General features: G+C 43.6%; 1 protein-coding gene, 1 non-coding gene and 1 pseudogene across 2 annotated transcripts; 2 read left to right on the forward strand and 1 right to left on the reverse strand.

Annotated features, from left to right (window-relative positions):
• Positions 1-6,932: 6,932 nt before the first annotated feature.
• LOC124804730 (UDP-glucosyltransferase 2-like) lies at positions 6,933-204,221 on the reverse strand. Its single transcript, XM_047265024.1, has 7 exons — positions 204,094-204,221; positions 124,310-124,519; positions 113,873-114,051; positions 91,357-91,816; positions 58,211-58,433; positions 19,969-20,188; positions 6,933-8,650 (listed from the first exon to the last, which is right to left on the reverse strand). Exons 2-7 carry the CDS (start codon positions 124,490-124,492, stop codon positions 8,368-8,370), a joined length of 1,548 nt encoding a protein of 515 aa, XP_047120980.1. The 5' UTR covers positions 124,493-124,519; positions 204,094-204,221; the 3' UTR covers positions 6,933-8,367.
• Trnas-cga lies at positions 116,385-116,459 on the forward strand. The gene has a single exon. It is a non-coding gene; the product is annotated as a tRNA-Ser (tRNA).
• LOC124709380 lies at positions 159,807-159,924 on the forward strand (annotated as a pseudogene).
• Positions 204,222-288,358: the final 84,137 nt, after the last annotated feature.

Genomic DNA, 288,358 nt, shown 5'->3' on the forward strand with positions numbered 1-288,358 from the left:
TCGATGGACAATAATATTTTCATTCTTGCACAAACAGCTTTAGTACTTGAATAAATTTTGGAATATTCAAATAAATTCGTTTTTATTAATCTGCAACAGAATATTTCATACGTAAACTAATAATCACAGATGAAAAATTTATTGCAACCTTTCATTTCTCACGTCCATCCATGTATATGTTAAGTTCAATCTCAACGGTTTCCCAATCAAATTAAACGCAAAAAGCAAAGAAAGTTTAAAACCAGACGGTCAACTCCCGAATAATTAAAACAGACAGAATCGCGTTAAAAAGTGAAGAACCAAAAGTGCAATAACCTTGAATCCATTCGATGCAGTGCCGCTAAGCTACTTCAGCTATGGTTGCATTTTATTTCATACGATAAGATAGGTATTAGTTTTAGCTTAAACTGTAGTGGTGGAAGCAACCGTTAAAAACAATCGATTCAGTCGGTTGTTGGAAAACAATCGACTCATTTGTTTAGTTTAAAGAATCGTTTGAATTATTCATTGATCCTTTCGAGTGAAGCCGGTCTATGGGAGCAACCGCATGGAAACAATCCAATCAGTCAGCTGCGCTTCCATGTATCGGCTAGATTTTTATTTATTCATTTCTTTTGCGTGAAACCAGTCTCTGGGAGCAGCTGAACGAAAACATTCGACTCAACCCGGTGGCGCTTTGCGTACTGATTGAGTTATTCATTCTTTCTTTTCAAGTGAAACAAGTCTTTAGTTTTTCTGTCGGTTGACGCATGTATTCAGGTAAAGGTATAGAGGTGGAGAGGTGAGTGCGAAGACTTGTCTAATGTGATAGAAGGCGAAATAGGAGTCGATAGGGGACCCAACATCAGAACCGGAATTTAGGAGGGATCAGAGAGACTTAAAATCAAGTAAGGCAGAAGGGCTAGGCAATATTCCACCAGAATTTCTAAAATCATTGGGAGAAGTGGCTATAAAACGACTGTTCACGTTGGTGTTTAGAATGCATGAGTCTGACGATATATCATCTGACATTTGAAAAAATATCACCCACACGATTCTAGTGACTGAAAGAGCTGGCAAGTGCGAGAATTATCACCATAAGGACTTCGGCATCCGAAGATGCTGACAAGAATAATATACAGAAGAATGGAAAAGAAAACTGAGGATGTGTTAGACGACGATCAGTTTGCTTTAGAAAAGGTGAAGGCACCAGACAGGCAGCTCTGACGTTGCAGTCGATAATGAAAGCAAGTCTAAAGGAAAATGAAGACACGTTCGTAGGATTCGTAGTATTTGCAGACCTGGAAAAGCGTTCGACAATGTCAAATGGTACAAGATGTTCGAAATGCTGCGGAAAATAGGAGTTAGCTATAGGGAGAGATGGGTAATACAGCGTGTACAAGAGCGAAGAGGGAATAATAAGAGTGGAAGAAGACCAAGAATAAAGTGCTCGGTTTAAAAAGAATGTAAGACAGGATATAGTCTTTCGTCCCTACTGTTCAATCTATACTTTGAATGTAAGACAGGATATAGTCTTTCACCCCTACTGTTCAATCTATACTTCGAAAAAGTCATGGAAACAAAAGAAAGGTTCAAGAGCGGAATTCAAATTCAAAGTGAAAGGATATAAATGTTAGGATTCCCTGGTGACATTGCTATTCTGAGTGCAAGTGAAGAAGAATTGCAGGAGTTGCTCAACGGAATGAACAGTCTACTGAGTACGGAATATGGAGTGAGAATAAGTCGGACGGAAATAATGAGAAGCAGCGGATATGACAGGTGCGAGAAACTGGTCGTGAAGGAAATGAAGTTAAGAAATTCTGCTGCCTTGGCAGAAAAATAACCCGTGAGAGACTGAGCAAGGAGGACATCGAAAGCAAAGGGCTTTCCTGGTCAAGAGAAACGTAAGTCTTAAATTGAGGAAGAAATTCCTGAGAATGTACGTTTGGATCACAGCATTGTATGGACTGTGGGAAAACCTGAACAGAAGAAAATCGAAGCATTTGAGAGATGTAGTGTTGTAGACGAATGTTGAAAAGTAAGTGGACTGATTGATAAGGTATGGAAGGAATGTTCTACATACAATAGGAGAGGAAAGGAATATATACCACTGACAAGAATGGGCAGGATGACATGACATCTGTTAAGACACCAGGGAATAACTTCAATGGTATTAGAGGGAGCTATAGCGGGTAAGAACTGTAGAGGAAGACAAGAAGAGACTGGGTGGAACACATCCAATAGATAGTTGTTGCAAGTACTTTACTAATCTGGTAGTACATGAAAAGAGGAATTCGTGGCGGACTGCATCAAACCAGAAGAAGACTGATGACTCAATAAAAAACAAACAAACAAATAAATTTAGGGGTGATATGATTAACTAATTAATTAAAAAAAATGCTTGAGCTAGCTAGCTAGACGCGCTACGCGCCCGTCCCGCACGCTCCGCGTCAGCGTCCAGCTGCTGCCAGTGCCAGGATGAAAGCCGACGCGAGGAGGTGGCCAGTCGCCGCAGCCGCAGATCGCAGCAACACTGCGCTCGCGTCGGCCACCGCGCCACCTCCTCGCGCCGGCTGTCTCCCTTGCACTGGCAGCAGCTGGAGGAGGCTACGGGCGGCGGCGGAGATGTGTGTAACAAACAAAAAAAACAAAAAAAAATTACTGAAACCCAGAGGCTTAGTGAAAATGTTCATACAACTGACGTAACCAACAGATGCTTGTGTCAGTCGGTTATCTCACATTAAGTGAAATCATTCGAAATCATTCAAATATGGAGTGTGACGTTGCCACAGGGAGAGTAAGTTTGTTTCATCTGGTTGTTTATTCCTTGAGATTTTTTAATTTTTTTTTTTATTTTTTTTTTAGTCGGCTGGCCTGTCGGTTGTTCAAAACAGTCGGTTATCCCATTACTAATAAACTGACCAGCAGAATATATGTTGTTGTTGTTGTTGTTCTTGTTGTGATCTTCAGTCCTGAGACTAGTTTGATGCAGCTCTCCATGCTACTCTATCCTGTAAGCTTCTTCATCTCCCAGTACCTACTGCAACCTACATCCTTCTGAATCCGCTTAGTGTATTCATCTCTAGGTCTTCACTTCCATACATGGCTACACTCCATACAAATACTTTCAGAAACGACTTCCCGACATTTAAATCTATACTCGATGTTAACAAACTTCTCTTCTTCAGAAACGCTTTCCTTGCCATTGACAGTCTACATTTTATATCCTCTCTACTTCGACCATCATCAGTTATTTTGCTCCCCAAATAGCAAAACTCCTTTACTATTTTACGTGTCTCATTTCTTAATATAATTCCCTCAGCATCACCTGACTTAATCCGACTACATTCCATTATCCTCGTTTTGCTTTTGTTGATGTTCATCTTATACCCTCCTTTCAAGACACTGTCCATTCCGTTCAACTGCTCTTCCAAGTCCTTTGCTGTCTCTGACAGAATTACAGTGTCATCGGCGAACCTAAAAAGTTTTTATTTCTTCTCCATGGATTTTAATACCTACTCCGAACTTTTCTTTTGTTTCCTTTACTGCTTGCTCAATATGCAGATTGAATAGCATCGGGGATAGGCTACAACCCTGTCTCACTCCCTCCCCAACCACTGCTTCCCTTTCATGCCCCTCGACTCTTATAACTGCCATCTGGTTTCTGTACAAATTGTAAATAGCCTTTCGCTCACTGTATTTTACCCCTGCCACCTTCAGAATTTGAAAGAGAGTATTCCAGTCAACATTGTCAAAAGCTTTCTCTAAGTCTACAAATGCTAGAAATGTAGGTTTGCCTTTCCTTAACCTTTCTTCTAAGATAAGCTGTAGGGTCAGTATTGCCTCGCGTGTTCCAACATTTCTACGGAATCCAAACTGATCTTCCCCGAGATCGGCCTCTACCATTTTTTCCATTCGTCTGTAAAGAATTCGCGTTAGTATTTCGCAGATGTGACTGATTAAACTGATAGTTTGGTAATTTTCACATCTGTCAACACCTGATTTCTTTGGGATTGGAATTATTACACTCCTGGAAATGGAAAAAAGAACACATTGACACCGGTGTGTCAGACCCACCATACTTGCTCCGGACACTGCGAGAGGGCTGTACAAGCAATGATCACATGCACAGCACAGCGGACACACCAGGAACCGCGGTGTTGGCCGTCGAATGGCGCTAGCTGCGCAGCATTTGTGCACCGCCGCCGTCAGTGTCAGCCAGTTTGCCGTGGCATACGGAGCTCCATCGCAGACTTTAACACTGGTAGCATGCCGCGACAGCGTGGACGTGAACCGTATGTGCAGTTGACGGACTTTGAGCGAGGGCGTATAGTGGGCATGCGGGAGGCCGGGTGGACGTACCGCCGAATTGCTCAACACGTGGGGCGTGAGGTCTCCACAGTACATCGATGTTGTCGCCAGTGGTCGGCGGAAGGTGCACGTGCCCGTCGACCTGGGACCGGACCGCAGCGACGCACGGATGCACGCCAAGACCGTAGGATCCTACGCAGTGCCGTAGGGGACCGCACCGCCACTTCCCAGCAAATTAGGGACACTGTTGCTCCTGGGGTATCGGCGAGGACCATTCGCAACCGTCTCCATGAAGCTGGGCTACGGTCCCACACACCGTTAGGCCGTCTTCCGCTCACGCCCCAACATCGTGCAGCCCGCCTCCAGTGGTGTCGCGACAGGCGTGAATGGAGGGACGAATGGAGACGTGTCGTCTTCAGCGATGAGTCGCTTCTGCCTTGGTGCCAATGATGGTCGTATGCGTGTTTGGCGCCGTGCAGGTGAGCGCCACAATCAGGACTGCATACGACCGAGGCACACAGGGCCAACACCCGGCGTCATGGTGTGGCGAGCGATCTCCTACACTGGCCGTACACCACTGGTGATCTTCGAGGGGACACTGAATAGTGCACGGTACATCCAAACCGTCATCGAACCCATCGTTCTACCATTCCTAGACCGGCAAGGGAACTTGCTGTTCCAACAGGACAATGCACGTCCGCATGTATCCCGTGCCACCCAACATGCTCTAGAAGGTGTAAGTCAACTACCCTGGCCAGCAAGATCTCCGGATCTGTCCCCCATTGAGCATGTTTGGGACTGGATGAAGCGTCGTCTCACGCGGTCTGCTCGTCCAGCACGAACGCTGGTCCAACTGAGGCGCCAGGTGGAAATGGCATGGCAAGCCGTTCCACAGGACTACATCCAGCATCTCTACGATCGTCTCCATGGGAGAATAGCAGCCTGCATTGCTGCGAAAGGTGGATATACACTGTACTAGTGCCGACATTGTGCATGCTCTGTTGCCTGTGTCTATGTGCCTGTGGTTCCGTCAGTGTGATCATGTGATGTATCTGACCCCAGGAATGTGTCAATAAAGTTTCCCCTTCCTGGGACAATGAATTCACGGTGTTCTTATTTCAATTTCCAGGAGTGTATATTCTTCTTGAAGTCTGAGGGAATTTCGCCTGTCTCATACATCTTGCTCACCAGATGGTAGAGTTTTGTCAGGAGTGGCTCTCCCAATGCTGTCAGTAGTTCTAATGGAATGTTGTCTACTCCCGGGGTTTTGTTTCGTCTTAGGTCTTTCAGTGCTCTGTCAACCTCTTCACGCAATATCTTATCTCCTATTTCATCTTCATCTACCTCCTCTTCCATTTCTATAATATTGTCCTCAAGAACATCGCCCCTGTATAGACCCTCTATATACACCTTCCACCATTCTGCTTTCCCTTCTTTGCTTAGAACTGTGTTTTCATCTGCGCTCTTGATATTCATGCAAGTGGTTCTCTTCTCTCCAAAGGTCTCTTTAATTTTCCTGTAGGCAGTGTCTATCTTACCCCTAGTGAGATAAGCCTCTACATCCTTACATGTGTTCTCTAGCCATCCCTGCTTAGCCATTTTGCACTTCCTGTCGGCATATATAATAAATGTAATTAAAACTTGCTGATTACTGACAAATTTACAAATCAGACTTACCTGAACAGTAGGAAGTCATTACTGTAGCTAGAGTAACAGCTGACACCTACTTGGGTTTTAGGAAGCAAGTGTTATTACGACTGCGTGCCATGTGATGTCTGAGGATGGTACTGTGTACCGAAATTGGTAGCTAGTACGCAAAGCAAAGAAAAAGTGCGACTGAAGGCTGAAACAAATACTTTTTCTCAATACACTGATGGCTATTGCGACTGGCAGTATGTGGGAAATGCAGATATGGTATGAGTCACCACTCAGAACCACTCGTTTCCAGTCTCCCAGTTGTGCCGCTCTTTACTCCACCTCAAGTGCCAGTTAAAACTGATTACAGAATTCGATAGATTACGATGATCTGCTCGACCATCGTATCCCATTCCTTTTAAGTCCCTGTGCACGGTCATTACGTTAACTGCTCTGCTGGTAACATTTCTGTAACACAGGTGATTCTGTTCACTTATTTTTGTGCGACGTTTGCAACCACTCTTCGCAACGCAGGACAGTCTGTGTGTGCCTGGTGTAGATTTAGCACTAGCTGTTCCTTCACGTTTCCACTTCACAGTCACTTCAGTAGTTGAATTTGACAGTCATAGAAGGGTCGAAATGTCGCTGACGGATTTGGTACTCCAACACCTAGTCCATATTTGAACCCACTGACCTCTCCTGACTGACTCGCACTCCCGTTACTGCTTCTCTGATAAAAAAATTACAAGCGGCACATTACACCGCACCTGCTTTTATACTATGGCCAATACTGCACGTCTGTTTTACTACCATATGTATGAGCTGACAAATGATTTCCGACAAAAAATAAATGTCTTCTAAATTAAGAATCTTCTAAAACATTGACAGAAAATAGATTCACTCAAGTGGGCATCCTCCATTTCCACTCAGAAATCCGTCAGAGCAGACACTTGATTTTATTAAAGTTCACCCTGTATATGGAATCATTAGAAATCAAAATAAATAAATAATAATAACCACGAATTTTATTTCACATTTGCTAATTTACAGTACTTATTATGAAAAAGATATCACAGCTTAAAAGTTTTACATTGTTAAGAGCATTTTAAACCTACAAATCACAATACTGCCGTACCTTTCAATGCATCTTTTGACTAGGCAGTAGGAACTCATTACACACTACAAATATTTCCATCTTTTAATTTACAAGTAATAACACCTTTGTCAGGAAGTATATTCAAATCTAAAGGATAGCAGGTCAATACAAACAAATCATAGCATACTGCAATAAACAGGTACATCTCAGGACGACAATTTTACACCCACGATGGTAGCCTAGAAGTGAAACTGAAAGGGAACAGACAAACAAATGCAAGAACTAGCAATTGAGCATACCATGTAGTACCATTTCTTACAGAGTTATAATTCAAGTAATATCTGACACATCAGTCAGCTGCAATACCAGTGTACAGAATGCAAGAAATACTATTATTTTGAAACTGATGTGCAGTGAAGTCTCTTACAAGTGAAAAGACATCTTGCTGTACACTATAAGCTGCATGTAAAAATATTTAATTGCGAGACCAACATTCAAGCATATACTCCAGTGACATTTGATACAGAGGACAAACAAATGAATGTATGCACATTGATGTCAGCAACATAAGAACATCCTGTACATATTGCAGTTGATATGTAAAGTTACTTACATATTGTATGCATTATGTCAATGATGTGCATGTGTCAACTGTAAAATCTTTGTGATTTTAAAATTGATGTGAGCCTAGAGAAAACAGCATCCTTTGCATATTTAAAATCTAATCATAACAATGTCTATGTAATCACGATAGGGTCCACATCTGTACCTCTGAGGTACACAGCTCATCATGTGTGGAAGTTACAACTGGCTAAAGCTGAAGAGCCATACTTCTTGGCAACATTGGACATTACTTTTGTAGGATGAAAATATGAAACTTACACTCAGAGCAACGAGTCTTACATTACAGGACTCTTGCTATCACTGAGAGAGATAATTCACGTCTAGACACGAATATTTACAAACTGTGGACCACAAAACATCTCTTGCCAATCTCTGATGGAGGATATTTGTGCATTGAAGGGGGCACCCACTACAGTCTGCCAAAACGATCCAAACATTTACCTAAAGAAATTGATGTCTGGTACCTTTCTTTGTCAACAGAGTAGTAACTAAAAATATTAATACGATAAATTTCAGTATTAATTATTACCATAAAATGAATACTAGCTCGCAACAGCATTGATTCAGACAATGTGGAAACGTGAATTAAACATGACCAGTTCGGTAAACAGTACCACTCACAATAGTGTAAACTAGGGCCAAGAGTTTCAAAACACAAAGTCGTTGTGTTACAGATATCACACCGACACACAGTGACCTAGAAACGAGTCCGCATCTTTTACTCACTGCGTCTTCACTTTATCTCGTTTTGACCTGAATATGAGGGCGACTGTCCACCGCAGGACAAAGCACACGACAGTGACTGCAACTACGGCCACGAGCAGGACGAAGCCGATGACGTCCAACAGCAGCAGCTGCCACCAGTGGAGGTCCAGGGCGGCGCTGCGCAGGTGCGGCGCTCCCTTATGGCGGATCATGTACTCCAACCACCACACCGCCTTGTCCAGGGATGTCTCCCAGTGCTCGCGGAACAGCTTCGAGTACTGCTTCATGTTCTCGGAGTACCTACGGAAGGGAAGACCAGCAACAATTTATCTCGCATGCTCACGGTACATCTGCTGCTATATTATCACATCACTTTATCTTTTCATTAAATGTTAACACATCTGAGTTCATCAGTGCTGTTCGTGTTTAATGTTGTTACTGTTGTGTACATAATTCCGTGTAGTCAGCGCGTACACAACTTTCCCACTAGACCGCGCACCGCCAAGCACAACAGCGCAGGCGCAGCGCACGTCTGTCTCAGCACTACGAGACGGACCAAATTCTGCCTTAGAGACGGCGCTGCCTTAGAGACGGACCAAATTCTGCTTCCGCCGAATCGTGTATTAATATGTAACGCAGCCAATGAGATTGCTGCTAACATAGAACCATTTCTCCTCACAGATCACACTCGCGCAGTGATACCTGAATGCGCGAGGTATTATAACGAGTGTACAGACCTCCGATGAGTCACTCTGCATTTGTCTACAACAGTCTGTACCAGTCTACATTTGTCTGTATCAGTCTATGGTCATGTTTCAGTCTGCACCTAATCAGATTATCGTATTCCTGTACATAGCCATGAAGAGAAATGTATAGACACTTTGTCAAGTATCAGAGATATGTGAGAATAAGATTAACGTACCAAGACCAAAGGAACTTCAGATTGTCAATTGTAAACAGAATCCAGAATCAAGTTACGTAATGTCTACGCTTTTTATTATTTTAATAAAATGTGTGTGAAAATTAATCAAGTTCTGTTTAAAGTTGGTCACCATCAGTCTGCTACTCTAAGCGTGCAAGTGGCGTTTCTATCGTCTGACCTAACAGCAGGAGATTAACACGCCACGATAAGACCACGAGACATATTGCTGACACTCGCCTACTTCGTTAGAGCGACAAGTCAAATAATCTGATGGTGTGTGTACCGAAGGTCTCACAGTATACACACCACAGTTACCATGACAGATAGGATTATAATGGCCACAAACAGCGTTAGATGCTGACTGGTCACTGTGAAGGACTCAGAGGTCGCCACAAGGGAAGCCTCTATATTTTGTACGAAACTCATGTGCACCTGCCACCTGAGAACAGGTTACGGACTCCCTGCAATAATGTATCATCACGTACCATTACTCCGAGACTAGCAGCAATCGGATTAAGTAATTACCTTCCCACGCTTACGTGCTGTGAACCCAACATAAACGGCTGCATTTGGAGTCGTGGCATGATTGGGAAGCATGGACTGCTGATCGGTGCCATTGCACTGTGTTCAGTTCTGCACTAAACTGGATGACCGTCGATGGCGCATTTGCTTGCGTCCTGGGGAGAACTTCCACTGAGCCAGTGGTTTGGTGTGACGCTATAGGGAGCCATCAGCTTACGGCTGACAGAGATCGAGGCAACTCTGACGGCACTACGGTACAACACACACATCCCGTGTCCTCGCGTGTTCCTCTCATGCGACCATGGAATGGTGCCACTTTTCAAGGGGACAATGCTCAACCTCACATGGCACATCACACTATAAATTGACTGTGTTCTCAAGGTATTCACGTAGTCAGCAACACCCTGAATGTTTTCCTGATCTAACATCAGTGGAACTGCCTAGGACTTTCGCCCCAATGCCAATATGCAGGATATTGAGGATCAGCTGCAACACTTCCGGGCCATCTAATTCAGAAAGGGATACAGTGGCCTTATCACGTCCTTCCCTACCAGATCTGGGCAGGCATCCAGGATAGAAATGTGCAACGTCATACCGATAAGCGGACCCACACAGTAAAGTTCTTTGTTAATGTCGCCGGCCGTGGTGGCCGAGCGGTTCTAGGCGCTACAGTTTGGAACCGCGCGACCGCTATGGTCGCAGGTTCGAATCCTGCCTCGGGCATGGATGTGTGTGATGTCCTTAGGTTTAAGTAGTTCTAAGTTCTACGGGACTGATGACCTCAGAAGTTGAGTCCCATAGTGCTCAGAGCCATTTGAACCAATTTTTTTTTTTTTTTGTTAATATCATTCGAGTTTTTAATCACTGAAAAAACATCATATATCCTCTCAACCATTGAAGTGATTACTTCTTTCGTCAGGCAGTGTATTTACTAGGATGTATTATTGCTCAGTCTTGTGAAACTGACTGGCAATATGTGTTATTTATATTTAAATTTCATGTGGCACTTGGAGAACGGGGACCAGGGATTCTTAGTGCTTCAGCGACCAGTAATGTTCGTTTTTAAATCCTGAGATAAGCCAACAGTTGTCAGTGCATGGGTTCAGTATGAAATGCCACACGATGTTTTGGTGGACGAAACATCAGTTCATATGAAATCTGTATAGTTCATTTGGAACAGAGAGTTATTGCTCCAGCTGCAGTATAAAAACAAACAAAATCTTTCATCCTGTGCGAATTTTTTCTCTGTATTGTTTCTCACTTGATAATACCGAAACGCTACCACGTCCAATGCATCCACTTAATTAAAGTAATTCATTTATGTCATTTTTATCTCATCTATACAGCAATCTATTGCTTATTCGTACCTCGATAAATTAAATTTCTCGATAAACGGAGTTACTCTTGTCCCTTCGAAAAAAGTCAATAAATCTTAAATCCTAAGTGTTTTGACACACTCCCACACTCCATAAATCGAAATGATCATCATGACAGACCGAGCACAAACACTAAAAATCGCAGTTGGCGCCAACCTAGCATTCAGTAATTTGAATATTTCGGTACATCTTTCCACTTTCAACTATTTGTGACACTTCTTTGTTTAGTCTATAATGAATAACCGAAAAGCGATGTGGTATAAATATTTGGCCTCCTCGTGTACCGCCATTGGGTATTACATAATAGAACGACATTTCTTGACATAACTGGCCGTGACAGACAGTCAGCCTATTACGTGGTAATGTTAGTGAAACTGTGTGAATAATTCTGACGTATTACGTCAACTGGAGGTAGAAAATCTAATTTTTCTACTCCAGGGAGGTCATTCTCCACCAGACGTTGACACACAGTCAACACGGATTCAAAAAAATATTCATTCTTGAGAAACACAACTATCTCTTTATTCAAACGAAGCAATGAGTGGTATCGACAGCAAATTGATTCCACATCTCTGAATTTCCAGAAGGATTTTGACATCGTTCCTCACGAGAGACTTCTAATCAAACTGTGTGTCTATGGAATACTGCTTCAGTTTTGCCACAGGATCCATGATTTCCTCTCAGAAACGTCACAGTACGTAATAATCGACTGATAGTCATAAAATAAAACAGAAATGGTATCCGGCATTCCCCAAGGAAGTGTTATAGGCCACCTACTGTTCCTAATTACATAAATGATATAGGTGATGATCTGAACACTCAACTGGGACTGTTTGCAGATGATGCTGTCATTTATCGCTTAGTAAAGTCATCAGAAGATCAAAACCAATTGTAAACGTACTTACGCATGATGTGTAAATGGTTTGATAAGTGATAATTCTCTCTCAATAAGCGTGACGTCATCTACATTAGTACAAAAAGGAATCGGTTAAATTTAGATTACACGATAAATCACAAAAATTTAAAGGCTGTCAGTTTGACTAAATGCCTAGCAATTACAGTTATGAATAACTTAAGTTGGAGATTACATAGCTACTGTTGTTGGGAGAGCAATCCAAAGACTACGTTTTACTGGCAGAGCACTAAGATGATGCAAACAAGTGTACTCCACCATGCTTGTGGGTCCTTTGCTAGAGTGTTGCTGTGCTGCATGGCAACTTTACCAGATATGGTCGATGGAGGGCGTCGAAAAAGTTCAAGAAGGGTAACTCGTTCTGTAGCATCGCAGAATGGGGAGGAAGTGTCACGGATATGATAAGAGACTTTGGATGGCAGTCATTAAAACGAAAGTGTGTTCGTTGCGGCGAGATCTTTTCACGAAGTTTCAGACACCAGCTTTCTCCTCTGAAAGTGAAAATATTTTACTGTCGACAACCATCGAAGGAAGAAATGACCATCTTAATAAAATAAGAGAAATCAGAGGTCATTCAGCAAGATTTAAGGGTTCATTTTTTTCCAAGCGCTGTTGGAGAAAGAGTCCGAAGCTGCTTCGAATAACCCTCTGCCAGACACTTGAGTAAGAATTGCAGAGCAGTCATGTAGATATAGATAATCTCCGTCGCATCTTCTGTGGGAAATTAGATGCACATAACTGGAGTCACATTCACGTATAAAGCCAGCACGCTGTTTACTCAGGTACAGTTGTAAGTAGGGTGTTAAGGTTTTTATGTTGGTAATGCCACATAGCGCTCTGTATGAAAATCACTGACTGTGCTGTGTGCAGTCTGAGGGTGGTCGGCATTGTTGCAATATTTGCTATTGTAGTGTTGGGCGGTTGGATGTGAACAGCGCGTAGCGTTGCGCAGTAGGAGGTGAGCCGCCAGCAGTGGCGGATGTGGGGAGAGAGATGGCAGAATTTTGAGAGCGGACGATCTGGACGTGTGTCCATCAGAAAGAGTAAATTTGTAATACTGGATATCATGAACTGATATATACATTATGACTTTTGAAAATTATTAAGGTAAGTACATTGTTTGTTCTCTATCACAATCTTTCATTTGCTGACTATGCCTGTCAGTAGTTAGTTCCTTCAGTAGTTAGAATCTTTTATTTAGCTGGCAGTAGTGGCGCTCGCTATATTGCAGTAGTCAGAGTGACGAAGATTTTTGTGAGGCAAGCGATTCATGAAAGGTATAGGTTATTGTTAGCCAGGGCCATTCTTTTGAAGGGATTTTTGAAAGTCTGATTGGGTTGCGCTAAAAATATTGTGTGTCAGTTTAGTGTTGATCAGAATAAGTAAAGAGAGTAATGTCTGAGCACGTTCAGTTTTGCTCAGCTGTTTGAAAATCAAATAACGTAGAGGTTTATCAGCACAGTAATTCATTAATTTTTCTAAGGGGACTTTAAACAGTGACCGTTTTCGAACGTAGGGGAGGGGGGGGGGGGGTTGATTCCGTGATGATGTTGCAAACTTTCGGCGTTGATGGAGAGGAGTAAATGTAATTAGGTAAGGGATGCTGGTCTGGAAATGACCGAGTGGAAAGTTATACGCTAAATCTTTTCAGTTAAAACGCACTTTGTGTATACATAAAAGCATCATTTCGTATTTCGATAAAAGATTTTGTGCCTTCTCGGAATCGATCTGGAGTACTGACAAGGGCAGATTCTGTAATTTTTGATGTAGTATTTTCTCGTGTGCATGTTCGCAAGGTAAACACAAAAATATGGTATGCTGCATTTCATTCACGTCAGCGGTGTACCGCAAACTCCGGCTGCGATTTCCGCTGGCCATTTTTTGTGCTTTCAGTTGCACGCACATCCTTAGAACCAGGGTGCGATTTTTGCTTTTACCAGTGGGGGGGATGTCTTAGGGGGTTAGTAGAATTATACAGGGTGATTCAAAAAGAATACCACAACTTTAGAAATTTAAAACTCTGCAACGACAAAAGGCAGAGCTAAGCACTATCTGTCGGCGAATTAAGGGAGCTATAAAGTTTCATTTAGTTGTACATTTGTTCGCTTGAGCGCTGTTGACTAGGCATCAGCGTCAGTTGATGCTAAGATGGCGACCTCTCAACAGAAAGTTTTTTGTGTTATTGAGTACAGCAGAAGTGAATCGACGACAGTTGTTCAGCGTGCATTTCGAACGAAGTATGGTGTTAAACCTCCTTATAGGTGGTGTATTAAACGTTGGTATAAACAGTTTACAGAGAATGGGTGTTTGTGCAAAGGGAAAAGTTTTGGACGGCCGAGAACGAGTGATAAAAATGTAGCACGCATCCAGCAAGCATTTGTTCGCAGCCCAGAAAAATCGACTCGCAGAGCTAGGAGAGAGGATGGAGCGCCACCACATTGGCACTTATCTGTCCGTAACTACCTGAACGTCAACTACCCGAGGCGATGGATCGGCCGCCAGGCAGCCCGTGATAGAGCACTTCATCACTGGCCTCAAAGAAGCCCTGATCTTACCCCCTGCGATTTTTTCTTATGGGGGTATGTTAAGGACATGGTGTTTCGGCCACCTCTCCCAGCCATCATTGATGATTTGAAACGAGAAATAACAGCAGCTATCCAAACTGTTACGCCTGATATGCTACAGAGAGTGTGGAACGAGTTGGAGTATCGGGTTGATATTGCTCGAGTGTCTGGAGGGGGCATATTGAACATCTCTGAACTGGTTTTTGAGTGAAAAAAAACCTTTTTAAATACTCTTTGTAATGATGTATAACAGAAGGTTATACACTCCTGGAAATGGAAAAAAGAACACATTGACACCGGTGTGTCAGACCCACCATACCTGCTCCGGACACTGCGAGAGGGCTGTACAAGCAATGATCACACGCACGGCACAGCGGACACACCAGGAACCGCGGTGTTGGCCGTCGAATGGCGCTAGCTGCGCAGCATTTGTGCACCGCCGCCATCAGTGTCAGCCAGTTTGCCGTGGCATACGGAGCACCATCGCAGTCTTTAACACTGGTAGCATGCCGCGACAGCGTGGACGTGAACCGTATGTGCAGCTGACGGACTTTGAGCGAGGGCGTATAGTGGGCATGCGGGAGCCCGGGTGGACGTACCGCCGAATTGCTCAACACGTGGGGCGTGAGGTCTCCACAGTACATCGATGTTGTCGCCAGTGGTCGGCGGAAGGTGCACGTGCCCGTCGACCTGGAACCGGACCGCAGCGACGCACGGATGCACGCCAAGACCGTAGGATCCTACGCAGTGCCGTAGGGAACCGCACCGCCACTTCCCAGCAAATTAGGGACACTGTTGCTCCTGGGGTATCGGCGAGGACCATTCGCAACCGTCTCCATGAAGCTGGGCTACGGTCCCGCACACCGTTAGGCCGTCTTCCGCTCACGCCCCAACATCGTGCAGCCCGCCTCCAGTGGTGTCGCGACAGGCGTGAATGGAGGGACGAATGGAGACGTGTCGTCTTCAGCGATGAGAGTCGCTTCTGCCTTGGTGCCAATGATGGTCGTATGCGTGTTTGGCGCCGTGCACGTGAGCGCCACAATCAGGACTGCATACGACTGAGGCACACAGGGCCAACACCCGGCATCATGGTGTGGGGAGCAATCTCCTACACTGGCCGTACACCACTGGTGATCGTCGAGGGGACACTGAATAGTGCACGGTACATCCAAACCGTCATCGAACCCATCGTTCTACCATTCCTAGACCGGCAAGGGAACTTGCTGTTCCAACAGGACAATGCACGTCCGCATGTATCCCGTGCCACCCAACGTGCTCTAGAAGGTGTAAGTCAACTACCCTGGCCAGCAAGATCTCCGGATCTGTCCCCCATTGAGCATGTTTGGGACTGGATGAAGCGTCGTCTCACGCGGTCTGCACGTCCAGCACGAACGCTGGTTCAACTGAGGCGCCAGGTGGAAATGGCATGGCAAGCCGTTCCACAGGACTACATCCAGCATCTCTACGATCGTCTCCATGGGAGAATAGCAGCCTGCATTGCTGCGAAAGGTGGATATACACTGTACTAGTGCCGACATTGTGCATGCTCTGTTGCCTGTGTCTATGTGCCTGTGGTTCTGTCAGTGTGATCATGTGAAGTATCTGACCCCAGGAATGTGTCAATAAAGTTTCCCCTTCCTGGGACAATGAATTCACGGTGTTCTTATTTCAATTTCCAGGAGTGTATTATGTTTCTTTCATTAAATACACATTTTTATCTTGGACCGTGGCGTTATGCATGGTTAAACAGCTATTTATAAATATATGTTAATGCCGAAACTCACTATTCGCGCGTATGCACTATCAGAAAAGCCATCCCTTGTTATATCTTTAAAGGTACATTATAGGTAAAGCTTATTTACAAAATAATCTACAGACAGCTATACGAGAGGAATTCAAAAAGTAGAGGCACATTTGTGAAAAGCTGTACTTATTCTGATGTTAGAAAACTGAAACATATTAATAGTAAGACTTACTAAAAACTTTCAGTGTTCAGCTCCACAAATTTAAACTATATGTAAAGTTTTACTCCAGTGCATGGGAAATAAACATCCGAGGTTGGGATGCTTAAACTAAAACCAGAGGGGGGGGGGTGGTGGTCTGATGCAGAGGGGGGGAAATCCCCCCATCCCCCCCCCCCCCTGCAAATCGCACACTGCTTAGAACAGAAGTAGATAATGACGTATTTTTGGCTCTGGACACAACACAAAACGCAAACTACCAAACACGTTGAAGGTCACTGAAGGAGATAATGGCTTTGGAAAATAATAGTGAAGTTCCGTTACGTATTTCGTGAAATTTGTAAGTATGTTCTGTTAGAAATATTTAAAAACAAAAATTAATAAAAAAAACCGGTTGCGTTCTAGCTGTCACTTTCTGGTTCGCTTTGTAAAGAAATAGAAATGTTATTGAAATTGCAGTAGTATGTTTTAGCTTTTAGTTTGTACAGGATACTCTTATTGCGGCTTTTAGCTGATTACATTTACTCAGTCAACCTTTCGTCACTTCAGACTGTCAAGTAATGCAACATTTTCTGAGAACACTTGAAACTAAAACTGAAACTATCGAGAGTACTGCAGTTTACACGAAGCTCTGTCTACTTGGCTTGGCAGTGGAAGAGCATCTCAGAGAAAATGTCGTAATGTGGAGAAAGAATGGAAAGTATGGGCCAAGCTATCGAGAATTGAGTACGTATTATAGCGTCCCCAGTGAAATAATAAGAAAAGACTTAAAAACAGTATTTATAAAGAGGAGACATGTAAAAATTGAATAATATACATTTTTCTCATGTATCCGTATTATAACAATTTCTCTTTGTAAGTTTCGAGGGCAAAGAAGTATAACAAAATGATCTAAAGAGACGACAAGATACGCTCTTTTGTTAATTTTTTAGTCGTCTTCACTTCTTCTCTTGCCTTGATTGCGTGTAGACGGACATCTTGCGAGCGCTGGCAAATGTAAGCATATTTGTACTAATTAAACAGATAATATATTGATTTTATATTATTGTCCACTTGTAATTTGTAAGAGGTGATCCCGATTTCATGTCCGCTTTCCTTCAATTAACCTGCATTCGAGTAATTTACATTGCAACAATAGCAGCGGTCAATGCAGCCGGTCGATGCAGCCAACGACGCCAATACGTGCCGATATTAACATATAAAATTAGCGGACGCGAAAAACTCGCCCGCTATTGACATAATATGCATTTTTCCCCACAGCCGCCCGACGTTGCAGAAAATACGTAGCTTTAAGATTCTCATTTTCAGTACCACAGCCGAGAGCCAGAGCCAGGACTCCGACTACAATGCAATGGTTAACGGAGGTAAGAAGAAATACGCTCGCGCGTGTGTAGGCCGCAATTCTAATTAATAACTAAATATTTTTTGCTTTAAAGTGAACTGACTAGCCGAGGAAATTAATATGAAAAGTTTATTCCATTGTTCAACTTATACAGGGTGTTACAAAAAGGTACGCCCAAACCTTGAGGAAACATTCCTCACACACAAATAAAGAAAAGATTTTATGTGGACATGTGTCCGGAAACGCTTAATTTCCATGTTAGAGCTCATTTTAGTTTCGTCAGTATGTACTGTACTTCCTCGATTCACCGCCAGTTGGCCCAATTGAAGGAAGGTAATGTTGACTTCGGTGCTTGTGTTGACATGCGACTCATTGCTCTATAGTACTAGCATCAAGCACATCAGTACGTAGCATCATCACGAACGTGGTTTTACAGTCAATACAATGTTTACAAATGCGGAGTTGGCAGATGCCCATTTGATGTATGGATTAGCACGGGGCAATAGCCGTGGCGCGGTACGTTTGTATCGAGACAGATTTCCAGAACAAAGGTGTCCCGACAGGAAGACGTTCGAAGCAATTGATCGCCGTCTTAGGGAGCACGGAACATTCCAGCCTACGACTCGCGACTGGGGAAGACCTAGAACGACGAGGACAACTGCAATGGACGAGGCAATTCTTCGTGCAGTTGACGATAACCCTAATGTCAGCGTCAGAGAAGTTGCTGCTGTACAAGGTAACGTTGACCACGTCACTGTTTGGAGAGTGCTAGGGAGAACCAGTTGTTTCCGTACCAGGCACAGCGTGTGCAGGCACTATCAGCAGCTGATTGGCCTCCACTGGTACACTTCTGCGAATGGTTCATCCAACAATGTGTCAACCCTCATTTCGGTGCAAATGTTCTCTTTGCGGATGAGGCTTCATTCCAACGTGATCAAATTGAAAGTTTTCACAATCAACATGTGTGGGCTGACAAGATTCCGCACGCAGTTGTGCAGTCACGTAATCAACACAGGTTTTCTGTGACCGCTTGGGCAGGCATTGTTGGTGATGTCTTGATTGGGCCCCATGTTCTTCCACCTACGCTCAATGGAGCACGTTATCATGATTTCATACGGGATACTCTACCTGTGCTGCTAGAACATGTGCCTTTACAAGTACGACACAACATGTGGTTCATGCACGATGGAGCTCCTGCACATTTCAGTCGAAGTGTTCGTACGCTTCTCAACAACAGATTCGGTGACCGATGGATTGGTAGAGGCGGACCAATTCCATGGCCTCCACGCTCTCCTGAACTAACCCTCTTTACTTTCATTTATGGGGGCATTTGAAAGCTCTTGTCTACCCAACCCCGGTACCAAATGTAGAGACTCTTCGTGCTCGTATTGTGGAGTGCTGTGATACAATACGCCATTCTCCAGGGCTGCATCAGCGCATCAGGGATTCCATGCGACGGAGGGTGGATGCATGTATCCTCACTAACGGAGGACATTTTGAACATTTCCTGTAAGAAAGTGTTTGAAGTCACGCTGGTACGTTCTGTTGCTGTGTGCTTCCATTCCATGTTTAATGTGATTTGAAGAGAACTTATAAAATGAGCTCTAACATGGAAAGTAAGAGTTTCCGGACACATGTCCACATAACATATTTTCTTTCTTTGTGTGTGAGGAATGTTTCCTGGAAGTTTGGTCGTACCTTTTTGTAATACCCTGTATGTTCATGCTTTAAGATTCAGTGAGTCTAATGTTCATTAACGTAAAAAATAATTTCCACTCTAGTTTAGTATCGTTAAAAAAAAGAGAACTTCACAAAAACATTTAATTGTAAATCAAAATTGGAGGAAATATAATTTTGATTAAGGGCCATTACGTAAGTCGGCAACAATCAACGTTACCAATAAATAATATATTAAATTACGACGGCCGACGGACGCGAGAGCATGCAGTTACTGTGAGGTCGATACGAGATACGTGTGCGCTTTGCTGAGGGGAATGGAGAGAGGGCGGGGAGCTCACGCGCGGTCCTCGAGTACGGTCCGCACGGCGCGCAGCACGGCCTCCTTGGTGATGTGTCGGTGGCGCAGGCGCACGCCGATGCCGGCGGACACGATCTTGCCGCAGTTGTGCTCCTGGTCCGAGAAGAAGGGGATGCCGACCAGCGGGATGGCTCGCAGCGCCGCCTCGTTCAGGCTCTGCAGCCCGCCCTGCATCACGAACAGCTTCACGTTGCGGTGCGCTGAAACAGTAATGCACGCCAACTTAAGGGCACTCGTCGTGATTTCGTAGCACGGAGCGAGTCCCTCCCCACTCGGCATGCGGCGCCACAGGTGGAGGTGATTGCTCGCTGCAGCAGGATGGGAGTCAGAACATCGAAGAAGCTGCTGACAAAAGCACCGGTGTCGACAAGCGAGCGACCGTGAAGGAATCTTGCTGCGAGTAGCACAACAGCTGGGTGTTGGAGCCACGACAATCGGAAGACTGAAAATAGAGAGCAGGTGGCGAATGCAGAGGGCACAGGCCGGGCGGTCCTCCCCTGGTGCGTGGGAGGTTTCTGCCCGGAGAGCACGGCCGTGACTGTTGCTCGTGCTGCGTCCGCGGAAAGTTCCATACCTGTCAGTAAACAATGACCGCCCTTTAATACTAGCTACTGGCTTCTCAACGTTATTTCGCTGAAACCTGTTTTAACAGACCTCTTCCTAAAATTTCCGCAGTCTATAAGTTGTCCAACTCCTTTGTCCACACGATGACTTCAGAAACTACAGGAGATACAAATTTATAGTCAGAAGTCGTTAACAAGTACGACCAGCCTGGTACTTAACTCTTATATCGATGGCTGCGTAGTCGTCTTCGTCAAGTGTAGAGGTGATTCCACTGCGAGGTCCCCGATGTTTTCTTTGCGTTTGGATGAGACTAACTGGTTTGTAGGGCGACGATGTATTTTGATTTTTAGAGAGCAAGCGTTACATTAGTTTTGCACATCACTATTTAATTTATTTATTCACATTTAACACTTCTACACTAATATAAGACATTGTTTTCCACCACATCTGTATCACCACCTCCTCCAATCCACACTCCCGATCAAAAGACCGCCAACCACCTCTTCCAAAGATCCACCTCCTTCCCACATGACCAAAGATAGCAATCTCTTAGTTGCTAAACTCACAGTCAAAGGCTATATTTACATAACATATTACACGTAAAGAAATTACAGACATACATGATTTTACATTCTGTTATACTGCGCAAGTCGTATTTTTTAAACTCTGTGCTATACTGCCACACTTCGTGCACATGGACGACACTCCTGTGAGGAGGAGGGGAAATACGAGGGAGAGGAAAATGGGTTCCAGTGTAGCAAACGAGCAAAGGGACTGGAGACGGCACGACCGTACGTAAGAAATTGCAAGCGTCTTTATTTTACATGGGTATCCACGTGAAACATACAATTTGGCCGTAAACAGTAGAGGGGTTTACAGATCATTAGAGTAAAAGACACAATACCACATTGAAAATAATAGTTCATCGTTTGGCATAATACAATGGATCTTTCGTTGTCACTATTTCCAAATACAATACGTACTAAGAAAATGCTCCAACCCGCTATTCCTCATTTTACGTAGCCGTGTCCGTTTCACTTTCCCCCTTGTTGTTGTTGTTGTTGTTGTTGTGGTCTTCAGTCCTGAGACTGGTTTGATGCAGCTCTCCACGCTACGCTATCCTGTGCAAACTTCTTCATCTCCCAGTACGTACTGCAACCTACATCCATCTGAATCTGCTTAGTGTATTCATCTCTTGGTCTCCCTCTACGATTTTTACCCTCCACGCTGCCCTCCAATACTAAATTGGTGATCCCTTGATGCTTCAGAACATGTCCTACCAACCGATCCCTTCTTCTAGTCAAGTTGTGCCACAAACTCCTCTTCTCCCCAATCCTATTCAATACCTCCTCATTAGTTATGTGATCTACCCATCTAATCTTCAGAATTCTTCTGTAGCACCACATTTCGGAAGCTTCTATTCTCTTCTTGTCCAAACTATTTATCGTCCATTTTTCACTTCCATACATGGCTACACTCGATACAAATACTTTTAGAAACGACTTCCTCACACTTAAATCTATACACGATGTTAACAAATTTCTCTTCTTCAGAAACGCTTTCATTGACACTGCCAGTCTACATTTTATATCATCTCTACTTCTACCATCGTCAGTTATTTTGCTCCGCAAATAGTAAAACTCCATTACTACTTTAAGTGTTTCATTTCCTAATCTAATTCCCTCAGCATCACCCGATTTAATTCGACTACATTCCATTATCCTCGTTTTGCTTTTCTTGATGTTCATTTTATATCCTCCTTTCAAGACACTATCCATTCCGTTCAACTGCTCTTCCAAGTCCTTTGCTGTCTAAGACAGAATTACAATCTCATCAGCGATCCTCAAAGTTTTTATTTCTTCTACATGGATTTTGATACCTACTCCAAATTTTTCTTTTGTTTCCTTCACTGCTTGCTCAATATACAGATCTAACAACATTGGGGAGAGGCTACAACCCTGTCTCACTCCCTTCCCAACCACTGCTTCCCTTTCATCTCCCTCGACCCTTATAATTGCCATCAGGTTTCTGTACAATTGTAAATAGCCTTTCGCTCCCTGTATTTTACCCCTGCCACCTTCACAATTTGAAAGAAAGTATTCCAGTCAACATTGTCAAAAGCTTTCTCTAAGTCTACAAATGCTAGAAAGGTAGTTTTGCCTTTTCTTAATCTAGCGTCGAAGATAGGTCGTAGGGTCAGTACTGCCTCACGTGTACCGATATTTCTACGAAATCCAAACTGATCTTCTCGGAGGTCGGCTTCTACTAGTTTTTCCATTCGTCTGTAAAGAATATTAAACTGATAGTTCGGTAATTTTCACATCTGTCAACACCTGATTTCTTTGGGATTAGAATTATTATATTCTTCTTGAAGTCTGAGGGTATTTCGTCTGTCTCATACATATTGTTCACCAGATGGTAGAGTTTGTCAGGACTGGCTCTCCCAAGGCCGTCAGTAGTTCTAATGGAATGTTGTCTACTCCCAGGGCCTTGTTTCGACTCAGGTCTTTCAGTGCTCTGTCAAACTCTTCACGCAGTATCATATCTCCCTTTTCATCTTCATCTACATCCTCTTCCATTTCCATAATATTGTCCTCAAGTACATCGCCCTTGTATAGACCCTCTACATACTCCTTCCACCTTTCTGCTTTCCCTTCTTTGCTTAGAACTGAGCTCTTGATATTCACACAAGTGGTTTTCTTTTCTCCAAAGGTCTCTTTAATTTCCCTGTAGGCAGTATCTATCTTACCCCTACTGATATAAGCCTCTACATCCTTACATTTGTCCTCTAGCCATCCCTGCTTAGCCATTTTGCACTTCCTGTCGATATCATTTTTGAGACGTTTGTATTCCTTTTTGCCTGCTTCATTTACTGCATTTTTATTTTTCTGCTTTCATCAATTAAATTCAATATTTCTTCTGTTACCCAAGGATTTTTACTAGCCCTCGTCTTTTTACCTACTTGCTCCTCTGCTGCCTTCACTACTTCATCCCTCAAAGTTACCCATTCTTCTTCTACTGTATTTCTTTCCCCCATTCCTGTCAATTGTTCTCTTATGCTCTCCCTGAAACTCTGTACAACCTCTGGTTTAGTCAGTTTATCCAGGTCCCATCTCCTTAAATTCCCACCTTTTTGCAGTTTCTTCAGTTTTAATCTACAGTTCATAACCAATAGATTTAGGTCAGAGTCCACATCTGCCCCTGGAAATGTCTTACAATTTAAAACCTGGTTCCTAAATCTCTGTCTTAGCATTATATAATCTATCTGAAACCTGTCAGTATCTCCAGGCTTCTTCCATGTATACAACCTTCTTTCATGATTCTTAAACCGTGTTGTGCTCTGTGCAAAATTCTACCAGGCTGCTCCCTCTTTCATTTCTTACCCCCAATCCATATTCACCTACTACGTTTCCTTCTCTCCCTTTTCCTTCTGCCGAATTCCAGTCACCCATGACTATTAAATGTTCGTCTCCCTTCAATATCTGAATAATTTCTTTTATTTCTTCGTCATCTGCAGAGCTGGTAGGCATATAAACTTGTACTACTGTAGTTGGCATGGGCTTCGTGTCTGTATTGGCCACAATAATGCTTTCACTATGCTGTTTGTAGTAGCTTACCCGCACTCCTATTTTTTTATTCATTATTAAACCTACTCCTGCATTACCCCTATTTGATTTTGTGTTTATAACCTTGTAGTCACCTGACCGGAAGTCTTGTTCCTCCTGCCACCGAACTTCGCTAATTCCTACTATATCTTTCTTTAACCTATCCATTTCCCTTTTTAAATTTTCTAACCTACCTGCCCGATTAAGGGATCTGACACTCCACGCTCCGATCCGTAGAATGCCAGTTTTCTTTCTCCTGATAACGACATCCTCTTGAGTAGTCCCCGCCCGGAGATCCGAATGAGGGACTATTTTACCTCCGGAATATTTTACCCAAGAGGACGCCATCATCATTTAACCATACAGTAAAGCTGCATGCCCTCGGGAAAAATTACGGCCGTAGTTTCCCCTTGCTTTCAGCCGTGCAGTACCAGCACAGCAAGGCCGTTTTGGTTAGTGTTACACGGCCAGATCAGTCAATCATGCAGACTGTTGCCCCTGCAACTACTGAAAAGGGTGCTGCCCCTCTTCAGGAACCACACGTTTGTCTGGCCTCTCAACAGATACCCCTCCATTGTGGTTGCACCTACGGTAGGCCTATCTGTATCGCTGAGGCACACAAGCCTCCCCACCAACGGCAAGGTCCATGTTTCTTGGGGGGACTTTCCCTGGTAGTGTCAACTAATTCACTTTCGTCTTCTCTTGCAGAATTATAATTGTTCCCATCAGTGTGGCTGTCACTATTTGAGTATACACCACTTCCCAAATTTGTGGTGGTTTCCAGCATTTGTTCCAGTAAATCTTCACTTGAAATATCGTGCTCTTCAATTTCATTTATCCAGTCTTCCAGTCTTCTTTCTTTCATCGAAGCAATTTGTTCATCTATCAGTGTTAAAAAGCACTCCGTCATCAGGCCACAAGTGGCCCATCGGGACCGTCCGACCGCTGTGTCACCCTCGGCTGAGGATGCGGATAGGAGGGGCGTGTGATTAGCACACCACTCTCCCGGTCTTTATGATGGTTTTCTTTGACCGGAGCCGCTACTATTCGGTCGAGTAGCTTCTCAATTGGGATCACGAGACTGAGTGCACCGCGAAAAATGGAAACAGCGCATGGCGGCCCAGATGGTTATCCATCCAAGTGTCGGACACGCCCGACAGCGCTTAACTTCAGTGCTCTGACGTGAACCGATGTATCCACTGCGGCAAGGCCGTTGCCCTATCAGTGTTAAAAACGTGTCCATTCTGAATGACACACTATGTTCAAAAAAGCTGTTCTTGACCCTTGCTCCTTACAAACCGCACAGGATTCCATTCCCATGATGTCCTAACCCGCTTCGATAGAGAGGGTGTTCGACCATTAGCTTGGACAGGAACATCTCGAGATCTCTCATCCACTGAAAATATTTGGTCATGGGTCGCAAGTGACTTGCACGCCACTATCCTCCAGCAATTACTATTACTGAATTCTGACATGACTACTGAAGATATGAGACAACATGGGTAAGCAATAATTTAATCTCAAGGTAACTATGTAATTCGAAACAGGGCCACATTTCTAGGGCAACTGTCCGTGGTAAATTCAAGGTCCCTACATATCTTGATACCTATCACGTGCCAAAATAACCTCCCCCTCCAACACTCACACAGCCAATTGTACTACTAAAAATGGAGCAAAATTAAGATCACTGAATGGGTTCTGGTACCATAATCAAAGTCGTCCTCTTCTCATTGGTTGAATTACTATAGTGTAGTGACATCATGGCATTTCCTGTAAGCATTCCAATGCATAACTACTTCGCACTGCTATTTACAATTTTAAAATAATTTGGTACATTTTTTGGTTGATTCCCCTCCCCAGCATTCCAAATACCCACTTTCAAGGCCTTAACCCAAAGATGCACATAAATACCAGACTTCAAATGTTAACTACTTTCCATAGTGTGATGTTTTAAACAAGTGCACCAATATCCCATGTTAAACAATTAGCACAGGCCGATATTTTAAATAATACACCAATATCCCACAGTAAACTACGTTTACACAGTAAAGAATTATTCCAACCTATCCGTGCTGCTAACTTTCACCACCTGCAAAAAATTAACTTTGTAGTGCGATACGATAATGACATCACTAACAAGATGCCTTAGAGGAGTGAGGCACTAAAAGATTACAGTATACTTATAAATAACTGTGGTAAAATCCGTGTAGGAGCGTTTCTGCAGGAAAATATTTTATGTTAAAAAACACAAACAAGACAGCACTAAACAGAACTACAAAAGAATTTACCCCTCTTCTACGGTTACAGCAACGACTGTAGCTGGATAGTAATGGTACAGGACTGCCCTTTATTTAAAACAAACAGTAAATCTCCATCATCCACTCCATAAGTGCACATGGCCTCTGCACTGTCTGTTGGCACCATATAAACAGCGTCACATTCGACCTGCTACAGTTGTAGTTACAAACATCTAGTGTACAATAAACTTTTCTTTTATCTTGACCGTACTAAAAACGTTCTGCGACATTGGCAATGACAATTACACAAAGAGTTGTTTCATGGTGACAACCGGACTGTAACAACCACGTACGGTTAGGGCTTTGTCATTCTGTAAGAAACCTATCTGAGGAGGATCCGATATCGCACAGCAATACACTGGGCAAGGAAAGACAGTATTGGTAGTCCAATACGTATTCTACGTGTTTGCTCTTCCACATGGCTAAGACACACACACTCTGCTGGCAAAGATATGAGTATGCCCTTTTAGAGGTTTCAAAGTCACTTAAGATTCACTGTTGAAACAGTGCATGTGTATTACATGAAATGTTCACTTTTACAGAGTGCTTCTGTGGTAGCACGTGTCGCGCCATACTGAAACACCCGTACTAGTATGTGGTGCAGCTCCCGTGGGCGGCAATGCAATCGCTGACTCTGGTATCTAGTCAATCGAACACATGGCGAATACTGTCCCGGGTCATGGTACGCCATGCCTACTCAACTTCCTCACCTAGCACTGTAAGAGTTATTGGTTGGCAAGCTGCACAAGTTGTTTCTTGTCCCGTCATATCCCACACCTGTTCGACTGGAGACAAGTCCAGGGATCATGGTGGTCAAGGATGTTGCTGCACTTCTTGAAGAGCACGTTGAGTTTCATGGGCAGAGTATCGGCAAGCATTACACTGTTGGAGTAACACATCACGTTCCTGTAGCAAGAACAGGTCTAAAAGGTCTAAAAGGTCTAACACCATTCCGCATATGCTGAGCGCTGATTACGGTGGTCTCCAGAAACACCAAAGGTGAACGAGAGTTGTAGTTTATCGCATACCAGGCCATAGGGCCTGGGATGGGGTCACTGTGTTTTGCACGAATGCACACTACGAGATAGTACTCACCAAGTCCAAGTCATGCATTCGAAAGACCATCACTTGCGTACAGGCAGAATATCCTGTTGTCATAGCTAACGGCCACGGTGCGCCATTCAGTCTTTCAAGTGATCCTGTAAAGGCACCAGGCGAGCCTGCATGTCAATGATCTGAGTGGAAGACAGGCTAGAGTTGTGCATACCTGTAGTTCCACTTCTAATAACTGGTTTCTGAACAGTTCGTGTTGATACACCTGGGCTCACAAGCCATCTGTGCTGTGGTAGCTGTACGATCTGCCTCCGCTGCCTTTACAACACGACAATCCTGGTGGGTGTACGTTCTGCATGCATGTCCAGGGCTGCCTCTACAGGTGTGACGATGTTCGTGTGACCAATCATACCAACGTTATTTCACAACTGACACAGCACATCCAGCTTGTGTGGCAATTCTCCAAAAGTACCATCTCACAACTTGGAAAGCCACAATTTGGACCCTTTCAAACTCGTTCAGTTGGCTGTTGCAAGCACGATTATATCACCGTGGCACGGTTACCTGCTTGCTGCTCCATTTTCACCATACTGAGACTTCTGGCTGTTAGTATTACCTTTTAAAGGGTAGACACAGATAGCGTTGTGGTAACTTTGACATTTTACTGTCTGCTCGAAGAAGCTGTTGAGACCATTACCAGTAGATATATTATCCCCCAGGTGGCATATGCGGTCTTTAGATCAAAATCGACGTCGTCTTTCCAGACATACCATTTTTTTTCCAACAGCGTAGATACACACACACACACACACACACACACACACACACACACACACACACACACACACACACACACAGACATACACAACGTGTGTCCTATGCGTTTGACACACGGCACAAGGCAAATTACAATCGTCAAAAGAAAATTGCAGGTAGATGGCACTGTGCTGTCGGTATTACCTTCTACTGCACAATGATGTAAACGTCACGAATATGCAATGAAAAAATGCCAGGAAAAAGACGAATAGCTATTAAAGAAGCGAAAAACTATTGAGAGAAGATGCTTTCAAAGAGAACTGTGTTTCCATTGTCTCTACAATTATACAGGGTGTGACGGTTCTAAATTCAGATATTTTTATAGATGGTAGCGGAATGTGCACACATACCAGCGTGTTAATTGTTCGCCCTCTGCGTCAAACAGTCTTCCCACAAACAGGTTACAAACTTTATGATCTGATGTTTTCTGCACAATGATAACTTCACCACTAAGTGTACAATACATGTCGGTATAGACTGCATGTTTTGTGTCCGTGCATCCACATTTCAACACTTGACCTGCTGCCCAACAGAAAATAAGTGTTAATGACCTACTCTTGCCACATTTGCCTGGAGATACCGACCAACCAAATAACATACTACTCCTAATAGCTATAATCATAAGTATGTAAATGAAGTAAATACTGATGTCATGTCCGCTACACTGTCCACTGTCACCCACAGTAATGTCTGCACTTATACCAGTTACTCCTGTATATCTGGAATAGCGGTTATAATATGAATTAAAGCATGTACGAATACTAGGATATATAACTATCTTCTTTTCTTTGCTCAGTATGTAAAAGTGTAAGAGGAATGAAAATCGATGACACTGCTACAATACACCCTCTGACTTGCACTGCACAGTGGCTTGTAGAGTACGTGTGTAGATGATGTGGATGAAGACGATGCTGTAGGAGGGGTGCAATGTCAGAAGATTAGTTGCAAAATGCTTGTAAGAACTTCATAGAGTCGATGATTGATATACAAGATATGACATAAATAAACGTAACATATTGTGTCCATAAAGAACCAAAGTTATCTATCAATTTTCGTTTGGCAGGATCTTAAAAAAAGCAACTCATCACCCAAGGAGTAGGCAGTCAGCAAAATATCTTCTCGACCAATTAAATCTTCGCACACACGGCTCGAGATATTGCAGTTACATCTACAGGGTGTTACAAAAAAGTACGGCCAAACTTTCAGGAAACATTGCTCACACACAAATAAAGAAAAGATGTTATGTGGAGTGTGTCCGGAAACGCTTAATTTCATGTTAGAGCTCATTTTAGTTTCGTCAGTATGTACTGTACTTCCTCGATTCACCGCCAGTTGGCCCAATTGAAGGAAGGTAATGTTGACTTCGGTGCTTGGGTTGACATGCGACTCATTGCTCTACAGTACTAGCATCAAGCACATCAGTACGTAGCATCAACAGGTTAGTGTTCATCACGAACGTGGTTTTGCAGTCAATGCAATGTTTACAAATGCAGAGTTGGCAGATGCTCATTTGATGTATGGATTAGCACGGGGCAATAGCCGTGGCGCGGTACGTTTGTATCGAGACAGATTTCCAGAACGAAGGTGTCCCGACAGGAAGACGTTCGAAGCAATTGATCGCCGTCTTAGGGAGCTCGGAACATTCCAGCCTATGACTCGCGACTGGGGAAGACCTAGAACGACGAGGACAACTGCAATGGACGAGGCAATTCTTCGTGCAGTTGACGATAACCCTAATGTCAGCGTCAGAGAAGTTGCTGCTGTACAAGGTAACGTTGACCACGTCACTGTATGGAGAGTGCTACGGGAGAACCAGTTGTTTCCGTACCATGTACAGCGTGTGCAGGCACTATCAGCAGCAGATTGGCCTCCACGGGTACACTTCTGCGAATGGTTCATCCAACAATGTGTCAATCCTCATTTTAGTGCAAATGTTCTCTTTGCGGATGAGGCTTCATTCCAACGTGATCAAATTGAAAATTTTCACAATCAACATGTGTGGGCTGACGAGAATCGGCACGCAATTGTTCAATCACGTCATCAACACAGATTTTCTGTGACGGCTTGGGCAGGCATTGTTGGTGATGTCTTGATTGGGCCCCACGTTTTTCCACCTACGCTCAATGGAGCACGTTATCATGATTTCATACGGGATACTCGACCTGTACTGCTAGAACATGTGCCTTTACAAGTACGACACAACATGTGGTTCATGCACGATGGAGCTCCTGCACATTTCAGTCGAAGTATTTGTACGCTTCTCAACAACAGATTCGGTGACCGATGGATTGGTAGAGGCGGACCAATTCCATGGCCTCCACGCTCTCCTGAACTAACCCTCTTTACTTTCATTTATGGGGGCATTTGAAAGCTCTTGTCTGCGCAACGCCGGTACCAAATGTAGAGACTCTTCGTGCTCGTATTGTGGGCGGCTGTGATACAATACGCCATTCTCCAGGGCTGCATCAGCGCATCAGGGATTCCATGCGACGGAGGGTGGATGCATGTATCCTCGCTAACGGAGGACGTTTTGAACATTTCCTGTAACAAAGTGTTTGACGTCACGCTGGTACGTTCTGTTGCTGTGTGTTTCCACTCCATGATTAATGTGATTTGAAGAGAACTAATAAAATGAGCTCTAACATGGAAAGTAAGCGTTTCCGGACACATTCCACACAACATATTTTCTTTCTTTGAGTGTGAGGAATGTGTCCTGAAAGTTTGGCCGTACCTTTTTGTAACACCCTGTATATGTATTGTATCAGCATGTGGTGGACAGGTTATCATTGTTACGCTATGGGTTTTGAGAAGTCAAGATGCCTTACGCTGCAACTGTTCCACGAATATTATTTTTGCACTGATCTTAAGAAAATGATGAAATGCATCGAAATACTTAGACAGGTTGCTATTGAGGAAGTAGTTTTTGATTCCTGGCCTGGTTCAAATGGCTCTGAGCACTATGGGACTTAACATCTGTGGTAATCAGTCCTCTAGAACTTACAACTACTTAAACCTAACTAACCTAAGGACATCACACACATCCATGCCCGAGGCAGGATTCGAACCTGCGACAGTAGCAGTCGCGCGGTTCCGGACTGAGCGCCTAGAACCGCTAGACCACCGCGGCCGGCTTTGATTCCTGAAGCAGATGGATGGGGGTGTACGGTAAACTATCCTAAATTTGATGTTACAAACGGATATTAGCTGCTCTGTGCTTCGTCCTCAATGACTTTGTGACAGATTGAATGTTGACTTTCATTCTTTCCTACTGGTTTTATCCCTCCCTCAAAACAGTGTCCATTGCCAGTCACATTACAATGAGTGACTGATTTTGTCTTCGCTCACTTAAGCGAAACGATCACTGTGTATCAGAGTAATGCTGAATTTTACAAAATGTAATGTTACTTTTGAGATATTCTCACACCTACACTGAGTTCAGGTGTCCATTCACTCGTGGCGCAAAATAGCGTGCAAATATCTAATGATGTTGAAAAAGAAATCCTTCTCGGCCACTTTTAACTTTCGACATCATTTTAGTTTCTTGTCCACTACACGAAATTTCGTTAATGTCCAAAAATCTCAGTATGTGATTCATAGACCAACAACAGAGCTGTTGACCTAAATCGTCACGGAACGCTGTCACTGGCTGTAAGATGGAAATATCGTAATTCCAAGAGGTCAAAAAGTTGCAAGGTGGCGTCCTATCTGGGCCATGCACTGCAAGTTAAAGGCCCTCAGTATCGGACAATTCTCATTTTTATTACTGAGTTGAGGGTTGCCATGGCAACAGGCAAAGCGCGGAGACCATGTTAAGGGTTCTACACGTCTAATTATAGCTATAACAGGTCTGTTTAACGCACAATGAGCACAAGCTGCATTGCAGTAAAAATCTCGTATTATGAAGAACTTCCCCGTGGCAGAGTTCTCTGCCAGGAACCATTGCAAGTGGTCTCGGTGCTGAGCAGCCGGCGAGAGATTTTATAACGCCCACAGAGAGAGCCGCCCTAGTCGGCATGCTGTGCAGGAGTGTCCCTCTGGTCTGACCCTGGACTGGACGCCCGTACCAGACAATGGCGGCGCCGCTGCCGGGCGGCAGAGGGACGCTCCGCGAACACTGAAAATGGCGCCGGTGTGCCTGGCGCTCGGGCCTCTCACCTCAGACAACGGGCGCCTCCCATAAACAACGGTGATTGGGCAGCCGCTGGGCGTCCAGACGGCGCGCGGGTCTGACGGTGGTTGGACAGTTCATAAGAAAATTATTGCTACTGAACGGGTCCTGTCGCAGAGCGTCAAGCCCGTCATGATAGTTACAGAAATTAGACACTCTCACGTTTCGGGTTCGAAGCAAAAATTGGAAATTTGTGTAAGTTCGTATGGGACCAAACTGCTGAGGTCATCGGTCCGTAGGCTTACACACTACTTAATCTAACTTAAAATAACTTACGTTATGGACAACATACACAACCATGCCCGAGGGAGGACTCGAACCTCCCACGGGGTTAGCCGCGCGAACCGTGGGAAGGCGCCCGAGACCGCGCGGCTATCCCGCGCGGCAGGTTCGAGGGGAAACACTCGCTTTTGCTCCGCTCTGTGCGACAGAGCGATAGCGAAGTTTTGTATTTCGTCCAGCAGCCCGGACACTAGTTTTGCACGTAGACTATCACGTGGGGCAGCCACAGCTACGACAAGACGTTGATCCACATCTCGGCACCACGAGGTTGTTTTCGTGACCTCTGCGTGACATTTGTTTGAGTGCGGTAGCTCGCCAGCGTTGTTCACACGTTTTTGACTGGTTTAAATGTGAATGTATTACTTTCTAGGAACTTCATTAGGGTAATTTGCATACTGTAGTTCGTGATTCAGTGTTCCAACGTTACGCGTGACCAAACTGTTGGGTCAGAACAATCAAGTGGACATGGCAGACACACATGAAAGTGACAGTATAGGGCACGCTGGTTTGGTAAATAGCGAGATGGAACTTACAGAATTGGCATCACAGTCGGTACAGTCGCACAAGAGTACGGTTTTTCAAAATGACGTCACCGACGCAACTCACAGTTATTCACACACGGGTGTGCAAGCCTAACAACGCATGCAATCGCGTAGTTCAAACTCAGTCAGTGACAATACCACACGTGAATCGGCGCAAAACAGTGAGCAACACTCACGTCTTGTTCACATCGCACCCGAATCACGAGTAGATTCTCCTTCCATATTTGGTAAATGGAAATGTCGTGTGGCTAGGGTCTCCCGTCGGGTAGACCGTTCGCCTGGTGCAGGTCTTTCGATTTGACGCCACTTCGGCGACCTGCGCGTCGATGGGGATGAAATGATGATGATTAGGACAACACAACACCCGGTCCCTGAGCGGAGAAAATTTCCGACCCAGCCGGGAATCGAACCCGGGCCCTTAGGATTGACAGTCTGTCACGCTGACCACTCAGCTACCGGGGCGGACATCCATATTTGGTGAACGACGTGACGTAGACGATGACATAATGTCTGCATTCTGGAAATGATTTCAAGCAATGCGCGAACAAGAACGCGCAGAAGATGCGAAAGAACGCGAACAAGAACTCTTAAAGAAAGAAATGATAATTAAATCAAGACCCCATGCTGTCGACATCAACGGGGACAGTTGAAAATTCGTGCCCCGACCGGCACTCGACCCTGAGATCTCCTGCTTACATGGAAGACGCTCTATCCATCTGAGCCACCGAGGGCACAGAGGACAGTGCGAGTGCAGGGATTTATCCCTTGCAGGCTTCCCAACTTAATGTCCACACACTACATTCGTAGTGCCCCTGCCCATTACACTCATTACTCGCGGCAGAAAATCTTACCGAGTCCTGTGAGAGTTCGTCCAATACGTGTGCATCTGCACAGAAGAAGAAGGTCAATGTCCGAAAGAACAGATACCATCTTCTTATGTTAGAGAAAGAACAAAAACGCATTGCGGACAAGGCAGAACTCCGGGCTCAGTTTGATAAGTTACAAAACGTCGACAGAAACTGTTAACGACACAGTACGTAAACAGAACGAAGAAATAGATACCCTACGCGCGGAAGTCGCGGAAGTAAACCCAACATCCACTTCTGCCAAAAGAGTCGCCACTGCTAGTAGAACGTCACATGTCGCCAGAAACAAAGCGAAACTTGCAGTTTCGACGACTACGATGACATCTAAGGCAGGCAACGATAGGTTTGCTGCAGGAGAACAGAAAATTTCTGAACGGATCTCCATTCATCAGGAAAACAATACGCAAAAATTCGAGTTAATTGGTCGAAGGAACAAAGGCTTGGAACAGAAGATCAACACTCAAAGTCAGCGTATCGACAGCTCGTCAATAAATTATACACCGTTGTCACCCTGTATTTCCGCACCGTCGGACACAAACATACGAACGCTGTGAACTGCTTCCTCCCCGCACTACAAATGAATCTCAGCGGCAGCACTATTCCAGGTTGAAAACACGCAGCCGGCCTCTGTGACCGAGCGGTTCTAGGCGCTTCAGTCTGGAACCGCGCGACCGCTACGGTCACAGGTTCGAATCCTGCCTCGGGCATGGATGTGTGTGATGTCCTTAGGTTAGTTAGGTTTAAGTAGTTCCAAGTTCTAGGGGACTGATGACCACAGCAGTTAAGTCCCATAGTGCTCAGAGCCATTTGAACCATTTTTGAAAACACGCACTTCCAACAACAGGCAGAAGTACAGATTGCATCAGCGGATGTTGCATTTGACTTCAAGCACTACCTGTCTACTTGGAAATTCGCGTGGCAAAGACAGTTCCGAAAAGCATTCCCAACGCCCTGGCCGTTTCATGCAAAATTAGTGTTTGTGTACACGTATACGGACGATAAGATGCGTCGCGAGTACTGCGATTGATACGAATCATTCATAGCAAAGGTCAAGGCACTCTACTCGTCACCAATACAACAATCACGTGTAAAACACGAGATTATAATGTGCCCCGATCTTGAAGTTACCCGATATGAGCTCCACGAAGATGCTAGAAGCACTAATGCGGAAAAAACAGTTTCTTGATTCTCCATATTCGGAGCGGGACATCAAAGGAATCTATTATTTGAAACTGCCTTTCACCTATCAACAGGCCTCGGTAGGGCGTTGCCAGGAAGATGTTGCCGCATTCCTGCACCTTTCGCAAGAGGCAGCCGTGGTGATTGACCATCGCAAGAAAACCAAAGGCAAAAACAAAACGGACAGAATAACACTCAGTCGTGCGGAAACAACGGGCGAGATAACTACTCAAAATACAATAACGAGTACAACGACAACAATGGTAAACACGTAACAACGGTGGTTACCACAGCAGTCAGCAAGACGAAAGGAACTGGCGCAACCAGGGACAAAGTTCATAACCGAACAAAGAAACTAACAGCCAGCGCTTCATTGAACGGAATGGCGAGCTCATCGAATTGCGGGGTCCTAACTCGACCCCGCATTCTGACAACAACGCAAACAACCGCAGTTGACGGCAAAGGCGCGCTAGACCATCCCGTAATTCGCGACACAACAAACAAGAACAAGAGTTAGCGAGTCTCATCAGCTGTGAGGACATACGGGATGTGCTCGCGAATGAGGAGGAGAAGGACAGTAATCCTGCCCTCCACCCGCCATCCCAATCACAGTCGCCTGTGGCGGCGCCCGGCGCCGGCGACTGCTGATGGCCTCACGCCTGTTAGGGCCTCGCAAAAAAGTTGTTGAAGCTGTTACAGTTTTAGCTATTCAGTTGTCCGTCTCTTATTTCCGTATGAATGTAACGGCAACACTATGACAGGTAAGCAACATTACAAGGCGTATCTTGGTGTACACCTATGCGGCAACACGCCAAGCGTGACAAGTCTGGGCCTGTACACTTGTTCTGGTAGGCCTATTACATTACACGATTCGCGCGGGGTACACCTGTCGCGAGTCAGCGAATGCGCACTAGAGCACAGTAACGCATGGGACTGAAAGAGACTGTTTGGTTGTGAAGTCGTTCACACAGGCTAAAATATGTTGTAAAATAAATTATTAAATTATATACTTAGAGAGGAAGCTGATCGCCATATTAAAGAAAGATGCATGTTAAACGGAAAGTACACTTACTTTTCCTTATGTCATTTTCACAGCCTGCTTGGTATGCACAGTTTTTCCGAACTGATACTTCGATCCAACAACAAGCAAATGCAACAGTGTTCAAAGGAAGAGACAATACGGGCGGTAGCATTGTCTTGGCCAATAATCAGTTCTATCTCTGAAATCAGTTCTACCAACTGACACTTCATTCTTTTTTCAAGTTATTGAACTGGTACTAGTGAACAAGTCTTTTCTCTGAAGGTGTGGTTGTACCAATTTCAGCAATTCATACTAAAGGAACCCAGTCCTACGGTAAGTCAGCATACAAATACATTTCTTGGCGTATTTATTTGGATGCTATCATACATGACAGAATGAAAAAAAAAAAATATTCCGCCGTGTATGATAATCGCACAGCCTATTCGCTATTTATGAGGTTCATTGAAATGAAACCTGGTCAGTGAGTCTACCTTTGCCTTACACGTAAGGTGGCACAACGTAACTGCGGGTATGGCGGCGCCATTTATTGGTGCGTACCGTTTGATGTTGCATAGAGCCAGTGTGGTTTCACGTCGAAGAGAAGGTGGTCACACACCTTATCGTCCACTACCGAACAGGCGAGTAAGCAGGAACAACGAGGAATGATTCGGTTTTTGGCGGTGGAGGGAGTTGGAGGCCGTGAATTGTACCGACGGATGAAGGCTGTGTACGGTGAGTACACTCTTTCAAGTGTAGTGGAATGGCGCAAACGATTCCTGGAGCGGCGCGAGTCACTGGAAGACGATGCTCGTCCTGGGCAGGCTCATCGTGTCATCACACTCGAAATGGTTGCGGAAGCGAATGCTTTAGTCTTCGACAACCTCAGAATCGCTGTGGACGAGATCCATCGGATACTGGGTATTAGCGTGGGCACTGCGCGACCCATAATGCAACAATACCTGACCCTCCGAAAAATCTGTGCGCATTGGGTTCCTCACCAACTGACCGCCGAAACGTTATCACAGGTGCCGACTCCATGGGGCCTGAGGGGGCCCGAGCCACCTCAAACATTCGTTTGGGCGGCTTTTGTAAAATTACAAAATTATGTTGGAATTTTATATTTTCCTTGTTAGACATTAGTTACCTTTTAAAATACATTTAGTAATTAGTTGAAACAAATAATTATTATGGTAGTAAGCAGGTTGACTGAAAACGAGTGGTGTGAATCATGATAGTGTTCCGGTGCTGCGGGAACACTTACAATTTGGCCCGGTACGCGAACCTTTGTTTAAGGTCCGGCGCCGGCGGGCCAGCGCTGCGACCACGGCGACATCCAAAGGACTGCAGCAGAAGCTCCTGGAAGCCTCCGCTTCACGCTGCCCTGACGCTTTGAGACATTACGACGCTGCGGCTATATAAAGCTCACCCTGCCGTCGCAGTCATTCAGTGTGGATGGTTTCGTTCAGTACACGCTGCAGACGTGTTTAGTGTTCCGACTTCAGTGTCTAGTGGACTCTTTTATATGACTATATTTTATTCGGTTACTTTAGTCTCTTAGTGTAGTGTGAATTAAGTTTGCAATGGATAAATTTGTTACCAAAAAGGCGCGCTGGACAATCTGGTAAGGGAAGATCATTTCAGAAGCCTTCGTTGATCAAGTATACATGGCTAGAATATGAAGCATCTACCGAAAGGTTTTTGCAAAGCCTGCAAAGAGGCAGATACTAAAAACCTATTACAATTTTCTTCAAAAAATAAGATCCATTTACTTCCGTAGGGTTTTCTAACTAGGAAAAGGATTTGGAAAAATTCCGTCTTCATGAAAATACGTTTACGCATAAAGAAGGTGTTATGAAACTAAATTCTATCACTAACGGAAGTCTGGGCACCCAACTGAATGAACAGTTAGATAGTGATATGAAGAAAGGCCGTTTAGCTCTTGAGATAATTTTTACTACCGTGCGATTTCTATGCCGACAAGGACTAGCAATTAGAGGGCACGAAGATGTAAGCTCAATTTTTTTTTTCAGTTGTTGGAACTCTCAAAGAATGACTTACCTTAGTTTAAAGTTTGGTTTGGGCGTTCGGGGTATAAGTGGACGTCCCACGATATTCAAAACGAGGTCATTGATCTATTAGGAAAGTCTGTGTTGAGAAAGGTATTGGCTTCAATCAAGAAGACTGAATATTTATCTATTATGGTCGACGAAACAAGCGATTTTTCGATTCACGAACGAGTGTCATTTTCTATTTGTACTGTCGATGATTCCTTAATCATCAACGAAGATTTTATTGGCTTATACGAGACCCCCAACACTTAATCACGAACTCTGTTTAGTATTTTAAAAGACGCTTTTGCTCGTCTTGATTTGTCAATGGATAACTTAAGAGGACAGTGCTCTATGTTGGTGCCTCGAAGTTCAAAGGACAAAAAAAGTTAGTTGTAGACAGTCCTCGCCATCTTACGTTTATGAGGGATATTATGGCTTTAGCCAAGGACTTAATAAACACCGTAAGGGAATCCAATAAAAGGATGGGACTTTTCAGAAGCATACGCTATGAGAGCGCCAACCACCAAACTGGTCTACGACCTCTTTGCCCGACTCGATGGACTATGCGATTTTCTAGTATCTTAAGAATACTGTGAAACTTTGGAAAACTTCTACACTTTTTTGAAACATTTTCTGCAGAGGACAAGACAGAGGCAGGTTACAAATGTGCAGGCTACCCGAGTCAACGTTACAATTCAGGAATTATTTCTTTTTACGTCTTTATTGCGATGCAATGAACCCAGCAGAGGATGTCAATGAAAAAATTCAATGCCCTCATCTAAGTGTTGCTGATCTGGAAAAAATATATGAGAGCTTGATTTGTATGTTGAAAGGAAGGCGTGGTAGTTTTGAACACTTTTGGGAATTGTGTTTAAAAGAAAAATCTTCACAAGTTGATGATCCTTCGCTTCCTCGGAATGGAAGTATACCAAAGAAGTATGAAAACAACGAAGCCATCTCGCTGCACACTTTCAAAACCCCAAAGGAATGCTACAAAGCTATTTACATTGCAGTTTGTGAAACAGTGCAATCTTGCATTACTGAGTGGTTTGCTTCAACTGGACTCACACAGGTCACTGCAGTTGAACAAGAGTGCTTGCTTTTGGTAAAGAGAGGTGAAACAAATTTGGAAAAATAAAATGAGTTTTTCAAAAATGATCTAGACATTGAGAGTCTGCGCCTACACCTGAATGTGTTAGCCGTAATCCCTAATAAAAAACAACTGGTCTTAAAAAACATGCGTGATGTAAGGCCGGCCGCGGTGGTCTAGCGGTTCTAGGCGCTCAGTCCGGAGCCGCGCGACTGCTACGGTCGCAGGTTCGAATCCTGCCTCGGGCATGGATGTGTGTGATGTCCTTAGGTTAGTTAGGTTTAAGTAGTTCTAAGTTCTAGGGGACTGATGACCATAGGTGTTAAGTCCCATAGTGCTCAGAGCCATTTGAACCATTTTGATGTAAGGACGTACATTACTCAAGAGCCTGCAGTTGGAGAAATGTTATGTGAAGTAGTGAAGAGCATGAAGGTTCTGCAAGTAGTTCCAATCACAACAACAACAGCTCAACGGTCATTTAGCACCCTTAGACGACTGAAGTCGTATCTCCAATCAACAATGGGACAGAAGCGGTTGAACAACTTGGCTGTTCTTCATGCCCACCGAGATGTTTTGGATGAAATGGATATCCGACCACTCATCAACGAATCCATATTCAGTAATCCGGTCTTTCTAAGGACACTCTAGCCCTAATAATGGTATTTAGAGCAAAATTAAAAAATCTTTATAAAACAGAGAATTAAATACATACACAATGTTAAATTTTCAGTCTCGAAATATTAGTGCTAGTTTAGTACTGTATTATTATATTACTATAGCACTGTATTAGTTATTTTCAAATACTTAAATATTTTTAGGGTGTAAGACTCCATTACAACCCGCTATTTACACAATTTTTGACTGAAAGTGTTAGGCATACTGTATTAACTTTATTAACTATATTAAAGCATTAACTTTGAGATATTGTTTTTATTTAATGAACCCTGAGCCTTATTCAAAGTAAGCTTAAATTAGCTACTTCACTTATTAATCAAAGTGCTATTACAGTGCGACTCAGTTTTTTTCAGAGCTATATATTCGACGCTAATACATGATTATTGCTGTAAATTAAATTAGCTTTTTACAGAAATACCGTGCGTGTTTATCTTTTGTTTCTTTTTTCAAAGCCAAAAAATGAGTCAGGCTTGTCGAGTTTCCCGGACTGAGAGTTATGGAGAGTCCAGTTTTCCGGGTTGTAATGTTGATCATATGACTCTAAAATGCTTAAAAAACTTTAAAACTCACTATTTTTCATCTAAAATTTAGAAAACTTCCTGGGGCAAGACCCTCAGTATGCCCCCTCCCAATATTTTATTTTTTATAAGTCGGCGTCCCTGAACGTTAACATGAGAAGGAATATGGCCTTCTGTCGCGCATCGTCACAGATTACGAAACAAGTTGTCACCATTTTGAAACGGAAAGCAAGCGTCAAAACCAAGCAGTGGAAACGTGCGACTTCACCACCTCGAAAGAAATCAAAGGCCATGCACACCAGTTCTGCTAAGGCCATGATGTCCATCCTTTCTGACCACAATGTCCCACTGCCTGTCGAGTTGCTGGTATGGAGAATCACCATCAATGCTCATCGTTATCAAGCCACTTTACAGAACCTTAGACGAGCCACCAAGTCGAAACGCCGAAGCATGTTGTCCAATGGCGTTATCCTCCTGCATAATAATGCGCGCCCCACACGGCCAATGCGGTGAAGACGCAGCAGTTTCGGTGGGAAACGCTGGAACATCCACCGTACAGTCCCGACCATACACCGTGTGGCTTTCATGTGTTTCGACCTCTAAAACAAGCTATTTGCAGACATAGATTCGCAACGGACGACGAAGTGTGCGACTGGGTCCAGGGCTGGATCCAACAGCAGCCTACTAGCTACTTCAAGCGTAGAGTCGACCGGCTAGTGTCTCCAAGGGATAAATGTGCCAACAGTTTTGGCGACTATTTTTGAATATTTGAACTGTGTACAACAACATTTTTGAGTTAATAAATCCGTTACCGCTACTTTACACTTGTGACCCTTATACTATGACACTGAGTACTTTAAGTACCCTACTGTACTTATCAGCGTACTTAGTACAAACTATGTTTTAGATCATCGTGTCTAGAGGACCCTAAAGAGACAGACACATAGGGAGAAAATGGGAATCCGGTGCATCGAAAAGAAAAAAAATAGAGCTCTTATCCAAGTGTTTTTAGTTTCTGTAACAGAATCGGCTTCAGGGTCGAATGAATCTGTTACCCTTTCTGATACAGCACCAGAGTTGGGTGAAACTGCTGTGATCCGAGATTTTGAGCAATAAAGACTTCAAAAGCGATAATCAAGAGCAAACCGTTCATATAAGAGAGTCATTTATAGAATTAGATCCGGGAAAGTGGGTATATGGATATGCAGCATCATGATTTAATTCAAAATTGTCCCCAACAAAACCTATAGAAACCTGAAGAAAGATACCCGAAAGATGCAAGTAAAAGACATTTTACTAGAAAATTGAGTAACGATGAAAAGCAACATCGCAGATGGTTAGCTTACTCCATATCACAAGACAAAGTTTATTGCTTTCCGTGTTAACTTTTTTTCACATTTGTAGACAGAGATGGTAAAAGGAGGACGATGTGACTAGAAAGATCTGAGCAGGATATTGCAAAGGCATGAACAACGTCAAGGACACATGGAGTGCACGATTAGATGGATGGAATTCTGTAAAGGAAGCAAATATGGAAAAACAATAGGAAAGGAAAACGAGAGACTGATTAGGGAATCACAAAAGTATTGATAACTTGTTCGAAAGATTGATCGACATTATAAAATACTTAGTCTCACACAATCTGGTGTTTCGAGGGCATCGCGAATCCCTTAACCTGAATGATACCGGAAACAGTGAAAAATTTTATAGACCTATTTAAACTGTAATCTAAATATGATGCTAAAAGAGCACTTGCAACGTATTAACGAAAAGAAACTTGGTCAGCATTATCTGAGCCACGACATACAAAATGAATTAATTAAATTAATCTCTAAATCTGTTATCAAAGAAATTATAAATAGAGTCAAACAAGCAAACTATTATGCCTTCATTCTCGATTGTACCAGGGATTCGAGCCATGTGGAACAAATGTAAATAATATTAAGATTTAGGATTTCCTCAACTAGAGAGGTAGAGGAACATTTCGTTGGGTTTACTGCTGTCGCAGAAACAACGGGAGAGTATTTAAAAAGTGCCATTTATAAGAAACTAGTAAATAATGGCCTAGACATCCAAAGCTGTCGGGGACAGTGATATGACAATGATGCCAATATGGTTGGAGTTAGAACAAGAGTTCTAACAGTGTTAGAAGAAGAATATTGAGCACTAATGCACAAGCTTTGTTCATGCCGTGCGGATGCCATCGTTGCAATTTCCTTTTTCTAGATGCTGCCAACACCTCGACAACAGCTAAAACGTTTTTCGGTTTTATCAGTAAAGTTTACGTGCTTTTTACAAAATCAAGCAAGCGTTGGGATCTTATAAAAACTAAACTGAAATTGATATTGAAACCGCTGTTTGAAACACGATGGGAAAGTAGAATCGAAGATGTAAAATCAATATTTATGCAATTTTATGATGTCATCGAAAGTGTGAGTGACCTGAAAAATAGAACTGATGACTGCGAAAGTCTTAGCGACTGTGAATCGGTCTTGAAGTAAATCTTAACTTTTGAGTTGTAACACCCCACCCATCACTTATCTGGTTTTGGTGTGTGTTCACCCCAGGTAATTAACTAACAGATCAACAGAGAGTGCAAAACTGCCGCAATTTCGGATAACGCAAAGAAAGTAATAAGGCCCTGTGACTCCTGATTGAACTGCGGTGGCAGTGTTGACATTAATTGATTCAGAATTGATCCCTTTTAATTAAAAAGGGGTGGACATTGATGTTATATTCAGCTATTGAACACCAGATGCAAATGTTGAACATAAAATAAATTAAGAAAGTGACTTGGGATTTCAACTACTTGATTGAAAACAGATGCAGTCGATTAGCACAGATTTATTTTAACTCACAACCTTCAATCATCACATTACATGACTCTCCTAACACGCAGTGGTAATAAATTGCGTTTGCGTGGAGTAAAGCGCGATAAATCAAAAATAATTCCTATCGACTGACCCAGGCGTAATGCGAAATGTGAGAAGAATTCTGCAATACACGCCCCATGAAACAAGTTAATCAGTGGCCAGAGCGGGCGCAATATCACCGAATTCAGCGTGGCGGATCGGCGTTGTTGTGTGGACGTCGGCCGACCTCATGGTGCTGCAAGGCTGTGCTCGTCTACTCACTCCTAGCTATCTTGCTCAGTACATAGCTGAACCAAAACTTCCTATCTCCAAGCTCAATCGTTCCATTTGCTAAGTCCTAAACTGCAGAGATGCTCACTCTTTCTCAGGCAAGCTAAGTCAAGAACACCACGTCCGCACTCTAGGCAAGCTGGGAACGAAAGACCTCTACGGAGACTTCTCACAGTCTGCTCTTCACCTCGGTTTCCTCTCCAGCAAAATCACTTACGCCAATTGCAGCGCAAGTCGCGTTAATTATGCGTCGCTTCGCAGCACCAACCAATGCCTGCTCTGGGAAGTGAACAAATTCCCACAAAATTTCCATTCCTCTCAACTTCCGTTATTTAGCTCCTCCCAGGGCACCCATCAAGGTTAGCGTCTGCACAAACACCAATTTTTCCCGAATTCTGACTCCCAGGAGAGTACTTCAAATTCCTCGGTCCTCTGTCGCTCTTCACCTGATTTACTTCGGACTCTGCGGACCGTGAATTCAGCGTGAAGTTACTATAGTTACGAACACGCATATTTTGACCTCTGTTGACTGCTCCACCGTAGCTTTCCGCAGCTTTCTCGCATATTTCACTGAAAACAGGACGACAGACATTTATCAACAGACGTACAAGTTCTCCGTCTGCTTCCCAGTACACCAACATGGGGTCGGGGTCAACCACCCATGCTGTCACTCATCTTAAGGCGGCTGGAGGCCGCGCCCCGCTACCGCTTTCTCAGAGCTTCAGCCGCCCTAAGCTGCCTATTGTCGCTTCCCTTCGCCGCTCCCCAGCCGCGCGCCGCGGTCATTTCTGGCTACTTCCCTGGGATAAACTAGCCTCCAGTAAATCGACGCATTTCCACAAAGTTTTCATGTCGTGTGAATTACTTTAAAACCATCACCCGACAGTGATTATTCCAATATGTCCATACTATACGATCTACAAGATGCATTGTGGCTTGTCAGTCATTTTGTTCAGCCCTATTTTTCGCTCAACATGAGTTAGGTGATCTTTAATGACTTCATGTAAGGGGCATGGTTCTTGCCATGTTAGAGAGTTTATTGTTGCAATACACATATGGTATGAGATTTTACTATGTGTCAACAATATAAGTAAACTATGGCAATCGGTTCAAATGAACTTGAAAGTTGCTATTGATGAATGGATTCAAAAATTCCGTAACACAGGATTTGAAACAAGCGTTGCTGAAGCTTGGTTGTTTGTAGGTAGTTACGAAATTAAGTCTCTGATTAAAAAAAAAGCACAGACAAAACGAATGTTCTGTTATGAACAAACTGATGAGCCTATATAATCTGGTGAAACGCAGTACAGAGTTAGCTTTTTTAACATAATGATATACATTAGAAAGAAGGTTAGCGTTGACCGAAATATTGATGGTTTATTGACAGAAAAATCGATTTTCAATCACATAGTGATCATCTTCAGTGCTGTGGTGTACAAATTAAACTCCTAGCCTCTGGTGTCAAGTTATTATCAGTAACCAAAGCTATTACACAATCACCAAAGCTAAGAGTTGTTGTGATCGCTTCATAGCTTTGGTTACTGATAATAACTTGACACCAGTGCCTATGAGTGCCTTTGTACACGACAGCACTGAAGATGATCGCTATGTGACTGAAAATTGATTTTGCTGTCAATAAACCATCGATATTACGGCCAACGCTAACCTTTCTAATTTCACGTATATGGTCGTTGTGCACACAGCACTTAATGGAGTCGCCAATCAATAACGATAGACGCTATAATAGTCGACAATGAATGCCGATTCAAAGTGCTGAACGAATATTTCGAAGGATTTGGTTTTATTTACGATATGAATTATTTGAAATCGTTATCCAAGGATGTCATTCGCAAACATTGTAATGATTTAGGTAGAATACTCCGAGAAGGCGAAAACAGCGACATACAGGCTTTTGAACTTTATGAGAAACTGCAACTTTTAAAATCCAAACTACAGGACTCAATCCAAGACGCAAAACAACTTACTCAGTATAAATTAGAAAATAATTTGGAAGAGGTATATCGAAATCTTTACGTAACAATCAGAATAATGCTCACAGTTTCGGTCAGCACAGATTCTGCCGAGAGAAGAATTGATTCAGACACGATGTGCCAAGAAAGACTATCTGCGTTGTGAACTGAAGCGGAAACAGCTGCTGGTATTAACTACGACGCAATCACACAAAAATTCAGTGAGGCGAAAAGCCGGAAGTTTCGTTTATTTTAATGTGCACCTGTTTAATGTCGTTTTTGTTATTGCAGTAATCCTTGTATATTATAATAATAAAATTTGTGTATAGTTATTATCGATGCACATTCAGCTCATTAAACTGAACATTTTCTTTCTGAATGGAAAGCAAAAGGAGCCTCGCAAAGCTGATTTATCGCCGACGTTCAGTTTTCACCCACCGCCGCCACTCATAGCCGGCTCCGTTCAGGTACGTGCTGTAGTGGACAGCCGCAGCCATGCCACTGCCATCTCAGAAAGCGATTTTCAGCTGTGTAGCACGGACAAAGCTTGGCCCTTGGCCATGAAAAAGGCACGCGTCAAAGGTGCGGAATGACTTCCGAAGAGGAGCCTGCAAACTCGTCTACAATTCCCTCTGCCAGCGGCATCAACTGGAAGCAAATTTCCTACTGGTGCTTAATCTCTCATTGCAAATGGTCATAGGAGTGAACTTCCTACGTGACCACCTGGCCCTGACAGACACTGGCAGAGGTACTGTAACTGTAAGAAAAGAGCGCGAAATCACAACACGATTCGAACATTAAAGCACAACTGTCCACAAACAGCACAAAATTGTGCTACATGAGTGACGTATCTGAATTGACACCACAGCCTTCCGAGCAGTCAAGCAACGACGATAGTGATCAGATGGAACGAGTGAAGTCATACGCCAGGTAACCGAGCAAAAAGTGAACACACCACAGCACACGCACGAACGGGACGGCAACAGTTGCACACCGTCGTAAGGGACAACGATGAAGGCTTCTTGGCTAAAACGGGCACTATTAAAAACTTCAAGTACAAATTCGAGGTCAGACAATACAACACATGCTCCGTGGCACAGTACGTCATTCCGCACGTGTACCCGGACGAAGTGGAAAATTAAATTGCACGTATGTTAGCCGACGGAGGAATTGAACCCGTCCGTTCCACCTACAACAACCCAGCACACAAAAGCCGTGTAGAAAAAGGACAGTTCTACCAGGCTGGTGCTAGATCCACGTAAGGTAAACACAGTTATTGACACCGAGACTGATACACGAGAGGAGCTCCTGCAGAACTTACATGGTCGATATTTACATCTATCAGCTTCTGGCAAATAGAGCCCCACCCGGAATGCAGGAAATATACAGCGATTTAGAGTTACAAAATACGTTGACAACCTTTTGATAGCTGAAAGGCCATGGGAAGACCATAACTTTGTGCACCAAGAACTATTTCGGTCGTACACACAGCACGGCGTCACTGTGAACATTGAAAAGTCATGTTTCGGTGCTACATCAGTGCACTTCCTGGGGCACGTAATTACTAGGGACGGAATTTCTCCCGATCCCCACAAGATCGCAGCTATTGCGCAATTATCGCGTCCCACAATCAAGCGCTGTAGCTACGTGGCTTCTTAGGAATCGTAAATTTCTTACCAAAAATTTCTGCACACTTCCTCCTTTGGCACCTGACGCCTGAATACTCTCTCACGGGCAAGAATACCCGTGGCAATGGGATAAGGACGCTGAGAGCCAGTTTTTAGCGCCCGAAGAAGCGCTGATCAGCGAGTCGAAACTTTCACAATCTAGCCTGGCGCACGATTTTTGAATCGTAACAGGTAGCTCGTTAACGGCTCTAGGTGTTATAGTTTTCCAGCAGTACGAAGAGGGTGGGACGTGCGCCAGAAAGGCGTGTACTCACAAAAAGTGAGCGTAACTACTCAGTTACAGAGTTGGAGGCACTCGCCGTGATCTGGGCATTTCAAAAAGTTCCGATACATCCTTTATGTAAGGTAGAAAATAGTATATATAGACTACAAGGTGCTTGAGTTTTTGCTGACACATACAAACGTCTTTCCCGCTGGGTGCTACTTTTACAAGAGTACTCCTTTCATATTGTACATAGAGTATAAAAGGCAGCGACAACATATTATCAAACTCCTTGTCTCGGTCTTCGATAGGCTTCCAAGAAACCATCGAAAATGATCTTGAAGGGGACCACTTTAGCCTCTACCACGTGAAGAACGTAGTATATGAGGAATATGAAAGACACCCGCTGTCAACAGGACGGCGATCCTAAAATACAGCCTTTTTAGCCTTTGGGAAGTGCTGTGAGTTTCGACGACATCCCTTCGGCCTTAACATCTCATCAGCCGCACACATTCGTGGCCTACGCAGTACTCTCGGCGAATTTCTCTAGGGGAGAGTTACAAAGCAAAAGTACAAAGATAAGCCAGTGTTACCAACAGACGAAAGGAACTCTAATCCACCGCGGGTGCATCGATGACGTGACGTGGACACTCAGTCGATCAAGTCATTTGGCACACCCATATCGACTATGGCTACTCTGTGGCAAGGAAGTGCTTTCTTTAGCTGAGAATCCTTGTTCGTTTCAGTGGCATGGATTAGACGTGTACTTTCAGTATGCAAATCATGCCGGAAATCCAAACATATCACCAAGAGCCTGCAGGCATACCCAATAAACTTAAACACTTGGCTGTAGCAGACCTCATTGGACTACTCCCTCACACAAAAAGAGGGTACTGCCACATACTGGTATTTCTGGAGCTGACCTCTAAACTCGTCACTTTGACACCACTGAAACGCGCAATGGCATTAACCTTGTGTCAAAGGCGTTTCAACGGGACTTCTTGCCTCAAGTAGGCCATGTAGAAAAATTGATTACAGACAGTGTTCCACAGTTCCGTTATAACCTATGGAAGGAACCTTGCTCAACGTGGACTTTCTCTGCAAAAGTTTTTTGTTTTTACAATTTTCCATATTTTGTGGCTGCTTAACCCCATGTTTATTTTTCACTCAGAAGAAACTCACACATCAACGGCAGCACATTAACAGGCCACTCAATCCGTTATGCTTATCAAGAGTTAACGTTAGCCATGATTTGCATGATAAGACTACTACACGCATCCTATAATGAATACTAGCATGCTAGAACTCGATCTGTCCGCTAAGATAAGCTTGCATGTTACTTTATGGCATGCATAACTTAACGTCAAAATTGCATACTTACTCATTCAGTGGGTGAGTCATTTGGTGTTGGCCACGTTTCTTCCTTAGCTTTGGCCATAATCACGACGACGTAAGAACTTCTCCGCTGTCACAGTACACATGTGCTATCCCAGCTTACCAATAACAGCTTAAGTTCTTTTCTTATCTTTCTGTCACTACTCATGATGGAGTACGCACTCTAAATTAATTCGTGTATTGTACTAACATTCTCTTTCAATCCATTGGTATTCTGTAAATAACTGATCTTTATTATGCTAATGATATGAGTATGTATTTATTCGTGTAGTGTACTGTTCTAATATTCTCATTTAATCCATATGGCTTTACGGCCGGAGTAGCCGTGCGGTTCTAGGCGCTACAGTCTGGAGCCGAGCGACCGCTACGGTCGCAGGTTCAAATCCTGCCTCGGGCATGGATGTGTGTGATGTCCTTAGGTTAGTTAGGTTTAATTAGTTCTAGGCGACTGATGACCTCAGAAGTTAAGTCGCATAGTGCTCAGAGCCATTTGAACCATATGGCTTTAGTAAATAATTGATTTTTGTAATGATAATGATACGTTACCAGTATGTAATCTAAATTTATTCAGTCGAGCGGCTCTAGGCGCTTCAGTCCGGAACCACGTGGCTGCTACGGTCGCTGGTTCGAATCCTGCCTCGGTCATGGATGTGTGCGATGTCCTTAGGTTTAGTTAGGTTTAAGTAGTTCTAAGTCTAGGGGACTGATGACCTCAGATGTTAAGTACCATAGTGCTTCGAGTCATCTGAACCAAACTAAATTTATTCAGATGTTGTCTTTTCCCAATATTCTCATTTCATCCGTAAGTTTTTGTAAATAATTGATGTTTACGATGGCAATGATACACTACTAACGTAATAGTAGAAGAAGTATCTTGTTGACTCTATGTCTGCACATGTCCACGTTATTTATACACACTGTCCTTCCTAAAATATATGTGAAGAATAATTTTATGTAACTTCTGTCTCTTTATAACAAATTATAAGGCCAGAAATCATTTCGAAAAGGAGTTTAGATTGTATGAGATATTTCACTGGTAGAACTTGCACGCCGACACAGCTGCCTCCACAACAGGCTGCTGAAAAGGTGTGGGCAGCGCAGCCGGCCCTGCTTTGGACCCGCTGTCCCGCCGTGTGAGGGGCTAACGGCTTAGCGACTCTGTGCCGCACCAGCTTTGATGACTGCTATACTTGAAACTTCCTGTCAGATTAAAACTGTGTGTCGGACCGAAACTCGAACTGGAGACCTTTGCCTTTCGCGGGCAAGTGCTCTACCAACTGAGCTACCCAAGCACGACTCACGCCCCGTCCCCACAGCTTTAATTCCGCCAGTACCTCGGCTCCTGCCTTCCAAACTTGACAGAAGCTCTCCTGCGAACCTTGCAGAACTAGCACTCCTGAAAGAAAGAATATTGCGGAGACATGGCTTAGCCACAGCCTGGGGGATGTTTCCAGAATGAGATTTTCACTCTGCAGCGGAGTGTGCGCTGATATGAAACTTCGTGGCTACACGCCGTAACCACACCCCGCCGCAAACCGTGTGCAACAACACCACTTCGCACATGTGAGCCAACAAGCTAGTGTTGAGGTCGTGTGAAGTGTATCTTTGAATGAGTAGGTAACCAAAAAACAGAGTGCCACAATCCTTCCGACACTTTTAATGCTTGTGTCCATTGACATATTTTACTTGTTTTTTTTCTCAATTTTTATAACAGATGGCTGGTCATATTGATTAAGACTATTTCATATTCTTTTCAAAAATCACATATTATTATGTACACTGCGTATATACTTATAATAATTTTTCTCACATACTTCTGAACGCAAATGTTTGTATAGTAAGTTCACATATCTTTTTTTCTCTGTTCACTAGTTTCACAATTCATTTTGTGTACTTACAATAGTACTACAGTATCTAGATTGACAAGAGACATCACTGTCTCTACTCCCACGATGATACTCAATTGAAACTGAGACATATTTATGTGTCGTACTTTTAGTGTTTCGTTAAGTGTTTATTTCATGTCTATTATTTAGGATGGGTTTACGTTGTCACGATACGCGGGTTGGTACCTCATTTATTTTCATCTTGCTCTGTTGTTCAGACGGCCACTGTGGCCGAGCGTTCTAGGAGCTTCAGTCTGGAACCGCGCTGCTGCTACGGTCGCGGGTTCGAATCCTGCCTCGGTCGTGGATGTGTGTGACTGATGACCTCAGATGTTAAGTCCCATAGTGCTTAGAGCAATTTGAACCATTTTTTTTCTGTTGTTCAGGGCCAGGAAGTATTCTTTGGCTAGTCCTTTGCACATGCCCATTTTTGTGGAATTTCTTTTGCTCTGCGCACACTTCCTCGACACACAAGCTGTGCACATAACCACATAAAATTCTGGTAGCAAGGATAGGAAGGTTGCATCCTATATGGGATGCATCCTATATGGCGGCGCGCCAGCGTACGCGCACATCTAGAACACCCAGTGTGCGCGTCCGGGATAACGCTCCGATGGCATTCTGAATGTCCAAGCTACTGCATATACTATATAAGCGAGCGAGAGCCGCGCAGAGGCTCATTCGCGCTGCCGCTGCTGCTGCTGCACAGGCAACTGCATTGAACGCCGCCACGATGCCTTACAGGAGAATTCGTCGCCGTTCTAAACAAGACAGTTTACAAAACCATGGAGTGCAAGGCCCACAGTATTCGCTAATTTGCATTTTTATTACTGAATCGAGGGTTCCCATGGCAACCACTAAAGTGAGGAGATCAAGTTAAGGGTTCCACGCGCACAGTTATAGCTATCACAGGTCTATTACGTGCACAATGAGCAAAGCTGCATTCAGTAAAAATCACATATTACGAAGAACTTTTCCATGGCAGAGTTCACTGTTAGAAACCACTGCAAGTCGGGGCTGAGCAGTCGGGAGGAGATTTTATAACACCCACAGAGAGGGCTGCCCAAGTTGGCATTCTGTGTGGAAGCGTTGCTTTGTTCTTAACCTACACCGGAAGCCCGTACCAGAAAATGGCGGCGCCCGTCGCCGAGTGGCAGAGGGAGATCCGTGAATTCTGAAAATGGCGGCGTTGTGCCACTAGAGCCAGTGGCCTCAGACAAGGGCGCCTCCCAAAAGCAACGCCCACTTGGACAGCCGCTGGCGTCCAGACAGCGAGCGGCAGTCACGGTGGTTGGGCAGTTCGTAAGAAAATCGTTACTATTGCACGGTCCCTGGCGCGGAGTGCCAAGTCCTCTGATAGCTACACTCCTGGAAATGGAAAAAAGAACACATTGACACCGGTGTGTCAGACCCACCATACTTGCTCCGGACACTGCGAGAGGGCTGTACAAGCAATGATCACACGCACGGCACAGCGGACACACCAGGAACCGCGGTGTTGGCCGTCGAATGGCGCTAGCTGCGCAGCATTTGTGCACCGCCGCCGTCAGTGTCAGCCAGTTTGCCGTGGCATACGGAGCTCCATCGCAGTCTTTAACACTGGTAGCATGCCGCGACAGCGTGGACGTGAACCGTATGTGCAGCTGACGGACTTTGAGCGAGGGCGTATAGTGGGCATGCGGGAGGCCGGGTGGACGTACCGCCGAATTGCTCAACACGTGGGACCTGAGGTCTCCACAGTACATCGATGTTGTCGCCAGTGGTCGGCGGAAGGTGCACGTGCCCGTCGACCTGGGACCGGACCGCAGCGACGCACGGATGCACGCCAAGACCGTAGGATCCTACGCAGTGCCGTAGGGGACCGCACCGTCACTTCCCAGCAAATTAGGGACACTGTTGCTCCTGGGGTATCGGCGAGGACCATTCGCAACCGTCTCCATGAAGCTGGGCTACGGTCCCGCACACCGTTAGGCCGTCTTCCGCTCACGCCCCAACATCGTGCAGCCCGCCTCCAGTGGTGTCGCGACAGGCGTGAATGGAGGGACGAATGGAGACGTGTCGTCTTCAGCGATGAGAGTCGCTTCTGCCTTGGTGCCAATGATGGTCGTATGCGTGTTTGGCGCCGTGCAGGTGAGCGCCACAATCAGGACTGCATACGACCGAGGCACACAGGGCCAACACCCGGCATCATGGTGTGGGGAGCGATCTCCTACACTGGCCGTACACCACTGGTGATCGTCGAGGGGACACTGAATAGTGCACGGTACATCCAAACCGTCATCGAACCCATCGTTCTACCATTCCTAGACCGGCAAGGGAACTTGCTGTTCCAACAGGACAATGCACGTCCGCATGTATCCCGTGCCACCCAACGTGCTCTAGAAGGTGTAAGTCAACTACCCTGGCCAGCAAGATCTCCGGATCTGTCCCCCATTGAGCATGTTTGGGACTGGATGAAGCGTCGTCTGACGCGGTCTGCACGTCCAGCACGAACGCTGGTCCAACTGAGGCGCCATGTGGAAATGGCATGGCAAGCCGTTCCACAGGACTACATCCAGCATCTCTACGATCGTCTCCATGGGAGAATAGCAGCCTGCATTGCTGCGAAAGGTGGATATACACTGTACTAGTGCCGACATTGTGCATGCTCTGTTGCCTGTGTCCATGTGCCTGTGGTTCTGTCAGTGTGATCATGTGATGTATCTGACCCCAGGAATGTGTCAATAAAGTTTCCCCTTCCTGGAACAATGAATTCACGGTGTTCTTATTTCAATTTCCAGGAGTGTACATTTCGGATTCGAAGAGAAGCAGTTGCATTTGTTCCGGTCCGTACGAAGGAAGGATAGCCAAGTTTTTTTTTTTTGTCCTTTAGCACGGACATTAGTTGCGCGCACACGCAATCATGTGGGGAGGTCGCAGCTGCAACAAGATACTCCCCACATCTTGACACCACGTGGGGGCCGCATGCTGTCGTGTCGGCATTGCAAAGAATATCACAGGGTAAATATCCGCAGCTCCGGCCATATTCAAATCGCTTTTGCAGAGATAGGTTCAGGAGGATACATCAAATGTAAAACAAACCACGTAAATCTGCTAGAATTTCGTGCGCTCTGACAGTGACGGGAGAGGTGCCAATCCGTATCGAAAACTGATAAAAAAATAGTATTTTTGTGTTAGTTCTCAGTTTTATTTATGCACATTGTGCCATAATTAAACAACAAACATCACGTCATCATCATTTTGAGATGTAAAAACCGAGTAGTAATAAAAATCTCTATCATTCTGCTCAGTATTTCTGGGTTTCAGTTAAAATTCCCCGCCTGTTCCCACAATCCAGTCATTCTTTTGCGGGATTATTTTCGTGTTTTATTGAATTGATACTTATAACATGTGCGGTTTAGTCATCACCTGGAGTGATTCTTAAACATGGAAAAAGGATTAAAAGTCAGACATTGCGCACAGGAGTCATTGCTGGGGAGGGGGCTTCTTTGCAGAATTAGCGTAATGCACGATCCGCACAGCATCTCATGGTGAGATCAAGTCGGGGGACACCTCCGAAAGTATCTAAAAAAACATTGTTACTGTGCCAGTTGTAACCACTTAGGTAGGCAACACAATTTCGGACACCGTTCAGTGTGATGTGACTTTGTAAAGTAATACAGCAGGTTGCGAGAAATTATGAGAAAGTAAGCACAGTCAAAATACTGATGAATAATACCACGCAACTTGAGCTGTAGGCGTATCACTACTTAACAAAGGTATGCGTACATTTGGTTTTTTTCTCTTCCAATTGAGAACTGCCTTTGCCCATCAACCACCTCACCGAGAATCGTCTATAACGAAACAGTTTCACAAGGCTCCATCCACTCCATGCATAGGAAATGAAAGATTTTTGTTTGTTTTAAATAAAGCACACACCTCCACCATTACTGTCCAGTGCTAGTGGTGGTTTTAACAGCAGAAGTGGGGTAAATTGTTTACAATAAAATTTAGTGTGTGTCTTTTTAACATAAAATACGTGTCTCTAGAAACACTCCTACACGGATTTTCCCACTGTTATATACAGGTATACTATAATATTATACTGTCTGGCTCTGCTCTAAGGCATCATGTTAGTGACATCTTCATTTTAACCCACTATAAAATCTTTTTTATGATTGTGTTGGTCATTAGCAGCACAGGTGTGTTGCACGCAATCTTTTGTAGTGTAAACTTAGTTTGTGTGTGTGTGTGTGTGTGTGTGTGTGTGTGTGTGTGTGCGTGTGCGTGTGTGTACATACTTGTATTTTCCGCCATCGTTAACAAGTCTGCAACAATCCTATAGCGACAGACTCCTCTCAGGCCGTCTTACAGTGGCATCATTGTTTTTAACACACTAATAGTACAGGGGTAAGTTCCTTAAAGTGGAATGTACACTTGCTACATGGCAAGAGCATATTTTTTCAGTTTTCTAATTTCTAAACTTGTGATATCAGAGTATATGTTGCAAGTGCATCCTGCGCTCATTGTTTAACATGGGATATTGGTGTTTGAGTTTAAAGTACAACATTGTGGAAATTGTTTAACATTTGAAGTCTGGTATTTATGTGTGTCTTTGGATTACGATCTTCAAAAATGGGTTTTTGGAATACTGACGGGGGTGGGGTGGGGCGTGGGAATTAGCCAAAAACGTAACAAATTAGTCTAAAGTCATAAACAGCAATTGGTGGGTGTGGGGTGGCGGGAGCAGGGGGAAGGAGGGTGTCATACGTCGAAGTACTTACATAAAATGTCATGTCATCATTAACTTATGATCACTCAGTCAGTAGGACCATGTGTTCATTCGAATTTCATGCAATTAAAGTGATATTTAGTACCACTTTTTAAGTAGGCTAACTCTGCTGCTGGTGCTTCATAATAATTCTTTTACTACGGTGTACACATATCGTGAGACTGGCCTACCGAAGGAGGAATATGGTTAACTGATTTGTGGGCTAGTTCACATAAAATTATCGATCATACGAAAATTTTCAGTTAGGTAACATGAAAGCATACATTGACTATGAGCGTCTAGCACGATTTCATTCAGTAAAATCTCCTGGCTGCCCTGATCACCTGATGTTTCCGCCCCTGTGATTTTACCTGTGTGGGAAGCTAGGTTTTCTCAGATAAGCAATGCACGTAGTAAGAGCTGCAACAAAACACTGAAACGCATACATGCTTCGCTTAGAAACAAACCAAAACAAAACTTTTATTGGCACTTTCGATCTCAATGAAACCACTGACGTACTCATAACACTAAATTCAGACACTGTGCTAGATTTTCTTTCTTCAGAAGATTATCCTTTCACCATTCAAATTATTTGGCACATTGTCATCTTGTTCACTATTCGCCAAAAAATTCCAGCAAACCACCTGCCTGTTTGTGCAATCCTTAGACTGTCATGTGTGGGCCAAGTGTACGAGACGCGTATGAAAAGTCTGTGCAAAGTTCGAGAGATGGCACCACCAGCGCGTATCAAGGTCATGTTTAGTTAGTAGCATCTTTGGACAGAACGCATACCATGTTTCAGCTATGTTGATCTATTTCTTTGTGTTTGGCATTCGCGTGAATCAAGGAAGTCGAGTGACTGTAAAAAAAAAAAAAAAATGGGCGAAAAAGAATTTCGTGTGGGATTAAACATTACTTTCTGAAAGGCAAAACACGTCAGGAGACTAAAGAGAAACTTGAAAACATTATGGTGACTCTGCACCTTCGATAAGAACAGTTTATAAGTGGTTTCAAAATTTTCGGAGTGGCCATAAGAGCACAAGTGATGGTGAACGTTCTGGACGCCCTGTGAAGGTTACGACTCCAGAAATCATTGATAAAATCCATGATATGGTGATGGATGACAGAAGAGTTAAGGTGCATGAGATTGCTAGTGCTGTGGGAATCTCGAATGAACGGGTACATAATATTTTACATAAACATTTGGACATGAGAAAGCTATCCGCAAGATGGGTTCCGCGATTGCTCACGCTTGACCAAAAACAGAATCATGCGAAGTGTTGCAAGGATGGTTTGCAGCTTTTCAGGAAGAACCCGCAGGGTTTCAAGCGTCGTTTCGTCACTGTTGATGAAACATGGATACATTACTATACTCCTGAGACCAAACAACAATCTAAACAATGGGTCACCATGGGAGAATCTACACCAAAAAAGGCGAAGACCATTCCTTATGGCGACTGTCTTTTGCGATTCGCAAGGGATAATCCTCATCGACTATCTGGAAAAGGGTACAACTATTACAGGTGAATATTATTCATCGTTATTGGGCCGACTGAAAAGCGAGCTGCAAGAAAAGCGTCGGCGATTAGACCGCCAAATAGTCATTTACCGTCACGACAATGCACCAGCACACACCTCAGCAGTTGTGCTCGAAAAATTAATGGAAATAGGATTCCAACTCGTTTCACATCCCCCCTGTGCTCCACTTTAGCTCCCTCGGACTATTATTTGTTGCCCAATTTGAAGAAATGGCTGGCGGGACAAAGATTTTATTCAAACGAGAAGGTGATTGCAGCAACTAATAGCGATATTGCAAACTTGCACAGTTCCTATTATTTGGAAGGGACCAACAAATTAGAACAGTGTTGGACAAAGTGTCTAAGTGTAAAAGGAGACTATGTCGAAAAATAAAAAAATGGTTTACCCCAAACACGTAAGTAGTTTTTATTTTTGCAAGGACTTTCCAACGCCTCTCGTAGTTCATACCAAATCTGTCACAGCTGCTTCCCTAGAATACCGTCACTCGTTCTGCGCACTGATACCTGTGAAACAGGAAAGAAAATTTCAAGGATTTTATGACTTATCTTCATTTGAATTCCTCTTGCATCCTTTTCATTGTTGATGTAAAGATTTTCTATTGCTTAATATTAATTTAAATTGTATGCTGTTGTCACTGAAGGTTCACAATGTTTTGTTAGCTGCAGGACATGGAACTGTTACAAGAGTGTCTTTTCACTTGTATTCAAAACAGATGTCGCTTATACTATCGTGCATGTCAACATCACTAGAGATGTGAGGCGAACTGTGTGTGTTGAAATGGTTATATGACACGTAAATAGTCGTCACACGTCATTTTTCTTAAATGTGAGCCTGTGTTCAAAAGCCACTAGAAGCCTACTTCAGGGAACAGAAGGGCACTGACTGTAGCACTACAGGTAGTTAACATCTGAGTGTGTCTTACCGAGGATGTCTTGCTGCGGCAGCCACTTCCGTACGAGGACATTGGGAGGCAGGTTGGTAAGAGTGTCCTCCTCGAACTTCCATATGACTCGCTGAGGCAGCTCACGAAAAGCGTCGATGAACGCCTGCTTCTTGTGCTCAGGCAGCGTCGCACTCCTGACGTTCGAGCCCAGGCTGAAGTAGATCACTCCGTGCTTCGCCCCATCCAAGAAGTCCTTAATGTCCTGCACAACAACAGACGTCACAGTGTAACTGTCGAACAGGCAGGAGCATCATCCTTCAAATGAAGAAGAAGAAGAAGAAGGGAAGAAGAAGAAGAAATCTTTGCTGTCTGTTTCAAAATTGAAATTAAGCACATTACTGAGATTGATACTGGCAAGATGATTATGATGATGATTATGTTTGAAACTTCCTGGCAGATTAAAACTGTGTGCCCGACCGAGACTCGAACTCGGGACCTTTGCTTTTCGCGGGCAAGTGCTCTGCCATCTGAGCTACCGAAGCACGACTCACGCCCGGTACTCACAGCTTTACTTCTGCCAGTACCTCGTCTCCTACCTTCCAAACTTTACAGAAGCTCTCTTGCGAAGGTTCGGACTGAAGCACCTAGAACCGCTCGGCCACCTCGGCCGGCTGGTATTTAGTTGAATTTACGGCCTTTACGTTTGACTGGTTTGCCGTGTAACCGAAGTTTAAGGGATTCCTTTTAGCACTCATGTGGATGACCTCACGCTTTTCATTATTTATGGTCAATTGTCAATCTTCACAGCATACATATATCTTTTATAAATTGTTTTGCAATTTGTTTTGATCTTCTGATGACTTTACTAGACGATAAACGACAGCATCATCTATAAACAACCTAAGACGGCTGCTCAGATCGTCTCCCAAATAATTTATATAGATAAGGAACAGCAGATGGCGCATCACATTACCTTGAGGAACGCCAGAAATCACTTCTGTCTTACAGGATGACTTCTCGTCAGTTACTACGAACTGTGACCTCTGTGACAAGAAATCACGAATCCAGTCACATAACAGAGACGCTGTTCTATAAGCACTCAAGTTGATTACAAACTGCTTATGTGGTGCAGTGTCAACGGCCTTCTGGAAATCTACAAGTACGGAATCAATTTGAACTCCCTTGTCACCAGCATCAATAGCACTCAGCACTTCGTGTGCGCAAAGAGCTAAGTTGTGTTTCACAAGTACGATCGTTTCCAAATCCGTTTTCACTGTGTATCAATATACCGTTCTCTTCGAGGTAATTCATAATGTTCGAACACAATATACGTTCCAGAATGCTGCTGCATATCGACATTAATGATTTGGGCCTGTAATTTAGTGGATTACGCCTACTACCTTTCTTGAATATTGGTGTGACATGTGCAACTTTATAGTCTCTTGGTACGGATCTTTCACCGAGCGAGCGGTTGCATACGATTGATAAGTACCAACCTATTCGATCAGTTTACTCTGAAAGGAACCTAATTGGTACACAATGTGGACCGGAAGGCTTGCCTCTATTAAGTGGTTTAAGTTGTTTCACTACTCCGGGGATATCAACTCCTAAGTTACTCATGTTGTCAGCTGGTTTTGATTCGAACTCTGGAATATTTACTTAGTTGGTGAAGGAATTTTGGAAGGCTGTGTTTAGTAACTCTGCTTTGGCTGCTCTGTTGTCGATAATATTTCGATTGCTATTGCGCAGAGAAGGCATTCATTGCCTGGCGTACTTTATATACGACCAGAACCTTTTTGGATTTTCTGTCTGGTTTAGAGACAGAGTTTCGTTGTGCAAACTATTTTAAGCATCTCGCATTGAAGTCCGCGCTAAATTTCGAGCTTCTGTAAAACATCCCCAGTCTTGGAGATTATGCGTCCATTTAAATTTGGCATGTTTGTTTCGTTGTTTCTGCATCTAACCCGTTTTGTGTACCAAGGAGGATCAGCTATGTCGTTTTCTAATTTATTTGTTATAAATCTCTCAATTGCTGTCGATACTATTTCTTAGAATGCAGGCCACATCTGGTCTACACTTACATTTTTAATTTGGAAGGAGTGGAGATTGTCTCTCAGGAAGGCATCAAGCGAATTTTTATTTGCTTTTTTCAATAGGTATATCTTAGGTTTATTTTTGGAAGATTTCGGGGTTGCAATATTTAGTCTCGCTACGACAACCTTGCATTCACTAATCCCTGTAATCGTTTTGATGCTCGTCATTAGCTAAGGATTATTTGTGGCTAAGACGTCAAATGTGTTTTCACAACAGTTTACTATTCGCGTGGGCTCATGAACTAACTGCTCGAAATAGTTTTGATTACATTGACTTAGAAACTAACATTTATTACACTGCCAAGGTATCGTAAATCTTAGTACGTGACATAAGTTTCAGGTTGATACATCAATCCATTCCTGAGGGAAAAGCGTCTTACCTGACAGATGGACAGTAGACAGTATGATAACAAATGATCTTTTTTTTGCATGATACAACTACAGATTTACAGTTTCCGATTTTTCATTGGTTGCAGGGTGAAACATTGCTTCTTGGCAAATTTGGTGATTCTAGGTCAACGGAACGTACCCTGTAGGTTCTGATGAGCGTATTTGCGAATACGAAAATATGTGACATAAATGTCCGTATAGCCCGATTGCACTGATTTAGATTCTTTTTGTAACACGAAGAGACCGCTGACCTTAATATGTGACCTAAATTTCAACACACTACCTGTTCCTGGGAAAAAGGGTTTTGAACAGTCAAACAGACAGACAGACAGACAGAGAGTAATGTGATCCTGTAAGGTTCTGTTTTTACCGAATGAGGTAACTTGAATGAGTGGACCCAAGTGATGATATGAGAACGTCCATAAAACACCTCACAGTCACCTCCGATCTGAATTACACGCTCCACACACTGTGGGTTAAACGCCTCATTAGGCACTCGACACATCACCCCATTTGAAAATAGGCAAAACGGCGCATCGACTGACTCTGGCCGCGGAAGCCTACGCAATTATAAGAAATATTGAGGTTTTCTGCCGGATTCAAGAGGAAAGAAATCTATGGAGGAGATTAGTGTTTAACATTTTGTCAACGAGGTCATTAGAGACGGAGCACAAAAATTAGGGAAGGATGGAGGAGGAGGTCGGCCATGCTCTTTCAAAGGAACCATCCCGGTATTTGCCGTAAGTGATTCAGGGAAATCACGGAGAATCTAAATCAGGATTGCCGGACGCAGGTTTGAACCGTCATCCTCCTGAATGCAAGTCCCGCTGCATCCCCTCCCACGCTTGTGAACTGGAGAAAAAGGCTGGAGTGTGTAATGGTTCTTTATTTACGTGACCATTACGGCACTCCAACCCCAGTTCTCGATACCAGTAATATCGTACTACTTTTCTGCGAAGCAGCAGACATATTTTTGTGACAATATTCACATTTGGTTTTATTAATGTATAGGTACTCCGATGTATCGATATATTACAGTGATATGGTCCTTGTGTGTATTCATTTCTGTGAGAATGTTATAATCTTTGACTTACTTGTAACCGTTTTCGCGCAAATGCACACAGAGCAGTCTTTGTTTCACTTTGCAGAAGTTAAGTTGTTATTTCGCTTTGTAAAAGAACAGTCAAGTCTTGTCTTTGGTTAAAGTGGAAATTAAATATATGAAGATTGATACAAAACTGTTTTCTTGATGATGTGACAATTAAGAAGTAGTATATGTGAATTTACAAGAAGTTTAATAAAAATGTGGATCGTGAACACCAAGTCAAAAATTATTTCTACCATACCATTGTTCTGATCTGGGATTGTTTCATCATTAAGAATTTCCTGAAAAACGCATTTGTTAGGTCTTCAAATACTGCAAAAATACAGATCTGGACCTCCTAGCAGTCAAAGTGGAATCACCCTAGAATCAACAACATGAGCCATAACAACTTCGACGAAATCTACGTGGGAATCCATTCAAGATAAGTGCCAAAATTAATGTTAAGAGTGTAAGGTCCTGTCTTTATTTTTGGTGGGAAAATTGTTCAATTGACGAGATGTTGGTGCTGGCCTGAAAGGAGTTTAGTGAGTGTTTAATAAGAGTACTACTTGTAAGCATACAGGTTGAGGTATGCGTCTATAGCCTCCAACATGAGGAATGGAAGGAGGTGACAGTGGATGAGATTAGGGGGAATGCTTTTCAGAAAATAATGGTGATGCAACGGGACGGGCTGAACATGCATGTTGCAACTCATAGAGACTACAGCTTGTGCTGGAGCTGTTCATGCTCTTTTGGAATGATTGGTCAATCCACAGTGCAAAAGAGAACTTCGTCCTATTCGACTACCCCACGCTGTATGGTACACGGGGCTTGACTGAGGTTGCCTGAAACGGGTTTTGTTCCGCTCTACAGTCGTGCGTGTGTGTGTGTGTGTGTGTGTGTGTGTGTGTGTGTGTGTGTGTGTGTGTTTGTGTGTGTGTCCTAGTGCATAATACCACGTAAAATTAGTGAGAAACTGTCCTACAGACGCTACCGGAAGAACTGCCACCGACCGATCCCCAAGTTTATATCTGCAGAGAAACATGCTGACATATACTTGGTAAGAAGAAACAGGACAGCAAGCTATCACTGAAGTGTAGGAAGAGTTGCCTCCTACCGATCTACAAGTGTATAGTTGCCGAGAAATAAGTACACAGATACATGGTAAGAAGGGATACGATAGCAAACCATGAATGCAGTATAACAAGGCCAAGACAACGCTACCACTACTCACGGAAAATGGTTCCCTGCTCCAACTACGCATCGAAATTGTCGTGAAAGAATCTCATAAAAAAATGGATCATAATACAACCCCACATGCTCTGGCAACTGAGAAAAATCACTCTAATAACAGAACTACCACAAAAACCGACCGCAAAGGATCTCGCTAGGAGAGAGTGAAGGCAGCAACACCTACTCTTAACTTGATGTGTGGATAGACTAAGCGTTTAGAACCAGTCTTATGTCCCCTCCTACCTCTCCTCTGTCGCCCCGCAGGTAGGGATACCGGCATTCCAGGCCTGTTCTAACCCACCGCTGATAGTACATAGACAGATCCATATGCTGGAAGTGATGTACTGTTTCCGCTCTGCATAAATCAGACACAAAAGGACAAAAAACTCCTGCAGGCCATTAAAGATAGTTCTCAGAATATCTGGTCCCTCTGGAACAACAGCAAAATATGTAACTGAATAGCCAACAGCAGCACGCTTTCAAAGGTTCTGGATGTGCTGGCACGGCCTGAAAGTGGTCCTTGGTTACGTAAAATCAGTCTCTTGTAGGAAAAACTTTGAAATCATACGTCCCATGAAAACGAGATACACAAGAGCCTTCATACCAGTCGTCTCACCGTGCACCGATCCGCCCGCTACGCCCCCGCCGCCCCGACGCGTTGAGGGCAGTGTCCACACTCCCTAGCCTCCTGTGCTGCATGCAGCTATATCTACATCTACATCTACATGGGTACTCCGCAAATGACATTTAAGTGCCCAGCAGAGGGTTCATCGAACCACCTTTACAATAATTCTTTATTATTCCACTCCCAAACAGTACGCGGAAAAAAACGAACACTTAAATCTTTCCCTTATTTTATTATGATGACCATTTCTCCATATACAGGTCGGCGTCAACAAAATATTTGGAGTAGAAAGTTGGTGACTGAAATTTTGTAAAAAGTTCCCGCCGCAACAAGAAACGTCTTTGTTTTAGTGGTGTCCATCCCAAATGCTGTATCATGTCCGACAAAACGTGCTGCTGCTTGTTGAACTTTCTCGATGTACTCCGTTACTCCTATCCGGTAAGGATCCCAGACAGCGCAGCAGTACTCAACAGTGGGACGGACAAGCGTACTGTAGGCAGTCTTTTTAGTAGATCTGGTACATTTTCTAAACGTTTTTCCAGTAAAACGATTTGGTTCGCCTACTCCACAACATTTTCTACGTGTTCTTTCCAATTTAAATTGTTCGTGATTGTTATTGCTAACCACACACATCAAAATAAGTTTTGCATCACCCCGGTTTCCAGAACTCCTGAAGATAGACGTTAACTGTAGATATTGTATCACAAAAATGGTTCAAATGGCTCTGAGCACTATGCGAGTTAACTTCTGAGGTCATCAGTCGCCTAGAACTTAGAACTAATTAAACCTAACTAACCTAAGGACATCACACACATCCATGCCCGAGGCAGGATTCGAACCTGCGACCGTAGCGGTCGCTCGGTTCCAGACTGTAGCGCCCAGAACCGTATTGTATCACAGACACAGTACCTTTGACTGTTCAGAGATGTCACCAATCCCGCCCAAAGAAGTGAAAAACCATGCATGAGCAGCACCTAATACATGGAGGGGTTCCGATATCCGATCGGTTCCAGTTATTCCACCAGGAACGAGGTACAAGGCTCGTTTTGTCTATAGTTCAACCATGCCTAGACGGTCAATACCGCAGTTCGATCGCGTCGGCATTGTTACTTTGTGCCAGGAAGGCCTCTCAACAAGGGAAGAGTCCAGGCGTCTCGGAGCGAACCAAAGCGATGTTGTTCGGATATGGAGGAGATGCAGAGAGAGACAGGTACTGTCGATGACATGCCTCGCTCAGGCCGCCCAAGGGCTACTACTGCAGTGGATGACTGCTACCTAAGGATTATTGCTCGGAGGAACCCTGGCAGCAACGCCACCATGTTGAATAATGCTTTCGTGCAGCCACAGGACGTCGTGTTACGAATCAAACTGTGCGCATTGGGCTCCATGATGCGCAACTTCACTCCCGACGTCCATGGCGAGGTCCGTCTTTGCAACCACGACACCATGCAGAGAGGTACAGATGGACCCAGCAACATGCCGAATGGACCGCTCAGGATTGGCATCACGTTCCCTTCACCGATGAGTGTCCCATATGCCTTCAATCAATCGTCTGAGGCGCGTATGGAGGCAACCCAGTCAGGCAGATCGCCTTAGACATATTGTCCAGCGGGTGCAGCAAGGCGGAGGTTCCCTGCTGTTTTACAGTGGCATTATGTGGGGACGACGTACGCCGCTGGTGGTCATAGAAGGCGCGGTAACGGCTGTACGATACGTTTATGCCATCGACCGCAACCATATCCGCAGCATACTGGCGAGGCATTCGTCTTCATGGACGACAATTCGAGCCCCCATCGTGCACATCTTGTGAATGACTTCCTTCAGGATAACAACATCGCTCGACTAGAGTGACCAGCATGTTCTCCAGACATGAACCACATCGAACATGCCTGGGATAGATTGAAAAGGGCTGTTTATGGATGACGTGACCCACCAGTCACTCTGAGACATCTACGCCGAATCGCCGTTGAGCAGTGGGACAATCTGGACCAACAGTGCCTTGATAAATTTGTCGATATTATGCCATGACGAACACAGGCATGCATCGATGGAAGACGACGTGCTGCTGGGTATTAGAGGTACCGGTGTGTACAACAGTCTTGACCACCACCTCTATACGGTGGTACTGCATGTAATATGTGGTTTTCATGAGCAATAAAAAGGGCGGAAACGGTGTTTATGTTGATCTCTATTCCAATTTTCTGTTCAGGTTCCGGAACTCTCGGAACCGAGGTGAAGATAAACTTTACTTGAGGTGTGTATTTAGTCGAATTTACGGCCGTTTGATCGTCATCATTCGCGTTTATTCTGCTTTTTCATGTAAACTGCCCAAAAGCTATGTGGTAAAGGTTTCAGACGCCCAGTAAAAGATTTTTCTGTGTGTGTTTGTGTGTGTGTGTGTGTGTGTGTGTGTGTGTTCTCGTAATACTGTCGAACGATAAGACATTCTGCTCGCCTCACAAAATGTCGTCTTTGTAATTTAGCAGCATTCACTTACATTTGTGGGTGGCTAAAACTTGCTCTGGACAGAATATGAGCACACAATCATTGAGGGATGACGGTTTTCAAAGAGCACAGATCTGGAGGAATAGATGGAGAAGGAATTTTACACAGCTGCCTTGCTCCGCACATAGTAACACACAGCATTTCCGCCAAAAGTATTGCGTGTTGCCATTCTTAGCAGCTCAGCTGCTGTAATGTCAGCTTATTTATTTAAAAAAGTGACTGGATAAACACAATCAATCATTTTCTGCAGTGGCATTATCGTGCATTCTTCTGCTTGCTACGACGAACGCTGTACCGACAGACCTCACCTCACATCTTGTACAGGGTATAGTATCACGCTTTTAAAACGAGTACTGTGATGACAAAGGTGCGTTGTACAAAAACAATGAAATCTCCATCTAAATAAGTGCAAACTCGTTCTCGTGGTACGACTTTTTGCTTGCTTCAATAAGTATTGAACCGTGAACATTGAATCCTGCATTCAATATACTACAAAACAGGCACTTACCACCACCCTTTTTTTTTGTCATCAGTCTACTGACTGGATTGATGCGGCCCGCCACGAATTCCTTTCCTGTGCTAACCTCTTCATCTCAGAGTAGCACTTGCAACCTACGTCCTCAATTATTTGCTTGACGTATTTCAATTTCCTCTACAGTTTTTGCCCTCTACAGCTCCCTCTAGTACCATGAAAGTCATTCCCTCATGTCTTAGCAGATGTCCTATCATCCTGTCCCTTCTCCTTGTCAGTGTTTTCCACATATTCCTTTCCTCTCCGATTCTGCGTAGACCCTCCTCATTCCTTACCTTATCAGTCCACCTAATTTTCAACATTCGTCTATAGCACCACATCTCAAATGCTTCGATTCTCTTCTGTTCCGGTTTTCCCACAGTCCATGTTTCACTACCATACAATGCTGTACTCCAGAAATTTCTTCCTCAAATTAAGGCCGGTATTTGATATTAGTAGACTTCTCTTGGCCAGAAATGCCTTTTTTGCCATAGCGAGTCTGCTTTTGATGTCCTCCTTGCTCCGTCCGTCATTGGTTATTTTACTGCTTAGGTAGCAGAATTCCTTAACTTCATTGACTTCTTGACCATCAATTCTGATGTTAAGTTTCTCGCTGATATCATTTCTACTACTTCTCATTAGCTTCGTCTTTCTCCGATTTACTCTCAAACCGTACTGTGTACTCATTAGACTGTTCATTCCGTTCAGCAGATCATTTAATTCTTCTTCACTTTCACTCAGGATAGCAATGTCATCAGCGAATCGTATCATTGATATCCTTTCACCTTGTATTTTAATTCCACTCCTGAACCTTTCTTTTATTTCCATCATTGCTTCCTCGATGTACAGATTGAAGAGTAGGGGCGAAAGGCTACAGCCTTGTCTTACACCCTTCTTAATACGAGCACTTCGTTCTTGATCGTCTACTCTTATTATTCCCTCTTGGTTGTTGTACATATTGCATATGACCCGTCTCTCCCTGTAGCTTAGCCCTACTTTTTTCAGAATCTCGAACAGCTTGCACCATTTTATATTATCGAACGCTTTTTCCAAGTCGACAAATCCTATGAAAGTGTCTTGATTTTTCTTTAGCCTTGCTTCCATTATTAGCCGAAACGTCAGAATTGCCTCTCTCGTCCCTTTACTTTTCCTAAAGCCAAACTGATCGTCACCTAGCGCATTCTCAATTTTCTTTTCCATTCTTCTGTGTATTATTCTTGTAAGCAGCTTCGATGCATGAGCTGTTAAGCTGATTGTGCGATAATTCTCGCACTTGTCAGCTCTTGCCGTCTTCGGAATTGTGTGGATGATGCTTTTCCGAAAGTCAGATGGTATGTCGCCAGACTCATATATTCTACACACCAACGTGAATAGTCGTTTTGTTGCCACTTCCCCCAATGATTTTAGAAATTCTGATGGAATGTTATCTATCCCTTCTGCCTTATTTGACCGTAAGTCCTCCAAAGCTCTTTTAAATTCCGATTCTAATACTGGATCCCCTATCTCTTCTAAATCGACTCCTGTTTCTTCTTCTATCACATCAAACAAATCTTCACCCTCATAGAGGCTTTCAATGTATTCTTTCCACCTATCTGCTCTCTCCTCTGCATTTAACAGTGGAATTCCCGTTGCACTCTTAATGTTACCACCGTTGCTTTTACTGTCACCAAAGGTTGTTTTGACTTTCCTGTATGCTGAGTCTGTCCTTCCGACAATCATATCTTTTTCGATGTCTTCACATTTTTCCTGCAGCCATTTCTTCTCAGCTTCCCTGCACTTCCTATTTATTTCATTCCTCAGCGACTTGTATTTCTGTATTCCGGATTTTCCCGGAACATGTTTGTACTTCCTCCTTTCATCAATCAACTGAAGTATTTCTTCTGTTACCCATGGTTTCTTCGCAGCTACCTTCTTTGTACCTATGTTTTCCTTCCCAACTTCTGTGATGGCCCTTTTTAGAGATGTCCATTCCTCTTCAACTGTACTGCCTACTGCGCTATTCCTTAATGCTGTATCTATAGCGTTAGGGAACTTCAAACGTATCTCGTCATTCCTTAGTACTTCCGTATCCCACTTCTTTGCGTATTGATTCTTCCTGACTAATGTCTTGAACTTCAGTCTACTCTTTATCACTACTACATTGTGATCTGAGTCTATATCTGCTCCTGGGTACGCCTTACAATCCAGTATCTGATTTCGGAATCTCTGTCTGACCATGATGTAATCTAACTGAAATCTTCCAGTATCTCCCGGCCTTTTCCAAGTATACCTCCTCCTCTTGTGATTCTTGAACAAGGTATTCGCTATTACTATCTGAAACTTGTTACAGAACTCAATTAGTCTTTCTCCTCTTTCATTCCTTGTCCCAAGCCCATATTCTCCTGTAACTTTTTCTTCTACTCCTTCCCCTACAACTGCATTCCAGTCGCCCATGACTATTAGATTTTCGTCCCCCTTTACATACTGCATTACCCCTTCAATATCCTCATACACTTTCTCTATCTGTTGATCTTCAGCTTGCGACGTCGGCATGTATACCTGAACTATCGTTGTCGGTGTTGGTCTGCTGTCGATTCTGATTTGAACAACCCGGTCACTGAACTGTTCACAGTAACACACCCTCTGCCCTACCTTCCTATTCATAACGAATCCTACACCTGTTATACCATTTTCTGCTGCTGTTGATATTACCCGATACTCATCTGGCCAGAAATCCTTGTCTTCTTTCCACTTCACTTCACTGACCCCTACTATATCTAGATTGAGCCTTTGCATTTCCCTTTTCAGATTTTCTACTTTCACTACCACGTTCAAGCTTCTGACTTTCCACGCCCCGTCTCGTAGAACGTTATCCTTTTGTTGATTATTCAATCTTTTCCTCATGGTAACCTCCCCCTTGGCAGTACCCTCCCGGAGATCTGAATGGGGGACTATTCCGGAATCTTTTGCCAATGGAGAGATCATCATGACACTTCTTCAATTACAGGCCACATGTCCTGTGGATACACGTTACGTGTCTTTAATGCAGTGGTTTCCATTGCCTTCTGCATCCTCATGTCGTTGATCATTGCTGATTCTTCCGCCTTTGGGGCAATTTCCCACCCCTAGGACAAGAGAGTGCCCTGAACCTCTATCCGCTCCTCCGCCCTCTTTGACAAGGCCGTTGGCAGAATGAGGCTGACTTCTTATGCCGGAAGTCTTCGGCCGCCAATGCTGATTATTTATCAAAATTCAGGCAATGGCGGGGATCGAACCCGGGACCGAAGACGTTTCTGAGTATGAATCAAAGACGCCACTCCTAGACCACGGGTACCCAGCAGTCCTTAAACATACATTCAGATAGCACGTTCCATATGACAGTTTGCCATTACTGTAACGTTTCTGGAACCAATGAATAACACAATAATCAACATTGAGCGAACATTCCGGGATGCATAGATGTATTATTCTTGTGAATAGTACCAGTGTGGCTCAGGAGGACAGCGACATAATACTCTTATAACGGAGCAACCTTTTAAAAAAAAAAAAAAAAAAAAAAAAAAAAACAGCATCAACTACTATATTACGCTACGAGTGTGACCCGGTCTTCAGCCTACAGAAAGGCGAAATACTGTAATAACATCACACAACCATAAAAAAGAAACATTCCACCAGAGCAGTACTCATCTCGACGTGTGAATACGGACTAGGCGATTTAGAACTAGTCTTACATCCCCTCTTACCTTCCCTCCTTCCTCCGTCTCCTCCCACTATAGCGATGCTGGTTTTCCAGACTTGTTCCAACCTGTTGCTGTCGGTACACAAAGAGATACATCCACCACAGGTGCCCTGCTTTGCTCGGTGTTGTGTTGAAAATGACATACTGCAGAAAATGAACGTATTTCTAGGTAAAATCAACCCCTGGAACAATAGCATCACGGATGGGGAAAGGCAGCTCTCGGGAAGGAGGACGGCCAAGAGCATGTTACGGTCCTCGGCTATGTCTCCTGGTGGGAAAAGGCAGCTTCAGGAGCTGCACAGGCATGAGGGGCAGGAAGTGTGACCAGGGGCAGTTGAGCACGCTGCAGGCGGTCATTATCCAATTTGCAGTCGTCGGCCGCACCTCACACCCGCTGCTGACAACGCCTTCCAGCAGCCTCTGGTAGTCCACACGCTCTGCTAGCCTGAGTGGACAAAATTAGGGTCTGTCTAAGTCTTGTAAGCAAATTGTTACGGATGTGGGTATTACATACATTTCAGATGGCTTTCATGCTATTTATTTGTATGTTGGAGAAAAAAGAAAAAAAGCACCATCAGTTTTACACTGACAGCAAGTTACAATTCGCATCCCCCCCCCCCCCCACCTCCTCGTTATTTCTTAACTTTCAACTAAGTAAAACTACAAACTGAGCACGGTACAGTTGTCGGCGATGGTTGAGCAAATTGCCGAGGTCAGAGCTTTTTAACAATACGTCTGACACACGTTTAGCCAATCACACATCTCTTGTACATGTCTATCACATATAAAATAGATACGAATAGATCGCATCCGCAGTTTTGGTGTGAAAACTACCAATCACTGCAGAATATTTTTGAACATCCATTTGAGTAAAAGCGAGAGCTCTAATCTCCAAAAACATTCAGTCAACTAAAACATCTATGTTATAAGCTGTTGCGGATTGAAATTATCAGTAGAACAGTTGCACCTAACGTCAGCTTATCTATTTAGGCGAACATCCATCAAAAAAGAAAGAAAAACACATTCGTGATGATAATAAATAAATTAGTCACGAGAACAGATACAACCGATTTCTTTCAGTTTGATGGACAAATCATCATAGTTGAGACGTTCCCCACGTTCAGAATCAGTGTAAGTGGAAGCCTTGTACATAAATTGTCATGCTCGTGGGTGTAACACGTGTTTCAAGTGCATGAAACACCGCTATGGAACAGTATCTTCACACTAACTATCCACATGACCGAAAAAAAAGTCATTTTTACATTCAACAGCAAGCTACAGTTTGCATCTCTCTCTCTCCTCCCTCATTATTTTGTGACATCCAATGGAATAAAACTATGAACCATAAAAACTTCGCTAATGTCAGCTGGTAGAGAGCCTGATAAGAGTTTTACCACATCTCTCTCTTCTGATATATGTACTGAAAACAAATACCGTCCACATGGGCATATGTGGCGATCCCATTAAGTATAAACATACCGGTCCACTGGAGCAGGTGGTATGTGATCGAAATCGCTTCGACATTCTATGTAGGACATTCCATGTGGTGTAGGACTACAGCTTTGTGCCCCATCATACTTTCTCTTCTCATACCACGACTTTGAGGTTTATATCGACATTAACACCTTTAGATTCATTGTCTCTCAAGGAAACTGGAAACCACATGATATAGGCTGTGCTGCTCCCACTACACACATTGAGTTGTGGAAATAAAAGACAGTGGGGTTGTTTCTTACTGAAAAAATGAGGAGGACATCGCAACATGTGGAAACTGGAAGAGTTTGCAACATTGTGGAACGTTTCCAAATAGCTGTCTGAAGGTTATGACCTCTATATTTAATCTCACATGCCACAGTGTTGGAGTAACAGATGTCTCATTGTGCCGTATTCGAAGAGACAAAGAGCACTGATTTCTCATATTGCTCCCAGGTACATGATCACTGTTTTGGTGTCCTAGGTATTTGTCATCCTGACCTCCAAATCTTTGGACACTGCAGTTTTCATTTTTTGGCTTACAATGCATAACTGCACGTGGAACAGGGTCATTCTGCAGGACTTAAACCCATAGAGCACGGACAGTATATACCATCAGTTCTCAATTGCACCATTGGAGGAATGGAATGATTTTCATGTACCCAGGTCAATCTGTGAGCACCTTCAGTTTTGTTGTATTTTACTCATTTATACCAATTTCTCATTAATTTCACCAGGTTCTCCATAATTTCAATGCACTTTAGTCAAGTACTTCAGCTGCAAACCACTGCTCTATATGACGTTACAGCTGCAAATATGTCTCATCACAACGACCATGTGATGCTCTAAGCCAATGACACTGTAGCATGGTTCTCAATTTCTGTATCATTGCTAAACCACCGATCGATTACTAATGTGTGGCCGGCCAGTGTGGCCGCGCGGTCTAGGCGCTTCAGTCTGGAACCGCGTGACCGCTCCGGTCGCAGGTTCGAATCCTGCCTCGGGCATGGATGTGTGTGATGTCCTTAGGTTAGTTAGGTTTAAGTAGTTCTAAGTTCTAGGGGACTGATGACCACAGATGTTAAGTCCCATAGTGCTCAGAGCCATTTGAACCATTTTACTAATGTGGTTCTGACTGAAATAATACAACATGTGTGAATATCAGAAGGTCAGACCTCACCCCAAACGTGCTTGTGCTTGTAAACCTTCAGTGGCAACTTCAGTGGCTTTCTTGGAAGGATTCGGCACTTAATGTCACTCAGGATGACCGGAAATGCTAGCACCATTGATTATCCTGACACCAGGATCTTTGGATACGGTCAGTATTTCTCCAACAGTCTGTATTTTTCAGGGTGCATTCATTTCTATGTCTTACAATGCGTAATCGCATGTGGGGTAGAGCTCTTGGTATGACAGCAGTCATGGTCCGATATTAGGTAGTACTGCCCATGTGTAGGGAATACGGCAGTTTCGTCTTGATACCACATCTCTACAACGCACTCTCCTTCCTCTATTAAGACGTATACATGTACTATCAGTCTACTTCCAGCCCCCCCCCCCCCGCACCCCCGCCCCATAACATGTGATTACGAAATCCCACGTAGTTTGCAGATGGGTAATTAGAACTGACTTCAGTCAGAGCCTAATTTATAAGCTTATAAGCTTTTTATGGTCATTAGTGTTTGGGAAGTTGAGATTGTTTCAAACCAGTCCCAAACCACTTCAAAATGTCTATCGAAATACATCTAAACAGCTTTAAAATGTCTCCAAAACTACATCCAACATAACAGCTATCAGCTCCTCCACCATCACCACAAGAAATCCCCCTACTGACTTGGCTGTTCTTTTGTGCATGTGACACAACTTTTCACAGGTCTTCGTTACTTCTATAGAAATGTGTTCAATCACAGACCCATACATGTAGCGTGATAGGTAAAACCACAAGCGGTTACTCTGGGAACTGGCGCTTTTCCACTACACTCAAAGTATAAATACAGATATCTAGCAAGAACATGTAATAACAGAATTTTAATGATTTTGTGACTTTTTCCATAGGCTACTTTCGATATTTATCCGTATGTATACACACTTTTTGCTTATGGGATGTGGCTCGCTGTTTCTGATAAGACTATCTAATTCAGATACATCTTCTCCAACCCAGTCATGGTATCTACAATGTATTGCAAAAACTTTGTGACATTATTCTGTTTTCAATACACACATTGCAGAGCAAGAGTTACGCTATTTTGTGTGTTGGATCCCCATGCTGGAACCTCCCACACCTTCTCTCCCTCGCCCCACTGACACATGAGGTATCGTCTGTGGCAGCGGTGCATGCACTTTGCGGATGAATACTGAGATGACATCCAAAGGTGGATCTGCCAGTAATTATGTGTTCATATACGTTTTATCAGGCCGATCGAACCGTGTGTAGTCCAGGGTATTGGCTGGAGTGGATCTGTCTGCATAATAATTCATGGATAATGTTTAGTACTGATCCGACCCGCATATGATGTGAGACATTGCCCAGAAGGTGGATCCACTAGTGTTATGCGCTTGGAAATAATTACTGAGTTGGATCTTCCCATCCACACTCTGAGTAATGTCTTGGGTGGATCCATCTGTATGATTATTCATGGACAATATTTAGTATAGATCAACCCCACGTGTGATATGAGGTTTTGTCCAAAAGGCAAATCTTTTTACTTTAGGTTTCATGTTCCAAGAACTACCGCTGCTGACGACAATGTTGCCTCATGTGTTAATGGAGTGAGGGAGAGAGCGTGATGGAGGTCCCAGCTGGGGGATCCAACACACAAAATGGCGTACCTGTGCTATGCAATGACTCTGTGTCTACAACAGAATAAAGTCAACAAACCACCTCACCGCAGTAATCCATTTATGTAGGTGAGTGTTTTTGTGATAGCTTACCAGATGTGACTTGCTGTTTCTATAAGTATTGGAAGTATGGAAACATGGATATCTGTATTTATACTTAGAATGCTGTGGTAATGCGTCAGTTCACAGAATAATTGCTTGGGATTTTACCTACCATGCTACATATATAGATCTGTGATTGAAGTTGATTCCATTGACAAATTGAAGACCAGTGTAAAGTTTTTGATATTGCGCTATACCTTTGCACATACATCCATCTCCAAAGGAACATTGCATCATAATTCAGAATAACACAGATACTGCAATATCGTATTTATTGCTGACACCGGGCAAGCGACATATAAGCAAAATGTTTCACCTGTACAGGAATATGCATTACAGATGTATGAATACAGGTTATAGACACATGGTTGGTGGCATATGAAAATCTGAGTCTAGCTGTGTGTGTTGTTTGGATAGCCTAACGGTAGGGCAAACGCTCGCAATACGCAGGAAAGCTGTGTTCGAGTCATTCTCTGGCACGGATTTTCATTGTCGTCTTTCCATTATACAACTTATGCATGACCATAATTTGCGACTGAGAATACATTTCATGTATGTTTAAAGTTTTGTCACCTGTACTAGAAAAAATCCAAGTCACTATAAATTGGGTTATCATAGTGGTGGAGGAGCTGAGAGTTGTGATTGTGGATGCTGTGCTTTCAGAAAAAGTTTATTGCAGTTTGGACGTATTTTGGTACACATTTTTGATGCAATGTCTAGCTCCCAACACTTAAAACTGAGAAAAACTTATAAATTATGCTGTGTCTGTATTTAATTTCATTTACTCACCAGTAAACTATGTGGGGATATGTTACACCGGCCGGCTATAACAAAGACGATACAAGTGTAACACAGGAGCGTTATTTAAAGCAGGTGAACTACATTTTCCCCTGTCCAGGACAGTGTTCTCTGCCATACAGTCGAATACTAATATTACCAATTTAGATCTGGTTCTCACAAAGAACATTCATCCCACAAGTATTAAGGAGAGGAACCAATGTATCTAACAGACATAAAATGTTCCCTATTAAGAAAAATACTCATCTAAGTACAGTTAATGTGCTATGTGTACAGAAAAGAAATCTGGAGCTACGTAAAATGGAAAAAATGAAACGAGAACTGGGGCATATGGTGAAGACAAGTGTAACTGAAGAACATGCAATTGCAGATGTGTGAGCAGGGTTTACGTATGGTTTTAAACATCATGTATGGGGAAATGTGGTTGCAAGAGAGGCACTATTAGCATTTACAGTAAACAGTAATGGAAACTGGGCATGTGTTACAATACTGGGCGAAATCAGTACAACTGCTTGTTTGGGGGAGGGGGGAAGTGGCATGATGGTACATACAGGGTGTTTCAAAAATGACCGGTATATTTGAAACAGCAATAAAAACTAAACCAGCAGCGATAGAAATACACCGTTTGTTGCAATATGCTTGGGACAACAGTACATTTTCAGGCGGACAAACTTTCGAAATTACAGTAGTTACAATTTTCAACAACAGATGGCGCTGCGAGTGATGTGAAAGATATAGAAGACAATGCAGTCTGTGGGTGCGCCATTCTGTACGTCGTCTTTCTGCTGTAAACGTGTGCTGTTCACAACGTTCAAGTGTGCTGTAGACAACATGGTTTATTCCTTAGAACAGAGGATTTTTCTGGTGTTAGAATTCCACCGCCTAGAACACAGTGTTGTTGCAACAAGACGAAGTTTTCAACGGAGGTTTAATGTAACCAAAGGACCGAAAAGCGATACAATAAAGGATCTGTTTGAAAAATTTCAACGGACTGGGAACGTGACGGATGAACGTGCTGGAAAGGTAGGGCGACCGCGTACGGCAACCACAGAGGGCAACGCGCAGCTAGTGCAGCAGGTGATCCAACAGCGGCCTCGGGTTTCCGTTCGCCGTGTTGCAGCTGCGGTCCAAATGACGCCAACGTCGACGTATCGTCTCATGCGCCAGAGTTTACACCTCTATACATACAAAATTCAAACGCGGCAACCCCTCAGCGCCACTACCATTGCTGCACGAGAGACATTCGCTAACGATATAGTGCACAGGATTGATGACGGCGATATGCATGTGGGCAGCATTTGGTTTACCGACGAAGCTTATTTTTACCTGAACGGCTTCGTCAATAAACAGAACTGGCGCATATGGGGAACCGAAAAGCCCCATGTTGCAGTCCCATCGTCCCTGCATCCTCAAAAAGTACTGGTCTGGGTCGCCATTTCTTCCAAAGGAATCATTGGCCCATTTTTCAGATCCGAAACGATCACTGCATCACGCTATCTGGACATTCTTCGTGAATTTGTGGCGGTACAAACCGCCTTAGACGACACTGCGAACACCTCGTGGTTTATGCAAGATGGTGCCCGGCCACATCGCACGGCCGACGTCTTTAATTTCCTGAATGAATATTTCGATGATCGTGTGATTGCTTTGGTCTATCCAAAACATACAGGAGGCGGCGTGGATTGGCCTCCCTATTCGCCAGACATGAACCCCTGTGACTTCTTTCTGTGGGGACACTTGAAAGACCAGGTGTACCGCCAGAATCCAGAAACAATTGAACAGCTGAAGCAGTACATCTCATCTGCATGTGAAGCCATTCCGCCAGACACGTTGTAAAAGGTTTCGGGTAATTTCATTCAGAGACTACGCCATATTATTGCTACGCATGGTGGATGTGTGGAAAATATCGTACTATAGAGTTTCCCACACCGCAGCGCCATCTGTTGTTGAAAATTGTAACTATTGTAATTTCGAAAGTTTGTCTGCCTGAAAATGTACTGTTGTCCCAAGCATATTGCAACAAATGGTGTATTTCTATCGCTGCTCGTTTAGTTTTTATTGCCGTTTCAAATATACCGGTCATTATTGAAACACCCTGTATATACATCTTAATATTGGAAGGAGGGTACATTATAGAGGCACGGTGTCAATTCCCTATGTATGAGCAGTACTATCTAAGAAGACGTCTGCTATCTTACCAAGAGCTCCCTCCACATGCTGTTACATATTGTAAGTCATAAAAATGAATGCACCCTGAAAGACACAGAGTGTTGTAGTAATGTTGAGTGTGTCCAAAGATTCTGGGGTAGTCCTGAGTGACATTTATGTGCCACTGAAGTCACCGCTATAGGTTTGCAAGCACAAACACTTTTGGGATGATGTCTCACTTTTCGGTATACGCACATCTTTAGGACCACATATGCAAAACTATTCGACGTTTAGCAGTTTGTGTGAGAGATATTTGCTCCTTGTATTATTTCATCAACATCTCTCACACATTAGTAATGGAGGGGTGGTTTGCCAGTGGTACAAAAATTGAGAACAATGCTGCAATGTCACTGGTTAAGAGCATCACGGAATCAACGCAGTGAGACAAGTCGTCGAAAACAGTGGTTTGGAGCTCGAGTAATTGGGTAAACTGCGTTGAAAATATGGAGTACCTGGTGAACTTAATGGAAAATTCGTATAAATGAGGAAAATAGAGCAAAAATGAGGGTACCTACAGGTTCACCTGGGTATATGAGAATTATTGAATTCCTCCAATGCTGCAATTGACAACTGATGGTGCATACTATCTCTGTTCTACAGGTTTCAGTCCAGCAAAATGACATTTTTCCACATGCAGGTATGCATTATAAAGCATAAAAATGAAACACACAGTGCCTAAAGATTTGGGCTTCATACTGATCGACACGTAGGACACTGAAACACTTTTAGGATGATGTCTCACTTTTCGGTATACGTACATCTTTAGGATCACACATACAGACCGATTCGACGTTTAGCATGTACCTAGGAGCAGTATGAGAAATCAATGGTCTTTGTCCCTTCGAAAATGGAACAACGAGACATCTGCTATCGCATTACTGTGGAACATGTAGAGGTCATCACCTTTGCAGAGCTGTTTGGAGACGCTTCACAAAGCTGCAAACTCTTCCAACCATATATTGTATGTCTTCCACATTTTTGTCGATAAGAAACATCGCCTCCTACCTCCATTTCCACCAATCCATGTGTATAATGGGAGCAGCACACCTTATACCATGAGATGTCCAGCTTTCTGGGAGAGCCAATGGATCGAAACGTGTTGATGTCCGTTTAGCACAAGATTTTGATCTCTATGTTGTGATATGAAAAGAGAATATATGGCATTGTACAAAGCTGCAGTCTTACACCACTTGGGTGTCTTACAGCAAAAACAATGTATGAAACTGCTTTGAAAACTACAACACAGGAATCCTCTATTGTGATAATCTGTGGGGCATGGTCTTCTTCCAGTACAGGCAACAAAACTGTGGAGGTGACTTCGATCACTGCCCGCCTGCTCCAGTGGATCAATTCGTGTATATTTAAGGGGTCGCCAAATATGTTCAGTATCAACATGTGGGCGGTATTTGTTTTCGATATATCAGCAGAGAGAGATTCCCTCGAAAATCTTTTCGAGTTCTCTACTGGTTTACTCCGTCGTATGTTACAAAATAACGACGGGAGACAAAAATACGAGTTTTTTTTTTCGACATGTGAATAGACAGCGTGAAAGATACTGTTGTTTACTGATATTTCACGCATGCGAAATTCATGTAATACTCATGTGTATGACAATTTATTTACAAGACATCCAAACACACTGATCTTGTAGGTGAGGAACGCTCTCAAGTATACCAGTTTGCTCACCAAACTGAAAGAAATCGGTTGCATCTTGTCTCATGACTGACTGCTTTATTATCACGAATTTTTCTTTTTTATGGCTGGTCGCTTATAAGAGGCAAGTCAGCGTTAGATACAACTGTTCCTCTGAAAAATTCCGTCACACAACAAAATGTTCAAAGGTGTGTGAATTTCTAAGCAACCAAACTGCTCAGGTTATCCGTTCCTAGACTTACACACTACATAAACTAACTTAAACTAACTTAAGCTAAGAACAACACTCATACCTATGCCCGAGGGAGGACTCGAGCCTCCGGCAGGAGGGGTCGCACAATCCGTGACATGGCGCCTCAAACCGCGCCGCCACTCCACGTGGTATCACACAACAGCTTATAACACAGATGTAAAATGAATGTTTTCGGAGATTAAAGTTCTCAATTTTACTCAAATTGATATTCTGAAATAACAAAGCTATTCTGCAGTGATCAGCAGTTTCCACACCACAATAATGGAAATTTTCGATGCATTTTGGATGTGTTATCGATTTTATACACGCTAGAAATGTACATGAGATATCTGATAGGTTAATAGACGTATCAGACGCATTATTATAGAACTCACACCTCAGCAGTTTGCACATCTGTCGTCGACAACAGTGCTGCAGACCGAGTTCGTGGTTTTACTCAGTTACAAAACAACGAGGAGGGAGTAACGCAAGTTGTAGCTTGCTGTCAGGTGTAAAACTAACTGTGTTTTTTTTTCCCCAGCACCCCCTCCCCACAGACATGCAAATAGATAACGTGAAAGCTGCTGTTCTGTATTGATATTTGGGAATCTGAAATGCATGTAACACCCACAGCCATAACAGTTTATTTACAAGACTTACACAGACACTAATTTTGGCTACTCAGAGGCTAGGCGAGCAGTCGGCGGCCGCCCGCAGCGAACTCAGCAGCCGCCGGTCACGGCGCTAGACCCTCTGGCGAGTGCAGCCCCCGAAGCTGCCTCTTCCCACTGCAAGACGTAGCCAAGGGCCGAGGCCTGCTGTTGGCCGTTCTTTTTCCAGAGAGTTGTTATTCCCCATCCACGATAAATAATATTTCGCTCTTTTTCCTTGTCGGCATTACCTAGATATACGTTCGATTTCAGCAAACCTGAAACGGAATGTTCTTGTCGACCCTATACTCAGTAAAGAAGGGCACCTGCAGTGGATGTACCTCTTTGTGTACCATCAGCGAAATGTCAGAACAGACCTGGGAAAACAGTATCCCTACCTACAGGGCGAGGAGACGTAGGGAGGAGGGGAGGGGGGGGTAGGAGCGGAGGCATGACTGGTTCTTCTAAGCTGCTTTGTTTTTATGCACACACCAAGGTGAAGACAGTTCTGGTGAAAGGATTCTTTTTCAATAGTCGTGTGATGTTGTTACAATGTTTCGTTTTCCAATACAAGCAAGTCCGTCATGCACTCGTCGTGTAACATACTCATGATACTGTGTTTTAGTTAAATAGTTGCTTGCTTGTAAGAGGATTAGGTCTGTCATCTCCTACAGGGTGTTTCAAAAATGACCGGTATATTTGAAACGGCAATAAAAACTAAACGAGCAGCGATAGAAATACACCGTTTGTTGCAATATGCTTGGGACAACAGTACATTTTCAGGCAGACAAACTTTCGAAATTACAATAGTTACAATTTTCAACAACAGATGGCGCTGCGGTCTGGGAAACTCTATAGTACGATATTTTCCACATATCTACCATGCGTAGCAATAATATGGCGTAGTCTCTGAATGAAATTACCCGAAACCTTTGACAACGTGTCTGGCGGAATGGCTTCACATGCAGATGAGATGTACTGCTTCAGCTGTTCAATTGTTTCTGGCGGGACACCTGGTCTTTCAAGTGTCCCCACAGAAAGAAGTCACAGGGGTTCATGTCTGGCGAATAGGGAGGCCAATCCACGCCGCCTCCTGTATGTTTCGGATAGCCCAAAGCAATCACACGATCATCGAAATATTCATTTAGGAAATTAAAGACGTCGGCCGTGCGATGTGGCCGGGCACCATCTTGCATAAGCCACGAGGTGTTCGCAGTGTCGTCTAAGGCAGTTTGTAGCGCCACAAATTCACGAAGAATGTCCAGATAGCGTGATGCAGTAATCGTTTCGGATCTGAAAAATGGGCCAATGATTCCTTTGGAAGAAATGGCGGCCCAGACCAGTACTTTTTGAGGATGCAGGGACGACGGGACTGCAACATGGGGCTTTTCGGTTCCCCATATGCGCTAGTTCTGTTTATTGACGAAGCCGTCCAGGTAAAAATAAGCTTCGTCAGTAAACCAAATGCTGCCCACATGCATATCGCCGTCATCAATCCTGTGCACTATATCGTTAGCGAATGTCTCTCATGCAGCAATGGTAGCGGCACTGAGGGGTTGCCGCGTTTGAATTTTGTATGGATAGAGGTGTAAACTCTGGCGCATGAGACGATACGTGGACGTTGGCGTCATTTGGACCGCAGCTGCAACACGGCGAACGGAAACCCGAGGCCGCTGTTGGATCACCCGCTGCACTAGCTGCGCATTGCCCTCTGTGGTTGCCGTACGCGGTCGCCCTACCTTTCCAGCACGTTCATCCGTCACGTTCCCAGTCCGTTTAAATGTTTCAAACATATCCTTTATTGTATCGCTTTTCGGTCCTTTGGTTACATTAAACCTCCGTTGAAAACTTCGTCTTGATGCAACAACACTGTGTTCTAGGCGGTGGAATTCCAACACCAGAAAAATCCTCTGTTCTAAGGAATAAACCATGTTGTCTACAGCACACTTGCTCGTTGTCAACAGCACACGCTTACAGCAGAAAGACGACGTACAGAATGGCGCACACACAGACTGCATTGTCTTCTATATCTTTCACATCACTTGCAGCGCCATCTGTTGTTGAGAATTGTAACTACTGTAATTTCGAAAGTTTGTCCGCCTGAAAATGTACTGTTATCCCAAGCATATTGCAACAAACGGTGTATTTCTATCGCTGCTCGTTTAGTTTTTATTGCCGTTTCAAATATACCGGTCATTTTTGAAACACCCTGTAAGATTCACTGGTACCATTCACAAGAATAACACCTCTGTCTAGCCCGGAATATTCATTAGTATTGGTTATTATGTTGTTGTTTGGTCCTACAAGCATTGGCAATGTTTTCTACTGATCGCAGTGTGTTGAACTTGTTGGCTGAATATATGTCAGTCGTTTGCGACTCTTGTTTGTGCCGTTTATTAGTTGACATCTTGTCTTTTCGGTACCGCCGTCCCGTTTCTTATTCTATTTACTGGCGTCACTAAGTTGCTGGCCTGCCTGCCTGTGAGTGGCAGCAGCAGCGCTATCGATAAGAGCACTGCCGTACTATCTTCGGAGCCACCGCTAGTATTTCCGGGTCCTGGTGTGCGGTGAGTCCGGTCTGCACAGCCAGTACTCGTCCGACCGCTGGTGAGACACATGCACAGTCCGATGGAAGGAGACTTGAGCAGGGGCGAGTGTTGGTAGGTCTTTCGGTCGGTCGTCTCATCGGGCGACGTGTATTTGGTCTTCCGACCGCTTCTAGGCGCCTTCAACTGGTCATCTTGCGGGACGTGGGTTGGTTCCTTCCTTGTACAGAGATGTCAGGTGGCCAATGGGCATGGGTTGGGTCCGAGCCAGTGTCTCTGGGTCGTCGTGTGTCCAAGGGAGTCAGGATGCAGCTCCAGTGAGGTCTGCACAGCCATTACTCGCCCGACCGCTGGCCAGACACATGCACTGTCCGACGGCAGGAGACTTGAGTGGGGATAACCGTTGGTTGGTCGTTCCGTCGGTCGTTTCATCGGACGACTTATATTTGGTCGCCGACTACTTCGGGTTCTCTCTGTGTGTCGACTTGTCATTCGTCCCTGTTGTTCCACAATGATTGCTTTTACAATTGTTAGTGTTCTTGTGGAACTGTGTTAGCTTGTGTAATTTCGACTCAGCACTTATGTTAATACTGTTTGCATACTGGAGCAGGCAGTCGGTCGGTTGGGACAGAGCAGCGAGGAAGTCTCCGTGGTATGAGGTCAGGCCAGGGCCACTGGCGGCTTGCACACGTCGTCGGATTTGTGAGGCGCTAGCTGCGAGAGCTACAAAGTTCGTCGCCCACCGAACCTGTACACTGAAGTTGAGTGATCAGTTAACCTGTCATGAAACCTCAACTGCTGTGATGTCTCTTCGTTCATTGCCGGTTGTTGCTTTCTCGGCCGTTCCTGCAAGCAGTAACGTATGGTGTGTTGGAGTTGGCGAAATTTTGCAGCCGTCTTCCTGTATGGTGTTTAACTATTGGTTGATACTTATTAATGAAGTGCACCAGCGGTATCTTCTGCCTTGTGGCCGTTAACATACCAGTTACCTGCCCTGGTCGTTAGCCTAGTTTTCCGGCAGTGTGTTTTTCCTCACGATGTTGATGCTGTCCGGCACGGCATGTAGCTCGACAGCCTTTGGTGTTGTTCATATTTTTGAGTGGTTACTGTGTCTAGACTCTATTTGGACGCCAGTTTTCAAGACTTAGTGCTGCTGGTATCTTCGTCCTTGCTGATTTTTCCGTTGTCGTGCTGTTGCTTGGGTGGAAGGAAGTTGATTAGGTTGTTGGTCGGTCCTTCAGCCGCCCCTGAATCGGGTTACCATCCGATTATTTAGTATTACGCTTGGCTGCCTGTCTCAACTAAACTTAGAGTTACCTCCTCAGGCCGACCTTTGGAGCGCATCTGAACGCCACTGCTCTGGTGTTTTAAATTGTGATTTTCTTTTAGTCTCAAGTACTGTGCGAGGCCCTCAGCCATCTATTAATTTAGTTTGTTTCAATGTTAAGATAAGGCCTTCAGCCGTTCTTAAATTAAAATTTGAAAAATCACTTGTTTAAAACTTTGAAAATATTTTTCTCTATCTGAAATTCTTGTTTCCAGCCCTTAAGCCCTCAGTTCTTCTATCTCCAGTGTGTGGTCCTCAGTCGAGTTTTTATATAAAATTTTGTAACTAAGGCCTTCAGCCGTGTGTATTCCTTAAGGCAATTTTAATAAATTGTGTTTGGGCCTTCACTCATATTGTTTTGAATGTTTTTAAGGGCATGTGTGATTAAGTGTTTTAGGAAAATAAAGTTTGTATGATTTGGGCAACTGACAGTAACTGATTTTGGCCCCTTTCCACAACTATAACCTGATCCGCTGTGTCCTGCAAATCCAGATTACAGTATGTCTAAGGACTGTTGGATGTATTTATTTTTTAGTATATTTAATGTAAGATTCAATGTTCGCAGTTCAATATTCATTATAGCACGCATAAGTTCATACCACGAGAGTAAGCTTACACTTATTTACCTGGAGATCTCAATGATGTTAGTACTATATCCGCTATTTGCACTGTTACTGCCACAGTATTCATTTTAAATGCACCCTGTACACGAGTTGAGGTGTGGTCTGTCGGTACAGTATTCGTTATAGCAGCCATAAGAATCACACCTGGAGAATACACGATGCTAATATTCATGCAGCAAATTTTTTAAATAAATGAGCTAACATAGCAGATGAGCTGTTAAGAATGGCAACACTTTAGGCAGACACACAGAGCGTTACTCCTTGAGGAGCTTGTGACCTGTGCAGTATTCCTCCATCATCTGTTCATTCACTGCCCGTACAGCAACAATGCCTCTGTTTCAACACCAACATCCCTCATGGCTGTGTGTGTGTGTGTGTGTGTGTGTGTGTGTGTGTGTGTGTGTTGTGTGTGTGTGTGTGTGGTGTGTGTGTGTGTGTGTGTCTATTCAGGTTTCAATCGCTCACGGATGTACCTAGAGCATTTTACTTAGGCGGAGGTTACAAAATTACAGTGATGAAGACAATACCGTGTGAGGTGAATTTGTGTCTGTCTCATTTACGTAGGATGTATTATTTCAAAGCTTAACCTACATGAGACTGATTTTAGTTAGCTGAGGACCACTTTCAGTGTCAGCACATCGAGGACGTTTGAAAGCTCGCCGCTGTTGACCATTCAATTCTTGATACGTAATGGCCACCCTTTCCAAGAGATATGTTTAACAGCTTGCAGGAAGCATTCTGTTCTCAAGTCGTTGTTTCTCCATCTGTTATTTCTGCTGGTTGGAAACAGTATATCACTGATAGCAGGTCGACCTGCAATACATGTGCAGTCGTCTCCTCTCTCTCCTGGCGAGATCTCCTGGGGTCAGTTTTTGTGGTAGTTGTGTTACTACAGTGATTTTCCTCAATTTGCCGGCCGGAGTGGCCGTGCGGTTCTAGGCGCTACAGTCTGGAGCCGAGCGACCGCTCCGGTCGCAGGTTCGAATCCTGCCTCGGGCATGGATGTGTGTAATGTTCTTAGGTTACTTAGGTTTAATTAGTTCTAAGTTCTAGGCGACTAATGACCTCAGAAGTTAAGTCGCATAGTGCTCAGAGCCATTTGAACCTCTTGAACCATCCTCAATTTCCAATGCATGTGTTGTTTACGAGAGGTGTTTTTTCCACGTCAATTTCTTTGTGTAATTACAGCTGTGAAGCATTTCCGTCAGTTGTGGTAGCGTGTATCGGCCTTCCTACACTTCAGTGATAGTTTGCTGCCCGATTCCTTCTTATTATGTATGTATGTGTGTGTACAAGTTTCTCAGCACCTATACACTTGCAGGTGGAATTGCCTACTACCAATCTACATCAGCTGTAGGACAGTTTCCCACCAATTTCGAGTGTTATTGTGGATTAGGGCACACAGTAAGGTGAACACACACACACACACACACACACACACACACACACACACACACACACACACTACGGAGAGCACCTCAGATTCATTCAGTGTGGCATAGTGGAAAAGGATGAAACTGTCTCCTGTGCTGTGGATTGACCATCCATTTCAAAAAACAGTAGTCTCCATGAGTTGCAAAATCCATCTTCAGTCCAGCCTGCTGCATCACCATTAACTGCTGTAAGATATTGCCCCCATACTCATCTATTCTCACCTTCCATTCCCCACGCAGGATGTTATGGATACAGTCCTCAGCTGTATACATACATGTAATACTCCTCTCTGGCCAACACCAATACCATGTCAGTTGAACACATTCCCCACTGAAAATAATGGCAGTGCCTTCCGCTCCAGCGTTTTTTCCCCACTTCACAAAAGGGGGAGGGGAAGCAACTGTAGCACCATCTAGCAGTGGAGGTGGTACCATCATCAGTGTGACTTTGCTACATCTAACCCGGAGAGGAAAAGTTTTCTGCATGACTATGCCTGTCGAAACACCAAACTACTGCAAATCCACAAGTGTGTGTGTGTGTGTGTGTGTGTGTGTGTGTGCACTGCTTGAACAATCCATCTGATTATAATGACATGAAACACCGTTGAAGCACAGTGGCAAGCGGAAACAATAATTTAAGTAATTTATTGACAATCGTAAAAATACTGACTTTTACGTAACTGACTCAAATTAGTACTAGAATATCATGTGATTACTATGTGGTAATAATGGATGAAGAGTATTTCTTTGAACTTGTCATGATGTAGAATGGTTCACTGGTCTTTAGTTAGACCAAACTACTTGGAAAGACTAGAAGTGTCATTAGACTATATGAATGCAACACTAGATTTAATTAACATGTATCACACATTTGATGAAGAAAAGTCGCTAAGATCTTGAAGACGTCTAAAATGTTATGAAGTATTGTAAAGTAAAATTGCCAACAGAACCTGTGCACCAAAAGTTTACTTCTTTTCATTTGAAACAAAGACTGCTTAAAATATAGTCTTCAACATCATTGGACTCCACTATATTAAGAACCAGATTTTATATATGCGGGAAGTTGTTCAAAACCCGTATTTACCGTTAACAGACTGCGTCGTTACAAACGTTTAACCTTCGCAATATTTACTGGAGTGTACTGCAAGTGGCCGGCCGAAGTGGCCGTGCGGTTAAAGGCGCTGCAGTCTGGAACCGTAAGACCGCTACGGTCGCAGGTTCGAATCCTGCCTCGGGCATGGATGTTTGTGATGTCCTTAGGTTAGTTAGGTTTAACTAGTTCTAAGTTCTAGGGGACTAATGACCTCAGCAGTTGAGTCCCATAGTGCTCAGAGCCATTTGAACCATTTTTTTTTTTGTACTGCAAGTAGAGGAGGCTAAACACTTAACGGCAATATATTGTCCGAGACTATCTTTCTATACTGTATAACCTTGAGTCATTTACAGTGAAGAGCCAAAGAAACTGGTACACCTGCATAATATCGTGTAGGGCCTCCGCGAGCACGTAGAAATGCCGCAACACGACGTGGCATGAACTCTACTAATGTTTGAAGTAGTGCTGGAGGGAATTAACACCATGAATCCTGCAGGGCTGTCCATAAATCCGTAAGAGTACGACGGGGTAGAGATCTCTTCTGAAGGCTCGTTGCAAGAAATCCCAGGTATGCTCAATAATGTTCATGTCTGGGGAGTTTGGTGACCAGCGGAAGTGCTTAAACTCGCAAGAGTGTTCCAGGAGCCACTCTGTAGCAATTCTTGACATGTGGGGTGTCGCATTGCCTGTTGGAATTGCCCAAGTCCGTCGGATGCACAATGGACAAGAATGGATGCAGGTGATCAGACAGGATTCCTATGTACGTGTCACCTGTCAGAGTGGTATCTAGACGTATCAGGGGACCCATATCACTCCAGCTGCACACGCCACACACAATTACAGAGCCTCCACCAGCTTGAACAGTCCCCTGCTGACCTTCAGGGTGCAGGGATTCATGATGTTGTCTCCATATCCGTACACGTCCATCTGCTCGATACAGTTTGAAACGAGACTCGTCCGACCAGGCAACATGTTTCCAGTGATCTACAGTCCAATGTCGGTGTTGCCGGGCCCAGGCGAGGCGTAAAGCCTTATGTCGTGAAGTCATCAAGGATACATGAGTAGCCTTCGGCTCCGAAAGCCAATATCGATGATGTTTCGTTGGATGGTTCGCACACTCACACTTGTTGATGACCCAGCACTGAAATCTGCAGCAACTAGCTGAAGGTTGCACTTCTGTCACGTTGAACGATTCTCTTCAGTCGTCGTTGGTCCCGTTCTTGCAGGATCTTTTTCCGACCTCAGCGATGTCGGAGATTTGATGTTTTACCGGATTCCTGAAATTGACCTTACACTCGTGAAGTGGTCGTACGGGAAAATCCCCACTTCATCACTACCTCGCAGATACTGTGCCCCATCGCTAGTGCGCCGACTATAACACCATGTTCAAACTCACTTCAATCTTGATAATCTGTCATTGTACAGTACTGGCCGTTAAAATTGCTACACCAAGAAGAAATGCAGATGATAAACGGGTATTCATTGGACAAATATATTATACTAGAAATGACATGTGATTACATTTTCACGCAATTTGGGTGCATAGATCCTGAGAAATCAGTACCTAGAACAACCACCTCTGGCCGTAATAATGGCCTTGATACGCCTGGGCATTGAGTCAAACAGAGCTTGGATGGCGTGCACAGGTTCAGCTGCCCATGCAGCTTCAACACGATACCACACATCATCAAGAGTAGTGACTGGCGTACTGTGACGAGCCAGTTGCTCGGCCACCATTGACCAGACGTTTTCAGTTGGTGAGAGATCTGGAGAATGTGCTGGCCAGGGCAGCAGTCGAACATGTTCTGTATCCAGAAAGGCCGTACAGGACCTGCAACGTGCGGTCGTGCATTATTCTGCTGAAATGTAGGATTTCGCAGGGATCGAATGAAGGGTAGAGCCACGGGTCGTAACACATCTGAAATGTAATGTCCACTGTTCAGAGTGCCGTCAATGCGAACAAGAGGTGACCGAGACGTGTAAACAATGGCATGCCATACCATCACGCCGGGTGATGACGAATACACGCTTCCATTGCGCGTTCACCACGATATCGCCAAACACGGATGCGACCATCATGATGCTGTAAACAGAACCTGGATTCATCCGAAAAAATGGCTTTTTGCCAATCGTGCACCCAGGTTCGTCGTCGAGTACACCATCGCAGGCGCTCCTGTCTGTAATGCAGCGTCAAGGGTAACCGCAGCCATGGTCTCCGAGCTGCTAGCAACGTCGTCGAACTGTTCGTGCAGTTGGTTGTTGTCTTGCAAACGTCCCCATCTCTTGACTCAGGGATCGAGACGTGGCTGTACGATCCGTTACAGCCATGCGGATAAGATGCCTGTCATCTCGACTGATAGTGATACGAAGCCGTTGGGATCCAGCACGGCGTTCGGCATTACCCTCCTGAACCCACCGATTGCATATTCTGCTAAGTCATTGGATCTCAACCAACGCGAGAAGCAATGACGCGATACGATAAACCGCTATCGCAATAGGCTACAATCCGACCGTTATCATAGTCGGACACGTGATGGTACGCATTTCTCCTCCTTACACGAGGCATGACAACAACGTTTCACCAGGCAACGCCGGTCAACTGCTGTTTGTGTATGAGAAATCGGTTGGAAACGTTCCTCATGTCAGCACGTTGTAGGTGTCGCCACCGGCGCCAACCTTTTGTGAATGCTCTTATAAGCTAATCATTTGCGTATCACAGCATCTTCTTCCTGTCGGTTCAATATCGCGTCTGTATCACGTCATCTTCGTGGTGTAGGAATTTTAATGGCAAGTAGTGTAGCAGCAGTGACCCATCTAACAACTGCGCCAGACACTTGTCTTACATAGGCGTTTGCGACCGTTGCGCCGTATTCTGTGTGTTTACATATCTCTGTATTTCAATATGCGTGCCTTTATCAGTTCCTTTGGCGCTTCAATGTATATGAATAAAACTTGATCTACGTGGTACATCTGTACTCCGCAAGCCACAGTACGGAGTGCGGCGAAGGGCGGTTTGTGTACCACTTACTTGATTCGCAGGAAGTGCAGGAAGTGCGATTGTTGGTAAGGGTGTGTCTGAGGTCGACGCTGCCCTTCCCTGGATCTTCCCTACTTCGTCTGTCGATCCTGTCTGATACCGATTCCAGACCTACGAATAATGAACTGGTGGAAGGAGGTTTTATAGGATACCTCCTTTGTGGGTGGACTTCACTGTGGATCTCTTATTGCCACTGTATGTCTGCCTGCTTAGCTGGGTGGTAACGCGCTAGCCTCCCGTGCAAGCGGGCCTGGGTTCGATTCCCAGCCGGGTTGGAGATTTTCCCCGCCCGTAGAGTGGGTGTTGCGTTGTCCTTTTCAGCATTTCATGCTCATCACCGGCACGGAAGTCGCCCAATGTGGTGTCGACTGCAATAAGACTTGCGTGCGGCGGCCGAACTTCCCCGGATGGGACCTCCCGGCCAACAAGGCCACACGCTCATTTCCGTTGTCACTGTATACTGACTGACGCTGATACAAGTGTTTGGCATGTCTCTCGGCCAGCGTAACAGTCTACTCCGTATTTGACGTAACAGTATCGTGGATGCACGCAGCCAAGCCCTGTACTAAGAACTGCAGCGCATCAGAGGCGCTGTTGCCTACACCCATTCTATTAAGTATGATAACGGGACCTTGAATCACTCAGTGAGCATATCTCAAAATCTTGTGAAAATTCGTAGCAATGCTGCGTACTTTAGCATCTTCAAAAATGGTTCAAATGGCTCTGAGCACTATGGGACTTAACATCTATGGTCATCAGCTCCCTAGAACTTGGAACTACTTAAACCTAACTAACCTAAGGACATCACACAACACCCAGCCATCACGAGACAGAGAAAATCCCTGACCCCGCCGGGAATCGAATCCGGGAACCCGGGCGTGGGAAGCGAGAACGCTACCGCACGACCACGAGATGCGGGCTTAGCATCTTCGTTATTCTGCATACCTCTAAATGTTTTCAATTGTGTTAAGGAAGTTATGATTCTCCGTGTAAAAACTAGCCTCACAACTTACCTTTGGTAGTGGCTTGGTTTTGTTGGAGACGTGCAGTCCAGTGACTTCGACGATGCTAGGCAGATGGGGCCGCGGGTAGTCTCCGCTGAAGTGGACAGTCATCAGGATCATGCTGAAGTTGCGCTCCACCTCGTACACAGACTTGGGTTCAGGGCCCAGGTACTTCCTCATGAGGGCCTCGTGCTCCGGCAGCACCGTGTAGAACCAGTAGTGCAGGAAGCGCACGTGGAAGAGGGTGTTGCAGAGCCTCTCCCAGAAGCTCATGTGGTCCGAGTACCTGACGAAGATGTCTGTCAGGTAGGCGGGGTTGGTCGGGTTGCCGATGGTGTAGTAGGCCGGCACCATGGCCGGCAGCGTGAGGATCCCCACCAGCGGGGGGTAGCCGGCGCTGTGCAGCAGCCCGTAGAAGCACTGGTAGGGCAGCCGCTCCATCACCACCAGGTCGAACTCGTGCTTCTCGCTGCACAGTGGAACAGCAGTGCCGTGTAGGCAGTCGGAAAGGCAGGTGGACATACAGGAAGACATTTACGTCTAATGGGCGTACATTCTGAGTGGCTAGATTCCTGTTTAACCCCTGTTGAATTTTGCTATGTACGCATTAGGCAAAGGTCTAAGGCATGTTTCTGTATCGAATGAGACAACAAGTTTACTGTTACCAGTCACTGTTTATATCCACAACGTGTTTCGAAAGTTTAAACCTCCATCATCAAATATGACAGTTTACATGTGATGTGTTACGATAGAGAAAGGAGCCTGTGACCACTGGAGAGAGTGCAAGCTACCCCAAAATCGTAACATATGTCATATTAAGGATGGTAGGACGTCAAACGGGTCGACTTGGAACGGTAGAGGCACCACAGGACATTTTAATTTCCACTGTCTATACTTTTCCAAGTAAATTCATAAAACTTTGTCAGCATGATCAGGAAGGATTCATGATGCACACTCATAGCAGTCGTAGTTCAAAAACAGCAAAATAATTTTTTTTTCATGTGAAATTTCATCATTTTTCACTTACTATTGGCTGCATTTTTTGCTATATGTACACTTTTCTTCATAAGTAAGGGACATTCTTCGGTGAATTTTGCACAGCACACAAACCGTACTTACAGGTTTATGGAACTCTAGAATTTATGTAATTTTTGAAAAAATGGATGACCTGTAACATTTTAAACTCCATGTTTACAAGAAACTCAAATTTTATAGTAATTATCTCAATTTTTACAACAGTTTTTAATAGATGTGGAGAATTCTAGAGTTTCATATACCGGTAAGTACTGTTTGTACGCTGTGCAACATTCATCGAAGAATCTCTCTTACATATGAAGAAAAGTACCTATAGCGACAAATGCAGCCAATAGTAAGTGCAAAAATGATAAAATTTCACTTGTAAAAAGGTTATTTTGTTCCTTTTTTGAATTTCCACTGCTATGAGTGTGAATCCTGAATCCTTCTTGGTCATGCTGAGAAAGTTTTATGAATTTATTTCGAATAGTATAGACAATAGAAATTAAAATGTCCTGTGGTGCGTCTCCTGCTCCAAGTCTGTCCGTTTGACATCCTACCCGCCTAACACATATAAATCCACCATACGATTCAGATTTAAACCTTGGAAACGTGTCGCAGATATAAATAAACAGTGACTGGTAACCGTAAACTTGTTGTTTCATTCGATAACAATAACGATCATGGTAAAGCCTAACGTAAAATGTTCACATGTTTGTGTACTTAAACTTCCATCTCCTGGTACTTGATCAGAGGCTATGTTGGCTAAGTTAGTAGATTTTCATATCTCTGACAAATAAATAAATAGGGCTCTACATCGTAAAAGATATGGAACTTCTAGTGAAAAGAAACCAGCTAAACGGAGAGTTTTATTCTCATTCACAAAGACTGCATCAGCGAGGTGCTAAGAAATACGGTACTGACAGAGTATTTAACTGACAAGAAACTGTGTGAATACCTCAACACTATTAAGGACTTGTGCGCTCTTATTGCCACAGGTGTAGTATACAAAATCCCTTGTACATGCTGTCAAGTGGACACTATAGTTACTAAAAGAAGCATTAACACACCTTTCAAAGAATAGGAGGAGGACTGTAATTAGAACAGCTACATGTGTAAGTGATATAGAAGACAAACAGTGCCAACTTCTCCACACTAGAGCCTCCATAACATACGTCAGCGCGGCTCTGTAATTGGATAGGACGCGCCAGTGGAATGATGTGACAAGCGATCTGACGTGGCACAAGGTATGCTTGCACCTTCAGATACAACAAACACACTCTATTGGAGCAGCACCTACCAGACTGAATCGAACTGAGTCACTACGGTATACTACGTCAGGGCCATATGAATGCTGCGTGCTCCACTTTTTTCAAGCGCCACATGTAAAGTTCTATGTACTGACTTGGCAGAAAATCCTAAGAAATTTTGGTCTTATGTCAAAGCGGTAGGTGGACCAAAACAAAATGTCCAGACACTCTGTGACCAAAGTGGTACTGAAACAGAGGATGACAGACTAAAGGTCGAAATACTAAATGTCTTTTTCCAAAGCTGTTTCACAGAGGAAGACTGCACTGTAGTTCCTTCTCTAGATTGTCGTACAGATGACAAAATGGTGGATATCGAAATAGACGACAGAGGGATAGAGAAACAATTAAAATCGCTTAATTAAAATCGCTTAATTAAAATCGCTTAAAAGAGGAAAGGCCTGGACCTGATGGGATACCAGTTCGACTTTACACAGATTACGCGAAGGAACTTGCCCCCCTTCTTGCAGCGGTGTACCGTAGGTCTCTAGAAGAACGTAGCGTTCCAAAGGATTGGAAAAGGGCACAGGTCATCCCCGTTTTCAAGAAAGGACGTCGAACAAATGTGCAGAACTATAGACCTATAACTCTAACGTCGATCAGTTGTAGAATTCTGGAACACGTATTATGTTCGAGTATAATGACTTTTCTGGAGACTAGAAATCTACTGTGTAGGAATCAGCATGGGTTTCGAAAAAGGCGGTCGTGTGAAACCCAGCTCGCGCTATTCGTCCACGAGACTCAGAGGGCCATAGACACGGGTTCACAGGTAGATGCCGTGTTTCTTGACTTCCGCAAGGCGTTCGATACAGTTCCCCACAGTCGTTTAATGAGCAAAGTAAGAGCATATGGACAATCAGACCAATTGTGTGATTGGATTGAGGAGTTCCTAGATAACAGAACGCAGCATGTCATTCTCAATGGAGAGAAGTCTTCTGAAGTAAGAGTGATTTCAGGTGTTCCGCAGGGGAGTGTCATAGGACCGTTGCTATTCACAATATACATAAATGACCTTGTGGATGACATCGGAAGTTCACTGAGGCTTTTTGCAGATGATGCTGTGGTGTATCGAGAGGTTGTAACAATGGAAAAAAATGGTTCAAATGGCTCTGAGCACTATGGGACTTAACATCTGTGGTCATCAGTCCCCTAGAACTTAGAACTAATTAAACCTAACTAACCTAAGGACATCACACACATCCATGCCCGAAGCAGGATTCGAACCTGCGACCGTAGCGGCCACGCGGTTCCAGACTGAAGCGCCTTTAACCGCACGGCCACACCGGCCGGCAACAATGGAAAATTTTACTGAAATGCAGGAGGATCTGCAGCGAATTGACGCATGGTGCAGGGAATGGCAATTGAATCTCAAAAATAGATCCATTATCATTTAGCTACAAAATAGCAGGTCAGCAACTGGAAGCAGTTAATTCCATAAATTATCTGGGAGTACGCATTAGGAGTGATTTAAAATGGAATGATCATATAAAGTTGATCGTCGGTAAAGCAGATGCCAGACTGAGATTCACTGGAAGAATCCTAAGGAAATGCAATCCGAAAACAAAGGAAGTAGGTTACAGTACGTTTGTTCGCCCACTGCTTGAATACTGCTCAGCAGTGTGGGATCCGTACCAGATAGGGTTGATAGAAGAGATAGAGAAGATCCAACGGAGAGCAGCGCGCTTCGTTACAGAATCATTTAGTAATCGCGAAAGCGTTACGGAGATGATAGATAAACTCCAGTGGAAGACTCTGCAGGAGAGACGCTCAGTAGCTCGGTACGGGCTTTTGTTAAAGTTTCGAGAACATACCTTCACCGAAGAGTCAAGCAGTATATTGCTCCCTCCTACATATATCTCGCGAAGAGACCATGAGGATAAAATCAGAGAGATTAGAGCCCACACAGAGGCATACCGACAATCCTTCTTTCCACGAACGAGACTGGAATAGAAGGGAGAACCGATAGAGGTACTCAAGGTACCCTCCGCCACACACCGTCAGGTGGCTTGCGGCGTATGGATGTAGATGTAGATCTGTTTAGGAATGTTTACGGATGTTTTAGTTCCGCCGTGCGGAGTGGCCGCGTGGATTGATGCACCGTGTGACGGACTGCGCAGCCCCTCCCGCCGGAGACTCGAGTCCTCCCTTGGGTATGGATGTGTGTGTTTTTCTTAACATAAGTTACTTTAATTTACTGTATTGAATGGAACTGGAGACGTAGAAACGACGGAGAGGTTTCGTCCCCGCCGTAGCTGCAGTGGTACACAATCCCACAACAGGCTACAGCAGTCCACTCACCCCACCGCTGCCCCACACCGAACCCGGGCTGATTGTGCGGTTCGGCCCCCAGTGGAACCCCTTGGGAACGTCTCAATCCAGACGAGTGTAGCCCCATTGCTTGCGTGGTAGAGTAATTATGGCTTACGCATACACGGAGAAAGTGTTTGCGCAGCAATTGCCGACATAGTGTAACTGAGGCGGAATAAGGGGAACCAGCCCGCATTCGCCGAGGCAGATGGAAAACCGCCTTAAAAACAATCCACAGACTGGCCGCCACTCCGGACCTCGATACGAATCGACCGGGCGGATTCGTGCCGTGGACCGACACGCCTTCCCGCCTGGAAAGCAGTGCGTTAGACCGCACGGCTAACCGGGCGGGCTAAGTCACTTGTAAGTAGTGTGTAAGTCTAGGGACCGATGACCTCAGCAGTTTGGTCCCTTAAGAATTCACACACATTTCAACATTTTTTTTAGTTTCGTTTGTTCGAATCTTCTCTGTACCTACGAAAATTAGAGACGATCCTGAGTTCCGTATTTTTTTCACTACCCCTGTGGAGAAATAGCCGTGTACCTGCCATCAAAGCACTGCTGATTGCAGCAACAGGACCGGCCTAGGCAAAGTGTGGGAAGGGATTGCACGTGAAATGTCACGGAGGGGTACAGAAATTTAAATTCTGTTTAGTTTCTTTATGGAAGAGTAAGAGAATATAGAACTAAACAGAAATATTTAATAAAATGGTTCAAATGGCTCTGAGCACTATGGGACTCAACTGCTGAGGTCATTAGTCCCCAAGAACTTAGAACTAGTTAAACCTAACTAACCTTAGGACATCACAAACATCCATGCCCGAGGCAGGATTCGAACCTGCGACCGTAGCGGTCTTGCGGTTCCAGACTGCAGCGCCTTTAACCGCACGGCCACTTCGGCCGGCTATTTAATAAAGTTTTCTAAAAAACATATATGCAATTTCTTTCTTAGCGATTTGCAGGATGTTTCATAATACCAAATCCTTTTGGTAGGTAGCTACACACATTATTATACCAAGATATTGCTGCACGTGGGCTAAGAAAGAAACTACACAGACGTTTGTCGACTCAGCAGCATTATTTGTGAGTCCCTGTTGGTTTCCTGGGTTTTTGTGCGGTGTTCTCAACAGAGTGCTTTGCACTGTGCTGCCAAAATGACTTAGAATACACAGTATCACATATAAAATTGTAAATATCCATTAAATCCAAACTACGTTGTCTGTTGGTGCTACAGCGCAACGTCATGCGTCATATCAGTTGTGAAGACACGTCGGTGGTCGCTCTGCCTTACGAAACAGTCTGTTGACCTCATGACACAGTCATTGCGTATATCTTTGCATATGTATCGGTATGTTCCGTCGGACAAGTCCGATGGAACAAACACCACAAACATATGAATATGTATGTCTGATGGCCATTAAGTTCATTTCAGTGCGGATGCATTCTCAGTCTGAACTCTTCTGGGAATGCAGTATGATGCGGAGAGCAGTGAGCAAGTTGGACAGGGGGCGTTATGTTAACTAGTGTGCGACAGGGTGGTAACTTGGGTAGGACGGAAAGCGTACTCTGATTCCCGAAGCACTTAAGCAGACAGCTCGCGTAAAGTGGAAAATCGGAGTTTGATTCCCGGTGCGGCACAAACTTTTACCTGTTGCCACTGAATTCATTTCAGTATCCAGTTGCTACCGCTGGCAGAGTTAATTTCATTTCATCATATACAGGACATTCGGAAATTCCCATTACAAAATTTTAGGACTTGTAGAGGGGAATGAGTACATAACATTTTTAGGAACCCATGTCCATTCTACGACGGTTTCAGTTCCTAGCGAAAGAGAATGAGAAAAGTCCCAGAGTTGTTTTTATTGGTATGCAGTAGAACAGACAGGATGGCACTTACTTCGAGTACGTCAGACGGTCACTTAATGAAGGCCTTTCTGTGAGACCTGTTCAATGTCTGTGCGCCTGCGTTACAGTAAACATGGTTCGGGACATGTTGTCCGAATACTCAGACATGCTCCTTGCGTACGGCGCAGTTCGAGGTAACGGAAGAGCTGCTAGTCGGCTGTATTAAGAACGTTTTCCGCAAAACGTAGCACGCCATCTCACAAACGTTTTGCGAAAGTTACGCAGAAGATGCGAGTAACAGGTACCTTCACCGCCAAGATGCAGGACTGTGGTGCCCATTGCGCCTGCAGTCACAGTATCGTCTGCGACGATCTGTGCGAGCAACAATTACATCCTTACCACTTACACACTATGGGTCCACAGTGCGTTGCCTACTACACGAGGTTCCTCCACCGCTACATCGACACACCCCTGTTTCCACGTCGAGTTCTGCTCACAGGTGAATGTAAGCTCACTAGGGACAGTGTTCTGAATTAGCGAAACAGCCATGTCTGGGCAGACAAAAGCCCTCGTGCCATGCATGTTCAGGAATTTCAACACCAGTTTGTTGTTAACGTCTTGGCAGGCCTTTTGGACGGTCGTATGACTGGGCCAGACCTCCTTCCACTCAAGCTAACTAGTCCTGAACATTTGATCTGCCCACAAAACGTATCTGACCCGTTCTTGGAAGCTGTGCCACTGAATAGCTGTCAGGAACTGTGGTTCCAATATGATGGTGCACCAGCTCACTGCTCACTTTCGGTAAGGAGACGTCTCAACAGACGGCACGGTGAAACATGGGCAGGCCGATGTGGTCCAAGCTCGTGGTCGCCGCCATCCCCGGATTTGACACCTATGGAATATTTCCTATGGGATGGTATGCAAAGTTTAATTTAAGAGTTCTGTAGAGACTGAGGAAGATCTGCGAGCACCATTTCTGGCCGCTGCACTATAAACTGAAGAGACCAGGTTGGATGGAGAGCGCTCAGCAGAACATTCTTCGTATGTACAGTGATTGTAACAATATTTGTGTCTCCACATCGAGCTGTTGTTGTAACGCATCGGTAATTTTCTGTACGTACAGTACGATGGCTTCATTTTTGTTTTGGAATAACATAAACACGTAATGTTTGAGTGTTAATACATACAAATACGCTTTTGATAATTGGATATTTCGTCATGTTCCCTTTTGAATTTTTACCTAATAACTGTACTGCGTCATGCCTAATTCAGTTCCTCAAGCAGGAGTGGAAAAGTTAAACATCTGAATTGAAACCGACATAGAAAGGAAACGGTAACGGTACGTTTCCATACGTGGGCCCGCGAGGGGTAGCCGTGCGGTCTCAGGCGTCTTGTCACGGTTCGCGCGGCTCCCCCCCCCCCCCCCCCCCATCGAAGGTTCGAGTCCTCCCTCGGACATGGGTATGTGTGTGTTGTCCTTAGCGTAAGTTAGAGTTAGATTAAGTAGTGCGTAAGCCTAGGAAACGATGAGCTCAGCAGTGTGGTCCCGTAGTCCTTGCCACAAATTTCCGGACGTGGGTTCCTATTCAAAATATTGTGTACTCATTCCCTTCTACAAGCCCTGGAAGTCTATAACAGAAATTTCCGAACACCCTGTGTATGTACGGCTGCGGGATCAAGAATGAGCCGGCCGAGGTGGCCGTGTGGTTCTAGGCGCTAGTCTGGAACCGCGTGACCGCTACGGTCGCAGGTTCGAATCCTGCCTCGGGCATGGATGTGTGTGATGTCCTTAGGTTAGTTAGATTTAAGTAGTTCTAAGTTCTAGAAGTTAAGTCGCATAGTGCTCAGAGCCATTTTAACCATTTTTGATCAAGAATGGTGTCTGTCCTTTCGGACATGTTTGGAAGGACAAGCGCTACACATATATAAAGGACAGAAGAACTGTATAGGGAAAGTTGAGAGTTGATGAAATAGAACAGGTAGGGAATACTGGAGGAGATCGAACGGAGACTGTGTGCGGCACACATTAGCTGAAAATCAGCAACGGAAGTGGTTACAAAAGTGTATGAAGGTTCCGAAGGAACATGATTTGTAGATGTGTTGCAGACATCAGAGGTGCTAGAGCTGATGCGATCTAAGGAACTACGACAGCGTATTAATAAACGACACAAATGAGTATAGGGTTAATTATAGATGAAGTCGGAAACATCAAACCGAACAGGACGCAGAATGGAAGGTATTGGATTTTGTAGTCAGCAGTTTCCAGTGCACAATATTTGATGACTCACTGTGCCACGGATCTACACCTGTTTTACCAAAGCGAGCATGTTGCATGGAGTCCGCATCCTGCGCCACATTGTTGTACGCAGACTTTATTGGCTTCAGGATCTGGTTTATCGCTCACGTTTTTCTGCTTTATAAATTCCATCAAATTACTTGCCGTCTCTATCTCCTCTTCTGAACTGATCTCGTTTCTTGGCCATACCAACGACTTTAAATTTACTTCCTCTTGTTTTAGTAAAGCCAATTCTACTTTTTTAGGCCACCGTCGTCTTATTCTTTGTGGCAGATACAAGAAATTTATCTGTAGTGGTCTCTTATTCATTGCCGTTCGCGAACGGACCCTATCCGAACGTCTTGTGAGTTTCCCTGAGGTGAGATCATAATACCGGTATTTTTTAGATTTTCCGTGACAGTTTCATCTTCCTGCATTAAATCCACTCCTTCCTCTTCCCGAAGGATTGTAACAGAAATTACGCCATTTTGTGCGTCATGTTGTAATCTCTCCTCCTCCTTGTGTCGGGGCTATCTGTACTGGTATCATATTAAGTCTATGGGGCGATAATTCTTTCCTTCTTGGTACACCATTCTGCCTTTTACCTTTCCATTTATTCCTCCGACGTACTTCCAAATATTTTATTATTTCCTGTCAAAGAGCCGAATTTGTCCAGCACCTGCACAATGGCACTGACATCTATCTTTTTGGAATTTACGTTAATTTTACTTGCTTGCTACAAGAAGCTTATTGGTTACAATTGAAATTAGATCTGACTCAAGAATAAAAACAAATCAGAGTAAGGAGCGTCTACAACGTTGTCGACTTGAAAAGATATTACAGTGGTCGACGATTAAATCTAGAAAATCTTGTAATTATGCAAGATATGTGGATGAGAACTACAGCGAACAGGAGCTACTGGTTCGTATTTCTTACCTTTCATTTCATGTATGGGCAATGAGTCTACCACTAGTCATCAATTTTAAAGGGCAAGCTAGTCTTTCTCTATCTCCGCACACAAGAAACTATTACAAAGCAACGCTCTCGCCAGCAGTGTGAGTATTGAACATGATATACAAAATTAAAATAAAACCATTAATAACACGAAAATATAGTCAACAGAACGAGAAACACAGTTCAAATGGCTCTGAGCACTATGGGACTTAACATCTGAGGTCATCAGTCCCCCAGAACTTAGAACTACTTAAACCTAACTAACCTAAGGACATCACACACATCCATGCTCGAGGCAGGATTCGAACCTACGACCGTAGCGGTCGCGCGGTTGCAGACTGAAGTGCCTAGAACCACTCGGTCACATCGGCCGGCAGGAACACAGTATTAATGTAAGTAGAGGAGGAGCGAAGAACAGTTTTAGAGTGGGGAAAACGAATAACAGATGGTAAACAATTGTCTTGATATGTTGTGAATAAAATACTAACTCATTATAGTAACGAATGATAGGTATACAGACAAACAACGAGAGGTACTACCCAACTATGATATTATTGCGCTTGGGCCATTGTCGGAAACACGCGATGACGTTGCAGTAAACAAGTACAGTGGTGACTTAGGAAAAACTCATCGCACTATCATCACTTTCAGGTCAGTTGTGCATATACTGGCATGCAGTGTGTGTCTTGTTTGGAAAAGAATTTGTTCCAGTCACTGTCTCCCAGATGCAATGACACTGTGGTCGACTTATACATATACTCCAACAATCAACAAATGAACGAACAACTTTATCAGATAGAGCTAACGAATATGAGGAAGTGGTTAACAAAATAAGGGAAGAGGTTTCAGAACGAAAGTATAAGGTAAGTCATTCAGTTGAAGATACAACAAGTATGTGTAAACAGCGTGCATTTTTAAGAGGTAGAGGAGATTAAATAATGTAAGTGGACATCGGTGTGCTACATTATAATAGCTATTCGATGAATAGGTTACTCAGTGGCCAGTGAGTACTCTGTCACCAGAGGGAAAATTTAGAGACTATTCAGTACAGGATAAGTAGTTCCTCCACTAACAGTACTGATGGAAGGGAAACGGTAATATACCACGAACAATTCCACTAATGATTAGAGTAAGGTGGCAAGCATAATGAATGACTATATAATACAGGTATAATACACAGAGATGAGTAACCGTTGAACGGATGTTCATCAGGTCGAAAGTAAGTATTAGGTATCATAAGAGGTGTAATAAATCATACAGGCAATTACTGATGATGTAACAACTAAAGCACCACTATAGGAATCGTTGCTTTCACACAGACACTATCTCGATGAATGCAGGCAGCATGTACTGGTCTGAGTATGGACTGAAATCAAAGAAGTGGTAGTTATAAGGGTATAAAATATGAGATGAGTATCAAAGGAACAAAATCTCTCAGGTGGAGTGTAGAATGAATTCTAAAATAAAAGAATACAGCACTGTCTGCATTATAATAGTTGCAATAGAGGGTACAGTAAGATATACAAGTTAAATATAAGACGTCTGTGATGAGAATAATTAAGATGACGTTCATGATCGTGATTAGCTAACGGAAGTGGATTTTTACTGGGCCACAATAGATAGAGGACTCGTCAGATACACGGCTCACAAAAATGTGTGTGAGAGAGAAACTCAGTCAAGCTTGGCAGCGAATTCGGACTCAGTTTTAGTAAGAGAGAACAAACTTACAACATTCTGTAAGGTGTCTGGATTTTACGGACCTTACATGAGCTTGATGCATAACGACAGTATGACACAGTATGACATCCTCAGAAAATAATAATTATATCAACAAAAGCCAATTGTAGTAATCTCATGTAGTAACTAAAACTAACAAAACAATATCTACCAATATGGAGAGACTTCAAGAAGAATATAATAATTCCAATCCCAACGAAAGCAGGTGTTGACAGATGTGAAAATTACCGAACTATCAGTTTAATAAGTCACAGCTGCAAAATACTAACGCGAATTCTTTACAGACGAATGGAAAAACTGGTAGAAGCGGACCTCGGGGAAGATCAGTTTGGATTCCGTAGAAATGTTGGAACACGTGAGGCAATACTAACCTTACGACTTATCTTAGACGAAAGATTAAGAAAAGGCAAACCTACGTTTCTAGCATTTGTAGACTTAGAGAAAGCTTTTGAGAATGTTAACTGGAATACTCTCTTTAAAATTCTGAAGGTGGCAGGGGTAAAATACAGGGAGCGAAAGGCTATTTACAATTTGTACAGAAACCAGATGGCAGTTATAAGAGTCGAGGGGCATGAAAGGGAAGCAGTGGTTGGGAAAGGAGTGAGACAGGGTTGTAGCCTCTCCCCGATGTTATTCAATCTGTATATTGAGAAAGCAGTAAAGGAAACAAAAGAAAAATTCGGAGTAGGTATTAAAATTCATGGAGAAGAAGTAAAAACTTTGAGGTTCGCTGATGACATTGTAATTCTGTCAGAGACAGCAAAGGACTTGGAAGAGCAGTTGAACGGAACGGACAGTGTCTTGAAAGGAGGATATAAGATGAACATCAACAAAAGCAAAACGAGGATAATGGAATGTAGTCAAATTAAATCGGGTGATCCTGAGGGAATTAGATTAGGAAATGAGACACTTAAAGTAGTAAAGGAGTTTTGCTATTTAGGGAGTAAAATAACTGATGATGGTCGAAGTAGAGAGGATATAAAATGTAGGCTGGCAATGGCAAGGAAATCGTTTCTGAAGAAGAGAAATTTGTTAACATCGAGTATAGATTTAAGTGTCAGGAAGTCGTTTCTGAAAGTATTTGTATGGAGTGTAGCGATGTATGGAAGTGAAACATGGACGATAACTAGTTTGGACAAGAAGAGAATAGAAGCTTTCGAAATGTGGTGCTACAGAAGAATGCTGAAGATAAGGTGGGTACATCACGTAACTAATGAGGAGGTATTGAATAGGATTGGGGCGAAGAGAAGTTTGTGGCACAACTTGACTAGAAGAAGGGATCGGTTGGTAGGACATGTTTTGAGGCATCAAGGGATCACAAATTTAGCATTGGAGGGCAGCGTGGAGGGTAAAAATCGTAGAGGGAGACCAAGAGATGAATACACTAAGCAGATTCAGAAGGATGTAGGTTGCAGTAGGTACTGGGAGATGAAGAAGCTTGCACAGGATAGAGTAGCATGGAGAGCTGCATCAAACCAGTCTCAGGACTGAAGACCACAACAACAACAACATGGGGAGGAACATGAATAAATAAGTTAAAGGGAAACACATTTTGGAGATGAACCAAGCAGGTGGTTAATGGCATCGGAAAACCCCATTTAACAAGAGAAAGGCGAGCTTCAGAGCAGAACGGGATAAGGCCAGAACAATACATTATTCTTTTTAACGTAAATACGGCCAGGACTGAGGGTAGGTGGCTGGATGGTTTTAACAGGGCTAGGCTGTGACTGGTAAGAACAATAAAATTCACCTCTGACGGCGATTGGCTGAAGCCATACTGGACGACGCAGACGCGACACAGTGGGGAGATCCCCATTATGTAAAAGCATTTTGAGAACTAAAACTTCTAGATACCTCTCTCATCGCGCGGCGGACTGTACAAGTGTGTGGAATATAGCGCGAGCATTGACAGCTTTGTTTTCTGCGAAGTGTGGACGATATGCTTCACATATCGTGGCGACAGAAAGCAAAAAGGTTTTTAATTATTCCCGTGGGAATTTTTGCAGGCAAAGAAATTGTGCACGTTACTCCAACCCTTAGCGAGTGTGCAATAGCCATTACTTCGCCTAGGGAAAGATTAAAGTTTTAAAGAACGCAGGAAAGTTGAGACTGAGTGAATTCAGTCAAGGCCAGAGTAGGGAATTAGTGTTTCAGACCCAGCACGGAGAGCCGGCCGGAGTGGCCGCGCGGTTCCAGGCGCTGCAGTCTGGAACCGAGTGACTGCTACGGTCGCAGGTTCGAATCCTGCCTCGGGCATCGATGTGTGTGGTGTCCTTAGGTTAGTTAGGTTTAAGTAGTTCTAAGTTCTAGGCGACTGATGACGTCAGAAGTTAAGTCGCATAGTGCTCAGAGACATTTGAACCATTTGAACCAGCACGGAGACAACGCTGTTGCAGATGCCGCTTGGTAAAGTACGACTGCACACTAGTCTAGATTCTGCTCACTCCAACTTGCGTACGCTTTGACCATTGAATATGAAAAGGTAGGATATAACCTACACTCACATTGAGTACATGAGACTTTTTTCATTGGTTCAAAAAGTAAATTTATTCTCCACCAACTAAGTGCATTAACCAGCTACGACAATGTAGATGTAAATGAGCTAATGAAGATTTAACCATTCTTTCCTGTGATAAAATTTTTTTCATATGTAGAGATAAGCATTTTAATAATCGTCAATTCAATATGTCCAAGAATTAAATATTTTGCTACTGAGTGTTGAAAGTAATTGAACATGTGTATCGCTTGACCCTTGAAAGCACAGAAAATAAAAACGGAGTAGCTGTTTTGTCTTCTGTAAGAGATCCAAAACTTTCACTTTTATTAATTCAAGCATTCTGGTTACATGACAGCAGCATTTCCAATTAATTTTGTTATGATCTGCATCTGATATTAGCTGCCGTATAGGGCCATATTTATATAGAATATGTGTTTAACACCCTGGGCTTGAGAAGACAGTTCAGATGTTTTGTCCATTTGTGTGCTAAGTGGTAAGCTAAGTTTGCACACATTAGTCCACTTGATGTGCAGATACAAGTGCAGACAGTTTCACAGTTTCTAGTAACGACCAATGGAGAAGAGATGGAGCAAGATTAAATTGATACTTCGTAAGCGATAAGATAAATGAATGCCTAACCAATTTCGCAACCATTTTCAGGTTTAGTTTAGTATGATGTGTAACAAATCAATGTTAAAGTCTTCCATTTGCACGATAAAATGCTAATTGATGCATCTGATTGGGACTGGAGAGAATATTACAAAACTCCGTCCGAAAATGTCTTGGAAGATCCAGTGGTACTGACTGACCATTGCGCTATCCAGCCTAGAGACGTCACTGGATGTGGATATGGAGGGACGCGTGCCCAGCACACCGCTCTACCTGCTGTTGTCAGTTTTCGTGACTGGTGCTGCTACGTCTCAGTGTGCCTCACAAGGGCTGACTGCACCCCACTTGCCAACAGAGCTCAGCAGACAGGACGGTCACCCATCAAAGTGCTTGCCTGCGTGCAAGGCAGTTAGTGAATATCGCTAAGTCGCCCAGTGTTAATGACAGATGATATCAATAGAACCAGTACCAACTAAACCTCAACTGGAGTTTCACTCCAGATGACTTACATCTATAAAACTACTATCTGATAAGAGAAGAGACATCTGCCCCAAGAGAGAAGATTTATTACTTTATGTGTTGAAACAGTGGTAGAAAAAGAACGACGATGCCTCGAGAAATGACATGGACGACATTGTCCTGAAAACTGATAGAATAATTATTGAAAAATCGAACTGATATGGTAGCATAGCACTCCGTCTTCAGGCCACGAAATGTCTACCAGGACCATCCGACCGCCGTGTCATCCTGAGGAGGATGCGGACAGGAGGGGCGTGGGGTCAGCACACCGCTCTCCCGGTCGTTATGATGGTATTATTGACCGAAGCCGTTACTATTCGGTCGAGTAGCTCCTCAATTGGCATCACGAGGCTGAGTGCACCCCGAAAAATGGCAACAGCGCAGGGCAGCCTGGATGGTCACCCATCCAAGTGCCGACCACGCCCGACAGCGCTTACCTTCGGTGATCTCACGGGAACCAGTGTATCCACTGCGGCAAGGCCGTAATATGGTAGCATAAGAAACCAAATTATGTAGTGTAGTGATGGGATTGAAATTGAGAACACTTATAAAGATGTTGATTAAAAGACTTCCTGGCTCATTAATTTTTCAAAATTTTTATTGTTGTTGTTGTTGTTGTGGTCTTCTGTCCTGAGACTGGTTTGATGCAGCTCTCCATGCTACTCTATCCTGCGCAAGCTTTTTCATCTCCCAGTACCTACTGCAACCTACATCCTTCTGAATCTGCTTAGTGTATTCATCTCTTGGTCTCCCTCTACGATTTTTACCCTCCACGCTGCCCTCCAATACTAAATTGGTGATCCCTTCATGCCTCAGAACATGTCCTACCAACCGATCCCTTCTTCTGGTCAAGTTGTGCCACAAACTTCTCTTCTCCCCAATCCTATTCAAGACTTCCTCATTAGTTATGTGATCTACCCATCTAATCTTCAGCATTCTTCTGTAGCACCACATTTCGAAAGCTTCTATTCTCTTCTTGTCCAAACTATTTATCGTCCATGTTTCACTTCCATACATGGCTACACTCCATACGAATACTTTCAGAAATGACTTCCTGACACTTAAATCTATACTCGATGTTAACAAATTTCTCTTCTTCAGAAACGCTTTCCTTGCCATTGCCAGCCTACATTTTATATCCTCTCTACTTCGACCATCATCAGTTATTTTGCTCCCCAAATAGCAAAACTCCTTTACTACTTTAAGTGCCTCATTTCCTAATCTAATTCCCTCAGCATCACCCGACTTAATTAGACTACATTCCATTATCCTTGTTTTGCTTTTGTTGATGTTCATCTTATATCCCCCTTTCAAGACACTGTCCATTCCGTTCAACTGCTCTTCCAAGTCCTTTGCTGTCTCTGACAGAATTACAATGTCATCGGCGAACCTCAAAGTTTTTATTTCTTCGCCATGAATTTTAATACCTACTCCGAATTTTTCTTTTGTTTCCTTTACTGCTTGCTCAATATACAGATTGAACAACATCGGGGAGAGGCTACAACCCTGTCTTACTCCCTTCCCAACCACTGCTTTCCTTTCATGTCCCTCGACTCTTATAACTGCCATCTGGTTTCTGTACAAATTTTTATTGTCTGTGAGAAATCGCAATTTTGACAAAAAATGAAGGGTGGCGGAGAGAGTGAGGAAGAGAAGATGTGTAACACTTTTGTAAAAATGGATATCGAATGTTAGTAATACGGTGCAATATGTCACAAACCCTAAGGTCTAGGCAGCACACGTGGCAGTTGCAACACGGCGTTTTGCTGACATGGTGCGGTGTCCCCCACGTGGAACAACATTCTCGCTTGCTATTAGATAAGCAAGGCTCCACTATATACAGGGCTATTACAAATGATTGAAGCGATTTCATAAATTCACTGTAGCTCCATTCATTGACATATGGTCACAACACACTACAGATACGTAGAAAAACTCAAAGTTTTGTTCGGCTGAAGCCGCACTTCAGGTTTCTGCCGCCAGAGCTCTCGAGAGGGCAGTGAGACAAAATGGCGACAGGAGCCGAGAAAGCGTATGTCGTGCTTGAAATGCACTCACATCAGTCAGTCATGACAGTGCAACGACACTTCGGGACGAAGTTCAACAAAGATCCACCAACTGCTAACTCCATTCGGCGATGGTATGCGCAGTTTAAAGCTTCTGGATGCCTCTGTAAGGGGAAATCAACGGGTCGGCCTGCAGTGAGCGAAGAAACGGTTGCACGCGTGCAGGCTAGTTTCACGCGTAGCCCGCGGAAGTCGACGAATAAAGCAAGCAGGGAGCTAAACGTACCACAGCCGACGGTTTGGAAAATCTTACGGAAAAGGCTAAAGCACAAGCCTTACCGTTTACAATTGCTACAAGCCCTGACACCCAATGACAAAGTCAAACGCTTTGAATTTTCGGCGCGGTTGCAACAGCTCATGGAAGAGGATGCGTTCAGTGCGAAACTTGTTTTCAGTGATGAAGTAACATTTTTTCTTAATGGTGAAGTGAACAGACACAATGTGCGAATCTGGGCGGTAGAGAATCCTCACGCATTCGTGCAGCAAATTCGCAATTCACCAAAAGTTAACGTGTTTTGTGCAATCTCACGGTTTAAAGTTTACGGCCCCTTTTTCTTCTGCGAAAAAAACGTTACAGGACACGTGTATCTGGACATGCTGGAAAATTGGCTCATGCCACAACTGGAGACCGACAGCGCCGACTTCATCTTTCAACAGGATGGGGCTCCACCGCACTTCCATCATGATGTTCGGCATTTCTTAAACAGGAGATTGGAAAACCGATGGATCGGTCGTGGTGGAGATCATGATCAGCAATTCATGTCATGGCCTCCACGCTCTCCCGACTTAACCCCATGCGATTTCTTTCTGTGGGGTTATGTGAAAGATTCAGTGTTTAAACCTCCTCTACCAAGAAACGTGCCAGAACTGCGAGCTCGCATCAACGATGCTTTCGAACTCATTGATGGGGACATGCTGCGCCGAGTGTGGGAGGAACTTGATTATCGGCTTGATGTCTGCCGAATCACTAAAGGGGCACCTATCGAACATTTGTGAATGCCTAAAAAAACTTTTTGAGTTTTTGTATGTGTATGCAAAGCATTCTGAAAATATCTCAAATAATAAAGTTATTGTAGAGTTGTGAAATCGCTTCAGTCATTTGTAATAACCCTGTACATGTAGCACGGAAATTTCCTCTCCTGCGATTGGCAGAAACGCTCCAACCAGAAGCTCAGTCGTGTTGGCACGAACTCCGGTATCTTAACTGGTAGCGTCAGTTTGGCAGCTGGAACCACGGCGGGCAGTGGTATCCAGGGCTGCTCTTTTCAGCTGTGTTAAATGTCGTGGGAAATACTGCTGGTTCACGGTTCGGTGGAGGCAACCGCACTAAACAATAGTGTTGTAGAAACTAACAACTGGTGTGAAATAGTATTGTTTATTAGTGAGAATATCTGGGTGACGGACAAAGTAAATGATCGCGACCAACCAACCGATATGAAAACTTCACATTATTAAACATGCCGTGACCGGATGCAAATATTAGCCACTACTCGATTAATGTACCAGCAAGTGAAACGTGGGACTATAAACAAAGTACAGAAATAATTTTGTCTGAAAACGATTCTGTGGCACAACTTACAGACCGTAATAAAACATGGCTTCCCTTAAAAGACATGGCGGGCTGTTTACCACAGATTAGCTCCGCACTTTGCCACAGTTTAAACTTAACAGCGCTACAACATGTCAACGAGGCCATGACCTCGTGCTATCGTCTGCTGCGAGAGGGGCGTCTTTACAAGATATTAGTTGCGTGTTCTTTTGAGAAAGTTATTCTCTCGTGTACGGTCTGTCTATTACAAATAGACACTGGTGCAAGTAACATGTAACACAAGGGGAGTGTTGTACGTTGGAGCCGGCCGTTGTGACCGAGCCGTTTTAGGCACTACAGTCTGGAACCGAGCGACCGCTACAGTCACAGATTCGAATCCTGCCTCGGGCATGGATGTGTGTGATGTCCTTAGGTTAGTTAGGTTTAAGTAGTTCTAAGTTCTAGGGGACTGATAACCGCAGATGTTAAGTCCCATAGTGCTCAGAGCCATCTACTGTACGTTGGAGCAGGGAGAAATGACTGTCAACATGTCACAGTACACATCTAATATTATTCTACGTGTGAATTACAATGGAGGCAGTAAATTATTTGACTTCGTCAGCCTACAGTCAGCATTTATCCAACAAGGTTTCAAGAGAACAGCTCACTTTCCTGGGATTCAATGAACATCAAGGCTACATTTTAATATTACCTACACTGATACAACGCCTGGAGTTAAACAAAACTGATAAGGATACCAAATATTGGAGCAGTGCCCTAGATCAGGACACATTTGCGTCTTATATCGTGTTCCCTTTACAGATGGACTGCACATTCCGAGAATCCTACTGAGAAATCATAGTCTTTCATTCGCTTTCCCTGCTACTGATTTAAGGTGTTTTGTCCACTTCAAAAATGGTTCAAATTGGTCTGAGCACTATGGGACTTAACAGCTGAGGTTATCAGTCCCCTACAACTTAGAACTACTTAAACCTAACCAACCTACGGACTTCATACACATCCATGCCCGAGGCAGGATTCGAATCTGCGACCGTAGCGGTCGCGCAGTTCCAAACTGAAGCGCCTAGAACCGCTCGGCCACTCCGGCCGGCTTGTCCACTTCATATTGCTTCTTAGAAACGCCTCACTACTTTAAACGACACCATAAACCCCAGTATTTTACCATACACGTTGTAACCGGACTCTTGTTTATTGACATTGCTTGAAACTTATAATCATAAATTGCTCCGGCCAGTGCTCACTAACATTTAAGGAAAATTTCCACTAAGTAAATCAAGTTGGAACAGTGTTCAAGAAAATAAAAAGAAAAAGAAACTAGTTGAAATACTCTTCGAGTTTCTTTGAAAAGAAAAAGAAATATTAAGCTCATCATCACGTCGGGGATGATTTCGTTAGAGACCGGGCACAATATGGGGTGGAACAAGAGTGAAGAAGAAATTAGCCCTTGTCCTCCTGTTTTTGCTGCCGCGGCATTCGCTTCAACTGATCTCTGGATTCCTGACGGAGATATCAACCAGGCTCCTCGCGAAACGAAATCTGCGGACATTACCAACGCTCAAATTCGCACAGTCCAGTCACTCGATTTCTTTGATGGGCTTCCTATAAGCCTGTATACCGCAGAATCTTTCCCCGAGTAATATTACGTTCTTCTAAATCCTTCCTCATGTACATTAGTTTTTATTTCCTCTCTCTCAACATAGCCATAACCCTGAGTTCTCTTCAGTAGCAGCCCTGACGACATGCTTCTAATGTGTCCAAGGGAGCCCATTTTTCTCTTAAGCGACTTTCATATGCTTGTTGTGTAGTTTCTTATTTCGCTTATTTGGTAGTGATCCATATTCTTGTCTGTCTCTTCCGAACATTAGTATGGTCTCAAGGCGCGCCTTTACTACCTACCTTGATAAGCATTTGATTGCGTACAAATTTAGTGATTTTATTAAAGTGTTGCACTATATAACTCACGATGTTCTAATTTCTACAGCAAAATTCGATATTGGTAACATCTAATGGAAAGCCATTCATTGATAAACTTAACAGCCTTAGTAACAGAAGTAAACGGAAGACTGACTGGTTGGTACTGAAGAGTGTTTAAGTAACGTGGAAAACACAGCAAGTGTCATCACCAATTTGCCAGTAACTTAAATCAGTGGAAGAGGGGTCAAAATAAGCGAACACCTGTCTCGGACTTTCCGTGGATACTCGGCAGTTTCTGAGAAAATGAAGGTCAAAGTTTTCGAGGTACTGTTTGTGCCTTTTAGCATGTGCATGGCTCAACGGAAGCGCTATCATGGAGACTAGTGTCACAGCCTCAAGTTTTTGCGGTCCGTTTTCGAAAGCCGGTTACGATTTTTACTTAAGTTTTTCATCTGTCTACCCAAGTCCGTAGAAGATTACTCCACGGATGTTTTCTAATACATATTGAAATAACTTTGTCCTTATTTGTCCACTAGTTGTATATCTGATAAATATGTAAATTTTGAAAAAGTAAGATCACAATAAACGAATGAAAAAATTATTTGAAATTGTTTTTGGTGAAATTCCTGTAGTGAGCCTTGATTCACGATCAGTTGCAAGCGCCAGTTGTCGGTAAAATTTGTCCGTTATGCGTGGTTTTTCGCGAGGTTTTTTTCTCTAGTGCGATACATGCGAAGAAATGTCACTGTGGGTAACCTGCCTTCTACCGATGCTCGTGATGTTTGGAACTTCTATGTTTCGAATGTTTCCACGATCGGTATAATGCAAGGGAATGCATCGAATCTTCCTGAAGAATAGACACAAGAATAAAAATTAAGAATTAATAATAGGATCTGATACAAGAATGAAATACAAGAATAGGAGAATTGAAAAGCTTTGTAACTCTTGAAAATATCATAGACACACATATGTGATAAATGGTTGGTTGATTTGGTGGGTCGGGATCAAACAGCGAGGTCATCGGTCCAATCGGATTATGGAAGGATGGGGAAGGAAGTCGGCCGTGCCCTTTCAAAGGAGCCTCCCAGCATTTTCCTAAAGCGATTTAGGGAAATCACCGAGAACCTAAATAATGATGACTGGACGCGGGTTGTAATAAACGTATGACACTTACTGTGAAACATTGTCGTAATTTTACAGTTAACATAACATCCTTGTATCCTCTAACTTGATAACAAACATTCATGTAATAACCTTCTAAGGTCATGGAGAGATAAATGAAACGAAATTAAATAAATAAAATGATCAGGTTTCGAACATGACGTGCAGAAGTGAGAGACCACAACACCAACCACTGCGGTACAGTTTGAGCTGACACTTTCGCGCTCTATAAGGTATACAAATTACGTATAACACTTTGATCGTGGTTTTCTGTGAAATGGCCGAGTATTACGGATAAGCCGAGACACGTGTTGGTTTATTTTGATTCCTCTTCCATTGGGCGAAGTTTCTGAGAAATCGGATTATGGCACTTGCTCTGTTCTCCTCGTAAGAGATGTTCTGAACAGCGAGTGGAAAGCAGAGGGGCCCTAAGAGAACAAATCTGCAACTGGCTCCAAAACGAATATATTGTGACATCTGCACACAGTTCGGTCCGTGTGCAAGACACGATTTTAGTTAGGAGGTTATCATTTCCAACTTAATTTCAATATAAGATGCAGAGATTCGGAAACAATAAACTACTTAGTCCATACAAGCTGCATCTAGCGGCTGGGAGTGGGGTTGCATTCGTCATCAGGCACAGCTGTCGCTACTGACTACATCACAACGTACGTTGCTTCACTGTCAGTGCCGTGAGATGTTGCTGATGTTACTTTCCCGAAATTTTAAAGCTCGAGAGACGGTTGTAGCATTACATAGGCGTGAACTCACCTTACCCATTCCTTCACCCGAGGCAAATTCAATTCATGGTGACAGAACTCGACGCCGATTCCGTGGTACATCTGCGCCCTCACTATAGGCGAGGAGTCAGCGATCAGCGACGCGTTGACCCCTCTCATGAGGGAGTAAGCAGAAGAGACGTCCAACAGCGTGTAGTTTTCATTGCTTACCTGCACAAAGTGATACAGTAACGGTTATTTATGTGAACTTGCACAAATAACTCATCTCGTAGCGTCGGTTAAGTAATTTTAAATATCTTACAAAGCAAAAGGAAGTAGGTGAGGAAATAAGGAATTTAGTTTCGTAAATTAATACGAGGGTAATCCCAAAAGTAAGGTCTCCTATTCTTTTTTTAACTACACAGACCTGTTTATTTCTGCAATGGTTTACATCAGTTTACAGCTTGACCATTTAGCTACTTTTCGACATAATCACCATTTCTGTCGATGCATTTTTGTAGACGCTGTGGCAGTTTTTGTTTGCCCATGTCATACCAGCTCGCCGCCATGCTGTTCAGAAAGTTATGAACCTCTTCTTTCACGTCGTCGTCGGAGCTGAATCGCTTTCCGGCCAAATGTTCTTTTAACCCAGGGAACAGGTGATAGTGACTGGGCGCTAAGTCAGGACTACAGGGTGGGTGGATGATTATGTTCCACTGAAACTGTTGCAGAAGAGCAACTGTTTGCCGAGCGATGTGTGGGCGAGCGTTGTCATGGAGAATGTGTACGCCCTTGCTCAACATTCCTCTTCTCCGGTACTGAATTGCCGTTCGAGTTTTTTCGGAGTCTCACAGTACCTGTCAGCGTTAAGTGTGGTCCCAGTGGGCATAAAGTCGACCAACAAGACCCCTTTCCTATCCCAAGAAACGGTTGTCATGACTTTACCGGCAGACTGCGTTTGTGTGAATTTCCGCGGCTTTGGCGAAGAAGGATGCCGCCACTGGCGTGATTATTGCTTGGTCTCAGGTGTAAAGTGGTATGCTCAGGTTTCCTGACCCGTGACAATTGAGTCCAGAAAGTTGTCCTGTTCGGCTGCAAGGCGGTGAAGAAACGCACGGGAAGGATCAACTCGTTGCCGCATGTGGTCCTCAGTCAGCATGCGTGGCACCCATCTTGCGCACACCTTCCAGTAGTTCAACGTTTCCGTTAAAATTCTGTGAGCGGTGCTTCGGGAAACCTCAGGAACCAACGCGCAGATATCATCCAAGGTGATTCGCTGATCTTCACGCATGCTTTTCTCATCCTTCAACACTGTCTCCTCAGAAATTGACGGTCTCCCGCTCCTTTGTTCGTCGTGAATTTCGGTCCGACCAGCTGCAAATTCTCTGCACTATTTACAAACATTTTTGACATCCATGCACGACCCACCATACACTTCCGTCAATTGGCGATGGATTTCAATCGGCGCAGTGCGCTTTTCATTCAAAAACCGAATAACTGCGCGCAATTGGCACTTGGTGGCTGTAATATCCAACGGGAGCTCCATCCTCGACGGCTGCCAAGCCAAGACTGAGCGCCTCAGCGAGGCGTGCGCATGTTTACACGTAGGACATGAAGTACTCTTCATAACAGTGTGACCAACTGCTACATAAACAGAGTTCTGTACTTATAAAAAACAGGAGACCTTACTTTTGGGATTACCTTCGTAGTTACGGATGGGAGAAGAGAACAGTATATGACTGCCACAAAAGGGGGGTGGTCAAACAAAATGCACAATCGGTAGACGGTCAGAAGACGTAATGAGTAGCTGCTGTAAAAGCCAGTTGAGCGGAGGGTGGCGGTCGAGTGGTCAGTAAAAGTATGATCAAACGGATTAAGATATGGCAAAACGGAGCCAATAAATCGTAGCCCCTCATTTAACTTGTGTACGAACTATTTGTGAATAGAGTATTACTGTAGTTTAGGATAACAAAGTGAAAAGTGTCTGCCTCTATCCCAGTCATTCGGTTTACCAGCGTTCGTAATGCTTGTTGCTGTTGTGCTCTTCAGTTAGAAGACTGGTTTCATACAGCTCTGCAATTTAGTCTGTCGTTTCCAAGCCTCCTAATCTCTGCGAATGCATTTCTACCTGCTTAATGCAGTGAAGCCTTGGCGTCCCTCTACAATTTTTATCCCCCTCCACCTCCTCCCTGCCTCCCCCTCTCCCCCCCCCCCCCCCCTCCCCACACAGTCACACGCACATTAATATACCGACGATTCCGTGACGCCTCAGAAAACAGTCAGGTAAAAAACAGCGATGCACCACGGAGGAATTATCCGAATGCGATGAAAATGGGTAAATGTTATGTACATGTACGGACAGATTACTACAAGAAACTTCCTGGCAGATTGTAACTGTGTGCTGGACCGAGACTCGAACTCGGGACCTTTGCCTTTCGCAGGCAAGTGCTCTTTCTTTCAGGAGTGCTAGTTCTGCAAGGTTCGCAGGAGAGCTTCTGTAAAGTTTGGAAGGTAGGAGACGAGATACTGGCAGAAATAAAGCTGTGAGGAGGGGACGTGAGTCGTGCTTGGGTAGCTCAGTTGGTAGAGCACTTGCCCGCGAAAGGCAAAGGTCCCGAGTTCGAATCTCGGTCCGGCACACAGTTTTAATCTGGCAGGAAGTTTCATATCAGCGCACAGCCCGCTGCAGAGTGAAAATCTCAGTCCAGATTACCACAATTTTAGGAAATTGAATGTTTTATTCAAGAGAAAAGGCTTCACAGAATGAGCACGTCAATACCGCGTTGGGCCCCCCGTCTGTCCCTTTTGCAAGCAGTTATTCGGCTTCGCATTGATTGACCCAGTTGTGGGATCTCCTCTTGGGGGATACCGTGTCAAATTCTCTCCAATTGTCGCATCAGGTCATCAAAATCCCGAGATGGTTGCCGGTCTCCGTCTATAACGGTCCAATCAGTCTCAGTTGGGGAGAGATCCTGCAAGCACGAAAGTACGAAGACAAACAGTAGAAACTCTCGCCGTATGTAGGCGGGCACTATCTTGCTGAAATGTAAGCCCATAATGGCATGCCATGAAGGGCAATTAAACGGGGTGTAGAATGTAGTTGACGTACCGCTGTGTTGTAAGGATGCCGTGTGTGACACACAAAGCGGTTCTGCTACCAAAAAAAAAAAAAAGAAAATGGCAGCCCAGACCATCACTCCTGTCTATTTGGCCGTACGGCGGGCGACAGTCGTGTTGCTGTACCACGGCTCTGCGGGGTGCCTCCAGACACGCCTTCGCTGGTCGTGAGGGCTCAGCCGACACCCCCGGGATAACAAGGCCGCCCAGCAGTGTTAGTGACGTCACACTAAGCGGCCCATAGCCGACGCAGCAGTCCACGGACACCTCCGTACAGACGCGCCTGGTGCTAACGATCTTCTGTCCGCCATACAGAAAGGAGCGAACTATAATTCGAACCAAAGACCAAATTATATATATATTCTTGTAAACAGTATAAAGGTTCATAACGAAATACCGATTACATATACGGGCAGGAATAAGTTTAATCGATTGAGGAACTTTGCCACTATTTTATAATTGTCAGAACACTATTTAGCTTTAAAACTCGCATACAGGTGGTGACAAGTGCCAACTGACAGCAGGACTTAACATTTTCAAGGTATTACACGGAAAGTAAATTATCTTAAACACTGTCATACATAGCAAAACCCTCACAACTTTCGTTTACAATAAGGTAACAAGAGTTCGCTTTATCTCATAAAACACCTGACTATTGTGAATTTACACATATGTTCATGGTGACAGCTCTTTTCAAGAATTTTTACAAGTGTATCCCCAGTAATAAAGAATGGAAACAAAAGATAGATATCAAATATTCTCCTTTTAACATAGACATCACTGAACACAAGATTATGTCTTGCACTGTGATACTAAGGGACTGCTCTTTCCTTTAAGAAAAGCTTGACAATTTGAAGTTCACTCTGCTATTGAAGATACACTTCTTGAAACAATATTAAAATGTTATGAAAGGTAAGGAAATGAAAAACAACCAATTGCATTACATGTAAGAATGTGAGCAAAAGGCTGAGGCTCTCTTTACTTACCATTTTCAATCTCTCTACAGCTTATTTCCTTTTCCACGTAGAAATCACCAACCGCAAGTCTCATTATTGCTGTCTGTTACTAACAAAGTGCTTTTCTATTTAGAAAACCTGACAATTTGATGTTCATTCTGGTACTGAAGATAAACACTTTTCAGAGGAGTTCTAGAACCTATTCCTGCCCGTATATGTAATCGGTATTTCGTTATGAACCTTTATACTGTTTACAAGAATATATATATAATTTGGTCTTTCGTTCGAATTGTCGATTAGTTCGCTCCTTTCTGTATGACGAACAGAATGGTTAGCACCAGGCGCGTCTGTACGGAGGTGTCCGTGGACTGCTGCGTCCACTATGAGCCGCTTAGTGTGACGTCACTAACACTGCTGGGCGGCCTTGTTATCCCGGGGGTGTCGGCTCAGCCCCATGTGTGACCCATCACTGAAGACAGTTCTACTCCACTTAATGAGATTCCAGGGCGAGCACGTGTCTGGAGACGCCCGCGCTACTGAACAGCGCCGCGTAGAATATGAAAGATGTTTTCGCCTTAGGCTGCCCCGGAAAATCAGCTGTACCGGAGAATGCACTGGAAAACGGACACCGAACTGCATTCGATGAGACTTGCATTATCAAACGGACCGACGGCTGCGGGGACGGTGGTATAGACGAAGCTATAGAGATCAAAATATCGCACAACACACTCAATAATTATGTGGGTTTGCCTCTGTTTAACTCATAGTTTAACACAGCACTTGGTTACTTATTGCTCTTGTCCTTTTGGTCTTCCATTTCTGTTGTGTACTTTTGATAGATGCTACTAACAAGGACATTTTCAGCCTCTTACAATGCTTTCATTCCATTCTAGATAAATAGGCCCAACTGGAGTTCGTTATACAAGACTATACGTTTTCATGCATTACCTGATGGGCGTAGTTGTTGGCCGCAACAACGCAGGTTCCTGATTACCTCCGCAACCCAGTCCGCGAAACGTCTACCCATTTAATTTCAAACAGACACGAAAAAAGCCTCATCTTTGTTGGAGAGATGGGCACAGTCGATACAATTTCTCCAGTCAGGCCAATGGTATTTCACAAGGATTTATTTCTTGTGTTGTGAGTCATAGAGAGCTGCTCCGTTAAATGCTCCTCGTGTGTCGACAATTTTGTCAACTTTTTTCCCCTAGTCCTCGAGTCTCTCTACATGTGATCATATGGAGGCAACTTCCAGTTATACAGTGGCGTAAATAAATTTAATTTTTACTACTTGCCACAATATATTCTCCAAGCAGATACAAGATCGCATTTTCAATTGAAATGTTTAATCGCCATTTCTAAAGCAAATTTTGGTGTCATAGCCTCATACAGGAGGAAGCATGATAGACATTAATTTTGTACATGGATGCACGTTCAGAGACCGTGAATAGTTACAATTTAAAGAAAAACAGCCGTCGGTCACTATTTTTAACAAATTAACCTGGATTCAACACTGCACCTGCACCACGCAAGTAACGAGCAGCCCTTAGTGGCTCGCTATCACAGTTTTTAATTATCTTAAATATCTTTGTGACTAATGCGCTTTTGGCATATTTATTGTTTTATAAATGACATATAAGTACTGCCAGTCTTTTACGATAATTCCGTACTTACACCCTATCATACGTTTTTAGCCATAATTCTGTGACCATGTTATAGAATATAGACCATCCTATGATTTAAATTCTGAGGAAGACACTCCTAGCAGTGTTGAAACCAGGTTAATTTGTTAAAAATCGTGTCCGAGGGCTGTTTTTCTTTCAATTGACAGATATTAATGTTCCGTAACTACTTGTGACCTTTACTAATATTACTCGAAGTTTACAAATTGAATAAGACTGCACCACGGCGGCGACGCGGCGAGTCCTTATCTGCCACCTTCTAGTTCCTTTCTCTACAGACATATGAAGATTTAAAACGAAGAAGATGGTCGAGGGCGTATGCGTAACCACATCTACCGGAGTCAACAGTGACTATAGCAATGTTCTTTGCTTCTTTTTGGATACTGGATGTTTTAATTTCATTCTGCCTTCTACGAAACTGCAACAAAAATTAAAGAATCTATATTAAGAAAATGGAAACAAGGTTATGGGGTTACTGGCAGACAATCGGTAACAGGTGCTATCGTTCCTTTGTTTACCCGTGCGCAGGTTCTTCACACCAAAGTAAATGCACTGCGCGACAGACGTGAAGGACCACGTTTTAGAAACCACGTAACTCCCACCTATTGCGACGTTTAAATTAGACATTTCGCTCAAAAGTGTACACAAACGTTCCTCCGTATCGGAGCAAAAGCGTGGCGCCCTGGGACGCTTCAGTTGGTGAGGTGTCGACACATGTGAAGAAAAAGCCACTGCTCCGAAGTCAACGCGACATTAAGGTGGGTTAACGATGTCACGTTGGCTCTAATTTCCACTACAATTCCGCCCAACGCCGCCGCGGACGTGTCACACGATGCGAAGGTCGTCATAGCCCGTTTTACCCACTTTTCACCCCTTCTTTTGACGCCTCTACCATGGATGTTACACTACTGGCCACTAAAATTGCTACACCACGAAGATGACGTGCTGCAGACGCGTAATTTAACCGACAGGAAGAATACGCTATGATATGCAAATGATTAGCTTTTCAGAGCACTCACACAAGGTTGGCCCAGCTGGCGACATCTACATCGTTCTGACGTGAGGAAAGTTTCCAATCGATTTCTCGTACACAAATAGCAGCTGACGGGCGTTGCCTGGTGAAACGTTGTTGTGATGCCTCGTGTAAGGAGGAGAAATGCGTACCATCACGTATCCGACTTTGATAATGGTCGGATTGTAGCCTATCGCGATTCCGATTTATCGTATTGCGACACTGCTGCTCGCTTTGATCGAGATCCAATGAGTGTTAGCAGAATATAGAATCGGTGTGTTCAGGAGGGTAATAAGGAACGCCGTCCTGGATCCCAACGGCCTCGTATCACTATCAGTCGAGATGCCAGGCATCTTATCCGCATGGCTGTAACGGATCGTGCAGCCACGTCTCGATCCCTGAGTCAACAGATGGGGACGTTTGCAAGACAACAACCAACTGCACGAACAGTTCGACGACGTTTGCAGCAGCATGGACTATCAGCTCGGAGACCATGGCTGTGGTTACCCTTGACATTGCATCACAAACAGGAGCGCCTGCGATGGTGTACTCAACGTCGAACCTGGGTGCACGAATGGCAAAACGTCATTTCTTCGGATGAATCCAGGTTCTGTTTACAGCATAATAATGGTCGCATCCGTGTCTGGCGACATCGCGGTGAACGCACATTGGAAGCGTGTATTCGTCATCGCCGTACTGGCGTATCACCCGGCGTGATGGTATGGGGTGCCACTGGTTACAAGTCTCGGTCACCTCTTGTTCGCACTGACGGCACATTGAATAGGGGACGTTACATTTCAGATGTGTTCCGACCCGTGGCTCTACCCTCCATTTGAGCCCTTCGAAACCGTACATTTCAGCAGGATAATGGACGATCGCATGTTGCAGGTCCTGTACGGGCCTTTCTGCACACAGAGATTATTCGACTGCTGCCCTGGCCAGCACATTCTCCAGATCTCTCTCTAATTGAAAACGTCTGAACATTGGTGGCCGAGCAACTGGCTCGTCACAATACGCCAGTCACTATTCTTGATGAACTGTGGTATCGTGTTGAAGCTGCATGGGCAGCAGTACGTGCACAAGCAATCCAAGCTCTGTTTGACTCAATGCCCAGGCGTATCAAGGCCGTTATTACGGCCAGAGTTGGTTGTTCTGGGTACTAATTTCTCAAGACCTATGGACCCAAATTGCTTGATATTGTAATCACATGTCAGTTCTAGTATAATATATTTGTCCAATGAAAACCCGTTTATCATCCGCATGTATTGTTGGTGTAGCAATTTTAATGGCCAGTAGTGTAGATCCGTGACACATATCGCCAGGGTTCTGAGCGGCGGTGGATCTGGAATCGCCCACTCACAAGATAACTGCGATATTTCAACACTGTGCGTCGCAGTTCTAACTTCCACCGCAGAGGCGACCAAAGAAGAGGTGAAATGTTCGTGAGAGGGGCTCTGACGACCTTCTCGTCGTGTGACATGTCCACGACTGCGTTTGCAGAATTGTGGTGGAAGTTGGTGCCAATGTGACATCATTAACCCCCATGACGGGTCACATGTACCTCTAAACTGCGGCCTTGATTTCACGAGAGTGGCGTCCCATGGCGCCTCGTTCTTGCGTCATTACACAGGAAGGATGTACGCGCCTTCGAGCCAAGAGTCAAACTTGCATCGCAGTGTGTGGAAATTACAGCGTTTCGCAAAAACGGTCCTTCAGTTCTGTTGCACACTGTACTTTCCGATCATTTTAGTTAAATTTGCTATGGTTTTTATCCACTTAAATCTACACTACTCGCCATTAAAATTGCTACACCAAGAAGAAATGCAGATGATAAACGGGTTTTCATTGGACAAATATATTATACTAGAACTGACATGTGATTACATTTTCACACAATTTGGATGCATAGATCCTGAGAAATCAGTACCCAGAACAACCACCTCTGGCCGTAATAACGGCCTTGATACGCCTGGGCATTGAGTCAAACAGAGCTTGGATTGCTTGTGCACGTAACGAGGCAGTTGCTCGGCCACCATTGACCAGGCGTTTTCAATTGGTGAGAGATTTGGAGAATGTGCTGGCCAGGGTAGCAGTCGAACATTTTCTGTATCCAGAAAGGCCCGTACAGGACCTGCAACGTGCGGTCGTGCATTATCCTACTAAAATGTAGGGTTTCACAGGGATCGAAAGAAGGGTAGAGCCACAGGTCGTAACACATCTGAAATGTAACGTCCACTATTCAAAGTGCCGTTAATGCGAACAAGAAGTGACTGAGACGTGTAACCAATGGCACCCCATACCATCACGCCGGGTGATACGCCAGTACGGCGATGACGAATACACGCTTCCAATGTGCGTTCACCGCGATGTCGCCAAACACGGATGCGAACATCATGATGCTGTAAACAGAATCTGGATTCATCCGAGAAAATGACGTTTTGCCATTCGTGCGCCCAGGTTCGTCGTTGAGTACACCATCGCAGGCGCTCCTGTCTGCGATGCAGCGTCAAGGGTAACCGCAGCCATGGTCTCCGAGCTGATAGTCCATGCTGCTGCAAACGTCGTCGAACTGTTCGTGCAGATGGTTGTTGTCTTGCAAACGTCCCCGTCTGTTGACTCAGGGATCGAGACGTGGCTGCATGATCCGTTACAGCCATGCTGATAACATGTCTGTCATCTCGACTGCTAGTGATACGAAGCAGTTGGGATCCAGCACGGCGATCCGTATTACCCTCCTGAACCCACCGATTCCATATTCTGCTAACAAAAAAAAAAAAAAAAAAATGGCTCTGAGCACTATGGGACTTAACTTCTGTGGTCATCAGTCCCCTAGAACTTAGAACTACTTAAACCTAACTAACCTAAGGACATCACACACATCCATGCCCGAGGCAGGATTCGAACCTGCGACCGTAGCAGTCGCGCGGTTCCGGACTGAGCGCCTTAACCGCGAGACCACCGCGGCCGGCATTCTGCTAACAGTCATTGGATCTCGACCAATGCGAGCAGCAGTGTCACGATAAACCGCAATCGCGATAGGCTACAATCCGACCTTTATCAAAGTCGGAAACGTGATGGTACGCATTTCTCCTCCTTACACGAGGCATCACAACAACGTTTCACCAGGCAACGCCCGTCAACTGCTGTTTGTGTATGAGAAATCGGTTGGAACCCTTCCTCGTATCAGCACGTTGTAGGTGTCGCCACCGGCGCCAACTTTTTGTGAATGCGAAGAAAAGCTAATCATTTACGTATCACAGCATCTTCTTCCTGTCGGTTAAATTTCACGTCTGTAGCACGTCATCTTCTTGGTGTAACAATTTTAACGGCCAGTAGTGTAAAAAGGTAGGGGTAGAAGCCTACAAAGGCAATCAATAAACTGAAAACTGCTACTCGCTTCACGATTGCGGCGAAATGACCAGCACTATGTGGTAGAGTAACGTCAGAATAAAGCTATGAGAACTGCACGTATAATGAAGGTAGGCATCCGGGTAGCCTCCTATGGAAATTTGTTTTACAATGAAAACTGAAGAAACACCGCAGTAACTCTTGTTTCGGAAAACGCACTAAAACTCGTTATTTGGTCCAGCATTTAAATACGGGATTATTATGGGCTCACACCCCGCAATACTAATTACGTTCGCTCATCCTTCTAAAAATGAGTCTAAAATAAACAAAAAGAGAACACAGAACACAGAAAATGGGAAAGTCAACCCGCTCGCCTGGACTGGATCTGCAGTGAGGTGCGTGACGTGGTGGCCGCGGTCGAGCAGCGCCTCCACCACTTTGTTGATGGGGTACGTGTGGCTGACGGAGGGCGACGGCACGATAAACAGGATGCTGGACGCTGAGGACCCGCCCACCAGCGCCAGCAGGCACAAAAGCGCCACGTGCAGTAGCCCCATCTCCCGTCTGGCAGGCGCAGGCGAAGTCTGAAACAGAAATGTTATGCGGACAGCTCGTAACGTTTCCAAAGGCTTAGCACTTAAACGTTTAATTGCTAGCAACGAATATATATGTACACAGTTGTCTTGCCTCCAGTGATGGTGATGATTTTTGGTGCGGGGTGTTTCTTTCTTTGTGGTTTTAGGGCGCACAACTGCAGTGGTCATTAGCGCCCAGACTAAGTTATGAATGCACTGCGAGGCACAAGGTTAAAACAGCAACTAAAAAGGACAACACTATAAAAGGCACATTAACAGGCCAGGTATTAAAAGAAAACAGCATAATCAAATGTCCTCAGACAGGTTTGTCAGGTGGATAAAACGAAGAACGCGAGCAGCTGCTCCTGGGTCATTCGCTAAAATGGCATCCAGAGTACATGCCAGGCCAAGATCAATGCGCGGTGTATTAAAATTCGGACAGGACGTTAAAATGTGGCGTACGGTCAGCTATTGCCCACATGGGCAGAATGATGCCGGCGCAGCCGTCAGCAGGTGGCGATAGCTGAACAGGCAGTGTCCAATCCGTAACCTGGCCAAAACGACCTCCTCCCGCCGAGAAGGACGTGAAGAGGTCGTCCAAGCCGTGGGGAGAGGTTTCAAGGCCCGAAGCTTGTTTTCAGTAAGTGTAGACCAGTCGGCATGCCACAGCGATAAAATGCGCTGACAAATGACCCTGCTAAAATCAGATGAAGGCACACAACAAGAAGCTGTCCGAGGCTGGAGGACCGCAGCCTTGGCCGCGGCATCTGCAGCTTCGTTCCCAGGGATACTGACATGGGCAGGAACCCACATAACGGTAACCGGAGAACCGTCGTGCGCCAGCTGCTGAAAAGGGCGCTGGATCCGGTGCACGAAAGGCTGAACCGGATACGGATCACTGAGACTCTGGATGGCGCTCAGGGAATCAGAGCAGATGACGTAAGCAGAACGTCGGTGGTGGCAGATGTAAAGAACAGCCTGGTAGAGGGCAAACAGCTCAGCTGTGAAGACCGAACAATGGCCATGGAGCCGGTATTTGAAACTGTGTGCCCCGTCAATAACAGAACACCCGACACCGTCATTGGTCTTAGAGCCATCTGTATAAATGAACATCGTATTAATGAACTTCGAACGAAGTTCGAAAAACCGGTAGCGGTATACCGAAGCTGGGGTAACCTCCTTTGGGAGCGAGCTGAGGTCAAGGTGAACGCGAAACTCACCCTCGAGCCAAGGTGGCGTTTGGCTCTCGGCCACGCTAAAGGTTGCAGGGAGTGAAAAATCAAGGTGCTGAAGGAGGCGACGAAAGCGAACCCCCGGTGCGGGGTGCTCAACATCTTGGTCATCAGCGACCTGAGGTAATGTCAACATTCTCGTGGGGAGGGGGGGATTGGGGAAGATGCGGAGGATTGAAGGCTGTTACCACATGCAGCGTAGTTTATATTGCATTAAAGTCCGCCACCCCTCCCCAGCACTTTACGGATGATGTCCAAAAGTTCAGAAAATTTCAGCACGCGTGTAACATTGGTAACAGTATAGGAAAGGATGTCAGTCTGCAAGACACACGTAGGCAACATACGCTGAACAGAAAGTGGCACACCACAAACTTCCTCCTGCCGGTGGAGGAAACTGTCAACGGGCCATGTCCTGTGTGCAGTCTGGTGAGCAGTACTTTCTCCCATCGTTGAAACTGACAAAAATTTCGCTATGCCTGTGTGGCAGATCTGAGTAACCACAGTGGGTTTTCCGCCACCTCCAACCATTCAATTTCCCAAATGGTTGAAATGGCTCTGAGCACTATGCGACTTAACTTCTGAGGTCATCAGTCGCCTAGAACTTAGAACTAATTAACTAACCTAAGGACATCACACACATCCATGCCCGAGGCAGGATTCGAACCTGCGACCGTAGCGGTCGCTCGGCTCCAGAATGTAGCGCCTAGAACCGCACGGCCACTCCGGCCGGCTCAGTTGCCCACTGATGCAAGATTCGACAGTCAGATAATGATATAATGCCGTGCAAGTAGTTGGTACACACACGTACACCACAGTTCAAAGATGTAGATGATGATGATGATGATGATGTTTGATTTGTGGGGCACTCAACTGCGCGGTCATCAGCGCCTGTACAAAGTCCCAATTTTTACATAGTCCAATTTTTACACAGTACTATCTACCCACTGTCACAAATGATGATGATGAAATGATGAGGACAACACAAACATCCAGTTAGAGAAAACCCCCAACCCCTCAATGAATCGAACCCGGGACCCCGTGAACCAGAGGCGGCAACTAGCCACTAGACCACCAGCTGTGGACAGAAAGATTTAGCTTTGGCTGCTTTGTCACACTTTATATCGTACTTAGATTTTGATACCTGGAAGAAATACACATTTTATTCTACAATATGTGACATTTCATGTCGTTATTACAATTCTCTTTTCGGGTAGGATTTTTATTCATTTTACTGTCAGTCGCTGTACACTTCATAATTTGATGTACACATAATAAGCCGGCCGGTTGTGACCGAGCGGTTCTAGTCGCTTCAGTCCGGAACCGCGCTGCTGCTACGATAGCAGGTTCGAATCCTGCCTCGGGCATGGGTGTGTGTGTGATGTCCTTAGGTTAGTTAGGTTTAAGTAGTTCTACGTCTAGGGGACTGATGACCTCAGATGTTAAGTCCGATAGTGCTTAGAGCCATTTAAACCATTTTTGAACACATAACTTCTTTAATACTTGAAAAAAAACCACTTCCGCTAATTTTGACACCTCTTACCAGTAATACTCCTCTCTTCGTCGTTTGTCAGTTTTTATTTTAATACTTTGATAAGCACAACCTCTAACATGAGTTTGTTCATGTCTAGCAGGCACTAAAGATCTAACAAAAAATATCTCTTGACTGTCTTGAGATGTCATTCTACAAGTAGTAGGACAATACCTGACTGCATACCTCTCTGGTTACTGATATACTGTAGTAACGCATATTTTCTTAGAACAATAGTCACCCATTGTTTTGAACACAAATTTAAAAGTCTTTGCAGTATTTGAATAGACAACATATAATTATTACAAACACTACACCCGAGCGCATGAAACTCCGGAAAGAGAAATGATTTAATGAAAAGTTTCTGAAGACACTTTCTCCTGATACTCAGTCTCGCTTTACAACTCATCCACATCATGTCCTACAGCTGTTAGATCGCCTAACTGTAGCAGGCTGTATTGCAGAATGTAGCTTATGTTCACTTACATTTTTTCCTCCCATTATTTACTCTCCGGCTTAGTGCACAATACCTACGGGTCTTCCTTCGTGACATGACGGTAATGCTTTTGTCCAGCAGGCCAACAAATGTATTACTTAACAGTGTTCACAGACTTCAACACTGCTTCTGCATGCAGTCTTTCGGAACTTCTCGGACTAGTTGCAACATCACAGCCTCAAACCTGTCATGGTCAGACGTGAAGTATATAAACACCTGCTTGCACATCCTCAGGCTCTCATCTGCCTTTTTAAACAGTAGCTGATCATTACTTAACTTCGCATGCTGCCGTCTTCTGTCATCAATTAGCAGTAGTTCCTTTGCAGGAGCAATACACTTGAATAGATGCTTCATTCCGTTCACTGCTGACGACAGGGGTTTTGCATATTGTCCTCTACTAGCGAGACAGTTAAGGCGTAACTTAAGATATTTCCAGCAATGAAAACATCCAGATCAATAATTTTGATCAATTGCTAACCGCTGTCGACCGCAGGGATATCAGAGGACCGCTTGTCCTTGATGACGTCTTACATCAGTTCTAGATACTTTACGATCTGAAATGGATTGATCAGATGCCGCTCCAGGATGCCTTTCTGAGCGTTGGCGATTGCTGTTCTTATCATATTTCCGCTCTAACTCGTTGGAAATGCCCGTGAGTTGCATTACCTGTTCGTTAAAAGTGATCAAAATTATTGTTCTCTGCAACGTTTGTCAGTATGATCTCAGTTTCTACTATGTGGCGGCTCAATTGTTTCATTCCATGCGTGATAGTATCTTCGTTTTTCGTTATGGAGCTTATCGCTTGACTACTCAAGGTACTATTTCTGTTTCTCTTCTAAGACATCTACCTTCGCCTACCTGCGCCTTAAATAAGTAGCGTCATCTTGCTCCAGTATTCTGGATAAACTCTTACCGCTGGCCGGGGTGGCCGAGCGGTTCAAGGCGCTACAGTCTAGAACCGCGCGACCGCTACGGTCGCAGGTTCGAATCCTGCCTCGGGCATGGATTGGATGTGTGTGACGTCCTTAGGTTAGTTAGGTTTAAGTAGTTCTAAGTTCTAGGGGACTGATGACCTCAGCAGTTAAGTCCCATAGTGCTCAGAGCCATTTGAATCATAAACTCTTACCGTACTTGCCCACAAAATCTAAAATCCCTCGTGTCTTTATATGGGCCTCATGCCGTGCCATATGTCTCCTGTGGCTTTTCACGTTTTCCTACTTTAGCGCACGCTCTACAATATTGCACTCTTTCGCAGTCATGTTCAGTAATCCAATCTGTCTTTACTATATCCGATTGTTCGTCTTGTGAGAACCTCAGTGTGCTGAAATTTCTCTGGCAGCTCCATTAAATTAGAATAACTCGCAATTTTGCAAGTTACACTGTACATTTCCACTTGCGCATGGCAACGTATGCACTTTGTTATCTGTAAGTACGATTACTGTGATACTAAAAAATTCCTTCATCCTGTTGACATGAACCTTAAGATACTTATTTCTTCGCAAACAGATTATAACATCAGCTCCCTTTGTTCATATTGCTGTGTACAGGCCTAGTCATCGCATATGTAACTTCTACGATCTGCCTCGTCATACGTTCTCATCATAAAACAGAACTTATCCCTGCAATGGAATTTGTGCAGTCCTGAAGCATCGGCTGTACACCGACCAGCGCAAGGACGCGAAACGGCATAAAGAAGGCGCTGACCCGTGCGCCAATGGAAAGAGCGAGAGGCGCCACACCTCCAGGAAGACAAGAGTCCAGCGCCGCCTGTCAGCACTGGCCTAACCAACCTCCCACCGCTGGTCCGCCCAGTTCAGTTGTAGTCTTCAAGAGCATCAGTACTGACAGAGGAACCTCCCCACCGCACCCCCCTCAGACTTAGTTATAATTGGCACAGTGGATAGGCCTTGAAAAACTGAGCACATATCAATCGAGAAAACAGGAAAAAGTTGTGTGGAACTATGAAAAAAAAAAAGCAAAATAAGCAAAATATACAAACTGAATACTCCATGCGCAAGATAGGCAGCATCAAGGATAGGGTGCGCTCAGGAGCGCCGTGGTCCCGTGGTTAGCGTGAGCAGCTGCGGAACGAGAGGTCCTTGGTTCGAGTCTTCCCTCGAGTGAAAAGTTTAATTTTTTATTTTCAGACAATTATCAAAGTCCAGCCAATCACACGTAATCAACTTCACTCTCCAAAATTCCAGGACATGTTCAGATTTGCTTGGACATATGCAAGATTTGACGGTCTACACACGGGAAAATTTGAAAACGTAAAAAACATATGTTTTGACAGAGCACAGGGAAACTGTGCGACTGTGAAACTGTTACATTCATTTGTTGCAGTTTATGTGACAAACTCTTATGTTTTCATCACTTTTTGGGGAGTGATTATCATATCCACAAGAAAACCTTTTTACCCATTCGCCAAGTGTACGAGTTAGCCGGGTCGACAACATATTCCTGTCATGTGACGCACATGCCGTCACCAGTGTCGTATAGGATATATCAGACGTGTTTTCCTGTCGAGGAATCGGTTGACCTATGACCTTGCGATCCAATGTTTTCGGTTCCCATTGGAGAGGCACGTCCTTTCGTCTACTAATCGCACTGTTTTGCGGTGCGGTCGCAAAACACAGACACTAAACCTATTACAGGGAACAGAGACGTCAATGAACGAACGGACAGATCATAACTTTGCGAAAATAAAGAAAGTAAACTTTTCGCTGGATGTAAGACTTGAACCAAGGATCTCTCGTTCCGCAGCTGCTCACGCTAACCACGGGACCACGGCGCTCCTGAGCTCACACTATCCTTGATCTTGCCTATCTTGCTGATGAACTACTCAGTTTGTATATTTTGCTTACTTTTTTCATAGTTCCACACAACTTCTTCCTGTTTTTTCGATTGATATGTGCTCAGTTTTTCAAGGCCTATCCACTGTGCCAACTTATAACTAAATCCGAGGCGGGTGCGATGGGGAGGTTCCCTTGTGAGTAACAGGAAGTCGTTTTACTTATCCTGCGTTCTGCGAGTAGTAATAGTAATTAAATCACTTGTATGTAGTGGGCAAAGGAAGCACAGGAGTCAAGAGCAGTTAATTTAATTTTATTTCTAAAAATAAAGAGTTTCTTTAATCTTCAAGTGATCGTTTTGGATTCCTGATACTGGCCATCGCAACTTCTCTGTCCTTGTTTGCGTCACTGCTGACTCCCACATTAGCTGGTACAACAGAATTTCTTTCGATTCTGTGTCCTATCGCAGTATTCCTTATTCTTTATGATACGTTGTGCGTTCTGTTCTATCGCACATCAATGCATGTCTTGAATGCTCTCCTCTAGCTCTGTCACATAATCATCAAAATCATACCTCAGTCCAGCGAGATCTTCCTGTAGTATTTCTGGAATGTTAAATGTTCTTCTAAAGAACGATTCATGTGGCTTGCATCGTGTCTCACTGTACTGTGTCGTATTATACGCAAAAACATCAAATAGAACCCGATTGCCCCCGTCTGTCTGAAGTCTGCTCATATAGTGTCCCGACGCCTCCGTTAAAGAACGACGTGACATCTATAACGCTCCGTCGGTTTCAGGATGGTAGCTGGTAGACTGTACCTTCTCGGGACGCAAAAGTTTACATACTCTTTACACAGTTTTGTTCATGAAAATACTTCCAATTTCACTTGACAATACTGATAATATTCCGAACGTCAGTATAATTTTCTCAACTAGCATCCACGCTAATGTGTCGGCACTTTGCCCGTCAGTAATTTTCAGTTACCATAAAGTTCGTCCGTGCATCATGAAATCTAAGGATGTACTGGTTTCCTCTGTCCGTCTGATTTAATGTACCTACTAGCTCAATATCACGCCTTTCGAAAACATGTTCAGGCGTCTATGTGATCTCTACAGGCAGCTTTGTGTGTTCCGTAATAAGCTTATTCTTTTGACAACTTCTCTTGATACTGTTCCACACCGGTACTTTATTATTTGCTCACAGGTTCTTCCTAATCGCCTGGTGTCCTCTAGTGAGTGAATCATGAAACTTTTAAATTTGACTTTTTTATTTTCCCCGATTTCTTCTGTTGTTATCGGCTCAGCTTTCTCGCTTTTATCTGTCTCTGACACAAACACAATTGTCTACTGTTCTCGGCTCAGCAGCCTCACGTACCGAGCGAGTCCTCGTCGCAGCGGTTGCCACGTGCCCTCGTGGGTCAACAGCCCCGCTGTCGCCGCCTGCTGGTGGGTCCCCGGCCTCGCTCCGGTTTCTGCTTCTGTTCCTACTGTGCCCTTACGTAAGCTGCTGTCGCCTTCAAGTCGCGCACCAGCCGACCTGACCTCTCTCACTCGCGAGAATGTGTCTGTAACTTCGTTCCTTTTGCCACTCTAGGACATTATCTGGCAGCATTATTCTTCCAGCTTTAATTTAAACTTCATACATCTCATATACAAATTACCCATTTTAGGGATTTATGATCTGTACATATCAGGAACTTTCTGCATATCAGCAACTTCTAAACACATGCTCTAAAATATTACATTGCCCAACAAATGGCTGACATCATCCTCTCAATCGTTCTGTACCCCCTTTCTGCCCGGTTCGATGTCCTCGAGGCATGCGCGGCAGGTAAGCGGCTTCTGGTTTTTTCCCTGACTCAAAACTGCTCCGATACTCTACATCTACATCTATATTTACATACCTACTCCGCAATCCACCATACGGTGCGTGGCGGAGGGTACCTCGTACCACAACTATCATCTTCTCTCCCTGTTCCACTCCCAAACAGAACGAGGGAAAATGCCTCTGTACAAGCCCTAATCTCTCTTACCTTATCTTCGTGGTCTTTCCGCGAAATGTAAGTTGGCGGCAGTAAAATTGTACTGCAGTCAGCCTCAAATGCTGGTTCTCTAAATATCCTCAGTAGCGATTCACGAAAAGAATGCCTCCTTTCCTCCGGAGACTCCCACACGAGTTCCTGAAGCATTTCCGTAACACTCGTGTGATGATCAAACCTACCAGTAACAAACCTAACAGCCCGCCTCTGAATTGCTTCTATGTCCTCCCTCAATCCGACCTGATAGGGATCCCAAACGCTCGAGCAGTACTCAAGAATAGGTCGTATTAGTGTCTTATAAGCGGTCTCCTTTACAGATGAACCACATCTTCCCAAAATTCTACCAATGAACCGAAGACGACTATCCGCCTTCCCCACAGCTTGTCCCACTTCATATCGCTCTGCAATGTTAACGCCCAAATATTTAATCGACGTGACTGTGTCAAGCGCTACACTACTAATGGAGTATTCGAACATTAAGGGATTCTTTTTCCTATTCATCTGCATTAATTTAAATTTATCTATATTTAGAGTTAGCTGCCATTCTTTACACCAATCACAAATCCTGTCCAAGTCATCTTGTATCCTCCTACAGTCACTCAACGACGACACCTTCCCGTACACCACAGTATCATCAGCAAACAGCCGCACATTGCTATCCACCCTATCCAAAAGATCATTTATGTAGATAGAAAACAACAGCGGACCTACCACACTTCCCTGGGGCACTCCAGATGATACCCTCACCTCCGATGAACACTCACCATCGAGGACAACGTACTGGGTTCTATTACTTAAGAAGTCTTCGAGCCACTCACATATTTGGGAACCAATCCCATATGCTCGTACCTTAGTTAGAAGTCTGCAGTGGGGCACCGAGTCAAACGCTTTCCGGAAGTCAATGAATATGGCATCCGTCTGATATCCTTCATCCATGGTTCGCAAGATGATATGTGAAAAAAGGGCGACTTGCGTTTCGCAGGAGCGATGCTTTCTAAAGCCGTCCTGATGCACGGCTGGCTAGCGCCCGTGGTAATCATAAAGTTCTTTTCAGATTCTGTATTCTGTAGTACAGGCGGGCTGATCAGCTCCTCCTTCAAACGCTGAAACGCGTTTTCCTGCTCGACACCTCCGGTGTCTTTCTTTTAGTAATTCGTGTAGAGCCTTCCTGATTTTGCTGAAGTTGCTTCTAAAGCACTGGTATTATCCCAAGAGTATCATCCCAAGAATGCTAATACGCTTCTAACTGTTCCATTGTTTTGGATTGTGGATACGCCTGCATCACTTCGACCTCCTTTGAGTCTGGCCTCAGGCGATAATGTAAGGCGCAAATAGCGCGCTTCCTTTTGCTACAATTCACGCTTGCTCACCTGCAGCTTTAAAATGTGAAATCTATGTCTGTCATATACATCTGCCAGTCAAATATTACCACCTGAGCAACTTTTCACTTTGTAATCCCGTCAAAACGCAGTTCATCGATCTCTGAAACGTACGTGGAGCTGTTTTAAAACCCATGAGCATTCATTTGTACTCATAATGTCCATACAGCGCACTGAATGCCGTCTTTTGTAAATCCTGTTCCTCTAACAAGACTTGACAATAGCCCTTCGCTAAACAGAGGATCGAGAAGAACTTCGCAACACATATATACTGAATTTAGAGATATCTCATTCAGTCGCCTGTAGTACGCTTCCTTTCAGTCGACTGTAGTACGCAACTATTTGCCACTTCCATCTGGCTGCTGCAATCCATCTTTTTCAGAATCAAAATTAATGCAAAGCTCCATCCAGTTTTGCTTCATGCTACTGTGCCGCCCTCTAACACATTTTCAGTTAACAAGAGTCTTGTGCTGGCCTTTTTCGCTGCAGCTGTATATTAATTTCAGTAGTTCAAAATAAACACGCCTTTTGCATACTGCACATCACATTTTCTTTATTTATCTTCAGCGTCCAGACGCGTTTTGCTTTAGTTACAACGCATCTTCAGTGTGTGTCCTGAAATATTAGACTATTTTTTCGTTTGCACAGACAGGTTATCGTTTGCACCTATGCATTACAGATTTAAAACAGGTCATCAAGCTTTTTATATTAAAATGGAAAGTTACTTACACATCAGTGTGTAATTTGTTATTTTTAAGCCAAACAGTTTTCTATCAGGTGACAAACTGATTAAAAGTTTGCAGTTTCCCTTTTGGTCACTGTTTTCAGCATATAGCACTTTAACTGCCATTTTCAGTGTGTATAGTGTTATTAGTTTCTGTAAGTGTTGCCAACTGTCTCAGGCTTTACTTCCAGATGTTTTTTTCTATGCCTATATGTGCGCTGATGCAAGTTATATGTGTATATAAATTCTTTATTTTTTTCTCATTTTTTATTTATTTGTGTATTTTTTTCTTCCTGGAGCACATCATTTTGTGTTTGTGGTAGCAGTTTAACTTCGTACATGATATTACCTGTATAACATAACTTATCATGGTGCGTGGTTCTATAATTGCTACTTTCTCTTCTGCATACAGGTGACTTACTCGAATACTATCCGTTAGTCGACTTATTCTCCCTCTGAGCTGTGGCTCGTTTTTACTGATACGATTCACTCTGAAAGATTCTCGCAATGAAGCCCTCTTGGAACTGCTTCTTCTGCTAACCGTGAGCGTCTGTAATAGCTCAGGTACATAAACGCCCTTGGTGGTCCCGTGTTTCGGAATGATAGCCTCTCTCATTTTGTGTGCCCCTATTTGTATTCGGCACAGCCGTTCCCTTCGGGCTCCTATTGTTAGCGTTGAAACACGGCTAACAATTGGCTTGCGCCCTTATTGCTTGTCTCCGGCAGTTCCTGTGGCCTGCCTCTGACGTATTTTGACAAATGCTGTGTTCTTCTGACGTACTCTCCCTCGTCTTTCAACGAGTTTCTCGTATCGCCCTCAATCCTTTCTCGCAAGAGCCTCCTCTTTCTCCTGAACGTACTGTGCGGAGCTCACCCTGTGAGTCCGTCTTCAAATCTCTGCACGTCTTTCGCTCAGCGTCTGAGCTTTTTCTGGAAGAGTTTCCTCTTTCCTGTACTGGCAGCTCTGCACTGTGCACACACTCTTACGCCGTCTTCATTCCGATCCGTTCCCCGCGAATCGACAGGTTTCCTGTGATGTAACTGACTACGACTCCATATTCCTTGAAAAAGTGTCGGGGCACCAGACCTTCAAACGGAAGATCGACATCTTCTCCAATTACGTGGATGCAATGCCTCACTTGCAGTCCGCTTCCTATTCGTAATCCGAGGGTCACAATGCCCTCTGTCCTTGCAAGCGTTTCAGTGATTCCCTAAATCTTAATACGTTCGACAGAATTATATTTTGCGCTTCTCTCAACCACTTCTCCAAATTACGACTATTTGCGCTTCACTATCCACGAGAAATCTCAAGCGATTATTAGTGTCGCCCTGACATTCCAATTCTATAGACTCATTTATGTTTTCGCAATCACCTGCTTACATATTTCCAGGCAAGTCGCAAGGCGGTTGCCTTCTTACACCCTTACTTAGTTTTCCTCGCTTTTACTTTTCCTGAAACATTCTGTGCATTGGCAAACGCTCTCTTGGCGGTCTCTCGTCGGCGATGACAGAATCTTGCACACGCACAGCAATGTTTCCGAAACGATTTTACAGAAGCTATTCGGTAAAAAAAAAATCTTTTTGCTTTACTTGTAGCTTTGTATGTCAGGTTCATTACGATGTGCCTATCATTTCGTTAATAGTCATAGTTATTGTGATATTTACGTGGAAGTAAGACACTGCGAGAAATTCGAAAAAGTTTGCAATGAAAAACAGGGGTCACTATGATTTTGCGCTTGGTGCGTATTACATAATATGTTGCTGCGTATGAATTTTAGCCACCTTATTTTTTCTTTAGGCTTTGATGCAGGTCTCTATCTGCCGGCAATCTCGAGAAAATTGATCTGACGTAGCACACTCATTTACGATCGCACCGACCCAGCGATAAAGCCAGAGTGAAATATCCACAGCATTCCTTATATTTGATAAACGGTTTGAGACATCGAAATGAGATATTGGCAAATGATAGTACACAAAGAGGAGAGTATTTTGCCGTAGGGCTATTAGGCAAAACTTCATTATCTACTGTGTTATTCCACTAACTACAGACTTTTCCGATTACAGAATGTAATTTTTAAGGGCCATCGATAGCTGGTGACACAAGAAATGCTATGTGTTTTGAAGCAACGTAAGTGAGGTCATTACACGTTTATTTTGTACCGAGGACGTGCTTTTCCATAAGATGCTGAACTAACTTTTCCGCACTTTCCCACTTAGTAAACTTAATAAACTGTAAGTAGCGCTATGTATTAAATCCCTGACTGCTATGTGGCAGTCTGTAAGAGGCTCTGTGGCTGGTCGGACTTGCAGTTGGAGGTGAACAGTCAGCAGTGATGGAAGTTTGAGGTGAACAGCCAGCAGTGATGGAGGCTGGAAGTGAGTAGTTGGCATTGATGGAGGTTAGAGATTTGAAGTGTTAGCGAAAGCGGACGATCTGGACGTGTCCGATTTGGAGGTTAAATATTATTCATGATTATATAATTTTTGGACCTGGATGTCACGGCCGATTACATAATTTTTGAATTGGTTGTCACATTATGAAGATAAATGCATTGTTTGCTCTGCAACAAAATCTTTCCTTTGCTAACCACATCCCTGTTAATAGTTAGAGCCTTCAATAGTTAGAATCTTTTATTTAGTTGGCTGTATTGGCGCTTCCTGTATTGCAGTAGTTCGTGTAATGAATATTTTTGCGAGGTAAGTGACTTACGCAATGTATAGGTTATTGTTAGGATTTCTTTTTATTCTGGGCATTTCTTTTGAGTTAATTTTAAAGCAGTCAGATCGCGTTATCCTTGAATATTCTGGGTAATTAATGAATAGGAGAAGTTTGAGTTGTGTTTGTCAGGGAAAATTCTGTAGGTCACTGTTGAGACGATAAAGAATAGCAAAGTGACAGCACGTTCAATTTCACTCAGCAGTTTGAAAAATAAATTAAGAAGTTCCAGCTTCTCAATTATTTCAGTCCAAGTAAGTAAAATCATCTTAAAAAGAAGTTTCAAAAGCACTGTTTCTGAATTCTCTCACATTTCCGTCCGCACAACGTGTCAGTGACGCGAGACAGTGTAAACTCCCCTCAGTTTTCGCAAAACAAGCAAATTTTAACATGGCAACTAGAGAACTGCGTAGGTTCTACTCAAAATTGCCCCCCCCCCCCCCCCCCTCTCATGACACATCTCTGAAAGTTACAAATGGTTAACAAACCATGCGAAAATAAATCGCGGCAGAATTTTTTTAGGTACTAACCAAAGAACAGGTGACAGATCTTTTTGAATAGTCACCATGCAAGTGCGAGCGTAAAGAGGCACCGCTTAATATTTACAAAAAATGTGAGTGTAGGCTTCCGTTTAGAACGGCACTTCCCCTCCGGCACTCCGCATTTCCCCTATAGCGCCTGCCCGCGACCCCCACCACTACCGGTTTACCCACGCGAGCCCTGCAGTAGTCTGCCGGCCACGGTATTCTGCCTGCACTGTTCTCTCGATCCACCCGTTTTCTTACAATTTCCTGGTATGACCGGCCTGGCTTCCCGCACGTGGCTCTCTCTCTCTCTCTCTTTTTTCTTTTCTTTTTTTTTTTTTTTCGCTGCACCGCACCGCCACCGCCACCTCGGGCGATTAGCTTTCCTCTGGCTCTCCTTTGCGCTAACGTTAGGTGCTGACAGCGCGCATACGCTATGGTCTTCACGCATTTATGGCCATCGCCCTTCTTGTGGCGTCGCCTTTCGATTCTCTCTAGGAAACTTATTCGTGTTGCCTATCAGGCGTTGCAATTACTAAATCCCAGCCGCTGTGGACGAGCGGTTCTAAGCGCTTCAGTCCAGAACCGTGCTGCTACCACGGTCGCAGGTTCGAATCCTGCCTCGGGCATGGATGTGTGTGATGTCCTTAGGTTAATTAGGTTTAAGTAGTTCTAAGTCTAGGGAACTGATGACCTCAGATGTTAGGTCCCATAGTGCTTATAGCCATTTGAACAATTTTTGAATTATTAAATTTGCGGCGATATATACGTTGATGACATACCATACAGCTGCAATGAAATCAGCTGTTAAAATGGACCGCTAACCTAATAGCGAAAGATTTAATCGAAAATGTGTATTGGATTGCAAGGAGCCTATGGGTGCGGTAGTCGGATACAACATGTTACTTATCTCAGCGGAATGTGTTCCCAAAACACTGAAATAGCACAAACAACTCTTTTTTCACTCCATAGACACGTGCGTGCTAAATTCTCACGTTATTTACGAGGTTCATATCAGGAAGAATACTTCAGTCAACGAATGTCACCTCAGCCCCATTTCTGAGATATTATGGACATACCACCAAAAAACAAAAGCATAAGGAGGTCTCTCAGACGGTGAAAATCCGTTGCGGCTTCGAGAAAGGAAGTTTACAAGCACCCTTGAATCGTCAGTAAACAACCACACAAAGCGTGTCCCAGTTCCGCTAAGACTGTGGCTATGAAAAAGTCTTGGATTATGTTCACAAAATCACTGTATTCATTCAATAGTCTCTCGCTGTTTTAAAAGTGTTTTGAAAGAGTCATTGTGGTCCTTTTCACGAACTGCATTTAGTACTTCAGTAAAATTTTCAATTGCATCGTAACGGTGGCCTTTCATTATCACCCTTAATTTGGGGAGCAACCAGAAGTTGGGTGGGGCTAAGTCTGGCGAACATGCCGCGTGATCCACTTTCTGGACAAAAACTCGCGCACGATCTTCGGTTTGTGGACTGGAGCGCAGTCGTGGGGGAGCGACCAGGAACCTGTCCTCGGTATTCCGGTCGAATTCGAAGAATTCTCGTCCACAAATTATGGAAGACACCGAGATAATATGCAGAATTAACGCTTTGCCCTTCTGGCAAATACACTCCTCGTGAATGATTCCTTTAGAATAGAAGGAAACTGTCAGGACTGCCATCACATGACTCTTGTGCGAGCACATTTTCTTTGGGACGTAGACATTATATGCCCTTTCGGCTTCTGTGGACTCAATCACGCTACACTCTGCCGCTTTGTAAGAGGCTCGCGCTGGAAACACGAGGTATCACCGCCACTTACAATCAGTTTTGTGAAATTGGTACCCCCTTGGACTGCCTGTAACAGTTCTATGCAGTGCTTCCATGCTTTTTATCACCTGAAACTGTGCGCAGCACAAACCACGCACAGACTTTCCTTTTGTTCAGATCCTCAGTCAAAATTCTGCGCACAGTAGTTTTCGGTATTGCTGACAGCTCTTCGATGAGTCGTGCAGAAACACATCTATCCAGTACAAAGATTTCGGCAATTTTTTGCGCCCGTGCGACATATTCACGGCTTTGTTGCTCGTGCTGCGTCCTCAACGTCTTCCATCCAGAATGAGATTTTCACTCTGCGGCGGAGTGTGCGCTGATATGAAACTTCCTGGCAGATTAAAATTGTGTGCCGGACCGAGACTCGAACTCGGGACCTTTGCCTTTCGCGGGCAAGTGCTCTACCAACTGAGCTACCCAAGCACGACTCACGTCCTGTCCTCACAGCTTTACTTCTGCTAGTACCTCGTCTCCTACCTTCCAAACTTTACAGAAGCTCTCCTGTGAACCTTGCAGAACTAGCACTCCTGAAAGAAAGGATATTGCGGAGACATGACTTAGCCACAGCCTGGGGGGATGTTTCCAGAATGAGATTTTCACTCTGCAGCGGAGTGTGCGCTGAAATGAAACTTTTTGCTGGAAGATTAAAACTGTGTGCCGGACCGAGACTCGAACTCGGGACCTTTGCCTTTCGCGGGCAAGTGCTCTTCCTTCCTGTCACGAAGTAGAGCATTTCACAGGAAACCACTTTAAAGACTGAAACAATCTGTGCCATAGACACTTTTCATCATATCGAACATTTCGCTGGTTTATTTGCCTAACTTCACACACAGCTTATTTTTGCCTCTGCTACACCGCCATTTTCCAACGAGTGTGAGACGCCTATTGTTACATTCGTGGCCAGGTTGCTTGCTTATTTGATCTTCTACAAGGCTGTTGTTGAGATTTCGAGGATCGTGACGCCGCAACTCGCCACGAGATAAGATTGTGGTTTGGAATTTCACGCAAGCAGTCCTAACAGGACTGGGACACACTGTGTATGCGGCAAGGACAAGAAACGAAACGAATCGCGTTACTGCTGTTAACAATGTGATCTGGGCCTGTGTGTTGTGTCCTGTCACGAAATATATCACACACAAAATCTTTCCAAGATGTGCTTCTCTGTAATGTTATCTAGTTTAAGAAACTTCAACAATAGAGAGTATTCAAAGTAAAATTTATTTTAAGTAACTTATTGGCGAGAATAAATACAGAAGAAGCTGCCGTGTGGAGCGCTCCTACCGCACACGGACGTGCGCACTAGAGATGGGTCGTTCGCGAACTAACGGGTCCAAAGGAACGGTTCACCAAGATGAACGCAACGAGCGAGGAACGAATTCTAAGGGACGGTCTTTCACAGTTCACTTCGATCGCGGCTTTCTACTTACAGTTCCCGGTAACAGCAAACAGTCGGTCTCGTTCCCACAACGGCACGTCGGCCGGTCTCGTTCCAACCTCGGTCCCGTTCCCGCCTGTCTCGGTCTCGGTCTCGTTCGGCCGGACTCGTCCTTCTTCGCGTGGCCACTCGTATCGATTTTTATGTTGTTCGTTTCGTTCGCTTCGCACTCCCATTCTAGATCTGTTTGAACTCAGAATTCTGAACTTCCGGTTCTTTTCGTTTTCTGTTCAGCGACCACGACCGGTAAATAAAATGTATTTTCTAATTACGTAAAGTACATAAAAATTACGTGGTATGTAATACATACATATTTTCAGGTAACAAAACGACGGATCAACTTACTACACTATTTCGATGAACAGCAGAAGAAATACTTGTAAAAAGGCAAGATTTTTTGTTATTATACATGCAAAGGACGTCGGCACGGCACACACGAATGGCCATTTTCCGTCTTTTTTTGATCCAAGGTAAAAGACCATATTCATTGTTGTGGAAGGCAGACCGGCTTGCAACCGAATGAAGCCCGCACTTCGTAATCGAGTGTATGGTGTCACATTTTGTAAAGAGAATATGATAACTTCTAAAATATTATTTCAGTGGTACAGGGTGGCGCACTAAACATCGGCCCCGAGTACTAGACTGCTCATTGTCGCTTACCAATCGTCGTCTATTGTTTCGAAGTTGTTTGCATCAGCTTATTTGTTATTTCTTCACTGCCTGATTATTACATGTTTATCTATTCTGCTCGTAGCGGTCAACAAATCCTGCGTAATTGGTGAGCAGTTTCTACTCGTGGCCGGTTTTTCGTGCGCCAGTTTATATTATTTCACTGCGATCAGTCACATAACGCTGGAGTTGGCTAAACGAGATGTTTTGCAGAATCACGAAAATTACAAGAGTGTGAGAATTCTTTTATGAATAAAAACTGCACTCCAGGGGAGAGGCAAGTGCCCCCTCTTGGTGCCTTCCATCTTCAGTCACCTATGCTACTAATTTTCAATTTTTCGTAAGAACCTTATAGCAAGTTCAATGAACTAAAAATGAATGGTTCCCAAAAAAAGAGCGATCAGCAGTGAACTAGTTCCCAAGGATGAACGACTTCGCCCATCTCTAATGCACACTGTTGTGACGCACTCAGCAATCAAAGGAAAAATCAACCATATACTCGTAGACTCTGCAGCTGCTGTCAGACTTAAGAGCTCTACAGCCACTGTCAGAATTAACAGAATCAAGCGACGGGCATTTGCAGCCCTGGTGAGAGAGTGTGTACGGTATACGTAATGGTGGCCACGAAATTACTATCGCTACATCTGAAGATGTCGTCGAACCTATTTGCTGGATCCCGTGCCTGGGTACACAGCACTACCTGAACCGAACAACGAACGAAGCTTCGCCGAAAAATAACCACGACGACGCGGCCAAGAACTTGGACGCTGTAGCCTATTCTGTGCTCGAGAAAGGTCTGGATTTTGTACCAGCACCTCAGACAGCACCAATCCGACATGTGTTAGCCAGGTCAGAGCTGCCACTCTTGTAACTTCCCAGTGATGTTGCGGAAGAGATTAAGAGAGCCACATGCCGATTTGAATTCGAGCTCCAGTACAGCCGAAACCTGAAGACAGACAAGGACCTCGTCATTTTACGTGTCTACAAGAGTAATGAGACTGTGCTCATCTCACGAACTGAGTGCAACGAATCTGCATATCGAAAGATAACACAAAATCCGACTGGCAAAACTCTAGACCTCCTCGAGGCGATCCGATCGGTTTTGCCGTGGGCGCAACCGATTCCAGCGACATTGCTGGTGGGTTACTGGAAGGAGCGAGGAACGATTCTTTGAGCAGCGCGACAGAACGGGAAGCTGGCGAGAGAGCTGCGAGGCGGCCCGGAAAATTCTGGTGCCGGTAGAGGCTCTGTGCGCGAAAGTCACGGACGACGTGAGTGGACGAGCGAGCACCGCGGGCCGGGCTAGACCCCTTGTTTTGGTTGGAAGCAGCGTTCGACGTGCTGTGAGGTGCGAGGGGTTCGATAGCAGTTTGGGATCGCTGTTTCTACGGTGAGCAGGACGTTTGGGAGACTGCGCTGGCGTCGTGGCTCGTTAGACATGTTATGCAGTGCCTTCGCTGTAGTCGATGGATTCTGACTTTAGATCCTTCTGGACGTTTCAAAGCTGTAACTGGTAGAGCTAATCTCACATTACGATCTGTTCAACTGGTTGCTTGTACATTTCTCCGCTAGGCGTTGAAATTGTGAATGAAGCTACTTTGGCAGGGTTGGCGTATTTTGCCCTGAAGTATGACATATGGTGAAAGAACCATTTTGGTTTACTGTGTTCTTGTCCACTGTGTACGTTGCAACAGTTTATAACGTGCCAGTACTGAAGTACATCTTACTTGAGTTAACTAATTTCATGTTGTGTTGGCTTAAGAACTAACACCTTGTTACTAGAGGAGGCCGAAATGCACGCGTTTTAGCTCACGCAGGCTGGAGGGAAGAACTATACTGACGTGAGGTCTGGAACATGACAAGGAATTAGAATTCAGAAAGGACGTAGCTAGTTTGATACTTAACTTTAATCCATTAATGATGAACGTCGCTCTTGATGGTACATGATTCACAATATCAATAGTAACTGAACATGGTGCCTTGCTAGGTCGTAGCAAATGACGTAGCTGAAGGCTACGCTAAACTGTCGTCTCTGTAAATGAGAGCATCTGTAGTCAGTGAACCACCGCTAGCAAAGTCGGCTGTGCAACTGGGGCGAGTGCTAGGGAGTCTCTCTAGACTAGACCTGCTGTGTGGCGGCGCTCGGTTTGCAATTACTGATAGTGGCGACACGCGGGTCCGACGTATACTAACGGACAGCGGCCGATTTAAAGGCTACCATCTAGCAAGTGTGGTGTCTGGCGGTGACACCACATTTCACTTCTCCGTTTCTTCTAGAAGCCTGTTTATATTCTGTGCACTAGTTTTCCGTGCTCCCACGGGATTGTTTTGTAATTGTAAACAACCTGCAGCAGGTTTGTCTGCTCTTGGCCAGCCAATGGGATATTCTGTCTCTGGACTTGTGATGTTTAAACGAGTCGGATGCTGGTACACGAATTTTCCAGGTTTACGAATGGTTCAAATGGCTCTGAGCACTATCCGACTTAACTTCTGAGGTCATCAGTCGCCTAGAACTTAGAACTAATTAAACCTAAATAACCTAAGGACATCACACACATCCATGCCCGCGGCAGGATTCGAACCTGCGACCGTAGCGGTCGCTCGGTTCCAGACTGTATCGCCTAGAACCGCACGGCCAGTCCGGCCGGCCCGGGTTTACGTTTTCGAGGTTATTTTACTTCTTTGTTCTTACTTCGTGTTATTGTATCCAACTGCCAATGAACAGCACCCGTTTGTTGATGACAGCACATCGTTCTTAAATTGGAAGTTACGTGATTTTGTTACCTCCTGTAATGTACTACTAAAAAGGTGATTAACTCTTACCTTACGCTGTCACCTAATGGTAATCGTTAATGATAAAAATTTCTGGTAAATACTGCAAAATTTCTGGTAAATACTCCAGAATTTCTTTAATAGCTTCATGTTACGGTAAGGACCCATCGAGATTTGTTTTAACGTTGTAATATCTTATGGTGTTTGATGGACGAAATTGTTCTCATTTAAAAGATAACTGTAGGTTAATACTTCCCGTTTGACTGTATCACCGTTTTACATTAATGTTATTTCTACTCGCATTTGATTCTGTGTGTTCTGTTTTTTAAAGAATAATGTATATTTTTTGAGTAGCGAGGAATGAAAGCTTCTACTGTAACAAAATTTGCGTTGGTAAGTCTAAGAACTTGAGTGAATGTTCAGCAGCTTTCCACACCCCGCCTCCTTCCCAACCAGCTCAATTCGTGTGAAATCTTAATCGAAGGCGGTTTCATTCCTCTATTCCGACTAACGTAATGGAGGGCCTGCGCCAACACGCTGCTATTCCCCCAAAACTGCATGGGCAGCCAAAGACTCACAAGGACGCGCTCGCTGTTGACCACCATAATAAGCAACATCGCTGCGCGAACCCATTGTTTCGGTATACATCTTACTTCGCTGTTGCGACCACACGCACGCAGATGTAATCGTCATATTAGGGATTCAGAGAATTTCACAGGATGCCGGAAGAAACTTCAGCTACAACTATCGTATCTTTTGGTGAGCTTTGACGTAGTAATCTTATTTACGTAAGTGCCTCTACAAGACACGTTAGAACTTATTAGCAGCATGTTCGGGAAAGGCAATGTGGTACTGTTTAAACACGCCCTTACCTCAAACTACAGCCGTAGGAGAAATACAAAACTAATCACTTATCCACTACGTTACCATGCTGCAATGCGATCGGAACAGTTAGTTAAGGAGAACGAGTACGTTAATAAAAAAAAGCAAAATGAAAAAAAAAATACTTTTAGTGTTGCAGTGATGTATGTTCATATGTGACTTTCCTGAATACACTCTCTTCTCCTCTTGTCGGACAAAGCCTGGCTAGAAAAATTGTTTCCGTCAGTGGGGTATCATCCAGATGTCAATGATACAAGGACCGTGTTAACTGACTTCTACCCCCAAACTGGCACTGAATGGAGACCTTCTTTATCCACTGTGATCTGATAAAGTTATATGCCCAGAAGAATTTATGTGAGCGTCGTTGACAACGTTTGTAATGTCAGGAATGGGACAAAGCCCTTTATGACAACCACCGTTATGAACAGCTGTTACACACAAACTATGTAGCACGCAAAATTCGCACATCTCCTTGATTCACGCATATCACTGGTCCATCAACGGCGGAGGCAGAGTTTTCTTACAAAAGACTTGCGGAGTCATTCTGTGCTCAGACACTAATTAACAGCTCGGCATTAGCCTTGTTAGCAGGGAGCGGTGAATGGCCAACGTCGGCTGACTCTGCGCCACCAGCGCAAACAACAACAACAACAACAACAACATCGGTTGTATACTCCGACCATGTGAAATGTGTGAACCAGGTCACAAGGGATTATTTCTGAACATACTGGGTGACAATTACTGAACTGCATGAAATAAAATCGTCACAACTTTTGAACGGTTTGCGTGAGGACGTTCAGACTGCACCGTTGGCCGCGGGGCATGATGCGAATTTGTATGCGCATGTGCACGCGCCTTGTTGTTGTCGGCTATTTATACATCTACATCTACATCCACATGATTACTCTGCAATTCACATTTAAGTGCTTGGCAGAGGGTTCATCGAACCACAATCATACTATCTCTCTACCATTCCACTCCCGAACAGCGCGCGGGAAAAACGAACACCTAAAACCTTTCTGTTCGACCTCTGATTTCTTTTATTTTATTTTGATGATCATTCCTACGTATGTAGCTTGGGCTCAACAAAATATTTTCGAATTCGGAAGAGAAACTTGGTGACTGAAATTTCGTAAACAGATCTCGCCGCGACGAAAAACGTCTTTGCTTTAATGACTTCCATCCCAACTCGCGTATCATATCTGCCACACTTTCTCCCCTATTACGTGATAATACAAAACGAGCTGCCCTTTTTTGCATCCTTTCGATGTCCTCTGTCAATCCCACCTGCTAAGGATCCCACACCGCGCAGCAATATTCTAACAGAGGTCGAACGAGTGTAGTGTAAGCTGTCTCTTTAGTGGACTTGTTGCATCTTCTAAGTGTCCTGCCAATGAAACGCAACCTTTGGCTCGCCTTCCCCACAATATTATCTATGTGGTCTTTCCAACTGAAGTTGTTCGTGATTTTAACACCCAGGTACTTAGTTGAATTGACAGCCTTGAGAATTGTACTATTTATCGAGCAATCGAATTCCAACGGATTTCTTTTGGAAATTAAGTGGATCACCTCACACTTTTCGTTATTTAGCGTCAACTGCCACCTGTCACACCATACAGCAATCTTTTCTAAATCGCTTTGCAACTGATACTAGACGGCAAATTACAGCATCATCTGCGAACAATCTAAGAGAACTGCTCAGATTGTCACCCAGGTCATTTATATAGATCAGAAACAGCAGAGGTCCCAGGGCGCTTCCCTGGCGAACACCTGATATCACTTCAGTTTTACTCGATGATTTGCCGTCTATTTCTACGATAGGAAATCACGAATCCAGTCGCACAACTGAGACGATACCCCATAGGCCCGCAGCTTGATTAGAAGTCGCTTGTGTGGAACGGTGTCACGTTGCACGTGAAAATGTCACCGTACGCCGGGAAGCCTACTATGCGAGCAATAATAACAGCGCAACTGCGGTTCAGAGGAAGTTCGCGACCAAGTTCAAGCTGAAGACAACCGCTCCAAAAGTGCTAATAATCAAGAATTTGATTCGCAAGTTCGAGAGAACGGATAGTGTTCATGATGACAGTGTTTCCCAACGTCGGTAGTCCAAGAAGAGTCAAAATGCCTGAAAACATCGAGAAGACACGCATTGTGTTTTAAACCAGCTCCACAAAATCGATCAGATGAGCTGCACAAACGGTGGGAATCAACACGGAGGCACTATGACAAATTGTTGTTGAAGGCCTGCTTCTCTTCCCACAAAAAATTCAAACCCATCAATGATCACCGTGTCTGGATGGCTCAGTGAGATGGCCTAGTGAGCGGGAGTCCCGGGTTCCAATTCCAGTGCGGCAAAAATTTTCAACTCTCCCCACTGATTGCAAACAATGCCCGCTCGCAGCCACTGTATGTAATTACTTTGAACTGGGATACCCAGTTTCGCCCTGGAGTTGATATGAAATTGTGTGGTAGTTCGAATAAAAGGATACGAGGTAAAAAGATTTATTGATAATATATACTAACTATTTACACTACTTGTTAAGATATGTCTCATTGTTTCTGACCATTTAGCGGTAACCGTAGAACTCCTTGGAAGCGATTTTTTTGTTTGTTTGTACGCCTGTTTCAGGTTGGATTTGTTTCACATTGAAATGACGTCTGTCCTCTCCGTGCAGAAATATTAATGGATACTGGAGGGGGGTCACATGAGTGGTATGTCTGTACAATGCATGTAGTCCTCCTCTTCTTCGTTGTACAGTCATATCACGGCCTGTGTTTTCATTGTCCACATTTACGATAGCGACTTCGTCTATCTGTGGTGCATTAAATCGACGTTCGTGTTCTCCAGGTGTCCTTTTGTCGGCTCAAATTACAACTCTATAGTCGTGAGAAATCATTCGGTCTAGTGCTGCTTTGAATATGTAAATCAGCTGATGGTATTTGTGTACGATCCTCTGTACATCATGGACTACTTCTCCTCTCAGTCCACTGATATTTATGCATTGTTGATCGATTTCTGTTTCTTGATTTCTGATGAAGCATACTTGCAGAAATTTATAGTCATCCTGCGTAGTGGTAGTAATCATACCATGTTGTGACAGATTTGTCCTCGGATGCAAGAAACATAAGCGATTTCATCTCCGTTGCTGTTGATCGAAGTGACGCCGAAAGAAGTTATCTGGAAGCAGGCGTTGTACCCTTTTATATTTTGAAGAAAGTATTTTGATTCTGGAGTTTCACGGTCATGTAATGTAAAAATTCCTGCGTAGGTGTTTCCAATGGTGGTAATCGAATTTTCCTGTTCACGCAACAGAATTCTGGTGCTTCTCTACTGAATTTTTTGCGTTGCAAAATTGGCAGATGCTGTCCATTTTTCCGATTACTATGTGTTTTGTGTTTGCTATATTCTTCCGGCGGCTCGTAGTCGAACGCTTCATTTATTATGTTGTACTGGTTACTTGTCCTCGTCCGAGCTTCTCGTAAGGTGATATATTCACGGTTGGCTTGAGGTCGCAGTCTTTTTATTATACGATTGTGTCGCAATTCTGCTTTCTTCAGTCCGTCCATTTCGTTGTACTTCGGTTTCACTGCTTCTCACGGTGCTCATTCTTATTCGTTGGGACCTTCAACGTGCTTCCCACTGTTCGTCTCTTTCCTTTTTTCGCTGTTCTTTTCGTTTTCGTCGTTTTTCTTCAGAACTGGCAAGATCTCCTACTCTTTTACGAATGGGCATTGTCTAAAATATAAATCAAGTCAACTTTTTACTAACAAATAGACTAAGTACACTTTGCACATTTTTCACACTTTATTTTCGGTTTATATTTTCACTGCATCACTATACTCATACTTCACTGTTTTTTTTTATTCACTCATTGCACTATTTTCTGGATTCCTCCCTTCGTCACTAATAAGAAACTGGCGTTCGACCCCACGATGCGTCTTGTTTTACACATCCCTACCAATAGGTAGCCCCAACAGTGGCGAATTCCAGAACGTATCAAAAAGGGTTCGAATGATCCACAATGTTCCAAAACATTCCACAACATTCGAGAGTGCTCTAGAATGTTTCACAATGATCTGGAATGTACCGGGATGCTCCCGACATTCTGGAACCTTCCCGAATGTTTCAGACTATTCCCCAACAATCTAAAACATCCGGAGGCACTGTGGAATATTCCGGAACATTCTGGAATGTTATGCAATGCTCCTGAACACACTAGAATGTTCTGGAATGTTCTCGAATACTCTAGAATGTTGTGTCACGTTCTAGAAATTTCTAGAGGGCGATACTTCCCAGCCCTTGTATCTTGGAAAGCACGTCCATCACATAAAAACGCGAAACTTCTTAATGGATGGGGGATACAGGGCTACCACACCATACCACACAACTTAATCGTACCGCGACTCGTTTCTGAATTTTAGCGACACACACACACACACACACACAAAAGAAAAAAAAAAAAAAGGAAATGACTCTGAGCACTATGGGACTTAACTTCTGAGGTCATCAGGCCCCTAGAACTACTTAAACCTAACTAACCTAAGGACATCAGACACAGCCATGCCCGAGGCAGGACTCGAACCGGCGACCGCAGCGGTCGCGCGGTTCCAGACTGTAGCGCCTAGAACCGCTCGACCACTCCCGCCGGTGACACGCACATTGTACACTTACTTTTATGACACATATTGATTACGGCGAGAATGCCAGTAATCTCTTCAGTGTGGATGCGCACCTGACTCGAGTAAAGGAGTCAAAAACGAACTTCAACAAGTGTCATGTGACGTCTCCTACGATCAAATACAACGAACAATAACGAGCAAACCTTAAGAAAAGTAAATAATTTGTTTGCAACCAATGATAATGCTGTATGCGAACAATGGGTGTAGTGTATGTGAGTGATTCAATATGTATAGAAGACTGGCTGAGGTGGCACATATAAAAGAAAGAAATTAAAGAAAAAACACGCAAAATGTATTTGTTTTGGTCGTGTTAGAGGATACTTGTGAAACTTAGTACACCCCACGGGTAGTGGCACGCACTGTGATGCATTATTGAGTTTTAGTGCCGCAATTCTTTGCCGTGGACTCTTTATGGCATACTCCTTCGCCGAGTCACACAAAGAACCGCGTCCACATCTAGGTTTATTACAAGGAAAGGACACAGCTGAAACTTGAGCCATATGCTGTGCTGCTGTAAAACTTTTCTTTACGTAAACAAAGCAAAGATGCATCCCATACTCCGTTTTACTTTATACATAAGGAATTGAAAACCACGGGTTTTGGATATGCATATTTTTTCGCTATGCAGATATTTCGAAACGATTTCAAGAAACCGGATGTCACTTCGGCGATTTGCAAGTCCCTAACCAGTTATCAAACCTGGAGAAGTAGAGCTACAGTGTAACGTGGAACCCAAGCTACGTTTCATTTCTGGCGAATGTCCACGTCATTGAGAGGTGGATGCTAGGTTAAAACGCAAAGCGAAAAAAGTGACCCAGCTGGGATTCGATCCTACAACCTTTTGGTTTCTGTGCAAATGCCTTAATACTTTTTTCTGTATGTATTTTTTTTCCCTGGGGAGTAGAAAAGTGATTAAAAAAGATGGAAAATTGGCACCGCCACTTTTGCTCTACATAAAAAAACATCACTTCAGACGTTGCCTCTATCTAATCCTACTCCTAGTACGACTAACTTTTGAGCTATGGTTCAAATGGCGGTGAGCACTATGCGACTTAACTTCTGAGGTCATCAGTCGCCTAGAACTGAGAACTAATTAAACCTAACTAACCTAAGGACAACACACACATCCATGCCCGAGGAAGGACTCGAACCTGGGACGTAGCGGTCGCTCGGTTCCAGACTGTAGCCCCTAGAACCGCACGGCCACTCCGGCCGACCTTAGAGCAATGAGGGGGCGACAAAGGATAACTGGATGGAAACCACAGGGCAGACATGAAAATTAAACATATTTAGTTTTTTTATTCGTTGACTGATTTATTTATTTCGTTTCTTTTACTTATTTTTATTTAATGTTCATTTATCTTTATTTTTTATATACACACATCAAAAAAGTTTTGCATCACCCCAGTTCCCAAACTCCTGAAGAAAGACGTTGACTGTGAGTACTGTATCACAGACACAGTCCTTTTGACTGTTCAGAGATGCCAATAAACCCGCCCAACGAAGTAAACAATCATGCATGAGTAGCGCCTGTTAGACGGAGGGGGTCCGACAGCCAATCAGTTCCAGTCATTGTGTTGTCTGTAGTTCAACCATGTCTAGACGGTCAATGCAACGGTTCTATCGCGTCCTCTCAGCAAGGGAAGTGTCCAGGCGTCTCGGAGTGAATCAAAGCGATGTTGTTCGGACATGGGGGAGATACAGAGAGACAGGAACCGTCGATGACATGCCTCGCCCAGGCCGCCCAAGGGCTACTACTGCAGTGGATGACCGCTACTTACGGATTATGACTCGGAGGAGCCCTGACAGCAACGCCACCATGTTGGATAATGCTTTTCGTGCAGCCACAGGACGTCGTGTTACCACTCAAACTGTGCGCAATAGGCTGCATGATGCGCAACTTCACTCCCGACGTCCATGGCGAGGTCCATCTTTGCAACCATGACACCATCCAGCGCGGTACATATGGTCCCAACAACATGCCGAATGGACTGCTCAGGACTGGCATCACGTTCTCTTCACCGATGAGTGTCGCATATGCCTTCAACCAGACAATCGTCGGAGACGTGTTTTGAGGCAACCTGGTCAGGCTGAACGCCTTAGACTGTTCCCTGCAGATGTGGGGTGGCATGGCGTGGGGCCAATGTACGTCGCTGGCGGTCATCGAAGGCGCCATAACGGCTGTACGATACGTGAATGCCATCATCCGACCGATAGTGCAACCATATCGGCAGCATATTGGCGAGACATTCGTCTTCATGGACGACAATTCGCGCCCCCATCGTGAATAACTTCCTTCAGGATAACAACATCGCTCGACTAGTATGGCCAGCATGTTCTCCAGACACGAACCCTATCGAACATGCCTGGGATAGATGTTTGTGGACGATGTGACCCACCAACCACTCTGAGGGATCTACGCCGAATCGCCGATGAGGAGTGGGGCAATCTGGACCAACAGTGCCTTGATGAACATGTGGATAGTATGCCACGACGGATATAGGCACGCATCAAAGCTAGAGGGCGTGCTACTGGGCATTAGAGATACCGGTGTGTACAGCAGTCTGGACCAGCACCTCTCAAGATCTCGCTGTATGGTGGTACAACACGCAGTGTGTGGTTTTCTTGAGCAATAAAAAGTGTGTAAATGTTTATGTTGATCTCTATTCCAAATTTGTGTACAGATTACGGAACTCTCGGAACTGAGGTGATGTAACACTTTTTTTGATGTTTGTAAATGATTGCCTTGAGGAGTGGGTTCTGCGTCGGCCAGCATGTCCGAACTTCTCTTCTTGTTGAGTAGGCGTAGATTCCCGTTATCGGTTCTGTTCGGTTCGGGTAGGTACAGATCAGTTTTCAGTTTCTCACGGCCTGGAGGTTCCAGCTGCGAGGCGGATCATTTAAGGTACTCCCTAAGAAATTGGAGAAGTGTTGCTGATAGCGTCGATTACGTGTTAGGACGCAGTGTCGTTCGTAGGCCGAGGATACTGACACCGAAAACATGTGACAGTTGTTTACTGTCGGAGGTGGTGAAGCAAGCGCTGCGACAATAGCTGTGGGGGATCTGTAGTCACGTGTTGGCAACATTGAGTTTGTGTTCTGGATTGAGAGAAGATTCGTCACAGGTGGGGCGTCAGGAGTGGTCGCACCATATGATTGGACACAATGTGGAAGGGCAACATCAGACATCCAGTCGTCATCTCGCGAGGCCATCTGAAGGAGGACGTTGTCGGAGGGTGTTCGTTGGCGTTTCTTTTCGCTTCCTGGGCGACTAACGTAATTTTCCGAATCAGAATGTGGTCGTCCATCATCCGACGCTATAAAGGCAAAAGCTGGCACAACATCTAGTGCGACATCCATTGTTCGAGCAGCGTCTTCCGTCACGGTGGATGGTCCCAATGCGAACACTTGGGGTGATGCCATGCTGGTCTCGTCGTCGTGTTGTGGTGCTGTGGGTGGCCTTGACAAGGCTTCAGGCGTATCCTGAAGTGCCGTGGCAGGATTCTATGCTACCGTCGCGTAGGTGACAGGTAGGGATGTGAGCGTCGATGCCGAGGTCGCTTCACGCAGCGGTGTCTGTATCTAATGTTGGCATAAACATTCAGACTGGACGTGTCCTTCCTGGCCACGTCCGGAGCTTTCGTGGCTGGCCGTCATACATGACGGTGGCCCGCACACCGCCACTCACCGGGCACGATGGAAAGTGTTTCGTCAGCTCAGTTTCGACCTGCTGGAGGCCATTTAACACTGGTGGGTCGTAAATGTTCGCCTACTTCTACGCAAGGTGACCCATGACGTTAGCATATGGTTGGAAAGCAGCAGTGAGCACTTCTTGAGGTACCTCGAATGGGAGTTCAAACACCCACAAGGTTCGGAGACCGAATCCCGCATGGCCCACAGCCACTGCACTTACATGTCCAGCAGTGTGTTTAATTTTAGTCCCGCGGCATGTTGTTGGACAATTTCAGCGCATAGCGCCTCCGTCGACATCTTCATGTATACATTTCCTGTGATGAAAAGACGTATTCCGATGACGTCCAGGGAGTTCAAACGCAGATCCTTTCGTATGAACTGTTCAACTTCACAGGCTCTTGGTCGTGGATGTTAGGCCTGAAACCTTACTTTGATCGTCGCGTCGCGGTAAGAGTGCGCCATGGGACAATTTAGGTTAAGTAGTGTGTAAGCTTAGGGGCTGATGACCTTAGCAGTTAAGTGCCATAGGATTTCACACACTTTTTTTTTTTTGAGTGCGCCATGAGGTACGCTGTTAGTGGACTCACAAACACCGCGACGAGGAAGTAAACAACTATGAGAGCGAAGCGCTGGCCGGCCTGTGGGGCTGTTCCGCGCGCTACCACGGCGTAGAGTCGACTGTACAACAAGACCACCACCACACCAGATGGGAATGTCGTCGCGCTTTCCACTCTCTCTCTCTGTTCCTCTCTCGATTTATGGCGGCTGCTCGCTAGGTGACAACGGCGCCGTTTTCACGACTTGACTGTAATAGATCACAGTTCATACAGTTTGCAATAAATACTTATAAATTGGTCAAAACACCTTCCTCGTGAATTGATGTATTTATTAGTCAAATATGGCTTCTGAGATTAGCCTCCACGTATATTGATGGCTCTGAGCCCTATGGGGCTTAACATCTGAGGTCATCAGTCCCCTGTACATATACAGACTTGAGTTTTATATAAAGGATGAGAAAGCTCGCTTGAAGATGAGCTTACGACGCCTCATCCAGATTGAAGACTAAAGATTATTTAGAAAAATCAGATCGGGTTCATTTTGAAAATACATGTAGGAAAATTAGGAGCTGGTAACACTGTCCCCTGGTGCAGCGCATCGGAAAGTAGAGAGAAAAGTGTATCACCCCACCCTACCGTACCAGCTGTCGTGCATCACTGAGTAGTCTGATGGGACATCAAACTTACGTCAACGACGGAGGATACGATTCGAATCCTTCTCAGGCTGCTTTTTTATGTGGGTACCATTAAAAGAACTGTTTCAAAACGTTTGGAAGAGCACAAGGGCAATTATAGAGGAGGAGAATCGGAACGATCAGCTGTTGCGGAGCATGCTTTCCAGCCAGGTAACCACCAAATTCGTTTCGAGGAGACGCAAGTACTAGCTGCCACAAGCGGATATTACGAAAGGCTCTACAGGGAGGCAACCGAAATCGCCAAACACCCTAATAATTTCAGTCGAAAGGAGGAGGGCGTGAAATTAAACGGTATATGGATGCCGGTGTTGAAGAAGATGTGTACCACCCGTCCACCACTGGGTGATGGCAACGGCGATCGACGGGAGCGGACAGCGGCCAATTGCACTGACGTTTTCAAAACACGTGACGCCACGCCTCGGCGAGGGAGTGCGCGGACACGGAATTTAGCGGCAGTCAGTAGCGAGCCAGTGGGTGTGTTGGGCCTTCGATCGAGCTACAGACCCCTTGAAGATGTCCTCCGCAGACGGGGACGAAACGTTGGGAATTGACACAGAATTCATCAACCGACCACGGCATAACAGCCCGGATACTTATAATGGACATGCTTTTTTTTTTAATTTTTTCCACACCCGTTCCCTAGTTCTCGCCGTTTGTAAGTAATTGTGTCACATGATAATAGCCTATCACACAACAGTGGGATACATTGAACTTCCTGCATAAGTCTACTAACTGCGCAGTGCACAACCTAATTGCTCCTGTCAGCTTCATATAGGATGGCTTCCCGATGGAGTACGCAGACAATGAATATGTCGATATGCGTTTGGAAGTGGATGCATCTGATAATCAAGCTGCTTCTGCTGTTCTTGCGTAAGCTGGACTGAACCCTCAAAGGCGCCTTCCCGATAAGAATGTTGTCGTTGCCTGGAGCAACGGGAAACAACTAACCTTCGTCTGCAACTAATGGACAGAGGTCGTCGCAGGACTAGACGTACTCCACAAAGAGAGGACGCGTTTCTTGAAACCTTTCAGCAGTCACCTCGGCGGTATTGCAAGGAAGTTGTAGATATCTCACAGGCTGGTTGTTGAACTACTGCATGACGAAGAACTGCATCCATTTCATTACATGTTAACACCAGCAACCAGACGATGAGTACTTTTTGTGAATGGCTTTTGCATCAAGTGGAAGTTAACGAACAATTTTATAAATCACGCCATATGACTGACGAATCTAGCTTCAGTCTTGAAACTATTTTCAACTTTCACAACATCCATTACTGGTGGGAACACAGCCCACATGTCACCAGTTAGAGTGACTTTGGAATAAAGCTGTGAGCTGGAATCTTGGGAGGAGTGCTTGTGGCCCCTTAACTTTTGTCGGGCAACTACTGCCAATGCCTGACATATTGGAAAACGTTCCAGTTGGTGTTCGGCAACAGCTACAGTTTCACCATGATGGTAGACTACTACGCTTTGGAAGGAATGTGCGTAACTATTTAAATGATGTGTTTCCAGGCAAATGGATTGGTCGTGGAGGTTCAGTGATCTGGCCTCCACGTTCCCCGGACCTTAATCTAATAGATTTTTATTTGTGTGGATACTTAAAGGAACAAGTTTATATTACTCAACCCATGGATGTACACGACCTAACAGCTCGCGTGCATGCCGCTTCGGCTATGGTGGACGCAGGTGTGTTTCGTAGGTCGAGCAAAGTAAGATCCAGTGATTCGTCAGGTGATTGCAAATGCAAGGTGGCCGCTTTGAACATCTTCTCCAAAGCAAACGTTGCTAGAACATGTACGTACTGGCTCTGTGACGATAAACCTCGACGTCAAACGCACAGATTGCAATTACTGTGCAGTCCAGTGTAGCCTACGTATTGTATTTATTCTACTGTACTGGACACAGACGATGCTACTACATCCGGTATTACATTCTGTTGGCTTTTGTTTAGACGAAGCAAAGTGATTGTTTAAGGCTGTAAGAAGTCCCCCATTCATGTTATGTCTTAATGTTTAACTATAGGTAACAGCAACAGATACAAGTACACGAGGAAAGCACTGTGGAGGTGTAAATTGGAACAGGCTGATATTTTAACTGAAGCAAAAAGTTCGGCGCGAACGTGATTCGAATATCGGATAGTCTGTATAGTCATTCCCCACGGCACTGCCTCGTTTCACTGAGTTAATGGCACAGATACGGCACAGCACCGAGATCATGCTCCTTGTTCTTGGGCGCACTGCACGCAGCTACACCGCTGCCGGAGCCTCTTTTTATAAATCGCATTTCGATTTAACCTATTGGTGGGATTAGATTTTGCTAAATACGCTTTTCTCTTCAACTCGGATGGGGAATCATATTCCGACCAGTATGTGCGGGATTTTTTCTTCACCCTGCATACAGAGATTTGAGGATGAGACTACTCAGCGACATGCACCACACTTTATCCGTTACTTTAAACATTTTCGAACGTTTACCTCGCTGGTGCCCCTTACAATATAACGAAAGGAAAACGGAAAACACGTTTAACTCCTACGACATTTTTCCTCTCCATGTAGTAATAGCCTCAGCATCGGGAATGACGTTTTAATTTATTACTTCTTTACTACTAACTTTATTCGTAGTTTATCCCCATGTACCACTGAATATTCCTACAAAATTCAGTCTCAACGTTTCACAACGCTGATAACAGGAGTTGAAGCAGCTATCAATTGACAGACGATCGAATCAGAATACAAAAGAAGTCAAAACAGTTTCGCTGGCAGACATAGTGGCTCACTACTGATATAAAAGGAGGGAAAGAGTCACCCACTCTTGTCCAAGCAAAAATATTCGAGTACATGCCTGATTGCTAGTATATATATCAGCCAAAAATGTTACTTAAGGAGACACGATCGCGAAGAACTCCCATAAGGAATGTGTTAAAATGAGCAAACGTCAGGTACATTTTATGGACAAACTGGTAGAGATGAAGGCCCGAAACTGTTACAGAATACCGACTTCAAATGGCATAAAAATCGTGGCTGTATGCTACCAGTAATGTTTTTTGTCCTAAAAGAAAATAATATAACTTCCTTACAATCCTTGGAGTTTAAAAATTACTTCTTGGTGTCACTACAGCACACTTTTTTATCAGGTTAATCACCGATTTACTAACAAGAGGTACAGAAAAATTTGATATCTTTATCTGTCTTAGTTTCTCAGTAACGTGTGGCAGAATAACTAAAAATGTAGTATTGACAAACGCTGTATTAAAGTTTTACATACAGGGAACTAATGTACATTACCATACAGGCACACTATTAAAACATTCCAGGACTATACTGTGGCTGAGATTCACTTTCTTTACGTTATTTTTTCTTTTCTTTGATCTTTTGGATTTCCTGGCCTCCTTGGTACCATTTCTTGCAGAAATTTCAGCATACCAGATAGGACCAAGTCGACGCATTTCATTTCCCTTTAATATCGTTACCATCCTTTGCTCCCATCAGCAATAAGACGTCAGTCTTTTTTGACGCACCAACACTGAATCACATCATTGCATTATCAACCCGAAACTTAATTATTTCTTTTCTAACAACAAAGTTTTTGGTGGCCGTGCCTACTGACAGAATTCAAACTTTAATTTGGATTCAGAGTTTTATCATGATGACAATTTTTCAAGAGCTCTTGTTAGCTAAGATCTCAGAAAATGAGTTTGACAGTAAGTAGAATAGTTTCTAGAATTCAATGCTTATTCTTTTAATTGGAAACTGCAACTGGGTTATTGAATTTGCACTAGCTGTCGGGGATCCATGGGCAGAGGTGATGCTGTAGTTTTTAATTAATTAAAATTTTATGAAAGAACATAGACTAGATAGGTCTTCTCATTGCTTCCACATTGTTGCAGTTATTACTAATTACCATACCATAATAATTCCAAAGCCCTTCCATTTCAAATTTTGTCAGGCCCCCTTTACCACCTTATTCCAAATTTCCATACCATAATAATTCTAGATCCTGTAAATTTCAACCTTTATCAGGCCCCCTTTACTACACTTTTTTTTCCTTACATATCTTCAGACGTAATGATCCCATTATTTTCTGTACGTTCGGTATAGCCATAAGTTTATTAATTTTTATTGAAGGCAATGTAGCTTCTCTTCTATCACTTTCCAATGAGCCTTATTATCACCATCCGCCAAGATAGTCCGCATACAGGACACACCTTGACTGCTTAGACCTAGACTGACCCTGGCATATGCGTTGCTTTAAAACTTGGTTGTTACTCTGCGTTTGGTTTCCCACGGTTATTAATGTTATGCCATAGCTCTTCCTCTTTCTAGTTGTGGCAGCAGCGGTGTGTATCGATATTTGCACCATATATCTTCGGTCTGGCAGTGTGCAGCCAGTCAGTTGGTTGGAGTGGATCAGCAAGCAAGTCTCCGCGCGGCGCAGTCAGCCGGGCACGCTGACGGTCCCTATGTAGTGTCGGAGCACGTGGGAGCTTTTGTCAATAGGTCCCTGAGTGTCTGCTGGTTGTGTTGCCGGCGGATCGAGTATAGTTGGGCCGGCTTCTTGCCTATAGTGCCTTTCTTGTTGGCGTTGAATTGTGTATTTTTAATGGCTCATAGCCGATGGTTGGAATTTGTATGCTTGTAATTGTGTTTTTGGCAATGGCCTTGCCGCAGTGGTTACACCGGTTCCCGTCAGATCACCGAAGTTAAGCGCTGTCGGGCGTGGTCGGCTCTTCGATGGGTGACCATCCTGGCCCCCATGCGCTGTTGCCGTTTTTCGGGGTGCACTCAGCCTCGTGATGCCAATTAAGGAGCTACTCGACCGAATAGTAGCGGCTTCGGTCAAGAATACCATCATAATGACCGGGAGAGCGGTGTGCTGACCCCATGCCCCTCCTATCCGCATCCTCTTCTGAGGAAGACACGGCGGTCGGATGGTCCCGATGGGTCGCTTGTAGCCTGTAGCTGGAGTACTTAATTGTGTTTTTAAAATCAAAAGCCTTCAGAAGTTTTACCTTCAGAATTATTCCCTTCCCTCTGTTCATAATTAGCGGTTTCGCTGTTTATTTTCATATATTTATTTACACGTAGCCTGGGCTTGCAACCAGACTTTCTTATTCTGCCTAGTGTGATTATAACATTTCACAAAAGCGCTTTAGAACATTCCAGTTGTATCACAGAAACATAAAAACAAACATGAGAAGTTGAGAATCCATAGTCACTAATGCAGACAGGCTGGCAGACATTGAAAGAAAAATTCCCTCTTCAACCGAAATAAGAATAGCTGTGAGACACAAATAGTTGCTGTACTGTGATCAATTCTCAGCAACACAATGCGAAAGTGGGCGTGGCACATAGTTACCATGCGGCACGAAAAAATTAATAAGTCAGAATCTAATCATCAAATTTGAATGAAACAAATGACACTTTGTAGCCAAATAACAACAAGATTTTTTTTTCGGCCCTGTTCGCCACTGTGTCCCTTAAAGGCCTACGGTAAATGTTTAACATTCAGATAGATCTGGTTGGTTTATCCCGCACCACAAAGGATGATGTAGCCCCTCTGTGGTACATTGAAAACACTTATTATTTCAGGTTGGAGTGCAGACGCAACAATAATTAAAAATGGCATTACATTCGTTCAACCATTACATAAAATGTTGGTCCTTATTTAAAACAATTGCCAATCTACCGCACAGTGTAAAACACACCATGTCAAAAGGACTAAAAACTAGCGGACCCTCTGCATCGTTAATGTGCTCGGGTGTTAACTTTCAACGAAGTTTTAGGTTAGCGGTCTCGGCTAGCTTATCAATATGCTGTATGCGAACGTAGACTTTCCTGGTGTATACTACCGATGAAATCTTCTAGGGCTTCCATCCGGGGGTCTGCATAGAAATTCCGCGATGTTTCGATGAGTGTCATTCTCATCATCTTCTGGAGAAGACGAAACGCCGCGGAATTTCGACGCAGTTACTCGGATGGAATCCCGAATACATTTGATGTGGTTAGCAATAGTTGAAGAATTAAATGACCATGTTCAGATATCCTTGATTTTCTCTTGACGAGTACGTTTAAAAAAGCCTAACACGACAGAAATCACGATTTTTCAACGAGTCAAAACGCAGCTTTCAAGAATATTTATTGTTCTCGCATAATTTCCGGTAGCACGCGACGTGGTTACAGGCTTCACATGTCTGAGCCTGTTCGTCGCTCAGGCCTGGCCAGGTGTTTGCCCACTGGAACATGACTTCACAGCTCACGGAGTGGTAACGGCTTGCAGGGGACAGCCAAATCTGTCTCTCCTGGATTCACACTTGATCGTACGCAGCAAAACTTCACCGTCTTCTCTGGTAATGGGAGGAGGCCTGCAGGTACTGAGAAACTTAGTTTGCAAGTTACAAATGTTGGATGGACCGAGGGGTACTTAGCGACGCACGATGAAGAATTTCTACGCTCGATCGCATTTCATCTACCCTATTGTCTGCACGACTGCATAACGTTCAGAGTCAAAGGCAGTACACTATTTAGGTAACCAGATCATGAAGACACGGTTTGGGAATGCCATCTACTATTAAAGCGTTACCCCGACGTGGTACTGCCTGTTATAGCACTTTACATCTAGTTCGATTGTTGTACCGGACACAATAACACTCGTCGGTACAGTGATGGGTTCTTTGCTTTACTCTTTTAGGGGACGAGATGATATTGCAACTCATAAAATATCAGATCACTTTATTGCAACTCAAACAAGATGAAATATTTAACATCATAATAATTAATGTCCACAGGAATGCCACAAGTATTTATTACTGTCACTGAACATTAATCTGTCATCTGATAAAAACAAGATACTAGTCTCTTCTCACTGGCAAGGCAAACTCGCCACTGCACCCTCATATTTAGTGGTAAGATGGCCCGGTAGATAGCTCATCAAAAACTGAACACAGATCAAACATGAAGGGAGGTAGAAAGTGTACTGAACAGTGAACGGTCGAAGCTCAACGGGAGGAATGTCAAGGAAAGTTGAACACCGGGACTACCTGTGTGTGGCCCCACATTCCATTGTTGCCAGATGTATCCAAGATGGCGGCTATGATGTCATCCAAGATGGCGTCATGTAGACTTGGCAACAGCACATGATGTCATTCAAGATAACAAGCTTTGGTGGGATGTTTGAATTTTGGTGGGAAGATAGGTCAATTGGGCTACCTCCACTAACCTAACCCTCCAGAAAAAAATTGGTGGGAAATTCAAATTCCAGTAGGATAATGTGTCACACCACGAAAATGGCGGGAAAATAGACCAATGGGCTACGTCCACTAACCTAGCCCCCCACCCCCTAGAAAATGGCGGGAAGCTCAAACTCCAACAGGATAATGTCTCGAAAACTGTACTTGCCTTTATTATTATCATTTATTATCATTAACTATCATTTCTTATTTATTATATTTATTATCATTTATTATTATTTATTCAAGATGGCGGATTTTGGCAGGAAGAAAGCCAATTGGGCCACATCCACTGATCTACCGTTATGACCTTAAATGCTCCTGCACATTCACTCTTTGCTGAGCTGTCATTGTCAAACCATTGCCATGTGTTCGATAATTGAGATGAATGTGGGGATAGAGCACGGGAAAATAGGTCAATTGTGCTATGTCCACTAACCTGACCCGCCAGAAAAAATCGGCGCCAAATTCAAAATCCAACAGGATAATGGCTGTAAAACCATACTTGTCTTTATTATTATTCATTATCATTTATTATTTATTATTTATTATTATTATTGTTGTTGTTGTTGTTGTTATTGGCCTACCTCCACTGGAAAATTGCGCCAAATTCAAATTCCAACACATGTATTCATCCCTCCCACACGTTTCGCGCCAAAATTGTTAGCCCGAGAGTGGAATCTTCCCCAACGTCACACAACTGCCGCTCTACCACGTGGCTTGCTTGACAAAGATCATCTGCTCTCTATCGCACGTGTGCATTATAAATGGACACTCACCACGCCGCCACACCGCGGGAGTCTGACCGCTTACATCACACACGCCAGACATAGTCTTCTGTAAATATGCTAACACTCACATCACGTATCTAACCTATCAATTACCTAAGTACTTGATTCCAGTTCAATTTTAATAATATCAAATAATTCAATTTACAATTTCATATAGGTATGAAAAGGTGTTCAACTACCTACTTTCAACTACTTTTCAAGGACCAGACCGCCACCTCTTCCTAGGAACCCTCGTCGAGTGAATTCTGGCAGTAAATAAAGGTCACTTGCACTTTCGCTACCAACCCAAGAAAATTGTGCGTAAAGAAAGGACACTTGTACTAACCTCAGCCACCTGACCGCCACCTCCTCCTAGCAACCCTCGCCGAGTTTGAATTCTGGCAGTAAAGAAAGGCCACTTGCGCTTTCACTACCAACATAAGAAAATTGCTGCAAAAGGAAGCTCACCACCACCACCACCACTTCCTAGGGCCGCACTAGGCTGATGGAGGCAGGAAGGAGTGTACTTTATTTATTTGGGAGCAATTTATTTGGGGATGGAGTAAATGTATCACAGAACACACGCTCTGACATGCCTCGCAGCATACAGGCTTGCAAACCACTCCTACATAACTCATGTATAAAACTCTACGCACACTCTTCCTAATTGTAAACCACCAAAAATAACACACTGCACAGCCTACAGACATGCGAACCACTCGTAAACAATGCACAGCATTTACGTCCATATAGCCAAACAACTCCTAAATTGTCAAAATAATAATAATCCATGTAAAAGACTCTGCTTGCTGTCAACTGTCGAAATCATACGCAAGCCTTTATTTAAACAATTAGAGGCAACACCGCCAACAAGTGTAGTCGCCAGTGAGTCCGTAGCCCAACTGACTTAGTTCATATTGATGTAACTAGAGGACACTGTAGTGACGCAAATACCGTAATCTCGGATGGCGCCACCTAGTGTGTTCACCATAAGCTCCAGACCCCAACTGTCTTAGTACATTTCCTCGTCATCAGAGGACGCCACAGTGGAGGTAGGCCAAAAATAATAATAACAAATGATAATAAATAATAAATTATAAACGATAATAAATGGTAATAATAAAGGCAAGTACAGTTTTTGAGACATTATCCTGTTGGAGTTTGGACTTCCCGCCATTTTCTAGGGGGTGGGGGGTTAGGTTAATGGGTGTAGCCCAACTGGTCTATTTTTCCGCCATTTTCGTGGTGTGACACATTATCCTACTGGAATTTGAATTTTCCGCCAATTTTTTTCTGGAGGGTAAGGTTAGTGGAGGTAGCCCAATTGACCTGTCTTCCCTCCAAAATTCAAACTTCCCGCCAATACCCGCCATCTTGGATGACGTCATCGCCGCCATCTTTGATACATCTGGCAACAATGGAATGTGGGGCCGCACACACGTAGTCCACTACTTACATTACCTTCGCAAATAAACGTGAACAGTGGCAGCAAGCGAGATAGCACACAGACGTCTCACAGAAGTGAAAACAACAAATAAACGGGTGTGCACTACGTTAAAACAAATGAATTCGAGTCAAACTTCCAAAACAGAACGCAACTTCACAAATGTTAAAAAGATATGTTTTGACAGAGCACAGAGAAACTGTATGATTGTGAAACTGTTGCGTTCATTTTTTGCAGCTTATGTGACAAACTATTATGTTTTCATCATTTCCTTAGGAGTGATCACATTCACATTCACACTTAAATCAGGCAGGGAGACACATCTCACTCACTTACAAGGCGTACAAATTAGGTGCGTCGATAAGCGATTCCTAACATACAACACACGTACCGTCACTAATGCCGTGTACGACACACCAGACGTGTTTACCGGTGAAGGATTCGGTTGTCTTCCCGCCTTGTTATCAGACGTTTGCGGTTCCCATTCCTTTCGGCTGCTAATAAAGCTGTTATTATAGGTCCCCACCTTACGACTCGATGATGCAAACGGACTTACACCACGATACAGACACAAGTCTGAATACAGCGAACAGCCGAAAAAAAATTAATTTCGAACGAGGGAGGCCGCTAGTTTGCCCGCTTGGCAATCGACCACCATGACCACTTAATCAAGGCGCCGTTTCTCTTTCATGCTGTTCTATATTGCACTTCTTGTTCTCGGACAGTTCACTGTTAAAGTTTGCTTCTTTATTCACGGTCCAGTACACCTTCTTCCGGTTTTCATGCTTGACGTGTGCTCAGTTTTTGACGGGCTGCCCACTGGGCAGTCTCACCACTACATCTCGGAGGGGGCGGGGGGGCGGGGCGTAGGAGGGGGGGAGGGGGGGCGTCGGTGCAATGGGGGGTTTCCCTTGTGAATACATTTGGCGATAATCACCCGTGGTCGGCAGTCTCGCCGCGTCAGCCGTGCTGTGCGGACGTGTGCTGAGTTTCGTGCGCCGCGGTCTGCTGTGCTTCGGCGTGGTAAGTCGCAGTGCTTCTTGCATCGTTGCAGAGCTTCTACGCATATTGAAATTTGAAATATGAATCCGTGATGGCCCACTTGAACAGACAAGATACTTTGAAATTCTCGTTTGATCGTAATTACGCCCGACCTAAACTACACGAAATCGAAGATTGGTTGGAATACTAAGTGAAAGTTGATTCAGAGGATGTCACTGGAATGCATCTTTCGATAGTGAGCAGCGTTGTATTTGTGAAATTGAGGAATGCTAACTTATGTGACAAAATAGTTGAGTCTTCCGGAGGAATTGTGAAATTTAAACATTGTGATGGAAACGTAGGCGAAGTCACCGTAACGCATGCAGGGTTTGGAATACGAACTATCAGGATATTCTAACTACCATTCGAAGTACCGGCAGAACAAATAAACGCCGTGATAGCGCCGTACGGTAAAGTTCTCAGCAATGTTGCCGAACGGTGGTCCAACGCGCGCAAATTCCAAGTTCTCAACGGAGTGAGGCAATTAAAGGTCGATTTGCACAAACATGTACCGTCATACATCAGCGTCTGCGGATACCGAGGTATCGTTATATACGACGGCCAGCCGAGGACGTGCGCGGCGTGCAACTCTCCCGGCCACGTCCGCACGGAGTGTTTACAGCGGCGAGTGGCGCAGCTGCCGGCTGGCGAGGCGCCGCGACCGCCGGCTATGACTGCGCTGCCAGAGACTTACGCTACGGCTGCCCGCGGCCAAGTCCTGACCCCAAGCCCTGATGTGAATTCGGAGAACCATCCAACCCGAGAAGATGCCCAGATTGCCACCACTGACACAACAGACGCTAGACCACCCGAACCTAAGGAAATCGTGACAGCTGTAACGGTTTCAACACAACAGACACCGAAAGATACTGGGAGCCACAGCAAATTCTCCGATTCCTCCGCTGTTGAGAATGACATGCAAGAACCATCCCGGAATGAGCAACCTCATAGTGAACCGATTTCTCTATTGACACCATCATCCACCAAGAGCACGGTCGACAATTTAGCTCTAAACACCACCCGCTTAGAAGATTTGAAGAATGCTGAGGAAGACAACATCAGACAGCAGCCGGTGAAACCTAAACGGCAAACACGAAAACAGAGCCCTGAAGAGATTCAAGAACTGGAGAAAAAACTCTCCCGTACCAAAAAAATTCTTAAAAAGATCGAAGCGGAATGCAAGGCGTGGTAGACATCGGAAAACCAGACATCCCCAACCCGAATGAGGACGTACAGATGAACCTCGCCCCTCCCATTGAAGAACCAATGGACACTGCTGACCGCTGCGGAACTGATACGGGGACAGCATGGTCTGACGACACTGAATGCGCTTAGTTGGACTACCGAATGACGCAGGCGTGTAAAATCGCCACGCTCAATGTAAACAGACTAGTTTCGGACGTAAAGTTACAATCTGTGAAGGACTACTTATATGCCGCCGACATTGACATAGCGATGTTACAAGAGGTAGTTACGACCAAAATAGCGGATGTGTACGGATATGAGGCGATCTTAAACATAGGCAATGAATGTGGAACAGGAATACTGTTCAAACACGGCATACCATGTACAGCAAAAGCAATACTTGAATCTGGACGAGGCATAACTGCACAAATATATGATCTGCTTCTCGTTAATATATATGCTCCCTCTGGATCCAGCGGAAAACGAGCAAGGGGCAACCTGTTCCGGGACGAAATTGTCCCATTAATAACGGATCCTCGACTGCACATAATTTTGGGTGGAGATTTTAACTGCGTATTGCGTCCCGAAGATCAAATCCCGAACTTCAACTTTTGTGAGGAGCTGTTGCTGTTAATTAACGGGCTAGATACGATAGATGCTTGGTACCACCTTCGCCCGCACACCCGAGGATACACGTACGTATCCAGTACTTCGGCAAGCAGACTAGACAGGCTGTATGTAACGAAAGGTTTTATCCATAATGTAACTGACTGTGAAATTTGGCCTCTTAACTTCTCGGATCACTGCCCATTTCATATAACCGCGAAGCATACTAAACAAAAAACATTCCTGGGAAGGGGCGTATGGCAGCTAAACGTGTCACTTTTGGAGGACGCAGTACTGAAACAGGAGGTCCATGCTACATGGCAGCGTTGTCTTCGGATGCAATCCAGATATCCAACACGCATCATGTGGTGGCTACAGTCTGCGAAACCGCAGATAAAAAAATGTATCGCACGATATGGTCGCATGAGAGCGTACTGGCGAAAACGCACCTTGGAGTATCACTTTCTTTGCCTCCGCGAACTATATGATGACCCCATGGGATTAGTAGCAAACAGCTCTAGAATAAAACGCACTAAAGCAAGAATAACGGCGTTGGTACGACAATCACTAGAGGGGAAAAAAGTTCGATCACGTCCTCCGATCGAACTGACGCAGGAGAATACGTCCGTATATCACGTGATACGGGAAGCCAAGAGAGGTAAACAAAAGTTAATCCACACTCTCAGTGATGAACAGGGGAACGAATACGATCAACAAGTCACAGTAAAAAAAACTACGTGGTGCAACATTATACAGATTTTTACTCCGCATCGGCGACTGACGCGACGGCAAGTGAGCCGCTTTTATCCAACATTCAATCCACGGTCCATCCGACTGACAACGCCGACCTTGTAGCCCACATAACTGAGGAAGAAGTATGTGCCATCATCAAAGACTCGCCTACAAAGAAATCTGCTGGTTTAGATGGCCTACCCATAGAATTTTATGCTTGTTTTTGGCACATCATAGGACCGGAATTCACCAAAATATGCAATGAATTATTGGGAGACGTGCAGATGCCACCTCAATTTACCGAAGGAATGATTGTACTGATCCCCAAATAACCACGTAGCGCTACGCTGAAGGATTTTCGACCACTAACACTCCTCAATACCGACTATAAAATCTTCACCCGACTCATAAACTGTAGACTGAAGACGGTACTGCCGAAAGTACTTGGCCCTTATCAAATGAGTGCTGTCCCAGGGAGATCAATGTCGAATGCATTATATGAATATAGAGACATAATATATTTGTCGTGGCTATGCAAATGCAATGTTGGTCTCATGTTTTTAGACTTCGATAAGGCTTTCGACCGCATCAACCACCACTTTCTACTAACTGAAATGCAACGGATAGGATTCAGTGCTCATTTTATTCAGATCATACGCAAATGTATAGTCGGCACTTCCTCTCGAATCAAAATTAATGGTCAGCTAAGTTCACCAGTCCCGATCAAGCAATCAGTGAGACAAGGCTGCCCCCTTTCTATGGCACTATACGCAATCGCCGTAGAACCGTTACTGTTAAACCTGCATCACAGGTTACAAGGTCTACAGGTGTTGGGTACAAAAACCGTGTGTCACGCTTATGCTGATGACGTCAGTGTAGTAGTTAACACGTACTCAGAAATGGAAGTCGTTCAACAAATAATCCACGCTTACGCCACTTCTTCCGGAGCCAAACTCAATGAACAAAAATCGAAAATTTTACCTGTCGGCCCCCTTTTGGAGACCATTCAAAGAACATGGCTACAAAGAACAGAGAAGACGAACCACTTAGGTATGATTCTAATGGCCAACCCAAGAGAGATGACAGTAGCCAACTGGGACCATAAACTACATATATTCAGGGCTACTCTCCGTGAACACAAAACTAGAACGCTCAATCGGATACAGAGAGCTCTATTGATTAACAGCTATGCGCTAAGCAAAATATATCACATCGCAGCAGTGTTACCAGTACCCAAGGATACAGCGCAAAAGCTTTTAGCTGCAGCGTATTGGTTCATATGGAGCGGAAACATCTTTAAAGTCGCCATGCCAACCATAGTGTTAACCCGCGCCGCTGGTGGTTTGGGCGTCAAAGACATCAAGAACCAATGCACTGCCGTATATATGGACCGAATCCGCAAAATACTGCAGTCACCCCATCCGACAATTACGAAAACGTTATTCAACAGGTTAGCCCCAACGAGCAAAAAGGCCCCAGTCGATGTTGGTCGCATCAGCGCTCAACTCGATCACGTCCGGACTTATTGCCTGGAAATGAGCTATATTCAAGATACTTCACAGCTGCTTAACACCAGAAGGACCTATTACCACCTCACGAGACACCATAGGCAAAACCCAATTGAAGCGAAATATCCAGCGGTCAACTGGAGTAACGTCTGGAAAAACATTAACAATCCCATCCTCCACTCCAAAGTAGTGTCCACGTGGTATGACATTGTGAAAGAGAAGGTCCCCACAGGTGAAAAGTTGCACAATATCAAAATGAAGCAGAATCCGTACTGCGATCATTGCCTTACTGTAGATACCTTGGTACACATTCTCATCTGCCGCGACCAATACCACATATGGAACTGGACTAGAAAAAAACTCGCAATAATTACTAGAACCACAGACTCTGCTATAACACTTAAAGATGTACTTCAACCAGACTGGCATTTCTTTCCTGCAACAAAGCACAATAGCTATGCTTGGATTATCGGCCAGTTTGCATATTTTGCAGTTACGAATACACATGCGAGTATAGACGAGTACATACAGTATATAATGGAAGAGCACCACAACCTTAAAACGAGTCGGAAATACAAAGCTTTGTTTCAAAATTTCTTACTTCACACTTTGCCATAATGAAGCGGTAATTTTTTTTTTTGGTTGGTGCACAACACTACAGCGAGTCGATACTAATTGTGCTTCATTATAATTAAGTTGGCGTTTATTCATTTATTGATTTTTATAGTACAGCAGGTGAAAGTGCCCCAGGAAAACTCATTTTGGACAGATTGTCACGGCAAGAAGATTTATTCAGTTCCTTTATATATTATTTAGAAAAAAATAATGAAAAATAAATAAAAAAAAAGTAGGTTAAGTTAGGGTGAAAGTGGCGGTGGCAAAAGATTTTTTTTTAGGTTAGATAGGATTTTGGGGGTGATATAGATGATAGGGGCCAACGCCTGAAGTGGAAGAGGTCCAGGAAAATTTTAAAAAAAAGTGTAAAACCTATAAAAAATATAAAAAACATGTTGCGAGTTCAAATACATAAAAAAAAGTGGCCGTGCGGTTAAAGGCGCTACAGTGTGGAACCGCAAGACTTAAAAAAAAAAAAAAAAAAAGAGGTCCTTGGTTCAAGTCTTCCCTCGAGTGAAAATTTTAATTTTAAATTTTTTATTTTCAGACAATTATCAAAGTTCAGGCACACTCACACAATCAACTTCGCTCTCCAAAGTTCCAGGACATGTTCAGATTTGCAAAAAAAAAAAAAAAAAAAAGTGGTCTAGGGTTAGCGTCTTTGATTCATAATCAAAACGTCTTCGGTCTCGGGTTCGATCCCCGCCACTGCCTAAATTTTCATAAATAATCAGCATTGGCGGCCGAAGACTTCCGGCATAAGAAGTCAGCCTCATTCTGCCAACGGCCTTGTCAAAGAGGGCGGAGGAGCGGATAGAGGTTCAGGGCACTTTCTTGTCCTAGGGGTGGGAAATTGCCCCTAAAGGCGGAAGAATCAGCAATGATCAATAACATGAGGATGCAAAAGGCAATGAAACCACTGCATTAAAGACACGTAACGTGTATCCACAGGAGATGTGGCCTGTAATTGAAGAAGTGTCATGATGATCTCTCCATTGGCAAAAGATTCCGGAAGAGTCCCCCATTCGGATCTCCGGGAGGGGACTGCCAAGGGGGAGGTTACCATGAGAAAAAGACTGAATAATCAACGAAAGGATAACGTTCTACGAGTCGGGGCGTGGAATGTCAGAAGCTTGAACGTGGTAGTGAAACTAGAAAATCTGAAAAGGGAAATGCAAAGACTCGATCTAGATATAGTAGGGGTCAGTGAAGTGAAGTGGAAAGAAGACAAGGATTGCTGGTCAGATGAGTATCGGGTAATATCAACAGCAGCAGAAAATGCTATAACAGGTGTAGGATTCGTTATGAATAGGAAGGTAGGCAGAGGGTGTGTTACTGTGAACAGTTCAGTGACCGGGTCGTTCTAATCAGAATCGACAGCAGACCAACACCGACAACGATAGTTCAGGTATACATGCCGACGTCGCAAGCTGAAGATGAACAGATAGAGAAAGTGTATGAGGATATTGAAGGGGTAATGCAGTATTTAAAGGGGGACGAAAATCTAATAGTCATGGGCGACTGGAATGCAGTTGTAGGGGAAGGAGTAGAAGAAAAGGTTACAGGAGATATGGGCTTGGGACAAGGAATGAAAGAGGAGAAAGGCTAATTGAGTTCTGTAACAAGTTTCAGATAGTAATAGCGAATACCCTGTTCAAGAATCACAAAAGGAGGAGGTATACTTGGAAAAGGCCGGGAGATACGGGAAGATTTCAATTAGATTACATAATGGTCAGACAGAGATTCCGAAATCAGATACTGGATTGTAAGGCGTACCCAGGAGCAGATATAGACTCAGATCACAATATAGTAGTGATGAAGAGTAGGCTGAAGTTGAAGACATTAGTCAGGAAGAATCAATACCCAAAGAAGTGGGATACGGAAGTACTAAGGAATGACGAGATACGTTTGAAGTTCTCTAACGCTTTAGATACAGCAATAAGGAATAGCGCAGTAGGCAGTACAGTTGAAGAGGAATGGACATCTCTAAAAAGGGCCATCACAGAAGTTGGGAAGGAAAACATAGGTACAAAGAAGGTAGATGCGAAGAAACCATGGGTAATAGAAGAAATACTTCAGTTGATTGATGAAAGGAGGAAGTACAAACATGTTCCGGGAAAATCAGGAATACAGAAGTACAAGTCGCTAAGAAATGAAATAAATAGGAAGTGCAGGGAAGCTAAGAAGAAATGGCTGCAGGAAAAATGTGAAGAGATCGAAAAAGATATGATTGTCGGAAGGACAGACTCAGCATACAGGAAAGTCAAAACAACCTTTGGTGACATTAAAAGCAACGGTGGTAACATAAAGAGTGCAACGGGAATTCCACTGTTAAATGCAGAGGAGAGAGCAGATAGGTGGAAAGAATACATTGAAAGCCTATATGAGTATGAAGATTTGTTTGATGTGATAGAAGAAGAAACAGGAGTCGATTTAGAAGAGATAGGGGATCCAGTATTAGAATCGGAATTTAAAAGAGCTTTTGAGGACTTACGGTCAAATAAGGCAGAAGGGATAGATAATATTCCATCAGATTTCTAAAATCATTGGGGGAAGTGGCAACAAAACGACTATTCACGTTGGTGTGTAGAATATATGAGTCTGGCGACATACCATCTGACTTTCGGAAAAGCATCATCCACACAATTCCGAAGACGGCAAGAGCTGACAAGTGCGAGAATTATCGCACAATCAGCTTAACAGCTCATGCATCGAAGCTGCTTACAAGAATAATATACAGAAGAATGGAAAAGAAAATTGAGAATGCGCTAGGTGACGATCAGTTTGGCTTTAGGAAAAGTAAAGGGACGAGAGAGGCAAATCTGACGTTACGGCTAATAATGGAAGCAAGGCTAAAGAAAAATCAAGACACTTTCATAGGATTTGCGACCTGGAAAAAGCGTTCGACAATATAAAATGGTGCGAGCTGTTCGAGATTCTGAAAAAAGTAGGGGTAAGCTATAGGGAGAGACGGGTCATATACAATATGTACAACAACCAAGAGGGAATAATAAGAGTGGACAATCAAGATCGAAGTGCTCGTATTAAGAAGGGTGTAAGACAAGGCTGTAGCCTTTCGCCTCTACTCTTCAATCTGTACATCGAGGAAGCAATGATGGAAGTAAAAGAAAGGTTCAGGAGTGGAATTAAAATACAAGGTGAAAGGATATCAATGATACGATTCGCTGATGACATTGCTATCCTGAGTGAAAGTGAAGAAGAATTAAATGATCTGCTGAACGGAATGAACAGTCTAATGAGTACACAGTATGGTTTGAGAGTAAATCGGAGAAAGTCGAAGGTAATGAGAAGTAGTAGAAATGAGAACAGCGAGAAACTTAACGTCAGGATTGATGGTCACGAAGTCAATGAAGTTAAGGAATTCTGCTACCTAGGCAGTAAAATAACCAATGGCGGATGGAGCAAGGAGGACATCAAAAGCAGACTCGCTATGGCAAAAAAGGCATTTCTGGCCAATCTACATCAGCATACGACATCTACTAATATGAAATACCGGCCTTAATTCGAGGAGGAAATTTCTGAGGATGTACGTCTGGAGTACAGCATTGTATGGTAGTGAAACATGGACTGTGGGAAAACCGGAACAGAAGAGAATCGAAGCATTTGAGATGTGGTGCTATAGACGAATGTTGAAAATTAGGTGGACTGATAAGGTAAGGAATGAGGAGGTTCTACGCAGAATCGGAGAGGAAAGGAATATGTGGAAAACACTGATAAGGAGAAGGGACAGGATGATAGGACATCTGCTAAGACATGAGGGAATGACTTCCATGGTACTAGAGGGAGCTGTAGAGGGCAAAAACTGTAGAGGAAGACAGAGATTGGAATACGTCAAGCAAATAATTGAGGACGTAAGTTGCAAGTGCTACTCTGAGATGAAGAGGTTAGCACAGGAAAGGAATTCGCGGCGGGCCGCATCAAACCAGTCAGTAGACTGATGACCAAAAAAAAAGAGTTCTGTCTCACCCGACTGTGTCGCACTGCTGGCTCGGTAGAGGTATCTTCTTTGGCGACGATCGCTGACTGAGGGCGGACGGTCTGCGCTCACACATAAGTAAGCGAGCTGACGCGGTGGCATCTGGAAACTCTCCTGGGCGTGTCTGCGCCATCGTTTTTCATCCGCCGTTGTTTCTGGCGGCGACTGCGGTTATCTGTGGTTCCGTGGCGAAGTACCAGCCTTCCCACGGTATCTCGTGTTCGAACGACATCACAACAATAGTCCACAAGACACTGTGCGGCACACGGCGGAGGTTACATTGTATTGTATTGTATGGAACTGGGGACCCAGAAACGACGGAGAGGGTTCGTCCCCGCCGTAGCCCTCAGTGGTTCACAACCCCACAACAGGCTACAGCAGTCCACTCACCCCACCGCCGCCTCACACCGAACCCAATGGATCCCCGGGAACGTCTGACATCAGACGAGTATAACCCCAATGCTTGCGTGGTAGAGTAATTATGGTGTACGCGTATGTGGAGAAAGTGTGTGCGCAGCACTAGCCGACACAGTGTAACTGAAGCGGAAAAAGGGGAACCAGCCCCCATTCGCCGAGGCAGATGAAAAACCGCCTTAAAAACCTGGCCGGCACACCGGACCTCGAACACTGCTGGGCGGATTCGTGCCGGGGACCGGTACGCCTTCCCGCGCGGTTCAAATGGTTCAAATGGCTCTGAGCGCTATGGGTGTTATCTTCTGAGGTCATCAGTCCGCTAGAACGTTGAACTACTTAAACCTTACATAAGGACATCACACACATCCACGCCCGAGGCAGGATTCGAACCTGCGAGCGTAGGGGTCGCGCGGTTGCAGACTGTAGCGCCTAGAACCGCCGGAAAGCAGAGCGTTAGACCGCAGGGCTAACCGGGCGGGCTGGAGAGTACATAGTACCAATGCTCCTACTTTTTTTCCATTGACGTAGTGATGAGAGAAAAAATGCCTTCTATACGTATAATCGCAGTTATCTTTTTTTGCATGATCCGAACGCGAGATATGCATAATGGTCGCACAGTCCACAAGCATTTCTATTACGCTTTCCCACAGGCTGCACTAATATGCTTCGAATCTAGTAGCGCGACACTGAATTCGTCACAGAAACTTCATGATGATCCTAAACACTAGAACAATAGAATTGGTCGCACCAGCTTCTTGTGTGCGTTTTCCTTGACGTACATATTGGATTTTTCCAGAAGCCTTATGATACATCTAAGTCTTCCAGTCTCCTTCCGTAATACTGACTGTATGTGATCATTCCATTTCATATATATATAAATATATACGTCCGCAGCTCGTGGTCTCGCGGTCGCGTTCTCGCTTCACGATCACGGGGACCCGGGTTCGATTCCCGGCGGGGTCAGGGATTTTCACCTGCCTCGAGATGACTGGTCGTTTGTGTTGTCTTCATCATTTCATCAGCATTCATGAATGTGGCGAGTTTGGACTGAGCAGAGGTTGGGAATTTGTTCGAGAGCAGATAACCGCGTAGTTGAGCGCCCCACAAACCAATCATCGTCATCATCGTAATCCATTTCATATCGCTCCTTACGGTAACCATTAAATACTTATAAGACGTATGGTTCTCAATATGTTCACCGCTAATACTGGAATCAGGTACTATACGGTTATTTCTTCCATTCAGAGGCATTATCTTATATTTGTTGAAATTTAAAGAGAGGTGTCATTTACTACATCACATGGAAATATTGTCCAGGTCTTACTATAGTTAAATACGGTCGGCCAGCAACGATACCTTCATGTACGCAACGTTGTCGTCGTCAGTCTCACATTGCTGCTGATGTTGTGTGGTAAATCGTTCCAGTATACTGAAAACATTAGAAGCCTGTTGCCCTTCCTTGAGGTACAGCAGATGATACTTTCGTTTGTAATGAAAATTCGCCATCTACTATAACATACTGGGTTCTGATAGTCAAATATTCCTCGCGACAGTCACGTATTTGCGAAGACACTCCGTGTCGAGGTATTTTGGTTAGCAGTGGACTCTGTGATGAGTGTGGAAAGCCTCACGGAAATGTAGGAATAGAAATCTACCTGCGTCTATAGTTTGGTAAAATGTCGTGTTTCAATAAAAGGAAGCTTTCTTTCATGCGAGTGTATTTTTTCTGGATCTGTGTCGATTTTTTGAGAGCGGTTTGATTTCCTCCGCGATAAAACACCCTGTACTATCCTGCGACAGGTGGACAACAGCGAACTGGTCCGTAATCCCACGCATCAGACTCTGGCAGGCGATCCTTGACAAAGTTGAGGGAGGAAAGGTGCTAATTCAGTGGCATACTCGAAGTATAATCTAAATGGAAGCCTGTCACGTTTCTATTTTAAATCTCCTAAAATTGGAATAATAAAATGTGATTTAAACCTCAGGATTCAGTGTATTTCTTTGAACTCGAAAATCGACGAAGACGTCTCCAGTAATTAAGTTGGAAATCTACTCAGGCGCAGACTAATTCTTCAGAATTAATACGTCCAAACACATCCGATGCTGTTTCACTCAAGACCACAAAAGGTTTCGCGGCGTATGGTACCACGCGCTCAGCTCTCGCGTATACGAGCGGCAACGAGATGCAGCGAAATCTGCAACCTCGTGTCACGTGACGGAGACCTGCCGCCAGACAGTGGTGCCTACCAGCCACCCCAAGGGAGCTGGATATGGCGCGAGCTCTGATATCCGAAAACTATCCTACTGCACTCGTGAATAGCTGAATCTAACATCTAGATGTATGAAGAACACGCAGATGCAAATGATCTGCAGGCAAGATCGAACGAAGCTTTTATAAACGTTGAGCTAGCATATTTGTTACATGGCTACGACGTTTAATCGAGACCACCATCTTAGTAGGTTTGTAATAAAACTCTGAATCACATCTGTTAGCAACACAACATTACACCTACACAATTGGTATAAAAGAAACTGCCAAAGTTTCTCCACTACGAAATTCAGCGACAATACAATGATATGACGTAAGTCATCGGAAAGCGATATGCACATGTACAGATGGTGGTATAACGCGTACCCAGCGTATAAAATCGCAGTGTATTGGCGGAGCTGTCATTTATACTCAAGTGATTCATGCGAAAAGATCTTCGACGTGATTCTCGCCGCACGGCGGCAATCAACACACTCCGAATGCGGAATTGTAGTTGGAAGTGGACGCATGGGGCATTCCATTTCGGAAATCGTTAGGGAATTCAGTACTCTGAGATCAACAGCGTCAAGAGTGTGCTGAGACTACCACATTTCAGGCATTAAGTTCTAAGTAGGCTGTTTAGGTTTTTATGTTGGTAACGTCACGCAGCATTCTGTTTGAAAATCACTGGCTGTGTTGTGTGCAGTCTGTGGCTGGTTGGCATTGTTGGAATAGTCGCTATTGTAGTGTTGAGCAATTGGATGTAAACAGCGCATAGCGAAAGGCAGTTGGAGGTGAGTCGTCAGCAGTGGTGGATGTGGGGAGAGAGATGGCGGAGTTTTGAGAACGGACGATCTGGACGTGTGTCCATCAGAGACAGTAAATTTGTAAGATTGGATGTCATGAACTGATATATATATATATATATATATATATATATATATATATATATATATATATATATAATGACTTTTGAACACTATTAAGGTAAATACATTGATTGATCTCTATCAAAATCTTTCATTTGCTAACTATGCCTATCAGTAGTTAGTGTCTTCAGTAGTTAGAATCTTTTATTTAGGTGGCAGTATTGGCGCTCGCTGTATTGCAGTAGTTCGAGTAACGAAGATTTTTGTGAGGTAAGTGATTCGTGAAAGGTATATGTTATTGTTAGTCACGGCCATTCTTTTGTAGGCATTATTGAAAGTCAGACTGCGTTGCGCTAAAAATATTGTGTGTCAGTTTAGTGATGATCAGAATAAGAGAGAAATGTCTGAGTACGTTCAGTTTTGCTCAGCTGTTTGAAAATCAAATAACGTAAGGGGTTTACCAGCACAGTAATTCATTAATTTTTCTAAGGGGACGTTTCAAAGTCTAATCACGGACAACGCAGTGGCCGACGGCCTTCACTTAACGACCGAGAGCAGAGGGTGTTTGTGTAGAGTTGTCAGTGGCCGGCCGCGGTGGTCTAGCGGTCCTAGGCGCGCAGTCCGGAACCGCGCGACTGCTACGGTCGCAGGTTCGAATCCTGCCTCGGGCATGGATGTGTGTGATGTCCTTAGGCTAGTTAGGTTTAAGTAGTTCTAAGTTCTAGGGGACTGATGACCACAGATGTTAAGTCCCATAGTGCTCAGAGCCATTTGAACCAAGTTGTTAGTGCTACCAGACAAACAACACTGCATAAAATAACCGGAGAAATCGCTATGGGAGTGCGATGAACGAATCCATTAGGACAGTGTAGTGAGATTTGGCGTTAATGGGCTAGGGCAGCAGACGACCGACCCTAGTGCTTTCGCTAACAGCACATCGACTGCAGCATCTGTCGCTGGCCGGAGTGGCCGTGCGGTTCTAGGCGCTTCAGTCTGGAACCGAGCGACCGCTACGGTCGCAGGTTCGAATCCTGTCTCGGGCATGGATGTGTGTGATGTCTTTAAGTTAGTTAGGTTTAATTAGTTCTAAGTTCTAGGCGACTGATGACCTCAGAAGTTAAGTCGCATAGTGCTCAGAGCCATTTGAACCAGCGTCTGTCCTGGGCTCGTGACTATGGTGGTGGCTGCATAGTGGCCTGGTTTGACTTTACATGGAACGGGCTGGGTTCTCTGGTACAAGTGAACCGATTACTGACTATAAATAGTTATGTTCGGCTGCTTGGAGACCATCTGCAGTCGTTCATGGACTTCACGTTCGCAAACAATGGTGGAATTCCTGTGGGTCACAATGCGCCATGTCACTTGGCCACAGTTGTTTGTGACTGGTTTGAAGAACATTCTGGACAGTAGTACGCCGAGGCCCACCGATATGAATCCTATCGAACGTTTATTGGACATATCGAGAGGTAAATTCGTGCAGAAAACCCTACACCGGCAACAATTTCGCAAATATGGACTGCTCTGGAGGCAGTACAGCACAATGTTTCTGTAAGGAATTTCCAACGATTTGTTGAGTCCATGGCACGTTGAGTTGCTGCACTTTGCCGGGCAAAAGGAAATCAGACACGATATTAGGAGGTATCCGTGGACTTTAGTCGTCTCAGTATACTTTTATCCACTGCAAAGTCGTAATTTCTCTCGTGATAGTCCCTTGTTAAATGTCCTTTTCACGAGATGCAACAATCAGAAAATCAAGGAGAACTGAAGATAATCGGCAAATCTTGCAGTTATGCAGTCGTCCTATCGTAGCACGTATCGCAAGACGTGGATCTTAATATACATCAGTATACAACATCTGCAGACCACTGGAAAGTACATGGCAGAGGGTACTCTGCATCATACCACTGTTACTTCTTCCCACTCCAATCGCCAATGAAAGCGGGAAGAGTACCTGCGTAAACGCCTCTGATAGTGCTGTAATTATCCTAACCTTGTCTTCACGGTCTGTAAGGAAACGATACGTAGAAAGCTGAGGAATTCTCTGGATTCTTCATTTAATACTGCTCGTTATCGGAATTACTTATGGGAGCTTTCACGGGATAATTTGCGTCTGTGTTCGAGAATCTGCCAATATTCTAGGATAGGAGGCACAAGAGATTTGTAAGCAGTCACTTTTATAGACTGACAGCATTTTCCCATTGTCCTGTTAATCACGCGAAGTACATCTCAGTATTACCTACGACTGACCATATGTGATCGTTCCATATCATATCCTCACAAATTCTTACAACAAAGTACGCTGGGGTGACAAAAGTCATGGGATACATCTTAATATCCTTCCGGACCTCCTTTTGCTCTTCCAACAGCACGATGTTTCGTGGACTCCACAAGTCGTTCGAAGTCCCCTGCTGAGAAGTTAGCCGTGCTGCCTCTATAGGAGTCCATAATTGCGAAACTGTTGCCGGTGCAGCATGTTGTACACGAATTGACCTCGCGATAATTTCCCATACAAGTTCGATAGGATACATATCGGGCGATCTGGATGGTCAAATCATTCGCTCGAACTGTCCAGAATGTTTTCAAACCAATCGCGAACAGTTGTGGACCGGTGACACAACACTTTGTCATAGATAAGAATTCCATCGTTGTTTGCGAACATGAAGTCCATAAATGGCTGCAAATGAACATAACCATTTCCAGTCACTGGTCGGTTCAGTTGGACCAGAGGTCCCAGTCCATTCCGCGTAAACACAAACCACACCGTTATGGAGCGCCCCCCCCCCCCCCCCCCAGTTTGCACAGTGCCTTTTTGACAGCTTGGGTCCATGGCTTCATGGGATCTGCGCCACATTCGAACCCTACCATCAGCACTTACCAACTGAAATCGGGACTCAGCTGTTCAGGCCACTGTTTGCCAGTTGTCTAGGGTCCAACCGGTATGGTCTCGATCTCAGTACAAGCGCTGCAAGCCATATAGTGCTGTTAGCAAAGGCACTCGCGTTGATCGTCGGCTGCCGTAGCCACTAACGCCAAATTTCGTCGCACTATCCTAACAGATAAGTCCGTTGTACGACTCATATTGATTTCTGCCGTTACTTTACGCAGTGTTGTTTGTCTGTTAGTACTGACAACTCAACGTAAGTGAAGGCCATCGGCCACTGCGTTGTCCATGGTGAGAGGCAATGCCTGAAATGTTTCATTCTCGGCATACTCTTGGACATACTCTTGACACTATGGCTCTCGGAAAAATGACTTCCCTAACGACTGCCGAAATGCAATGTCCCATGCGTCGAGCTCCAACTGCCATTCTATGTTCAATGTCTTCGTACGGCCCTAGTCGTTTTCACATGAATCACGTAAGTACAGTTGGCAGCTCCGCCAACGCACCGCCATTTTATACCTTGTATACGCGATACTACCAACATCTGTATATGTACTTATCGCTCTCCCATGACTTGTCACGTCAGTATATTTATACGAGTTGACTTATTTCAATTTATGAATCACTGATACTGTAGTCATTCGATACAACGTTTATCTGTTGGGTGAAGTGCATATTTCCGTACGTTCGAAGAAAGTTACCAATCTTCGCAACACTCTGAAATCTGATCAGGAGCTGAGTGATTCTTTCTGCATTTTACTTATACAGTATTTCATTACATATAACTGTGTCAACGGCAGAATATCTGACGTTGCTATTCATTCTGTCATTAATAGCCAACATGAAAAACAGGTGTACCAACACACTTCTCGGGGGCAGAGCTGATGTTACTTCTATTTCTGTGGATGACTTCCCATCCAAGCTAACACATTGCATCCTTCCTATCAAAAAATTCTGATGTGAATCTCGAATTATGTTTCATACCCAAACAATCCTGCATTTGTCAATAAACGTTGTTTGGTAAATGCATCTGTGACTAATAAACTATAGTCTACGAGAGTTTCCACATTTTTGAGGTATTATCGATAAGCCTGGAATGGAATAAAGAAGAGAGATAAACACGATTTTATCAAACTGACCATCTGTCACCTGAAACCTCGCAGGAAGCCGTCACCTTAGCCACTTTACGATAGACAGGGCAGTAATCTCGAAAATAAAATAAAATAAAATAACCGCGTGAAACAGTGAGTTTCAGCTTAGAACAGTCCTTAGCACTTCGCAAGTTCTGCGGCTAGCGTGTCACTGTTGCCTGTATATACAATGAAGCCACAAAGAAACTCGTATAGGCAAGCGTATTCAAATACAGAGATACGTACACAGGCAGAAGACGGCACAGCAGCCGCCATCGCCTATGTAAGAGAACAACTGTCTGCCACAGTTGTTAGATCGATAAAATGGCAATGTATCAATATTGAAGTGAGTTTGAACGTGGTGTTATAATCGGCGCACGAGCAATGGGACACAGCATCTCCGACGTAGCGATTAAGTGGGGATATTCCCGTACGACCATTTCACGAGTGTATCGTGAATATCAGGAATCCGCTAAAACATCGAATCTCCGACACCGCTGCGGTCGGAGAAAGGTCCTGCAAGAACAGGATCAACGAGGACTGAAGAGAATCGGTCAACGTGACCAGAAATGCAACACTTCTGCAAATGGCTGCAGATTTCAATGCTGGGCCATCAACAAGCGTCAGCGTGCGAACCAGTCAGCGAAACATCATCGATATGGGCTTTAGGAGCCGAAGGTCCATTCGTGTACCCTTGATGACTGCACGACACAAAGCTTTACGCCTCGCCTGGGCCCGTCAACACCGACATTGGACTGTTGACGACTGGAAACATGTTGCCTGGTCGGACGAGTCTCGTTTCAAATTGTATCGAGCGGATGGACGCGTGCGGGTATGGAGACAACCTCATGAATCCATGTACTCTGTCAGCAGGGGACTATTGACGGTGGTGGGGGCCCTGTAATGGTGTGGGGCGTGTGCAGGTGGAGTGATATGGGACCTCTGATACGTATAGATACGTCTCTGACAGGTGACACGTACGTAAACATCCTGCCCGATCACCTGCATCCATTCGTGTCTATTGTGCATTCAGACTAGAGCACTTCCGGCAGGACAAGACTACAGAGTGGCTCCAGGAACACTGTTCTGAATTTAAACACTTCCGCTGGCTACCAAACTCCCCAGATATGAACCCTATTGAGCATATCTGGGATGCCTTGCAACGTGCTGTTCAGAAGAGATTTCCACACCCTCGTATTTACTTACTTAAGGATTTATGGACAGACCTGCAGAATTCATGGTGTTAGTTCCCTCCAGCACTACTTCAGATATTAGTCGAGTCCATGCCACGTCGTGTTGCGGCACTTCTACGTGCTCAGGGTATCCTACACGATATTAGGCAGGTGTAACAGTTTCTTTGGCTCTTCAGGGTATATAACCTTTACGCATTCATTCAGTTTTTGGTTTGGTCGTGATATACGAGATCAAATAATCTCACGTCGGAAAACACTGCTGTGATTACTGGGAACTGAATCCGGAATCGCGCGAGCATCTGCCGCCTGTAACCGCTAATGTACACCATCATCAGTCAAGTCATTGCCCTCCTTACGCACACGGTGAAAGTAAAGAGAAGTCACGTGTAACGCAGGACAACAACGATTAGTCCTGTAATCAACGGCTACACAAGTTCAGCCCACAGGACGAAAAACGTGTTTAATTCGGTTCCCTGTAGCTTCGCAGTTTACCGATTGATTTTGTTTGACTAAAATTTGAAGTAACACTTCAGAATATCTCCAGGATTTATGGATATTTATAGGCGATTTCGAAAAATGGTGTCCGTAATCGAATATTGCCTCCATCTCGGAAATCATTCTAAAGTGTAGCTACATTCAAAGGTTTCATTTCTTTCCAGTTTTCTGTAAGGTTGACTTGGGTGTTCCCTGTGTTCTGAAATAGAACAGGACACGGAAGCAGTCTTATCTCTGCCGACAGTGAGAGTTCAGCATAGAATATGGGGACCTATAGGTTTTACCATACTTCCAGGAAGGTTTTACAAGTATAAAGAGAAGAACTAGGAGACGTATTTGACGTACACAAGGTCGTTTTTCTCGCGTTCTGGCCATGATCTGAAGCTGACGACAGCCATAAAGTCGTCAGTCCATAATCACACAGAGTTGCCGAAATGAAACTGTTCCGCAAACTGCGTCCCAAATACGAATCTTGACATTATGCTACGGCTGTTCAGCATACTAATCAGGATATGCGATCTGAAGCTTTTCCCGGCGTATTTCCAATCTGAACAGTTCTCGGGTATCCGACTGGGTAGCGTCGTAACTTCTCCACAATATTTCGGCAGACGTACACGCTGCCATCTTCAGGTGGTTCCTGAGGAATGCTGTGCTGTGTCTCTCGGCGCCTTATACAGGGTGTTTCAAAAATGACCGGTATATTTGAAACGGCAATAAAAACTAAACGAGCAGCGATAGAAATACACCGTTTGTTGCAATGTGCTTGGGACAACAGTACATTTTCAGGCAGACAAACTTTCGAAATTACAGTAGTTACAATTTTCAACAACAGATGGCGCTGCGGTCTGGGAAACTCTATAGTACGATATTTTCCACATATCCACCATGCGTAGCAATAATATGGCGTAGTCTCTGAATGAAATTACCCGAAACCTTTGACAACGTGTCTGGCGGAAAGGCTTCACATGCAGATGAGATGTACTGCTTCAGCTGTTCAATTGTTTCTGGATTCTGGCGGTACACCTGGTCTTTCAAGTGTCCCCACAGAAAGAAGTCACAGGGGTTCATGTCTGGCGAATAGGGAGGCCAATCCACGCCGCCTCCTGTATGTTTCGTATAGCCCAAAGCAATCACACGATCATCGAAATATTCATTCAGGAAATTAAAGACGTCGGCCGTGCGATGTGGCCGGGCACCATCTTGCATAAACCACGAGGTGTTCACAGTGTCGTCTAAGGCAGTTTGTACCGCCACAAATTCACGAAGACTGTCCAGATAGCGTGCTGCAGTAATCGTTTCGGATCTGAAAAATGGGCCAATGATTCCTTTAGAAGAAATGGCGGCCCAGACCAGTACTTTTTGAGGATGCAGGGACGATGGGACTGCAACATGGGGCTTTTCGGTTCCCCATATGCGCCAGTTCTGTTTATTGACGAAGCCGTCCAGGTAAAAATAAGCTTCGTCAGTAAACCAAATGCTGCCCACATGCATATCGCCGTCATCAATCCTGTGCACTATATCGTTAGCGAATGTCTCTCGTGCAGCCATGGTAGCGGCGCTGAGGGGTTGCCGCGTTTGAATTTTGTATGGATAGAGGTGTAAACTCTGGCGCATGAGACAATACGTGGACGTTGGCGTCATTTGGACCGCAGCTGCAACATGGCGAACGGAAACCCGAGGCTGCTGTTGGATCACCTGCTGCACTAGCTGCGCATTGCCCTCTGTGGTTGCCATACGCGGTCGCCCTACCTTTCCAGCACGTTCATCCGTCACGTTCCCAGTCCGTTGAAATTTTTCAAACAGATCCTTTATTGTATCGCTTTTCGGTCCTTTGGTTACATTAAACCTCCGTTGAAAACTTCGTCTTGTTGCAACAACACTGTGTTCTAGGCGGTGGAATTCCAACACCAGAAAAATCCTCTGTTCTAAGGAATAAACCATGTTGTCTACAGCACACTTGCACGTTGTGAACAGCACACGCTTACAGCAGAAAGACGACGTACAGAATGGCGCACCCACAGACTGCGTTGTCTTCTATATCTTTCACATCACTTGCAGCGCCATCTGTTGTTGAAAATTGTAACTACTGTAATTTCGAAAGTTTGTCCGCCTGAAAATGTACTGTTGTCCCAAGCATATTGCAACAAACGGTGTATTTCTATCGCTGCTCGTTTAGTTTTTATTGCCATTTCAAATATACCGGTCATCTTTGAAACACCCTGTATATACTAGCCATTACCCCCTCCAACGAAGACACTAGGAGAGGGGTGGAGGGGGTAACGTCTGCCGAAATATTGTGGAGAAATTACGGCGCTACCCGGTCGGATACCCGAGAATTGTTCGGAATACTAATCAGGAATTTATGATACCTGAAGAATCTGCAGTAACTTCATTTGACATTCTGAACCGGGCCGAAAATGGAGAAACGAGCAATTGGAAGATCTAAACGCCTCGCTACCATTTCATTCAGAAGCCGCTGACAGAATCTAAAACACACAAGCTGGCCTGGAAATCTTAAGTAAACCACAACAGAAAATTCACAAGGATAAAGATCCAAAAATTATTCTGACAAAACGTACATTGTGAGTCCCTTTGAACAGCTAACCGGGCATTGAAGGTTTCACGTTCTTTTCGACAGGCTATCCTTCACTTGTGCCAAGTTCTCCAGTGTTCCGACTTCGTTCCTATACACTGAGGTGACGAAGTCATGGAATAGCGATATTCACACCCAAAAGTGGCCGTAAATCGCGTGCACAAGGCATAAAATGGCGGTACATTGGCGGATCTCTCGTTTATCTCAGGTGATTTACGTGCAAAGGTTTCCGACGTGATTAAGAGACTCTGAATGATGTATGATAGTTGGAATTACACGTATGTAACATTCCATTTCGGAAATGGTTATGGAATTCAGTATGCCTAGATCCACAGCGTCGATAGTGTGCCGAGAATACCATATTTCAGGCATTACCTCTCATCACCGACAACGCAGTGGCCGACGGCTCTCACTTAACGACCGAAAGCAGCAGCGTTTGGGCACAGTTGTTAGTCCTAACAGACAAGCAACACTACGTAAAGTAAAAGCAGAAATCATTGTGGAACGTACGGCGAACGTATCTGTTAGGATAGTGCTATGAAATTGGGCGTTAACGGACTATGGCAGCAGATGATCGACACGAGTGCCTTTACTAACAACATCGCCTGCAGCCCCCCCCCCCTCCCCCTCCTGGGTTAGTGGCCAAATCGGTAATACTCTCGACGACTGGAAAACCATGGCCTGGTAAGATGACTCCCGATATCAGTTGGTAAGGCTGTATAGTAGGGTTCGAGCGTGGTGCAGACCCCATAAAGCCATGGACCCAAGTTGTAAACAAGGCACTATGCGGACTGGTGATGTCTCCATATTAGTGTGGGCTCTGTGTACATGGAATGGACCTCTAGATCTTCGGCTGCTTTGCAGCCTTTTGCAGCCATTTACGCACGTCATATTCCCAAACTACGATGGAATTCTTATGGATGACAATACGCCATTCCACGTGGTCACAGTTGTTGGCGATTAGTTTGAAGAACATTCTACACTATTCGAGCGAATGGTTTGACTACCCAGATCGCGCGACATGAATCGCATAGAACATTTATGGGATGTATTCTTCATGCACAAAATCCTGCACCGGCTACATTTTTCGCACTTATGGACGACTGTAGATGCAGCAAGACTCAACATTTCTGCAAGCGGCTTCCAACGACTTGTTGAGTCAATGCCACGAAGAGTTTCTGCACTACGCTGGGCAAAGGGAGTTGCAACACGATATTCGGAAGTATCCCATGACTTTCGTCCCTTCAGTGTATTTTTCTAGTAATGTCTTTGCTTACAGAAGGAACCTTTCATTCCGCAGCACATTGTGTGGACTTCCTGACAGATTAAAACTGTGAGCTGGACAGCGTCTCGGCATGATATTTTCCTCACTTTCGCGTTGCTAATCCGTTCCAGAGTCGTGTCTCCGCAATATCATTTCTTCCAGGAGTGCCAGTCCAGCAAGATAAGAAGGCGAATTTCGCTAAGGATTGGATAGTGGAAGAGAGGATTTGGCGGAAGTGAAGCTGTGAAGACGGGTCGTAGCTTGGTAGGTGAGGACATTGTCAACATTAGGCGGGGTTTCGGGTTCGAGTCTTGATCCGGTTGCCTCGCTGTTTCGATTTCATTTTCACGAAATGCAGGAAACACTTTTCGAACGAGAGGTATGTTGGTGGACCTGTGTAAATATGAGTGGGTGTGTCGGGACAGAGCTGCCACAAATGTCTGCAGAGCTTAACAAAAGGTAAATACACGATCCGTGGTCTCATCTTTCGCTTGGGAAAGGCGAAGCCCTTATAATGGTAGTGCAACAAATGTAAGTGTTCTTACCACATACGTAAGAACGAGATATTCATATGCGAAAGAATTAGTCAATGGGATAGCCGACCGGTTCTAGGCGCTTCAGTCCGGAACCGCGCGACCGCTACGGTCGCAGGTTCGAATCCTGCCTCGGGCATGGATGTGTGTGATGTCCTTAGGTTAGTTAGGTTTAAGTAGTTCTAAGTTCTAGTGGACTGATGACCTCAGCTGCTAAGTCCCATAGTGCTCTGAGCCAATTTTTTTTAACTGGTTGCTGCTGTGTGACGACCTCTTCCTTTATGCCAAAGGGCGCCGTCATGCCGAACGTACACGCTAAATAGCTGTTCACTTAATTTCTCAAGAATCATTCCAGTAGTCGTAAGTGATACTCCTTAAGTGCCAAATGCTTTCCTTATAGCTACACCTGAGCCATTTCGTAAGGTATTTATGCACTAAACATCTGTAAAATATTAAAGTCATACGGCAGCAGTGGACAAACTAGGTCATAAGCATACTTTCTTCATAACATATGGTTTTCACACTTAGCGAGGCTACGACAACTGGACACGAATCAGTACACAAAATACCGAAGCGAGGGACGGTAGGGCAACGGCCGCATTTCCAGACACGCAGGGTGATAAAGAATTTTCACACTCGGACGCCACAGCGCTTTACCTTGCATACTAACAGCACAAAAGTGTCTCTTACAGAATTTCGTCGCACGCATGTTTTACATGGAAAATGAGCTTCAAAATAAAGGGAATTTGACATCATTTAATCATATGTCCTACAAGCCTCTTCACACAATACCCTGTAGTAATGCTGCCCAGCTGGCGTAATGGGTAGAGTCTTGGGGTAGAATACTCTAGTTCTAAATTTTTAATCTGTGTGTAATTCTGCCTTACTGATTTTCTAATTTTGTACGGCGTGGTACATTATTTGGATTCTCATTCATCATCAAAAAGACTTGCAGTTATTAATACAGAAATGAAAAGACGATGAAAGACAAAGTATATAAAATACTAGAACTGGCCGCCCTTGTTCGCTTTGATATATATGTTTAAAAACGCCACACACGTAGGTTCTGTAGTTAATTCAGTCCTGTGAGAGTAATTTGTTTTTGCAGGTTTGTTTATAAATTCATCGGCTACCAGTCACGATTTTCTTTATTTTATTTTTCGCACGACGCGTTCCGGGAAATGATTCCCATTTTCAAGTGCGTTTTTTGTGTTTGCTAAGTCATTCCTATGTGATGTTGTCGATGTGTGAGACTCTTCTTCATTTCGTTGTCGATGTGTGACATCACATAGGAATGACATAACATACACAAAAACGCACTTGAAAATGGCAATCCTTTCCCGAAACGCGTCGTGCGAAAAATAAAACAAAGAAAATCGTGACTGGTAGCAGATGAATTTATAAACAAACCTATTATTTTCACAGTCGCAGGCTTTCAGAACCATTCATAATGGATCAAAACAAATTTGTTTTTAGCCGATTTTTATTCTCCACGAATATTTCTGACATGAATGACCAATAAATTCCAAAGGAACTGTACTGTAAGACATATATTGTTCAAGATATGGTGTATCACAGCATTACTGAGCAGCTCAAAATTAGGAAAAAAAAATTTCTTCCGTTCTTCCCAGTGCTTCTTCATTTTCTCGCCAACTGCTCTTCTGTCCACACTCTCTTGGGTCGAGGTTTTGGTTCATCTACTTCACAGTTTGCTTTTTCTATCAGTAGTCTGAAGTGATTCCTGTCACGTATTATTTATTCTGCAACACCTATCTTGCTGGCGTCTTTCTTTACTGCTTAGGGTGTAAAACATGCATGAAAATATTACAGACATAGATAGTGCTATTCATGTGCGGTTTTCACTTGTAAGTAGGCTGTTTATGTTTTCTTATTGGCAACGTTACGTAGCGCTCTGTATGAAAATCACTGGCTGTGCTGTGTGCAGTCTGTGGCTAGTTTGCATTGTTGTCTGCCATTGTAGTGTTGGGCAGCTGGATGTGAACAGCGCGTAGCGTTGCGCAGTTGGAGGTGAGCCGCCAGCAGTGGTGGATGTGGGGAGAGAAATGGCGGAGTTTTGAAATTTGTAAGACTGGATGTCATGAACTGCTATATATATTATGACTATTAAGGTAAATACATTGTTTGGTCTCTATTAAAATCTTTCATTTGCTAACTATGCCTATCAGTAGTTAGTGCCTTCAGTAGTTTGAATCTTTTATTTAGCTGGCAGTAGTGGCGCTCGATGTATTGCAGTAGCTTCAGTAACGAAGATTTTTGTGAGGTAAGTGATTTGTGAAAGGTATAGGTTAATGTTAGGGCCATTCTTTTGTAGGGATTTTTGAAAGTCAGATTGCGTTGCGCTAAAAAAAAATATTGTGTGTCAGTTTAAGCACAGTCATGTATAATTTTTCTAAGGGGACGTTACACACTGAGTGGAGTGGTAGTCATGGGCTTATATTGTTAGTCAATCAACAGATTATAGTAATACTTAGAAAGTGTATTTTTTGTGCAAACATACTATTTTTTAAATGGAACAACGCCTATTGACATTAACAGACTTAAAGTATGGTAAATTAGAATGGTAGTGTGTTTGTCGCAGGAGTCTAGTGCGAGTCATTTACGAGATATCGTATTTTGAAAAGTTCCCTCACTGGCACTTGTACAATAGCTATGCTAGCACACACTAAAGAACAACACTAGAGCACACACTCGTTATGTGGATTCTGGCCAGTAACGAGACAACTGACCATCACAGGTTGTGTTCAAAATAACCACTGGCAGCGGCAAGACACGCTTCCACGGGACGCCTGCTGCACACGTGCTAGCGTTTCAGCGGATAGGTCCGAGCGGGTTGCGGTAATACGTCTTTGCATATCATCGGGTGCAGTCTGTATGTTGTTGGAGACAGCGGCTTTCAGTTTTTCCCACAGAAAAAATTCGACCGGTGTCAAATTCGGGGAACGGGTCGGCCAAGATACAGGTCCTCTGCGTCCAATCCAATGATTTGAAAACAATGCGTCAAGACATGTTGTAGTACTTCGTACACTATGAGCTGGACAGCCATCACGTTGGTGCGACAGGTTCCTCCTGGTCTGCTGAGGAACGTATTCTAGCATCCGTGGAAGGTGGTCTGTTAGAAGGTTGCGGTATTTGTGCGCATTGAGTGTTCCGTCTGTAAAAAAACGGGCCTATGAGGTGGTGGTTCACTGTCCCACGCCACACGTTTACACTCCATGGACGCTGACGTTCCACCTGGCGAAGCCAACGGGGATTGTCAACAGACCAATAGTGCATGTGTCGGCGGTTTAGCTCGCCATGATTGATAAATGTTGCTTCATCACTAAACAAGATGCATGGCACATCTGGAGTATCCTGTCTTAATGCCCATTAAGTTAACACGTTCTCATGAGTGTTTCGATGCAGCTCTTGATTGAACCTATGTCGCTGGAGAATGCGCAGGACACTTGCCTGACTCATGTCGCCAGCCGATGTGGCCGAGCGGTTCTAGGCGCTTCAGTCCGGAACACCCTGCTGCTACGGTCACAGGTTCGAATCCTGTCTCGGGCATGGATGTGTGTGATGTCCTTAGGTTAGTTAGGTTTAAGTAGTTCTACGTCTAGGGGACTGATGACCCCAGATGTTAAGTCCCACAGTGCTTAGAGCCGTTTGAACCATTTTTACTCATGTCGCTTCCTCGTGTAACTGATCGAGCATCAACTGCAACAGTAGCAAGGACATTAATTTCCCCCTCTTCTGTGGTCACTTCTTTCCTACTGCTTGTCTAGGTGTTACACTACCATTTTCACGTAACTGCCTGAAGAGGTTGATAAATAACTGCCAAGAAGGCATGTCTCAAACAACGTACAAGAGTGAACTGCACTCTTCCTGCACTCTCCATACACGATGCGCATATCGGATTTTTCTGCAGATAAAACCTATCGTCCACTCACGACCCACTGCTTGAGCTATCACAAACTAACTGACTAGCAATTCACACTGCATTCAAGGAACATACAAGCACATTGTAAACAAACATAATGACTTCGCAGGTTGAATGGCACAAATAAGTGTCAGCGTGGTAACTTGGCACGGTATGATATCTCGTAAAGGACCCGCACTAGACTCCGGCTACAAACACCTCTGACATTCTAATTTATCGTACTCTTCGTTCATTAATGTCAATAGGCATTTTTCCATTTAAAAATGTATGTTTGCACAAAAAATACACTTTCTAAGAATTGTTGCCATCTTTTGATCGCCTAACAATACGAGCCCCTGACTACCAATCCATTAGATATTGCACTCTCCATTTTTCTTCAGTGAATATATCAGTTCAAATAAAATGTTTCTTGCTTGCAACCACGCTCTGCAAACACCTTTCTCATCACATCATGGGCACAGACATGGAAAGTAAGTAAGTGGAAGTTGGGTTTGAAACGTAACTATAGTGCAATCAGTTTCGTATTTCTGGTTCGTGAGTGTGGAAGGGCAAAATATCGTGTTCCGCTTTTTGAGGGAAACAATTTTGTAAATTGGAAATTTCGAATGAAGGTATGTTTGACGAATTAAATTTGGTGGATCTCGCTGCAGAAAACACACAGAAAGTGGTTTCAAGAAAGTGAGACGGAAAGGAACTGACTGAGAAAGACAAACAACTCAAAAATCTCATGAAGCGTGACATAAAGTGTAGTTCAAGAAAAGTAGAACGGACTGCGGGCAGCCGTTTGGAAACGTGAATAGCTGTAACAGTGCATTTCGAATGTAGAAAGACTTGTGTGACACATTTGAAAGAAAAAGCACCGCTAGCCAGTTACTTCTACATAAAACGTTACTGTAATTGATGTTAAGTCCTACGAAAAGTGCACTGACTGACCATTTCTTAGAATTTAAGAAGTTGATACATGATCTCATATTGATTGGTGCGGCAGTCGTAGGAGCTGATGCCGTGTGTCATCTTTTGTTGACGGTGCCACAGGAATATGACAACGCTGTAGCTGCAACCGAGGCGTTATCCACGGAAAATAAAAAATTAAGCTTCGTGAAAAATAGACTCACAGATCACAAAAATAGCCATGCAAAAACAAGAAGAAACCTGTAGTTTACTCAGGAGAGAATACAGTGTTTCATACGTCCAGGGATGGTTGCAGTCATGGGAAAATTCAATAGAAAAACAAATTCACGAATATCGGAGAAAGTGAAAAGCGCAATTCTGGCAGAGAAAACCAGTTGAGCCCTAAACCTCATAACCGTGGTGGACTTACACATAAAAGATATGAATGTAACGAAAGAAACAGATGCAAGAAAGCCTCTGTAAACTCAGTAAGTAGTGATTCTCAACAAGTTTCTGTCAGCTCGGATGAATATTGTTGCCGTGCTGACGTTTTAAAAAATCTGCTTCGAGGTTTTTGGACTCTAGTGCGACTGAACAATTTGTAAATGACTTGACAGGCAAAATCTGGATCTGTTTTTAAGGTAACGCAGTTCAGTGCAATGAATGCCGCCAGCAATATTAACCAAAAGGTAGTTCCAATTTCGATTAAAAATATTTTATTTGTTCTTGGACTGGCTCGCAATCTGCTGCCAGTGCACAGGCTGGAGACCAATGGTTTCATGGCCATGTTTGAGAACAAAAGAGCAACTATTCATAAAGGAAAGGAGGCTGTTGCCATGCTAATGAAAAATGAAGAAAAATGTATGCTGTGAAATTCGGCAGAAACCCCCTCACGGTGTTTCTTGCCTATGTACTGCGAATCTGGCATCAAAGATTACGACACTTCGATTACGCCAGTCTAAAGGTGCTTCCGAAATACGTGAAGGGAATGAACACTGAAGATCTGAAGACACCAGAATCGTGCACTGTCTGCGTGGAGGAGAAGCAAATAAGACTTCCACATATTCAGAAGAGAAGGAGGAGGAGGAGGAGGAGGAAGATTAGTGTTTGACGTGCCGTCGACAGTGAGGTCATTAGAGATGGGGCTGAAGCACGGATTACAGAAGGATGGGAAAGGGAATCGGCCGTCCCTTTTCAAAGGAACCTCATAGCATTTGCCTGGAGCGATTTAGGGAAATCGTGAAAACCTAAATCTGGATGGCCGGATGGGGGTTTGAAACGTCATCGTCCTGAATGCGAGAGCATACTGATCGGTGCAATAGGTTAGTCTCGGTAGTGACGTCATTTTCGGTTCTTTATCCGAATTTCCTAATCAGTAAGCTTCTGAGACCTGTTACCGAGCCGGCCGCGGTGGTCTCGCGATTCTAGGCGCGCAGTCCGGAAATGTGCGACTGCTGCGGTCGCAGGTTCGAATCCTGCCTCGGGCATGGATGTGTGTGATGTCCTTAGGTTAGTTAGGTTTAAGTAGTTCTAAGTTCTAGGGGACTGATGACCACAGCAGTTGAGTCCCATAGTGCTCAGAGCCATTTGAACCTGTTACCGAACGGTCATCCCGCCAATTTTTCGACAACTCTACCGACAGGTTCTGGATTTCGGTATGGCCCTGTTGTTCGGTTAGCTGTGGTTTATTTACACATATAATTTGTTATTTTAAATATATAGAGCGGTTTTAGCTTTGGTTTTAATGATTGTGTTACTAAAGAATCACCACAGGATGTGTCCTGTTGGAAAGTGAGTTCATAATAGGCTATTTTCCTTTGTTAGGAATGTGGTTAGGTTAGGTTGTTACTGTGAATGATTACAGCATCCAAAATAAAAAAGTTTTTGGTCAATATTTTTTTCAAAATACCTATTATTTTTATGCAATTAAGAGTTTAAAGATCATTAAATATCAAGACATCTGCTCAGCTTACGTACATTACATGTGTTAGATGAAATTCTAGTGACTTCGCATGCTCTTTTCCACAAATGGTTTACTTATTGACTATCGAAACGCGTTTAAGACTCTTAAGTACCAGTGAAAAGGAATTTTGTGAAGTCTGATAGAGGAAACCTTCCAAAATTTCATGCTTGTACGGCTTACACCCGTATCATTCGGCAACGAAGTCAGCCTGCGTCTCTCTCGATGGGAATTACATAAAATAACGCACTAAAACCATACAAGTTGTAGTAGCGAAGTTGATAAGGCGACAAACTGCCTTGCAAAAGGGCGTACGTTCGGATATTTTGGCACAGTAGCTCAGCGTGTTCGGTCAGAGGGCTGTTCACCCTCTGTAATAAAAAACTGAGTAAAGGAATCAACGATCAACTTGAACGGATGTCTTGTGACGTCCTCCCAGACCAAACGCAACGACAATACCGAACAAATTGAAAAAAAAAAAGATACTGCTGGATGCGATAATATTTTTTTTCCTCTTCGTGTTTCCAACACATTCTGAGACTTCGTTAATCGTCAAAGTTAAGCATTTTACTGAAATATTTGTTGTATTTTACACGTAAGATCGCGCTTTCACAGTAACGAGTATCTCCGATTTCGTGACTTCCATTTGTTTAAGAAATGAAAGATGAAATTACTGTGCGTGAAACAACTGACTGTGACATTTATACTACTTCTTGTCACAAATAATTCACCATTTTTTTCGGAATATTTTGCGATTTCCGAGAGTGTGGTCAGACAGGAATCTAAGAGCACAACGTAAATTGCTGAGAATGAAACTAGCAGCAATCGTCTTTATACTCTAGCTCCTCACAAGTATTTATCTGCGATTGAATTCTTAGCAACAGTAGACAGAGATAAAGGCTTCCTGCCACAATATTTTCAGATTGTACCGCTATATATGAAACATTTTGATTCATCAGATGCATGTTATAAACTACAATGAACTTCTATAGCTCTACTCTCCAGACTTACTTGAAAAAGCGTTTTTTAAAATTTTGTTTTTATGAACCAAATCGTTGATGTGTCATATAGGGAAGTAGGCTACTTCATCATTTCGATCTCTAGGAGCAAGTTACAACCACATTCTATGCATCTTCTTATTCTTTAACAGTCTCTTAAAAATTTTTTGGGTTTGTGGAGATGTGTTTCGTCTATGCAACCTATTGAAGGCAGTTTGTTTACTGCCATACATGTTTCACTTCTTTTATTTGTGAAGCATCTTTATACTGCGTTCAGTTAGTTGCATAGATGGAACATACTTCCATGAATTTTGAAGCAACTAAGGAACGACAGAAAACGGAAAAAAATGATGAATGTTTCTATAGGTGTATTTGTACAATGTGGTACTACACTCCATTCCAAACTCATATTCCGAAACCGTAAAATCCAAGGCAAGACGTCGATGTGAATGAGGAAAAAATGACTTAATGTGACATTTACGACAGTCTCCAGAACACAGTCAATATTCTATCGTTATCATGAATTCATGGGAGCCCATGATCAGCGAAATTTCAACAGTATTAAGTACTCTAACCTCACTTTTCGGTACTGTGAAGAATGGCTTGCCTGTGTCAGCTGCTAGCTGCTTCGAGTTCGTGAGATGTGGCGCTGCAGTGCGCATGCGCGGATCTGAGGCAGATTGCTGTTCATTGGTTGGCGCGAGGAGAACTGACAACAGCGTTTTGGGAGTTAGGATGGTGTGGCATCGTTTTCGAAATGCTTACTGAATAATGTTGAGGCTCTGTTTCGAAAACAAGACCGTTCGGTGCGCTCGCAAACCGAACCTATCGGCAAAATGGCGGAAAGATACAGAATAGGGCCCCAGTGTGCAGACCACAGGGCAACCTCATTCGGTATCAGAAGAGGACAAGAGCAAAACCTCAACAGGAACTAGTACACAAGTCATGGATCCTCATACTCTCGCGTCTTACTACGGTAACAGGTACATAATTACATTTATAGATGACTATACCCATTTTACAGCTATACAGGGTGGTCCATTGATAGTGACCAGGCCAAATATCTCACGAAATAAGCATCCAACGAAAAAAACTACAAAGAACGAAACTCGTCTAGCTTGAAGGGGGAAACCAGATGGCGCTGCCATAGGTCAAACGGATATCAACTGCATTTTTTAAATAGGAACCCCCATTTTTTACTACATATTCGTGTATTACGTAAATAAATATGAATGTTTTAGTTGGACCACTTTTTTAGCTTTGTGATAGATGGCGCTGTAATTGTCACAAACGTATAAGTACGTGGTATCACGTAACATTCCGGCAGTGCGGACGGTATTTGCTTTGTGATACATAACCCATGTTAAAATGGACCGTTTACCAATTGCGGAAAAGGTCGATATCGTGTTGATGTATGGCTATTGTGATCACAATGCCCAACATGTGTGTGCTACGTATGCTGCTCGGTATCCTGGACGACATCATCCAAGTGTCGGGATGTTCGCCAGATAGTAACGTTATTTAAGGAAACAGGAAGTGTTCAGCCACATGTGAAACGTCAGCCACGACCTGCAACAAACGATGATGCCCAAGTAGCTGTTTTAGCTGCTGTCACGGCTAATCCGCACATAAGTAGCAGACAAATTGGGCGAAAATCGGGAATCTCAAGAACTTCTGTGTTGAGAATGGTGGTGGTGGTGGTGGTTAGTGTTTAACGTCCCGTCGACAACGAGGTCATTAGAGACGGAGTGCAAGCTCGGGTTAGGGAAGGAGTGGGAAGGAAATCGGCCATGCCCTTTCAAAGGAACCATCCCGGCATTTGCCTGAAACGATTTAGGGAAATCACGGAAAACCTAAATCAGGATGGCCGGAGACGGGATTGAACCGTCGTCCTCCCGAATGCGAGTCTAGTGTGCTAACCACTGCGCCATCTCGCTCGGTGTTGAGAATGCTACATCAACATGGATTGCACCTGTACCATATTTTTATGCACCAGGAATTGCATGGCGACGACTTTGAACGTCGTGTACAGTTCTGCTACGAGGCACAAGAGAAATTACAGGACGATGACAGATTTTTTGCACGCGTTCTATTTAGCGACGAAGCGTCATTCACCAACAGCGGTAATGTAAACCGGCATAATATGCACTATTGGGCAACGGAAAATCCACGATGACTGCGACAAGTGGAACATCAGCGACCGTGGCGGGTTAATGTATGGTGCGGCATTATGGGAGGAAGGATAATTGGCCCCAATTATATCGATGGCAATCTAAATGCTCCAATGTATGCCGATTACCTACGTAATGTTCTACTGATGTTACTACAAGATGTTTCACTGCATGACAGAATCGCGATGTACTTCCAACATGATGGATGTCTGGCACATAGCTTGTGTGCGGTTGAAGCAGTATTGAATAGCATATTTCAAAAATGGTTCAAATGGCTCTGAGCACTATGGGACTTAACATCAGTCCCCTAGAACTTAGAACTAGTGAAACCTAACTAACCTAAGGACATCACACACATCCATGCCCGAGACAGGATTCGAACCTGCGACCGTAGCGGTCACGCGGTTCCAGACTGAAGCGCCTAGAACCACACAGCCACACCGGCCGGCTAGCATATTTCATGACAGGTGGATGGGTCATCGCAGCACCTTACCATGGCCCGCACGTTCACCGGATCTGACGTCCCCGGATTTTTTTCTGTGAGGAAAGTTGAAGAATATTTGCTATCGTGATCCACTGACAATGCCTGATAAAATGCGTCAGCGCATTGTCAATGCACGTGCGAACATTACGGAAGGTGAACTACTCGTAATTGAGAGGAATGTCATTACACGTATTGCCATATGCATTGAGGTTGACGGACATAATTTTAAGCATTTATTGCATTAATGTGGTATTTACAGGTAATCACGCTGTAACAGCATGCGTTGTCAGAGATAATGAGTTCACAAAGGTACATGTATCACATTGGAACAACCGAAATAAAATGTTCAAACGTACCTACGTTCTGTATTTTAATTTAAAAAACCTACCTGTTGCCAACTGTTAGTCTAAAATTGTGAGCCATATGTTTGTGACTATTACAGCGCCATCTATCACAAAGCGAAAAAAGTGGTCCAATTAAAACATTCATATTTCTTTACGTCCTACACGAATATGTAATAAAAAATGGGGGTTCCTATTTAAAAGAACGCAGTTGATATCCGTTTGACCTATGGCAGCGCCATCCAGCGGGCCAACAATAGCGCCATCTGGTTTCCCCCTTCAAGCTAGACGAGTTTCGTTCTTTGTAGTTTTTTCGTTTGATGCTTATTTCGTGAGATATTTGGCCTGGTCACTATCAATGGACCACCCTGTGTATGTGATGCAAAATAAATTCAAAGTACTAGAATACGTTACACAGTATGAAGCAGCGGCAACTACTCATTTCAATATCAGGATTAGTAGATTCCGATGTGATAATGGAGGTTAATATCTGCCACATGAGTTGAAATACTTCTTTGAGAAGAAAGGAATCCAGGATGAATTGACAATGATATACACCCCACTGCAAAATGGAGTGAGTGAACGTATGAATAGGAACATTATTAACAAGGCTCGTGACATGTTGAACAGTAAACTTGAAAAATATTTTTGGACAGAAGCAGTAAAGATTGTTGTTTACCTGATAAATCACGAACATGTGCATTAAAAATGACAGTTCATGCTACTCTGTGATATGGTGGAATGCCAGAGTTGCAAAAAATGAGAGGGGTTGCGTTGTGCCGCATATTTACTTCCTCCTGCAGAAGTGATTGCTGGAAAGTTTGATTACAAAAATAAAGAAGTACTTCATAGTTAGATACTGTGTTAATGGGTATCGGTTATGGTGTTAATGGATATCGGTTATCGTCCTCAGAAGAGAGACAAATCATTCTTGGAAGAGACATCAAGTGTGATGGAAATTGGTTTGATACAATAATGAAGATTGGTTTTCTTGCAAAGAAGACAAAAACGATGAAGTTGTCTTCGCTAAAGAAGATGTCAGTGGTTACAAAAATCACTCCATACCAAGTAAAAATGAAGTTGAAGATGGAAAAACCTCCTGAAATTCAGAAGAGTGTCCAAGAAAGGAAAGGTCTAGTGTTGGTGGAAGACTATGCTGCATTAGCATTAAAAGCAAATATATATGTCAAGGATGTTCCAGAGACTTTCAGTGACAGTTACAGCAGATTAGATAAACAAGAATGGCTTTACGCTGTAGCAGAAGAGATGCAAGTAATAAATGAAAACAACACCTGGACAGTACGTGAAATACCCGAAAACAGAAAGGCTTTGAAACGATGTGGGTCTTTTAAGTGAAACATGACGATGGAGACAACATTAATAGTTGTAAAGGTAGACTAGTTGCACGAGGTTGTTCTCAAAGAAAAGGCTGTCAGTATAGTGAAATATATGCTCCTGTAGCAAGGTTGAAAACTCTGTGAACATTACTTGCTGTTATGAATCATGAAAAATTGACTGCACATTAGACAGATATACAATGTGCCTCCCTTCATGTGAATGAAGAAATTTATGTAAAGATACCAGCCGAATTTAATATAGAACCAGTTACTGTAAGTAAGCTAAACAAAGCAGTTTATGATAAAAAGTAGGCGTCAAGATCTTAGAATTTAATGACTGACAAGTTTTTTGAACATTCAGGCTTTGTGCAAAGCAATGCTGACAGGAACTTAAACATTGTGGTTTATATTTTTTTATATCCAGATGACTTTTTAACTTTTGGTAATGATGAGTTGTAACTGAAGAATTCAAATTAAGTTTAATAAGTAAATTTAAAAAGAAATATTTCGGTGATATGAAACTGTTCTTGATAATGGAGATAGATAAGAGGGAGAATGGAATAATTTTGAGAAAGAAAACTTATTTCGAAAAGCCAATAGAATAGAATTAAAGAAAAGTGGAGGGTGATACGAGATTTCATTAAAAAGTGCCATACAGAAAATTAATAGAATGTTTGCTGTATGTAACTCAAACAACACAATCTGATTTAAGTTATACTGTTAATTATTTCAGTCATTATCAAAGTGATCCAAAGGAATCGCACTGAAAAGGTTTACAGAAAATAGTGCATTACATAAAAGACACAGTAGACTGTGGGATGCATTATAAAAATGAACAGAACAATCAAACTGTAATAGCTTATACTGATGCTGATTGGGCCAACACTGCAGATAGAAAATTAGTATCAGGTTATGTTATCAAGCTCTTTGGTAATGCTGTAAGATGGGTAACTAAAGAATAGAGTGCTGTAGCCTTGTCTTCTGCAGAAGCAGAATTTGAATCACTTGCAACTTGTGTTGTAGAATATTTGCCGTTTGAGGAGCTATTCCAAGACTTAAAAATTTTGAAAGATAAGAAACTTATAATTTATTAAAACAGTCAGTCTTGTATCATAAAAGTTAAGCACGAGTTTGTTAGAAATGTATGTTTGACAAGAAAAATATATGTCAAATATATTGCTGCAGAAAATCAGTTAGCTAATATGTTTACGAAATCCTTATGCAAACACAAATTTGAAAACCAGTCACAAGATTTGAGATTATGGAAAATAGTAGACTAGCGTTATATGGAAACGACGCAGAGATAAGGAACAGCAATTCTATATTACACCACATCCTAACATAATAGTCGTGACACTCCAGCTCGTTTTTGTTACTCCAGCAGTAGCAGCGCACTAAGCGGCCAGTAGGCGGCACTTCTGAATACGATATCAGATGAGTGCGAAAACTAACGCGTATACCGGTTTCCAACATAATTCTTACAGTAGGGTATCTAAATAGTGCCACAAAAATCGACAATACTTAAGAAATTGCACCACATTTGTGATTAAATAGAGTCTTGAGGACTCTCGGAGATACGAAACAGTGCATTACAGAACAGCTTATTAAAGATTTTCTCCCCGTTTTCACGAAGGGACGTCGAACAGATGTGCAGAACTATTGAACTATATCTATAATGTCGATTAGTTGTAGAATTATGGAACACGTATTATGTTCGAGTATAATGACTATTCTGGAGACTAGAAATGTACTCTGTAGGAATCAGCATGGGTTTCGAAAAAGACGATCGTGTGAAACCCAGCTCCCGCTAATCGTCCACGAGACTCAGAGGGCCATAGACACGGGTTCACAGATAGATGCCGTGTTTCTTGACTTCCGCGAGACGTTTGATACAGTTCCCCACAGTCGTTTAATGAACAAAGTAAGAGCATATGGACTATCAGACCAAGTGTGTGATTGGATTGAAGATTTCAGATAACAGAACGCAGGATGTCATTCTCAATGGAGAGAAGTCTTCCGAAGTAAGAGTGATTTCAGGTGTGCCGCAGGGGAGTGTCGTAGGACCGTTGCTATTCACAATATATATAAATGACCTTACAGATAACATCGGAAGTTCACTGAAGCTTTTTACAGATGATGCTGTACTATATCGAGAGGTTGTAACAATGGAAAATTGTACTGAAATGCAGGAGGATCTGCAACAAATTGACGCATGGTACAGGGAATGGCAATTGAATCTCAATGTTGACAAGTGTAATGTGCTGCGAATACACAGAAAGAAAGATCCTTTATCATTTAGCTACAATATAGCAGGTCAGCAACTGGAAGCAGTTAATTCCATAAATTACCTGGGAGTAGGCATTAGGAGTTATCTAAAATGGGATGACCATATAAAATTAATGGTCGGTAAAGCAGACGCCAGACTGAGATTCACTGGAAGAATCCTAAGGAAATGCAATCCGAAAACAATGGAAGTAGGATACAGAACACTTGTTCGCCCACTGCTTGAATACTGCTCACCGGTGTGGGATCCGTACCAGATAGGGTTGATAGAAGATCCAACGGACAGCAGCGCGCTTCGTTACAGGATCATTTAGTAATCGCGAAAGCGTTACGGAGATGATAGATAAACTCCAGTGGAAGACTCTGCAAGAGAGACGCTCAGTAGCTCGGTACGGGCTTTTGTTGAAGTTTCGTGAACATACCTTCACCGAGGAGTTCAAAATGGTTCAAATGGCTCTGAGCACTATGGGACTTAACTTCTGAGGTCATCAGTCCCCTAGAACTTAGAACTCCTTAAACCTACCTAACCTAATGACATCACACACATCGATGCCCGAGGCAGGATTCGAACCTGCGACCGTAGTGGTCGCGCGATTCCAGACTGTAGCGCCTAGAACCGCTCGGCCACCTTGGCCGGCTACTCACCGAGGAGTCAAGCAGTACATTGCTCCCTCATACGTAGATCTCACGAAGGCTATGAGGATCAAATCAGAGAGATTGAAGCCCACACAGAGGCATACCGACAATCTTTGTTTCCACGAACAATACGAGACTGGAATAGAAGGGAGAATCGATAGAGGTACTCACAGTACCCTCCCCCACACACCGTCAGGTGGCTTGTGGAGTATGGCTGTAGATCTAATGCACAGAAATTTACAGAGTAGTGCGTTTTTCCTTTAATAACAAAAAATTGCTAAAACACCAGAAGACCTGTCCTTATGCAGAAAGACGTCATTTATCTACCAAACAATGCTACACTCTCAGCCAAATCATTAAATTCGGAATGCATTCTCGCAATTTAAGTGTTGACAAATTTCCTTTCTTTGATGTCCATTTTCCGCCGCAAAAAAATTGCACTAGAGGAAATTTTGTTAGAGACATTTTTGTACAATTCGCCACTGTGTGATGTCCGAGTGCGCGAATTTCGTGCCGCCCCGCACGCTACCATCGAACTAACTACAGTATCACACATAAAATGCTTTAAGTCACTCAATCATTCAATGGATAAAACTTTCCGAAATCGGCAGACTGTAGTTTCAGTACGTGCTAGACTGAGTAAATAGTTGCTGTAGGAGAAAGCCTGGTGTGCTGTTCTCTCGTTTGCATGACGCGCAGAGTCAGAACCGGCTAGCTGGATACGCCAATAATTTGACAGGGTATGCGGTGTCATTGCACAGTCTGTGCGATATTTTAGTAGCTATATACTCTTCCATCCTTCTTAAACATATTTGAAGAATCACCATTATAGCATCTAAAGTGTATTGTTCGATGCAGCACAAGTAGCCAAGATTAATAAGCGGATTTCTGTATTCAGCGATATTTAAATGAATAACCTTCGGGAATCTTGCGATCTTAAACTTTGGCGCGTGTCGTAGCATTTATTACCTTCAGTTCCGGAAATTTCGTTTACTGTGCAAGGCAAATCATGAACTTCCATCCTATTCTTGCGAAATACTCTTGTTAACGCATTCGTCCCCGCTGCATCTGTGTATTTATATGTGATGAGCACTTACATATATGCGCATGTATGATTATTTTAATGACGAGGAATTGAGTTTGTTACTCACTGTATGAGTAAAGTTTACTCCCCGTGCAGAGGATCAATAATAGGTTGTTTCTCAGTCTTCTGTCGCGTCTGTGTAAACAACACGTTCCACTGAGCACCCGAAGTCAACAGCACCCGCCCAATGTCAACAGGCGACTGCCTGCGAGGTCAACATGGACGTCACGTGACAGATGCGCGATGTGAGCGCCACGGTGCTGCAGCGCGGCCAGAGGAGGGAACGTCCACTTGGCAGCAGTCGAGATGACTGCGTGTAGCGAGATAACGCCTGTGGAAAGGAATCCGCCGCTAACGGCTGAGTCGTGTATGAACCTTACGAACGAAAACTGCATGTTCGTAGTATATAACCGTGTTATCGTGTCTCGCCTCTTAAAATTCGATTTTCTTAACGAGGAAGAAGAGCGTCTTATTAAAGGTTTCAGCTATTGACATCAAGGAGTTTATAACTACGAGCAACGACGAGAGAAGAAATCTTTTCCTAGTGTTTCGCCAGTTTGATTTACGGGTACCAAATTGACGACGGCAAAGTGGGGACTCGACCTTGCCACTGCTTGAGTGAAACACAATGATGTGATATTATGGCACAATCCGCTCACCTTTCAATTCACACAGACACAAACACACACAATCGCGCGTGCCTCCGTTTCTGCTGAGATACTGACTTGCTAATAACCTGTTGCAATCGCAGTTCGCTGTATATGCGGTGAATACCACGGATGAATGTCAAACAGTTTTGAAGCCTGGCAGATGAAAACTGCGAACTGCACCGGTGCGCGACCTCGGAAACTTAGCCTTTCAAGGGCGAGTGTTCCGCCGACTGAACCATACAGGTTCGGCTCACGATCCGCAGCCAAAGACGCTACTGGCGTCAGCGTCTCTGTCCTACTCTGCAAACTTCACTGAGGTTCTACTTTATACTCCTGAAAGAAAGTACGCTGCCGAAAAATGATTCAGCCACTCCCTATTTTATAAGTTGATTACAGATTGATGAAATAACTGCTTTTACCAGGAAAAACAACTCTAATGTCGCACAGTGAATCGAAATAACGAGTACAAAGAAGAAAATCCACTCGTCTCAACGGATTAGTTATGCACGCACGAAGAGAGGAAAATAATTCTCCGATCATATGGAACTGATTCTGTCCTCGCCACTCATACTGAAACTGATGTAAGTCAGACGCTGAAAGACACTATGTCAAGTATCCTCATTACCAAAGTTCAGATTGTGGACATGTTGGTTTGCCATATCTAGCTGGGACCTCGTCCGGACACTCTAAGGTCGACTTGTAGGAATGAAATAAAAAAATTATGTAAGGTAGTTGATTTTCGTATAGAACACAACTACATGGAAACTGTTGCGACAGAAGCAGCTGGTACACCATATTTTTCGGAAGATTTCATCTTTTCCAGAAAATGTTTTCCCCTTTTACGTATTTATGATACTAAGTGAAAAGCACCAGCTTGCTTTTGTTCTACAATATTACTTTTATTGTGTATGTAACTGTATTTATGATACTCCATGCAAGTCAGCTTTTAGTTAAACTGGCACTGTAAGACTGATTCCACAGTCCCTGTCAGCAGTCATTCACTTTCATCACTCCACAGGGCCTGCATCAGCGAAAATACTCTTTCCACAGGGGCGTTGTGTGCAGGAATAGAAAAACAAATGCTCACATAATTTTGGCAGTTGGCATTTGCGTTCAGGATTTTCGATTTCGTTAAGAAAATAAATCCGCCTTTCTTCCACAGAATGTTTAGACTTCCATTCTTTCGAGTCACTCGTAGCTTCTATAAAGCTCTTCAGAGACATATAACCCTGAAAACAATTATTGCCTGAAATTTTCACACCATTTTTATTCAGGTACATAATAGTGTTCACAATCGTCACCCCATCTGGGGTTTCAGATAGCGTCATCTAATCAAATACTTGATATTTATTAAAAAGAAATAGCCCACTTCTGTAAGTAATCAAATACTATGATACAGAAAGCCGTTGTCTCTTCCTCAAATTTCGAAATCAAATTAATTATTTGGTTAGGGTTTCCATTCTTTAATTTGTACAAATTCATGTTGGTTTGCTTGCCTATAAAATTGGCAGCTTTCCTTTCATTCAGACATCTTTAAGTGTCAATTAATATGTTTCTTATTTCAGTTATTGAGACTTTATTCTTCTCCACGCTTTTTACATTTTCTTCAAACAGAATCAAGTTTGACAGCAGAAACGTGAAGCAAATTTCACTAACCGGACAAAAAAATTGTTTTAATGGAATCCAAAGATTAAGAATTCTCTCCACTGCAGGCATTATCGACAGCCATCGTGTTTTGAGTGAGATAGAACAGTCTGATAACTGACATCAACCTATAAGCAGAACTCTTTCAGCGTCTCTGTCCTTAACGTGTATATTGAAAAATAATTAACTATTTTCATGACAGTCAAGACTGCAGCAGCGCTCGATATAGTATTGTGGACAATACGGGCAGTGCTTCAAATTCCTTCTATATCTTTTCCTAGCTCTTTAATTTGCTGAAACACATTCTGCTGGCCGCGTCGATGATGCCTTCCGAAGTTTGTATTGGTACTGTCTCCACAAAAAGCGATTACTTTATCTAATGGAATTTGCAGTTCTCTTAAAGTCTCTAGACAAAACTTTGCAATTGTCTCCAGAGTTCCGTTATACAGTGAATCAAATTTCAACAAAAATGGTTCAAATGGCTCTGAGCACTATGGGACTTAACATCTACGATCATCAGTCCCCTAGAACTTAGAACTACTTAAAACCTAACTAAGCTAAGGACAGCACACAACACCCAGTCATCACGAGGCAGAGAAAATCCCTGACCCCGCGGGGAATCGAACCCGGGAACCCGGGCGTGGAAAGCGAGAACGCTACCGCACGACCACGAGCTGCGGACAAAGTTTCAACAGCTTCTGTTGGATTCCGTCAGTTTCAGTAAAGTAATGAACAACTAAAGAGAACATCTTTTCAGTCTTGTGATTCGAACCGTCGGTGCCCAAGCCGTAAAATGAAACTTCTCGCAATTTGTTATGCATTCTGACACGGAGTGTGATGCGAGAATATTTTTAACAATCTCTATAGCTTTGTTCCTGGCTGTAGACTGCTTTGCGACGACTTTGGAGTCAGGATACATTGCGGCATTCAGTTCTCCTCACTGTCAAGAGAACTGAAGGATGGATGATGCTTGACAACTTTATAAGCTGTTGTCAATTCTGCAGCAGCAACGAGCAATTCCTCCTAGGTATCTTCTTTAATCATGAATCTGGAAATAGGCTTTGATGTCGATGCTATCGCGAATCTATTTGTATGATTCTTCGTAGAAATGTGATGCTTCACATCTGCCTTACCTCCGTGAGTTTCTGAGATGAAACAGCTACAACTCGCACAGAACGCTTCCTGTCCGTACGTCCTGTCTTGGCAAACGACCACCATTTCGTGAAATCATCTGAAAAGTGACACTTTCTCTTTCCATCCTTCGGAATTTTCGTAAGCTATGATAAAATAAGTTTATTAGACGGTAAACAGTCAACAATAACACTTAATCGTTGAAGTACACGTCACTATACACCACTTCTCGACATACGTATCCGCAGTAAACACTCAAACATTACTAATTTGCGCTCGTTGTTCGCATTACGTTTAGAAAGGATTGTCATATCAGGTTGCTGTTCAAATGGGAACTGCCCGATTGTTCCGCGCGGCGTTGCTTAAATAGTTTCAGCCCTGTACTACTGGAGAAGTCTGATATTTTCTCGGATGATGGCGATAGATTAGGGTGTCCATTCGTCCCGTTTTTCCCGGGACAGTCCCGTTTTTTACCAAAATGTCCCGCTGTCCCGAAAGTTTTTTTGGGGACGCTCAAATGTCCCGTTTTTTTATGATTCCGCTTGGCTAGAGTATTTTACGCTACTGGTTGTTTGACTTGCTATTAACTGCTCAGTTGTTTACGCTAGGAAGCGTGTGATGACTTTCAGCATACCCCAAACATGTACCGAACTGCCAACAATCGCAAGTAATTTTAAACGCACTATAGGTTACGAATAACAACGAAGATTCTTCTCTTCTAAATCGATCCACTGAATCCGACCTTTCGGTCCAGAGATACTCTACACCACTGATACTTGCTCTCTGGCTTTCGTCACCACACTGTTAATGTTTTGCACTGTGCAATCACCGTTTCATTATGCCAAAACGAAGTGTAATTTTAACAGCAATATAAAAAGCGAGCTTCATTTTATCACTAGTAGTGAAGAAACTTTAGAATGTACATAGTGCAGATCAAAATTTTGCTATTGGTCGTGGCGGAAGGTCTGACATTGTGAATCACATTAAGACGAAGAAACATCGCATGAGTGATCAAACGAAAAGAGCAAATAAATGTGTGAGTGACTACTATGTAAACTGAAAATCAGTAACAGAAATGTATAGGCAGTTGGCAGCACAAGAAGCTACGTTTGCATACCACAGTGCAATGCATAACCATAGCTTTAAGTCAATGGACTGTACTACAACAGTTGTTAAAAAACTTTTCAATCCTAAATTCACATGTGGACACAAAATGTAATGCAGTCATTTCAAATGTCATTGCGCCGTATGCAGCTCAGCAGGTTTTAAATGAACCGAAAAGTGCTCGATTCATTTCTGTAATGGTTGGTACATCGAATCATCTGGATTTGAAGTTGGTTCCTCTCCTTATCAGGTATTTTCACCCTGAAAATGGCATCGCGGTGAAAGTGCTCGAATTGGTTAATTTAGCTGGAGAAACTTCAGATTTACTTCAGAATTATGTGCTGGAGGTTTTAAAGAAATATGATTTCGAGGGAAAGGTGATTGCAGTTTCTGCAGACAACACTAACACCAATTTTGTTGGTAAGCAGAGGAAAGGAAAAAACAATTTGTTTTATAAACTGCAACAGAACACAGTGAATAATATAGTAGGTGTTGGCTGTCCAGCACATGTGGTGCACAATTCGTTACAAACTGGCTCAGATTGCCCACCCATCGACTGCCAATTAATTGTAAACAAAATCTACCAGCATTTCCACATATATACAGTAAGGGTTGTTGAATCTCTGAAGTCATTCTGTAAGTTTACTGAAACTGAATACAAAACTGTACTTTGGCACAGCAAGACAAGGTGGCTATCTCTGCTACCAGCATTGGAAAGAATTGTAAAGACATTTCCTGCTTTGAAATCATACTTCATTTCCCCTGATAAGTGTCCTGTTATCCTTAAACAATTCTTTGATAACCCTGTGTCTATTGTTCTTCTACATTTTCTTGTTAGCCAGCTAAAACCTTTCTCCACAACAATTAAATGTATTGAGAAACAAGAAATCACAATAGTGGAAGTTTATCAAGGAATAAACAAATTATTGGGCAAATTACAATGTAGAAAATCTGAAAGATTTCTCACATCCTTTGTACATGAGACTCTAAGAAAGCCGGAAGAAGAGGGTGAAATTACTGTAGAACAATTTCATATTTATGCTGACATCTTCTATGACTCTTGCATTGAGTATATTAAAGAATGTTGTTTACCATTTCTCACACCTTTTAAAGCATTTGACCGGGTTAATACTGAAAAGGAGCAGCTACAGTGGAAGGATATTCAGGACTGTTGTGTTTTTGTTAAAAGTATTGCACCAAATTTTCCTGTTGATGAAGACGAACTGTTCGATGAATTTTCATGTGCACAGAACTTCATAAAAAGTGAAGAAGGAGGCAAAGAAAATGTTAGTGCAACGTGGTGTAAAATATTTGCTCATTTCAAAAGTCAAAACATCAATATGAAAAACATGATTCACTTGGTGGAGTTTTGTCTGGCAGTTCCTGGGTCAAATGCTGCTGTGGAACGTGTTTTTTCGTTAGTGAACTCTTTGCGGTCAGATGAAAAAAACAGAATGAAAGTTGAAACAGTGAGGGCCTTGCTCATTGACAAAACACACTGTAATGGTGTATCGTGTACTGACTTTTATGATACAATTTCAAACGAAAATGCACTTCTTGATAAAGTACATAAAAGTGAAAAGTACGGTGATAAGTGTGGCAGAATAATTGTAAAAAGTGATTAGGTATCATCTGAGTGCACTTTGTAAAGGTAAACTTGTATGTGTATTTAATTTAGTCAAGACAATATTTATGTCTCGTTTTTTTCTTTATTGTCCCTGGTTTTTCTCTAATTTATTTTAAATGTCCCCTTTTCCAATGAAAATGAAATGGACACCCTACGATAGATCTTCAAGGTGCCTGCATCGTCGGTACAGGATACGCAACATGCAACGCCATCTGCGTGACGACCTTGTCAACGTAAGCTTATTGACAAAAATAAAACTAACTGAGGCTGCATTTAAATGTTACGCTAACGTACGGTGTTACTTCAGTACTTGAGCTAAACTCGTAACACTGTTTTGCAAAATCGGGACGAAATTGGGTCTTGTCGGGACGTCGGGTCATATATCGGGACAGACGGCAACCACAGGACATGTATGTACTTAGCCTATCCCCACAGTTATTCAGTATACACATTGATCAAGCAATAAAAGAAGCCAAGGAGAAATTTGGAAAGGGAATTAAAGTTCGGGGAGAAAAAATTTAAAAAATATAAAAAGGTTTTTGGTTCGCTGGAACCATTGTATCGGTATCAGAAACTCTAAAGCGCAGATGAACGGCATGGATAGTTTTCTGAAAACATAGACTTCAAGAAAAGAAAACAATGGTAGCGAAATGTAGTCGAACTGAATGAGGCGATGCTTAGGGAATTGATTACGCAATGTGTCACTAAAAGTAACAGATGAATTTTGCGATTCGAACAATTTAATCTCTGTATTGTTAGAGAGTTGCATTAATCCGGAGCGTTTGTAGCCGTTAAATGCGGTTATGTGTTACACAACCTTATCAGAAATTGAGTCTGCCTTGATGCAAAACATCGTGTTGTTTGTTTACTTGTTTATATTCCCAAACAAGTTTCGGCGACAAATATCACCATATCAGTGGGTCTTTTTAATCTAAAACATTCATAAAATAGCATAGTTATACAACACAGTGACACATTATTACATTTTTATTATTCGGTTTTTGAAGTATAGTTTTCTATGGATGCTTCCGTACTACCTTATTTATTGTATGTCATAGCATGTTTTTGAGAATTATTGTCGCTATTTGCGGCATATTTTTTGTGCTTTTTTTCTTGTTGCCATTTTTTCTCGGCGAACATCATGTCATCTCCAACTGTGTGAGAGGCGGCTAGTAAACAAAATACTAAGAGGTGAACTTCGTATGTCAGCAATATACACTTGGGGTTGCGATAGTGTTGTGGAATCCAGTTATTTGGCGTGTACTGGGCTGTCACTTAGATATTCGTGCACTCACGTTCGTTGGATGGTATGTAGCTGATTCTATACACAGAAAAACAAAACTTTCGCACTTTGCTTATGATCAAGGAAATTACGCCATCTTGCTGTGCGCGTGTGCGGCGAGAGGTGTATCGCATGGTGCGAGAAGGCTATGGAAACTGTATCGCGAATTTCGACGACTTCTGTTCCTCATCTGTTCCTCTGTGTGTGATGATGAAGTGATTCTTTTGCGTCTGTGTGCTTCCTTTTCTGTGTCGGTCAGTTCTATCAGAGCGGTGAAGAGTGTATTGTTGCAAAATGTTGTGTTTTCGTCTATTACATTTTTCCCTTCGACTATAGCCTTTTGTATGTAGTAATTTTCTTTCATTGTTAGTTGTCGGTATAGACGGTTGCTGTTTTTCATAACGTGTAGTTCGCTTTCGATATTAGCGGGGTTCTCGTTTTTGTTCATTAGATGTTCTGAGAAAGTTGAATGTGTGCTGTCACTCTTTAGAGCTCTAATGTGCTCTGTGTACCTCGTTCGGAAGTTTCTGCTTGTTTCTCCTATGTATCAGGCCTGACAGGAGTTGCAAGTGAGTTGATATATTCCAGCGTTGCTGAATCTGTCAGAGGTTTTTCTGGCTGGTCTTAGTCTTTTCTGAACTGTATTGTTTGTTCTGAATGTTACTGGAATCCCTTGCTTTTTCAAGACGTTTCAAATTCTATGTGATATTTCGTTATTGTATGTTAGTGTGTACCATCTGTCTCCTTTTCCTGTAGTGGTGTCGTCTGCTGTGTTGTCTGTGTGTACTGCATGTTTCAGTTTTACATTGTTGTTGAGTTTGTTTATGACATCTGTTCTGTAGTCATTTTCAACAGAAATTTGTTTGATTATATTTAGTTCCTGTGTGTAGTTTTCTGGTTTAAGAGGTGTTCTGTTTATCTTGTGGAGCATGTGTGTGAAAGTGGGATATTTATGCACTCTTCGGTGGTTGGATGAGCTGTGAGTAGCAGTGCTTGTGGATGTGGGTTTTCTATAGATGGAGAATTCAGTTGGTGGTTGTTTCTTGTGATTGTAAGATCCAAGAAATTTAGTTTCTTGCTTTTTTCTATTTCCATTGTGAAATGGATTTGTGGGTGTTGATATTACTGTGTATTTCTCCTATCTTGTTATGTGTTTCCTCTACAAGACATATTATGTGATCCACATATCGCTACCAGTAGATTATTTTGTTTTACGATGTTATTGAATATTGTGTTCTCTATATGGTCCAAGAAAATGTTGGCTAAGGTTCCATTGATAGGGGACCCCATGGGTAGCCCCTCCTGTTGCAAATAGAAGTTGTTGTTGAAAGTGAAGTAGTTTTGTTCTGTGATTAGCCTAAGAATGGATGAGATTTCATTTATTTGTATGTTTGTGAATTTCTTGCATTTTAGCTGTTGTTCTATAATGTTTATAGTTTCTTCTTTGGGTACGTTTGTGTACATGGATGTAACGTCAAAAGATGCCAGTTTTGCTGTTGGGGGAGATGTTGACATTCATGATTTTCTCTATTATGTCTCCTGTGTTTCTGAGTCTTCTGTTGTTTGTGTATGCGTGATTTTTCTGTAGGAAAGGTGGCCTAATATTCTTGATCATAAACAAAGTGTGAAAGTTTTGTTTTTCTGTATATACAATCAGCTACATACCATCCAACGAACGTGAGTACACGAATAACTAAGTAACAGCCCAGTGCACACCAAATAACTGGATTCCACAACACTACCGCAACCCCAAGTGTATATTGCTGACATACAAGTTCACCCTCTAGTATTTTGTTTACTATCAGCCGCTCACACAGTTGCAGGTGACGTGATTTTCTCTGAGAAAAAACGGCAACAGGAAAAAAAGCGCAGAAAATAAGTCGCAAACAGCGACAATAATTCTCAGAAACATGCTATAACATACAATAAATAAGTATGGAAGTATCCATACAAAACTATATTTCAAAAAACGAATAGTAAAAATGTAATAATGTATCACTGTGTTTGTATAACTATGCTATTTTCCGCATGTTTTAGATTAAAATAAAACGCACTGATGATAGTGATATTTGTCGCCGAAACTAGTTTGGGAAAACAAACAAGTAAACAAACAACAAGGTGTTTTGCATCAAGGCGGCCTCAATTGCTGATATTGTCTTTTTCTGTGCAAACACGGACCAAATGGAACAGTTCCAAGATAAAGTTATTGATAGGGTTATGTGTTTCTAGGACATAGTTTTCTGTTTATGATTTATAATTCGTTAATCAGTTCGTTGTACTTCGAAATCTGCCTCAAACGTCGCAGATTTATAGAAAACGATTTGTGAAGCAAAGAAAACAAGTTCCGAATGAAAAGAAGCTTACCCTTTTCACATATTCTTATTGTTGTAATTAACAGCGGACCAATGGTAGCCAAGTGGCTAGGCACGTCTGTGCCAACTACGTGTATTGTTCAGTGGCTTCTGAATATCTTAATCCACAATGATTCTGTGTGCCAGTTGACAAATGGACTTTGGAAAATCAAAGCATCATGTGGGATCTTCGTTCTAAGAATAAAGTTCCAGTCTACAAGAAATGTATTGTCGATCTTCAGATATATCAGTGTCGTAACTGATGACGGAATCTGGTGTAGGAAGGAAGATTATAGTGGAAAGACTGAATCCTTAAAAAAAAAAAAAAAAAAAAAAAAAAAGCATTATTATGCAGTAAAGTTTCTACATAATCATAGAAGTTGATTCCAGCCGACTGTGTAAAGAATGCGTCGTGTTCTAAGAATGTTTTATTGCATTGTGGACACATCTACTTCTCTGGTACCCTGGCAGATTTGGTGAATTCTGACAGTCCAAGGTAGTCGACACATTAACACTGGAAATGCGGCCACAGCCACTGGGTTACTCATTTTCCGAATCCAGTATCGATCTAAGGTATTTAAGGCCGTGAAACAGCTAGGCACGAGATTTGATGTTCCGGTCCTACCTACACACACAATTTTTGTGTAATAGTATGCCGATGACACCACCATTCTTGCCTTCCCACCAACTCTCCAGATTTCCTCGTGCTCTTCTCGTATGTATCACCACTTCAGACTACAACTGCTGCTAACAAAATTAAACGAATAAAATGCAAATAATAATTATAGAATGCCCTTTAGGTTCCATTTTCCGAATTTTCTCCCTAGCATTTGTAATCATCTCGCCCATCTCGCTACAACTAAAATACCTCTGTTAACTCTTGACTGTCGTAATCTATCTGTGGTTCGTACCTGTCTGCAACGACGTCGATGGGAAGACTGTGTTTAAGCTACACTGTAGACTTGTATGAGAAGTGAGTCGTCAGGCAGAACTCATTGCTGTGAATAAATACGGGGGGGGGGGGGGGGGGGACTCATCAACAAAACGTAAAAGGGAGAACCACTTGCGAAAGCCATAGAGGACCTAGTTTTCGTCATTCGTCTGCAATGGAAAACATGTGGCTTCTAGATCCACATAGCTTCTTAGAACGATTGTAAATTAATTTATCTTACTGAACATCACGTGCAAATACCAATTTAGTACACAAAAAGAAAATATATGTGACTTGTGATGTAGCAAAAAAGTCGTCAGACTGGAGTCGTGATGGGATTGGGTAATCGTAAACTGAATCTCAACGATTATCATGATCTCAAACACGTGCTTTATTCACATTTAAACTGTCACGATATAACAGATTATGAAACAGTCAAATGAATTAAAACACGACTAGTTCCCCTAGCAGTTTATTGAAGAACAATTCGTATGTAGAAGAGGGAAGTACCATTATTAAGCTAAAAGTTTATGTGCATAAGCACTAGAATATTACGAACATTAGAATGATTCTGGGACGGGGAACGTACAACAATATCCTGCAATAGGACACACATTCACAGTACCATTCATTATATGCAACCTATTATGGCGCTACGGCGTGCAGTTCTACAACACGTAGACAGAGAGGGCGTACAACGTCACCAAGAACAAAGGTCTGTGGCGGGCTCTCCATGTGTGAAGGCCGAGGTCCGCCCGTAGCAGATGGCCCAGGTGAAGGACAGCCGGCGTTGTGCAGTGCCGTGGTTGAGTCCGCTGCAGCGGGCACTGTGTCACAGAAATGCACCCGCCAATTGCGCGTGCGGTTGAGCAGCCAGCAAATGGGTGTGTGACGTCAGCAGCACCGTATGGACAGAGCTCAGCTGCTGCACGCCCGGTTAGCTGCTCAGTTCTGCCATCCCAAAAGAGGCGCCTGGCTGGGAGGGGAGGGGAAAGCTGTTCCCGCCATCTCGCCGCCTCCACTTGCGTCTCTCCGGTCTCTCAACCACGGACGATCACATGGATTACACAATGATAATTAAAATGGTCTACATAATTGTCCCATCTGTTGCTTTAACAGTTCGCGATGTACACATGATCATGGACAAAAGGAAAACTGGTCACGCCACAGCTTTGTAATGATACGTAAAAGTATGACAGTAATGCGGCAAAGAGCACAGGAAGTCTCTTAAATTCGTATTAATGATAACATAACGCAAGAGAAAAGGGTCACCCACTCCAGAGTTTTATGGATATGCACCGTTCGTGACTGACGATAAACTAATAACAGTATTTAAGCATTTCATAGAATCTAAGGCAGTACACATTAATGCGCAGGAAAAATCATGCAGGCCAGAGATTTATAAAACTGCGTGTTTCCTGACAATGAAATCGTAAAAATATTTAAAGTTTCCTAGAATCTAAAGGAATACCCATTAAAGTAAAGGAAAAATTATTCACGCCAGAGGCTTATAAATGTGTGTGTTTCCTAACTGTCAATGAAATCCAAAAAGTATTTTAATTTTCCTGGAATCTAAAGGAATAAACATCAATGCAAGGGAAAAATTGTCCACAGCAGTGCTTTATAAAAGAGCGTATGCCCTAATTGAGACTGAAATTGCAATATTATTTAAGACCTCTTGAAAAAGAAAGTGACATACATTATAACCAATGGCCTGCATCTTCCTGGACGTAATGATGATTAACTTATAATGATAGGGAATATTCTATCACTCTGTTCGTATACACCAGGGCTCACTGTAAACTACTGAGATATAAAGTTATCTTTCATATACACTCCTGGAAATGGAATGAAAACACATTGACACCGGTGTGTCAGACCCACCATACTTGTTCCGGACACTGCGAGAGGGCTGTACAAGCAATGATCACACGCACGGCACAGCGGACACACCAGGAACCGTGGTGTTGGCCGTCGAATGGCGCTAGCTGCGCAGCATTTGTGCACCGCCGCCGTCAGTGTCAGCCAGTTTTCCGTGGCATACGGAGCTCCATCGCAGTCTTTAACACTGGTAGCATGCCGCGACAGCGTGGACGTGAACCGTATGTGCAGCTGACGGACTTTGAGCGAGGGCGTATAGTGGGCATGCGGGAGGCCGGGTGGACGTACCGCCGAATTGCTCAACACGTGGGGCGTGAGGTCTCCACAGTACATCGATGTTGTCGCCAGTGGTCGGCGGAAGGTGCACGTGCCCATCGACCTGGGACCGGACCGCAGCGACGCACGGATGCACGCCAAGACCGTAGGATCCTACGCAGTGCCGCAGGGGACCGCACCGCCACTTCCCAGCAAATTAGGGACACTGTTGCTCCTGGAGTATCGGCGAGGACCATTCGCAACCGTCTCCATGAAGCTGGGCTACGGTCCCGCACACCGTTAGGCCGTCTTCTGCTCACGCCCCAACATCGTGCAGCCCGCCTCCAGTGGTGTCGCGACAGGCGTGAATGGAGGGACGAATGGAGACGTGTCGTCTTCAGCGATGAGAGTTGCTTCTGCCTTGGTGCCAATGATGGTCGTATGCGTGTTTGGCGCCGTGCAGGTGAGCGCCACAATCAGGACTGCATACGACCGAGGCACACAGGGCCAACACCCGGCATCATGGTGTGGGGAGCGATCTCCTACACTGGCCGTACACCACTGGTGATCGTCGAGGGGACACTGAATAGTGCACGGTACATCCAAACCGTCATCGAACCCATCGTTCTACCATTCCTAGACCGGCAAGGGAACTTGCTGTTCCAACAGGACAATGCACGTCCGCATGTATCCCGTGCCACCCAACGTGCTCTAGAAGGTGTAAGTCAACTACCCTGGCCAGCAAGATCTCCGGATCTGTCCCCCATTGAGCATGTTTGGGACTGGATGAAGCGCGTCTCACACGGTCTGCACGTCCAGCACGAACGCTGGTCCAACTGAGGCGCCAGGTGGAAATGGCATGGCAAGCCGTTCCACAGGACTACATCCAGCATCTCTACGATCGTCTCCATGGGAGAATAGCAGCCTGCATTGCTGTGAAAGGTGGATATACACTGTACTAGTGCCGACATTGTGCATGCTCTGTTGCCTGTGTCTATGTGCCTGTGGTTCTGTCAGTGTGATCATGTGATGTATCTGACCCCAGGAATAAAGTTTCCCCTTCCTGGGACAATGAATTCACGGTGTTCTTATTTCAATTTCCAGGAGTGTACATTCCACATTTTCTCCATACTAAGAGTCGCACATTGCATTACACACCATCTTATTACAGAAGGTCCAGACGCTCCATGCATTGATGGCTTCTCTGCCAAGCTACCAAATGTAAATGACACCGTTCTTTGTAGTACAAAGTTCCACTAAAGTTCACTTTTACAAAATTCTGTTTGTTATCCCAAACTGCATCTACACTATGAAGTAATATTCATATCCAATTCTATAATAGTCTAACCAATTTTTACAAACATAAAATGACTAGTACTTGCACCACTCCAAAACTACATCGTGCACGTGAAAATTTCGACACGAATTCAGCGATGACGAGCAGGCCTCCTCTCCTTGTAAGTGGAAAGCCAATACACCCGAAGGCAGCTATCAAGAACATCAAGTATATAAAAAGCTCTTCCCTCTTGTCCTGAAAAACAAACTTGTACAAACACTTACAGTTCCAATAATTGATTACAGTCATATTATCCTGCAAGGCCCTTCTCAGAAAAGCTCAAAAGATCGATTTTTGGTCATCTTCCGCCAACATATGCACAGCTATGTTGGCTGCATGCAAACAAGCGCAACGATTTCCATACCCTCTGTCTCCTCAACTCCCTCATCTACACTGTCCCTTATACCTCTCCTCGGCCTAACGCTCTTGTGTGAACAACTTGCCACAAACACACGTTCCCATCACAGTAAAATACTTTTAGCCCCACTTCATTGTTCAACCACTTTCTCGAAATCTTTCTCAGTAGCAGGAACAAGACTGTGGAATAACTTCCAGCATTATATTAAAGAACTGAATAACTAAATAACATCTCGAGCTTCAGAAGATAGTTAATGACAAACCTACTGAAGCAACAATAGTGGCTACCACTGACCCTGTTATACCTGCACATTCTTCTTTCCGACGAGATGTTCCACTATTAGCCAGTGCACTCTCCGTACTCAGTATTATTTACTCACACTGTCTCTACAAATATTCAAATCGTTTTACTATTGTTTGGCATAATTTAAAATTATTTGTTAGGTAACTATGATTTTAAAAAAAAGAAATGTATGTGTGAAACACTGATCCTAATTACTTAAGGTTAAATAAATAAATAAATAAAAAGATCGGAAGCAGTACAGAGCACCTCATCTGCTTGGGAAAGGACATCTTATTTAAAGTGTGTGTAGGAATGGAATGGAATGAAATGAAACTGATGGGTTGATTTTTTGAGACCAGGGATATCAATGACGTTCTAACAACACACCACAATATATAACTAACAAATTTTATAAGCTAAACACAGTTCGTGACACAAACGTCTAATACAATGGCTCAGAACAAGTTGTTGCTACACACTAGTGAAATCAAGGACACAGTAAAACGTCTGCTCACAAACACCTTTATTCTCACACGTCCGTTCTACAGTTATCGTAGAAATATATCCGCTGCAGAGGGCAGCACAATGTACAGACTTTACAGAACACCAACAGATGGCGTAGGAGTCTTCATTCCCCGACATCCTCCTCACCCTGGTCCATCTCGAGGGGGATGACCAGCTGGACCGGTCGACAGATCTTCATACCATCTGGCTGGCGGAGGATGATGCACCGTATTTTACTGTCTCTGCCATGCCGCACTTCTTCTACCACAGCCCTCTTCCACAAGTGCCGTGGTTTGCTGTCTTCTTGGAGCAGAACAACCTCTCCAATTCTCGGTTTCCTTTGCGAAGGGTATCCCTTCACCTCATGATATTGTCTTAGCAGCAGGAGGTATTCTGTCTTCCACCTGCGCCAGATGTCGTCATTGACCTTTTGTCTGAGTCGGAACTCCCTGGCAAGGTCCTTTCTAGTTGCTGGCTCTGGCCCACATGGAATTGTTACTAATTTCCCACCATTCAGAAAGTGAGCTGGCGTCAATGCAGTGTCGCTCTCTCCTTGAGTGATGGGTCGTGAGTTTATTGCGGCTTCTATGCTGATCAAGGTGGTGTTTAAGCTCTCTTCATCCACCTGGGAGCGACCAAGAACTTTCCTCAGGCAGCGCTTGACTGAGTCTATCATGCGTTCCCACCAGCCTCCCCACCAAGCCGCACGTGGTGGTATGAATTTCCAAGTGATTCCATGGTGGGCACAGTAGAGCTGTACGTCAGTATGCTGCATAGTTTTGAAAAGCTCTGCCAGTTCTGAGTTGGCTGCATGGAATGTTGTAGCATTGTCTGAGTAGACAGTGACTGGTAGGCTCCTACGTCCTGCAAATCGTTGCATGGCCATCAAAAATCTGTCAGTGGACATGTCAGTTGCAAGTTCAATATGAATGGCCCGTGTTGTTGCACATGTGAATAGGACCATGTAGGACCTTTTTGTTTGATGTCCAGATTTGACATATAATGGTCCGGCAAAATCGATGCCTGTTACTGCAAATGGTCTTGAAGGCTGAACTCTGTCCAGTGGTAGTGGGGCCGCCATCTCTTCATACCGGCGACTGTGTATTATCTTGCATGGTAGGCAAGAGTGAAGAACTCTCCGAACAGCTTGTCGTCCTCGCAGAATCCAAAATTCTTCTCGCAGTTCCCCTAACACAATCCGCACACCGAGATGATGCAGTCTTACATGTGTGTGTCTGATGAGAAGCTCAGTGAAATGGTGGCGTCCATCCAATATAACTGGATGCTTCTCTGAGTGTGACAGTGCAGCACATTGCAGCCTACCACCAAGACGAAGGATGCCATCTGATATAAAGGGATTGTATCGAGCAATCTTTGATTGCATGGGCAATTGTTCTCCCTTACGCAATGCAGACAGTTCACTAGTGAATAGTTCCTCTTGAACTCTTCTGATCCAGTAGGTCCGGGCATTTTGTAATTCCAAAGTACTAAAACTGCTGGAGATTCTATTTTTGTTTCTTGTTGTGCTGATAAATCGAAATACAAAGGCAGTTATATGCAGTACTCGCCAATATGAACTAAACCTTGCAATGTCCAGTAGTGGTTCAGTGATGGTGATCAGAGTGACATTTGCTCTCGTTTTGGCTTCTGGCATTGATGGAGGTGGGGCTGAGATTTCCAGTGGCCAGAACTGCTTGTCTTCTGAAAGCCATGGTGGACCACCCCACCAGATATCAAGAGTGGCTAGCAGATTTGCTTCTAGTCCCCGCGTGAGATGATCTGCAGGATTTTGGCTTCCCGGACAATGCCTCCATTGGCTGGGTGTGGTGTATGTCAATATCTCTGTCACGCGATTACAGATAAATGTTTTCCATTTGTTTGGATCACTCCGTACCCATTCCAAAGTGACTGTTGAGTCGCTCCACAAGGTAGCTCTGTTGGCATCAAACCCTGTTTCCTGGCAAAAGTAATGAAGGAGTCGTGATCCGACCAATGCAGCAAGTAACTCCAACCTGGGTAGAGTTACCTTCTTGATAGGAGCCAGTCTGTTCTTGCTACAGACAAGATGCACAGTGTATCCAGTTTCAGTAGATGTCCTTATATACAAAACAGCGCCGTAGGCTCTTTCAGATGCATCACAGAATACATGCACCTCTGCAGAGCCATCTGTGCCCAGCGCCCCTATCCATCTAGGAATATGTAGTGATGACAAGTGATGAAGCTTTGAGACCCATGAGTGCCAACGACATGCAAGATCTGTGGGCAAAACTTCCTCCCATGTAAGACCCCTCAGCCATGTGTCTTGGAAAATTATCTTTGAAACGATCCCGACAGGAGTGAACACACCCAGGGGGTCATAAAACTGAGCAGCTGCTCGAAGAACATTTCTCTTGGTAGCCAGTTTGTCCATTAGATTTTCAACTATCTTCTCGTAGTCACTACAGATACAGTCATCTTCTGTGTTCCAATTAATTCCTAAAACTTGGGTTGTGGTCTTTGTTTCAAGGCCTTTGATATCCCATATTGCCTTCAGATCATTCGAATTAGTCGCCCATTTGGACAATGGAAGACTTATCTGCTGGAAAAGTTCTGTCAGTTCATGGTAAACAGTTGCAGCGGTGTCGCTGTCTCTAACGCTGGCTACGAAATCGTCCATGAACACTGACTTGTTTACAAGTCCTGAGGATAGTGGATATTTTTCACTATTTAGTACTGCTAGCTCCCTTATGGCAGCTGACAACAGGAATGGGCTTGGTGCAAGTCCAAATGGCAAACGTTTGAAGCGATATGTAATCATGTCATTTGTGGTCATGTAGGCACCACTTCCAGCTTGCTCAACACGATACCAAAGGAACCTCGTGAGGTCTCTGTCTCCTTCTTTCAACGTTAACTGCAGGAAAGCTTGGTCCACATCACACACTAATCCCACTGGAAGTGTGCGGAATCGTAGTAAGATTGCTAGAATATCCGGAAGTAAATTTGGTCCCTTTTCGAGGGCATCATTCAGCGATAGAGACTCTGGCTCATGTGAGGATGCATCGAAGACTATTCTATACTTCACACTTCCACTGATGCATTTCTTCACAATGTGGTGTGGCAGGTAGAAAGTGTTTTCAGCAGTACAGCCCTCAGGTGCTACCTCTACCTGTTTCTTCTCAATATATTTCGACATGGTCTCGTGGTAAATGACCTTCAGCTCTTCATTCCCTCGCAGCTTGTTTTTTAAGGAGCGAAGACGCGCTTCAGCAGTTGTTCGGTTGCAGGAGAGAGGCATATCCTTCTTTCGAGGCAGAGATACAACTCTGCGGCCATATTCCACACAGTATGATTCTCGGAATTCGTGATAAATGGGGTGGTCCATGGGTTTTAATGCTCGCTCTTGATGTTCTGTTATCCCGATTGTCTCCAGGTCCCAAAATCGGCGCACTGACTCATCAGATATATCACTGCAGCTACCCTGAATAAAGTTGACAGTTGCTCTGTTGACGGTGGTGTTAGATCTGTTTCCACTGAGAACATATCCAAAGATTGTTGGGAGAAGAACCAATGATGGTGATACCTTGATTGGTTGTTCCAAAGTCACGATTCTCCAGTAATAATCAGCTCCAATCAGGATCTCAATAGGTAGATCTTCAGTGTCTCCTTTAGGATCTGCGAGTGGTGTACCACCCCTCAAGGCCATACCTCCTACATCTTGTGGCACTGTTGGTTGCTGTGAAAAATTATTTGTGCTTTCAAAGGCTGTTACTGATATGTGGGAATTAGTGGAGCACCCCATCATATTAAACTGCACCTTCTTCCTTGAGAGTGATGAATTGTAACTGGATTCGAAAGTAGTTATCTCGAGAGTAGTGCTTCCAATGACACTTAGTTGGAGATATTCGATCAGTGAATGGTGAATGAAACTCGATTGACTCCCTGTGTCCAGGATGGCATGTGTCTGTTTGCTCTTACCAGTGGGTCCTGTGATACTCACACGAGCAGTCTGCAGGTATGTGAAGTTAGAAGTCATAGTTTCAATTTTATTTACTGTTGTGGTATGGCTACTGCAGATAGAAATGTGATGCTCCCCCTTACATTTCGCACAGGACGCCTTTCCCCGTTTGAAACACTGATTTCTGTTGTGGCCACGTCTCAGGCATAGAAAGCAACGGTTCATTGTCTTGAGGGCGTCGATTCTTGCCTGCAAGCTTGCAATCTTTTGGCAGTCTTGGCCCCAGTGCCCTCTTTCGCCGCAATACACACAGAAGGGCTCTGAATTCTGTTGTTTCTTCTTGTCCCTCTTCGTTTTAACCTTTACGTGGAAGGCAGATGCTGTTGGTACGTAATTTTCGTGTGGTACAGTATCTCCACGAATTTTGCGTGTGTTGATAGCTCCTTCCACCTCTTCATTTAAGAACTCCATAAGGTGGGTGAGGTTCCCTTCTTCAATCTTTTGCCTTCGGGCATGAACAAGCCAATTTTTGCAAATTTCTTCAGGAAAGGCTCGAAGAAGTTTGGGTGCAAGCACTCTCCCATAAGAATCGACATTTTCTCCTAGTGCTCGTAGTGCTTGGATGCGCTTATGGCACTCAATGTAGGTGGAATTGAGAGCCTCTGGACTGCCTGAAGTCGAAGTGTTAAGATTCTCCAAGAAATCCAGGTGACTTTGGATAATTCTGTTCTTATCCCCATATTTGGATTTCAAAATTTGCTTAGTCTGCTCATATGTATCAGCTGTAACAGCAATGCCATCGACCAAGTCCTTAGGTTCCCCATCAAGGTAACCACGGAGGAATACATGCTTGTTCATTGTTGACACCATCGGATTCTCGTCTATGGACGCTGTAAATTGCTCCCAAAATCGAGGCCAAGCTTCTATATCCCCTGAGAATGCGTGCAGTTTGATAGTAGGCAATTTTTTGTCCATACAGGCGTGTTGTTGAGCCGCTGACGTCACGTTTCCGTCTCCTGAGCGCGCTCCTCCTAGAAGGCCTTTCGCCTTTCGGAGGGCGCGTTTGCATTTATCAGTATATTCCTCACAAGCTTCCGTGTCGGCTTCGTATTCAGAGTCATCCAGCAAGTCCTGTATTGTATCGTTGAGTCTGGTCAACTCTTCTAATGTTTCTTGTAGGCGTTCCTGGAAGTGTTCTACTTCTTCTGCAGCTGTAGAACCATCGAAGGCGTTTATTTGGCTGACGAAACGCGTCGCATTCGATCGCAAGGTCGTCCGCTTCCGGCGCAGCCTCCCGAAGTTCGTAGCTACTGCTTCTGCCATGGTGAGTTGGTGGTTTTGCTTTCTGTCGCGAGAGTGCGTTCAAGGTCACGACACCCCGTCAGTTGGATGCTATCGCTAAGGGATGGCGCTGTCCTGGAGTGTGAACCGTTAGCAGCCCCTAGTGATGTTTGTAGTTCTCAAGAGATGGCGCGGCCGTGCAGTTTTCAACCTCCGCGACCTTTAATAGTGGTCGCTGTTGCTAACAGATGGCGCTGCAGTCTACCAATACTTCAGCAAGTCCCCTTTGTGCTTTGCAAATAATACGCCAACTGCCCTCTATTGCTCTGCCACCAACAAACATGCATCAAGTAACATCACATACAAATCAATCGCCCCGCAGTGTCCTTTGCTACAGTTTCAGAGCAATGCCGCAACTTATCTGTGTGAGCTGAACGTGGCGTGACGTGACCGGATTTTGAGATTGAAGTCGCTCAAAACCTTCTCCGCCGGCGTCGAGTCCTCTTTAATGTGTAGTAGCACTCTATCTCTTCGTGTTCTCCCGGGTTTCGGCACCAAAATGTTGCTACACACTAGTGAAATCAAGGACACAGTAAAACTTCTGCTCACACACACCTTTATTCTCACACGTCCGTTTTACAGTTATCGTAGAAATTAGTGGTGGGCAGGAAATCGCGTATCTGTTAGAAATCACAGTGACTGAGAAGTCACAGATATCACAGTAGCAACTTTACAGAATCTAACTGCGATTTCAGTCACAGTTAGCAGTCGCAAGTAGTATTTCACACTGAAAGACGTGAGCCATCTATTGGTCGAATTTAGCACTGCTTTCTGCGATTTCAGTGACAAGTCGCAACTAAGAGTCGCAAGTAGCAACTAAAAAGCGCGGTTAACAGTGGCATCTGTTGGCCGAAGTTCGTACTACGTCCATCTCTGCGGTACGCTATGGAGTCTAACTGCGATTTCCGTGACAAGTCGCAACTAAGAGTCGCAAGTAGCAACTAAAAAGCGCGGTTAACAGTGGCATCTGTTGGCCAAAGTTCGTACTATGGAGTCTAACTGCGATTTCCGTGACAAGTCGCAACTAAGAGTCGCAAGTAGCAACCAGAAAGCGCGGTTAACAGTGCCATCTGTGGGTCAAAGTTCGTACTACGTCCATCTCTGCGGTACGCTATGGAGTCTAACTGCGATTTCCGTGACAAGTCGCTACTAAGAGTCGCAAGTAGCAACTAAAAAGCGCAGTTAGCACTGCCATCTGTTGAGCAAAGTTCATACTACGCTATTCGCTACCGAGTCAAACTGCGATTTCTGTGACAAATCGCAACTAAGAGTCGTAAGTAGCAACTAAAAAGCGCAGTTAACATACTTTTCCTAGTGTCATCTGTTGACCGACGTATGTACTTCGTTATGAGAGGCTTGTGCCTCACGAGATCGATGTGCTGTGTGCATATGAAGGGCTTATTTCAATAGTGGTACAAGTCCATTTTTGTTAATTTTGAGATATAGAGTCGTAAAGTTAAATGAGTGCTGAAAAATCTGCAGTTGAGATACCAGAAATATTCAAGCATATGGCTTCTTGCTAGAGATGAACCTTTATTTATGTTTGTTTGGACCACTAATTTCGGAAGCATTATAGACAGAAAAGTGTAGGTAATGGACTTGTACTACTATTGAAATAAGCCCCTCATATTATATGACGACATGCACATTCAGCATCAGTTATGGTTGGTCAAATACTGCTGTGACTCTGGATGTATTATATTAATAAGAAGCAACATTGCCTTTTTCTCCTGAAAATATCAAGTAACGTAACAAATGTGTTTGATTCTGCTTCCAATATGACAGTTTTGGTTAATACTCCACATGCCTACAGGACTTTGCAATGTTAACACAGCAGAACTCAGACATCTGTATAAGTGTAGAGAAATGAAAACAGTCATATGAATGCCTCACTTTTGTTCCGACACAGTTCAAGACTCGGGAGAAAAGTTTTACACCTGGTGTTCTACATGGCAACTTCACACACAAGAACTTTTTGCCGACACTACTACCACCTACATAAGTAAGCTTTTCCTGTGTCACTTTCAAGTAATGCACTTAAGCTATTCCTGATTTAACTGGAAGATCTGTACTTCCCACTTTCATATCAACAGCCTCAAAATGCATATTGTAGACTTCGGGATATGTTACAGGTCAGTGTCACACCAAGATTGTGGAGTAAGGGGGTGGGGGCGGCATGTTACTCTCCAAGTGTTTACCAATAAATAAGTGGCGGAAAATTACGGGTATAGGACGGCTTAACATGTGGAAAATGAGATTTTAATTATTCACTCAATGTATTTAACATTTATTATTCCTTTAAAATCGCACAACAACTTCAATAAAACACTTTAATCAGTCACACAATTATTTCATAATTATTTCACTTTTAAACTGCAAATTCTCTAAGAGCTGTCTTGAATCTTCACGAGTCTCTCTCAGCAGCCTTGATGTGGATAGATATGTACAGCAACCAGTAATCAGTCAGAACTGCGTCTGCAAAAACACAAGGATTATTAAACAATTTTTGCTGTCACTAATTACTAGCAATATAATTGACAGAGTAGAGTGCTAATATTTGCTATATCACATTCGCGAGAACGATCTCACTGAAGTAATTAAGTCCATCAAAACGCTTAGAAACTAACCTGTCGTCTGACGAAAATGGTCTAAAGACTGGCAATTTCTTCAGATCTGTTGACCATGATATTTTGAATTATCACTTTACTGAGTGACTGAAATGTAGTTCAGGTACCTATGAACATAAAAATATGTTAGAACTCATTTTCTAAACACGAACTATTACGGTACTGTGCGGCTACTTACATATTAATTACACTATTAATATTTTCACAGTTGTTTCTTTAATACAAAATTAAAGCCAACGGAAGAATAAACGTAAAACATACTTACCAATGACAGGTTTGTTGAGATGCAATTTTCTGTGTGGACAGATGTAACTTTTTCATACGGTGGTACGTCGCAGAAATCGCAGGAGTCACAGAAATCGCAGAAGTAGCAGAAGTCACAGAAATCGCAGAAGTAGCAGAAATCGCAGAAGTAGCAGAAATCGCAGAAGTCGCAGAAGTCGCAGAAATCGCGGAAGTAGCAGAAGTAGCAGTGGCGGAGGGATACGCGACTTAGGTTCCTTAACTGCGACTCTTAACTGCGACAAATCACAGTTAAGAATAACAGATACTGAAAAGTAGCATTCACAGAAATCACTGATATCGGAAAATCGCAGTTTAGCCCATCACTAGTAGAAATATATCCGCTGCAGAGGGCAGCACAATGTACAGACTTTACAGAACACCAACAGATGGCGTAGGAGTCTTCATTCCCCGACACAAGTATTATTACAACTTGCTTTTCGGTCATCATTCTGTCCGTTGCAATCCTCCTGCACCTGGGTCAGAACATCAGTGTTGTAAAAAGTTCTCTTTCAGGTGTTAACAGGTCATCCCGCATGCGAAACTTCAGCACATCTAGACAGTCAACAACAGTTTCTGTTACAACGATCAGTATGGTAGTCCTTGTTACGCATGCAACACAACGGTATTTTTTATGTACATTCCACAACATAATGGTACAATCAGAGCTCCATATGAATTTATTGCAATAAAAGAAATATTTTACATGTGTTCAGTTTCCCTGGCTGTTTTAACGTCAGGTTGACACAACTGGAACTACAGAGCCCGATGTAAAAGTCAAACAACGGATATCACTACATAGATTGTGGTCATATCATCTGGATTCTAGAGCACACTTGTGACTCTCCATCCATGAAGCTGTTAAAACACTGCAGTTTTCACGAGGTTCCCATTCCTATAACTAAGTAGTCAATATCTCTAAATGACACACGAACGCCCGCATCTCGTGGTCGTGCGGTAGCGTTCTTGCTTCCCACGCCCGGGTTCCCGGGTTCGATTCCCGCCGGGATCAGGGATTTTCTCTGCCTCCTGATGGGTGGGTGTTGTGTGCTGTCCTTAGATTAGTTAGGTTTAAGTAGTTCTAAGTTGTAGGGGACTTATGACCACAACAGTTGAGTCCCATAGTGCTCAGAGCCATTTTTTTTTGACACATGAACAATTCGCTGTTAAAACAAATTTGCTCTGTGGAAGGATTGGTCTTCGAAATCTGACTTGTTCCTTGAGTGCTGACCACACTCTCGGCCACAATAACCTCGTGAAATTAGTTTATGGCGAAGTACAAGGAATGTCAGTGGGTTGTTCAGACTGTATCAGCAAATGGAGTGCTGACAGTGAAGTAGACCACTCACCAGTCCAGTGCCGGACTACAACGGTCAGCAGCCTTTCTAGGCACAAACTTCTCGCTATGGTAGAAAGAAGATGCCATTCCTGTCAAACATCTCGATTACTCGTAGTTAATGATGCTCAAAGATTGGCACTGGAATACAAATAACAGTTTGAGATACACAGTGACATCATTTGGACTGACAGGTTACTGTATATCGGTATAAGTGCACTGAAAAGCACAATAGGCAATGAATCCCTAGTACTATCATGGTACCATTAAGGCTGGTGGTCATACAATGCGTACTAAACCACTTGTCCCTCATTGAGTGATGTCAGAATGTTTTGAGGGACAGTCTGTAGGCATGTGAGAGGATGACTGCTTCAAGTGCAAGATCTTCTGATCTGATTCCCAGCAAGTGAGGCTGGTAAGTTGTTCAGGGAAACATTCGAACCTTGGATCTAAATGGCGTCTTATGGGCGACTGTTACACAGTCATGAATCACCATAATTCAGGTGATGAAATGATAATTAAATCAAGACCCTAAGCTGCCGACATGCGTTGATATACATCAACGGGGACAGTTGAAAATAAGTGCCCCGACCAGGACTTGAACCCGGGATCTCCTGCTTACATGGCACACGCTCTATCCATCTTTTTTTTTTTTTTTTTTTTTTTTTTTATCCATCTTTTTTTTTTTTTTTTTTTTTTTTTTTTTTTTTTTTTATAATAGGAGTGTTCAGATATGGGTAGGTGGAGACAAGGCGGGCAGGGGTCGAAACCCGAGGCCTGGCCGCGATGTCTCCCCCCTCCCGTCCCTGAATCACTCACTCAAAGTAGCTTTTTGATTTTTTTTTTTATTTATATTTTTTTTTCACCAGGAAAAGGGTAAATGGAAAAAAAAAGATCTTTATTGGTACAAACTTAAATACAACAGAAATGCCGTGCTTCCGGCGAAAAGAACACAGGACAATATACTCGTACAAGGCGAGGATTTTTTTTTATGAACATGGTGTAGGGAAAAAAGAATAATAGGTCTGACGTAATCTAAGAGGTGTGAAGCAATATACAGTGGAGTGAGGGAAAGACCAGTGTTGTCTGGGGTAGTGCATTAAAGAAAGGAGGCGCGCGTACTTGCGCCTATTCCACTGTGGGTTACAATGTAGAAAGTAGCGCGGGGAGTCTCAGATGTCAGCAGGGGGGGCGGGAGTGCTGTCGGCGTGTGGCACCATCCAACTGAGCGGGGGTGAAGTAAAGATCGCGTGTAGGTAATTGGCGAAGAAGGCGCGGTAGCGTGGTCGCTGTTCGACTTCACTGTGGGCGGTTTGTAAGTACTGCCAGAAATCAAGGCGTGATTTGTCGCCACCATTATACATGTAGGTGATCGTCCATCCCTTGACCCAGACAATCGCATGATTTTTGGAGGCGGGGAAATAAGTATTCTCAGGATGGATAAAAGTCCATGGGTCAATCGAGTCCGGCGGAACGCGGAGGTAACAGGCTACGAACTGTCGGGCAAGTTTCCAGACGTCACTGGTGGCAGTACAAGTCAGTTGATGGACATCGTCATCCACGAGGTGGCAAATGGAACAAAGTGGAGAGTCCTGTAGTCCGATGGCGTGAAGGCGATGGTTTGTGGCGAATTTTTCATTTGCGACTTGGTACCATGTTGCCCTGACGTTGGAGGGAAGAAAAGGCTGGTGGATGTGACGCCAAACCGTTGGCCACCGCGTGGACGGATGTCTCAGTTCGATATTGTTGCTGGATATGGAACGAAGGAGAGGGGTGTAAAAATCTTTAGGTCGAGGAGAACGCGTGGTCGGTAAGTGTGTGTGAGCATAACTGAAGTCGACGATGAAATCAGAAATGTGCGTCAAATGGTGCTTGATGTGTCCGACTGGTACTGGTGGTGTTATGGTCGCGGGCACAAGAATTTCCAGCAAGCTGCGCGTAAGGGAGGTGCCCCCGTGCCACTGCTTGTGCATGGTGGACATGTACAAGGACGCCGCTCGGAGTCGCACATTGACAAGGCCAAGGCCTCCTGCTCGCGGGGGAAGGGTGAGCGTGTCGCAGCGGACCTTAAAGATCGTACCGGCTGTAAGGAAGTATCCGAGGGCAGCCTGAAGGCTGCGTCCGATAGTTGATGGCAGCGGGAGGACCTGTGCGATGTGGACCATTCTGGCCGCCACATGTTGATTGAGGTATTGGACACGTTGTAAAGAATCGAGTCGTCGGAGAAGATTTTGTCGCACCGTCGTGCGGATAGTTTGGAGTGCACGCCGAAAATTGATGGCAGCGGAGCGGCGCACGGTGGAGGTGAAAATGATACCAAGATATCGTAGTTGTTGTACACACGGGAGAGGTGCTAAGTCTTCGTGTGAGAGGCCGCGTCCAATGGACATCGCCGCGGATTTAGCCACATTCATGTTACTGCCCGCTGCAGTGCCGTACGTTGATATCAAATCAAGTACCGTGTGTGTTTCACTCCGTGAGCGGATCAAGAGGAGGAGGTCGTCCGCATACGCACGACATCGAAAACTGTGCTGTCGCAAAGTGAGACCAGAAAGGTGGCTCGTCAGACTCCCGATGAGTGGCTCCAGGCTTATGGCATACAGTAGGGTCGAAAGTGGGCAGCCTTGCCGTACGGAACGCCGGATCGCCACTGGTCCCGCCATACGGCCGTTAACCTGAATCAGAGATTCGGCGGTGCCGTACAGGCGCCGGATCACGTCGATAAAGGCTGGTGGAAAACCCATGCGGTTCAACACTGAGAACAGAAAAAGATGCCGCAATTTGTCGAATGCGCTGTCAAAATCAATGGCAACCACTGCGGCGCGGAGTCTGCACGCCGCTGCCAGTGCAATTAAATCGCGACATTCTCCTGTGGCCGTTTGTATATTAACTGAGCCGCCCGGAGTTGTCTGTTCCGGGGATAGAATGCTAGGCAGGATCTTGCGGCATCGCGTTGCCAGTAGGCGTGTAAAAATTTTACAGTCTGCGTTAAGCAGAGTCAGGGGACGGTAATGTGCTGTCGTCACACCTGGTGTCGGCTTGTGGATGGGTATAATAATTCCCGTGACGAAGGACGGCGGTACGGCGTTCCCTATCGTCAGCAGTTCATTAAACATCGTTGTCCACCGTGATGCCATTAGTGTGAAGAAAGCGCGATAAAATTCTATCGGCAATCCGTCGACACCAGGTGACTTATTCAGAGCACCTTTTTTTATTGCATCGTGGATTTCGTCACGCGTAATGGGCTCCAGCAGCTCGTCCGCTTCGTCGCTGGTGAGGGTACGAGTTACGTGTGGTAACACAGACTCCTCAGCGTGGTTGTTGGTAGTCTCCTCCTGGTACATTGCGCGGTAGTGGTCGACAAAGGCACTGACGATTTCGGCCTGGCAAGTGACGTGCTGGCCGCGACAGGTGGTGATCTCGGTGATGAGTTGTCGTCGTCGATGTTTCCTATCGGAGGCGATATGATGCATGGTCGGTTGTTCTTGTTCCGCCGAATCTTGACGTCGGGTTCGCACCATAGCCCCCTGCAGTCTACGGCGTGTCAAAGTTACAATTTGCGCCTTAATCCTGCTGCGTTCCCTCTGGGTGTCGGGGGTGGGCGGTTGGGCGTCCAGGTCGCGGAGAACGGCGTAGAAATAGTCGGTAGTGTGCCGGCGCCACGTAGCAACTTCCTTTCCATACTGAATCAAAGTACGTCGAATGGCAGGTTTGGCACAGTCTAGCCACCAGGTCAAGGTCGTGCAGTATTTAGGTAAGCGACGTTCACAGGTGGCCCATGTCTCGGTAACACGTTGAAGACATTCGGGATCATGAAGATGGGAGGTGTTTAGCTTCCACGGTGCACGACTACGCCAGACCACTTGCTTGGGGAAGAGAATGTTGCAGATGTAGGCACAGTGGTCCGAAAAGGCCAGGGGCCAAAGTTCTGCACCTTGGACTGCAGGTGTGAGTTCCCGAGAGACGTAAATTCTATCAAGGCGGCTCGCGGAGTGACTCGTCTGGTAAGTATGTCCAGGCGCGTCGCCGTGCCGAACTTCCCAAGTGTCGCGGAGCAACAGATCTCGGACGACAAGACGCAGTTCTTGACAGGTGTTGTAGTGGGGCACTTGATCTTTAGGGTGCAAGACACAATTAAAATCACCCCCAAGCAAGTAATGGTCGCAGCGTCCAAGAAACAAAGGAGCGATTTCTTCTGAATAGAAGAGGGCCCTGTCGCGTCTGCGGGTGGAGCCTGACGGAGCGTAAATGTTGATGATACGCGTCCCCATGACGGTGACGGCCATGCCTCTAGCAGATGGAAGGTATGTGATATCGGCCACTGGAATGCCTTCTCTGGCGTAGATGGCTACGCCGCGCCCCAGGTGGTCACCAGGAGAAGGATAAGTGTTATATCCCGCGACGTCTGGTAGTGTGGCCAGGTGTACTTCCTGTAGTAGTGCGATATCGACGTCCGACGCCCATATCATCTCTCGCAGCAGTTGAAGTTTCACGGGTGAGCTAATGGTGTTAGTGTTGATCGTCGCTATTCGGTAGGTTTGGAGCTGTAACCCGCCGTGGAGGGGAACTCCACCGGCGGAGGATGAAGAGGGACGAGGCAACGGTGAGTCGTGCCGTACGCCACCTGACGGCATTATCAGCGGCGTAACGATGCTTCCGTCTGGGGTAACTCTGTCCCCAGCGTGTGGTCCGGCTCCTCATCGACGTCCTCACTCCACACCATTGAAGGCGTTGTCGTTGTGATGGTCGTACGTTCCACTTCGGTCGTAGGGGCAGAGGACGTCTCGGCGGCAGTCGCATCTGTGGAGTCCATTGGTTCAGGAGCACCTGAGCGAGCCAGTAGAGTAGGCATCGACGTATCCACAGTCGGCGTCATGTTGCCGTCATGCGTATCGTCGTGTAGGTTCTCCGAGGCCTCGTCGGGTCGGACGGCCTCTGGAGCATCGGGGGGTGGTGATCCGTCTCGTTCCGAGACCGTACGACGCCTCCTCTTGCGCCTCTTAGGTGAACGTTGTTTGCGGGTTCGTCCCTCCGTGTCGGAAGACGGGAGGGAGTCGCGTCGCTCTGAGAGGAAGGCCGTCGCGGGAACGTCAAATGAAGGGGCTTCCATATGTTCAGGCGGGTGGGTGTCGGAAGTCGTCGCTGTTGGTAGTGGCGCCGGAGTAGCGTCAGGCGTTGAGCGCGACGCGTCGGCCCCAGCGGTATCCGTAGCAGCTGGAAGGGTCACCGGTGCATGGTCCGATGGGCGGCGGCCGGTGGGAGGAGAACAGAGCGCCGATGCGTAGGTGATCGGTAAAACCGTAGTCGGAGCCGGAGGTGCCACGGTAGCGGCTGGCAATTGGGTGATTCGTCGCTGAAGACACTCAGATCTGAGGTGGCCTTCTTTGCCGCACCCGGAACAGGTCTTGGGTTGGCCGTCGTATATGACAACCGCGCGGCACCCGCTAATTTGCAGGTAAGATGGCACGTGGCGATGGAGGTCGATGGTGATCTGCCGTACACCGTTAAGAACAGGGTACGTTTGGAATTGCGCCCAGCGTTCGGCAGTGTGGCCGTGTACAGTGCCATAGGGGCGGAAAGCCGCGATAACGTCTTCCGCTGGAAGCTCGAACGGGAGTTCGAAAACTCGTATGGTGCGCATTCCTAAGCCGGCATGGTCGACAGTGACTGCTCCGACATTGCCGTCGGCGTGGCAAAAGCGTAATCCATGGTTGGTGTCACGAAGTATTCTTTCACATACCGCGTCATTGACGACTTTGACGTACACAGTACTGCTTAATATGGACAAATGGATGCCCAAGATGTCAGAAGCTGGGATCTTAGCAACGTCGCGTAGGAAGCGTTCCACTTCCAAGGCCTTTGGTCGTGCGTAGTCGTTGCAGAAGTTGAAACGTAAAGTTGATTTTCGAAAACGGTTGGCCATGATTCTAGTGCACGTAAGCGACACGTAAGTGACGGCCGCTGAAATGTAAACAACAGCGAGCGCGCGCGCTCCGCAGGCGGAAATAACAACACGTCCGCACTGCACGGCGGCGAAAGCCGGACTTATCTGAGCCACCGACATTAAGTTGGAAATGGGGGTCTCACAAAGAGCCTAGGGCTCAGGCTACGCTCTGGCCGTTCACTCTGATTAAGTTTCCTAGGCCAAGGAGCCGATTGTGAAAACATTCCCGCAAACCAAAGATCTCGCTCTAGAGCCGCCACTTTGACGATGACGCCATTCGTATCGACCTTCGTCTCCAGGAGCTGCCAGCTACGGACCTAAAGCATTTGTGGCCTCTTCGCCGAAGGGACATGATGTCTGACGCTGTCACCAGCATCTGGACTTTGTAATATTTGTCTTTGCTTTTCATCGGCAATTCGCCAGACTTAAATGTCACGCATCACTTACGGACTTTAACTTTCGCTCGTCTTCTCGGAAGTTTTGAACGTCCCTTCCCGACATTGATTGTGGCATGCTTAGCGTATGGACAGTGGACTTTGAAACTTTTAATTTACTGTGAGTTTTCAGGCTTTCACCCTTCAATGTTCAAGAAGTGACTTGTTTTCAATTATTGTGTTCAGTACTAAATCCCACTGAAGACGACTGTTTATGTGTGTTTCAATAAGCTTCATATCCATTTTATGCCTGGGTAGTTTTCCTGCATCATCCTTGGCAGAAACTTCAGTAGTGTCCTTAGGTTGTAACACCACATCGTAGCATTTCGTAATGAGACATGTCGTTGAAGATCTGACGTGATCAGCGACCACTCAGCCACTCCCTACAGCTCAAATGGATTAGTGAAGCTCTGACAGACTCGAAGTGCGCAACTGAATTGGGCGTCAAGTGATACGGGAAGTGGAAGGTGGCGGCAGGCGCACAAAACGCTCTCATGTGCGTGGAGTGTTCCTCAAACCATTTCCAACGGTATCGCTGTAGTTTCACGTGTTTTTCGCCGGAATGTGATCTTGTATTGTCCACATCATCATCATTTCATCCACGTCGACGCGCAAGTCGTCGAAGTGGCGTCAAATCGGAAGACTTGCATCTGGCGAACGGTCTACCCGACGGGAGGCCCTAGTCACACGACATTTACATGACACACCAGTAAGTTAAACAAGTCACATATGGTATGTATAACTATTCATAGAAAATTACCCAATAAAATCAGGAAAGGCACAAAGACAAAGTTGTGCAAAGTAACGGCAACGGCAACACCCATGCTCCTATAGACAAGTCAGAGCTGAACAATTACTAAAAAACACAAAGAAGGATACAGACAGCTAAAATGAAATTTTTAAGGAAAGTAAAAGAACGTAATCTGTGAGATTGAACATAGCATTCCAAAACAAAAGAATAGTTAAACATACTTTGAACGAGTAAAGGAACAGAATACTCGACAGCAAAATGGAAGAAACATATTGAAAGAATGGGGCAGAAAGAATAATCAGACCCGTAACAGACTATAGACCGAAAAGAAAGAGAGATACAAGAGGACCAAGGGAAAGGTGGCTTTTTGTTAAGATGGTAGATGCTGTAAGCCTACTTCGTGAAGTGAAGATTGAAAGAGGTCCATGATTAAGGAATTTGTTGCTAGTGCACTCGAGCAGATGTAATTTCGATGGATTGCTCGCGCTGCCTGCGATATGTAAGCTATAAGAGAATCTCAGACCAAAGAGCAGTGTTGTATGCAGTAGGAACTGTGTAGCAGTAGGAGTAAGTAATTGCTAGCAGTCGTGTGTATGGAGTTGGCTGGGCCGGTCGTGGGGAGCGATGGCGGAGCCTGAGCGTTGTAGTATAAGGTAAAAGCAGCCTCGCGCATATGTAGTACTGTTATATCGAGTCCCATGTAAATGTTTTTAAAAAATCTCTTAATAATAATCTTTCTCATAAAAAGTAACTTTTGACAATCATTCATTTCAATTTAAAGAATTTACTAATTTCTCCAATCCTTGGTCATCCCGATTATTGAAAAGAAAAATTAGTTGCTTCTTTTTATACGTGACAAATTTATCGGTCAGCATTGCACTCGTCTGTGCCAGAAAAATTTCTTATAGGAGCAGATATATATGCGTTATCCGGCGACTTGATTGAGGTAAGAATTTTCAATTTATTCAGTATGATCTTTCAGGGCCATGACGCAGCACTGCTGACGTCCAAAATTTACCAGTTTAAATTCAGTCAATTATTGAAACGTTATAAGTGAGTCACATTTTTTATTGAGAGATTAGTCACATTTTATCATTGGTAGGTTACGGAATTCATTTATCTGTTGGTAGGTTACGCAGAATGTGAATGATATAAATAATTATATTTTTTACTGTTGGGAGGTTTCGGAACTTTTCTGTTGGGAGGTTACACTAAATGTGAATATTGTTTAATATTATTTTACTGTGGGGAGGTTACAAGATGAAGAGGAAGGGACGATATGATGGGCCATGTTAGACATCAATGAATATGGCATTTGATTGAGCTGTAGAGGGTAAAAAAAAAATAGCAAAAGACGGAGGTTGCTATACGTCCAACAAGTGATTAAGGACGTAGACTGCAAATGTTACTCTTAGAAGAAACTGTTGGCACCTGGGGGTGTGGGGGGGGGGGTGAGGGGGGGGGGGGTGGAAGTCGTGATTGCTGCTTCAGGCCAGTCAGAAGACCGATGACACAGGAGTGTCATAATGTTGAATTTCCGACTCAGTACTTTTAATCTACCAGAAGACTCACCACCTCTACGGCGACTCCGCTACGGCGACTCCGCTTCTCGTTGGCGGCGATCTCCAGGCAGGGCAGAGCGCACGTGTCAGTGGTGGTGGTGGGCCACCAGACGGCGTCCACAGAGTCCGCGCAGCCGCTCTTCGGCCTGTGGGCGGGGGTCCGCACCTCTGGTGCCCTTGGTTGCCTGCAAGACCAGCCAGCACTGCACCACGGCACGTGGGATTCAAGCTGTAGGGACTTTAATGGGAAGCTATTGTCCTATGGACAAATGAGCAAATAGATTAAAGAACACTTTGCGTACCCAGGAGTTCCCTCAACACACACATCATTAGCCTGCGATCAAGCAACCTAATGGTCCAAGTCCTTATTTGTGTTGCAGTACTGCCTTCGTCTCATGTTACTTAGATGTGCCACAAGAAACATCCTCAAATGGTTTGTTGGGTCGTGATTAACTCTTCTCCTGACTAGGTCGTGTCTCAACGATAGTGGTCTTTCCAATAACAACAGATGGCGGTTGTGCTTGTTGATGCATCTACATCTACATGATTACTCTGCAATTCACATTTAAGTGCTTGGCAGAGGGTTCATCGAACTACAATCATACTATCTCTCTACCATTCCACTCCCGAAAAGCGCGGGAAAAACGAACACCTAAACCGTTCTGTTCGAGCTCTCATTTCTCTTATTTTATTTTGATGATCATTCCCACCTATGTAGGCTGGGCTCAACAAAATATTTTCGCATTCAGAAGAGAAAGTTGGTGACTGAAATTTCGTAAATAGATCTCGCCGCGACGAAAAACGTCTTTGCTTTAATGACTTCCATCCCAACTCGCGTATCATATCTGCAACACTCTCTCCACTATTACATGATAATACAAAACGAGCTGCCCTTTTTTGCACCCTTTCGATGTCCTCCGTCAATCCCACCTGGTAAGGATCCCACACTGCGCAGCAATATTCTAACAGAGGACGAACGAGTGCAGTGTAAGCTGTCTCTTTAGTGGACTTGTCGCATCTTCCAAGTGTCCTGCACAATATTAAATATGTTGTCTTTCCAACTGAAGTTGTTCGTAATTTTAACACCCAAGTACTTAGTTGAATTGACAGCCTTGAGAATTGTACTATTTATCGAGTAATCGAATTCCAACGGATTTCTTTTGGAACTCATCTGGATCACCTCACACCTTTCGTTATTTAGCGTCAACTGCCACCTCCAACACCATACAGCAATCTTTTTTAAATCGCTTTGCAACTGATACTGGTCTTCGGATGACCTTACTAGACGGTAAATTACAGCATCATCTGCGAACAACCTAAGAGAACTGCACAGATCGTCACCAAGGTCATTTATACAGATCAGGAACAGCAGAGGTCCCAGGACACTTCCCTGGGGAACACCTGATATCACTTCAGTTTTACTCGATGATTTGTCGTCTATTACTACGAACTGCGACCTTCCTGACAGGAAATCACGAATCCAGTCGCAAAACTGAGACGATACCCCATGGGCCCGCAGCTTGATTAGAAGTCGCTTGTGAAGAACGGTGTCAAAAGCTTTCCGGAAATCTAGAAATACGGAATCAACTTGAAATCCCCTGTCGATAGCGGCCATTACTTCGTGCGAATAAAGAGCTAGCTGCGTTGCACAAGAACAATGTTTTCTGAAACCATGCTGGTTACGCACCAATAGATCGTTCACTTCGAGGTGATTCATAATGTTTGAATACAGTATATGCTCCAAAACCCTACTGCAAACCGACGTCAATAATATAGGTCTGTAGTTCGATGGATTACTCCTAATACCCTTCTTAAACACTGGTGCGACCTGCGCTATTTTCCAATCTGTAGGTACAGATCTATCGGTGAGCGAGCGGTTGTATATGAGTGCTAAGTAGGGAGCTATTGTATCAGCGTAATCTGAAAGGAACCTAATCGGTATACAATCTGGACCTGAAGACTTGCCCGTATCAAGCGATTTGAGTTGCTCCGCAACCCCTAAGGTATCTACTTCTAAGAAACTCATGCCAGCAGCTGTTCGTGTTTCAAATTCTGGAATATTCCATTCGTCTTCCCTGGTGAAGGAATTTCGGAAAACTGCTTTCAATAACTCCGCTTTAGCGCCGGCCGCGGTGGTCTAGCGGTTCTGGGCGCTCAGTCCGGAACCGCGTGACTGCTACGGTCGCAGGTTCGAATCCTGCCTCAGGCATGGATGTGTGTGATGTCCTTAGGTTAGTTAGGTTTAAGTAGTTCTAAGTTCTAAGGGACTGATGACCACAGATGTTATGTCCCATAGCGCTCAGAGCCATTTGAATTGAACTCCGCTTTAGCGGCACAGTCGTCGGTAACCGTACCATCGGCACTGCGCACCGAAGGATTGACTGCGTCTTGCCGGTTGTGTACTTTACATACTACCAGAATTTCTTCGGATTTTCTACTAAATTTCGAGACAATGTTTCGTTGTGGAACCTATTAAAGGCATCTCGCATTGAAGTCCGTGCCAAATTTCGCGCGTCTGTAAATTTTAGCCAATCTTCAGGATTTCGCGTTCTTCTGAACCTAGCATGCTTTTTCTGCTGCCTCTGCAACAGCGTTTGGACCTGTCTTGTGTACCATGGGGGATCAGTTCCATCTCTTACCAATTTATGAGGTATGAATCTCTCAATTGCTGCTGCTACTATATCTTTGAATTTGAGCATCTCGTCTACATTTGCATAGTCAGTTCGGAAGGAATGGAGATTGTCTCTTAGGAAGGCTTCTAGTGACACTTTATCCGCTTTTTTAAATAAAATTATTTTGCGTTTGTTTCTGGTGGATTTGTAAGAAACGGTATTGAGCCTAGCTACAACAACCTTGTGATCACTAATCCCTGTATCAGTCATGATGCTCTCTATTAGCTCTGGATTGTTTGTGGCTAAGACGTCAAGTGTGTTTTCGCAACCATTTACAATTCGCGTGGGTTCGTGGACTAACTGCTCGAAATAATTTTTGGAAAAAGCATTTAGGACAATCTCGGAAGATGTTTTCTGCATACCGCCGGTTTTGAAAAAGTATTTTTGCCAACATATCGAGGGAAGGTTGAAATCCCCACCAACTATAACCGTATGAGTGGGGTATTTATTTGTTACGAGACTCAAATTTTGTCTGAACTGTTCAGAACTATATTTTCGGAGTCTGGGGGTCGGTAGAACGAGCTGTTAAGTATAACCTCCACCCATACCAATTCACACGGAGTATCCACTTTGACTTCACTACAAGACAAACCACTAGTGACAGACACAAACACTCCACCACCAATTCTGCCTGATCTATCTTTTCTTAACACCGTCTGAGGCTTCGTAAAAATTTCTGCAGAACTTATTTCAGGCTTTAGCCAGCTTTCTGTACCTATAACGATTTCAGCTTCTGTGATTTCTATTAGCACTTGAAGCTCAGGGACTTTCCCAGCACAACTACAACAATTTACAACTACAATTCCGACTGTTCCTTGATCCAAGCACGTCCTGTATTTGCCATGCACCCTTTGAGATTGCAGCCCACCCCGTACTTTCCTGGGGCCTTCTAACCTAAAAAACCGCCCAGTACACGCCACACAGCCTCCGCTACCCGTGTAGCCGCCAGCTGAGTGTAGTGAACTCCTGACCTATTCAGCGGAACCCGAAACCCCACCACCCTGTGTCGCAAGTCAAGGAATCTGCAGCCAACACGGTCGCAAAACCGTCTGAGCCTCTGATTCAGACCCTCCACCCGACTCTGCACCAAAGGTCCGCAGTCGGTTCTGTCAACGATGCTGCAGATGGTGATCTCTGTCTTCATCTCGTAAGCAAGACCGGCAGCCTTCACCAAATCAGATAGCCGCTGGAATCCAGAGAGAATTTCCTCAGATCCAAAGCGACACACGTCATTAGTGCCGACATGTGCCACCACCTGCAGCTGGCTGCACCCTGTGCTCTTCATGGCATCCGGAAGGACCCTTTCCACATCAGGAATGACTCCACCCAGAATGCTCACGGAGTGCACACTGGATTTCTTCCCCTCCTTAGCCACCATATCCCTAAGGCGCCCCATTACGCGCCTAACATTGGAGCTCCCAAGTACCGATAAGCCCACCCTCTGCGATTGCCCGGACCTTGAAGGCTGAGAATCATCCTCTGAAACAGGCCAGGCAGTGCATCTGGCTCAGCCAGAGACAGTACCTGAAACCTGTTTGTCAGACGCAATGGGGAGGCTTTCTGATCAGCCTCTTGGGACGTTTTTCACTGCCTGTCATGCCTTGGAACGACCTCCCAATCAGCCACAGGCAAGGTCTCAGCCCCACTGCGGGCAGCAACCGGGGCAACCACAGTGGCAGACCGATCTGGGGACAGACGGGACGAGGTTGATATCCCCGTGATACCCAAGTCCGGCTCCCCACAGTGGTGCCCATTGGCAACAGCCTCAAGCTGCGCGACCGAAGTCAGCGCCGCCTGCAGCTTTGAGCGAAGGGATGCCAACTCAGCCCTCATCCGAACACAGCAGTCACAGTCCCTGTCCATTCTAATCGATGTTGAACAACAGTTATTGAAACACGAGTCCGTGCCTAGATAACGCAAGGGAAACACACAAAGAATGTATGAACTAACCTGTACAAATGCCTAACGACTGCGCTACGATCTGCCTGAATTTACGATTACAGTAACTAAAACTCGAAATTACACCCTATACGAAACTCACACGCAATTTAAGTAAGAATCTACGAAGTAAACACAGAAAAGAAGCTATATACGTATCTTTCTGCGCTGTCGATGTGCACCAACTGGGAGCTCAGGCCACACGGGTCTCTGAGGGCCTACTAGACAGACAAAAATATTATTTCGCCACTTATACTGCTCATACCAAGTTTTATGTCCCCTTATGAATTTTATTATTCTGTCGAGATCTTAGAAGCATAGAAGCTCCATGTGAATGAAGTTTCTTGGTTTCCTTGCATAAAATGTTGTCGATCTAGTAACCGTGTCAAATTAGAGAAAAATTTCGAGCTTTCGGTGAAAATCTCCATCGGTTTGGAAATCTGAAACTGTGTGTCGTAATTGATGCTGTGATCATCTTATAATCGGCCCGTGTCATCACGACGTCTTCGATGCTCTTGATGCCTATTTGAACTTAAGGAACCATGCGAATACATCTGTAATATCCCAACGTTTAGGAACCGCTTCTGTGCACTGTGAACATAACTGCTATTGCACTGGTTTATGTTATAGTTGCAAATCTGAACTTGCAATAACCATGTGCAAACAGTCTAAAAAACCACCTGTAGCGAAAAAGGTAAACACAGGCCGGGTCAATCGCTTACCATCAATTGCACATGTCCGAGTACCTCTGACATATCCTCCACATTGGTCCTTGGGCTGGGTGACGAATCCAAATAACTGATAGCTACTAAACTTTGAGTTGTTTATGTACCGAGGTTATTCACCTACGTAATAAAATTCCATATTAATGTGGAAAGGCAAGTAGAAGAAAAGATAATATTTGTTTATTGACAATTTCCATTCTGAAAAGATTAATAGTTATGAAACACTGGTATGGGAAAATTACCTAACTAAAACTTGACTTAATTCCAGCAGCCAGGATACTCTGGTGCCTACTTTGGCGGTTATTTCAAAATAGCTCACCTTTTCGACCCCTCGCATGGAGATTTGTATCTGTGATGTTCTGAGATAGAGTCCGGGTATAGTTTCTCGCTAAATTTTGTTCTTTCGGAAATTTTCTGCTATTTAGACAGTTGCACATGTATCTCAATGCTACTATGCATAGGAATTTGCGCCTGGGATGCTTTATTTCGGATCTAGATTGTGGTATTTTTTCATTTTACAAAAATTTTCTGTACTCACAATTACACAAGGTACTGGCAGAAGTAAAGCTGTGAGGACGGGCCGTGAGTCGTGCTTGGGTAGCTCAGTTGGTAGAGCACTCAGCTGCGAAAGGCAAAGGTCCGGAGTTCGAGTCTCGGTCCGCACACAGTTTTAATCTGCCAGGAAGTTTCATCACGCATACAGTTCGTAGAGACAAGTACGTTGTGTCGATTTGCATAATCCTATTGAAAAATGGCAGTCGATACTGTCCCATGATATGTAACACATGAGGACACACGATGTACGTGACTTACCATTGTGCATCAAAGTTCCCTCAATCACTACCAGGCAATGGCTCCCACACCATGACTTCAGGAGTAACATACACGCAGAGCTGCCTCAAGCCTGTCCTTAAGGCGGTGAAAGGCTTGTTGACAGGCGACGGACCACACAAATTTGCCTTTCTTGCGCAGCTGACTTAAAGTGTGTGCGATATGCGCAACTTGAAGAATGAGCTTGGTATAGTACGTGATTTTACCGAGAAACACCTGCAGTTGTTTAAGATTAGTGCGGGCTAGCCTGTTGATGACGTCGACACGGTCGCGCTTGGGTGTGAAGTGGGTGTTGTATCCCTGTGAGCAGGAATGTGCCTCGGGTATTTGACGCTGGGGACAAGGAAACTGTGCTTTTCCGGATGACAGTGTAAACCTTTCTCTGGGGCCATTTAAAAGGGGATTCAAGATTCTCGTAATATTCCGCATGAGTCGCACCCGTAACAGTAATATACAAGGTGCGACAATAACGTAATGAGACTGATGTTAAAAAAAGATGTTGTTTATCGTTTTGGTCAAATTTAGTGTTGTCTCCTTCAAAGTAGTTGCCTTCTGATTGCACACACTTTTTCCAGCGCTTCTGCCATTGATGGTAAGATTTCTGGAACTCATCTTCTGTAATATCCTTTAAGACTCTCGTCACAGCTTTTTGGACACCTTGTGTTGTTTGAAAATGGTGTCCCTTGACTGCCGTTTTGACTCTTGGAAATAGAAGAAAGTCGCATGGAGCGATATCTGGTGAATAAGGTGGCTGTGGTAGTACTGAAATTTGTTTTGAGGTTAAAAATTGTTGTACTGACAGAGCAGTATGGGATAGCGCATTATCGTGATGCAGAATCCAATTATCAGCAATGTTGCCACGGACACGAAGAACTCCTTTAAGAAGTCTTTCTAAAATTTCTCTGTAGTGATATTGGTTGTTTGTCCAGGAGGCACCCACTCTTTATGAACAATTTCCTTGGAATCAAAGAAGCACACAAGCATGCATTTCACATTTGGCTTTGACATGCGAGCTTGTTTTGGTCTGGGTGATCCCTTTGAGCGCCATTGCGTACTTTGGCGTTTTGTCTGCGAATCGTACTAAAAAAAAAAACTTTAATCAACAGTGATAACATGGCTCAACAATTCTGGACTGATTTCCGTTTGCTCTAACAGATCGGGTGCCACATTTTTCCGTATTTCTCACTGTTGTGGTGTGAGATTTTTGGGGGCCATTTTTGTACAAATCTTTCTCATACCAAGATCTTTAGTTATTATTAGACGAACCATTTCTCGATTGATGTTCAGTTCTTCTGCAGTCATTTTCACGGATAATCTTCGATCAAATCGTACGAGTTCACTCACCCTGGCCAAGTTGACATCCGTCCGTGAGGTTGATGGTCGTCCACTGCGGTCTTCATCTTTAAAATTCGTTCTGCCTTCACTAAACGTTTTATGCCAACGAAAAACTTGAGCTCTTGACATAACCTCCACTCCAAAAGTTTTCTGAAGCTTACTGCAAGTTGTCATCGCGTTTTCACCCAATTTAATGCAAAAAGAAATACCATCCCATTGCACAATATTATGATGTTTCATTTCTGTGAGGAGAGACACAAACACGTGTTAAACTATTACAGCACAACGCAAGACTGATCGGTTGCATCGATGTGCTGCTTGGACTAGAAGCAGCTTATAAACCAAGGTCAAAGATATTATGCCTATGCAAGCCTGCAGGGTTGCCACATCTTGCAAAGAAAATCAGTCTCATTTTTTTCGCCACCTCATAAAAAACACATTGTGGAATAACTGCCTATGCAAGCCTGCAGGGTTGCCACATCTTGCAAAGAAAATCAGTCTCATTTTTTTCGCCACCTCATAAAAAACACATTGTGGAATAACTGTTCAAAATACTGTTGGAACATGGTGGGTTCTCTCAGAACCCCAGACAGTAAGTGACTGTACTCGAACAAGCTGAATGGCGTATTTAAAATAAGTAACTGATGTGATATCTCTTCATATGACAGTTCGAGGAAACGACCTGTAAATCAGTTCTCGAAAAACATTGGCCTCTGTCTAGCTTACACACACGTACTCTGGGCGCGGCAAGGGCCAGAGTTCAATGTTAGATTGGGAGTTAACAGTGGCTTTACAACACCACAGACACGTGACGACCTGTTTGGTTTCCTAATTACCACCATACGGTTTGCCCCTTGACTGATGGAAACCAGGCAAATACACCTTCGTTCTGAAACCGTGCGAATTCCAGCTGAACCGCCACACGAACTACTAATGGAAGCAGGCGAACTCAGCAAAATTTAGGCACCGCTGAAGGCTTCAGAGAAATGAGCCATAAAGTTACGTGCACACCCGAAAGTTCGTTCAAATCCCTGCCTCTATGCTGAGCACAGTGCTTCGAGTCCACAAAAAGGCGCCGTGGTTAACACTGAAGAAATTTGGCCCGCTACTGTCAACCGAAAACTAGTAGTTGCAATTGGGGAACACACCACTATAAAAATTAATACTCGTTCAACCGTTTTGTATTTAGTCTCCAGCGACAACTCGTCTAGGAGAGGAACGGCCTTCGGACTGGGCGCCGTGACCGTTGTAGCGGATGTGAACCGTGTTGGCAATGTGTGCCCTCATCGATTGAGGACAAGCCAGTTCGGTTCAGGACAAGACACGCTGTAGACGGGTGGAGGGGGGGGGGGGGGACTGGGGGGGTAGGGGGGGGGACAGAAAGAGCGATGTGTTGAAATCTCGCAGGAGACACCGGGAATTTGGATGTCCGTGAACTTAGGTGGACTGAGAAGCAGAATGACAGGATGATGTGCAGAATCATGAGACTACCGCTGTTTACGACGGCGACTAATAGCTTAAGCAACTTGAATGTCAAAAGCATGCTGATCTGCCGAAGAAACCTCGAAAGATTTAGTAATTTGAAGCACTTTACAAGACCAGGATCGGAATTGGACAAATCTTTAGCCGTCCTTTTCTGTCAGCGGCAAGGCGCACAATCAATAATTCCGCATACGAAATTTTTACGTTCTGGCACTTAAAATTGTTCTTGCGTGCGAGACATGCAAGTTGGCCGCCCGAGCTGCGTCCGATTGCCGATGTTCTTTATGGTAGTGATTAAACTGAAGTCTAAGAAGAACAAAGTGCAGCTGATGACCACGGTTTTCGGTTAACAGGTCGCAGAGATCACTGAAAGACAGTTAACTAGGTTCCGAGAGTGGCTGCAAATCCCACACCACTTCGTATAAGCGACCACTAGAAGGCAAGAGTTTTGTCACGTTCCTGCTTACTGGAAATGTTGTACGCACCACAATTCGTGTCGAAACGTCGGAAGTAGACGTCGTCCCAGCTCTCTGAAACTCCATCGGAGAGAGCGAACCTCGTGGTGGCGCCGCTGTTGTTGTTGTTGTTGTTGTTGCCTGAGAGACAGTCTGTAGGAGGACAAACTGCCGTTCCTCATCAGCCACAAACAGTAGCTGTTGTAGCTGGCTGCTGTGTTTGCTGAGCCGGTTTTACTGTTGGAATGACAGTTGTTACCGACACAGATCTGTGAGCTAGAGGTCTATAGCGCAGGAACTGAAAGAAAACACAACCCGCAAACACGACAGGCTATGAACTCATCCCCCCTAAAGAATCCACGTATGATATGCGCTCGTAATCCTTGAATCGAGAATGTCCAAGTCCAGAGTCGAATATCCAATAGCAATTAGCATAGAAATGAGCATATGTGACGTATTAGACTGAGTTGCCGTGGCTCTCTTACCCTGTGGCTGTCAAGTGAGTCGGGCAGACTGACTCCTGGTCGTGCCCGACTAAGAACGAGACCGTACAAACTTGCCCTCACCGATACGATTCACATTGACGGTGTATGTAGGGCACGATAGGACTTCAACACACATAAACAGGAAGACGCAACTCTCAACACTTTTCGAGAAAATAGAGTTTGAAAAATTTAGGCGTTCTCTCATATTTTGCAGCTGCAGTAATACCGAGTAAATTCTTAGTTACATAAACGCCAATAATATCGAATATTCCTGCCAGTACAACTTGTTTTGTGAGCTATATTCTGTGATATGTTTCGATATGCATGGTGCGCCACGAAAATATATGACGACCGAGAACCGTTTATGAAAGAAAGCCAACTTTGTTTTGCAATAGACACATTGAAAAAAAATCATGCATTTGCAAGTAATTCGGCGTTCATTACATGTGCTTTATGCTGCATTAATTATTGTTTTCCATGTTTCTCGCTTGCTTCATAGCAGTCCTTGTCACAGCTGAACATACCGATTTGACTGAAATTTCTCGTATACACTTTATTTCCAGCCTCCTTAATAATAAATATTTTTCTTCTCCTTTCATTATAAATATTAGGAAAATAATAAATGAATCATTGAATGCTGATAATTAGCACTCCGTCGTCAGGCCACGAGTGGCCTACCGGGACGACCCGACCGCCGTGTCATCCTCGGTGGAGGATGCGCATAGGAGGGGCGTGGGATCAGCACACCGCTCTCCCGGTCGTTATGATGGTATTCTTGACCGAAGTCGCTACTATTCGGTCGAGTAGCTCCTCAATTGGCACCACGAGGCTGAGTCCACCGCGAAAAATGGCAACAGCGCATGGCGGCCTGGATGGTTCAAAATTGGTTCAAATGGCTCTGAGCACTATGGGACTTAACATCTATGGTCATCAGTCCCTAAGGACAGCACACAACACCCAGCCATCACGAGGCAGAGAAAATCCCTGACCCCGCCGGGAATCGAACCCGGGAACCCGGGCGTGGGAAGCGAGAACGCTACCGCACGACCACGAGATGCGGGCAGGCCTGGATGGTCACTCATCCAAGTGCAGACCACGCTCGACAGCGTTTAACTTCGGTGATCCCACGGCAACCGGTACATCCACTGCGGCACGGCCGTTGCCTGATAATTAGCAGAGTCATAATAAATCTGTGTGTAGAATTACGTGTAATAAAAAGGCCCAGGCGTTGAGATTCGATCCAGAGACGTCACGCTTAGGAAACTAAGCGCTTAGTCGCTCGGTTGCGGACTCCTTGAACACTTCCGACCCTACAAGGTGTATAAGAACACCTAAAATTTTCAAACTCTGTTTTCTCGTAGATGGTCGAGAATTGCGTCTTGCTGTATACATGTGTTGTGCCCTACGCAACGTGTCAGTATGAATCAAATCGGTGAGGGGGAGTTCGTGCGGTCTCCTTGTAAGTTTAACTGTAGTGCCCATGCTGCGTTAGCGCTAACGTCCACTGTAATGGGTATTCAACGCACGTTGCCACGCCACCGAACACAGGGCCGCTGTCACATGCGAATGCATCCCAAAGCTAGATACTGGGCGATTCGACCTGGCAGCCAGGTGGACACGCAGTGAGGCCGCTTTCAGACTCTGTCGGGAGCTGATAACGCTGTCTCAAACGTTTATGTAGCACCTCCACGTCCTTCACGGCGGTCACTCGGCGTCTGGCGCCGTCCACAGCCCTCATATACCCTACCAGGCCTGCCAACAGCACTAAACACGAACAACACTAATGCGCTCTGGTGGCCCGTGCGAGCAGTCATTGATCCTTTACACACCCCAAGTTGTTCACATGTTGTTCACATGTACGAAGTTAAATAATCGTCTGCTCACGTCGTGCTTCATTATTTTGTGAGTGAATGTAATTTCTTTTCTTTACCTATTACCAGGGGACTTGTGTGAAACTTTCGCACTTTTATAGTTTTAATTACTAACAGTATTTGGAATAAGAGTACTTGTTCGGACAGGAGTAGTTGTGGGGATGAAGCGAAAGCGTCTTTAATCATGAACTGACCGATGTGAGATAATAACCACGAATTTAAGACACGTACTTGTATATACATTTCGATGTGGCCAGAAATGTGTTTTGTATTCAGAATGTTAGTCCCTGATCTCCGCCCGTCGTACGAGCTGGGACAGTCAGCAGGGCCACGTAACATGTAACTTTAGCCCGACGAACGTTTTCAGTTACAGTAAGCACGTTAGAACGTAGCAGCAATAGATAACCACAATTCAAGGCGACAATGACAAATATGTTTGTCTTTTCGAAAAATGTATTCGCTTAAATCGTCAACTTGTACGGCGGGCAGAGATAATGGACTAATGCAGTGGTCGCAGTTATTATCTGTGACTATGTTGTAGACAAATCATATAGTTAATAAGTATTTAAAAGAAATAAAATGGTATTGATAACAAGGTAATATGAAAAGGGGCCCTTTTATTCGCGACTTGTAAGTCAGCTTCGAAAAATATAAAAATGGTTCAAATGGCTCTGAGCACTATGGGACTTAACATCTGAGGTCATCACTCCCCTAGAACTTAGAACTACAAACGTAACTAACCTAAGGACATCACACACGTCCATGCCCGAGCCAGGTCTCGAACCTGCGTTCGTAGCGGGCGCGCGGTTCCAGACTGTAGCGCCTAGAACCGAAAAATATAGGTATATAGGTACGAAGCTAGACATCCATGATGGCCTTTTGCCTCTGATAGATAAAAGTCTCTTTTATGCCACAAATTTTTCACGAATAGTAAGTTTTAGTGCAATACGCAATGTCAGGATCCGGTGAAAAAACCTTTCCAACGATACGACATTCATCCCTGTACGATTAGTATATTTTGAAAAAAAAAAAAGGGATGTTGACTTGAGGAAAAATACATGCTGTATGATCGTCATTCTTCTCCCATTTACGGCATTTAATATAATAATTTACCTTTTTGTAAATTTTTAATGAAAATGTGTTAGTACGCATTACCTTAACATTGCTGCACTCCCACGTCGGCCATTTCTGCCCCTAGCTGCGGAGTGTGTGTCCTGGCGGTGTGCCTACCTGTGGGCGGGGTGTGGAGGTCCAGTGTTGGGCAGGTGAATGCCACGGAGTTGGTGTGAACTGCAGCGGGGGGAGGGCTTTGTGAGTGCGTGCCGCCCCAACGCCCACGGTAGACACGTGCTTCCTCTCCCGCCTTGTTCTGCTGACGTTACTTGAGATCCTTACGCTCACACGCTCTCTGTGTTTACTGACTGGACTCAGCGGTAATCCTTAAGAATTTATTCTGTGTTGCGTTGTCATTCCGCGCAGACCGTTTCAGTGTGGTATTGGTCCAAAGTCGGAAGACAAATGACAAATGTCACTGTCCGTTATAAAATTGCGAGCTGCCCACGCAAGAGTTTTGATTCACACCAAACATACAACACTGATGCTTCCATAATTTCATTCAGCTTTAGACTCCACTGGACGCACTATTCTGTAGTGTTTTCGTCGTGCACCAGGTCGAAGAATTTCATTAACAAACGTACACGTCTCACATCCGTACAGCTGTGCTCAGCAGGCCTTGGAAGCAGCACTTACCCGCATTTGGCGAAGGTGGTCCAGAGGGTGACGAGAGCGTCGACGACCTTCCAGTCTCGGCTGTCCTCCGGGATGGTCGGGAAGGAGGCGGCCGCCGGCATCGGGTACAGCAGCTCGTCGCAGTCGCAGAAAAGCTAACTAACACCCAGGAGACCATCACTTCATGCTTACTGTTCTCACTCTTCATATATACACAACCTTTTTCATATCGTTAGGTTCGCTGGAGTTCAGACGATAGGCTTGCAATTGCCCAAAACTTTTTTCTTGCTGAAGACGGAACTCGTAAACAACTTTCCGCGGATTAAGAAGGTAGACGCCCGTCATGACTACGTTTTAGTACAACATACTCTACATAAATCGTTATAGGTACAGAAAGCTGGCTAAAGCCTGAAATAAGTTCCGCAGAAATTTTTACGAAGTCTCAGACGGTGTTCAGGAAAGATAGATCAGGCAGAATTGGTGGTGGAGTGTTTGTGTCTGTCAGTAGTGGTTTATCTTGTAGTGAAGTCGAAGTAGATACTCCGTGCGAATTGGTATGGGTGGAGGTTATACTTAACAGCCGAACTAAGTTAATAATTAATTCCTTCTACCGACCCCCAGACTCCGATGATATAGTTACTGAACAGTTCAGACAAAATTTGAGTCTAGTAACAAATAAATACCCCACTCATACGGTTATAGTTGGTGGGGACTTCAACCTTCCCTCGATATGTTGCCAAAAATACTTGTTCAAGTGACTCTGAGCACTATGGGACTTAACATCCATGGTCATCAGTCCCCTAGAACTTAGAACTACTTAAACCTAACTAACCTAAGGACATCACACAACACCCAGCCATCACGAGGCAGAGAAAATCCCTGACCCCGCCGGGAACCGAACCCGGGAACCCGGGCGTGGGAAGCGAGAACGCTACCGCACGACCACGAGCTGCGGGCGCTTGTTCAAAACCGGTGGTAGGCAGAAAACATCTTCCTAAATGCTTTCTCCGAAAATTATTTCGAGCAGTTAGTTCACGAACCCATGCGAATTGTAAATGGTTGCGAAAACACACTTGACCTCTTAGCCACAAACAATCCAGAGCTAATAGAGAGCATCATGACTGATACAGGGATTAGTGATCACGAGGTCGTTGTAGCTAGGCTCAATACCGTTTCTTACAAATCCACCAGAAACAAACGCAAAATAATTTTATTTAAAAGAGCGGATAAAGTGTCACTAGAAGCCTTCCTAAGAGACAATCTCCATTCCTTCCGAACTGACTTTGCAAATGTAGACGAGATGTGGCTCAAATTCAAAGATATAGTAGCAACAGCAATTGAGAGATTCATACCTCATAAATTGGTAACAGATGGAACTGATCTCCCATGGTACACAAAACAGGTCCGAACGCTGTTGCAGACAGAGGCAGCAGAAAAAGTATGCGAAGTTCAGAACAATGCGAAATCCCAAAGATTGGCTAAAATACACAGACGCGCGAATATTGGCACGGACTTCAGTGCGAGATGCCTTTAATAGGTTCCACAACGAAACATTGGCTCGAAATTTGGTAGAAAATCCGAAGAAATTCTGGTCGTATGTAAAGTACACAAGCGGCAAGACGCAGTCAATACCTTCGCTGCGCAGTGCCGATGGTACTGTTACCGACGACTGTGCCGCTAAAGCTGAGTTATTGAACGCAGTTTTCCGAAATTCCTTCACCAGGGAAGATGAATGGAATATTCCAGAATTTGAAACACGAACAGCTGCTAGCATGAGTTTCTTAGAAGTAGATACCTTAGGGATTGCGAAGCAACTCAAATCGCTTGATAGGGCAAGTCTTCAGGTCCAGATTGTATACCGATTAGGTTCCTTTCAGATTACGCTTATACAACCGCTCACTACTTAGCAATCATATAAAACCGCTCGCTCACCGATAGATCTGTACCTACAGATTGGAAAATTGCGCAGGTCGCACCAGTGTTTAAGAAGGGTAGTAGGAGTAATTCATCGAACTACAGACCTATATTATTGACGTCGGTTTGCAGTAGGGTTTTGGAGCATATACTGTATTCAAACATTATGAATCACCTCGAAGGGAACGATCTATTGATACGTAATCAGCATGGTTTCAGAAAACATTGTTCTTGTACTTCGCACGAAGTAATGGCCGCTATCGACAGGGGATGTCAGATTGATTCCGTGTTTCTGGATTTCCGGAAGGCTTTTGACACCGTTACACACAAGCGACTTCTAATCAAGCTGTGGGCCTGTGGGGTATTGTCTCATTTGTGCGACTGGATTCGTGATTTCCTATCAGGAAGGTCGCACAGTTCGTAGTAATAGACGGCAAATCATCGAGTAAAACTGAAGTGATATCAGGTGTTCCCCAGGGAAGCGTCCTGGGACCTCTGCTGTTCCTGATCTATATAAATGACCTGGGTGACAATCTGAGCAGTTCTCTTAGGTTGTTCGCAGATGATGCTGTAATTTACCGTCTAGTAAGGTCATCCGAAGACCAGTATCAGTTACAAAGCGATTTAGAAAAGATTGCTGTATGGTGTTGGAGGTGGCAGATGACGCTAAATAACGAAAAGTATGAGGTGATCCACATGAGTTCCAAAAGAAATCCGTTGGAATTCGATTACTCGATAAATAGTACAATTCTCAAGGCTGTCAATTCAACTAAGTACCTGGGTGTAAAAATTACGAACAACTGCAGTTGGAAAGACCACATAGATAATATTGTGGGGAAGGCGAGCCAAAGGTTGCGTTTCATAGGCAGGACACTTAGAAGATGCAAAAAGTCCACTAAAGAGACAGCTTACACTACATTCGTTCGTCCTCTGTTCGAATATTGCTGCGCGGTGTGGGATCCTTACCAGGTGGGATTGACGGAGGACATCGAAAGGATGCAAAAAAGGGCAGCTCGTTTTGTATTATCACGTAGTAGGGGAGAGTGTGTGGCAGAAATGATACGCGAATTGGGATGGAAGTCATTAAAGCAAAGACGTTTTTCGTCGCGGCGAGATCTACTTACGAAATTTCAGTCACCAACTTTCTCTTCCGAATGCGAAAATATTTTGTTGAGCCCAACCTACATAGGTAGGAATGATCATCAAAATAAAATAAGAGAAATGAGAGCTCGAACAGAAAGGTTTAGGTGTTCGTTTTTCCCGCGCGCTGTTCGGGAGTGGAATGGTAGAGAGATAGTATGATTGTGGTTCAACGAACCCTCTGCCAAGCACTTAAATGTGAATTGCAGAGTAGTCATGTAGATGTAGATGTAAATGTAGATGTAGACCAACAGCCGTATACTTTAGGTTATTTTATTTTATTTCGAACGCAACCAGTTTCGGTAATTCATTTAGGCATCTTCAGGACCCATACGCTTTTCTCGAATCAACGAGCTTATCATATAGCGCCATAAAACGGGATACCGTGTATCCCAATCATTGTGCAACAGATCCAACGAAAGCGTAACACTGACAGTTGACAGTTGGTATCACGCTTTCGTTGAATGTCTTGCGCAAATATTGGGATTCACGGTAACCCGTTTTATGGCGCTATACGATAAGCTCGTTGATTCTAAAAAAGCGTATGGGTCCTGAAGATGGCAAAATGAATTGTCGAAACTGGTTGCGTACGAAATAAAATAAAATAATCTGAATCATACGGCTGTTGGTGAAGTTTATTGAATTGAGTAGTTCGTCATAATGTTGACACATTCTTTAAGTTACAACATTCTGTCGTAATTACTGAAACGGACAGTGCGAAATTTTCTTAGAATATTTCCTCAACATCCGGAAATCAAATAATGTCATGCTACAAGTTGTCGTCACATCTTGCATACTGTTAATACGTATTCGTTTATATAAAACGTTACGGAATCTTAACATTCTACGGTTGTGGATTTTTTTATACACGTAAGCACTGTGCCTGAAAAAAAAATGAAGCACCCAGAAGAGGAGGAGCAAACGAAGTGAAATTTCAGGGGTTGAGAAGATACGTGATCACCAAATCGAGACAACTTTACAAGCAACTTGGCAATATTAGCCCCTTTGTAAGCGACATTCTACAGCATCTGGCCTCGATGCATCCAATGATGCGGTTTGGGAGGATGCCTTAAGGCCGTTCTGTCTGGCCACATACCATGTGACTTTCGAAAAAAATATCATCCACTCACTTCCGAATACTGCAAAAGTTGACAAGTGCGAAAATTATCGCTCAGTAGCTCAACAGCTCATGCATCCAATTTGCTGACAAGAATAATATACAGAAAAAGGTAAAATAAAATTGAGGATCTCTAAGATGACGATCACTTTGGCTTTAGGAAAGGTAAAGGCCCCGCAGACGCAATTCTGACGTTGCACTTGATAATGGAAACAAGACTAAAGGAAAATCAAGACGAGTTCATAGGACTTGTCAATCTGGTAAAAGAGTTCGACAATGTAAATGGCGCAAGATGTTCGAAATTCTGAAAAAAAGTAGGGGTAAGTTACAGGGAGAGACGGATCATATACTCGTACAATATGTACAACACCCGAAAGGGAATAATAAGAGTGGATGACTAAGAAGGAAATGCTCGTATTAAAAAGGGTGTAAGACAAGCTCCTACTATTCAATCTGTACTTCGAGGAAGTAATGATGGAAATAAAAGAAAGATTCAGGAGTGGAATTAAAATTCAAGGTGAAAGGATATCAATGAACGATTCGCTGATGACATTGCTACTTCGAGTGAAAGTGAAGGAGAATTACATGATCTGCTGAACGGAATGAACAGTATAATGAGTATAGAGTACTGGTTGAGAGTAAATCGAAGAAATACTAAGGAAAAGATAAGCAGGAGAAGTGAGAACAGCGAGAAACTTAACATCAGGATTGGAATGAAACTGAGCGTATGGCACCATTGACCGGGAGGCCGCATCCAGGGAAGTTCGGCCGCCAAGTGCAAGTCTCATTTCAGTGGACGCCACACTGGGCGACTTGCGCGCCGGTGATGAGGGTGAAATGATGATGATGAGGACAACACGACACCCAGTCCTCGAGCGGAGAAAATGTCCAACACGGCCGGGAATCGAACCTGTGCCCCCTTGTATGGGAGGCGAGCACGTTACCACCCAGGTAAGCAGGCGGACTGATAGTCATGAAGCAGATGAAGTTAAGGAATTCTACTACTTAGGCAGTAAAATAACCAATGATGGACAGAGCAAGGAAGACATTGAAAGCAAACTAGCAATGGCAAAAAGGGCAATCCTGGGCAAGAAAAGTCTACTACTATCAAACATAGGCCTTACTTTGAGGAAGAAATTCATGAGAACGTACGCTTGCAGTACATCATTGTATGGTAGTGAAACATGGGCTGTGGAAAAGTCGGAACAGAACAGAATCGAAGCATTACATATCTGCTGTTATAGACGAATGTTGAAAATTGTGTGGGCTGATAAAGTAAGGAATGAGGAGATTCTGCGCAGAATCGGAGAGGAAAGGAAAGTGTGGGAAACACTGAGAAGGAGGAGGGACAGGATGATAGGACATGTGTTAACACATCAGTGAATGACTTCCGTGATACCAGAGGGTGCTGTAGAGGGCAAAAAACTGCAGAGGAAGACAGAGATTGGAATACAGCCAGAAAATGATTGGGGACGTAGGTTGCAGGTGCTACTCTGAGATGAAGAGCTTGCCACAGAAGAGAAATTCGTGGCGGATCCTATCAAATCAGTGAGAAGACTGATGATTAAAAAAAAAAAAAAAAAAGGAATCTTCTCCTGGGATGAGATGGCCTACAACTGTTGTAACTTCTCCTTGATATCCTGGCCACTGGCAGTTGGACAGTGCTAAAGTCCGACTTGGTCCCACACGTATTCTATCCAGGACAGATCTGGGGATCTTGCTGGCAACAGGAGTACATCAACATCACGCAGATAATTCATACAGACTCGTGCCATGTATTGACGAGCATTGTCCTGTTGAAAAATAGCATCATAATACCGACCCACGAGTTGTGACACCTGAGGACGCACCATGACCGATGTACGAGGTAACATAGCGTAGCATAGTGTTGACAGTACGCCCTCAGTCACTACAAGTTGTGGGATGACGTCATACGCGATGGCTCCATACATCATGATGCCAGGATGATATCACATTCTTCTTGGAAAAATTTGGACGAATAGGACCTTTCCGGAGGTCGGCATCACATTTGCCAGTGATGGACATCTGGGACAGTGCTGAACCACGAATCATCTCTAAAACACAGTGTGATACCGTTCGTCAGCAGTCCGTGATTCCTGTTCGTGTCCAAATGCAGCCTTTCGTGTTGTGGTGTTAACAACAGCCTGCGCTGGTCCGGCTGCTGCAAGTCTCCAACCAGTGCTGCTGGGGGAGTCAGAATGATGCATTGCGACATGACAGTCACCTATCACTGTGTGTTATTTGCCTGTGTTCCTGCTTATTTTATGGCTATTTCTGAGAACAGTACATTGCTAACTCAGGAAAAGGCTTCACATATTCTGGTTAGAAACGATTGGCTCCAGATGTTCCTCGGGTGGTCTGCTCTGACCGCAGAGGGTCAGTCACAGAGGCTCTAGAGCCGTCAGTAGCCACGGCACTGCAGTTCGTGCAAATCAGTTGCTGTAAGCCCCTGCTCTCAGTTTATCAGAGAACGTGGTTTTCTCCTCTGAAGGCAGTCTGCCGCTAAGCATCTACAAGTCCCTAATGTATTACCGAGCGCGATGAACTCACCCCACTGTATGCAAGTCTAAGAACGGGCCGCTACAGCTCTGCTCAGCCACCGTGAGGGCTTTCGTTGCTTTACACTCCAGATCCTGTTATCCGATCAAGTGCGTCTTACTCGCCATCGTGCTTCGTCACGGAAGGACCGACCAATGAGTGCAACACGGCTAGGAGCCGATGCCAGCCCCACTGCATGTTGAGGTGCATTGGCAGCAGCAGCATTGAGTTTTCAAAAAGTTGGGAGTCAGGTTTAGAGGAGAGTAATTTTCGACACTTGCAGTACTGCCTCGGAAAGGGGACACTTCCGCTCCTGTCCCGAACTGGGTGAACGCTTGCTGACGCTGATTGGAGCTATTTTTTATCTGGTGAAAACTGGCCTTGTTTGGTACACGTTTGGAGAGTCTGCTGTAAGTTTCACTTCTCGCGTTACCGTTATCCACTTCCCGAACACCTCTGAATTTACGAGATTTGCTACGCAACTTGTGTTAATCGATTAACTGCATTATTTCATGTGTGTGTGTGTGTGTGTGTGTGTGTGTGGATTCCTAAGGGACCAAACTGCTGAGGTCATCGGTCCCTAGACTTACAAATTCCTTAAACAAACTTATGCTACGAACAACACACACATCTCTGCCCGAGGGAGGACTCGAACATCCGGCGGGAGGGGCCGCGCAATCCGGGACATGCCGCCTCTAACCGCGCGGCCACTCCGCGCGGCCATTATTTCATGGGTCTTGCACTCGTTTTGCTTTTGGTCGCTGCGGAGATTAATTAAGACCCTTCCCAAAGTGTTAGTGGCACATTTTTGATTGAGCTTCTAGAGAACTACGCGTTTCAGTATTTTAGGCGACTTTAGATCGTTGTGTTGGAGCAATATTATTTACGAGATTTTATGTTCATAGACAACAACATTCCATTAGACCTACTGATAGCCTTGGGAGAGCCAGCCCTGACAAATCTCAACCATCTGCTGAGCAAGATGTATGAAACAGACTTCAAGAAGAATATCATGGTTACAATCCCAAAGAAAGCAGGCGTTGACAGGTGTGAAAATTGCCGAGCTATCAATTTAATGAGTCACGGCTGCAAGATAATAACACGAATTCCTTACAGACGAATGGAAATACTAGTAGAGGCCGACCTCGGGGAAGATCAGTTTGGATTCCGTAGAAAAGTGAGGCAATTACTGACCCTACGATTTATATTACAAGATAGATTAAGGAAAGACAAATGTAAATTTCTAGCATTTGTGGATTTAGAGAAAGCTTTTGAAAGCGTAGACTGGAATACTCTCTTTCAAGTTCCGAGGGTGGCATGAGTCAAATACAGGGAGGGAAAGGCTGTTTACAATTTCTACAAAAACCAGATGGCAGTTATAAGAGTTGAGGGGCATGAAAGGGAAGCATGAGTTGGAAGGGAGTGAGACAGAGTTGTAGCCTATCCCCAATGTTATTCAATCAGTATATTGAGCAACCAGTAAAGGAAACAAAAGAAAAATTCGGAGTAGGAATTAAAATCCATGGAGAAGAAAAAAACCTGAGGTTTGCCGATGACATTATAATTCTGTCAGAGACAGCGAAGGACCTGGAAGAGCAGTTGAACGGAATGGACAGTGTCTTGAAAGGAGGATATAAGATGAACATCAACAAAAGCAAAACGAGGATAATGGAATGTAGTTGAATTAAGTCGGGTGATACTGACGGAATTAGATTAGGAAATGAGACGGACAGCTTTTCTGAAGAAAGAAATTTGTTAACATCAGGTATAGATTTAAGTGTCAGAAGTCGTTCCTGAAAGTATTGGTATGGAGTGTAGCCATGTATGGAAGGGAAACAAGAAGAGAATGAAAGCTTTCGAAATGTGGTGCTACAGAAAAATGCTGAAGATTAGATGGGTAGATCACATAACTAATGAGGAGGTACTGAATAGAACTGGTAAGAAGAGAAATTTGTGGCACAACTTGACTAGAAGAAGGGACTGGTTGCTACGAAATGGTCTGCGGGGTCACCAATTTAGTACTGGAGGGCAGCGTGTAGGGTAAAAATCATAGAGAGAGACCAAGAGATGAATACGCTCAGCGGGTTCAGAAGGATGTAGGTTGCAGTAGGTACTGGGAGATGAAGCTTGCATAGGATAGAGTAGCAAAGAGAGCTTCATCAAACCAGTCTCTGGACTGAAGACACCACACATGTTCATTCAGTTGGAGACTTACTGTCTATCATTTTAATATTGTGTGTGTCGAGATAAAAGAGCAAATAAATGACATGTTAAACTCAGACTGTTATCTTACAACTGACTGTGGTTCATTGGTCCTCTAAATAATAAATATATACCTGACTTATTGCCTAATTGTGATGGTATTCCATTCCAGTGTAGCAGATTACTTTTCAGGCACAGGTCATCTGTGCTAACAGAATCAGAACCCTACCCACAGACACTACTCACTTGGGTGTTGTAAGAGTCGAGGGACATGAAAGGGAAGCAGTGGTTGGGAAGGGAGTGAGACAGGGTTGTAGCCTCTCCCCGATGCTATTCAATCTGTATATTGAGCAAGCAGTAAAGGAAACAAAAGAAAAGTTCGGAGTAGGTATTAAAATCCATTGAGAAGAAATAAAAACTTTGAGGTTCACTGATGACACTGTAATTCTGTCAGAGACAGCAAAGGACTTAGAAGAGCACTTGAACGGAATGGACAGTGTCTTGAAAGGAGGGTATAAGATGAACATCAACAAAAGCAAAACGAGGATAATGGAATGTAGTCGAATTAAGTCGGGTGATGCTGAGGGAATTAGATTAGGAAATGAGACACTTAAAGTAGTAAAGAAGTTTTGCTATTTGAGGAGCAAAATAACTGATGATGGTCAAAGTAGAGAGGATATAAAATGTAGACTGGCAATGGCAAGGAAAGCGTTTCTGAAGAAGAGAAATTTGTTAACATCGAGTATTGATTTAAGTGTCAGGAAGTCGTTTCTGAAAGTATTTGTATGGAGTGTAGCCATGTATGGAAGTGAAACATGGACGATAAATAGTTTAGACAAGAAGAGAATAGAAGCTTTTGAAATGTGGTGCTACAGAAGAATGCTGAAGATTAGATGGGTAGATCACATAACTAATGAGGAGATATTGAACAGAATTGGTGAGAAGAGGAGTTTGTGGCACAACTTGACTAGAAGAAGGGATCGGTGGGTAGGACACGTTCTGAGGCATCAGGGGATCACCAATTTGGCATTGGAGGGCAGCGTGGAGGGTAAAAATCGTAGAGGGAGACCAAGAGATGAATACACTAAGCAGATTCAGAAGGATGTAGGCTGCAGTAGGTACTGAGAGATGAAGAGGCTTGCACAGGATAGAGTAGCATGGAGAGCTGCATCAAACCACTCTCAGGACTGAAGACCACAACAACAACATTTTGTCTTTATCTGGAATCATCGATTTGATGTTTATCAGTCCACTGCTAGTATATGCACACGAATTGTCAAAATGTTGGTTTGTTTTTGTTTCACAGTTTTCGGACACACTGTTTTTATTCTCGTAGTAATTTATTGTTTTGTTGCTTCAGAGTTAAGACATCACTTTTCAAGACCTCAATATCACCTTGTAATATGTTGATAATTTCGCTTTTTATTTTCACTGCTTTTTCAAATTCAGATGTTTCGAAATGTAAACAGCCGAGACATGTGAACAAATAATCGTCACTGATGTATTTTACATTTATTTTGGCGCACCTTTCGTGTAATCAGTAATTGCACATAACACATAAGATTTCTTTCATCACCTTTTTATTAGAGTCTTTACACGACAAACTGTTCAACTTTTCCGTTTTTGAAGAGATCCATCTTGAAAAATAAATTTTTATTTGGCAGAAAAAGGCCTTTAGGTGTGTTGCTGCAGTAAGAAACCATGTACCATGCAGAGAATACTTTCAAGAGCTGAAAATACTGTATGTTGCATCACTGTTTATTCTCAGCTGCTTGGTGCATATCAGGGATAACCAAGACCGCCATAAACTCACCCAACATGCAGAAAGCCTCACAAAGGCCTTCACAGACAGGCAGTACCCTCCACACCTGATACACAAATAGATCTCCCATGCCAACCCCCCCCCCCCCCCCCCACACACACACACACACATCTGACCCTCACATCTATCCGAAGAACCAATTACAAAGAACTGTCCCCCCCTTATCACCCAATACCACTCAGGACTGGAATGACTGAACCACGTCCATCAGGGCTTTAACTACCTATCATCATGCCCTAAAATGACAAACATCCTACCCAGGATACTTCCATCCCCTCCCCAAGTGGTGTTCCACTGCCCACCCAACCTTCACAACATCCTAGCCCATCTCTATGCCACTTCCACTCCAACCCCTACCACACAGATCATATCCTTGTGGAAAACTCAGATGCAAGACTTGTCCTATCCACCCACCCAGCACCTCCTATTCCAGTCCTGTCATCCTACCCCATCACAGACTGGTCCACCTATGAAAGCAGCCATTTTGTATACTAGTTCTGTTGGAAACACTGCACAGCATTTTAATTTGGTATGACAGCCAACCAGCTGTCAACCAGAATGAAAGGCCACCATCAAACTGCTACCAAAAACAGGGTGAACCACACAGTGGCACAAAACAAAGCAGAGCACAAGTTGCGAGCATTCAATGGCTGCTTCACAACCTGTGCCACCTGGATCCTCCCCAACACCACCAACTTTTCTGAGCTGCACAGATGTCATCTAGTTGTGCACTGATTTCTCACGCTCTAATCTTTGAAATCACGTGCTCAGTCGTCTGTCACTTGCCCCTCCACTAGCTAGCCCACAGATGGCTCCCCACTGCCCCACAAGTCACTAGATGATCCTCTCCCCTCTGCCCCCTGGCTCTCTCCATCCCTCACTACCCCAGCTTGCACCCCCATCTCACCCCTGTACACTCACCTTGGGCCAGGAAAGAGCTGGCAGATGGATGAGCACAATGTAGGGAGACAGGTGTGTGCATGTGTGTGCATGTGTGTGTGTGTGTGTGTGTGTGTGTGTGTGTGTGTGTGTGTGTGTGTGTGTGTGTGCTTTTATGTGCATCTGTCTCGTACAGCTTGAGAAAGGAATTTCATTCTGAAAGCTAGCAAAGCAAAGCTCTGTACCTTTTGTTCATGTATCTGTCAATTGCACAGCACTTTTGCCTTTTGGTGAGTCGTCTCTTTGTTGCTAAATAATTCGATAAACTACGAGAGTCTATACATAACCATGACATGTGTCAAAGGTAGACAACGGGCTTCACAGTTACTGCTCTTAAAGAAACCCAAAGTGGTTATGTGTACATAGGGATACAATTATTTAATATGTTACCATCTAAGCACACAGTGTGTCACTGAATGTCTTCACAAATATTACAAAAAGGTGGCCTGAACAAAACACATTCTCTTTGATACAGGAATTTAAAATATGCAGTAAATATTATGTAATCTACTAAAGCTGCTGTATGATATGTTGATATGCCCACTGCATTACTTACGCTATTCCAAAAATATTATTGTATCATGTTGTTGTTGTTGTTGTGGTCTTCAGTCCTGAGACTGGTTTGATGCAGCTCTCCATGCTACTCTATCCTGTGCAATCTTCTTCATCTCCCAGTACCTACTGCAGCCTACATCCTTCTGAATCTGCTTCGTGTATTCATTTCGTGGTCTACCTCTACAATTTTTACCCTCCACACTGCCCTCCAATGCTAAATTTGTGATCCCTTGATGCCTCAAAACATGTCCTACCGACCGATCCCTTCTTCTAGTCAAGTTGTGCCACAAACTTCTCTTCTCCCCAATCCTATTCAGTACGTCCTCATCAGTTACGTGATCTACCCACCTTATCTTCAGCATTCTTCTGTAGCACCACATTTTGAAAGCTTCTATTCTCTTCTTGTCCAAACTAGTTATCGTCCATGTTTCACTTCCATACATGGCTACACTCCATACAAATACTTTCAGAAACGACTTCCTGACACTTAAATCTATACCCGATGTTAACAAATTTCTCTTCTTCAGAAACGATTTCCTTGTCATTGCCAGTCTACATTTTATATCCTCTCTACTTCGACCATCATCAGTTATTTTGCTCCTCAAATAGCAAAACTTATGAATTAAGAAAAAAAACCATGTCACATTGCAACCACTCCACATCCAAGGTTTTAATGACATCCACAGTACAAATTCAAATTAGGCCTACATACACAAAATATAAAATTTCATTGCAGTTCTTGTTTTGTGGGGTATGAATACTCATTTCGTATTTCACATTACAACATTAATGAGCGCAAATATTAAATGTCATGGTGAATCATAGCTTTGTGAGAATAAAAGAAGGCAACACACTAAGTTTCATGGTTTGCTGAAGTGATACGGTTTGAAGCTTTTGCAAATCCCAGCCGTTCCTTGGCAAATATTCCGTTCATTTCTCCAATCATTTACTGACACACAAATGTTTTGTAATTATAAGAAGTTAATTTCCAGGTGATTCATGCCAAACATTTTCAATGGCTGTTGGTAACTTGGTTTTCATTGGTTGACTGCACTATCGAGATTTATCTTTGGAATGGAACATATTTTTGGTAGAGGAAATATGACCACATATACTCATACTTAACAGCCAGTGGTACAGTCACCAGTTAGCAGCCAGTTAAACTCTATTTCCAGGATAGCGTGAGATACAAGTTGTACGAACCTGGAATAACACCTAATCAGAGAATGAACTCAGGATAACTTAACGTGATTTTTGGCTGGTTAGTGAGCTTAACCGCAGGATAAGTTTTCAAGATGGCAGAAATAGTGACAGATCTAGTTGCAGACAGCAGTGACAAGATTTTGTCTGAACTGTTCATGAGAATGAGGAAGGAGATAAAAGTGAGACAAAGCTGATTCTGAATTTATATCCAGATTTTGCTTATCTCAGGAAGCCGTACTTCATCTTTTTAATCTTGTACATGAGAAACTGAGCATATGACAGACTGGTGAGACCATCTCTCTGTTTTCTAAGATAATACTGTTTATTTGTAGTAGTGTGGACTTGATTTCAGTACTTTGTGAATTCCGTCATGTTATTTATGCAAATCTGGCACATTAAAATGTTGATTCATGTCAAAATAGTCTTATTTATTGGGCATGTGTTAAAATTTCTACAGTAATAGGAAGGACTGTTTCATTTTATTTAGCAGTGCCTTTACAGGCTTAACCAAATCGAAGAACCACACCAATTATGGATATTATATATATTACAAGCTGTTTCAGTTTTAGACGATAACACTGATTTTTCATTTAGCAAAATGTTTCGACAAAACAGTAGTGTTCCAATTACATTTGGCCACATACTTCAATAGCAGAAAATGTTGTTCCACTCTGTTAGGAATGACCCTTTTTGTAAACATCACAGCAGTGTCAGAACAACTCTCGCATTTAGTGAAAATCTGAGGATTGCAGGCCCATTATTGCTTCAGAGCAACAACATTGTCTCCCATATACCATTATTCACTGAAGCCTGTGAACTATTTGTGCTTACTCAAGCTAAGGTTAATACACAAAGATTAACAGGAAAGTTAGTATTTAAAAAAATGGTGATGCCTCCTCAATTACAGAACACAGCTGTTGTGTTTCTCAATTACCAGTGTTATCCACATAAGCCCATCTACATGGTGATTTTTTTCCACCATGTACAAACTCTAGAGTCTGCCACTCATGGTCTCATGGTAACGTGCTCACTTCCTGAGAATGGGACCCCGTGTTTGATTCCAAGTGGGGTCAATAGTTGAGTGGTCTGTGTGGCATAATGTCATTCCTAAGGGCCCAGGTTCGATTCCCGGCTGGGTCAGAAATTTTCTGAACTCAGAGACTGGGTGCTGTGTTGTCCTAATCATCATCATTTCATCCCCATTGATGTGCAAGTCGCTGAAGTGGCATCAAATCAAAAGACTTGCACTCGGCGAACAGCCTACCCAATGAGAGGCCCGAGTCACACGACATTTACATTTATGTCATCCTTTTTCTTTCTTTCAGGAATGACTGTTCCACCAATGAAGCAGCTACTACTGATACTCAAATATGTTGCCTCTGGTCATTCTTTCTGTCCACTGGACACTTAATTGGTATTGACAAGGGAACAGCCAGTAGGATTATTAAAGGGATGTGTATGACACTGGAAAACCTATACAACAGACAGTTTTGTTAATTACTTCAGTTCTTTGTCATAATTAATTGAAACTTGAATGAATATGTGTATCTGAAATAATATACTTTTATTGCGAAATGATTTGTTTAATTTCTTTTTTCTGGTCATAATTAAGAATTTTATGCTCTTTTTTTTAAACCAAAACAGTTCTTCATTCCATCTCTGGTTCTTGTTATGCTACTTTTAAAGCAGCACCATCTACAATTCTGCTAATTCTTCCACACTTCAGAACAGAAATTTTTATTCTGGAAAGAAGACTGATGGTTTCAAACTGAGATGACTGCAAAAAAGGAAGAACACAGTGAAGATGTCATGCCTCCAGTTACTTTCCCTTCCTTTCCACATTACATATGAAGGGCTTATTTCAATAGTGGTACAATTCCATTACCTCCACTTTTCTGCCTATAATGCTTCTGAAATTAATGATCCAAACAAACAGAAAGAAACGTTCATCTCTAGCAAGAAGCCTTATGATTGAATATTTCTGGTATCTCAACTGCAGATTTTTCAGCGTTCATTTATCTTAGGACTCTGTATCTCACAATGAATAAAAATGGACTTGTACCACTATTGAAATAAGTCCTTCATATAGCGCTAAAAATTATTGCAAAAGCCAAAATTATGTATGAAATAGTTGCTGTTCCTCAAACATTTATGGTGAGGTACAATAACAGCTTCCAGTTTGGATATGTGCCATAGGTACATTTATACTACAGGATTATAAAAAAAGATTATGGTTGTCTATTGTAAATGTTAGCATCTTATTCCTAATGTATATACACAATATAATTGTTAATAATCACATCACAGAAAAAATATTTATACTTGCCCAGTTACTGGAAATGGATGCACACTGTTCAGTAATTCAGCAAAGGTACTTGCTGTAGAAACCTATTGCTGCTGTAAGCAATTAATCACTCTAAGACGTAAATACAACAGCAAACTAGCCAGTAACATATCTCAGAATTGTCACTCAAATCAGTCTCAATGATCTATGTGTTGTCTCAGTTGGAGACTCTGAAAAGACCATCTATTTCACAAAGCAGACTGCATTTCACTACTGTTTTTGCATTATGTCCATTCTTGCACAGTGGCATCCTTCCCTTGACAACTTTACCAAATTGTAAATTTCACTGTGCACAACTGGGAACTTACATTCCACATAGGAGGCACCACGAATCTGTAGCCTCTGTTACATTTTCTAGGCATAATATTTATGTCTTTCTTTCTTGGAGTTAAAAGAAATCATACATCTGTTGTAGCTGCTTTGTCGATCTGTCTGAAATTCTTTACAAATGGAAATTTGCATATTTTTTCCCACACTTTATTCAGAAATCTAGAAAGATCTCTTACAGGTCAAACAGCAAATACTTGATCCTTAACTAATATTACAATAGATAGTTACACTGTTATACATTCACATACCCTACAAACTCAGTTAAATGTTTTGCACTAATGTTTTCATTGAATGAGACTGCAGAACTTCTCATGTTTTTTATTACACTCTTGAACTTGTCTATAGTAAATAGCAGCCTTAAAATATCCTCAAATGAACAGTTTTGTGATCTGTAATGCTTATCGCTTATGTTGGACACATTATTTCTGCAGATGATGGCTACAGTAAATATGAAATGATTTACATACAAGGATCCAGTGCACTTTTAAGTTGTTACCAACATAACTGGACAGAAATGCTATTAAGAAAATAATGGAATAAAATGGTGTTATACAATGCGTGCTCCAAGTTAATCCATGGTTAGTCTATTCTTCAGTTAGATAATCTTGGATTTAATCCGAGATTGTGCAGCTGGGCCTTTGTTGAAAGTGAAGTAAGTGTTGAATTATATTTTTTTCTGGTTTCACACATTTTCATAAAAATACTGTGAATAAAGAAATTCTCAACTAAACTGAAATTCAGAGGAAATAAATACGAAAAGCTAAATGAGGTTAGTGGATCAAAGCATCCAAGGATATTAGACTTGAAGATAATCTGCACCTCAAGAAAGAAACTGCAGTGTCTTTAAGGAGTTTCCTCCCAATCAGCTTATGGAAATGAACACTAGTTCGAAAAAATAGATTAGAATGCATTGGGCATGTACAGGCTGAGAAGATTATTAAAAGAAAAGTAAAAAATAGTTATTGAAGATGGTAAGAAGATAAATGGTAAAGGTCATCTGATAAATGTTGAAATAGATTACAGAATTATTATGGCTTAGCCATAAGGAGAAATGTTGGGAAGTTAGAAACCAAAGAAAAAGCTGTGTGGGCTATATTTTCCCATAAGCTTTCCACAAATGAAAATCCTCACCACTGTCTTTGCCCAAAAGATCTTGACACGGCACAATTACAGGAGAAGTGCGACTTTATACTACAAATGTTCTTTACCTGCAGCAGTAACAAATGAAATTAAACCTATACTTAGACAGCTTTGCAAAGATACCCCATTGAAGAAATATCTAAAAGGAGAATAGCAAAATTTAAATAAATATGTGAATTCTGTCATTTGGACCTAGTTACCAGGAACTGTATTCGTCCAGTAGAATGAAAAACCAGTCCAAGTGGCAATTTTCTTTTTATTCATTTGATGACTAGTTTTGGGCCAAGACCCATTTTCAAATCATCATAACATACTCGACAATAGCATTTCTGAAGATGTCAAAGATGTGCAATGAATATTTACAGTGCATACAGAAGAGTTATCTGTATGCACTGTAAATTTTCTGTGCACATTTTTGATGTCTTCAGAAATACCATTTCCGACTATGTTATGGTGGTTTGAAAATGAGTCTCATCCTGAAACTAGCCACTAAATGAATAAAAAGTAAAAATTTGCAACTTGGATTGGCTTTTCATTCTGCTGATTAACAGAAGTTGGTGACCCAAATTACTCCAGCATGCTGGAAGATTGTTGTATTTGTTATGATAACAACCCTCAAATTTGGTGTTTATAATTCTGTTTCATGCTTCAATGATGGTGTAACAAGAAAGTGGATGTTTTGGAAGTATAGGGCATAAAATCTGGTGGAAATACTGCAAAATCCTTGGTGAAAATAGATAAAGAGCGAATCTGCAAAGCAGAAATTGCTAATTTAAAATGCACAAAAGAAGCCAGATGGAAAAGAAGAGTGACAGAGAGAAGTAAAAGAAGATCAGTATGATCCACGATTAGGGTGACCAGATGCAATTGTTTAAAAAGGAGGACAAACAGCTTCAAAAAGGAGGACAAAGGAAGAAAAAAGAGGACACATCAAACGGCTCAACTGCAGCTTTGGACAAGTCACGTGACTGCTGGGAATTACCCGTAAAACTAGTAGTTAATTGTTACTGGTGGTCAGGTGGTGATTCCCAGAGCAATATTTTTTTTTATTTTAAATTAAAAACATCAATTGTGGTCACAGTGTGGCAGCAATTGTTTTTAAATTTACGTGTAGTTTTAAAATTTAACAGACGGCTGCCTAAACATCACTCCTGATTGGCTACTTTCATGTGACATGTCTAAAGCTGATGGGTGGTATTCTCATCTGTAGTATTCCCCATCAAACATACGTTCAGTTTTAATAAATGAGTTCATTATTTATAGACATAACATACATACATTCCTTAACAATTATTGATTAAGAAAAGAGCAATAGAACGGGACGAATTGTAAATTTAACTGTATTATGCTCAACTTGAAAAAGCCGGACACTGTAAAAATCCGCCCAGACCCCGGACAAAGACCTAAAAAAGAGGACATGTCTGGATTAATCGAGACGTTTGGTCACCCTACACATGATGCTGAATATGATGCAGGAAAATATTTTTTTATCTGGTGAAAATTGGCATTGTTTGGTCTCATCAATATCTATACTGAAATGGCAATACTAAACTTTAACTTGATTTTTCTGGAACTGATTGGGTTGGAAATATAAAATTTGGTCAATTTGTTCAGGATGGTAATAAGTTATTACACGTAAATTGAGAACCACCAACTCAACAGAAACTGTTTTGTAATAATTAATGTAAAAAAGTGTAATTTTATTAGTGAAACAATAAAAAAAAAATTCTTCAAATCCACAAGAGGTATTTTGTTCATTTTACTTGTAAATGCAAGCATATATGTTATATACATTCAGTAAAAATTTTACTGTTTTAACCCTTGTAGGTCTTTTGAAAAGTGTACCTGTTAAAAGGGTGAAACAGCAATGGCAGAATAGGGGTAAAAATTGCCTTCCCCTTCCCTTAAGAGCACATCTTTCAGTTGCTGAAATGCATTCTGGCATTCCTTGGACCACACAAAAGGAACATTTTTCGAGCACAGAGAGTTAAGTGGCACAGCAATTTGTGCAGCATTTGGAGTAGATTTGATATAATAGGTAAGTCTCCCCATGACTGACTGGAGCTCCGTAATGTTATGGGGTGCTGGCAGATCTCTAATAGCAGCAAAGTGCAAAGTAGTTGGATGTATACCCTGTGCATTTATTGCTGTTGTTGTTGTCCTCAGTCCAAAGACTGGTTTGATACAGGTCTCCATGCTACTCTATCCTGTGCAAGACTCTTCATCTTTGAGTAACTATTGCAATCTACATCCTTCTGAATCTGTTAACTGTTTTCATCTCTTCATTTGCATCTATGATTTTTAGCCCCCACCACCATGCTCTCACCCTCGCTCCCTCCCTTCCCCATGCTTCCCTCCAATACTAAATTGGTGATCCCCTGATGTCTCAGAATGTGTCCTACCATCTGATCTCTTCTTCTAGTCAGGTAGTTGCACAAATTTCTTTTCTCCCCATTTCTGTTCAGCACCTCCTCATTAGTTACATGATATACCCATCTAATCTTCAGCATTCTTCTTTAGCACCACATTTCAAAGGCTTCTATTCCCTTCTTGTCTGAACTGTTTATCACCCATGTTTCACTTCCATACAAATACTTTCAAAAAAGACTTCCTAACACTTAAATCTATACTCGATCTTAACAAATTTTTATTCTTCAGAAAAGTTTTTCTTGCCATTCCCAGTTTACATTTTATGTCCTCTCTACTTCAGCCATCATTAGTTATTTTGCTGCCCAAATACCAAAACTCGTCTACTGATTTCAGTGTCTCATTTCCTAATATAATTCCCTCAGCATCACCCGATTTAATTTGATTACATTCCATTATCCTCATTTTGCATTTGGTTGATGTTCATCTCCTTTTCTATCTCTGACAGAATTACAATGTCATCAGCAAACCTCAGAGTTTTTATTGCTTCTCTCTGGACTTTAATTGCAACTCCAGACTTTGTTTTTGTTTCCTTTATTGCTTGCTCAATATACAGATTGAATAACATTGGGGATAGGCCACAACCCTGCCTCACTTCCTTCTCAATCATTGCTTCCCTCTCATGCCCCTCAACTCTTCTAATTGCCATCTGAATTCTGTACAAGTTGTAAACGAACTTTTTCTCTGTGTATTTTACCCCTGCAACCCTTAAAATTTTAAAGACAGTATTCCAGTTGACATTGTCAAATCTTTCTGTAAGTCTACAAATGCTAGAAATGTAGGGTTTGTGTTTCTGTAACATATCTTCTGTGAGAAGTTGTAGAGTTAGTATCCCTCATGTCTTCCCACATTTCTCCAGAATCTAAACTGATCTTCCCTAATATTGGCTTCTACCAGTTTATCCATTCTACTATAAAGAATTGATGTTAGTATTTTGTAACCATGACTTATTAAACAGATAGTTTGATAATTTTCACATCTGTCAACACCTGCTTCCTTTGGAACTGGAATTATTATATTCTTCTCAACAACTAAGGTTATTTTGCTTGTCTCATACAACATGCTCACCAGATCAAAGAGTTTTTTTCTTTCTGACTCTCCCAAGGCTATCAGTACTTCTAATGGAATGTTGTCAACTCCTGGGGCCCAGTTTTGACTCAAGCCTTTCAGTGCTCTTTCAAATTCTCCATGTATTACCTTATCTCCTAGCTTCTTTTCATCTACATCCTCTTCCATTTCTGTAATATTGCTCTCAAGTACATTTTCCTTGTACAGACCCTCTGGACACTCCTTCCACCTTTCAGCTTGTAATTCTTTACTTAGGATTTGTTTTCCATCTGAGCTCTTTCAGTTTTCCTGTAGGTGGTATCTCTCATTCCCTTAGTGACATGTGCTTCTAAATCCATACATTTGTCTGCTAGCCATTCCTACTTGGCCATTTTGCACTTCCTGCCAGTCTCATATTTTATGCATTTGTGTTCTCTTTCTCCTGCTTCATTTACTGCATTTTTGTATTTCCTTCTTTCATCAACTAAATTCGATATCTGTTGTGGTACCCATGGATTTCTCCTTTCATCTTTTTACCTACATGAACCTCTTCAGTCTTCACTATTTCCTCTCTCAAAGCTACCCATTCTTCTTGTACTGTATTCCTTTCCTCTGCTCTTGTCAGTCTTTACCTAATACTCCCTCTGAAACTCTCAACAGCCTTTGGTTCTTCCTTTATATCCAGGTCTCATCTTCTTAAATTCTTATCTTTTTGCAATTTCTTCAGTTTTAATCAACAGTTCATAACCAATAAATTGTGGTCATAGTCAGCATCAGCCCATGGAAATGTCTTAAAATTTAAAATCTTGTTCTGAAATCTCTGTCTTAACTTTATATAACTAACCTGAAACCTTTTCTGGTGTCTACAGGTCTCTTCCACATACACAACCTTCTTTCATGATTCTTAAATTTAATTTTTGCAATGATGAAATTATGCTCTGTCCAAAGTTCTACCAGATGGCTTCCTCTTTCATTCCTTTTTCCTTCTCTTCCTTTTAATACTGTCGAATTCCAACCCCCCATGATTATTAAATTTTCGCTTCCCTTAACTATCTGAATAATTTATTCTGTCTCATCTTATATTTCTTCAATCTCTCCATCATCTGTGGAGCTAGTTGGCTTATAAACTTGTACTACTGTGGTCAGTGTGGGTTTCGTGTCTATCTCAGCTGCAATAATGTGTTCACTATGCTGTTCATAGTAGTTTATCTGTGTTTCTATTTTCTTATTCATATTACCAACTGTACTTGCTCCAACAGCAGGGTAAGGAGGTGTCCTGCTGGGTGCCGGGTCATGTAGGTATATGGGGCAATGAACAGGCTGATTGGGCTGCCAAGGAGGCCTGCAGAGAGCAGGATGTGGTCCAGTGTCCTATTCCCTTGCAGTGTGTCATTTCTGCACTCCACAAGAAGTGCATGGAGTTGTGGGAGGAAGAATGGCTGGCGGTGACAGCCAATAAATTGCAGTTGGTGAAGTCAACAACTCAGCCATGGCGTTCCTCCTGCCAGTTGCTCAGGCGGGAGGAAGTGACCTTCACGCGTCTTTGGATTGGGCACTGCCCTCTCACACATAGCTTTCTATTACGGTGGGAGGATCCCCCATTTTGTGATGCTTGTTGTGTGCACATCTCTGTCTGGCACATTTTACAGACTGCATTTTATACTATGATGCAAGGGCAGAAGCACAAGTTGCTGGGGATCTGCCCTGTGTTTTAGCTAATGATGAGATGTTTGTGTCTAGGGTTTTAAAGTTTTGTGATGTGTCTGGATTCTGGCCTAAACTTTTAGGCTGGAGCTTTTAGTGTATTGCAAAGTGGCTGGCTCCTCCCTTTTTTGCTTGTGGTCAGCCAGCCAATTCCATCCGCTACATTGTTTTAGCTCCCTCTACCAGTTTCTTCTTGTGTTGTCCATGTCTTACTGCTGACGGCATGCTTCGTCCCACATTTCAGTGTGGGTCGGCTCATATTTTTCCATCTTTGTTACCAGTGTTTTACATTCTGTTTTATCTTACTGTTCTGATTATTTTCTTGACACCTGTCTCAATCTGTTACTGAGCGAGCGCTGAAGACCTTGCAGTCATGCGCCCATACAACCCTTTCCATCATCCATTATTAAACCTAACCCCGGATTATTCCCATTTGATTTTGTATTTATAACCATATGTTCATCTGACCAGAAGTCCTGTTTCTCCTGCCACTGAACTTCATTAATTCCCACTGTATCTAACTTTAACCTATTCATTTCCCTTTTTAAATTTTCTAACCCACCTGCCCAATTAACAGATCCAACATTCCACACTCCATTCCATAGAATGCTAGTTTTGTTTCTCTTGATAACGACATTCTCCTGAGTAGTCCCTGCTCAGACATTCAAATGAGGGACTATTCTACCTCTGGAATATTTTACCCTAAAGGATACCATAACTACTTAACCATGTAGTAGAACTGAATGCCCTCAGGAAAAATTATGGCTCTAGTTTCCCTTGCTATCACCTGGTGTTTTACAATTTTACATTCATTACGTGATACAATGCCCTCAGGAAAAATTATGGCTTTAGTTTCCCTTGCTATCACCTGGTGTGTTACAATTTTACATTCATTATGTGATACAAATAGTTCAGTTCTTCCTGGATGGAGGAGCACTTTCCCTTGATGCACTTTAAGCCAGCAGCAGAAAGAAGTTGAAACAAGCAGTCTAAATTTGCTAAACGTTCAGCAAGCATATGACCTGTGATGACAGTATTGTCTGAATAGTTTGTACAAGAAGGAAATTTTGCTGTTGACTGTTCCAAGAACCATTGAAAAACTGTTGCAGCTAATGCACTTTCAAATGACAGTCTTTCAAAGTGGAACAAAATTGAGTGTTTATCACAAAGTATTGCCTGAACTATTCATCCAGCAGTAACTATGTATGCACCTCTCACAAATCTATTTTTGAAAAGTATCTGCCCTGTCACAGTCTGTCCATCAATTCCTCCAGATATGGAAGAGGAAAACAATCTGCTACTGCCTGTGTGTTTACTGTTGCCTTAAAATCCACACACAGATGTGAACCATCTGATGGCTTCTTTAGAATGATCAAAGGTGATGCCTGTCATCTTGTAGAAATGGACTGGATAACCCCATTGACTTGCTATCTTCACAATTCCTGAGCAACTTGCTCTATGTAATGCATGGGGTACAGATTGTGACCATGTATTGTCCTTCACAGTTATGTGTGCTTCTGTCTTTAGTCCTTCCTACACCTGGTTTAAAAAGTTCTTCATACTTACTATACAAGTCAGAAATGTTAGTGTGAAGCACAGAAATACTGATTTCTAAAACATTGTTTAGAACATGTAAATTTAACAAATCAAATAAATCTAACCCAAAATTGTTTGCACTTCTCTTAGAATTGAGTACATAAAATGAAACGTATTTTGTCAGACCTGGTAAACTAGACATGCAAAGGACTGGAATTTCATATCCAGTATAGGTGGAAAAAATAGAAAGTAGACTGCTGTAGCGGTGGGCTACCGATACTGTCATAAATGTCTTTATTTAGCAGGGGAACAGAAGCACCAGTGTCTAACTGTAACTTAATTGCCTTATGTTCCACTTTTAAATGAATGAAAAGTTTGTTTACCTGCATGCATATTGCAGCAGAAGGTTTCAGCAGTGTGAAAATGCTTGGTTCAACTCGCACCTTAGCGAGTGGTATGGCCCGTACTATATGTGCCTTTTGACAGCATATCTGTGGTCACTGTGCACTTGCATAACAGTGGCTGTTATCTTGGCCTTACTTTTTGCACAAACACACTGGTTGGATATTACTTTCACATCCACAATGAAAGCAGCTAGCATTACAAGGAGGACAGTCTTTCTGGTCATGCCTAAAAAAGCATTGAGGACAATTTTTTTTATTTTTAACAAGTAATAGTCTTTGAAAGTGAAATAAAATTAAGTGGGTGTTTATCACAAAATATTGTTTGAACTGTTCATCCAGCAGTAACTTATATAAGCCTCTAACAAATCTATTTTCAAAAAGTATCTGCCCTGTCCCAGTCTACCCATACAATAGAGCTGTATGCCCTCAGGAAAAATTATGGCTATAGTTTCCCCTTGCTTTCAGACTTGCTTTCTTGTTCAGTAAGCACATCAAGTGGCTGATACTGATGTGAAAATTTTTAATGTCCTCTGTGCTTAATTGTTCTTACTTCTATCTGAGCTCTATTATTAATCACTTGAACACTATTCTGCACATGAGTGAGTTGTGCACTACAAACTAACCTCTGTTGGGCCCACAATTGTCTGTGATTTCACTATAGACAGAACTGTTTTTAAACCAGGATGTAGCAGTTCTAGAACTGCAGTGTGAATGTGTGTGTCTGATACATTCTATGTGATAGTATCACATCATATGACTTCACTATTGGTAATTCCACACAAACACTTAAAATTTGCAATGGCTGGCGAGATCTCTGAGTTCTGCTGTTTGACTGACTGAGCAGGCTGCTGCTTCATGTGTAAAAAATTTAAGCACAGCAGCTGCTACATGAATTTGGCTGTCAAAATGATCATCCAACAGTTTCACTAGATCGTTATACATGACTTCCGAAACAGTTTTGGCACATAATTTGACACAGATCGAGATCAATGGTGGATGAAAAGAAAGAATTGTGCTCCATACCTGTTATTTTGTATTGCTTGAACTGTTCATCTAGCAGTAACCTTGTATATACCTCTCGCAAATCTATTTTCGAACAATATAGTTAAGTGGGCCTCTAATTGTGTGGTAAGTGTGACAGTCCAAGCATTCTTCTTCTCAGCTGTATTATAGGTGAAATTTTGGAGCAGCTACCAGCAGTGGTGCTGCTTGCTTCTTCAGTAAACACATCAAGTGGCTGCCAGTAAGCAGCAGGCGTTCAGTCAGATGTGCCTGAAACCGGGCGAGATCAGTTAAAGACATTTCCTGTGGTGGCTCAGACATAGTGAAATGTAGTAGGAGACACACTAATACAACAGGGCAACATCCAGAAAAATGTGCTCAACTCACACATAGGGCAGGCACCTGGTGTGAAAGATGAGCAGCTTAAGCCCCAGTTCTCATCGCCATTTGTTATGACTAGATGAAACTGCAATCATCCAGCCATAACTTTGGTTCCTTGAGTGCTCTGGGAGATGGCTCACTGGATCCACAATGCATCAAATATTAGTTCACTTTATTACAGGAATGCATAAAAAGATTTATGCAACTTAATACAATCCTTTGCTGCAGGAGTTCTTTACAACTTACGGCTCTTAAAGCATCACTTGATGCACTAATTAATGAACATTTCTCTTGAAGTACAGTGTTCAACATATACAAAAGTACATTTTCATCTGACACTTGAGTACCTGTAATTATTTAGTTCTACGTGATGATGCTGACTGCTTCAGATGTGGTCACAAACTGAAGCAGAGCTCTTCCATGCTTGGCTCTTTATTGATTTCTGTGCAAGGGTGTGTCTGTGCTGAGGGAGAGGGCATGTCCTCTTCAGCCTCTCCCAGTTGCCATTGTGGATTACAGTAAGACATTGCTAATAGCTGTGGTAGCAATGTGCATTGCCAACTTTGGTGTGTCACTGTAATCTCTGGATGATACCACAAGTAAATTCTGAAGTTCTCTGATGTCAAAAAAGGTAATTTTAGAATCTTGTGCCCTCTAGTATGAACTTCTGTGGCACCTCTGCTAGCATCTAAGGGTTTACACAGTATAATTACAAATAACTGTGCATAACAACTCATCATAAATAAAGTAAGTATCTAATTGTCATTAGTACAATATATGCTAACAGACATATAAAACTTACACAAAAGGGGTGCTTTTCTTAGTTGGAGTGCTTAGGACATACTGGTGGAATAGGAGGAGCTTATACCATTTTAATGGAATAAGCGAGCAATAGAGGGGGCCATCATAGGATGGGATGCTAGACTAAATAACAGTTGAGCAAAAATAATTTTGAGAACTATACTTGACTTCCAAATCATGATATGACAATAAAGGTAAACAGATGTGAATAACATAGGCATGAAAGTATTAGCCCTACAAAATTGTACATTAGCCGTGTTACATCCCTGCTACTATCATTTGTATGTCATTTGTATCTATCTTTATAACTGTGTCATTATTTGGTTTTACAGTGTAGTTTTGAGGATTTATTTGTGCTCAGATGTTATTTAGTTTGACTCCCTGCTCTCTGCCAGCTCCCTCTCTTACTCTCTCAGCAGCAACAGCATTGCCTTTGCAACTGATTTGTCCTGATCACTCAAACAGGGAAATGACTGCTGTTGTGTAAGTTTTATAAGTTGGTCAATATACACCTCACTTGCAATGAGTTAAATATATAGTTTATGTATGCAGAGTGGTTAAGCAACATTCATATTTACACTATGTATAATTGCTAGTGTCTCATTTTAAGATACTTTTTGTCTGTCTTATATAGTCAGTTATGAATGATTGAGGTTGGTCTATGGATCGGAACTGCTGCCACTCAGTTAAACTTTTCTTTTCTTAAGGTATGCAGTGACTTAGTCAACATCCTTGAAGATCCTCGTTAAGTGACATTTCATATAAATTTCACAATAAATACATCATGCTGATGGACTTATGATCCAATAATAATATGAGGATAATTTCAAATGCCCTGCGCTCTACACACACATCACTGTTATAGTGGCATGATCAACTTGAAATTCATTTCATTTGTGAATGAGACTTAAAGGTGTGATGATCATATGTGTGTTTGCTGGTTCTCATGGCTGTGTTGTAATTCATTTTTGAAATGGAAGCTGAGTCAGATTGGATTACACATAGTGACCAGCATTCCTGTATCAGAATCCAGTCTGTACACGGAAACAATCCAATGGAGATCTACAAACCTTTGAGAGAGGTGTGTGGGATGACATCACAGTGGTCTGTTCTTTTTGACAAAGATCAGTCAAGCACTGAGGACAACCCAAGAAGTGGAAGGCCATGAATTGCAACAGACTATACCATTCACGTTATTGTTACTAAAAATATTGAGAGAGGATCAGTGAAAACCATGAGAAAATTGAATGTGAGACCAGAATGTCTTTCACTTCAGTTTACAGAATCATATCTGAAAAGTTAAAGATCAGAAAAGTTGCTGGCAGAAGGTGCCATTTGATCTGTGTGAATATCAGAAAGTTGGTCACAAAATAAACACAGTAGAATTGATTCAACATTATCAAATAGAAGGAGAAGTGTTTCTGAAAAGAACTGTAGCACATGATGAAACCTGTATATGAGATTTTGAGCTATCAAAAGTTCTGATGTCATTGATAAAAGGAGAAAGTAATGATAATATTTGTGTATGGCATGAATGGAGTCATAGCTACAAACAGATTGCCCTAGGGATGTCTGTAACAGGTCTGTACCACTAGCTGTTACTACAGAATATTTTGCACCCAAAAATTCATCAAGGAAGATCTGACATGCTTGCAGCTGGTGTCCTTATCTTGCTCGATAATGCATATTGCCCTACCAGTGAGAGAAATGTCTGACAAATATGTATGTTAAATATTTTCCCACTCACCATACAGCCCTGATATGAGCCCATCAGATTTTGATTTGTTTCCCAAACTGAAGGAACAACTCCATGAAAAACGTTTTGATACAATTGATGAAACTTCCAGATATGTGACCTGAGTAATCAGATGGCTCATCAAGAAAGTACCCTATCCAGAATTTAGAAGCTTCCAAAATGTTGGGAAGGTGTCATAAGTAAGAATGGAGATCATATTGAAGGCCTGTAAAGGTATTTTGTAAAATAAATTATTTTCTTCAATTCTATCTTGCAGTGTGCAGAACTTTTAAAATGGCCCTCATAGTATTGTTATTATCGTTTCAATGAAAGTGTGAGGTGAGACTACATCATAGATTAGACTATATAATTAGGACATAAATGCAAAATGTGTTAATTTAATAATGTACCTTTAGCAATTGAATGGGTTGGCTTCAGAAATTAAAAATTTTATAAATGTTTGTGGAATCGTAAAAAATAAGGGAAACTGATGACTTGTGATGGTAGCAAAAATTTTAATTTTTGTGTGGAACTGGGTGTGAAATTGTCAGAATATAAGTCAAACAAGAGGGTATATAGAAGGGCACTGAGGTGTCACCAGGGAAGAAATGGAATTCATTACATTAGTTGAAGGAAAATGTATGTGAAATCTTATGGGACTTAACTGCTAAGGTCATCAGTCCCTAAGCTTACACACTACTTAACCTAAATTATCCTAAGGACAAACACACACACACCCATGCCCGAGGGAGGACTCAAACCTCCGCCGGGACCAGCTGCACAGTAGTTGAAGGAACTGATCCTGCAGGAGCAGTATCCTGGCTGAGAGAGGATATGTGGAACGAGGCAGACGTCTGATAAAATATTCTGCATAGAAGGATTAGGCCAGCTATCACCCAGCAGAAGAAGGAAAGACATGAGATATGCTCAAACACCACCTCAGAGCTGTAAGACATGGGAGAGGAATGCTGCTGACTGTCAGACAAAGCCAACAACATAAGAGGAGATTGACGCATTATGACAATGTTTCATCAGTTACATATGCTGGCAAGTAATACAGACTCCATCAAATGTTGAAATGAAGTGGTTAATCTTTCCCCTCTGCCCTATTTGCTCAAATACCAAGATATGTCTATGAGCAGCCAAATCAGCCCTGAGATTATATTTGTATTCTTGATCAATAAATGATAATAAATGTAAATATTTCCATATCATTTTTTGTTATATAATTCATAACATTTTGGTACCTAGCGTGAGGTAACATTATTTACACATCAATCCTTCAATCTATTTATTTTATCACACTTTTTGGTGCTGAATGTGAGGCAACTTTATTTCCATATCTACTCCTTAGTCGATTTGTTTTCAGTACAGTGCTGGCATCCAAAAACAGGCAATTTCATTAGCAAATCAATTTCTTGAATTTATTTATTTCATTTTTGATGCTCAGCATGGGGCCATTTGTATAACAATACCCCAATCAACTGTAACTTCTTACACTTTTGGCTCCAAATGTGGGGCTATACATTATTAATTTTAATACAGTCCAATTTACTACAATACCATGTATTGTGATGAGGGATGAGGGGTGTTGGGGTATTTATTCTACTGCATGATGCAAATGCATGTCAACAGGCTGCCTTTGATGGACTGCATGAAATTTTAGGAGCATATCACAATAATTTTAAAGTGGAAGGGCTAGACGTGTTATGCATATTTATGGGGGGGGGGGGGGGGGGGGGTTGGCAACATGGATGACAGAATAGTTGATATATTTTTGGATTATGATCATCTCACTGAAAAGAAGGGTGGTAGTGTACCAAGTGGGAACATCTAATCGGCAAGAAATGGTTTAGAAAAGAAAAATGGACTCACAGGACCAGAATCCACTGGTACCAAATGGGCTGATCAAGGAAGAGGGCTATGAGCAGTTTGTCACATAAAATAGAAGGGGCTATAATTTATTGTATGGTTTTCTGATAAAGCCTGGTGATATATAGAAGAAAATGAACCTAATTGAGGGAATATCTGGTAGTTTATGTATGTTTAGAGATCCTAAGGTTGAATATCAGAAAACAGAACTGTGGCAAATAAAAGGGTGCATAGCTAAGATGATCAGTCAACAGTTAAATACTGTGGTCAGAATAGAAGTAGACAGAATGTGAACCAAAGCATGTCCCACAAAAAATCATACTGCAAATCAAATGTCAAACTCAGTTTGTTACTCTAGATGAGTTAGAATGCAGAGGAATATGATTAGGAAGGGAAAGGGCAGTGAAGTGTGCCTGGAAGCACTAATGATGGCATCAAATAATCTTAAGGGAAAAACAAAGAAATTCATCCTCAAACAACTGGTTGTAGGTAAAAAGGGTTTCCACAAGAGCTGGAGAATCATGTATAGGGTAATTCATTAAAGAACACAAATGACAACTGTAAACATTTAAGCAGAGAAGACAATATTGAGGGATTCAAAAAAGCAGACCAGGAATACAATAGTATTCTGGATACATGGGGAAGGGGCAGGACTGAGGATCAAAGTAACAGGAGAGGCACATTGTCAAAGCATTTGCATTTAAGAAGAGGGAAATACCTGAAGCTGTAAAAGCAATATGAGAAAGGAAGGCAACAGGAATGGGCAGAATTAGTGTAGAAATGCTAAAATCATGGTTTGGAGCTCTGTAGCTTATCTAAGACACTTATCTGATGTCTGCATACATACCAGTAATAAATGTGCTCCCTGGTAAATGGAAAGAAGTGGTAGTTAACATCTATATACAAGATAAAAGGAACAAAGGACTCTAGAAAAAATTCTGAATGATTGCTTTTTCCTGTGTTCTCATGTGAGTCACAGCTAGCTCGTTTTCAGCAGAATATGTCAAAAGTGATTGACAGGAAAGGGCATCTTGATGTATACCCATTGATCTCACCAAAAGTTTTTTTTAGGATGAAACACATGGTACTACAAATAAAAAACCAAGGGCTTGATCTTGATTGTAACAGTAGTATATTGGGTGACAGCGTATCTTCACCATAGAAAACAGAGATACTAAGGATAGAAGACTTTACATCAAAGTTGTATTGCAAGACAGTAAATTAGGGCAGCAGTTATTTTGGATTTATGTGAGAGATATTGGAGAAGGAGAAACTTAGAATTAAGGCTGTTAGCTGATGTCATTACAGGGAAGCAACAAATGAAGATGACTATGAAATTCTGCAGAAGGGTCTACAATTCATCAGAAACCAGATCCAGGAAAAACTGGATGTTGGCAAATGCAGAGAAGAGTCAACTTCACGAATAGCAGGAGTGCTGTAAGTTGGGATCAGACAACATCGTAGCAGGTCAACACCCAAACCTGGGTGTGGCATAGAGTGCTGGGTTGATACAGTGGGGACTACACATAAGTGAGGCAATAAACAAGACATTCAAAGCTCTGCATATTTCAGTGATGCTGTGGAAGGTAAGCAGGAGAAAGCAGACATGTAAGGCCACAGTTGGGATATGCTGCAGGGATATGTGATTCACAGCAAAGACACCAGTCAAATTAGGTTGAAGGAGTGTATTGGAGGGTAGCCAGGTGTTTAATGGGTTGCTAGTAGTGGACAAGAAGTGTCATTGGAAATGACAAATTGAAAGTCTCACATGAAGAAGAGGGAGAGCTAGGCCTGTGGGAATTTTTCAAATGTGTTATGGGGGAGGTCACATTCAAATACATATTTACTTATTTAGCTTTCCATATAAATCTGTTTTTAAGTACTTGTGTTGTAAATAAGATATTCAGTTGAAAATATTTTAGCTGTTGATTTTACACCCTACAAATGAGTGATTCAAATTTTTATAACAGTTGGATCCATATAATGAACAGTTATATATATATATATATATATATATATATATATATATATATATATATATATATATATATATATATATATATATATATATATATATATATATATATATATATATATATAGTTATAATAGAGGGGAAACATTCCACGTAGGAAATATATATCTAAAAACAAAGATGATGTGACTTACCAAATGAAAGTGCTGGCAGGTCGACAGACACACAAACAAACACAAACATACACACAAAATTCAAGCTTTCGCAACAAACTGTTGCCTCATCAGGAAAGAGGGAAGGAGAGGGAAAGATGAAAGGATGTGGGTTTTAAGGGAGAGGGTAAGGAGTCATTCCAATCCCGGGAGCGGAAAGACTTACCTTAGGGTGAAACAAGGACGGGTATACACTCGCACACACACACATATCCATCCACACATATACAGACACAAGCAGACATATTTAAAGACAAAGAGTTTGGGCAGAGATGTCAGTCGAGGCAGAAGTGCAGAGGCAAAGATGTTGTTGAATGACAGGTGAGGTATGAGTGGCGGCAACTTGAAATTAGCTGAGATTGAGGCCTGGTGGATAACGGGAAGAGAGGATATATTGAAGAGCAAGTTCCCATCTCCGGAGTTCGGATAGGTTGGTGTTAGTGGGAAGTATCCAGATAACCCGGACGGTGTAACACTGTGCCAAGATGTGCTGGCCGTGCACCAAGGCATGTTTAGCCACAGGGTGATCCTCATTACCAACAAACACTGTCTGCCTGTGTCCATTCATGCGAATGGACAGTTTGTTGCTGGTCATTCCCACATAGAATGCGTCACAGTGTAGGCAGGTCAGTTGGTAGATCACGTGGGTCTGCCTTCGATCGTGTACACCTTCCGGGTTACAGGACTGGAGTAGGTGGTGGTGGGAGGGTGCATGGGACAGGTTTTACACCGGGGGCGGTTACAAGGGTAGGAGCCAGAGGGTAGGGAAGGTGGTTTGGGGATTTCATAGGGATGAACTAAGAGGTTACGAAGGTTAGGTGGACGGCGGAAAGACACTCTTGGTGGAGTGGGGAGGATTTCATGAAGGATGGATCTCATTTCTGGGCAGGATTTTAGGAAGTCGTATCCCTGCTGGAGAGCCACATTCAGAATCTGATCCAGTCCCGGAAAGTATCCTGTCACAAGTGGGGCACTTTTGTGGTTCTTCTGTGGGAGGTTCTGGGTTTGAGAGGATGAGGAGGTTGCTCTGGTTATTTGCTTCTGTACCAGGTCGGGAGGGTAGTTGCGGGATGCGAAAGCTGTTGTCAGGTTGTTGGTGTAATGCTTCAGGGATTCCGGACTGGAGCAGATTCGTTTGCCACGAAGACCTAGGCTGTAGGGAAGGGACCGTTTGATGTGGAATGGGTGGCAGCTGTCGTAATGGAGGTACTGTTGCTTGTTGGTGGGTTTGATGTGGACGGACGTGTGAAGCTGGCCATTGGACAGGTGGAGGTCAACATCAAGGAAAGTGGCATGGGATTTGGAGTAGGACCAGGTGAATCTGATGGAACCAAAGGAGTTGAGGTTGGAGAGGAAATTCTGGAGTTCTTCTTCACTGTGAGTCCAGATCATGAAGATGTCATCAATAAATCTGTACCAAACTTTGGGTTGGCAGGCCTGGGTAACCAAGAAGGCTTCCTCTAAGCGACCCATGAATAGGTTGGCGTACGAAGGGGCCATCCTGGTACCCATGGCTGTTCCCTTTAATTGCTGGTATGTCTGGCCTTCAAAAGTGAAGAAGTTGTGGGTCAGGATGAAGCTGGCTAAGGTAATGAGGAAAGAGGTTTTAGGTAGGGTGGCAGGTGATCGGCGTGAAAGGAAGTGCTCCATCGCAGCGAGGCCCTGGACGTGCGGGATATTTGTGTATAAGGAAGTGGCATCAATGGTTACAAGGATGGTTTCTGGGGGTAACGGATTGGGTAAGGATTCCAGGCGTTCGAGAAAGTGGTTGGTGTCTTTGATGAAGGATGGGAGACTGCACGTAATGGGTTGAAGGTGTTGATCAACAGGTAATAGTAATTTTAAAAAAATACTGTATAGTTATAACTTATTTCTACAACTAAAAATACAATTTACATTTTTTCTTGCATAAGATACTGTGAGATTGAATAGTAGCAGTTTTTCAGATGGTGGGCTGTCACAGAATTTTTAAAGCTTTGTAGTTCAGGAAGAGATTTTATGTGTCTTCATAATGTGTTGTAAAGTTTCATTCCTACATGATATACACCTTTTTGGCATAATGTGCTGTTACAGTGACTAACATGTATATCACTGTCTGACCTGGTACTGTAGCCATTGAAACTTTTGTTTTGAGGAAAAAGGTTTTCTTTTCTCAGTATGCTTTTTTTTTTTTTTTTTTTTGACATGCATGACTTCTTCCAGTATATAAATGCAGGATCTTTAAAGAAAGGTTTGCATGGTTTTCTGCTGCTCACTTGTTTCATTATTCTTATAATTGCCTTTTGTTTCCTGAAAACTGTTATGGCCTTGTGTACATTTCCATATAAAATGATACCGCACTTTAGTATTGAATGTACATGAGCAAAGTATACAGCCCTAACTGTTTCTGCACTGGTATTGTTGCAAAGAATTCTTACTACATAGCTCATTTTTGCTAGTTTTGAATTTAGGAACGTGATATGAGTGCTCCATTTAAGATTTTCCTGGATATGTATCCCAAGAAATTTAGTTTCATTGAAAGCAGTAATGTTTTGGTTATCTATACATATTATGGGTTGTGCTGCATTTTTATTTTGGTCAGTGTGGAAATTCATGAGTACCGCTTTTTGGGGATTAACTATTAGCCTGTTTCTGATAAACCATTTAGACACTCCTTTTGTAATATCTTTTGCAGATGCAGTAAGAGTTTCTTCTTTATTCCCTTCAATCAATAAACTGGTGTCATCTGCAAACAATACTGGTTCAGAATCCCTAATGTGTGATGAGAAATCATTAATGTAGATCAAAAAAAGAAAGGGACCTAATATGGAGCCCTGTGGAACACCATTACTTAGTTCACATGGTTCTGAAAGGTGTACCTGGAGTTCATTTCCTTCCATGTACTTAATTTCAGTTACCTGAGAGTGATATTCCAAATATGATTAAATCCACTGATATGGCACACCCCTTACACCATACCATTCAAGCTTCCTCAGGAGTACAGAATGATCAATCACATCAAAAGCTTTTTTGCCAATAATAAACCTGCAATATTTCTGTGGCTGTCCACTGCTTTTAAGACATGGTTTATCATATTGAAAGTGGTTGTTTCAATTGACTGCTGTGGTCTGAAGCCATGTTGACATCCAGAATTAATATTATTCTTCTCGAAGAATGTAATTAGTTTTAAAAGGAGCACTTTTAGAATAATTTTCAAAAACCCTGACAGTAGAGACACAGGCCTGTAGTTACCCATATGTTGATGAATACCTTTTTTATATAGGGGTATTACTTTTGCCATTTTCAGTTGCTGGGGGAAGACACCACATGATAAGGATGAATTGCATATATCCAGTAAAGGTAAAAGTATTTGCCTTGCTGATATTTTTTTAATATAATCTGGAATATCATCAGTACCAGTTGAATAATTACTCCTCAGTGAATTAATGGTATTTAGGAGCTCTGTTGTGCTTATTGGACTAAGGAACCTGGATAGATTATTTATTTCAATAGATGAAAGTTCTTTCCGTGTTGTATTAGGTGGACTTCCAAATTTTTCCTTCACTAATTTTCCAGCAACAGTTGCGTAATAAGAATTGAAATTGTTTGCAACTGCCCCAGGGTCAGTGACATTCTTGTCATCATGGGATATCACAATATTTTTGTGAGTTGTCTTCTTCCCTGTAAGATCCTGCACAGCTTTCCACATGGACTTAGTTTTATTGGATGACTTCATAATATATTTGTCATTCTCCTTAATTTTTGCCTCTTTTATGACACATTTCAAAACCAGCTTGTATTTTTTTAATTAACTAATAAATTCTGAACTGCTGTGAGTTTTTGACTGCAGAAAAACTTCCTGCTTCCTTATACAAGGTACTTCAATGCCTGATGTAATCCAGTTTTTGAATATACCTGTGCTTTTGGAAATCACTTTCCTTTGTGGAAAAGCTATATCAAAGTTATGCTTGAAAATGTTAAAAAAATTCCATCTTTTCATTGGTAATAGAGGTATCATATACTTCTCTCTTTTGTTCCTGCATGCTATATACCTCCTTGCAGTAACTATGCAGATATACCATTGTTTGACCTGGCCGTGTAAACAAGGACAATTGTCTTTGGAGTAAATAAGTTGTTTTTCTTCAGTATACTTTGTTTGACATGCGTAACTACTTACAATGCATGAATACAGGAAAGGAATAAGATTTTTAGAACATTAAGAAGAGGTTTGTATAGTAATCTTCTGTCTGCATGTTTCATTGTTCTTGTAATTGTGTTTTTATTTCCTGGCTACTCTTGGCCTGTTTGTACATTTTGCTACAAATTTATTGTGTGTTGTAGTAATAAATGTACATGAGCTATGTATGCAGCTGTAACTGTTTTAGAATTAGTGCTACAGCAAACAGTTTATGCTACATAACTCATATTTGCTAGTTTTGTGTTTTGGGTTGTGATATTAGACACAACATAAATCCTGAACTTTCTGGGGCTGCAGCTCATGACATCACGCTACCAAGTACCTGCCCATGCCGGTAGATGTCACAGTCAGCAAGTTGTTCCTATCTCTTTGGTCACTCTTTCAAAGATTTGTGAAAATGACTGCAATGTATCCGAGTTGTCGTTGGATTTGTTACACACTCTAGATAGGTCTGCATTCTGGCCACACCACATCTGTGAGAATATAGATGAGCTTTTATTAGAAATTGGGATGTTATGGATGGTGCTGTTCAATTTTCTTTATGTTTTTTAGTAGGATTTGAAAGTCTGTGCCCAGAGATCAGTTTCCTAAAACAGAGCGACACAAATTTAAAAAAAGAAAAAATTTGACAACATGCCTCTAGATTAGATTATTTCTGAGCACTGTGTAATGTACCCTCTCTCTCTGTTATTGTTTTTGTTTTTTGTTATTGTTTTTTGTTATTGTA

The sequence above is a fragment of the Schistocerca piceifrons genome, chromosome 7 (genome assembly GCF_021461385.2).
Source record: "Schistocerca piceifrons isolate TAMUIC-IGC-003096 chromosome 7, iqSchPice1.1, whole genome shotgun sequence".
Lineage (NCBI taxonomy): Eukaryota > Metazoa > Arthropoda > Insecta > Orthoptera > Acrididae > Schistocerca > Schistocerca piceifrons.

Excerpts from the sequence above, each read along its gene's own strand:
- LOC124804730 (XM_047265024.1), bottom strand. The coding sequence starts at position 124,492 with ATGGGGCTACTGCACGTGGCGCTTTTGTGCCTGCTGGCGCTGGTGGGC. Across the intron at positions 20,189-58,210 it reads GCCGCAGCAAGACATCCTCG|CGCACCGCAACGTGAAGCTG; the intron begins GTAAGACACACT and ends TTACTGTTTCAG. Across the intron at positions 8,651-19,968 it reads ACCGTACTCGAGGACCGCGC|GTACTCCGAGAACATGAAGC; the intron begins GTGAGCTCCCCG and ends TCCCTTCCGTAG.